Source organism: Dendrobates tinctorius, unplaced genomic scaffold, assembly GCF_039654945.1.
Source record: "Dendrobates tinctorius isolate UK_male_01 unplaced genomic scaffold, ASM3965494v1 ptg000086l, whole genome shotgun sequence".
NCBI classification, from domain to species: Eukaryota; Metazoa; Chordata; class Amphibia; order Anura; family Dendrobatidae; genus Dendrobates; species Dendrobates tinctorius.
The window spans coordinates 59,644,015-59,932,372 of record NW_027361754.1 but is presented as its reverse complement, the minus strand read 5'-3'; the positions used below and the strand labels follow the sequence as shown (position 1 = coordinate 59,932,372).

The 288,358-nt window shown below is 44.7% G+C and overlaps 2 protein-coding genes and 1 pseudogene across 3 annotated transcripts; all 3 read left to right on the top strand.

Annotated features, from left to right (window-relative positions):
- The first annotated feature begins 75,387 nt into the window (after window positions 1–75,387).
- On the top strand, window positions 75,388–226,643 carry LOC141097935 (uncharacterized). Of its 2 annotated transcripts, XM_073585463.1 has the most exons (15): window positions 75,388–75,945; window positions 105,436–105,510; window positions 109,779–109,828; window positions 110,096–110,149; window positions 120,588–120,738; window positions 121,610–121,692; window positions 161,062–161,172; window positions 165,347–165,577; window positions 167,316–167,449; window positions 174,460–174,641; window positions 182,358–182,416; window positions 183,356–183,505; window positions 198,027–198,107; window positions 199,185–199,222; window positions 226,097–226,643. In XM_073585463.1, the coding sequence occupies exons 1-14, from the start codon at window positions 75,759–75,761 to the stop codon at window positions 199,203–199,205; spliced, it is 1,569 nt and encodes a 522-aa protein (XP_073441564.1). In that variant the 5' UTR covers window positions 75,388–75,758; the 3' UTR covers window positions 199,206–199,222; window positions 226,097–226,643. The 2 variants fall into 2 exon arrangements, with proteins under 2 accessions (XP_073441564.1, XP_073441563.1); XM_073585462.1 differs by lacking the exon at window positions 199,185–199,222 and having other exon boundaries at window positions 75,389–75,945.
- LOC141098072 (serine/threonine-protein kinase RIO1 pseudogene) lies at window positions 156,205–157,604 on the top strand (annotated as a pseudogene).
- A 25,696-nt stretch (window positions 226,644–252,339) lies between the features above and the next one.
- Window positions 252,340–254,946, top strand: FNDC10 (fibronectin type III domain containing 10). The gene has a single exon (XM_073585461.1). The coding sequence runs from the start codon at window positions 252,900–252,902 to the stop codon at window positions 253,701–253,703; it is 804 nt and encodes a 267-aa protein (XP_073441562.1). The 5' UTR covers window positions 252,340–252,899; the 3' UTR covers window positions 253,704–254,946.
- Window positions 254,947–288,358: the final 33,412 nt, after the last annotated feature.

Genomic DNA, 288,358 nt, shown 5'->3' with positions numbered 1-288,358 from the left:
ACGCGTGTTTCTGGTAGAAAAACACTTATTCACAGGGATTTTCCACCCGAAACGAGAAAGTATTATGGGCTTTTTTTTCTATATGATTAAAGGCTAAGTTTTAAGTACTTTAATGCTGGAGAACATCCCCTTTTGAACTATTGAGAGCTATTTGACCTGGAAGCTCGACCAGTGCATACTCTGTGCACCACACCGAGAACACAGACTATCTACACTGGAAGACTTGGATATTTAACTCTAACAGTGGTGAGCTGAATTGACACTTTTTCTATTTTTTGCTAATTTGGTACTTTATATTTCAAATTGATGGCGGCATTATTATCTACAGTGCATAACTGTATTTATGAAAACAAACAAAAGCCAGCTCACCAAGTGTTCACCGCAGACCTCGGAGCTCCGTCTGGACTGACGTGTAATCAATAGGAAAAAGCAATTAGTTCCAGCTGCGTGTAAAAAATTTCTTCTTTATTTCAACATTAAAATTATGTCATCTTCATAGTAAATGCCATACACACGGACACGGCAACGCGTTTCGATCTGTAAGATCTTTGTCAGAGCCATGACACTTTTTCTATTTTTTGCTAATTTGGTACTTTATATTTCAAATTGATGGCGGCATTATTATCTACAGTGCATAACTGTATTTAAACCTAGTCTGCATATGTACAGGGAGTGGGTGAAGGAACAGATATTGGCCAACAGATTTTCAACCTGTATAGGCAGTTTAACGAGGACCTGTCACTTGACATAAATATTAAATATTTTTTATCTGTTATAAATGACGATAATCTGAATCTCTAGATGTTTTTCTTTTGTTCCTGCGCCTCTGCATTCCTAAGATATTGCCCATCGTTCTCTGCACATAAAGCTAGTTTATTATTTTAGTCAACTGGTTGTGGCCCTCAGGAACACACCCATGGGGATGAATTCAAGACCACAGCCACTTAACTTAAAAAATTTAGGGTAATATATAGGCAAGTGGGGGCCATATGTAAAGAATAGAAGGGAATAAGATCAAAAGAAAAACGCTAGAATCAGGAGAACAGCACCATTTTAAGCAGGTGAAAACGTTATATATGGCAAGTGGAAGTCTTCTGTAAAGGGTAACTGTACTTTCAAGTAACTTTTCAAAATAAGCTGCTGTGTGTGTACATGAAGACTAACACTTTCTGGCCATTATATGACTTATATCCATTTCACCAGCTTTCCCTCGATTTCTTAACTTGTAACTGACTCTGAGCTGGTGGAAAGAAAATAGTTACTATCATGTCGCTCATACACGACAGAGCACACAGAGAGATATTGCTGCTCTTAATTTCTTAATTAGAACACAAAGACAAGAAGCTGCAGCATAGAGGACAATATACAGCAGTGCTGAGCTTTGTGGATGTAAATAAAGCTCTGGAGTGAGGTAATACACTTGCTAAAAAGCTCAGCACAAACTTTCTGTGTCTGCCACTGTTTGTTTTCTTACTCTGCTCCCCATTCCTCTTCCTCCACCCTACCTTCTTCATAGCTACTATAGGAAGTTTAACTTGATACCCAGGTGAGCTGGCCATCCATTTTGTTTAAGAAAAGACAGAGTTGAGCGGTTTTTTTTCACAGTCAATGATGAGATCAAAAGGTGGGTGGGGTGGGACAAAACGGCTCATAATTAAGGAAGGAAGCAGATTTCTCTGAAAGGATATATTACATAGTTTCTTATATTCACCCGCTCTTTTGATTTATGTAAAGTTTGTTGAAAGCATTTTTTTTTGCTTTTTTAAATGACACCCAGTCAAAAAACTGCTAGTACCAGCTGGATGAAAACAACTAATATGGCTATCCAACAACTTGAGCATACGCCTATGAAAAAAAGCTACATCTAAGAAATTTAGTTGTTCACATGTATAATTCTTTTCTTTCTTCTATTAGGCAGTTTTCAGCAATTGTGTAAGTTAGGCATCTTGTTAGATGGGTATGATGGAAACGTGCACATACCATTAAGTCAAGCCATGTGATTGTTATGGCGCCTACGAGGGATGGATTGAAGCTCTGGTTTACCCAATCCCGTTTACCTTTGGGTTGCAAAGATGGGGCTCTCCTTTAAAAACAAAGCTTGCAAAATGTAGAGAAATTACTCAAGGGTTGTGATACGGGGGAGGGAAGACTTAAAATGTAGGTTGACTAAAATACATTGTCCGTAATGGTAATAAATTATTGATCACGTCGGTCTTCACAGAAGCAGAGTGCGGCTTTGTGTGACTGTCAGTTGAACAGGTTTCCCTCTCTTCCTATATTGATTCACATCTGAATATGAGAGCTCATATTTTCAGCAAAACATATTTATCAGACTGAATAATGACAAGCAAGGAAGCGGCAGCCTCCATTTGTTTAGGTTAACCCTGTCAAACAAGTAGGATGTGCTAAGATTGGTAATGACTATGCCTGTCATCTGCTTCTTATAAACTGTATTCCAAACACTAGGATAAACGGGTTTTGTCAAGTTTGGGTTCATCTATGTGTTTATTTAGTTTTGCCACTATGCCGACACTGCTCTGCTGCTCAGGGCTGCAATTTTTATGGGATTACAAAACTGTTGAAAAAGTAGCTGTCACGCACAGTGTAGGACAGACTAAGTGCAACACAAAGGGATAAAGGAAGGGGAACCAAACACAAAGGGAGGGGGAAGTGATCTAACGTCACCTTGTCTGTCATACCGTCCCAATACAGGTTCCGCACCTTTCACCGAACAGGACACCTAGTCCCTGTGTGCCCTGGTGATAATCCCTTCACCGGGAAGGACAGGGTGAATGCTAGTCAATCCCACTGACACTAAGGACAGCAAGAATAAATGAAACCAGGGGGACACTTAGCTTGAATACACACAGAAAGGAACACCAGCACCCTCCAAACTCCAAGAGGACTCTAGCAGACTGCTACAGCTCCAAGCTTCAACAGAGAAGTGCAAATAGGAAATAACACCTGCACCTCCCAACAGGAAGTAGGGAGTTATAAACACCCAGGTCCAGGTGACATCATTAAGGCCGAGGGAGGTGGCTACTAGTCTGCAAGGCCAACCACTGCAACCTTCCGCAACTAGATGCAGTGCTACTGTCTGTAGAATCTGACGCTCCCGTGACAGTAGCATAATACTAGATGAGATCTAGACTCCTTATGTAGGAAACTAAATGGTGATGTCAATGATTGGTTATATTGGGGGGGGGGCAGTTGGCAACTTGTCACAGATGCCACAACATCAAAGTCCTACATAATAAATGCTTGGCGGTAGGCTGTGTTAAGATGTGACTAAAGCAATTATGCATAGGTTCTCCTGGTTTTGCTAATATCCCTTTCTTGTCTCAAGGCTGTTTAGAAAATCAGACACAGGCTCACAAGGTAGACACCAGCAGGGGGCACTAGAGAGTCAGCATTCTTCTTACTGGGCTGGGCAATCACTTGTATATTAATCCTAGGGTGCATTGCCTGCTGGATCTCCACAATGAGGATCGTCATTTTCCAAGAGTTAGAAGGAGGAGTAAAACTTGAAAAACTTTTCCTCTAGAAAACAAGCTCACATATTGTAGACATTCCACTTGAAATACTCCTGGACAATAGTCCAGTGCCTTTACTCCTTGAATACAAACTGCAGCCCAAACAGAAGAGTAACACCCATGAGCATGTGTAGGCTTTAGCTTTCAGGTTGACCTCAGCTAAAAAAGATGGAAACTTATGTCTCGTTGGAGACCACAGCTTATATCGGCAATTAGGTTTGGAATCTGGCGAGATGCTTAGAGTGATATTCCCGTCTTAGTAAGCGATGGCATATCTCTAACTTAAGTGTTCGGCCTATGGTACCTCTACAGATCCTAAAAATAAACGGGCCAGAAAACTTTCTCTTGCACAGTTAAGCTCCTAGCCAATTGACTATGCTGGGAACTGCAGTTGTCTCCATTCACTTGAACGGAACGTAGCTGCAGTACGTAGCTGCAGTGGGTGGGCAGGAACGATCCTTTCAAGGGCCCTTTTAGTTTCAGGGTCCTTGAGTTTAGACTCCATCATTAAGTGAGAACATATCCTAGTGATATGCAATTACTTGCTATTATGGGAAAACCCTTTTGAAGAATTTGCTTGGGATTGGCAAAACATGGCTGCTTAGTTGTCAACTGACAGCTATGTAAGGTCTATAGGTAGCTTAAAGGGAACCTGTTACCCCCCCCCTGGCATTTTTAAGTAAAAGAGCCACCTTGTGCAGCACTAATGCTGCATTGTGTCAAGGTGGCTCTGTTACTTAGCTTCTGTTCCACCGCAGAAAAAATAGTTTATAAAGTTGTTCAAAAATATCTGAAATTTGACGGGGGGGCAGGTCTATCCCCCTCTGACAGACATCTCGCATCCATCACTCATTTTGTATTTGGTGCCGCCTCCTCAGTTTTGTTTTGAAATGTGGCGCCTGCGCTGTACTATATCTTCTTAGGCATGCGCAGTCAGCGCTGCCCGACGTGCCCGTGCTCAGATCACACCCGGCCTGCCTTCATATCGCGCGGCCACAGATCCCGCCACGCAGTCGCTTATGATTTATTCACACTGCGGGGCTGGGAATCTCGGGCATGCACAGTAGTTATCTGCTTTTTATACCATGGAAGAAAGTCGTCAGTCAGAAACTCTAAATACTTTGCAGAGGTCATTTGCACACCTTCAGGAGCATTAATGGAACCTACCAGCTGTTTCCCCATGATTCTGACCCAAAACATGACTCCTCCACCTCCTTGCTGACGTTACAGCCTTGGTGGGACATGGTGGCCATTCACCAACCATCAACTACTCTACCATCTGGACCATCTAGGGTTGCTCGACACTCATCACTAAACAAGACTGTTTGAAAATTAGTCTTCAGGTATGTCTGGGGCCACTGCAACCATTTCTGCTTGTGAGCACTGTTTAAGGGTGGCCTAATAGTAGATTTATGCACCACAGCAAGCCTTTGAAGGATAACACCTTGAGGTTCGAGGGACTCCAGAGGCACTAGCAGTTTCAAATATCTGTTTGCTGGTTTGTAATGGCTTTTTAGCAGCTGCTCTCTTAATCCGATGAACTTGCCTGGCAGAAACCTTCCTCATTCTGCCTTTATCAGCACGAACACGTCTGTGCTCAAAATCAGCCACAAATCTCTTAACAGTACGATGATCATGCTTAAGATTTCGGGAAATATCTAATGTTTTCATCCCTTGACCAAGGCATTGCACTATTTGATGCTTTTCAGCAGCAGAGAGATCCTTTTTCTTTCCCATGTTTCTTGAAAACTCTGGCCTGCTTAATAGTGTGGGACATCCAATTTTCCTTTTATTGGGTTAACATGGCAAACTAATTATCACAGGTATCTGAGATTAATTTCAGTGATCCAAAGAACCCTGAGACACAATACCATCAATGGGTTTCATTGAAAAAAAAAAACGCTATGACACTTAAAACCAGTTTGCAAAATAATTTGGAACATAGTGTACATCCATCATGGAGAGGGGGTGGGTGTATCTTGACTAGCTGGATGCAGCCATCGCTAGCAAAGAAAAAGAAGCAAAATGAAGCTGTCATTAATCAAGAAGAGCCGGGATTGCCAGGCAGTAAGGAGATTTGCAGGTCTCCTATCTAGAATTTGCATGTTACTAACCTGGCCGATGGATTGAAGTCATCAGAATCGATTCTCTCATCTTCTCTACTGATCTGCAAAATCAAGATGTCAAGTCATTTTTACAACATAATAAACTCTGTAAAAAAAAACAAAGGAGAAATTGTTTTTTTTTTTTCACATGACTTTAAATTTTTTCAAGTTTTTCAGTATGTTTCATGGCAAAATGAATGGAAGCATTAAAAACTACAACTCAACATGAAAAAAAAAACCAAGACCCGTAAGACTATGGAAGATAAATAAATTATGGCTCTTTGAAGAAGAGGAAAAAAAAACAAAAGTGCAAACCCTACTATGAGCCCAGTCTAAACTTTTGGACATCTTTGATATGGAGGCAAAAATGTCATAAAACTGTGCAACATGGAGGCACTAAGTGCCTACGTGTCCAATTCAGGAATTAATTAGATCACATGCAAATTCATCGTTTATAAACTTAGTCTTACTTTAGACTTAAGCCCCCGTCACACATAGCGATCTCGTTAGCGAGATCGCTGCTGAGTCACAAGTTTTGGGACGCAACAGCGATCTCACCAGTGAGATCGCTGTGTGTGACACTGACCAGCGACCGGCCCACTGCCGGTTATCACTGATCGTCCTGGAATAGCCAGGACATTTTTTTGATCACTGGTCTCCCGCTGGCCAGCACGCATCGCTGCATGTGACAGGCGGGAAACCAGCGATCAGCACGCCCCTTAGAAACCCGATGTGTACCTTAGTTACCAGCTCCCTGCATCAGCGCGCTGGTATCTAAAGTACAAAGTGACGCCGCGCGCTCGGCGACGCTGGTGCTGATCGCCGGTGAAGCTGTCTGTTTGACAGCTCACCAGCGATCATGTAGCGAACTCACCAGTGATCCTGACAAGTTGATATCGTTTTCGGGATCGCTGGTGAGTCACTATGTGTAACAGTAAATGTTTGCTCATGGTCTTGACCTTGCTTAGTAAACATTGGCTGAACCTTTACTATCTGTCAAATTCTTGGTCTGTTCCAGAATCTATCATATTCCCTCACTGCATTCCCTTCTGATGGTGAGCTTCCAGATACAGAGGGCCGCCATGCAGCATATTAACAACTAGGTGGTACTATTCCTTTTGTCAAAGGGGTGTGTCTTACACTATCTGGCAATGTCAGCACTGATTGGCTTATGTGAGAGCACTGATGGACAAAGACCCAATTCATAATACCCAGTTGTCAATTTATTTGTACATTTCTAAAAGTTCTAAGAAGAGTTGCTGCAGAATGGTAATGACTTGAAGAATCCACCTGCATCCTAAAGCAGACAACTCAGGAGAGCCGCCAGTCCTCTTTAGCCTTTTGTACTTTTTTTTAAATACATAAATGTCCAACGATATAACATAACCAGCAGAGGTAGAGCTGCCATCAATGTAGAAGCACTCAATAATTCCAATTTTTCTCATTTATTTGAATACGTATTAACTGGTTGGCGCCTGATGGGAATACAGAAGCATAAATAAATCACAGTGCATCTCATTTTCTTCTAGATTCTTTCTGAGTGGTGAACATATTTCTTGTTAAATAGATTGGGTGTATTAGTATTCTGTTAGGAGTTATTTTATAAATTGTATGCTTTTTTTCTAGGTTTTTAGTTGGAATTTTATAACACTGGGAACATTTGTGTAACTTGAAACTTGTGGGAACCAATGCAAAATCTCCAACAGGCCCCCCCAATTATCAAGGGGTTTTAAAGGGAGACTTTCAGTAATTTCTAAGCTGTCTATATGGGCATGTAGGTAATAGAATGCTGAAAAAAAAAATGATAACTTGATATCTGCGATCCAACGTCTTACTCCTGAAAAAAAAACATGTTTTTCTTAATATGTAAATGAGCTGTTAAGATCTATGGGCTGGACATAGATCTCCTCTAAAATCTGCCTCCAGAGATTATATTATATGTATCTCGGGGGAAAAAGACATCAGATCATATCAATTTATCATTTTATTCAACCTTCTATGACCCACATGCCCATATAGACGGTATAGGATGATGCATCCTACTGACAGATTCCCTTTAATAGTTTTCAGCTCATATGGGCCAAAGAGACCATTGGGATTCCTATAGGCTCCAAAGCCCAGGTGCAATTGCAGCCCCATCCTCCCCTATAGTTGCGTCCCTGCCTGGAAATCAACTTTCATTGTCTATTGCTTTACCTTTCAAAGATAAAATCCCAGGACTCTTTTGTACTAAATTCTTCTGTATAGGTCAATTGACCAATTTTCCCAACCAGGGTTCAGTGTGATTCTAGTGTTCATTTAAACTTGGGGTTCCTCAGAGGATAAAAACAGCGAGAGCTGATACTTTTATGGTAGGAATGTGGCTCTTACATAAAATCTCAAATGATATCAGGTTGGCAATTTTTTTTTGCATTTTTACCTTTTTCTTTTTGAGTTTTGAGGAAACATAGGATTAGGATCCTTGAGAGTCTTCTCCTCAAGTAAGCAAGTAGCCATTGGAATGTCTCTTTTTAGCAGGTCTCCTTCTGCTCAATGATCACCATGCTTTGCTTTGTTAAACAGATGAACCACTTCCTATATCAAGACATATTTAAGAGCATAAAGCGAATCTTCTCAGAGCCTTCCTGAAGTCTATGTCATTTCTTCTGGTCTCTAGCCCCCCAATCTTCAGAAGAGCTCCAGACCACCAACGCTCCAGTTGTTTGGCCAAACATCAACTTCTATTATATTGCACATGGACAACCATCATTATAGTGCACTATGGTGTGGTGTTTGCAGGTACGCAGGATGCAGTCACGAGTCGCGAGACAATTTGGTGCTTTTTATAATAATGTTTATAAGACTAGAGGGAACTTTCCTCCGTCACGGCCTGATCACCAAAAGGGGTAACACGGGTTGCCCTCGCAGGGGCTCTATACAAGCAAACACAAACCAGTAGAACACGACTACTTCCGGCAATAGCCGGTCACTATAGAGCCGCGGTATGGCCGACTATGGGTCCTTAATTATATAGTCAACTTAGCTGTCCAGACGTCCCTCGCCGTTCAGGATGGTGGTCTTTCGGCGTAGTAGTTGCTGGGCCCAGTTGCTGAGGCGTTGACGAAGTCTTCGTGCGCTTCGTTGCGCTGATGACACTGGAGCCCCACAGGCCCCGGCGGAGTCCTTGGATGGATAGGTCGCAGCCCCCGGACTGGGGCAAGCGGCAGCGATGTGTGGTGGCAAATGACAGGCCACCTGCGCAGCTAAAGGCTGCGACGGGGAGTCCGCGGTCAGCAGAGGCCTGGCCCCTGCTGCGGACCGGAGCGGGACAGTGGTGGTCGCCGAAGGGTGGGCAACCGCGGGTAGGCCGCAGCCGCGGGCTGAGGGGAGGTTGAACTGAGGCCGCAGTGGCTGCGTGCTGGAGCAGGGCAGCAAGTCTTGGATGATTGCCTTGGCACCGTCCCTCTGGAGTCCTCTGTGAGCGTCTTCCCTGGCACTGGTCAGTCGCTCTAGCTTTCAGTCGCTCCCACGGTCTCCTGCTGCCTCTGTCCCGGTTTGCTGACTCATCGTCCCGGGAATTCCCTGCCTCCTTTATACTGGTCCCTCCCCCAGCCCATCTGTCTGTCACAACGGTCCGTCCCCGAATTCTGTCCCCCGGGGACAGCTTCCCCCGGAACCCAGATGACGGCTCCCTTGGTTCCGGCCCGGACACTCGACGGGGGCCGTTCCTCCCACAATGGTGCCTAGCCTCCCGCAGCGCTTAATATCAGCCATCCTCATTGCTTTTCATGGTGCAAAATGTCTCCCATTCTGACTTCTGACTCTTCCTTGCAGCAGCTTATAAAAGGATTGAAATGACCAATTATCCTCCTTACCAATGTTAAAGTCATGAGTTGGGTTTTGCCAGCCCCCACTTGTATTGCTAGTTGCTGATCTACATGTGTGCCATGTCGGCGCATGTTATGGTTATGCGAGTCTGATTAAAACTGGGTATTGAGGGGATGAAGTGGAAGGAGGTTGCCTGGCCCTTATAGCATCCCAGAGTAGCAAGGGGTAGGCCCTGGATGACTGGAGGTACATGTTGGTATGCCATGTACAGTACTTGTGAGCCTGAGAAAAGGCAGAGAGAGACATAAAGCGATAGTGTTTCAGCTTTCTAGTAAGTGTTTTATCTCATCCCAATGATCAATGATGGATTCACAGCTACACTGCTCAAAATGCTGTGTAATTTCTCCATGCTTTTTCTGCTCCTGACCATATGCTTTATAGAGACAGGAGAGAAGGGATCGCTCCTGTCTCTGTGTGCTGTGTATGAGAGACATCATAGTAGCTAGTCTCTTCCACTAGCCCAGAGACAATTAAAAATTACAAACTGAGCATGAAAATAGGAAAACCGCTGAAAAATACAGGATACAAGTCATTTAGGAAAAAGAGTTATTCCTCATGTACACTCTTTACAGATAGTATGTACAATCCAACCTCCAAATATACAAGCAAATATTTTATGAAGGGCAAAATTAAAGTTACCTCAATTCACCAGATTAAAGGATTGTAAACTCCACCACACAAGTTCAAAGACCACCTTTTAGAGAAAACCACTTCTTTATCTTGATCAGACTTTTTGCAGCATATTTTTATTTGCATCCTATAATATACTTGCATCATGTAGTGACCATCTTCTGCACCGCCCCTCTATAAGACCATTTTCAATAAAACATACGCACTTTTTTGTCGCATTTTAACATGCAATTTTGATGCATTTTCCGTACATTTTCCCCATTCATTTGAAAGGGTAAAAAAATGCAGAAAAATGCTTAAAGAATTAACATGCTGCCAATTTGAATAAAAAAAACACTTTAATAGCTCAAATCCGCAAGAAAAAATATAGCAAAATGAGCATGAGATTTCAGAAATTGCATTCACTTTGCTGGTATTGTAAAACGCTGCATTTTCTCCACCAAGAAAAAAAAAACAAACAACGTGTGAACATGCCCTTATGTAGCAAAATATGTAATGGTGGGTGCTTATGTGCTTCACAGTTGATACAGGGCCAATAACTACAAGTGCTTCCTTACTGAAATGGCCAGCTAAATTTCTCGGCTTTCCTGAAAGAGTACACAAGGAGAAACCAATACTACACTGATGTGGAAAACTCTCACATGGCAGATTATATTCCCATTCACTAGCAATGCAGATTCCTTGTTTTAAAGAGTAACTAAACTTGCTGGCAGATTTTTAATAGTAAGAAGGAATTTGAATTGTCTGGATACCGGATGGTTCCAGATCCCGAGACCCCCCAGTGATCACTTAACAGACCTCGGAGAAGTGCGCACCTCAGTAGACAGGAGCACACAGCTTCTGTCTGAGATCATGTAGAGGAAGTGGATTGACCTATGGACCTGTCTGCAGTGGGAAGATAAAGGTATAATGTGCGTGACGTGGACTGCTGTATATGAATGTGGGAGACAGCTAGTGACAGTAGAGGATGGTGAAGTACTGGGTTTGGCCACTAGAGGGAGACCAAGAAGCAGCAGGGAAAGTAGATGGTATAGTACTGTAGTTTGGCCACAAGATGGAAGCAGGGAGCAGTGAGGAAAGGGCTTAATATCAGCTTAAGGCTACGAAACCGCAGTCATGGAGGGGCGGAGTTTCAGGAGCTCTAGAGGGGGAATTCCCAGGGAGGGGAATATAAGAAGGGGTAGAGAGTTCCAGAAGGAAGCCAGTCCAGGGAGTGGAGCTTAGGAGAAGAAGAGAAGAAAGGAGGAGACGGACAGAGAAGAAGCTCCGGCAGGGACTGGAGGAGGAAGACAGTCAGGGGGTGGTCCTGACAGGAGAGCCGCAGGAAAGAGAAGGCCTCGGGGGTACCAGATGGACGGACTCGGACAGGTGCGACGCTGTGTTGGTGGGCCTAAGGCAGCCATGGTGAAGGAGCCGCAAGGGACGTCACTGGAAAGGACAAAGAAGAAGGTGAAAGGTTTCCGGGCCTGTGTGTCAAAGCTGTCATGCTGCTGCTGTATTGCTGTGGTCATTGAGAGGACGGCCAATAAAGAAGGACCTGTTGAGGGCACATCAGTCTCGGTCTCAAGTCTGTCTGCGGCGGAAAACGGACCACCCCGTCGGCTCACATACCTGCAATCACACAGCTCCTGTCTGAGATCACACAATGCTCAGAGCATGGAATTAATAGAGGGTATAGGCTCCATACGTATGTTTTCTATTAAATCTGTACCATGCATTGTGTCAGCATTTTTGGTGCCTTTTTTAATATTCATTGCATGTACAAAACTTTTTTTTTTATTTCAAGACCCATTAGACAGCCTATGGGAAAAATACTCCAAAAAAATGACATACCTACAGCATTAAGCATTTGGAAAAAAAAATGCAACCCCCCCCTAAAAAAAAAACCACTTCAAAAGGACGGACAAAAATGCACAAGCAAAAAAGCATCTGCACCATATTAATTCACCATACATTTTCATGTAATATAGGAACTTAGCATTTTTGGGTAATAAAAAAAAATAGTACATGGCCGCGGGAAAAGGAGGGTTTCATCAATAAACTCTTTGTTTGAGACAACCTTAAAACAAGAGTCCGAAAATACTGGACCGCAGAAAAAGTGTTGCCTGTTGAACCCTTCTTCTTTTACTCCCATGGCCATGCCCAGTGTCAGACTGAAGAACATTGGGCCCACCAGAGGATTTGATTCTGAGGGCCCACCTTTCTCCCCCACTCAAGAACCCCATAGCAGCTGCAAGGTTTGCACTATGAACTCTCCTGAAGGAGTAGGCAGGGTCCACCGGATGATTCTCCAGTTCTCTGGTGGGCCAGCCCAACCCTGGCCATGTCAGCTGTGCCATGCAGTTACCATACATACTTCACTACATAAAAATTATAGTACCCCCAAATACAAGTGCAAAAAATAGTATAATCCTGCAGATAATTTCCCCAAAAATAGTGCCCACCACACATAGTGCCTATTAAAGTATTGGCACACGAAGTGCTTTTTACTGTAGTGTCACGCATGCAATAACCTCATGTTGAGCATAACTTCATAATAAATTGTAATAGCGCTAACACTCCATTCCAATTCTTCGACCCCCCGATGTGATGTAGCCACCTACTGTGGAATGGTCAGTGTGAATAGTAAACAATAGGCTTGAATGATGATTAATCCTTACTTTCTTCAAAGAACTATACAGAGCAAGGGTTTAGCTGGGACAGAGGCAGATACCAGATATGAATATTGGGTTTATTGTGACAGCTTTAGGTCTTTTAGATATGAGAGACATATTTCGCCATTGTGTTGCAGTGCCGAACGCAATGTATTCACTTCCATCACTGTGCGGTCTGCGCATCAACACCGTATTGATATCGTCCAGATGGATAACGTTGTATATGCCATGCCTCATATGTATAGAAAGCTAAATCATGATAGTATATATGGCGCTAATATCTCCCGCTTGGGACCTCCAAGGGGCTGATATCCTTAAGATCAGGGATCTCATAATTTTTGGTACCCAAGCCACATCTCATTTACGGGCCCCCATATGAGGTCACCAGCGGAGTGGCTGGTAACTTGCAAAGGCATATTCTGACTTAGAGCCATTGTTCAGTACCGGGAGATACAACTCACTGTAGAACTACACCATTTTCTAATCAAAGTGCCCACCTTCACAAGATCTGTGCCATTCCTATGACAACAGGTCTAGTAAATTTCTTTTACCATTTTATTTTATGTGCCTGTAAATATTGTATTGTCTTGTCCCTTATTTTATGTGCCTGTAAATATTGCATTGTCTTGTCCCTTTTGTAATATTTTTTAAATATTTTTATTAACACTGCCAAACAGTTGGATTAAATATATAAAATTTAATAGCTTTATTCCTTTTGTTCTATAAACCGCACCTCTGAAGCCTTGTGAGGCTCCACATTACCAGTAATGGGCATCCAATCGACCTGTAATAAACAATTGATGGTAGCAGCTAGTTTTTCTTTTGTTATTGCGGAGCATTGCAATGATCATACCAAAGTATATATATGCTAGATGTGGCCCGATGCTATCGCATTGGGAGGGAAGTGACATCACGATGGGGGCAGCTCTGTGGCGCTGGGGGTGGCGGTGTGATGTGTCACGCGGCCACCTTCTTTGTATACCTGAGTGTCCAAAGATGGCGTCCCCGTGGGCACGCGTATGTGTGCATGTATGCTTGTATGTATGCCGCATGTGTGTATGCGCATGTGTGGGCTTGTATGTACAGTATGTGCATGTGTATGTATGCATTTGTGTGCATGTATGTGTCTGTATGTTTGTGTGTACTTGTGTATGTGCATGTGTGTATGTGTGAATGTATGCGCATGTATGTGGGTGTGTATGTGCATGTGTGTATGTGCGTGAGTACATGCGTGTTTGTGTGTATGCGTGTTTGTGTATGCATGTGTGTGCGTACTTCTGCGAGTGTTTGCACGTGCGTGAGTTTGTGTGTATGTGCATGTGTCTGTGTATGCGCGTGCATATGCATGTATGTGCATGCTTGCGTGTTTATGTGCGTCTATGTATCTGCGTGTGCAGGGACATTATACTGTGTGTATGTATTTGTATGTTCGTGCTTGCATGTGTGTATATGCGTGCATGTGTACGTTGCAGACATTATACTGTGTATACGTGTGCGTATGCGTGTTTGTCAGTGCGTGTGTATCTGTGTATGCACGGGCATGTGTGTTTGTGTGTATGGGGATATTATACTGTGTCTACACGTATGCATGTGTGTATGTGCGTGTGTATGTGCATATCTGCGTGTGGATATGCACAGGCGTGTATGCGCTGGCGTGTGTATGTGCATATGTTTGTGCTTGCGTATGTATGTGTGTGATTGCATGTGTGTATATGTGCGTGCATGTGCGTTTGTGTATGAGTATGTGGGGACATTATACTGTGTGTGTATGCGTGTTTGTGTGTATGTGCCTGTGGGAACATTATACTGTGTGTTCATGCATGTTTCTATGTTCGTGTGTGTATCTACATGTGAATATCTGTGTGTGTGTATGCACGGGCATGTGTGTGTAGTTTCATTATACTGTGTGTGTATGCATGTGCGTATGTGTGTTTGTTTATATGTGCATGCTTGCATGTGTGTATGTGCGTGCACATGAATGTGTGTGTGGGGACATTACACTGTGTGTGTTTGTATGTGTGTATCTGCATGTATATATACTGTATGTGTGTGTGTATGCACGCGAGTGTATGCAGCGTCGGTGGGCCCTGGCATCTGGTGGGCCCTGGCACCTGCAGGCATACAGGGCCAGTAGTTGCCTAGGGCCCCCGCTGCTCCAGGGGCCCCCAGCCAGTGGTGTGTCGCACACCATGCAGCTGCTATGGGGGCCCCTGCCAGCGGAGCAGCAGCGGGTGTCAGCAGGCAGGAGGCCCTGTCCCCGCTGCTAAAGAGAAATGAATATTCACTGCGAAGCAGTGAATATCATTTCAGGTCTCCACCCCCAGAGGCCCCGCCCCCAGCCCAGTAAGCTGCTCTGCATCAGGGCCGGCGCCGCCCTCAGTCCTCTCTGCTCCTGGCTCACAGCCAGTGCGCGATGACGTCACTACACCGCGCACCCGCTGTGTGTCTGGCAGAGGGGGCAGCTCCTGACACTGAAGCCGGGATCAGCGTGGGAGCGAGGAGGAGAGGTGAGTATTGTGTTTTGTTTTGTTTTTTTATATCTCTCGCTCTCTCTATCTGTCTCTCTCTATCTATCTCTATATATCTCTCTCTCTATCTCTCTTATATCTATCTATCTTTCTATCTCTATCTATTATCTATATCTATCTATTATCTCTATCTATTATCTATATCTATCTTTCTATCTCTATCTATTATCTATATCTATCTCTATCTATTATCTCTATCTATTTATATATCTATCTCTATCTATCTATCACTCTATCTTTATATCTTTCTTTCCATCTCTACATCTATCTCTATATCTATCTATCTCTATATCTTTCTATATATATCTCTATATCTAGCTATTATGTCTATCTATCTCTATATCTATCTATCTTACTCTATCTATCTCTATATCTATTATCTCTATATTTATTATCTATCTAGCTACCATCTATATCTATCTATCTTTATCTATATATATATCTCTATCTAATATCTATATCTATCTATCTATCTCTATACCTATCTATTTATCTATCCGTTATCTATCTCTATATCTTTTCTCTGTATCTATCTATCTCTATATCTATATCTCTCGCTATCTATCGCTCTATCTCTATATCTCTATATCTATATCTCTCTCTATAGCTATCTATCTATATATCTCTATCTATCTCTATATCTATCTCTCTGTATATCTATCGCTCTATCTTTCTCTATCTATTTATCTCTATATCTTTTCTCTGTATCTATCTCTCTCTATATCTATATCTATCTATCTCTAGATATTATCTCTGTGACATCGGCGGCCGTGCCCGCCGATGCCCCTTCAGCGGCGGTGCCCGCCGCAGCTCCCCCTCACCTGCGTCCTCCTGTCCACGCGCACTTCCGCTCTGCTCCCCGCTCTGCTGCGGGTAACCGCGCCGGCCTTAGGCCGCGCACGCGCGTTCCCCCGCTCTCTTCTGCTAGTAGGGGGCGTCGCTGAGGGGAGGGTCTGTAGGGCGTACTTCCGGCCTCTGGATATATCAGGCGTCCGCTCTATTCTGAGGGCGCCTGGTGATTGTGTGTGACTTCTTGCACCCATCGGCCCATACCTATTCTAGTGTACCCTGTCTATCCTTTGCTGTTCCCCCTGTGTGCTCTGTGGCCTGCTCCTCTCCCGTCTGTCTGTCTCTGCCCTGTGGCCCCCCTCTGAACCTTCCCTGTGGACTCCTGGCCCGTATTTTCCGCTATCCCATCCCGCTATCCTTGCTCTGCCTGCCTGTCCATCGAGTCGTCCCTCCTGGCACCGGCTGTCGCGGTTCTGCCCCCTGCGGTTCTGCCCCTAACGATCCCTGTACAGGGGTCGGTCTTCACCAGGTGCGCTCGGCCCAGGGGCTCCTGATCCACGACCCAGAGGGTCCACTCTTGGACGTATTAGCCCAGAGTTGTCACAGTATCACCAGGCCATGGATCCCGCCGGTGCCGCAGCCGCCACACAAAAGGAATTACTTTTCCTTCGTGAAAATCAGACCCGGATAATGTCCTTTATGAAGTCTATGGACACCCGGCTATCCGCCCTGCAGACCTCTGACCCCGGGCACGCTCCCCTCCTAGTCAGCCTCCAGCAGGAGCTCGCGCAGCAGCGCGACGCTCAATCCCACATCTTAGGTTACATGGCATCCGTGGATGATCGATTGCTTGCTCTGCAATCCTCTGCTGCCGCAGCAACTTCCCCCCCTGACGTAGTCTCTGCCCCGGCTCCCCGTCTGGGTAAACCCCCCAGGTACAGCGGAGACCCTAAGTTATGCCGGGGTTTTCTGAATCAATGCAGGCTACATTTTGAGCTTGCCCCCCTTCAGTATCCTACTGACCGCGCCAAGGTGGCGTTCATTGTGTCCCATCTCGAGGGTGAGGCCCTGTCCTGGGTGAACCCCTTGTGGGAGAGGGATGACCCCGTAGTGTTAAGCATTCAGACCTTCTTGGAAACCTTTCGCAAGGTATTCGATGAACCGGGTCGCTTAGCATCCTCCACGGAGGCCCTTTTTAACCTCCGCCAGGGTTCCCTCACAGTGGGGCAATACGCCATCCGCTTCCGGACCCTCTCTTCAGAGTTGGGGTGGAACAATGAGGCTCTTGTGGGAGCCTTTTGGAGAGGCCTCTCCAGTAAGATCAAGGATGAACTTGCCGGGCGAGACACCCCCACCACTCTGGAGGACCTTATTTCGCTGGCCACTCGTATTGATCTACGCTTTCAGGAGCGCGCTCGAGAGGCGGTCGGAGAGAGAAGGTCCTTTAGGCTGTACCAGGCTCCTGTCCCTCGTTTCTCTGCATCTCCTGTTAGTACCGCTCCTGAGCCAATGCAGATTGATCGTGTCAGACTGTCCGAGCAACGGCGCAGGGAGAGGATGACCAAGGGACTCTGCCTGTACTGCGGAGGTGCCAACCATTTTGTGCGTTCTTGTCCGGAGAAGCCAGAGAGGTCGGGAAATGCCTCCACCTAGGTCAGGTAAGAGAGGACCCCCTAGGTGATCAAAATTCCTCTCTCCCCCTTACCCTTTCAGCTTTGATAATTACAGGTCGGGAGCGTGGATCTGTGGAGGCGTATGTGGACTCGGGTGCTGCTGGTAATTTTATCCGCCAGGAGGAGGTTGATAAACTCCGGATCCCGGTGATTGTATTGAGGAACCCTCGCGCTATTTCCTCCGTTGATGGTAAACCTTTACCCGGACTCATCACCACGGTTACCGTCAAAGTAGACCTTCAAATCGGAGCACTCCACCTCGAGAGGATAGCCTTTTATGTCCTGCCACAACTAGCCCATGCTGTTCTTCTAGGGCTACCCTGGCTCAGACGGCACGAGCCGGTGATTGACTGGCGCTCTGGGGAAGTTCTCCGTTGGGGGCACTCCTGCCAGGAACACTGCCTACGGGCTCTCACTCGTCCCCGTCCATGCTCGAAGCCTGCCGACCTTCCGGGCCTACCCGCACCCTATCACATGTTTGCCGATGTGTTCAGCAAAAAGGAGGCGGACTCCTTACCACCTCATCGCTCCTATGACTGCCCTATCGACCTGGTCCCCGGAGCCAACCCTCCAAGAGGGAGAACTTATCCTCTATCCCCAGCAGAGACCACGGCTATGACGGAATACATACAGGAGAATCTGGCCAAGGGGTTCATCCGGAAATCCTCGTCCCCTGCGGGCGCAGGTTTCTTCTTCGTCCGGAAGAAAGATGGGTCCCTGCGACCCTGTATTGATTACCGGGGCCTGAACAACATCACTGTTAAAAACCGGTACCCGCTCCCGCTGATTCCTGAACTCTTCGACCGGCTGAGGGGGGCCAGAATCTTCACGAAGTTGGATCTGCGGGGAGCTTACAACTTAATCCGAATCCGAGCGGGGGACGAGTGGAAGACGGCCTTCAATACTCGGGACGGCCATTATGAATACTTGGTCATGCCGTTCGGTCTCTGCAATGCTCCGGCGGTGTTTCAGGAATTCGTAAATGAGGTGTTCCGGGACCTACTCTATTCCTGCGTGGTGGTGTATTTGGATGATATCCTCGTTTTCTCGGCCGATCTCTCCTCCCATCGGAGAAGTGTACGCATGGTCCTGCAGCGCCTTCGAGAAAATCGTCTTTATGCCAAGATTGAGAAGTGCCTCTTCGAGCAAACAGCGTTACCTTTCTTGGGATATATCATCACTGATTCCGGCCTTAAGATGGATCCGGAGAAGCTGTCCGCGGTACTCCAGTGGCCTCGTCCAGTTGGCATAAAGGCCATCCAGCGTTTCCTCGGCTTCGCTAACTATTACCGACAGTTTGTACCCCACTTTTCTACAGTCACCAAGCCCATCACGGTCCTGACCCGTAAGGGGACGAAGTCTAACGTCTGGTCTTCCGAAGCCGAGGACGCCTTTCTTGCCCTGAAACGCTCGTTTGCCTCTGCTCCGATCCTACACCGCCCAGTGGCTAGTAGGCCCTTCATCCTGGAAGTTGATGCCTCCTCCACTGGAGCTGGGGCGGTTCTTTCCCAACAGGCTCCATCCGGACGTCTAGTCCCCTGCGGGTTCTTCTCCAAATCCTTTTCTCCTGCCGAGTGCAACTACTCCATTGGGGACCGGGAATTGTTGGCCATTAAGATGGCGCTGGAGGAATGGCGATATCTGCTCGAAGGGGCAGTGCATCCCTTTACTATCTTCACGGACCACAAGAACTTGGCCTACCTGCAATCTGCCCAGAGACTCAACTCCAGACAAGCCAGGTGGGCCCTGTATTTTTCCCGTTTTGAGTTTAAGCTCCACTTCCGGCCCGGCAGTAAGAACATCAAAGCTGATGCGCTTTCCAGGTCTTTGCAGCCACCTGAAAAGGAGGAGGATCCATCATATATTATCGAGCCGGCCAAAGTTATCTCCGTGGCCCCTGTGAGATTCTCTACCCTTCCGCCGGGCAAGACCTTCGTTCCTTCAAACAAACGTCTGGAAGTGCTGCGCTGGGGACATTCCTCCAAGGTTGCTGGGCACGTTGGGATTAAGAAGACCCTTTTGCTCCTCTCCCGGTATTACTGGTGGCCCTCTCTCCACCAGGATGCAAAGGACTTTGTAGCCTCTTGCAGGACCTGTGCTCAGAACAAGGTTCCAAGGACTCTGCCCTCCGGTCTCCTTCATCCGTTGCCTGTGCCAGAGGCCCCTTGGCAGCAAATCGCCATGGATTTCGTGACTGATCTGCCTCGCTCTGCTGGATGTACTACCATCTTAGTCGTCGCAGACCGCTTCTCCAAGATGGCCCACTTTATTCCCTTGTTCGGACTGCCATCTGCTCCAAAGTTGGCCGAGATCTTTATCCACCAGGTTTTCAGGCTGCATGGTCTTCCTCTACGAATCGTAACCGATCGAGGGGTCCAGTTTACCTCCCGATTCTGGAGGGCCCTCTGTCGGCTCCTGGGCACGTCTCTCGACTTCTCCTCAGCGTATCATCCTCAAACCAACGGCCAAGTGGAACGTATTAACCAAATTCTGACCACCTACTTACGCCACTTTTCTAACGCCCATCAGGATAATTGGGTCTCACTCCTACCTTGGGCGGAATTCGCTCATAATAATCATCCCAGCGAATCAACGTCCAAGACGCCGTTCTTTGTGGTAACTGGGCTAAATCCTGGGGTTCTGTTGCCCTTTTCTGCATCATCTGGAGTCCCTGCAGCAGATACTCTCGCCAAGGAATTTTCGCAAATTTGGAAGGAGACCAGGGAGGCGCTCGAGGTAGCCAGCATCCGAATTAAGAAACACGCAGACAAGAGACGAAGGGATCTACCCCCGTACCATCCCGGGGACAAAGTCTGGCTTTCTACCAAACATATCCGCCTGAAAGTCCCTGCTTACAAATTAAGTCCTCGATACATCGGGCCTTTTGAAGTACTTGGGCGCATTAACGAAGTAGCCTACAAATTGAGGTTGCCGGCATCGCTCCGGGTCCCTAACGCCTTCCATATCTCGCTCCTTAAACCTGTAGTTTTGAATCGGTTCCAACCAACCTCCATGTCCCCTCCCTCGCCAATTTGTTCTAACGATGTCTTTGAAGTAAAGGACATTTTGGCTATGAAAAGGGTCAAGGGTAAAACTCTTTTTCTTATCGACTGGAAGGGTTTTGGTCCAGAGGAGAGGTCCTGGGAGCCCCGAGAGAATGTCGATGCCCCCCTTATCATGAAAAGATTTCTGACCAACCTCAGAAGGGGAGGACATATGGGGGGGGGTACTGTGACATCGGCGGCCGTGCCCGCCGATGCCCCTTCAGCGGCGGTGCCCGCCGCAGCTCCCCCTCACCTGCGTCCTCCTGTCCACGCGCACTTCCGCTCTGCTCCACGCTCTGCTGCGGGTAACCGCGCCGGCCTTAGGCCGCGCACGCGCGTTCCCCGCTCTCTTCTGCTAGTAGGGGGCGTCGCTGAGGGGAGGGTCTGTAGGGTGTACTTCCGGCCTCTGGATATATCAGGCGTCCGCTCTATTCTGAGGGCGCCTGGTGATTGTGTGTGACTTCTTGCACCCATCGGCCCATACCTATTCTAGTGTACCCTGTCTATCCTTTGCTGTTCCCCCTGTGTGCTCTGTGGCCTGCTCCTCTCCCGTCTGTCTGTCTCTGCCCTGTGGCCCCCCTCTGAACCTTCCCTGTGGACTCCTGGCCCGTATTTTCCGCTATCCCATCCCGCTATCCTTGCTCTGCCTGCCTGTCCATCGAGTCGTCCCTCCTGGCACCGGCTGTCGCGGTTCTGCCCCCTGCGGTCCTGCCCCTAACGATCCCTGTACAGGGGTCGGTCTTCACCAGGTGCGCTCGGCCCAGGGGCTCCTGATCCACGACCCAGAGGGTCCACTCTTGGACGTATTAGCCCAGAGTTGTCACAATCTCTATATCTATCTATTTATCTCTATCTCTATATATATCTCTCTGTATATCTATCTATCTTTCTATCTCTATATCTATCTATCTATCTTTATCTATCTATCTATCTATCTCTATTATCTATATCTATCTCTATCTATCTATCACTCTATCTCTCTATCTATCTTTCTATCTCTACATCTATCTCTATATCAATCTTTCTATCTATCTATATCTATTATGTCTATCTAGCTATCTCTATTATCTATATCTACCTATCTCTATATCTTTCTATCTTACTCTCTCTATATCTATCTGTTATCTCTATATTTATTATCTATCTATCTCTATCTATTATCTATATCTATATCTATCTATCTATTTATCGATCTCTGTATCTATCTCTCTCTATATCTATCTCTCTCTCTCTCTATCTACCGCTCTCTCTATCTCTATCTATCTTTATATCTATATCTATCTATCTCTATATCTATCTATTATCTCTATATCTATCTACCTATCTATCTCTATATCTATCTCTATATCTATATCTGTTTCTCTCTATATCTATCTCTATATCTCTCTCTATAGCTATCTATATATTATCTCTATATCTATCTATCTCTATATCTATCTATCTCTATATCCATATCTATCTCTATATCTATCTATCTATCTCTATATCTATCTCTATATCTATCTTTCTATCTAACACTATATCTCTATATCTATCTCTATATCTCATTATCTATCTATCTCTATCTCTCTCTCTTTATCTATCTATTGATCTATCCATCTATCTCTATATCTATCTCTATATCTATCTATTTATCTATTATCTCTATTATCTATATCTATCTATCCATCTATCTAGCTATCTCTATCTATCTCTATATCTCTCTCTATATCTATCTTTCTAACTCTATATCTAGCTATTATCTCTATATCTATCTCTATATCTATCTGTCTATATCTATCTGTCTCTATATCTATCTCTATATCTATCTATCTATCTCTATATCTATTATCTCTATATCTATCTATCTCTATATATAGCTCTATATCTATTTTTATTTATAGCCATCTATCTATATATATTTATCTCTATATCTATCTATATATGTCTATATTATTATTATATCTGTATATCTCTATCTATTATCTATCTCTATCTCTATATCTATCTATCTCTAGATCTTTCTATCTCTAGCTATCTATCTATCTATCCATTATCTAATTTCTATCTATCTCTATATCTATCTACCTATCGATCTATCTATCTATCTTTCTTTCTATATCTATCTTTATATCTATCTCTATCTATCTCTATGAATCTTTCTATCTATATCTATCCATTATCTACTTTCTATCCATTATCTACTATCTATCTCTATATCTATCTATTTCTACATCTATCTTTCTATATCTATCTAACTCTATATCTATATATCTATATAGCATTATACCCTATGAGGGGGCAGCATTATTCCCTATGAGGGGGGCAGCATTATACCCTATGAGGGGGGCAGCATTATACCCTATGAGGGGGTGCATTATACCCTATGAGGGGGCAGCATTATACCCTATGAGGGGGTGCATTATTCCCTATGAGGGGGTGCATTATACCCTATGAGGGGGTGCATTATACCCTATGAGGGGGCAGCATTATTCCCTATGAGGGGGTGCATTATACCCTATGAGGAGGCAGCATTATACCCTATGAGGAGGCAGCATTATTCCCTATGAGGGGGGCAGCATTATTCCCTATGAGGGGGGCAGCATTATTCCCTATGAGGGGGGCAGTATTATACCCTATGAGGGGGGCAGTATTATACCCTATGAGGGGGGCAGTATTATACCCTATGAGGGGGCAGCATTATACCCTATGAGGGGGTGCATTATTCCCTATGAGGAGGTGCATTATTCCCTATGAGGGGGGCAGTATTATACCCTATGAGGGGGGCAGTATTATACCCTATGAGGGGGCAGTATTATACCCTATGAGGGGGCAGCATTATACCCTATGAGGGGGCAGCGTTATACCCTATGAGGGGGTGCATTATTCCCTATGGGGGGGGCAGCATTATACCCTATGAGGGGGGCAGTATTATACCCTATGAGGGGGTGCATTATTCCCTATGAGGGGGGCAGCATTATACCCTATGAGGGGGGCAGCATTATACCCTATGAGGGGGTGCATTATTCCCTATGAGGGGGGCAGTATTATATTCTATGAGATGGCTGCATTATATTCTATGAGATGGCTGCATTATACTATGTGAGGGGGCTGCTTTATATTCTATGAGGGGGCTACCCCAACTCCTGCTACATAATTAAGACATGTACAACCTTATATTATACCCGGATATTAGCGTGTTTTACCGCATAATTGGTGGTCTGGTATTTAACTCTATGCAGCTACATAGTGGGCCCCAAGAATGATTTTCTCTGGTGGGCCCAAGGTGTTCCAGTCCGACGCTGAGTGTATGTGCGTGCTTGTGTGTGTATGTGGGGACATTATACTTTGTGTATGTATGTGTCTGTGTAAGCGTGTGTTTGTGTGTAAGTGCGTGCATGTGTAAGTGTGTGTGTGGACATTATACTGTGTGTATATGTATGCATGTCTATGTGTGTATATATGTGAGTACATGTATGTATGTGAGTACATGTATGTACTGTGTGTGTGTACATTTGTGTGTGTGTACATTCATGTCTGTAGTGTGTGTGTGTGGGGTGTGTGGCCCGCAGCTGCCTGTCCATCCACCTCTGTGCAGTCACAGCCGGCAGGAAAGACAGTGGTTTGCGGCCTGTGCTGGAGATGGGGTGCAGCGCCACCAGAGGGCGCCCGCACCCCATCTCCAGCACAGGCCGCAACCCGCAGTCTTTCCTGCAGGCTGTGACTGCACGGAGGTGGGTGGGCAGGCAGCTGCGGGATGCGGAGGCGGGCGTCCAGAGGGGGCGGGTGTCCCGGTGGGGGTCCGGCAGCGGTGGTTGTCCCGGCAGCGGTCCGGCGGCGGCGGTGGGTGTCCCTGTGGTGGGCCGGCGGCGGGTGTCCCGGCGGGGGTCCGGCGGCAGCGGGTGTCCCGGCGGGGGTCCCGCTGGTGATACTGTGCAAAAGCCTAGTACCACCAGCAGGTGACATATTGGAATACCCATCACTTGGCGGTCGGCGTACATCCTGTGCTGCGCAGTGGATTGTGGGATAGCGACACAATCGCCGGAAGCTGTGACAGAGCCGATTGCCAATTATATATTTGATCAGATATGTATCTACTTTATGTTCACTGGGAAGAGCACAACAACCGGTCTAGTAGCGGAAGCAGCTGTTGCCCTATCCATCAATCGTCAGTTGCGATTGTACTAACAACTGGAGCCAGCATAGTGCTGGTTTGTGACAGACCCGTTGTCCAGTTAATTTTTTTTTTGTCCAAAGTCCATGCTGCCCCCAATTGTCGCTGCCCTAGGCTCTGAACCTTGGGTAGTGGGCCAGATACAGGCCTAGCTCTATGATATATTTTCTTTTAGAAGCTGTTGTATCAGCGTTGCACTGGACCACTTATAGTAAGTGACCTGTATGGCTTCCTGCAGTTTGTTAAGTGGTTTCCAGACATTAAGTCATTATGGTACATTAACTACCTCCATGGCCATAAATCAATAGAAATATTTTAATTATAATAGGTTTCTGAACAATAAATCTCTATGATACAGTCAGTGAGTGCTATTCCGCTGATGTAGGACCACAGGTATTAGGATGCAGGGAAGGCCTATTGCGCATGTGCTTAAGCTGAATGGTGAAGATTTATAATATAATGTCCCTTTAAGGCTACTTTCACACATCAGGTTTTCGGCGTCAGGCGCGATCCGGCGTCGTGCCGGAGCGCCGGATCCGGCAAATATTTCGTAAAACCGGATGTGACTGATCCGTTTTTCTGCCGGATCCGTCTTGTTCTTGACAGACAAAACCGGATCCGTCTCATCCGGTTAATCCGGTTTTTGTTCCGTTTTTTGACGGATTACGCCGGATCCGGTTTTTAAAATTGACCCTTGTGGCTTTCCGAACGGGATTGGCTACTGAAAAACTATATATAGCGTGTTCCTACAGCCCTTCTTTGACAGGTTGTAGAGGAGAAAGTGCAGGTTGGAGAGAAGAGCAAGTTACTGGCGAAGATGGATGTTGTGATTGGAAATATTTTGAAGAATTTGGCGGATTTTACAGCGGAGGCGAATCGTTTGAGGGTGATTGTTCTGGAGAAGGAGAGAGCGAGACAGCAGCGCATCAGGCATCGTAGACGACGTTTGTGGATCCACCCCATCACAGCCAAGAGAATGACGCGTGGGGTCTATTCTACACTCTGCATGGACCTTAGACGAAACCCGGATAAATTTTTTGGATATGTTCGGATGAAAATGGAGAATTTTGATTACTTGGTGGAGCGCATTGCACACCTCATAAGAAAAGCGGACACCTATTGCCGCTTCTCTGTTTCACCCGCAGAGCGTCTGATGGTGACTTTAAGGTAAGCCACATTTATTGGATGTGATCGCATCAGAGCACACTTTCACTGCAATCTTGTTTGTGGTAGTTTGTATCTCCAAGTGTTATAGCTGAGTTTTGGTATGTAATGTTGTGATTTAAAACTAATTGATTGTTTTTTAATTCCCCACAGATTTCTTGCAACTGGAGAATCCCTTTCGTCACTGCATTTACAGTACAGACTCGGGATTTCCACCATATCTGGAATAGTGAAGTACACATGCCGTGCACTGTGGGACTCCTTAGCTGAAGAGTTTTTACCAGAGCCCACAACAGAGAGGTGGATTGAAATTTCAGAAAAGTTTCTACAGATATGTCAGTTTCCGAACTGCTTGGGCGCTGTGGACGGGAAACATATCCGCATTGTAAAGCCAGCCGGATCGGGATCGGAATATTTCAATTACAAGAAATATTTTTCAATTGTCCTCATGGCCATCACTGACGCGGAATACAAATTTATTGTTGTTGATATTGGGGCCTATGGCCGCTCCAATGACTCTCAAGTTTTCAAACTGTCTGCCATGGGGCGTAAACTGTATGGAAACACCTTCCAGTTCCCACCCCCTAGACCGCTGCCGCAAACATCTGGTCCACCTATGCCATTTGTCTGTGTAGGGGATGAAGCCTTCCAGCTGTCAGAACACCTTTTGAAACCATACTCTAGCAGAGGATTGACAAGAACAAAACGCATTTTTAATTACCGCCTCACAAGAGCAAGAAGAATGGTTGAATGTACCTTTGGTATTCTGACAGCCAAATGGCGGGTCCTACTGACTGCGATCAACCTCAAGACAGAAACTGTGGACGAGGTGATCAAAGCTTGCGTGGTACTCCACAATTTTGTTAGCTGCAAGGAACCCATTTCCATTGAGGACACCTCTGAAGAAACCACCTTGCAAGATTACCATGACATTACCACTAGAAGTTCTGTGACGGTTTCAGTAATGAGGGACAATTTTGCACTATACTTTGTCACCTCAAGGCAGAGTACACTGGCAGGATGACAGAGTGTGAAAGATTTGTGCCCTTGACCAAACTTGTGTACCTTCTGTACCAACAGTATATACCTTTGCCAACCAAAGTTGGCTATCTTGTCATGGTCTTACTATTTTTACCTTTAGGCCACAGGTGTGTACCTGGTTGTGTTTTATGCAAAGTATTTCACCTTGTAACAAAAGTTGTGTACATTGTTAGGAAATCACCAACAATAAACACAACTTTTTAGGTGAAATACTTTGCTTCAAACACAACCAGGAACACAACTGTGGCAAAAAGGTAAAATTTACCCACAGTTATATACCTGGTTTTGAATACCTTTTTACCTTTGAAATACCCTGTATTTAACCTTTTTTTTAAACATAGTTCGCCGCAGAAAGAAATGACAGACAACCATTGTAAAACGATAATTTAACTTTTATTTAAAATATTTTTTTTTTTGTAAAATGTTTTTAAAGTTTAAAAAACTTTTTTAATAAATGTTTGAAACCAACCAAATGGGCATTTTTATTACAACAAAAAACATTATAACTCGGTGTAGTGTGGGGTGGAAATAGTGCTGGAGGGGCTGCGGGACACTTCGACACTGGGAGTGTGGAGAGAGGACTGGGATCGTGGTGGGGAAGGAACAGTTAGAGGTGAAGGTGTGGAAAAAGCTACAGAATGGGTGGACATGTGGGAGGCAGAAGAGGTGGTGGGCGGTGGAGTGGAGGGTTGGGCAGGGACTGTAGGAGCAGATGATGTTGATGGCAAGTTGTATGGGGAAGGAGTTTGGTACGGGGAAGGAGTTTGGTATGGGGCAGGTTGCTGGAAGTGGGGAGATGTCTGGTACTGGGGAGGTTGCTGGTACTGGGGAGGTTGCTGGTACTGGGGAGGTTGCTGGTACTGGGGAGGTGGCTGTTGCTGGGGAGGTGGATGGTATGTAATAGGAGGGGGAGGATGGAAAGTGGCTGGAGGGGGTGCAGGTGGAGGAACTACTGTGGTGGGAGGAGGAGGTTGGGAGGTAACGTGCTGGAGAGCACCGTGGCATGAGTGCATTACATGCATCTGCTGGGTAGGAGAGAGCGTTTCCATGCGCTCCACAACAGACCTGAAAAAGGTGTGGTTTGGCGAAGATCTTGCTTCTGAATGCATGGTTTGCAGAAGTGTCTTCACCTCCAGAATGCTGGAGTTGATCTGCTGAAAGCCTGCGGAGATTTGCTCTGACAAGACTTTTAGACAGTTCTGGAAAGATGCATTCAGATGCAAGAACTCTGGCGCATAACTCTTTTCCTGACTCCTCTGCCGCTGCCGCCCAGTACCCGCAGGTGTACTAGAGGTGGCAGGGGCAGAAGGGTGGGGTAAAGGGAAAGCGATCTCCTCACCAGCAGCTTCATGTAATGTAGGCGGCCACGATGCTCCTGTGCTGGTGGATGGGACAGATGGGTCGAATGTGTGGGAAGGCTGGGAAGATGCAGATGTACCGGGGCGGTCGAAGTGTCCCTCGGTGCCGGTCTCCTCAGGGATCGCCTCAGAAGGGTCCAATCGTGCAGGCTCCCGAGTGCTGCTCACCGTGCTGTGGAATAAAGAGAAAAAAAACAATTAAAATACTGACATGGTATGGCCCTGGCTGAAAAAAAAAAAGTTACATCTAAACATTTTTTTTCACATGTGGTGTGTAATATTTACCTTCTGGTGACCATTGTTTCCCGGAGGAACGACAGGGCTTGTGCGTACTTGTACTTGCTCCTGCGTCCTCCAGATCCACTCGGAGCCCGCATCTCTTTATTGAACTCCTTCTTGAAACGATCCCTCACAGACCGCCACCGCTTCACAATTCTGTCCCCTGAAACGAGAAAGGACAAAGTGGTTAGTATACAACATCAGTGTTTCCCAAACTCCAGTCCTCATGGTCCCCAGGGGTCATGTTTTCAGGATTTCCAAAGTAAATAGAAATCCTGAACACATGATCCGTGGGGACCACGAGGACTGGAGTTCGGGAAACACTGGTTTCAATCAAGCAACCGGTACTGTATATACTTACGCTCTTTAATCTGGGCCCGAGCATCGAGGTCCTCCCAGCGGTCCACAAGGAGCGAACAGATTTCCTCCCAGAGTCGTCGGGTAACGATCAGGTCAGCATGGCGGCGGTCAGCCATATTCCATAGCGGCTCCCTTTCTCTGACAAGATCGATGAGGTGGTCCACATTGAACCCTCCATCCTCACCGTCAGAGTCAGGAGCACGCTGTTAAGGCTGTTAAAGAAAAAGACAAAAATAACATAATTTGCCTCCACAAAAGAAATGAAATAAAAAGTGCAAAAAAACAAAGCAAAAATATTTATACTTACACGCTGGTGACCGCCGCGTTGCTGTCGCCGACGACCCTGGGAGGCACTGCGAGGACCTCTTTGCCGAGCACCAGATTGGGAAGACTAGAGAAGAAAACAAAAAATGTTATGTCTTTGGATGTAGGCATTTGTTTGCTGTGTGTGGTCTGCAGAACATTGTTTTCTATGTGTTGTGTGTAGTGTGATGTTGTGTTTCTGCGTTTGATGCAAAAAACTTACCAATTGTGAGCCCACGCCAGGTGTCTGTCCACCCCTTCCTTCTTCTTCTGGGAGCTCCTCTTCATCTTGTGATTCCTGTTTTGAAATAAAAGGCAATGAATAGACATATATTACAGAGATGATGGATTTTGGAAATAAAAACTTACCGTCAAACGCTGACGATGCGAGGGAGGGCTCCCAGAAGAAGATGTGCTGTCTTCCTGCTGGCCAGACTCCATGCCTGTGGGTGGTGGTACTGCTGCTGCCAGTGCTTCCAGTGCTGCCACTGTTGCTGCTGCTGCATCTCTTGGGCGGCTGTTGAATAAAGAGAAACAAAGGGGCAATGAATATCTTGATATTCCATGGCCCTAGTTTGGAGGAATGGGGGATTTGATAATTACCGTCTCTCATCTGCTGCTGGACTCCCCTCCCGTTGTTCAGCATGCTGCTCCATTTGGGGTGGTGGTGGTGCTGATGGTGCTGCTGCAGTGGTCTCCTGCCTTCTCCTGCGCCTGGTTGCTGTCTTGGGTGGCATGTTGGGTGTGGCTGAGGGTCCCACTGTCATGCTTTTATATATGTGTCTTGTGGGCAGAGCTACTGAGCATGCTCAGACCAAAAAAACCGGATCCGGCCACTGGATCCGGCTGTCGCCGGATCCGGCGTATTGCGGCGCTCATAGGCTTTCATTGTTTGAAAAAGCCGGACACGCTGGATCCGGCGTGTCCGGCTTTTTCGCCGGAGACAAAAAACGTTACAGTAGCAGTTTTTTCCAGACGCCGGATCGCGACAGATTGCCGGATCCGGCGAAAACCGGATGAAACGCATGGCCATCCGGCGCGATCCGGCGCAAATGCAAGTCAATGGGGGGGAAACCGGATCCGGCATTGCATTTCGCCGGATCCGGTTTTTGTCAAAAGCGCCGGATCGTGCCTGACGGCGAAAACCTGATGTGTGAAAGAGGCCTAATATATTTATCCCTTTATATTTACAATAAGACCATGACTTTGAGCTGCAAAACCAGACACCCCGATGAAGAAATAAAAGTGAACTGAAAAAACTCATTATGAACAAAACAAAAAAAGTTATATGGAAAAAAGTAGTAATGCACACCCCTTAACTATTGCCCCTGATGTATCACTTCCAGCTCCGCCCACTGGTGTATAACATCTGTCCCGGCGTATAACATCCAGAACCCCTGCACCCCAGTGTATACCATTGGGCCCCTCTCACCCCCAATGTATAACATCTGGCCCATATAACATCTGGCCCATCGCCTCCGGTGAATAACATCGCCCCCATTATATAACCATGGCTGCCACAAGGAATTTCGGGGCCCCATACTGCAAACATTTTCGGGTTCCTCCTTGAGACTCCGTCCAGGCTCCACCCCAGCCCCGCCTCCACCTTTCGAACTATCCACAGTCCCACCGCGCTCTCTTGGAAAAACTCCACTTCTCACCAATCACACATTAACAGTTCCCATCACCAGATCACACACATAGCCAGCAGCTCTTGTTCTGGCCAAAAGATTTTTTAAATCCACCAGCAAAAGGTAGACGCTTTTGGCCAGGCCCTACTCTACTCTACCCTGTTAAACATTTGTTACAATATCTAATAAAATGTATGTATATTTTTATTTATTTTTCAATTTTTAAAATGACCAATAACATCACATCCAAAAGGGACAAACACAACCCACCATGTCCAGACCACATATTACCACCACATACTGACCTATAATACCACACACAAGGAACAAATACAGCCACACCATGACCAGACCACATATTACCACCACATGGTGACTGAATACTATAATACTGATCATTAATAAAAGAAACCCACAATACTATCACCATAAGTGCCATTATACACAGGAGATCTTTACTTAGTATGCAGTGTCTGTGTTCAGGAAATACAGTGATCACTTATGACATTGTACACAGGAGCTCTGTATACAGTGTATAGTGTCAGTGTACAGGTAACACACTAACTCACCAGTGATGTCTCTAGGTGAAGTCCTTCATCCTTGCTATTCATCTTTCATCTAGCACAGATCGCCATCACTTCTTCCATCCAGCACACGTCTCTGCAGGAAATAACACAGTTATCTAGAGCTCTGCTTGCAGAACACATTAATTAATTTTTTCCCAACTTCTACACTACACCAAGATGAAGAAAAAAAGGCGACAGTGTCGCTCTGCACATTAACAGGACCGCCCCCCATTTAAAACAGCATTCTCAAAAAAATAAAATAAATACATCATTGCAGTAATAATATCCCTTAATTAGCCCTTATGTTACTAATATCCCCCATCCTCACCCCGTAAATCTCATTTCTGGCTCCAGCCATATGTTCTCCCGTCCTGCCCTCATGAGTATCCATTATGCCCCATATGATCTCCCGATCCTGCCCCATCTGTCCCATGATTCTGCCGCCCCATCTGTCTCCATTCTGCACCATGTGTCTCCCATCCTGCCCCCTCCTGTGTCGCACATTCTGCCCCCGTGTCTCCAATCCTGCCCCTATGTCCATTCTGCCCCGTCTCCATTCTAACCCCGTGCCTCCATTTTGCCCCCTGTATCCATTCTGCCCTCCTGTGTCCATTCTGCCCTCCTGTGTCCATTCTGCCCCCCTGTGTCCATTCTGCCCCCGTGCCTCCATTCTGCCCTCCTGTGTCCATTCTACCCTCCTGTGTCCATTCTACCCCATGTGTCCATTCTGCCCTCCTGTGTCCATTATACCCCCCTTTTTCCATTCTGCCCCCCTGTGTCCAGTCTACCCTCCTGTGTCCATTCTGCCCTCCTGTGTCCTTTCTGCCCTCCTGTGTCCATTCTGCCCTCCTGTGTCCATTCTGCCCCCTGTGTCCATTCTGCCCCCGTGCCTCCATTTTGCCCCCTGTGTCATCCATTCTGCCCTCCTGTGTCCATTCTGCCCCCGGCTTGCCGCTTTCAACAAAAAAAAAAACACTTTCTCCTTACCTGACCGCGGTCCTGCGTCGAAGATCCATCAACTCCATTGTAGCGCGCACTGCCGGCGACTGACAATGACGTCAGATGCCGGCGCATGCACACTGACGTCAGCTGCCAGCCTCCGATTGGCTGGCAGCTTTAAAGGGAATCTGTCACCCCTTTTTTCGAATATGAGCTGCCGGCACCACCATCAGGGGCTTATCTACAGCATTCTGTAATGCTGCAGATAAGCCCCCAATGTAACCTGAAAGAAAAGAAAAAGGAGTTAGATTATACTCACTGGGGGGGCGGTCCGGTCTTGGTCTGATGGGTGTTGCGGTCCGGCACCTCCCTTCTTCAAACGGTGATGTCTTCTTCTTTGCTGCCTGTCATGGCTCCTGCACCTGTTGAGGGCAGAGCAGAATACTGCAGTGCTCAGGCGCCGGACCTCTCCCGGCACCTGCGCACTGCAGTATTCTGCTCTGCCCTCAACAGGGCAGAGCAGTGCACCTGCGCAGGAGCCACGACAGGAAGGAAAGAAGAGGATGGCATCGTATGAAGATGGAATCGCCGGACCGGACGGCGACACCCATCAAACCGAAAGGGACGCCGGGGTGAGTATAATCTAACTCTTTTTTCTTATCTTTCAGGTTACATCAGGGGCTTATCTACAGCATTACAGAATGCTGTAGATAAGCCCCTGACGTCGGTGTCAGCAGCTCATATTCAAAAAAAGGGGTGACAGATTCCCTTTAACTATTGCCGTGCGCGGGATCGCGCATGGCAATAGAGTAACTGAACAGTCCTGCATTAGGAGATACAGGTGTACCAAGTCCGTTCATAACATTTCTTGCCTCCCAAGTCCTGATTCTTCCCCAATCAATCACCTGTGAGCAGGGTCGGAATGACCATCTGGCAATTCTGTTAATGGTATCGGCATCATTAGGATGCCGGTACTGTTATCAACTATGGCGGAGCACGGAGCCACCCCGCCGCTCCATGAGCCGTCACTTACTCTGGCATGCTGCAGGATGTTCTCATAGTGAGTGTGAACACTAAAGAGCTTCAGTAGGGGAGAAATAACTGTAAGTCCGGCAACACATACTGTATACCTATCCATGTCTTAAGAGTTTGGAGGTATGACCTTTTGTGTCTGCACCTATGTGCCATGATAGGACTTTTGCAAAGGGATCCTGTGATTTCTATGTAACCCCCTGCTCAGGGGCATTATTATAAGGCACAGTAGGGAAGGGGGGATTTTTATAAGGAGGCATACTGAGGAATCATCATTATTATTAGAATTATTACAATAATAATGCATCGGGGAGTTTACATTATTATGAGTAGTTTTGTGGTCTTTATTATAAAGGGTCAAGGGGGATTATTATTATAAGGAGGCACAGAGCAAAGTATTATAAGGAGTAACAGCAGAGAATTATTACTATGAGGAATTACAGAGGGTGTAGGGGCACAGTGGTAGCACTGTTATTGCATGATGCACAAAAGAGGGTACTATTACTGTGCAGGGCTCAGAGGGGGAATTATTACTGTCCAACCATTAGAAACTGCACCAAGAATGAGGAAGTTTTATCGTTGATAGGACACTTATCCCCATTTTACAATGGAGCGGCAGGTGAAATGTCTGACAGCAGATCCATTCATTCTCTTTGGGGCTTCTAGAAAAAAAAGTGCAGCCACTTTTGGAATGAATGGATCAGTGGAGTTGTACATGCCACTCCAGTCTAAGGCTACTTTTACACTTGCCGGGTTTTTTGCGGATCCTTCTTGGATCGCCGTTTTTCTCTGTCATAACAAATAGCAGGGGAAAAAACTGGTGATCCGCAAATACGGTGTACCGCAAAAACAACTTAACGTTGCTTTTGCGGTACCATTGATTTAAATGGTGGCCGTGTCCGTGAGCCGTGAAAAATATCGAGCAAGCTCGATATTTTTTCACGGCCGTATACATGGCCCTCACGGCCAGACGGAACACGACGCTCCGATGTATTTTTGCGGGCCGTTTTTGCGGCCCCATAGAAATCTATTGGGGCCGCAAAAACGACCCACAAAAACACGGCAAGTGTAAAAGCAGCCTAATGGGGATGAAAAGTTCCACATTTTGCTGAATGGGTCTAAGTAGTCAGACCCTCACAAACTAATATGTTATGAGTTATCCTGTGGAGAGGTGATTACTGTTTTCCACAGGTGAACTCCTGTAAGTACATCTCTGTCGCTGTGTACAAAGTATTTAATCTCTAATGGAAATAAAGAATCTTCTAAGTAATATCAGAGAGAACAAATGACTGCCATACCCAACACAATCCCCAAGACCAATACCACCACATACAGGAAGAAATACAACCACACCATGACAAGACCCCATAGTGACCGAATAATACTACATATAAAGGACAAATACTGCCACACCATGACCAGACCACATATCACCACCACCACCACATAGTGACCGAATAATATGACATATTACCAGTATATAGGGACCAAATAATACCACATACAAGGAGAAATACTGCTACACCATGACCAGACCACAAATTACCACCACATAGTGACCGAATAATATGACATATTACCATCATATAGGGACCAAATAATACCACATACAAGGAGAAATACTGCCACATCGTGACCAGACCACAAATTACAACCACATAGTGACCGAATAATATGACATATTACCAGCATATAGGGACCAAATAATACCACATACAAGGAGAAATACTGCCACACCATGACCAGATCACAAATTACCGACGCATAGTGACCAAATACTACCATACTGATTATGAATACAAACCACAATACGAACAACACTGTTATTACCACCAGTGACATTATACACAGGAGCTCTGTATGCAGAGTCAGTGTACAGTGTTATGAATGGGTCAACGAGGAGGATAGCAGGCCCAGGCTAAGCCACAGAAAACCAGAGAGGTTGGAAACTAAGCGGATGCAGACCCCTGATCCTGTCCACACAACTAGCGGTAGACGTGGAGCATACCTACGATGATCCTAGACGCCTCGGCACAGCCGGAGAGCTAACTAAAACTAAAGCAAGAAAGGGGAAATCTAAATTGCCCCAGAGCAGACCCCAAAGGAATAGATAGCCCCCAAACATATATTGTCGGTGAGACAAGATGAAAACACAAACGCAGGCAGAAAAATAGACTGAGTAAACGATGGGGCCCACACTGACTAGACAGGACAGGAAAGGAAAGACACTGTCTGCAATCACGCAAAAAACCCTGCAAAAAGTCCAACACGTCTGATGCACAAAAACACTGAAGTCGCACGACTTCGCCCCCACTAATCAGCACTCTGGTATATTCTGAAAGCAAAGCAAAAAGAGACCAATATAAAAGGGGACAAAACAAACTGGCACATGCAGTAACACATGGGTGGTGATTCAGCACAGCCCCAGCCGGAGCTAGCTAACCCGCACAAAGCAGAGATAAACAAAACCAGATCAAATGCAAACAGAATAGCAAATGAACCACTTATCTGAACATGCAGGGAAAGAGCAGGAGACATCAGACCTCAGGAGGCACAAGAAGAAAATCACCAGCAGGGATAGAGGGAGTCAGCTGTCTTAAATCCCAATCAGAAACCCCAGATCTCCAATCGTCTTCCTCATTATCAGGTGGCAAGCCTCTGTCAATCAGATCAGCTCCACTACCTCCAGTAACCACCAGAGGGAGCCCAGAAAGAGAACTCTCAATCTGACCAGCTCCACTATCTTCAGTAATCTACAGAGGGAAGCCAGAGAGAGAATTCACAACAGTACCCCCCCTTGAGGAGGGGTCACCAAACCCTCTTCCACACCACCAGGCTGGTCAGGATGGGCCCGGTGAAAAGCATGAACCAATCTTTCGGCATGAATGTCAGAAGCAGAGACCCAAGAATTATCCTCCTGACCATAACTCTTCCATTTGTCAAGGTACTGGAGTCTCCGTCTAGCCAAGCGAGAATCTCATATTTTCTCTACCTCATACTCCAAATTACCTTTAACCAATACAGGGTCAGGAGGCGCCGCCATGGGAACTACTGGCTCTACTGTAAAAACCTCTTCAACAAGGATTTATGGAACACGTTATGAATCTTAAACGTAACTGGAAGAGCCAAACGGAAAGAAACGGGATTAAGGATTTCCAAAATCTTATAAGGTCCAATGAATCTTGGCTTGAATTTTGGAGACGCAACCTTCATAGGAATATTCTTTGAAGACAACCAAACCATATCACCCACTTTATACCGAGGACCAATGGTCCTATGCCGATTGGAAAACTGTTGGGCTTTTTCCTGAGAGTGGGACAACTTATCCACCACTTGGTCCCAAATCTGCTGCATTCTCTCTACCACAGAATCCACACTTGGGCAGGCCGAAGATTTCACTTGCCCTGAAGAAAATCGAGGATGAAATCCAAAGTTACAGAAAAAGGGCAACATCAAAGTGGCAGAACTAGCCCTTTTGTTTAGCACAAATTCGGCCAAGGGCAAAAATGAGACCCAGTCATCCTGATCAGCAATCAGGAACACAATGTTCTCAGGAATCCTGTGCAACCGAACCACCTGTTAAAAAAACAAGGGCACCAACTCAGAAGAAGATGGCAACTTTGGGAGTGGTAAAAGATCGACCATCTTAGAAAATCTATCACAGATCACCCAGATAACAGTCATTCTCTGAGAGACAGGAAGATCTGAAATAAAATCCATCGAGATATGAGTCCATGGCCTCCTGGGCACCAGCAGGGGCATCAACAACCCACTAGAACAAGATCAGGGCTTGGACCGAGAACAAGTCCCACAGGACTGCACAAAATTCCGGACATCACGAGATAAGGCAAGCCACCAAAAAGACCGACTCACCAAATCTCTGGTACCAAAAATACATGGATGACCAGCCAACGCGGAGCAATGAATTTCAGACATTACTCTTTTCCACCACTGGTCAGGGACATACAATTTTCCCATAGGGCAACGTTCAGGTTTGTCCTCCTGAAATTTCTCCAGGGCACGTCTCAAATCGGATGAGATGGCGGAAAGAACTACACCCTCATTTAGAATGGTAGTAGGCCTGGTCACATCAAGAGAATCCACAAAGAAACTCCTAGAAAGAGCGTCTGCCTTAACATTCTTAGTGCCCGGAAGAAAAGAGACCACAAAATTAAAACGCGTGAAAAACAAGACCCACCTAGCCTGTCTAGGATTCAAGCGTTTCGCTGATTCAAGATAAATCAAATTCTTGTGGTCAGTGAGGACCACAACTTGATGTCTAGCTCCCTCCAACCAATGTCTCCACTCTTCAAATGCCCATTTCATGGTCAACAATTCCCGATTCCCCATGTCATAGTTACGTTCAGATGGGGAGAATTTTTGAGAAAAGAAGGCACAGGGATTCATCTTTGAAGTCACAGGATCTCTTTGGGACAAAACGGCTCCTGCACCAATCTCAGAAGCATCTACCTCCACCTGAAAGGGGAGTGAGGCATCAGGTTGCCGTAGAACCGGAGCAGAAGTGAATCTCCGCTTAAGCTCCTGAAATGCCGAAACTGCCTCTGGAGACCAATTCACCACATCAGCGCCCTTTTGGTCAAATCAGTCAGTGGTTTAACAATACCAGAAAAATTACTTATAAATTTATGGTAGAAATTAGCAAAACCCAAAAACTTCTGGAGAGCCTTCAAAGAAGTGGGCTGAACCCAATCATAAATGGCCTGTATCTTGGCCGGGTCCATTTCAATAGCCGACGGGGACAAAATGAATCCCAAAAATGAAATCCTCTGTACACCAAAGAGGCACTTCGATCCCTTAACATACAGAGAATTTTCCCTCAAAATCCGGAACACACTGCGGACATGTTCCACATGAGAATCCTAATCACTGGAAAAGATCAAAATATCATCCAGATAAATGATCAAAAACTTATCCACAAAGTCCCGGAAAATATCGCTCATAAAAGACTGGAAGACAGAAGGGGCATTAGTGAGTCCAAAAAGCATCACCATTTACTCAAAAATGTCCCTCCGGAGTATTAAACGCCATCTTCCATTCATCCCCGTGCTTGATGCGAATAAGATTATACGCCCCCCTGAGGTCAAGCTTGGTAAACCAACAGGCACTTTTAACTTTGGAAAATAAATCAGAAATCAGGGGTAACGGGTACTGATATTTAACAGTGATTTTGTTAAGGGAACGATAGTCAATACATGGCCTTAATGAACCATCTTTCTTGGCCACAAAAAAAACCCCAGCACCTAAAGGTAAAGAGGATAGTCTAATATGACCCTTCTCTAACGACTCCTTGATATAAGATTGCATAGCTTCATGTTCGGGTACCGATAAGTTGAAAAGTCGACCCTTGGGAAATTTACACCCAGGCATTAACTCAATTGCACAGTCATAACCCCTATGATGAGGCAAAGACGCAGACTTACTCTCACTGAATACATCAGAAAAATCAGCCAAATAGTCAGGAATATCATGAGACTGGGGAGAGGTGGAGAAAACAGGAGTGTCACTAAGAACACATTGACAATCCCAACTCACCACAGACACAGATTTCCAATCTAAAACAAGATTATAAGTTTGCAACCAAGGGAAACCCAGAACAATAGTATCATGCAAATTGTGCAACACCAAAAATTTACAATTTTCTTGGTGGTCCGGGGCGACCCGCATTATCATCTGCGCCCAAAACTGGGGTTTATTGTCCCACAAGGGAGTAGCATCAACACCCCTCAAAGGGATAGGAGTCCGCAGGAGTATTATGGGAAAACCACAACGTTTAGAAAAGTCCAAATCCATCAGATTCAAAGCTGCTCCTGAATCAACAAAAGCCTTAGCGGAAAATGTAGACAAGGAGCAGATCCGGGTAATCGCCAAAAGGAACTTAGGCTGTACACTGCCCACCACAAATGTGTGAGCAAAACGCTTTTCTCGCTTAGGGCAGACAGCAATAGTATGAGAGGCGTCCCTGCAGAAAAAACACGACTTATTACGCCTTCTAAACTCCTGACGTTGCGCCCTAAACAAAATCACATTGCATGGGTTCAGAAGTTTGTTCGAAAGGCGGCAACGCCTCTTGTGTAGTTTTACGTTCACGTAAACGCTGATCAATTTGAATGGCCAATGACATAGAGTCGTCAACACCAGAGGGAACATGAAATCCCACCATAACATCTTTTACGGTTTCTGCCAAACCCTTCCGAAAGAGAGCTGCTAGGGCATCGTCATTCCATTTAGTAAGGACAGCCCACTTTCGGAATTTTTGACAATATAATTCTGCAGAATCCTGACCCTTGTTCAATGCCAATAAAGTTTTCTCAGCTTGATCAATAGCATTAGGTTCATCATACAACAACCCCAAGGCTTGAAAAAACGCGTCCACCTTAGCCATAATAGGATCTCCGGGTGTCAAAGAAAAGGCCCAATCCTGGGGATCGTCGCGTAGCAGGGAGATGACCAGGGGAGTATCTAGGGGGGGCAGCCGGGGCAGTTGCCCCGGGCACAGCCGGCAGGGGGCGCAGTCGGGTCGCCTAATGCAGCAATCCGCAGTGTCCTCCCTGGTGGCTGCGTTCTACCGCCCCCCCAGGCTGAGAGTCGGCGGTTCTCTGTGTCAGCTGTCACAGCTGGCGCAGAGAAGGTGCGCGTGCCGGCTCCCAGGGAACAATTGTACTGGCGTCTATACAGACGCCAGTACAAATGAAGCTCTGACCGCTGGGTCAGAGCGACGTCAGCAGCGTGACAAGTCATGTGATCACGCTGCTGACGTCACTCCCCGGTGCCCAGAGCAAACGCTGAGCGTGGTAAGTGCTCCACTGTGGAGCTGAAGACACCGAAGATGGGAGATGGGGGGTGTTAATGTGGGGAAGGGGGTTAATGAGTGGGGGAGTTAATGTGGGGAAGTAGGTTAAAGAGTGGGGATGGGGGTTATTGTGTGGGGGGTTAATGAGTGGGATGGGGGTTAGTTTGTGGGGGGTTAATGAGTGGGGATGGGGTTAATGTGTGTGGGGGGTTAATGAGTGAGGATGGGGGTTAATGTGTGGGGGGTTAATGTGTGTGGGGGGTTAATGAGTGGGGATGGGGGTTAATGTGTGGGGGGGTAATGTGTGTAAGGAGGTTAATGAATGGGGATGGGGGTTAGTGTGGGGGGGTTAATGAGTGAGGATGGGGGTTAATGTGTGTGGGGGGTTAATGAGTGGGGATGAGGGTTAATGTGTGGGGGGTTAATGAGTGAGGATGGGGGTTAATGTGTGTGGGGGGTTAATGAGTGGGGATGAGGGTTAATGTGTGGGGGGGTTAATGAGTGGGGATGGGGGTTAGTGTGTGGGGGGCTTAATGAGTGGGGATGGGGTTAATGTGTGGGGGGGTTAATGAGTAGGGATGGGGGATACTTAATGTGTGTGGGGATTTGGAGTGGGGATGGGGGTTAATGAGTGGAGATTGGGTTAATGTGTGGGGGGATTTGGAGTGGGGGGTACATAATGTGTGGGGGGATTTGGGAGTAGGGACGGGGGGTTATTGAGTGGGGATGGGGGGTTATTTAATGTGTGGGGTAATTTGGAGTGGGGATGGGGGTTATTTAATGTGTGTGAGGGATTTGGAGTGGGGATGAGGGTTATTTAATGTGTGGGGGGATTTGGAGTGGGGATGGGGGTTATTTAATGTGTGAGGGATTGGGGATGGGGGATTCGGAGTGGGGATGGGGGTTATTTAATGTGTGTGGGGATTTGGAGTGGGGATGGGGTTATTTAATGTGTGTGAGGGATTGGGGATGGGGGACTTGGAGTCGAGATGGGGGGATTTAATGTGTGTGAGGAGATTTGGGGACACAAAATGAACAGTATGTATGAGGAAACAGTATGGGGGATGGGTGCAGACACAGTATGGGGGGTGAGTGAGGGGGATGGGTACAGACAGTATGGGGAGCGAACGGGTAAATGTATGTGGACACAGTATGGGGAGTGAGGGTGACGGGATGTGTGCAGACACAGTATGGGGAGTCGGGGGTATGTGTGAGCAGACAGTATAGAGAGTGAGGGGGTAAATATATGAGACAGTATGGTGAACAGGTGGGATGTTAGAGGAGACAGTATGAGGAGGGAGGGGAATAGTGTGAGGCGACAGTATATTGCAGACATTTTTATTCCGGAGCATTATAATGACACTTCTATCTTTAAGGGCATCGTGTGGAGATTTACTGCAGAAGACCGGAGAAGATGGACGTCTGCAGAGACGGCTGTGGATGAGAAAGCTCATCATGGGGTCTGGACAAGAAGAAAAGGAGACCGACTCCAGAGACGACGCCATCTATAAGGTACCTGGATGTAAATATTATTTGTGATACACTAATTTTCATGTTTTTATTTGTTAGGAACATTAAAGGGGTTGTCCAGGTTTGTGCTGAGTCTGCAGTCATTCTATGTGACTGCAGACTTCTGAATTCTCACAGTGCTCACTGAACGCTGTCAGGATTCTCTCATGCCGGTAATTTACATACATGCAGTCACATGCTGACTAGACATGTGTGGCCTCACTCAATGAAAATGAACAGAGCGAGGCCAGGCACGTCTAGTCAGAATGTGGCCAGAAGTATACAAATCACATGCTTGTGCTGACATGACTGTATATCGGCAAGGGAACATCCTAGATGTGTGCAGTGCATTAGTTGTGAGAATTCAGAAGCTGCAATGTCAGGATTCAGCCCTGCAGGTTCCAGTACTCATCACATGGACACTTCACTCATATGCGATTTTCATAGTTATGGTCCTGTGACAACGAGCTTCTGTTCCTGCTTTCAGTTTTTTACTGAACATTGAGAGGATTAGGGATATCAGCTCGTGGGTACATGACTAACTGTGCAAGTCGCAGATATACTTGGGGGGAGGGGCGCCTAACCAAATTCTTGCCCCAGGTGCCAGAAAACCTAGATACGCCTCTGGAGATGACAATTTTAACCTGCTGCACAGAGCTCCCCGATGAGTTAGGTTTCAAAGGAAAAATTATTTAGAGTTAATCTTAAAATTTAAAAATTTAGACCGATCCCTAGAAAACACATCAGGAGTAGGGATTTTTGGTTAAACAGCAGATGTTTGAGCGAGATAGGCAGAAATTCCCCGCACTTCAGCAGCGAGCTGCTCAACACGATCAGACAATTGCTTAGTCTCCATTTAGACAAAAAAATATCCTCCTACAGCCCCAGAAAAAAAAAGAGGAAAAAATCTATGAAAAAAAAAAATTCTGACAGTTTTTTTTTTTTTTTTTAATTCTTTCCTTCTTTAGAGTACCCTAGATTCTACAGTTAGGCTGGTGATTCTGTTACGAACAGGTCTCTGAGGAGGATAGCAGGCCCAGGCTAAGCCACAGAAAACCAGAGAGGTTGGAAACTAAGCGTGTTGTGAGTTCATTTTCCCCTTCGTCACTAGGTCTGGTGAACTCCCTATTCTGGTAAAGGAAGGTAATGAGCCTAATTATCAGGCACCTGAGCCTAATGAGGATGACTGGCTGAGTGGAGTCACGGACTGGATATAAGGCTGCCGACGCCCTTCTGCCCTGCGGGTGATTTCTCTGTGGACTTCTAGGATACCAGTCTGATTCCTGCTCCTCTAAAGCTAAGTTTTCTGCTTTGCCTGTTAGCATTTGTGTTTTGTTTTTGTTTGCCTTGCTTTTCTGGATTCTGCCATTCCCTGCTGGGGTGAGCTGAATCTCCTTTTGCCGGTTGCTCTGTCTTCAGAATATTCCTGAGTACTGACATAGCTTTTTTGAAGCCTAGCGTCTTCAGGGCCTTTTTCACTGTCAGTCTGTTGGCTCTTATTTTCATAGGGTTTTTCACAGATTGCAGACAGCAGCCTTCCTGTCCTTTCCTATCTAGTTAGCTTGGGCCCCATCTTTGCTCAGTCTATCTTTCTGTCTGTGTTAGTGTTCTTTCTTCTTGCTTCACCGTCATTATATGTTGGGGGCTGCCTTTTGCTTTGGGGTCTGCTCTGGGGCAGTTCAGATTTCCCTTTCTGTCTTTAGGCTATATAGTCCTCCGGCTGTGATCGAGGGGTCTAGGGCATCGTAGGAACTCCCCACGGCTACTGCTAGTTGTGTTGATAGGTTCAGGGGTCTGCAATCCGATAGCTGCCAACTTCTCTGGTTTTCTGGACTTAGCTAGCATTCCTGTTTTTGCCTCCTACGGTGACTCATTCATAACAGAATCACCCGCCATACCGCAGATCCTAGGGTACTCAATAGCAGGATAGAATTGTGTTTAAAAAAAAAAAAAAAAAAGGTGTGTATATTTTCCTCTATATCTCTGAGGCCATAGGGGGAATTTTTTTTTCTCTCAATGGAGATCAAGCAATTGTCTGATTGGGTGGAGCAGCTCGCTGCTGAAGTGCGGGGAATTTCCGCCTACCTTGCTCGTTCGCATGCTGTTGAACCAAAGATCCCTACACCCGATGTATTTTTTGGGGATCGATCTAAATTTTTGAGTTTCAAAAATAATTGCAAATTATTTTTTGCCTTGAAGCCTAACTCGTCAGGGAGCTCCGCGCAGCAGGTTAAAATTGTCATCTCTTTGCTGCGTGGCGATCCCCAGGATTGGGCGTTTTCTTTGAAACCAGATGATCCTATTCTGACTAATGTGAACGCATTCTTTCAAGCCTTGGGGTTGTTGTATGACGAACCTAATGCTATTGATCAGGCTGAAAAGACCCTGTTGGCATTGAACCAGGGTCGAGATTCTGCAGAGTTGTACTGTCAAAAGTTCCGAAAGTGGGCGGTCCTTACTACCTGGAATGATAATGCCTTGGCTGCTCTCTTTCGGAAGGGTTTGTCAGAAGCCGTAAAAGATACTATGGTGGGATTTCCTGTTCCCTCTGGTCTGGACGATTCTATGTCATTAGCCATTCAGGTTGATCGGCGTTTACGTGAACGCAGGATTGCACGAGAGGTGTTGCCACCGGTTGAACAGACGTCTGAACCTATGCAATGTGATAGAGTTTTGTCTAGGGCGCAACGTCAGGAATTCAGAAGGCGTAATAAGCTGTGTTTTTTCTGTGGAGATGCCTCGCATATTATTTCTGTTTGTCCTAAACGAGAGAAACGCTTTGCACACACGTTTTCTGTTGGTGGTGTTCAACCTAAGTTCCTTCTGGCAATTACTCTGATCTGCTCCCTGTCCACATTTTCCGCCAAGGCTTTTGTGGATTCAGGAGCAGCGCTAAACCTAATGGACTTGGATTTTGCTAAACGTTGTGGATTTCCGATGACACCTCTGCAGACGCCTATCCCTTTGAGGGGGATTGATGCTACTCCTTTGGCGAAAAATAAACCTCAGTTTTGGATCCAGGTGGTCATGCGGGTCGCCCCAGACCATCAAGAAAATTGCAGATTTTTGGTATTGCATGGTCTGCATGATGCCGTTGTTCTGGGGTTTCCCTGGTTGCAAATTCATAATCCAGTTTTGGATTGGAAATCTGTGTCTGTGGTGAGTTGGGGTTGTCGGTGTGCCTTTAGTGAGGCTCCGTTTTTTTCCACCTCTCCTCAGTCGCATGATGTTCCTGACTATTTGGCGGACTTTTATGATGTATTTAGTGAGAATGAGTCTGCATCTTTGCCTCCTCATAGGAGTTATGACTGTGCAATTGAACTGAGCCTGGGGTGTAAATTTCCCAAGGGTCGGCTCTTCAATTTATCTGTACCCGAGCACGAGGCTATGCGATCCTATATTAAGGAGGCATTGGAGAAGGGTCATATTAGACCATCCTCTTCACCCTTAGGTGCCGTTTTTTTTTTGTGGCCAAAAAGGATGGTTCTTTAAGGCCTTGTATTGATTATCGTGCCCTCAACAAAATTACTATTAAATATCAGTATCCGTTACCCCTGATTTCGGATCTATTCTCTAGAGTTAGAGGTGCTTGCTGGTTCACCAAGCTTGACCTCAGGGGGGCGTATAATCTTATCCGCATTAAGCAGGGGGATGAATGGAAGACGGCGTTTAATACTCCGGAGGGACATTTTGAGTACCTGGTGATGCCTTTTGGGCTCACTAATGCCCCTTCTGTCTTCCAGTGCTTCATGAACGATATTTTCCGAGACTTTGTCGATAAATTTTTGATTATCTATCTGGATGATATTTTGATCTTCTCCAAGGATTGGGATTCTCATGTGGAACATATTCGGACTGTGTTCCGGATCTTGAGGGAGAATTCCCTGTATGTCAAAGGATCGAAATGCCTTTTTGGAGTACAGAGGATTTCATTTTTGGGATTTATTTTGTCTCCGTCTACTATTGAAATGGACCTGGCCAAGGTACAGGCCATTTATGATTGGGTTCAGCCCACTTCTTTGAAGGCCCTCCAGAAGTTTTTGGGTTTTGCTAATTTTTATCGGAAATTTATAGCAAAATTTTCTAGTATTGCCAAGCCATTGACTGATCTGACTAAAAAGGGTGCTGATGTATTGAATTGGTCTCCGGAGGCTGTTGCTTCCTTTTAGGAGCTGAAGCGAAGATTTACCTCCGCCCCGGTTTTGCGGCAACCGGATGTCTCACTCCCGTTCCAGGTAGAGGTGGATGCTTCTGAGATTGGTGCAGGAACTGTTTTGTCCCAAAAGGATCCTGTAACATCTAAAATGAATCCCTGTGCTTTCTTTTCCCGAAAGTTCTCTCCATCTGAACGTAACTATGATGTGGAGAATCGGGAACTGTTGGCCATGAAATGGGCATTTGAGGAGTGGAGACATTGGTTGGAGGGAGCTAAACATCAAGTTGTGGTCCTCACTGACCACAAGAACTTGATTTACCTAGAGTCGGCTAAACGCTTGAACCCTAGACAGGCTAGGTGGGCCTTGTTTTTTTACACGTTTTGATTTTGTGGTCTCTTTACTTCCTGGAACTAAGAATGTCAAGGCAGACGCCCTCTCTAGGAGTTTCTTTGCTGATTCTCCTGTGGTGACCAAGCCTGCTACCATCTTAGGCGAAGGGGTAGTTCTTTCTGCCATCTCGCCCGATTTGAGACTTGCTCTGCAAGAGTTCCAGGAGGACAAACCTGAGCGTTGTCCCAGTGGAAAGTTGTATGTTCCTGACCAGTGGAAGAAGAGAGTGATGTCTGAAGTTCATTGCTCTGCATTGGCTGGTCATCCAGGTATTTTTGGTACTAGAGATCTGGTGAGTCGCTCTTTTTGGTGGCCCACCTTGTCTCATGATGTCAAGAATTTTGTGCAGTCCTGTGGGACTTGCTCCCGGTCTAAATCTTGTTCTCGCTCTAGTGGGTTGTTGATGCCTTTGCCGGTCCCCAGGAGGCCATGGACCCATATTTCAATGGATTTCATATCTGATATGCCGGTCTCTCAAAGAATGACTGTTATTTGGGTGATTTGTGATAGGTTCTCTAAGATGGTTCATCTTGTACCACTCCCTAAGTTGCCGTCTTCCTCTGAGTTGGTGCCCCTGTTTTTGCAACAGGTGGTTCGCTTGCACGGGATTCCTGAGAACATTGTATCTGACAGGGGAGTTCAGTTTGTGTCTAGATTTTGGAGGACTTTCTGTTCCAATCTGGGAATTCAGTTGTCCTTCTCCTCTGCTTTTCACCCTCAGACCAATGGGCAGACAGAGAGAACAAACCAGACCTTGGAGTCGTATTTGAGATGTTTTATTTCCGCTGATCAGGATGATTGCGTTTCATTTTTGCCCTTGGCCGAATTTGCTTTAAATAACAGAGCTAGTTCTGCCACTTTGATGTCACCTTTTTTTTGTAACTTTGGGTTTCATCCTCGATTTTCTTCAGCGCAGGTGGAGCCTTCTGCCTGCCCAGGTGTTGACACTGTGGTGGAGAGAATGCACCAGATCTGGGACCAAGTGGTGGATAAGTTATCTCTCTCCCAGGAAAAGGCCCAGCGGTTTTCCAATCGACATAGGACCATTGGTCCCCAGTTTAAGATTGGTGATATGGTGTGGTTATCATCTAAAAATATTGCTATGAAGGTGGCTTCTCCTAAGTTTAAGCCTAGATTTATTGGACCTTACAAGATTTTGGAGATTATTAATCCGGTCTCTTTTCGTTTGGCTCTTCCTGTCACATTTAAAATCCATAATGTGTTCCATAAGTCCTTGTTTAAGAGGTTTGTTGAACCAGTTGTTCCTGGGGTGGCACCTCCAGACCCTGTATTGGTTGAAGGTAACATGGAATATGAGGTAGAGAAAATACTGGATTCCCGTCTGGCTAGACGGAGACTCCAGTATTTGGTTAAGTGGAAGGGTTATGGTCAGGAGGATAATTCCTGGGTCTCTGCCTCTGATATTCATGCCAAAAGATTGGTGCGTGCCTTTCATCGGGCTCACCCTGATCGCCCTGGTGGCGTGGTTGAGGGTTCGGTGACCCCTCCTCAAGGGGGAGGTACTGTTGTGAGTTCATTTTCCCCTTCGTCACTGAGGTCTGGTGAACTCCCTATTCTGGTAAAGGAAGGTAATGAGCCTGATTATCAGGCACCTGAGCCTAATGAGGATGACTGGCTGAGTGGAGTCACGGACTGGATATAAGGCTGCCGACACCCTTCTGCCCTGCGGGTGATTTCTCTGTGGACTTCTAGGATACCAGTCTGATTCCTGCTCCTCTAAAGCTAAGTTTTCTGCTTTGCCTGTTAGCATTTGTGTTTTGTTTTTGTTTGCCTTGCTTTTCTGGATTCTGCCATTCCCTGCTGGGGTGAGCTGAATCTCCTTTTGCCGCTTGCTCTGTCTTCAGAATATTCCTGAGTACTGACATAGCTTTTTTGAAGCCTAGCGTCTTCAGGGCCTTTTTCACTGTCAGTCTGTTGGCTCTTATTTTCATAGGGTTTTTCACGGATTGCAGACAGCAGCCTTCCTGTCCTTTCCTATCTAGTTAGCTTGGGCCCCGTCTTTGCTCAGTCTATCTTTCTGTCTGTGTTAGTGTTCTTTCTTCTTGCTTCACCGTCATTATATGTTGGGGGCTGCCTTTTGCTTTGGGGTCTGCTCTGGGGCAGTTCAGATTTCCCTTTCTGTCTTTAGGCTATATAGTCCTCCGGCTGTGATCGAGGGGTCTAGGGCATCGTAGGAACTCCCCACGGCTACTGCTAGTTGTGTTGATAGGTTCAGGGGTCTGCAATCCGATAGCTGCCAACTTCTCTGGTTTTCTGGACTTAGCTAGCATTCCTGTTTTTGCCTCCTACGGTGACTCATTCATAACATAAGCGGATGCAGACCCCTGATCCTGTCCACACAACTAGCAGTAGCTATGGAGCGTACCTACGATGATCCTAGATGCCTCAGTACAGCCGGAGAGCTAACTAAGCCTAAAGCAAGAAAGGGGAAATCTAAACTGCCCCGGAGCAGACCCCAAAGGAATAGATAGCCCCCAAACATATATTGTCGGTGAGACAAGATGAAAACACAAACGCAGACAGAAAAATAGACCGAGCAAACGATAGGGCCCACACTGACTAGACAGGACAGAAAAGGAAAGACACTGTCTGCAATCACGCAAAGAAACCTGCAAAAAGTCCAACACGTCTGATGCACAAAAACACTGAAGACGCACGACTTCATAGTAACATAGTAACATAGTTTTGAAGGCTGAAGGAAGACCTTATGTCCATCTAGTTCAGCCTATTTTTAGTGCAGCTGTTCTGCATTGTTGATCCTGAGGAAGGCAAAAAACCCACAGAGTAGAAGCCAATTTTCTCCATAGGGAAAAAAATTCCTTCCCCTAAGCTGGGTCAACCATCTACCTATAATATTCTGTTATTCGTAACCTTCTATACTGTTACTCACAAGAAAAGCATCCATTCCTTTCTTAAATTCATTCAGTGAGTTGGCCATCACCACTTCCTTAGGAAGAGAATTCCAGAGCCTCACTGCTCTTACCGTGAAGAACCCTCTTCTATGCTGGTGCAGAAATTGTCTTTCCTCCAAACGAAGAGAATGCCCCCTTGTTCTTGTCACAGTCCTTGGTACAAACAGTTAATTGGAGAGATCTCTGTATTGCCCTCTGATATACTTGTACATATATATTTAGTCTCCCCTAAGTCTTCTCTTTTCTAGAGTAAATAGACCTAATTTTGATAACCTTTCTGGGTATTGTAGTGAACCAACTCCATTTATCATTTTAGTAGCCCGCCTTTGAATCCTTTCAAGTTCAGTAATGTCTTTCTTGAGCACCGGCGTCCAAAATTGCACACAATACTCCAAGTGTGGTCTGACGAGTGATTTGTACAGAGGGAGAATTATGTTTTCATCTCGTGTCCCCAGATCTCTTCTAATGCATCCCATGACCCTATTTGCTTTGGTGGAAGCTGCCTGACACTGGGCACTCCAATTTAGCTTCTTATTGACTAAGATGCCTAATTCTTTTTCCATGTCTGATTTCCCCAGCAGTTTCCCATTTAGTAAGTAATTGTAGCATCTGTTTCTCCTTCCCATGTGCATAACCTTACACTTATCTGTGTTAAACCTCATTTGCCATCTTTCAGCCCAATTCTCCAATTTACTCAAATCTGTCTGTAGTTGCAAACTATCCTCCTTTGTGTTAACTACCTTACATAGTTTTGTATTGGGTCGCCCTCGCACGCCCAGGGCAGTTGGGTACTCGGTACCGGGCCGGTGTCAAGGCGGGAATGTGTCACAGAAGCGGTGACCCGGTCCGTGGCCCTGCGTGCCTAATATCAATGGCAGTGATGTTAATGGTGTTAAAGTTAACATGAATAGTTTGTGACGCCACCCGGGGTTTTTGGCAAGTAAGATGGTAAGCCAATGCTGCATACAGATCCGCTGGGACTGATGGTGTGGTGCAGCAGAGATGGTATAGCTCCCCACAGGTGGAGCTGTAGTCCCAGGGCAGTGTAGGTGCAATGGATGAGGAGAGGCGCAGAATGTATGGAGGCTGGTACCCAGGTGTAGTGGTGCGGGAATAACTGGAGGACACCAGAGTATGTGGTTCCAAAGCTTTACTCACTGTTTGCAGTTCACTCAACTGCCTGCCTCCGTACTGTGTTCTCCAGGTCAGGGCTCCACCCAACCTCCAGGCAGGATAGGATTCTCCCTTCCACACTCCGCCAACATGTACATAACTGAACGACTCCTCCAATGCGCCTTTAGGTGCGAAGCACTCCAGTACTTAGTTACCCTGGAATGCCTCTCTCTAGGTGTTCCTAGTCTTTACTTGTATGACACACAGCTGTAGCCTGCTTTGGGGACTCCTCACTGTGTCCCGGCTCTCTATTCAGTTGCTGTTGTGTCCCAAGTCTATGATGGGAGCAAGGCGTTAGCGGCTCACTACTCCTCCGGTGTCTGTTGCCGGACATAAAGTTCCAATCAACCTCGGGGACCGGGCCCCGGCCTTTGCGCTCTCTGGACTGGAAGGGTTCTCTCTATTTCTCAACCTGCTTCCCACCGTCCTTCTATTCTCCTTCGTTCCGTTATGTTCTATCTCTCTTATGGAATTTGTAGTCTTCAGTCTACGTCTCTTTCTCCTTCTCTTCCTTCTCTAGGGAGCTCGTTCCACTAAGACCAGTCCTCAGCCTCTCCTGACTGACTGCCTTCCTCCGCCTTGATCTCCTCTCAGGCTGACCTGCTGTCAGCCTGCTCTCTCTCTGGGACTCACCCCATCCTGACCTTCTGTCAGACTGACCTGAAATCCTACACCTTCCCTCTCTTTTATATCTAACTCCACCCGCCTCCCCAGCACCTCTCGTGTTACGAAGCCAGGGACCACAAAAGGCACCCTATGACCTTTCCAGCATAAAGCATGGATGGGTCCCTGCTGAACTATCCTGTGTGTGGGGTGCAGGTGTTGGAATGCGGAAAGGAGTTCCCAACCTACCTGGATGGTGGGGCACTACAAGTTAGGAGAAGGTGCAGTACCTCTGTGGCGACTGAAGCCTCAGGGGCGCCACAGTATCATCTGCAAATACTGATATTTTACTGTGTAAGCCATCCACTAGATCATTAATAAATATATTAAATAGTAGGGGGCCCAATACAGAACCCTGTGGTACCCCACTAGTAACCCTGGCCCAATCTGAGTATGCACCATTTATAACCACTCTTTGTTTTCTATCACTAAGCCAGCTACCTACCCATCTACACACATTTTCCCCAAGCCCAAGCTTTCTCATCTTACTTACCAATCTTTTATGTGGGACAGTGTCAAATGCTTTAGAGAAGTCGAGATAAATTACATCCAATGATTCTCCTTGGTCCATTTGAGAGCTTACATCCTCATAGAAGCTGATCAGGTTAGTTTGATAGGAGCGATCCTTCATACATCCATGTTGATATGGAGTTAAACATTTATTAACATTGAGATATTCCATAATGGTATCCCTTAGAAACCCTTCAAAAATGTTACCCACAACAGATGTTAAGCTTACCAGCCTATAGTTTCCAGGTTCCCTTTTACACCCCTTTTTGAATATTGGTACCACATTTGCTTGCCGCCAATCAAAAGGAACAGACCCTGTTTCTATAGAGTCTTTAAATATAAGGAATAGAGGCCTGTCTATCACATTACTTAACTCCCTTAATACCCGAGGGTGAATGCCATCAGGGCCTGGTGATTTGTCAATTTTAATCTTACTAAGGCGGTTCTGCACGTCTTCCTGGGTTAGGCAGGTAATACTTAATGGGGAGTTTACATTATCACTCTGCATTTCCCCTGGCAAATCCTTTTCTTGTGTGAACACTGTTGAGAAAAAAGTATTTAAAACATTTGCTTTTCCCACATCGCTCTCTATGATTTCACCCTCATTGTTCTTTAAAGGGCCGACACCATCAATTTTAATCTTTTTACTGTTTATATAATTAAAGAATAGTTTGGGGTTTGTTTTACTTTCCTTAGCAATGAGTCTCTCAGTTTCCACTTTTGCTAAATGTATTTGTTTTTTTACACATTTTATTTTTTTCTCTATAACTTTTTAATGCTTCTTCATTGCCTTCTTGTTTTAGCTTCCTAAATGCCTTGTTCTTGTTATTTATTGCCCTTTTTACATCCTTATTTAGCCACATTGGTGTTCTCCTGTTCCTAGACCTTTTATTTCTGTACGGTATGGCTAGCTCGCAGTGGGTGTGTAAAACTGATTTAAATATTTCCCATTTATTTTCTGTGCTGCTATTTTTGAGGACATTGTCCCAAAACAATTCGGCAAAGGTCCTCTCTAAGCTGATCAAACTTTGCTTTACTGAAATTCAGCGTTTTCGTAACCCCCTTCCAGGGCACCTTACTGAAGGACAAGTGGAATTGTATTATATTGTGGTCACTGTTCCCTAGGTGCCCATCGACTCGTACTTCTGTTATTCTATCTGGCCTGTTGCTTAAAATTAAGTCCAGAAGGGCTGTCCCTCTAGTTGGGCCCTGCACAAGTTGTGACTGATAATTATCCTTGGTCACTGACAGAAATTGGTTTCCTTTCTGAGATACGCAGGTTTCAGTTTCCCAGTCTATGTCGGGGTAGTTGAAGTCCCCCATAATAATCACCTCATTGTGATTTGCTGCTTTGTCTATCTGTTTCAATAATACATTTTCAGTGGTTTCTGTTATATTTGGTGGCTTATAACAAACCCCATGAGGATTTTATTTCTTTTCCCTCCTTCTATCTCCACCCATAGAGACTCCACCTTTTCATTTCCCTCTTGTATATCTTCTCTTAGTGTGGGCTTTAAAGTGGACTTTATATATAGACGGACTCCACCCCCTTTCCTTTTTTTTACAATCCCTCCTAAACAAATCATATCCTTGCAAGTTAGCCGTCCAGTCATAGCTGTTGTCTAACCATGTCTCAGTTATTCCTGCTATGTCATATTTTTCCTCATACATTACCAACTCCAGATCTTCAATCTTATTGGTCAGGCTTCTTGCATTGGTCAGCATGCAGGAAAGAAGTTTTGCTTCATTTTTCTTAGCTTCCTTCAGAGTACTCTGTCTTGGGTCCTCTTTACCACATCTAGTATCCTTGATTAGTTTGTCCTTCTCCTGCATGTTCTTGTCTGCTGTTTTTCCTCCCATCCCCTCTTCTTCTAGTTTAAAGCCCTCCTGATGAGTGTGGCAAGTCTTCTGGCGAATGTGTGTTTCCCAGGTTTTGTGAGGTGTATCCCATCTCTTGCGAGAAGTCCATCGTAGAGGTAATTCACGCCATGGTCCAAGAATCCAAATCCTTGCTGCCTGCGCCACCATCGTAGCCAGTTGTTCACCTCTAGTATCCTATTCCATCTTCTGATGCCATGGCCATCGACTGGGAGGATTGATGAATCGCCCCCACTAATCAGCACTCTGGTATATTCTGAAAGCAAAGCAAAAAGAGACCAATATAAAAGGGGACAAAACAAACTGGCACATGCAGTAACATATGGGCGGTGATTCAGCACAGCCCCAGCCGGAGCTAGCTGACCCGCACAAAGCAGAGAGAAACAAAACCAGATCAAATGCAAACAGAATAGCAAATGAACCACTTATCTGAACATGCAGGGAAAGAGCAGGAGACATCAGACCTCAGGAGGCACAAGAAGAAAATCACCAGCAGGGATAGAGGGAGTCAGCTGTCTTAAATCCCAATCAGAAACCCCAGATCTCCAATCGTCTTCCTCATTATCAGGTGGCAAGCCTCTGTCAATCAGATCAGCACCACTACCTCCAGTAACCACCAGAGGGAGCCCAGAAAGATAACTCTCAATCTGACCAGCTCCACTATCTTCAGTAATCACGAGAAGGAAGCCAGAGAGAGAATTCACAATAGTACAGTTTATACAGTGATCACCAGTGACATTATACACAGAAGCTCTGTATATAGTGTCATTGTACAGGTAATACAGTGATCACAGGTAACATTATACACAAGAGCTCTGTATATAGTGTCAGTGTACAGATAATACAGTGATTACTAGTGACATTATACACTGGAGCTCTGTATATAGTGTCAGGGTACAGATAATGCAGTGATCACTATTGACATTATACACAGGAGCTCTGTATATAGTGTCAATGTTCAGGTAATACAGGGATCACCAGTGGTACTATACACAAGAGCTCTGTATATAGAGTCAGTGTATAGGTAATACAGTGATCACTAGTGACATTATACACAGGAGCTCTGTATACAATGTCAGTGTACACGTAATACAGTGATCACCGGTGACATTATACACCGGACTTCTGTACACAGTATATAGTGTGCGTGTACATGTAATACACTGACTCACCAGTGACGTCTGTAGTTGAAGTCCTTCATTTCAGCTTTTCTTCTTCAACCAGCATAGACCGCCATCACTTCTTCCAGCCAGGACTCATCTCTGCAAAAAATAACACAGTCATCAATAGCTGATCACTTCCAGAGCACTTTCCCCACCTTTTACCTGACTTCTACACTACGTCAGATGAAGAAGAAAAGTGACATAGTACTGCCCTGCACAGTAACAGGACCTCCCTTTTATTACCTCCATGGAAAACCATTTCCTATTTAGTAAATTATATTACCGTAGTAATAATGTCCCTAATTTGACCCTAAAGAAATTATGTTTCCCACTTGTCACCATAAACTAATATAGCATGTTTCTCATTCTGGCACTCGAACTGTAATTAAGTCCCTCATCCTGGCCCCCTTTATTTAATAATCTCACCCAGCCTGGCCCCCTATATTTTGTAATATACCCCAGCCTGGCCCTTTATGTCTCTTATCCAGCATGGCCCTCAAATATCCATCGCGCTTCCCCAGCTATACATACTGGTCCTCATATGTCCCTTGTCCTGCCCCACCATATATCTCTACTGGACCCCCATATATCCTTCCTGGTCCCTTGTCCTGGCTCCCCCATATATACACATCCTGCCCCCCATATAGGTGCTTCCTGGTATCTTATACTGCCCCCAAATATCCATCCTGGCTCCACATCTATGCAACCTGCTCCCCCATAAATATCCATCCTGGCCACTCCCAAATATATGCATCCTGGTCCCTTGTCCTGCCCCCCTCCCCCATAAATCCATCTTGGCCCCCATATATATGCATCCTAGCTCCCAATAAATCTATCCTGGCCCCCTTTCCCCGTATGTGCATCCATCCTGGCCCCCTTTCCCCGTATGTGCATCCATCCTGGCCCCCTTCCCCTCGTATGTGTATCCATCCTGGCCCCCTTCCCCCCGTATGTGAATCCATTATGGGCCCTCCCCATATATTCATCCTGCCCCCCATATATATGCATACTGGTCCCTTGTCCTGCACCCCTCCCCCATAAATCTATCTTGGCCCCCAATACATATGCATCCTGGCCCCTCATTTATCCATCCTCGTCCCTTGTCCTGCCCCTCCCCCATATATCCATCCTGGCCCCCATATATGCATTCTGGCCCCCTCATATATATCTATCCTGGCCCCCCATATATCCATCCTAGCCGCCCCATATATGCATCCTGGTCCCTTGTCCTGCCCCCCATATAGGTGCTTCCTGGTATCTTATACTGCCCCCAAATATCCATCCTGGCCCCACATCTATGCAACCTGCTCCCCCATAAATATCCATCCTGGCCCCTCCCAAATATATGCATCCTGGTCCCTTGTCCTGCCCCCCTCCCCATAAATCCATCTTGGCCCCCATATATATGCATCCTAGCTCCCAATAAATCCATCCTGGCCCCCTTTCCCCGTATGTGTATCCATCCTGCCCCCCTTCCCTCCGTATGTGTATCCATCCTGGCCCCCTTCCCCTCGTATGTGTATCCATCCTGGCCCCCTTCCCCCCGTATGTGAATCCATTATGGGCCCTCCCCATATATTCATCCTGCCCCCCATATATATGCATACTGGTCCCTTGTCCTGCACCCCTCCCCATAAATCTATCTTGGCCCCCAATACATATGCATCCTGGCCCCTCATTTATCCATCCTCGTCCCTTGTCCTGCCCCTCCCCCATATATCCATCCTGGCCCCCATATATGCATTCTGGCCCCCTCATATATATCTATCCTGGCCCCCCATATATCCATCCTAGCCGCCCCATATATGCATCCTGGTCCCTTGTCCTGCCCCCCCATAAATCCATCCTGGCCCCCATATGTGTATCCATCCTGTCCCCCCGTATGTGTAGCCATCCTGGGCCCCTTCCCTCCGTATGTGTAGCCATCCTGGGCCCCTTCCCCCGTATGTGTAGCCATCCTGAGCCCCTTGTCCCAATATGTGTAGCGATCCTGGGCCCCTACCCCCGTATGTGTAGCCATCCTGGGCCCCTTCCCCCATATGTGTAGCCATCCTGGGCCCCTTCCCCCATATGTGTAGCCATCCTGGGCCCCTTCCCCCACACATCTAGCCATCCTGGGCCCCTTCCCCCCACATGTTTAGTCATTCTGGGCCCCTTCCCCCCGCATGTTTAGCCATCCTGGGCCCCTCCCCCCCGCATGTTTAGCCATCCTGGCCAACTTCCCCCCCGCATGTTTAGCCATCCTGGGCCCCTTCCCCCCACATGTTTAGCCATCCTGGGCCCCTTCCCTCCGCATGTTTAGCCATCCTGGGCCCCTTCCCCCCATATGTGTAGCCATCCTGGGCCACTTCCCCTTATGTGTATCCATACTGGGCCCCTTCCCCCGTATGTGCATCCATTCTGGCCCCCTTCCCCCCATATGTGTATCCATCCTGGCCCCCTTCCCCCTGTATGTGTATCCATCTTGGGCCCCTCCCGACCCCCCGTATGATAGATAGAGAGAGAGAGAAGAAAAACAACATTGTTCTTACCTACCTGCGCTTCCGGCGGCATCCTCCTCCTCTGCATGTCAGCACGCTCATACTAAAATGGCCGCCGACATAGCAGAGGCCGGTGAATGTGTGCACCCGTCGCATGCGGCGCACACCAATATCGATCGGGACATGCGATGCAGCGGATCAGGTAATGAATGCTGCGTGCGAGCGCCCCTGCACATACACGGCCTGCGCTTTTAAAGGGCCCGTGCCCCTAAAAAACGCAGACTTTTTTTTCCTTGTTATCTCTCTTCAATCTCCTCTCCTTCCCAAAGCCAAGGGTCACCCGGGGTAATCCCCGGTACTCCGCAAGGCCAGACTGACCCTGATGACAATAATCAGCAAGATGTCACTGGTGAGAACCTGCACAATACACACATACTGTATATGGTCTGCTAGTGCATAGAGCGAGCCGGCTAGTCAGAATTGCAGTAACGTCACTGAGAAAGGAAGCAGAACGGTGCTGGATCCCGTAAACAGTGTCCATATAGATGGGTATAATACTTTTACACTACACACCACACACATATTTAATTAAAAAAAATTATAGATGAGAGGCTTCTTTAACTAAAACCTCTGTACTAGGACAGGACTGCTATTACCATTATATGGCCACTGTATGGCCACTTTCTGTGGGATTCAGTGCCATTCTGCTTCCTTTCACAATGATGTTACCTCAATTCTGACTAGCTCTTTGCATGAGCCGGAAGTGGCTTTTACAAAGTAAGCCAATGATGCCTTATTCGGACACTCCACAGGCTTACATTGTAACGTTTCATGCTCATTTGTGAGAAACATGGACGAGTGCAAGCCCACAAAAAATCGGATTTCACTCGGATCAATATTAATTTGTGGTCCCTGCTCAACTGCAATTTTTTCTCAGCTCAGATCGGGCTGAAAAAAAAAGTTCCTTGGATATGACCTTCGTTCAACTTTAGCATGTCACTGCAAGGTACTGAGCTGAGCAAGCACACACAGCTCAGTGTCTCTGCGTTGCAGGCCAATTGGATTATTATCTTCTTGTCAGACAGGAGAGGAATATAGTTGTTTATTATTATAATTCTTTTATAGGGGACATTGACTTAATTGAATTAGACGTGAGTATAAGTGTTTTTGGTTAATTTAGAGTCAATAACGGAGTCTGTGTCATTTGTTAAAATAAAGGACTTCATTCTGGATGTTTTTTTCTGGCCCTTTGACTATGGTCTTAGTAATGGGGGAGTCTTATAGATGACTTTCCAATAGTAACTCCCCAGCTTGATGTCACCTGACAATACAAAGGTGACATCAACCACAATTCTATCACCCCACTTGCCACTGCACAAGGGCAAGTGGGAAAGGCAAGGTTAAGTGCCAGAATTGACACATCTTATGCTCCATTTCTGAAGTGGCTGAAAGTTGATGTTTTTAGTTTGGGACAGGGTCCATATCCATGGCCCCTTCCTAGGCTAATAATATCAGCCCTCAGCTCTCTGCCTAGCCTTTGCTGGTGATTAATTATAGGAGGACCCTATGATATTTTTGGGGGGGTTCCCCCATTTTAATAAACAGTAAAGGCTAAGTATAAAGCTGGGAACTGATATTAATAGCATGGGAAGCTCCATGGGTATTACCCCCTTTCCAGGCAATAAACATTTGTTCCCAGCTGTCCGCTCTCCCTCTGCTGGTTAAAAAATGTTTGAGGGAACCCATGCCATTAAAAAAAATAATAATTATTAATAAAATACAGTAGACTATACATACAAAGCACTGATTTTATATCTCACTCACATCTATCTATCTGAAGAATATTTTCTTGGAAAACTATGTGTAAATGACATAGAGTTACCATATGTAAAAGCTCATGTTCAAATCGCATTAATCGGATTGCATTCGCATGTAAATTGGATATCTTTCGGATTGTAGGTGATACAAATCGTATTGTACGCGCCAAGAAAATCGCATGACACTCGTCTCACTTTTCTGGAAAGCAATGTACTAACTATAAACAAAACAAAATATTTTGATGTAGAATACTTTCACCGTACGGTGCAGATGGCAAACGTGTCTTTATTACTGCCATTTGGAGGTGGCAGTCGAAGCATTTATTAACGACCTCTAATCCTGAAAATGTTATAATGGTTTAATATTTCCAATCCCTTATATGCTGTGACTTATTACCAGTCTAAATCATTGAAATATTAACATCTGTCCCAAACATGTGTTAGAATTCAAAATGAGATTGGAACAATCCTGTCTGCAGTGATACTGTAGATTCAGAAAGCTAAATTTGCCTCTACAGTCATTCGGTCCTCGGGGAATCTCAATCTGGTGCAGCTAGTACAAGATGGCCACCAATCGCTGACCTCGGCAAAACTTGTGGTTGGTGTTTTTTCCAAGGACCAACCATGCAGCTTTCAAATAGATTCCCATCAGTTGGACATTAATGATATGTCCCAATGATCTGCCATTAAACTTTAAAGTGAGACAACCCCAGGCAATGGAAGTATGGAGTAGATGCCCTTGTTGAGTTCCCACACCGAGGAGTAGGCGAGGGGTTCACCAATAATCACCCTGCAAGACATATAGCACAGCAAGGAACTAGGAAATAACACCAAGTTTAAAAGACAAGCTTAAATTTTATTGAAACGTTTTCCACTTGATGGTTGTCTTTAGGGGCTCCCGAAAAAAATTTTCGGGAGACTTTGGCCTCCAGCCTGCCAGGCTTTACTCAACTTTTCGACTCCTGACATACTACCCAGACTTCTAAGTGAAAGAAGAGTCCGCCCTGGACCTGCCTCTTGCAAGAGATGCCCCGCTGTCTCAGCAGATGATGTCTTTACCATGGGAATACGCCCAACAGTGGCACCAGGAGACCCTCCAACTGGACATCAGCCAAGTCTAGTGTAGGGATCAAGTCTCACATACAGGCATATGCCTGTTTGGCAGTAGACAGAGCAACTTAAAGGCACAGTTCTCATTAACTATTTACTTGCACCACAATGCACTATTTACTAATTGGCCAAAAATCTTCAGGTAAGTCATTGCTCATTAGGTCACAGGGGCGACGCTCCATCAACCCACTATTGTAATAAAGCAAATTATATTGTTTGTCAACATATTGTTGCTATCAATGTCACACAGCCTGCACAATGGTTTTAAAAAATTTTTTTAAATGGCTTTAATTAGTGTGTGCACTATTGTTACAATAAAGCCTTTTTTTCACTTTGTTAATCAGGTGGTTGCGCCTTATTGTGCCGTCTTTCTTCTTTCTTGTTTCCACACATATATTTTTGGCACAATGGTAGCACCCTGTGCTTAGGATATTGCTTCCACGTGGTGGTGCCCGCCCATTCCATATTTTCTCATTCTCCATCAACCCACCGAACATCACAAGTCTCATAATATATACACAGCTGTGGAAGTATCACCTATATATTGTATGCACAGCAGTCATAGTGTGACCTGTACAATATATACAGACTGCTGTATATCTATCTCTATATATATAAAACTGAATGTATGTATGGATGTATATGTGTGTGTGTATCACCAACCAATCACGAAGCATCTTTCATTTCACCAGAGCTGTTCAAAAGAAGCTGAGCTGTGATTGGTTGATATGAGCAACAGTTTTCCTTGCAACCAATCACTAACCATCTCTCATTTCACCAGAGCTGGTTAGAAGAAGCTGAGCTGTGATTGGTTGCTATGAGCAACAGTTTTCCCACTTGACAACACCTCAGCAGACACTGACATAGTGGGAGAAATCTAGCACCCCGGGGAACATAAGCTCCCAGCCATTGTCTGCCCCCCAGACAGGAGCACAGAGCACATGACAGAAATAAATCCCCCCCTCCCTGCCCATATACCCATCGCACATCCTCCATCCCATAGGCACATCTTCCCTCTTAATGGGATCTCCAGTATGGAAGTCAGGGCAAATCCATCGGTATGAAAGTTAAGACTGTTCCACTCAGCTCTGTGGTTCTGACCCCAGGGTCTCTTAAAGGGATCATTGGCATGCAAGTTAGGGCAAATCCACTCAGCGATTTGGTACTGACCCCAGGCCTTTCTTAAAGGGATCTCCAGTATGGAAGGCAGGGCAAATCCATCCAGTGCTTTGTTTCTGACCCCATGCATCTCTTAAAGGGATCTCCTGTACGGAAGTTAGGGCAAATCCCTGAGCGCTGATTCTGACCCCAGGGTTCTATTAAAGGGATCATTGGCATGCCAGTCAGGGTAAATCCATCCAGCGCTCTGGTTCTGATTCCAGGCTTTTTTAAAGGGAAACCCAGTATGGAAGTTAGGGCAAATCCACTCAGCGCTCTGGTTCTGACCCAAGGCCCCTCTTAAAGGGATCCCCGATATGGAAATGAGGGCAAATCCACTCTGCACTTTGGTACTGACCCCATGCCTCTCTTAAAGGAATCCCCGGTATGGAAGTCAGGGCAATTGCCTTCAAATGCTCTGGTACTGACCCCAGGCTCTCTTAAAGGGATCTCCTGTACGGAAGTTAGGGCAAATCCCTCAGCGCTCTGATTCTGACCCCAGGGTTGTATTAAAGGGATCATTGGTATGCAAGTCAGGGTAAATCCACTCAGCGCTCTGGTTCTGATCCCAGGCTTTCTGAAAGGGTTCTCCAGTATGGAAGTTAGGGTAAATCCCTCAGCGCTCTGATTCTAACCCCAGGCTTCTATAAAAGGGATCATTGGTATGGAAGTCAGGGCAAATCCACTCAGCGCTCTGGTTCTGACGCCAGGCCTCTCTTAAAGGGATCCCCGGTATGGAAGTTAGGACCGTTCCACTCAGCGCTCTGAATCTGACCCCAGGCTGACGGGATGATGTGGGATATTAGGGATAGTAGTCCGGTGGCTCTGGCTGACGGGATGATGCGGGATATTAGGGGTAGTAGTCCTGTGGCTCTGGCTGATTGGATGATGTGCGATATTAGGGGTAGTAGTCCGGTGGCTCTGGCTGATGGGATGATGTGGGATATTAGGGGTTGCAGTCTGGTGGCTCTGACTGGATGATGTGGGATATTAGGGGTAGTAATCTGGCACCTGTGACGGGATGATGTGGGATATTAGTGGTAGTAGTCCGGTGACTCTGGCTGACGGGATGATGTGGGATATTAGGGGTATTAGTCCGGCGGCTGTGATGGGATGATGTGGGATATTAGTGGTAGTTGTCCGGTGGCTCTGGCTGATGGAATGATGTGAGATATTAGGGGTAGTAGTCAGGTGGCTTTGACTCCACAAGACCTCAGCAGACACTGACCGGGTGGGAGAAATCTAGCATCCCGGGGAACATAAGCTCCCAGCCATTGTCTGCCCCCCAGAAAGGAGCAGAGAGCACATGAAAGAAATGAATCACCCTCTCCCGTGCCCATACACCCATCACACATCCTCCATCCCATAGTCTCATAGGCATATCTTCTTGACCACAACAGGTACATTGCCTGTGTTGCCCATAGCAACCAATCACTAAGCATCTTTCATTTCACCAAAGCTGTTTAAAAGATGAAAGCTGAGCTGTGATTGGTTGCTATGAGCAACCGTCCCATACCAGCCAATCACTAAGCATCTTTCACACAGGATAGGATTAGATACATGACTCAGCAGACAGTAACACACAGGATAGGATTAGATACACAGCTCAGCAGACAGTATCACACAGAATAGGATTAGATACACAGCTCAGCAGACAACACACAGGAGAGGATTAGATACACGGCTCAGCACACAGTATCACACAGAATAGGATTAGATACACAGCTCAGCAGACAGTATCACATAGGAGAGGATTAGATACACGGCTCAGCAGACATTATCACATAGGATAGGATTAGATACATGGCTCAGCACACAGTGTCACACAGGATAGGATTAGATACAAGGCTTAGCAAACTGTATCACACAGGATAGGATTAGATACACAGGTCAACAGTCAGTATCACAAAGGAGAGGATTAGATAGACGGCTCAGCAAACAATAACACACAGGATAGGATTAGATACACGGCTCAGCAAACTGTATCACACAGGATAGGATTAGATACACAGGTCAACAGTCAGTATCACACAGGAGAGGATTAGATACACGGCTCAACAGTCAGTATCACACAGGATAGGATTAGATACATGGCTCAGCAGACAGTATCACACAGGATAGGATTAGATACATGGCTCAGCAGACTATCACACAGGATAGAATTAGATACACGGGTCAGCACACAGTATCACACAGGATAGGATTAGATACATGGCTCAGCAGTCAGTATCACACAGGATAGGATTAGATACATGGCTCAGCAGACAGTATCACACAGGATAGGATTAGATACATGGCTCAGCAGACTGTATCACACAGGATAGAATTAGATACACGGGTCAGCACACAGTAAGTATCACACAGGATAGGATTAGATACATGGCTCAGCAGTCAGTATCACACAGGAGAGGATTAGATACACGGCTCAGCAGACATTATCACATAGGATAGGATTAGATACATGGCTCAGCACACAGTATCACACAGGATATGATTAGATACACGGCTCAGCAAACTGTATCACACAGGATAGGATTAGAAACACAGGTCAACAGTCAGTATCACACAGGAGAGGATTAGATAGACGGCTCAGCAGACAATAACACACAGAAGAGGATTAGATACACGGCTTAACAGTCAGTATCACACAGGATAGGATTAGATACATGGCTCAGCAGACAGTATCACACAGGAGAGGATTAGATACACGGCTCAGCAGGCAGTATCACACAGGATAGGATTAGATACATGGCTCAGCAGACAGTATCACACAGGATAGGATTAGATACACAGCTCAGCAGATGGTATCACACAGGATAAGATTAGATACACAGATCAGCAACAGGTTGTGACAAAGGAGAGGACATTTTCATTCCAAGAATTCCACTCATTCCATCCGATTTGCCTTTTGATTTTAAATGCCTCCAGTTTCCAGTTCGACTGGCATTTGCAATGTCCATTAACAAGGCTCATGGACAGTCCTTGAAAGTAGTAGGGATCGATTTGCAATCTCCATTTTTTTCTCATGGTCAACTTTACGTGGCCTGTTCAAAAGTTGGAACTGCCAAAAATCCGTTCATCTTTGCACCGAAAGGAAAAACCAAAAATGTTGTTTATCAAAAGGGTCTTGAATGAGTTGAAAATAAAATACTATCAATACTTGGGTAATTGTTTAGTTAATTTATGTTGCAAATCTGTAGTGTTGAATATATGATGTGAAATGTTTAATGTGCAGTATAATCATTATAAATTGTTATAACTAACCACAGTTATTTACTATTCCCGGGCAACGCCAGGCTCTTCAGCTAGTACATTATATATGTGATACTGTCACTGCTGTATATAAATTATGTAGGTGAAACTGTGATTATGCACAGCGTCGCAGTATCACCTACATAATGTATATGTATTATACAGGTGTATATACATTATACATGTGATACTATGATTGCTGTACAAACAATATATAGATGACACTACGACTGCTGTGTATAATCACAGTATAACCTATATATTGCATATACAGAGCAGTCACAGTATCACCTATATAATATACAGTGGGGATAATAAGTATTTGATACACCGGCCTTGGAGGATGTTCATTCAGCTGTTTAATTTTGTAGAAAAAAAGCAGATCACAGACACGGCACAAAACTAAAGTCAATTCAAATGGCAACTTTCTGGCTTTAAGAAACACTAAAAGAAATCAAGAACAAAAAATGTGGCAGTCAGTAATGGTTACTTTTTTAAACCAAGCATAGGGGAAAAATTATGGAGTCACCCTGTAAATTTCCATTCCCAAAACTAACACCTGCATCAAATTAGATCTGCTCGTTAGTCTGCATCTAAAAAGGAGTGATCACACCTTGGAGAGCTGTTACACCAAGTGGACTGACAGGAATCATAGCTCCAGCACGAAAGATGTCAATTGAAACAAAGGAGAGGATTATTAAACTCTTAAAAAAGGGTAATTCATCACGCAATGTTGCAAAAGATGTAGGTAGTTCACAGTCAGCTGTGTCTAAAATCTGGACCAAATACAAACAACATGGGAAGGTTGTTAAAGGCAAACATACTGGTAGACCAAGGAGGACATCAAAGCGTCAAGACCGGAAACTTAAAGCAGTATGTTTCCAAAACAGGAAATGCACAACAAAACAAATGAGTAACGAATGGGAGGAAACTGGAGTCAACGTCTGTGACCGAACTGTAAGACACCGCCTAAAGGGAATGGGATTTACATACAGAAAAGCTAAACGAAAGCCATCATTAACACCTAAACAGAAAAAAACAAGGTTACAATGGGATAAAGAAAAGCAATCGTGGACTGTGGATGACTTTATGAAAGTCATATTCAGTGATGAATCGCGAATCTGCATTGGGCAAGGTGATGATGCTGGAACTTTGGTGCCGTTCCAATGAGATTTATAAAGATGACTGCCTGAAGACAACATGCAAATTTCCACAGTCATTGATGATATTGGGCTGCATGTCAGGTAAAGGCACTGGGGAGATGGCTGTCATTACATCTTCAATAAATGCACTAGTTTATGTTGATATTTTGGCCACTTTTCTTATCCCATCCATTGAAAGGATGTTTGGGGATGATGAAATCATTTTTCAAGATGATAATGCATCCTGCCACAGAGCAAAAACTGTGCAAACATTCCTTGAAAAAAGACACATAAGGTCAATATCATGGCCTGCAAATAGTCCGGATCTCAATTCAATTGAAAATCTTTGGTGGAAGTTGAAGAAAATGGTCCATGACAAGGCTCCAACCTGCAAAGCTGATCTGGCAACAGCAATCAGAGAAAGTTGGAGCCAGATTGATGAAGAGTACTGTTTGACACTCATTAAGTCCATGCCTCAGAGACTGCAAGCTGTTATAAAAGCAAGAGGTGGTGCAACAAAATACTAGTGATGTGTTGGAGGGTTTTTTTGTTGGCTTGTTTTTCATAATTCCTTAATTTTTTCCTCAGAATTGAGTGATTCCATAATTTTTCACCTCTGCTTGGTTTAAAAAAGTAACCATTACTGACTGCCACATTTTTTGTACTTGATTTCTTTTAGTGTTTCTTAAAGCCAGAAAGTTGCCATTTGAATTGACTTTAGTTTTGTGCCGTGTCTGTGATCTGCTTTTTTTCTACAAAATTAAACAGCTGAATGAACATCCTCCAAGGCCGGTGATTCCATAATTTTTGCCAGGGGTTGTAGGAACACTAACAGGTCTGTGAGAGCCAGATTTCTTGCTGGTTGGTAGGTGATCAAATACTTATTTCATGCAATAAAATGCAATTTAATTATATAAAAATCATACAATGTGATTTTGTAGTTTTTATTTTTAGATTCTGTCTGTCACAGGTGAACTGCACCTGCTATAAAAATTACACAGACCTCTCCATTCTTTGTAGGCGGGAAAACTTGCAAAATCGGCAGTGTATCAAATACTTATTTTCCCCACTGTATGTACAACAGTCGCAGTATCACCTGTATAACGTATATGAACTGTAAAACTCGAATAAGAGAGAGTTTTCAACTGTATTAATGGCAGAGCAAAGAGTCAACAGCTCCTGCTCCACAGGCTCCTCATACAACTTGTGGCCTACCAGAGATACAGATGTAGGGGAAGTGGACTGACAAACGGACCTGTCTGCAGAAGGAGAGTAAGGTATAGTGTGCTTTAGGTGGACTGTTGTATTTATAGATGGGAGACAGCTGGAGATAGTGGAGATGGGTGTAATACTGAAGTTTGGCCACAAGATGGCAGTAGAGAGCTGTGAGAAAAGGACTGAACATCAGCTTAGGGCTACGAAACCGCACAGTCATGGGGGGCGGGGTTACAAGGACTCTAGGGGAATTCCCAAGGAGGGGGATAAAAGAAAGACGGAGAGTTCTAGAAGTGGTCAGTCCGGGGAGAGGAGCTCAGGAGAGAAGACCAAAGGGAGAAGTGGACAGAGAAAGAGCTCCGGAAGGGACTGACAACAGACACAGTCGGGGGGTGGCCCTGACGGGAGAAGCCATAGACAGAGAGAGCCTGGGGTACCGCAAGATGGACGGACTCGGACGGGTGAAGCGCTGTGGTGGTAGGCCTAGGGCAGCCACAGTGAAAGAGCCGCGAGGGACGTCATACAGGAAGACAGAAGGAAGTGAAAGGTACCCGGGCCTGTGTGCGGAGTTGAGCAGCTGCTGTGTGGTGCTGCGGGTCGTCGAGAGGACGGCCAATAAAGACGACCTGTTGGACGCACGTCAGTCTCTGTCTCAGTCTGTTGCGGCGGTAAGAGGACCACCCCCCAGTCAGCACTCGTACCTACACAGAGATTACACTTGCATTGGGCCGAAGACTAAACCGTTTACAAGGGGCCGCATACTACAGGGAGGAGGAAGACCGAGGACGCTGCTTCTTGTTATGGGACCGGAGTTGGGTGGGGTAATTTCTTATTGGCATAAACAGGGCAAGCATGAAAACAGTATGAGAAAGAAATGGGTATGACTATACTGTGTGGAGGCAAAGAGGGGGCACTATTACTATGTCGATTCATTGAGAGGCACAAAGAACATGTGGAGACATAGAGGGCACTGTTACTGCATGGAGACAGAGCAGAGCAGCACTGTTAGGCTGTGTTCACACGCAGCGTTTTTTTAGCGGTATTTTTAGCGGTTTTTCCAATAAAACCACTAAAAATAAGCTTCCCATTCATTTCTATGCATTTTGCACTTTTTGTGCATATTGATGCGTTTTTTTACCGCGAAAAAAACGCATTGCGGTAAAAACGCAGCATGCTCATTAATTTCGTGAATTTTTCCGCGTTTCTGGCTATTTCTATGCGTTTTGAAAACGCGCGAAAAAAACGCATAAAAAACACGCGTTTTCTGCGCAAAAACCACGTGGAAAACGCGCAGAAAAAAACGCGCGGTTTCTGGGAAGGGAGTCAGGTTTTCCAGCAGAAATTTTCTGCTACGTGTGCACTTAGCCTTACTTTGTGGATTCATTGGGGGAACAATTACCATGTGGAGGCACAAAGGGGGCATTATTACTGTGTGGAGACACAGAGGGACAATATTACTATGTGGATTCATTGGGGGGGACGCGATTACTATGTGCAGACCCAAAGACACACTCTTACTCTGTGGCGTCACAGAGAGACACTATTATTGTGCGGCGCAACAGGGGGCACTATTAGTGTGGAAAGACAAAGAAGGGCACTATTCCAGTGTGGAGGCAAAGAGGAGAGTACTATTACTTTGTGGAGATGCAAACGGGCACTATTACGATATAGAGGTGCAAAGAGGCCACTATTATCACGTGGAGGTGTAAATGGCCATTATTACTGTGGGCTCACAAAGGATCAGTATTACTTTGGGGGGAACAATTACCATGCCATGTGGAGACACAGAGCAGACATTATTATATGTAGTGGACAAAAGGAGTGGGGACAGTCTATGGCCCCATAAGTAGTTATAGCACTTTGTGGTTAGGTTAGAGGTATGAAGAAAAGTGAATGGGGCGCTATAAAAGCAATGAGCCAAAGATGCCTGTGGATGGAAGAAGTTGTCATGGCGGTCTAGAGCAGGTGGACAAGAAAAAGGAAAATGAGCGACTATGATCAGAAAGGCGACACTGGTGAGTCACTTAATTTATCTGTACATCATACGCTTTTAAAGTCTTCAGAGCACATTGTAGAACTGGTGTCTGCCACTATACAGCCTCTGTCTGGTGGTAATATTAGTCTTAGTACAGTGGTTTTTGTTCATTGCCAGTATGGTGGTAATAATGGTAGCAGTCATGGTGTGATGGTATTATTTGTGTGCTAGGCTTTCTTTAGTAACCGTATGATGGTGTTATTCATATATATCTGTACACAGAGAGTTATCGCTGGGTGATTTCGGCGATGTTACATAGGACTGCAGGTGACATAATACATTATCTGTACTTAAATATCACTGTGTTTTATGTTTGCTCTTTCATAGGACTGCAAGAAACCTATACAACATTATCTGTACTCAGAGAGCTATCGCTATGTTATTTGTGTTTTTACATAGAACTCCAGGAAACATCTACTAAATTATCTGTACTCAGAGTTATTGTTTTGTATGTGGTGTTACATATGACTGCATGTACCTTTACTCGGAGAGTTAAGATCCATTTACACTGCATGATTATTGTGATGGCGCTTTCCTAGAAATACTCATTTCCCCATAATCCTGCAGGCTGACAATCACCCCGCAAATAATCCAATTGCTCCATCATTAGGTGAAATGATCTTTTGTGGTCGTGTGAATGCGCCCATGGACGGATCGTAGTAATAACACAAAATTGCTAAGGGCAAAGTATTGTTACATTTCCTATTTGATACTGGCATTTTTACAGTGGCTTGCAAAAGTATTCACCGCCTTGGGTTTTTACCTATTTTGTTACATTAAAACCTGTGTTTAAATATTTTTGTAATTCGATTTGTGTGTGATGCATCAGCACTAAATTGTATAAGTTGGTGGCGTGAGAAAAATATAGACATAAATTAAATTTATGGGATCAAATAACTAAAAATTGACATGTGCATATGTATTCACCCCTTTTGCAATGAAGCCCCTAACAATTTCTGTTGCAAGCAATTACCTTCATAAGTTACATGCTTTATACACAGATGGATGTCCTTTCACTATCTAAGGGCTAAGTTCACCGGGGCTCTGCGGATGGCTGCATACTTCCTCCCTGAAGCTCTGCTCACTTCCGCACTTCTTCCGTTTAGGTCTGCCTACTTCTGCATGCATCCTGCGTACCTATCTTTAACATTGGGTACGCAGGACATGTGGATGTATGCGGATGCGTCGTTTTGACACACCCACCGACTGCACAGGAACGCAACAGGATGCATGCAGAAGTAGGCGAACCTAAATGGAAGAAGTGTGGAAGTGGGCGGAGCTTCAGGGAAGAAGTATGCAGCCATCCGCAAAGCCCACGGTACACAAGTGTGAACTTAGCCTAAGTGTCACATATCTGTCAGTATATATACTTTACCTTTTCTGAAAGGCCATAGAGGCTGCAACACCATTAACAAGAGGCATCACTAACCAAACACCATGACTTCCAAGGAGATCTCCAAACACCACTATGAAAACCAAGGAGATCTCCAAACACCACATGAAGACCAAAGGGATCTCCAAACACCACCATGAAGACCAAGGAGATCTCCAAACACCACCATGAAGAACAAGGAAATCTTCAAACAACACCAAGAAGACCAAGGAGATCTCCAAACAACACCATGAAGACCAAGGAGATCTCCAAACAACACTATGAAAACCAAGGAGATCTCCAAACAACACCATGAAGACCAAGGAGATCGCCAAACACCATGAAGACCAAGGAGATCTCCAAACACCACTATGAATACCAAGGAGATCTCCAAACAACACAATGAAGACCAAAGAGATCTCTAAACAACACCATAAAGACCAAGGATCTCTCCAAACACCACTATGAATACCAAGGAGATCTCCAAACAACACTATGAAAACCAAGGAGATCTCCAAACAACACCATGAAGACCAAGGAGATCGCCAAACACCATGAAGACCAAGGAGATCTCCAAACACCACTATGAATACCAAGGAGATCTCCAAACAACACAATGAAGGCCAAAGAGATCTCTAAACAACACCATAAAGACAAAGGAGATCTCCAAACAAGTCAGGGACAAAGTTGTTGAGAAGAACAAGTCAGGGTTGGGTTATAGAAGATAGCCCAATCTCTGATGATCCCCCGGAGGACCATCAAATCCATTATCATCAAATGGAAAGAGCATGGTACCACAACAAACTAGCCAGGAGAGGGCGCCTAACAAAACTCTCAGCCTGAGCAAGGAGGGCATTAATCAGAGAGGCAGCGCAGAGCGCAAAGGTAGCCATGAAGAAGCTGTGGAATTCCTGAGCAGAGACTGGAGAATCTGTCCATATGACCACAATAAGGCGTACACTCCATAGAGGTGGCCTTTATGGAAGAGTGGGTAGAAAAAAAAAGCCTTTACTTACAAACAAAAATTGTAAGACTCGCTTTGAGTTTGCCAAAAGACATGTGGGAGACTCTCCAAATGTATGGAGGAAGGCGCTGTGGTCACATGAGCCCAAAACTGAACTTTTTGACCACCAAGGTAAACGTTATGTCTGGTGCCAAACCAACACAGCTTATCACCCCAAGAACACCATCTCCACAGTGAAACATGGTATTAGCAGCATCATACAGTGAAGATGTTTTTCGGCAGCAGTGAAAGGGAAAATTGTCTGAGTCGAGGGGAAGATGGATGGTGCGAAATATTGCGATATTCCTGAACAAAACCTGTTTCAGTCTGGCTGTGATTTGAGACTGAGACAAAGGTTCACATTTCAACAAGACAATGTCCCAAAGCATACTGCTAAAGCAACACTTGAGTGGTGTAAGGGGAAATGTATAAATGTTTTGCAGTAGCCTATTCAAAGCCCAGACGTTAATCCAAATGAAAATCTTTGGTCAGACATGAAGATTGCTGTTCAACAGAGGAAACCATCTAACCTGAAAGAGCTGGAGCAGTTTTGTCTTGAGGAATGGGCAAAAATTCCAGTGGAAAGATGTGGAAAGTTCATAGAGACAGGCCAAAGCAATGTGCAGCTGTAATTGCCACAAAAGGAGGCTCTACAAAGTACTGACTTTATGGGGGTGAATAGTTCTGCACACTGAAATTTACAGTTATTTTGTTCTATTTGTTGTTTGCTTCACAATAACAAGAAAACCAAATGTGCACAGTTGTAGGCATGGTCTTTACATGAACTGTTGCAAACCCTGAAAAAAAACTATGAAATTCCAGGTTGTGGGGTAGCAAAATATGGAAAATGCCGAGGGGGCTGAACATTTTTGCAAACCACTGTACATTTTTTTCACCCACTTTTTATTGCATTGAAGCTACGTTGAACGTAGATATCGGATTTATTTTGGAAATGCCACTCGGATCAAGCTCTGCAATCCGTTTCTCTTGAATGGGAGAATTATAGCACACTGTCAGGAGAATATGGAAAACAAAACTTCTCCATCTTCTCCATTTCGCGAGTCTGTTGAAATCGGAATACACTTGGATGTCATCCGAGTGCAGTCCGATGATCTCCCCACCCCCATAACTTGAATGGGTACGTGCTATCCGATTTGCCCTGAAAATCGCAGCACCCCAAATTGATACAGTATGTGTAAAAATACACACACTGATAAGCGTTGCTCCAGAATAACACTGGTCCAAGTTCTATCTGATAAAACATTGTGTAGCCCTCCTCCGACGTGAGCAGGGCCGGCGTTAGGGGCAGGCAGACCAGGCAGCCGCCTAGGGTCCCCGCTCCTCCAAGCAGTGTCGTACCACGTGGCCGCTATGGAGCCCTGAGGGGCCCGGAGCCGCCACCAGACCTCCCCTCCCCGCATTCAACTTACCGGCATCATAGATGCCGATACAGTAGAAAGCAGTGATGGAGGAGTGTCATGTGACGCTCCCTCTCCCATCACTCCCCCTCTGCCTTTGACTCAGCATTTGCCAGCAGTGGAGCTGATGTGGGGGTGCTGCATTATACTGTGTGTGGGGGGGCTGCATTATACTGTGAGGGGGGGTCTGCATTATACTGTGTGTGTTTGTGAGGGGGCTGCATTATATTGTGTGTGAGGGGCTGGATTATACTCTGAGGGGGCTACTTTATACTCTGGGGCTGCATTACACTCTGAGGGGACTGCTTTACACTCGGGGGGGCTGCATAATACAGTGTGTGCGGAGTGGCTGCATTAGGCTGTGTTCACACGTAGCTTTTTTTGCGTGTTCGCGGCGATTTTAAACGCGCGATTTTGCAGCGAAAACGCAAAAAAAAGCATCCCATGCAATCCTATGTGATTCCGCACGTGCTGTGCTAATGCTGTGGATTTTTCTGTGGCGGAATTGCATCGCGGAAAAATACGCAGCAAGCTCATTCATTGTGCGGAAATGCGGGAAAATCCGCACACATAGGAATGCATTGTTCTGCTTACTTTCCGTATGTGTCTGTGCCCACCATGCGAAAAGTAAGTGGAACATTTGCAGATGGTACCCACGGTCTGGGGGAGAGGAGATTCTCCTCCAGGCTCTGGGTACCATATCCCTGTAAAAAATAGAATTAAAATAAAAAAATCATCATATTCTCACCTTCCGATGTCCCTCACAGCGTCAGCAGGCCTCAGCGATGCTCCCGGCAGGTTCCGTTCCCAGTGATGCATTGCGCCAATGACCTTTGATGACGTCACGGTCTCGCAATACCATAGCAATCTCGCGAGACCGCGACGTCATCAACGGTAATTGGCGCAATGCATCACTGGGAACGGGACCTGCTGGGAGCATCGCGATGATCGGGAACGCTGCACGGGACGTCGGAAGATGAGAAAAACACGATTTTTTATTTCTTAATTATTTTTAACATTAGATCTTTTTACTACTGATGCTGCATAGGCAGCCTCAATAGTAAAAAGTTGGTCACACTCGTCAAACACTATGTTTGACAAGTGTGACCAACCTGTCAATCAGTTTACCAAGCAATGCTACAGATCGCTTGGAAAACGCTAGCATTCTGCAAGCTAATTACGCTTACAAATCGCTAGTTTTTCCGCGGGAAATAGGCGGGAATTAAAATGTGGTTTTCTTGCATATTTCCTGCGGAATGGAATTCCGGAAATTCCGCGGCAATTCCGAAACGTGTGCACATAGCCTTATACTGTGTGTGAGGGGGCTGCATTATACTGTGTGTTTGTGGGGGGGGGCTGCACTATACTGTCTGTGTGGGGCTGCATTATACTCTGAAGGGGCTGCATTATACTCTGAAGGGGCTACATTATACTCTATGAGGGGACTGCATTATACTCTATGAGGGGAGCTGCAGTATTCTCTGTGGGGGGCTGCATTATACTCTGAGGGGGGCTGCATTATACTCTATCAAGGACCATGGGGAGCGCATTTTACTATAATGTATGGGACCTGCATTATACTGTACTGTATTGAGGACTATCTGTACCAATTATTCTTCATCATCCGGAGTAAGGGTAGGTGCACACGGTCAGTAAACAATGCGGGTTGGATGCTGCATACTTGTGCAGCATTCAGACGTTACAGCATAGTGGATGGAATTTCATGAAATCCCATGCCCACTATGTGTGCAGCGGCAACTGCAGCTCACCCGCGGAGACTGATATGCGGTGCGTCTCTTCCGACCTCAGCATGTCTATCTTGCAGAGGCGCGAGTCTGTGCAAGATAAATTTCACCCGTACAATGTATTGGACGCGGTGGATCTGCACAATTCAATGACCACATGCGGATTCCCCTGCGTTGAATATCCTTCAGTGCTTTGGACGCAGTGCACATGTGCTGTGTCCAAAGCGCTGCCAATTACTGACGATGTGCACATACCCTAAAGAGGACGAGAAACAAGCGTCAAATGACTCTAATATTGTCAATCATACTCGTTTACTGGCCTGAACTCAGCCCTTGTAAATACAGCATGAATATTTCTGTGTGATGGTGTAATATCTGAGCATTTGGGGCCCCGCTTTAAACTTTTGCCCAGGGCCCCACTTTGTCTAAAACAGGCCCTGGACGTGAGCGAGCCCTAAAAATGAAAATGATTCTGTAATTCTGAATTCTTTGCACATGCATATATCACAATTCCTGTTTACAAATTCCAAACCGTAAATATTTATAGATGATTACACAGTTTCATGAAGATTCTCTTGTGCTGACACATAGTAACTCCTTGTGTTCGCAGATGTCACCCTGCTCACGTCCTCTGCCGGAGAGACTGACTGCATTACATCTGCCAGGTCAGCTAGTGACTGTAGACCTCTCCGACTAAGGGTTAAGTCCCCTGGTAGTAATGTGAGGCATAGACCTTTAAGAAGAGCCAGCCCCCTCCTTCCCTGGAGAAGCAGTGGCTTCTGTGTCGGTGCTATTGGACGCTTCCCCTGTCACTCTCTGCAGGGAGTGCTGCTTCCTCTTTGAAAATGTTGCAAGTTTGCAAGAGATCAGGATTCTGGGATTCTTAGATCAGAGCTGAGTGGTGATTTTTGGGCACAGGAAAGAAAACATGGGATCTCTGCAGCCATACTGTGCCCCATGAAGTTCCCAGGAGCAGGGGGGAGCTCTGCTGCTGATTATTTAGGGGAGCTGGCACCTGCTGGCACTCTGCGGATACCATGCACACATCAAGACCTGCTGATGACTTGAAGAAGAGCCACACACATTGGTAAAGGAAACAAAGGGGGGGGTGCTCCTGCCTTTTGCATAAGGTGCCCATGCCAGAGTCAGTCTAGGAGGACCTGTGTTCCTGGATCATGGGCACTGGAGTGTGCAGCAGGAGGCAGAAGAGTCTCCTCCACACTGGCTTCTGCCTGCTGGCACTGATGGGGCTGGGCAGTGGGGTCTACCTATACAACTACATCCAGAATAAAGCCAGGACCACAGAAGCCCAGGTTGTGAAATACAAGCAGCAGCAAGAAAGCCTGTCTGCCCAGCTGCAAGGTAAGCATGAGCTGGGCATCCGACCCCTGGCAGGGAGGGAGGGGCCTTTGCTGTTTGGTAGTTTCTGAAGGGGGCAAGCCAAAGCTTTTAATTGAATTAGAAAGCAATCTACTTCCTAGACAAATGCCGCCATATGCCGACCCCTCCTCTGCCTGCTGCCAAGTGTGGAGTTACAAAGTTCTCAGGGAAGGGGGTGAGGGTTCCTAGGAGGTCCTGGCAGCAGGGACACTTGGCACCCTCTTATTTCCCTCATGTGTTTGTTTCTAGGTCTGGACTTCTTTATAAATAGCTGAATGAGAGCAAGAGAAAGTGACACCATAGAATGGGGGAGATGCCAAGCTAATAAGGACCCTCGAGTGTAATACCAAGGCAAATGGCAGAAGCAGCAGCATCCAACATGTTGCCTTCTAGCCCTTGCGAAATTACAACCAATGTGTCCTGGCATCCTTAAAGGGATCCTGTCAGCAGGATTGTGCACAGTAACCTACAGGCAGTGTCAGGCCGGCGCCGTTATACTGACTACAATGATACCTTGGTTGATTAAATCCATCTTATGGTTGTTGTTTAATCTTTATTTGTAGTTTTCAGTTAATGAGATTCTCATGCTCAAGGGCAGCCTGTGGGCGGGAATGTGGGTGGGGCTGTAGGCTGGACTGTGGGCGGGACTTTCATGTGGTGCTCTGATTACATATGCATGGTTATGGGGTTATGACAGGTCACTGATCCCTCCCTGACCTGCCCCCTATTTTACATACTGTATATTTTATTGTGAGATTCGAAAAAAAATATAAAACTTCAACAAAATGGCACCGCAGGGGGCAGGTCATAAGCGTCCTGTCATAAGCCATCAGTATGAATATCTAAGCAGAGCATCATATAAAGCCCCGCCCACAGCCCCTCCCCGGAGCACGAGAATCTCGTTAACTGAAAATTGCAAATAAAGATTAAACAACAACCACAAGATGGATTTCATCACCAGGTATCAGTTTAATCAGTATAATGGCTCCAACCTGACACTGTAAGTTACTGTGGACAATCCTGCCGACAGGTTCACTTTAAGCCATGTTCAGTATTTGGTCAGTATTTTACATCAGTATTTGTAAGCCAAAACCCAGAGTGGGTGATAAATCCAGAAGTGGTGACGTGTTTCTATTATACTTTTCCTTTGATTGTTCCACTCCTGGTTTTGGCTACAAATACTGACGTAAAACACTGACGAAATACTGATGGTGTGAACATGGCCTTAGTTGTAGTTTAGCAGTAGTTGGAAGAGTCACAGTCACTATTATACTCTACTTCAAGCACATGCAACCAGTGGTTCTCCATCATTGGGACGCCACCATCCATTAGACGTTACCACGATCTCTACTGCGCTGTGCACAGATCCACTAGTTAGTCCGTTTCACGATCATAAATATGGAAATAAAATGTCCCAGTACAGGATCCGTTCTTTGAATTAGAAAGGAAGAGTCATAATTAGTGATGAGCAAACATATTTTTGAGCCCCCTGAAGTCACTTGGTTAGCACCAGAGCATGCTCAGATAACACCTTATCCGAGCACGTTGGCTCATCGCTACTCATAATATATCTTCCATGTGCCTCCTTTCCAGCTTTAACTGGACTAGTAACAATACAGCAACTGTATCTGTTTTCTTTTTTTTACTTTGAAGTCTATGGAAATGGATCATAAAGGATGGTCATTTATTTTATCATCCATTAACAGATTCCAATTTTATTTTTTTTAAAGAAGGATCCATTTAAAGCCAGAAAATTTGGTTTCCATTTTGCATTAGTTTTTGCTTGTTTTAGATCTGTTAGAGACATCTCTGAAGACCTCCAGTGTTCTGATCATGTGCGGTGCTAAAAAGAAAAACAGATGTTAACGAAAGACAAAACAAATGACCATCCACTGTGATCCATTTCCCATAGACTTCAATGTTAAAAAAATGGATCCAGCTTTTTTCCGTTACAAACGGATGACCACTGGACGGAGCCTAAATGTGCAAAATGGGACGAGAACAAGGATAAATTAATGTAGTGCCTAGGATTTGTTTCTGGCTGGCAGTTCTCCCACTGAACCTGAGAGATAAATTAAAAGTAAGGGGTGTTTTTAACACATCCTCCAGCCTCTGGTTGACACACATTGGTACCCTAAGGGAATCTTATCGGTGACTTGTGTTACATGGGGGGTTTCAGGATTTGGGGGTCATTCTTTGCTTGATAAATGGATGATCAGAAAGGTAAGAGACTTTATACTTGATGTCTGGTGCTAGGGGCTGTGGCACCGCCAATAACCGCATTCATTGCATGCATTTGCATGAATGGCACTATTACTTATAAAAACTTCTGCTGCATTTTTCTTTCTTTTTTTTTAAATCCAGACAACCTTCTACAGACTTGCATCTAATTAATTACACTAAATTATAAGACATTCCCTTTAAAGGGAACCTGTCACCCCCCCCCGGGTGTTTTTCAGTTAAAGAGCCACCTTCATCAGCACTAAGGCTGCATTCTGTGACGGTGGCTCTTCTTTTTCTGACCCCCTAGTAACGCTGAAATATAGACTTTTATAAATAGCTCCTCATACCTGTAATGTGTCCCATAGGTATGGTGTGTCCCCCTGTATCAGCTGCCTACCATCCGTCCATCATGCCTGTCCTGTGTCTGGGCAACGCCCACCATCAGTCCATCATGATGCCTCGTGCGTCGCTGCCTCCTGTTTTGAATGCCGGCGCCTGCGCTGTGACAAGAGTTCTCGGGCATGTGCAGGGCGCACTGCCCGAGAACCGACATTAGGCTATTGCGCCTGCGCATTGTGGAGGCCCCAGATCCCGCCTCGCAGTGTGTTATGATGTATTCACACTGCGGGGCTGGGGCTTCCGCAACACGCAGGCGCAATAGCCTGATGTCGGTTCTCGGACCGTGCGCACTGCGCATGCCCGAGAACGCTTGTTACAGCGCAGGCGCTGGGATTCAAAGCAGGAGGAGGCAGCGACACACAGGGGCATCATGATGGACGCATGGTGGGCGGTGCCGAGACACCGGACAGGCATGATGGAAGGATGGTAGGCGGCTGATACAGGGGGACACACCATACCTATGGGACACATTACAGGTATGAGGAGCTAATTATAAAAGTCAATATTTTGGCATTACTGGGGGTCAGAAAAAGAAGAGCCACCTCCACAGAATGCAGCCTAGTGCTACTGAAGGTGGCTCTTTAACTGAAAAACGCCCTGGGGGGGTGACAGGTTCCCTTTATGGGCATGTGCACGCTGAGTCTTCCTGCAACATTTTTGGAGCAAAAACTGAACACAAAGTCCAAGTTTTTGAGCAGCATTTTCATGAGTTTCTGCTTCAAAGGCTTCTGAAAAAAAACCCAACTGTGTGCACATACCATAATAAGGCTGGACTTCTCGCTTCTTCCGCTCCTCCCCTGTCTGGAGTCCCTTCTTCACATTCTAGTCGTCTCTTCTGACAAAGATGTTAGACAATATTTGTATTTCCCATGGAAAAGAAAACATTTCTGGATAATATTTTTTTTTTAGTTTTTTTATTTTATTTTATTTTTTTATTTACTTTTTTTAGAACTCGTCATGAGCCGTTTTTCTGTTACGTCTTTTGGAAATATTTGAGAAAAAGTATTTTCTTTATTTTATTTTAAATCTTCCAGTTGCTGCAGGTATCACAGCTTTTAGTATTAATCCTTAGGAATGGTGCGAGTCTCTCCAGGAAAGGCGTTTATTCGTGAGGATTTATTGACTTGTATTCGCGGCTCATTAATTGTTATAGGCAGGAGTCATGAACATAATTTAATAGATCGATGGAAATGGTTTTAGTGCTTTTTTTTCCTCTCCTAAGGACCCAGGTATAAATCGTCCAGGGGGATGTGGACAGGCCTGGAATGAGTTGTCTGCAGATGGTCTTGTACCGTTGTGAGTACAGAGGGGACATGTCCGGTTCTGTAGGACGTGGGATGATTTCGCTTGGTTGGTGCACATATAGGTGTGAGCATCCGATACACCTAGGCTTGGACGTACTGTGGTATTCTGGTCTCAATGTCTGTCTTTGCTGAAAACCTAGACAGATGGCTTCTAAAATGGGATGTCTGCTTTTTAAATTTGCATATCTAATTTTAATCTATTAGGACCTTCTGAGACTACTATAGAAGCACAACTACGGGAGACCATTCTCGTGGGGCCCTCTCGGTGTGGATTGGCTTGTACCTACCAAAGGTAATCCAGGAAAGAACAACCAGTGAAACAAAACTGGATCATGGACATCCAAGTTGAAGGCAGTGCGGTCCCACAGAAGAGCAAATGTAGCACAAGTTGCCAATAGGCTATGATAGAAAACTGACCAAGTACACCCCTTCGTGGCAGCAGTGTTACCTAATGGCAATGGTTTCTTTCAGGATTCACACTCCAAACATTGTACAGAACTGGTATAAGGGATATAACAAAGGTGCACACAGACTTATTGACTTTTTTTGTTGAGTCCCATGCAATGCGTTTGCGTACCCTCCTGCAAGATCTGAGCGCTTCTGCCAGATGAGCTGCCTAGCTTATTGTTATTTTTTAGGGGGTTTGAGTGATAGGAGGGGTCCGAGGACCCGTGCTCCACCAATTGTCAGCACATGTAAAGAGATGTAATATATATAATAAAATGAAACCTATAAATGATCTTGAAGGAGCAGACGCTCAAGTAGATAATATAGAATAATGAATTTATTTAATTCTTAAAGACATAGTAATAAAATACTGTTTATCAAAAAGAGGAAAAAAGTGGTATCAGAAATTATTCAGCTGGCAAGTGCATTCTCATAGATCAGAGTAATTGCTGGCCTTAGTAAATATTGGTACCTCTATTTAACCATAAAGTCAACCAATAACATGACTTTACAGATACACCATAAGAAATGGGACCTAAGTAGTCACAGATGCTGGTTCGTGAGGTCAGATGAATAATCTATTACCTGTGGCCATGGTAGAAGAGAACTCTGCACTGTTGCTGGCACCTCGACGCGCGTTTCATCGCCTCTGCGGTTTTGTTCGGAGGAGGTGATGTAATAAAATGGTTACAATTTTTTTTAAGGATGGTGCATGAGAAGATGATTTTTTTTTACCAACAATGACTATGAACCACTTATATACAATGGTTAGTGAGGTATTGTGCAGCTCTCTTATCCAAGTGAATGAACCAGGAGGACCTGGCTGAACAGTGACTACATTTTCATGGGGTAAATTAAAAAAATCTGTTAAATTGCCTAAGAATGATAAACTAAATTAACTCAAATAACTTTGATAGGTGCCCATAGATTTTGGGTAGCTGCAGCTGAACCCTCATTCAGCAGACAGTTGCCGTCCCTTCTCTGTTATACCGGAATTCTGCCCGATATTTCTCCCATGACATCTGTTGGGTGTCAGACACACTAGGTGAGGTGGATCCTCAAAGACCAAGATCCAGTTGGCATATGGGCATCGGTGCAGCAGGCAGATGAAGCACATGGGAAACAGGAAGCAGAGGTACTGGAAGTCTCAGGCAGATAGGAGACGTCCTGGAGACTGCAGATAGGCAGCAGATGTATTGGTAGCCGCAGACAGACTGAAGATGTCCAGAACACTGCAGACAGGTAGCGGAGGTCCTGGAAAACTGGGAATAGGTAGCAGAGGTACTGGAAGCCGCAGGCAGATCGGAGACATGTTGGAGACCACAGATAGATAGTAGAGATACTAGAAGACTGGAAACAGGTAGCAGAGGTATTGGAAGCCGCAGGAAGACAGGAAACGTTCTGGAGACCGCAGACAGGCATCAGAGGTACTGAAAACCGCAAACAGGTCATGGTGCACTAACAAACTAAGAGACTTAATACTAAGACACAGGTATGTGTCTTGGTAGACCTTAAATAGGCTTAGGCAGATGATCACATGGGAGAACGTAAAGCTACTTGCAAATTCCAATGTGGAGCACAAGAAGACATAGTGGACCAGGGTGAAGGGAGCAGGGAGCAGAGCCCAGACCAGGGACAGGTGTGTAACACTGGAAGGCTGACCTATATGGTCAGTCAGTAGGGCCCCCAAAGTGTTTCAGCATGTCACAGTTCAGGGGGTTACCACCAATGCTAACTTTTAATCTCACTGTAAAGTTTCCAAAGTTTTAAACTAAAAGTGCATCATCAATAAGTAAATAAAAAATTATCATAGTCTTAAATTCACATTTCTCATGTTGATTTCTGTATCTGTAAACCATTGTATTTTATCAGCGTTGATCAGTTCTTTGTTCCTATCTTGCTTTTTTTCTGCTCCACAAAGTTGATCTCAATTTATCAGTAGGGAGGGGATCTATGCCTCCCTGGCGGTTGGGTCATTGTGCACGAGTGGGGTGTTTGTGCTCTGCTCCCACCCACACAGGACGCCAGTGCACAGTTGAGCGGCTGCCAGATTGCTGTAGGCTGCTAGGGTCATGAAAGAATGGTTACAAAGGCCGTGGCGGAGATTAGCGCAGGGTATTGTCTGGTAGTACTGTTTGTTAAGCTTCGTAGTAGTACACCACCATTTACGTTTGGGTTTTTTTAAGGACGTGAAAGACTCCCAGCTCACAACCGTAGAAACATGTTCCAACAATTCATACTCTAAGCGTGGAGAATGTTCTGGCACGGAATGTTTTGCACTGGATGGAGTTTACGTTGTTTATATAAGGCAATGTTCCCTTCTCCATTTTTTGGAGGTATTTCGTAATATATATTTTTTATTGGAAGTTGGTAACATAGGCAACGTATCGCATATTGATCCCTATAATGGATGCATGTAGTGTTGGTGCTTTGTGCTGTAAGAACAAGAGTCGTTTTATTCATTTATTTTTGTGTGCGATGTTTAATTAAATATAAAAGAATTCCGGAACGCACGCTCGTCTTCGCACCCGACTTGTTTCCTTTCAGCGTAGCAACATTTTAATTAATATTATTGAATAGTTCCTCTTGGCTTGTTGTTAGGCGTTGAATCCCTGATCCTGCCGTAAAAATGTGTCTAACCAAACTTGGCAGCGTGAGACGTGTTCTAGGTAGTTGTAAATTATTATTACTTTGTATTTGCTGCAACATCGGCATCGACACAAGGTGTGTGCATCGGATTTAGAAAAAGCCTTTGCGCAATAGGTGAACGTCTGCAGAATCCTCAAAGTTTGGCAGGACCAGTTAGCTGACTGTTTAATATGTTTTATAGGTTCAGACTTTTCTCTGGTGGCCAGTTTTGGAGAAACGGGACGAAGAATTATTGGGGGTGTTGGGTTTGGTTTCAATGGTAACTTTTACCCCTTGGACTGGAGGATCTTGAGTTTTCCTTTCCATGATCAATGGTCAATTCCCACCAGTTTTGCTAATGACGCTGGTTCTTTGCAGAAAGGATCGTACCAGAGATTCTCTGATATATACACAGTTGTGTTTTTTTCCTCTTTCTGATGGATCAGGATCCGTAGGCACCTGCGTCGCCCTTCGATGGTACCCTCTTTAGACCTCAAGGTGAGGTTGATGCAATTGATGTGCCGCTTGTTCCAAGATGCTGACAGTTGAAAGTCAAAAGCATAAAAGTTTTAGTTAGATGCAGATAAGAGATAAGTAAAGGTATTAAGGTTCGAACTGAGTCAAGTCTCGGTACAGAAGTCACACGAGACATTTGACTTCGGACTTAGACGTTCTTTCTTTTGTCTTGGTGGCCTCGTTCATGCCACTGCCTTACGGGATTTATTTAAGATGTTCTTTACGCATCTGCTGATCTTTGCACTTCAATGTTCTTGGACTGGAGGAGGCTCGTAGAATGATATTAATTTACAAACTGCATGGATCAAATTCACCTGCTCCTCAGCGTCCTCGGAGAGGTCACGGTGACTGGAGCATAAAACGTCTGCTCTCAGAGAAAGGTCTTATTTTCTTGCAGGAAATTCATTAACAATACATAAAATCTTCTGTTTTATGGCTGTCTCTATAAAATGAATAGAAGTTTGCGTTGTTGCATCCCAGGATACGTGTGGGCCGTCATGTGTTCATTTCTGCTCCAGGAAGTGTGTATTGTACTGATCAAAGTAAGCATGGGGGAAGCCTCCAAAAAAAGACTGTTGTCATTAAAAGAGGCATGAACCCCCGTGATCTTCTACTTTCATAGTTTTAAGGTTGACGGTAGACATAAGTGCATCAAGTTCAACCTATAGTCTCAATGTGAAGCGAAAAAAGGAGAAATATGCAGCACTCACCAATATAGCTGAAAAACTGTGCGTCTTTATTTCACATGAATTCCATCAATAGATATGTGGACATGCAGGACGTTAGAGGAATGCTAGGGGAGGGAGGTGCCAGACAACGGCCGTTTCGCGATTACTCGCTTCTATGGGTCCAGGTGACAAGGATCAGATTTTTTTTTGCTGCTCAATAAACAGCGGCTCCTCTTCAGCCGGAATCAGTCGTTCAACATGAATGTTTCAATAGGGGAAATTTTACATCTCGGAGCGAGTATGATCCGGGAATACAAAATTCTAAGAGTTCTTTCACACCCTCGAGGCCAGAAGGAGACTTGTCTGTGCTTTAAAGGAAAATAATGGTAGTTTGGGGGGGATTTAATTTCTCTAAAAGAAACTTCAATGCATAGGTCTATTCCAAAGGGGGAAATTTGTCTCATTATTTAAGTCTATAATATATAAAATAAATATAATCAACATAAATAAAAATAATATAAATATATAAATATAATCAATATAAATAAAAATAACATAAATATATAATAATATATTATTATAATTATAATATATACTGTATATATATATATATATATATATATATAAAGTGCACAGTCTATGGCTGGGGTTCAAGTCCCGGCTCTGCCCTTTGGAAAAAATAAATTATATACCAAGGCTCCTAACACTATAATACTCTATAATACCTACATTAGGTGGCTGTTATAGCGTAGCGATTAAAGTGCACAACCAACAATGTGGGAGACTGGGATTCAAATCCTGGCTTTGCCCTGTTGGAAATAATATACCAGTAGTGGTCCTTGGGCAAGACTACTAACACTATATTGCCTACCTCAATAAACATGAGAGTGTCATGAATAAAGACAGTTATGCCGGCTCAGACGTCGCTCAGATTAACGAGGTCCGCGTCAGATGTCGAGGAACCAGGACAATCTGATGATAAATGGGCTACTGGAACAAATTAGACATGTACAAGGCAAGAGAACCTGGATCTGATGAAATGCTGCTATAATAGCAGACCAAATGAGAGAGGATATATGAAGAGTATGAGGAAACTCTGGATGGATACGAGACCTGCATGTCCACCGACTTAGAAACAACTAGTCACACAACGTTTCAATATCATAAAGAGATAGCTATTATCACAACTTAAGATGGATCAACTGCACTGCTGCTCCACCCCACATGAAGACCTGGAAGATCAACATGTGCAACCCCCTGAAAATCCTGACCCAATCCTGCAACTAAAGGGCGCAGCAGCTGATCTGAAACAGAAGATCTTAGATAAACTAAATACCATCAATACCAGAGATCGACTGCCAAGGCTCAGCAAAGAAACACCACCAGACAGGATGCTAGAAGATGCCAATAGAGCACTTGCATCATTATCTAACACCACCATAACTCAAACTAATAAACTGATCTATGCTACTGCCTCAGCAATCATGGAACTGCTTGGCTATACAACCAGCAAGAACAACAGAAAAATGTGGCCACCTTGGAAAAGAAGACTGGAGACAAAGATCAAGGTGACACGAAGGGAAGTCAGCCAACTAACAGAAATACAGAAGGGTGTAAAGATCAAGAATAAGACCAAGCTGGACAAGTACAAAGGCCTGACTCCAACTGAAGTCCTAGAGACTGCTAAACAAAGGCTCACAGCACTCGCTGCAAGACTAGGGAGATACACTAGAGAAGTGGAGGCCTTGAAGATAAATGCCCTGTTTTCCAAAGAACCATCCAAGGTGTACTCCCAAGTACAGAGTAACAGCACAAAGGCAGCAACTCCACCATTAGCAGAGACTGAACAATACTGGAGGGAGAAGGAAAAGAACCCAACACCAGTGCAATGTGGCTGCAAGATCTGAGAATGAAACACCACAACCACCTAGAGCAAGAACCAGTCACCATTACAGAAGCAGACATCCAGCAGTGGGTCAAGAACATGAAGAGCTGGACAGCACCTGGCCCAGATATGACCACACCTACTGGCTAAAGAAATTAACAGTGGCATATGAACGCATGGCAAAGCAGATTAATCAACTGCTAGAAGAAGGCCACCATCCAGATTGACTAACACAAGGTAGAATAGTGCTGATCATGAAGGATCCTCACAAAGGAACAGTTCCATCCAACTACCGCCCAATAACCTGCCTTACAGCAACATGGAAACTCCTGTCAAGCATCATAGCCACCAAGCTACAGAACCATATGAACCAGTATATGAATCTAGCTCAGAAAGGCATTGGGACTGACACCAGAGGCTCTAAGCTCCAGCTTCTAGTAGATAGAGTTGTTGCTCAAGATCCAGACAGACCAATCGCAGCACAGCCTGGATTGACTACAGGAAAGCCTATGACTCAATGCCACACACATGGATCTGTGAATGCATGGCTCTCTATAGTGTCAACAGGAAATTAAGAACCTTCCTCAGAAACTCAATGGGGTGATGGAGAAGAACATTGGAAGTCAACTCAAGACAACTAGCACAAGTGACCATCAAATGTGGTGATGTACTGTTCCCATTGCTGTTCTGCATAGGTGTCGCGTGTACCTGTCCTGTGTGACACGACTTGCAGGTCGGTAACTGAAACAACAAGGCTGTCACGTATACCTGTCCTGTGTGACACGACCAGCAGGTCGGTAACTGAAACAACAAGACAAAAGGGGAACACCGGGGAAACAGTTACAACGGTGGGCCCTGCAATAGGGAACGGGGACGTGTAGACCTCCTGCACTCCCCTGAGGCAGTGTCCCTGAACACTCCTAACTTCCCTATACAGACTCTTCACCTGTCGCCGACAGGATACCTGAATCCCTCACTAACCCTGCACCTATCCCTTACTAGGGAACTGGTTAGTGCGGACACTGGTCCCACTGCTGCACTAATACACACAAAGGAAAATACACCAACCGGGGAAAAAAAAAACACTTATCTTTCTCTGTTGCAGTCACCGGGCAGCAGAATTCAGCACCAGATCAGCTTTCAGCTGTGGCTCGACACCTAAGAGCCAGCTGCTACCTTCACCGTCTTTCTCTGCTGCAGACATCGGGCAGCAGAGTTCAGCACCAGATCAGCTTTCAGCAGTGGCTAAACACCTCAGAGCCAGCTGCTAACATCACCGTGGTTGGAATCCACCAAGGACCTGCTATAACCACACCAGGTGATACACTAGGTGACCTTATATAGCAAAGGAGGAGTAGTCACCGTCAGCAGAGAAACCAAAGACATGTAATAACACCTGTGGCCACCGGGGGTAAAAACCCATATTAAGGCCCCAGAGGCCTGAAAGGAAAAAAAAGGTTTACATGAGGGAATCCAGAATCTGACACAGATCCAAGAATTGGACTGTGACAGTACCCCTCCCTCAATGAGGGGCCTCTGGACCGTCAACACTGTACTACACTGGAGACCACCTACAGTGAGGACGCCTTGTTCCGCCAGAGTTCACTTCAGCAATCATCTGACACTCCGGGTCATGGCAAGAGAGGGCAGATGGAGGTGACGACGTATACTCCGGAGGTACCACAAATCTCCAGAGCGCCGACGTGGGGAATGAGCTAGGCCTGGGTATAACAAAGGGTAACCCCAGATGATAACTTGCTGGTGCGAGAATGGCAGACACCCATACAAACACGTACACACCCAGGTCCGGACCTGAACGTTTATTGTCATTCACTCTCTTGCCACTAGATGGTGAACTTCTCAGAACCGACAACAGAGGCGTCCCCCCGTGTAGTAACACTCACACCCCCACAAGGCTCAGAGGTAACCACTCCTCTCTGCCCCCCCTCCTAAGAGGACTCTGGGTCCAAGGGGCAGCTTGTGGTGAGGGTTGTGACTTGCCCCTACTCCCTGGCAGCACCCCTGCTGCCACTATTGGAGGAGAAGAGGACAGGAATATGGAGGAAATACACACTCCCTGGTCGTCTTCTTCCACACGACCATGAGGGGGCAGCTTCTTCGAAGGTATAGAAGTTTCGGCGTGAGCACCACGGACTAAATCATCAGTCTGCCCACTACAGGGATGTGCCCCCTCACCACGGGGAACATCAGGCAGCACCTCGGGGACACCAACTCCTCCCACCTGCCTAGGTGCGTCCGCGTGTATGAGCAAGTCCTGCTCCCTTGCAGGGACTACAGGTCTGTACTTGGCACATTGCTCACCAGAGAAAATGAGTGGTTGGTTATAAACTGTCGTGTGTACCTGTCCTGTGTGACACGACCCACAGATCGGTAACTGAAACAACAAGATTGTCACGTATACCTGTCCTGTGTGACATGACCTGCAGGTCGGTAACTGAAACAACAAGACAAAAGGGGAACATCGGGGAAACAGTTACAACGGTGGGCCCTGCAATAGGAAACGGGGACGTGGAGACCTCCTGCACTCCCCTGAGGCAGTGTCCCTGAACACTCCTAACTTCCCTATACAGACTCTTCACCTGTCGCCGACAGGATACCTGAATCCCTCACTAACCCTGCACCTATCCCTTACTAGGGAACTGGTTAGTGCGGACACTGGTCCCACTGCTGCACTAATACACATGAAGGAAAATACACCAAACGGGGGGAAACAACAAAACACTTATCTTTCTCTGCTGCGGGCAGCAGAGTTCAGCACCAGATCAGCTTTTAGCAGTGGCTAAACACCTCAGAGCCAGCTGCTAACTTTACCGTGGTTGGAATCCACCAAGGACCTGCTATAACCACACCAGCTGATACACCAGGTGACCTTATATAGCAAAGGAGAAGTGGTCACCATCAGCAGAGAAACCAAAGACGTAATAACACCTGTGGCCACCGGGGGCAAAAACTCATTTTTTCATGTACCATCGACATATAATGGAGGTGGCTGACATGAAGAAATCCTACCAATGGCTGGAGAAAACTGGACTCCGAGACAGCACAGAGCAAGCACTAAGTACCAGATCCATAGAAGCAGGAATCTACCACATAAGACAAGACCCAAGGTGCAGACTATGCAAAGAAACCTCAGAAACCGTCCAACACATAGTGGCAGGATGCAAAATGCAAGCAGGAACAGCGTATACCGAACGCCACAACCAAGTAGTGGGAATTGTATACAGGAACATCTGCACAGCATATGGGCTATGGGCGGTGGAGAATGAAAGGGCTAAAATCCTGTGGGACTTCAAGATCCAGTCGGATAAGCAGGTGTTGGCTAACCAACCAGACATTGTCATAGTAGACAAGGATGAGAAGACAGCAATGATAATAGATGTGGCAGTGCCAAGTGACAGCAACATCAGAAAGAAGGAATATGAGAAGCTGAAGCCAAGGCCTCTAAGGAGAACTGGAGAAGATGTGGAAGGTGAAGGCAACAGTGATTCCAGTGGTGATTGGAGCAGTGACCCCTAAGTAGGGAAAATAGCTACAACAGATCCCAGGAGCCACATCTGAGCTCTCTGTCCAGAAAAGCGCAACGTTGGGAAAAACTAAGATTCTGCACTGAACTCTGAAACTCCCAGGCCTGTGTTAGAGGACCTGAGAAAGGGAAAAGACAACAAAGACCACCCCCATTGGGGAGTGAGATGGAAGTTATATATAAAATTTTATTAAATAAATCCATGTATATTGACCTAAAAATAATTTTTGCATTTGGGTTTCATTAAAACATATTGCATTATTTTCCCGCAATCTCATTCACATGTTGCATATTTTTTCTTTGTGGATTTTTAATTTTTTTTAATCTACATCATGTCAATTTCTGCAGCATTTTTCATTCAGTTAAATGAATGTAGGGAAAAAAACGCACATATTTTACGCACCATTTTTCCCACGAATACTTGGGTTTTTGGGTACAGAAAAAAACTCTGCTGCAAATTCTCAACATGTGCACATAGCCTAAAGGTTTCTTTGCACATTTCCAGCTGCAGAATGAGTTAACTGAGAATCCATCATTGAGCTCCTTCTATTCTAAAGTTTGTAACACTTTTATTTGTCTTTTCCTGTTCTATCAGCTCAATTGTGACCACATCAAAGTTCAGCTTAACTTTCATGTGGTCATAAACCGGCACAGAAGAGTTCGGGAAAAAAAGTGTAACAAAGTCTGTCAGAACAAGCTCAAATTCCATATGCGATATACATTGGGTAAAGCATGTGGAGGAACTTTGATGTAGGGTCTTGTTCCTGCTTCTATGTGTATGAGGCTCTGACATGATGGACAATGGGCACCGTTTCCTGTGCTCTTGCCGAGCTGTGGGCTGGTTTGTCACTGCTGAAGGAAGGAGGAGGACATGACCTTTCCCATCTTGGCTCGTCTCGCCGGTGTCTTGTTGGCATGTCTTCTGTCGCCTCGGTGTAATTGCATGGTCATTTGTGTGCTGTAAATTATTGCTTCTTTCTTTCATTTACTGTGTGAGACGTGTCAGATCCTTTTGCCTTTCTAGTAATCGTTTCTTGGATTCGGTTGTGGCTTTTGTTTAACCCGTCCTTTGCCTCTATGATATTCTCACGATCAGAGTGCTGTTATTCAGAGGAACCTTCAAAATACCCGAGGTTCGACCGCCACCAAAATGGCATTAATAGGCAATACCTGTTAGACTTTAGACTTTACGCGCTGGAATATCCCTTTTAGAATTTAAAATTGTATTCATTTCTTTACGGCATAAAGTGGAATCAAGAGACAAAAAAGTCTCATGCTTTCTTTTCCTTTGACACCCAGGATTATGATGTAGGGTGGGATAATGTACTGTAGCCGGACCCCTTTAGTCTTCATTCCAGGTCACAAGCAGCTCAGCGTTACATTGATTTGGTCGGGAAACCAGTGATGTGGCCATTTCTTCAATGTGTCCCATATAGTGGCTGCAGGGTCTCCTGTCTTTCCCATCGAGCACATCTGGGACGTCATTGGTTGGTGATTACAAAGGAGCTGCCACTGCCAGCAGCGGATCTTGATGATTTCTGTGCCCGAGAACTCTTGCATGCTAGATAGTGAATGAATGGAGATGTTTTGTTTCCATTTTTTCATAATTTGCAAATCAGCTTCTTGTCTATGCATCCTGTGGTTCTATAACTCCACAACTTTTCCATTTTAGGCTTACAAATAATACTTGTCTCACGTCATTGCTCGATTTGTTTGTCTCTCTTTTTTTTTTGCACTTGCTTCATCTCACAAAACCAACACTCTTATGTCGGTTGCAAAGTGTGTTCCAATTTGGAATCTACTTATTTACTCAGGAAATTGCCAACATCTTTAAAATTGAGATGACGGTTTGTGCTGAGTGCCAGGCTCTGAAGTCATAAGTACAAGCTCAAACATGCGGGCAGATTATTGATGAAATTAAATTTTGGTCAGGTAATGCGTGAAATCCATATATACCAAATATACAGCTGAACTATTTTTGAGAGACCACAAGGATCTGTACTGGGAGCAATGGGGTCCGCAGGGATCTGTACTGGGAGCAGTGGGGGACTGTAGGGATCTGTACTGGGAGCAGTGGTGGACTCCAGGGATCTGTACTGGGACAGAATCGTTTTAACCTCTTTATTAATGACCTTGTGGATGGGATTGAGAGTAAAGTGTCAGTCTTTGCTAAAAACACCAAAATTCACTACCGTGTTCAAAAGTTTGGGGTCACCCAGACCATCACATTACTGCCACCATGCTTGACAGATTGCGTCAGGCACTCTTCTAGCATTTTTTCAGTTGTTCTGCATCTCACAAATGTTCTTCTGTGTGATCCAAACACCTCAAACTTGGATTCATCTGTCCATAACACTTTTTTCCAATCTTCCTCTGTCCAATGTCTGTGTTCTTTTGCCCATATTAATATTTTTTTTTATTAGCCAGTCTCAGATATGGCTTTTTCTTTGCCACTCTACCCTGAAGTCCAGCATCACGGAGGTCGCCTCTTCACTGTAGACGTTGACACTGGAGTTTTGCGTTTACTATTTAACGAAGCTGCCAGTTGAGGACCTGTGAGACGTCGATTTCTCAAACTACAGACTCTAATGTACTTGTCTTGTTGCTCAGTTGTGCAGCGGGGCCTCCCACTTCTCTTTCTCCTCTGGTTAGTTTGTTTGTGCTCTCCTCTGATGGGAGTAGTACACACCGTTGTAGGAAATCTTCAGTTTCTTGTCAATTTCTCGCATGGAATAGCCTTCTTTTCTAAGAACAAGAATAGACTGTCGAGTTTCACATGAAAGTTCCTTTTTTTCTGGCCATTTTGAAGGTTTAATGGAACCAACAAATGTAATGCTCCAGATTCTCAACTAGCTCAAAGGAAGGTCAGGTTTATGGCTTCTCTAATCAGCCAAACTATTTTCAGCTGTGCTAACAAACTTGCACAAGAGTTTTCAAGGGTATTCTAACCATCCATGAGCCTTCATACACAGATAGCAAACACAAAGTACCATAAGAACACTGGAGTGATAGTTTTTGGAAATGGGTCTCTATACACCTATGAAGATATTACATTACAAACCAGACGTTTACAGCTAGAATAGTCATTTACCACATTAACAATGTATAGAGTGTATTTCTGAATCATTTAATGTTAGCTTCATTGGAAAAAAACTGTGCTTTTCTTTCAAAAATAAGGAAATTTCTAAGTGACCCTAAACTTTTGAACGGTAGCGTACGTAAGGTACTAAAACCTGACCTTGACATTACAATATTGCAAAACGATCTGGATAAGATGACTGAATAAGGAAACACTTGGCAGATGAGGTTGAATGTAGATACATTTAGAGTAATGCACCTAAGATAGAGTAATCCTATTGCTGTATATACATTAAGTGGGAGCATACTCGGGACTACAGAACAGGAGAAGGACTTGGGTATTCTTGCTACAAGTAAGCTGAGCAGCAGTTCTCAATGTCAGGACACAGCCGCAAAAGCAAACAAGATTTTAGAATGTATAAAAAGAGAGAGAGAAAATCCTGTGATCCCAACGTATTATTACCCCTTTATAAATCACTGGTGAGGCCACATCTAGAATATGGGTGTGACGATCCCACCGCTGCCACCAATATGTCACGATCCCACCGCTGACACCGGTATGTCATGGACGGGGGGACGCGACGCACTGCCAGCACACGGCTATCACAGGCACAGTGGGGACTTATCTTAGTTATCCCGCCACTGGCACCATGTGACAAAAATATACAGCAAGCTAATCTTGCCCTAACAATTTATCGCAGGGGGTTATTTTCGATGCCCCACCACTACTAACAAGAACTGCGGGGATTTCTGGATATCCCACTTTCTCAGTTCCACTTTGGAACTCGCAGCTCTCCGGCGCCTCCCTTACCCTCAGGTCAGTCAGGGAACTGCACCTAGGATAATTAGTCGCTGGATGGGCTGCTTGTTGTGCACAGGCAATTAGACTACTGCAGTAAGGGAATTATCAATGCTTTGGCCGCAGCCACTCATTCAGCATATAAGACCCTTCCGTACTGCCAGCTGCCCAACCAACCGAACACACCACGCTGCCACCAGCCACGATTCACTTAATCAAAGAGTTAATTAAGAGGGTCGGTAGCAAACCCCCAAATTAGTAGCGCAATTATATAAAAAAGGCGCATAGTTCGTTTCTTAGAGCATGAAGACAGACTGATAATTTTACGATTTATTCCCCAAAGAGGGCAGTGATTACATTGATAAAAAGTTGTTACAAAGTTGAGACTTTAGATATGTACATTGCAAATATAAAATAACATGGATGAAAAGCAGAAATTAAAACTTACAGTTGCTTAATGATCTCTAGGCAAGCCACGTGGTAGGGGGATGGGCCGCTTAGCCAGACGTCCCCAGACATCTGATAGGTCCTTTCATCATGAAAACTCCAGCTTTACTAAAGAATTTTAAGGGAGGGATATCTTATAGCCTAGGGTCGGTTACATCACGAAAGGGGTTGGCCGGGGAGGTTCAGCCCCCTTACTCTGGAAGTTATAATCTACTTACAAACTTATAATAACTATATCTAGACGAGGAACGCTTGTATAAACAAGCATATGGTATCATTCGTAGTAGTTTGACAAATACAATAATTAGACACCAAGCATGCCGTAGTTCCATTATACCGTTTGGGAGTAATCCATATCTCAGCTTCTGGTGGTGTTAGAACCGTGAAAATTAGGGGGTAGAAAGCCGGTTTCGTGTCCTACACAGGGATGTGATTATTATATCTCTGTGGTGTATGGTTCTTGCGAAGTTGCGATAGAGCTTCTTTTAGTATTACTCATAGTTTTATTCAGCCGCATGGTTGAGAACAAAAGGGAGAATCTTCTTCCTGGCTGATCAGGGAGGGGGGAAGGAAGAGAGAATCCTACTGTGATCTCAGGTTTCACAGAGCTGCATGCAGGCAGATACACACACAGCTGCTATGGGGGGGCAAGGGGGAATGCTGCAGCTATGACAGGCCACAATGTCCTCAGTAGAGTGCAATGGGAGACTTCTAGCATGTTCCAGAAACATCATACTTTACAGACATATCTTACATTACAATGGGTTCCATTTTTGGGCTCCAAATTTAAAAAAGGACATTCACAAGTTAGAGTCAGTTCAATGGCAGCAACTAGATTATAAGGGATGGAAGGTCTCTCATGGTGAGAGGTTGGAAAAGTTGGGCTTGTTTAGTCTACAAAAAAGACTCCTCAGAGGAGATCTCATTCACATGTAGAAAACATATGTGTGGTCAGTACAAAGGATGACACATGACTTATTCCTACCAAAGACCATACTAAGGACCAGGGAGCACTCCTTACGAGTGTCAGAAAGGAGATTCTGGCAGCTATATAGGAAAGGGTTCTTTACAGTTAAAGCAGTAAGGACTATGGAATGTCCGACCACAAGAGGTAGTAACAGCAGACACTATAACAGCTTTTAAAAAAAGGGCTGAACGATTTCCTCAGTACACGAAACATTGTGGGTTATAGTTAAATTAGTGACGAAATGTACAATTGGTGAAGAAAGGTTGTACTTGATGGACCTAGGTCTTTTCAACTTACTTGACTATGAACTATCAGACATTGCCTCTGGACAAGGATGGCGTTATTTCTATGAAGAAAACACTGTGCAACTCTTCTAAAGAAGACCTGTCACCAAGTCAAAAATGTCCAGTTTTTGCTTTTATTTTATGAGACTTATTCATTTTTAAAATCTGCCATACAGTTACAGAGTTATAAGTCGTTTTAATTTTGTGCTAATTTTTATGGCCTTTAATGAGGAAGCAGTACCTCACCACTTTTGACCTGGTGACGGGTCCTCTGTAAAAAAAAAAAAAAAAAGAGGCTAAACCTGAACAAAATGCCCCAAATATTTGATTTTTTTTATTGCTCCTATTTTTGATCCTATTACACTTCAATCTAAGAAATACCTACAGTATTTTCTTTTTGTCTAGGGGATTTCCTCTTTTTTTCTCACTGTCCTTTCTCTGCCTTTAAGATAACTTGCTGCAGCAGGAGCCTCCCCCCTTTGCTCTGTGAGACATGATAAACCTCACCCTATTCGTTAAACTCCACTCTTCAGTAGTTGAGATCAGTTGGTCATAAAAGTGTGTTTTTAGGACTAGAAAACTGATAGCAAATTCTTCACGTAGATCATCAATTGAGGATTATGGGAGTCGATCTCTTGGCCTCCTGACCAGTCAGGTGATTGATTCTCGCCATTGCTCACCAGGCATGGTCGGTGCTTGGTAGAGTCTCTTCCTGATATTAAAACTACTGTAAGAACATCTCTTATGGATGGATGGACCTGGAATAGTCGACATACCTGGTAGTTACTACATGGCAGGGATTTGTCGGGTGGCGGCGGAGCACCGGATTTCTCTGTTACACTAGAGACAGCTGGAAGGAGATCTTATCGGATCTAGTCCATTGGGGCAGACTGTGCTATGAGTCAGACTTTGAAATTGACACCAGGAAGCTCTGACCCTGATTGTTTTACTACATGTGTTTTTATCTGCTGGCTGAAATTTTGCTGGGAGGTGTTGGTATCTCTCCTGTGTCCTTTGGGGCACTGGAATGGATGGATTGGAAAATTGTTTGATGGCCTTTTCCTCACCTGTGCAACTTATTCATTAGCCGGGTTCATATGACCTTTCTTCATGGTCTGTAGATGGACCGCAATGCGTTGGCGGACACACACAGAACAGGACCCCTGTACAAGAACAATATATGGAGCTTCTGCAGACCAATAAGTCATCATAATGCACAATCCCACCTGATTTGGAAATGGAAATGGGCCCTTCTTACCTCCCGGGCCCCTGTGCGTCTGCACAGGTTGCACTAATGATTCGGCTGCCCCTGACACAACGTCCGGACCTCCTGAGCATATGTTCAGTCTTTTGAGCCTCTGGTAATTTCTTCTGGTTTCCAAAGATGTGAAGCAGTGAAAAGAACTGACCTGTCCATTTTTCAGCCAGTTTCTTATTTACTACTTTATATAAAAAAGGTGGAGACTGCGACTGTGTGCGCGCTGGCACCGACACTGTGGGTTCACCGAAAGACACATGGGCTGAGTTCAGGCAGCACTCACTATTGACCAGCTAGGGGCTACGTCCACTATATCATTGTAAATACGTTTTAGGGCTATTTTATATTTTTTTTTAGTAACAGAGGTAACGACCTGCCTGTCCTACCCTGTCTGATTGCTCCTGCCGTGATTCAGCTGCTGCACATCAACAGAGCAGCTCTTCCCTTTCCAGGCTACTCTGATCTCCAGGTGTGAGGTTACGTCATGCTGATTGACAGCCGGCTCCCTGCAGTTGGGCAGTGGGGATCCGGCTGTCAATCAGAATGACTTTGCCAATCCTGCCCTGTCAACAGAGCAGAGCTGAAGAGAAGCTGCTGCTCTGTTGCTGTGTCAGCGAAAGCCTCTGAATCACAGCCAGGAGCAGTGTGTGACCCTTCTGTGCCGGTGCCAGGCACAACAGGCAGGTAGTTATCAACTAATAGCCTGTTAGTTCTTAGGCCCATGGTAAAAAAATGAAATAATAATCCGTTTAATGGTCTGACCCGCGAAACAGATAAGGATAGGATATGCTCACAGATTGGAAATGCATGGATCGGTATTATGGGTCTGTGTGCTGTCTGAGAAAAAAAATGGACCTCACTAGGACGTGTCACATGTATGTGTGAATGAAGCCTAGGAGTGGTGCTGTTTCTGGAACATCGCAGTCACGTTTTCCCAAGAATTTTATACAAGATTGTCCAACATTTCTGGAGCCGTTTAACGCCCAGGGGAAATATTGGATTTGGTCAAGTCCAATGTGTCTGGTGCTTGTTTCCTCTGCTATGACATATGGGAGGGCAGGCTGCACTTTAGGGGGTAGGGGATTACTGCACCGTCATTTCCACATTCTTCACTTGCTGCTCGCGCTCTGCAGGGCAGCTTGTCGTGATCTCGATTATGGATGAATGTCTTTTATTAAGGATCGCTATGATAATATACTGTCACGTATTTTACAAGGGAGAAATCCTGAGCCTGCCCTAACCAGTACAACAGATCCACTCCTGCCTGGGGGGGGGGAAACAAATCCAAATATCATGTGTACAAGGATAAGAAGATAACCCGGAGGAAGCTTGTTGCATCCTGAATATGATCAGCGAATTACCGTATTAATAGTACAAAACGGACCGGCTACTCCCTGCTTAGAAGAAGACTTGGTCTTTATTTGGAGAGGAGAGGTGCATTTTTTATGAATAATCCATGTCCTCTACCCACAATATTGTAGGCAAGTTTGTTCATAGACTATTCCCACCAGTTTGCTCCATGTGCAAAAAAAAAACTTTCTTAAATTAGTCTTAAAGCGAAGCTATTAGTATGGCTTTGGAATGTGGGAGGAAACCGGAGAACCCAGAGGAAACAAACTCCATGCAGATGTTGTCTTTGGTGGGATTTGAACCCAGGACCCCATCGCTAGAAAGCAACAGTGCTAACCACTGAGTCATCATACAGTTCCAACCACTAAGCCACCGTACAGTGCCAACCACTGAGCCACTGTGCTGCCCTGTTCTATAACAATCTATGTCCTGACATGCTCAGTTTTATTCTCGAGATGAAGGGACTCCCATTATCGCCATTTTATTTTTTTTTTCTCAAAACACCATAATTTTATAACAAGGACTCCAGAACTGAAGCGGTCTATGTGTTTGCCTATTTCTTACCTTCTTAAAGAAGCAGGTTGTGTTTTCAAGAAAAAAAATCCTAATTTGCTCTGCTGAGCACGGCCCTCCCTTATTTGATAATTCTGTTTCAGTAGAAACCACATAGAGAACGATGAAGTCGATCTCTTAACTTCATTGATTTGTATGGACAAATTGTACTGACTCTAGGAGAGCAGCTCCACCTCCGTGTCTAATCCGGGTCCAGTCACTGTTATTCCAATACAGTTTATGTGAAATACCTGTGAACTATTCAGTATGGGAATAGATGGTACCTTGTATCTATAGGCAGTGCAAATGCATCTGTCGTACTTAGAACCTGGTGCCTTAGAAGGCTCCTCTGCTGAATAAGGTGAGAAGAGTATGATCATTTTTTCCCACTGATTCTGGAACAGTTTTTCTTTTTCTTCTGTGCCCCTCTGTTCCAAAGTTATGCCCCTTGGTAATAAAGAAGCATTTTTTCCCTTTAATTAACTGGGCTCAGTACTTTTCTGTGGGTGCGGCTTTGTTTTGATTGGCCAGAATCAGAAAAGAAAAAGCAAACGCCCACATAGAAGTTCTGTGGTGCTTCTTTATTATTACCAGGGAGTCAGGACATAACTTTGGAATGGAGGGGCAAGGAAGAAAAAGAAAAACTGTTCCAGAGTCAATGGAGCAGTGAAAATTAGAGGATGTACTCAGTTTAAATTAAAAAAAATCATGAACAATCCCCTTTAAGTGTGAACAACTCATTACTTCCAGTAGTGCTTCCACTACAATTAAAATTTTCCATGGTAAGTTATCTGTTTAGGCCTTTCAGATAATATTATGAGGGGATGACATGCTCCAGTTTATTACTTTAGATTCCAGCACAGGACTCCAAATGTCGGCCAGCCATGGAAGGGTTATCAGACACCCATCATTTACTTGGATCTTGAGGCTGATCATGGTCGGTTCTCTATTAATGAGCCGTGTAAATTCTTTCCTATATTTTATGGACACATGCGACAAGTCAGGTTCTGCAATGTAACCGTCTTTCCTCCAGAGGCGAAGATATGACTTTTTTATTAATTACAACATTAAAATTTGGAAGCAAAAAATGTTTCTATGTTTATAGACCTGAGTTGAGGGTTTAATTATCGGATGGTCGTGTAATGAGGTTCGTGGAGTGTTCCTCCGAAGTATAGGCATGCTGACGCTTGTGGTTCCAGCGTCTTTCCAGACAATCATGTTTTTATTCCAGTTATAGAGGACCTTCCACTATTTTTTTTGTTATTTAAACTGAGTCTCTCCTCCAAGTGCCACTGATCAATTGATTCTGGAACAGTGTTTCTTTTTCTTCTGCACCCCTCTGTTCCAAAGTTATGCCCCCTGGTAATAAAGTGGCAAAGTTTCCTTTTAACTCACTGGGCGTAAACCACAGAAATACTCAGTGGGCGCGGCCACGTTTTTGATTGGCCAGCATCAGAGTGGAAAAAGCAAACGCCCACACACAGAAGTTCTGTAGTTCACGCCCAGTTGGTTAAATGGAAGCTTTGTATCTTTATTACCGGGGAGCTTTGGAACGGAGGGGCGCAGAAAAAAAAAACTGTTCCAAAATCAGCGGATCAGCAACAATTTGAGGATTTTGAGTAAAAAAAAAAAATCAGAGAAAGGTCCTATTTAAAGAACAGTTAGATGTGAAAAAGACCTAACTTAGACTCTACAGTATGGTCTTTATTCTTATATGGATCTGCTAAATGCCAAGTTCTTCTAAGAGAACTTTCAGTAAATTGTCTATGTCGACCTCCAGCTCCTCCATAGAACTTTATTAGCACCAACTGCCATGTCCTATGTCCGTAATGGAAAAATCTGTTTTCAATGATTACAAAGATTACACATCAATTGAGAATGTAATATCAGTCCAGGATGGAAAATAAACAGATGTATGTGATAAGATTATAAAGTTTGTTATTTTCATGTGAACCATTCCTTTATGACATAAATATTTGCACAACGGTTACTCATTAACCAATATAAGAAAAGTGTTTCTAAATAGATAAATGTATTTCCTAGATAACGTATACTATCTTTAAAGGGGTTGTTTAGGCTTGATACAAAAGCTTGCAGTCATGCTATGTGACAGCCATCATCTGAATTGTGACATTGTGTGATGCACATGATGTCTAGATTCCCTGGTATTGCCATAGCGAGCATACCTGTGGTCTTGTGCCGACTAGACTTGTCCAACTTTACTCAATGCACTTCTATTAAGAGAGGCCGAGCACGTCTAGCCTGCACGTGACTACAAAAATGCAAATTGTCTACTTGTGGTCACACGACCGCTCGCTTGCATCTGCAATACCAGTAAAATTTTGACAGTGTGCTAAATGCACGTTATCACGATTCAGAAATCTGCAATCACATAGAATAATTGCAGACTTTTGTGTCAAGCCTGGATAACCCTTTTAAGGCTCAGTGGTTAGCACCATTGCTGAATCTGCCCAAAAGCAACATCTGCATGGAGTTTGTGCGTCCCTCCCTTATTTCCATAGCTTTCTTCCGAGACTCCAAAAAAAAAGAATTTAATTATGTTTCTATGAGAGTGACACATAGTTTTAAAATTGGAATAGTACAGTCGTGGCCAAAAGTTTTGAGACTGACACAAATTTTGGTTTTCACAGTTTGCTGCTTCAGTGTGTTTAGATCTTTTAGTTGGATGTTTCTCCGGTTACTATAATACAATTATCATCATTTCATAAGTTTTTAACTCTTATTGACAAATACATGAAGTTTCTGAAATGTAAAGATTCAATATTTACAGAGTTGTCCATTATTTCTGTAGACTTCTGCCCTTTTCTTTGGCAGCTGGATATCAGCATCTGGGCCAAATCCTAACTAATGACCGCCCATTCTTCTCTAATCAATGCTTAGAGTTTATCGTAATTTCAGTGTTTTTATTCGTCCTTCCACTTTTTGAGGATTCACCACAGGTTCTCAATGAGATGGAGATGTGGAGAGTTTCCTGACCATGGACCCAAAATGTAATTGTTTTATTCACTGAACCACTTAGTTATCACTTTTGCCTTGTGACATGATCTCCATCATGCTGGAGGAAGCATTGCCCATGGTCAAATTGCTTCTGGATCTTTGGGAGAAGTTGCTCTTGGAGGATGATAAGATCCAATTCTTCATTCATGGCCGTGTTCTGAGGCAAAACTATGTGTCAGCCCCCTCCATGGATGAAAAGCCCCCAAACATGAATGGTCTCTGGATAATTTACTGTTGACAGACACAGAACTCATGGTAGCGCTCACCTCTGCTTCACCATACAATCATTCTTCCAGAAACAGTCTGAAGGGGGCTTCATCAGAGAGAATAACTTTTCCCCCTGTCTTCTGCAGTCAGACTGTTTGGGACATCAGGAAGAATGACTGTTGGGAGAACAGGTGTTCTTATGCCAACAGTAAAGAATCCTGAGACCATTCACGTGTGGGGGCATTTCATCCATGGTGTGGGCTCACTCACAATTTTGCCTACGAACCATAGAAACTTCTGACAAGAAAGATCTGGAAACACTGAAGCAACAAACTTTGCGAAAACCAAAATTTGTGGCAGTTTCAAGACTTTTGACATCGACTACAGATAGCAGTCCCCACCGAGGACAAGGTTCTTCATAAATAGGGACCCTCATGACTGTATCAAACTTTATTTTGATTTTTCTTTAAAACTCCTGTCATTTTGGGATTTTCAAGAGTGGCACTGACTTTCAGATGTTTTTGGCTGATCCATCAATTCGGACTTTTTAAAAAGTTACAAATTTTTGTACAAATGTTTTCCATTCCCCCTTCCTGACATGCTCCTGAAATGATGTACACCTGAAACTTTAGCTCAAATTTGGTGGCTTCTTTCTGTTGGAAATTGGACCAGTGGCCAATGAGGTTGTGTCTGTGATAAGGCTACCTGTTTAAAGGGGCATTCGCATTTTGGACATTTCAATAAACATCCACAAGATATTACATAAAGGTCTGATTGATACAAGTCCCACCTTTTGGGACGTCCACTTATCGTGAGAATGGAGTTACATTTCTTTCCACTATCGGTGAGGTGGCCGCAAAGCGCTTTCTCCATTCACTTCTATGGAAAGTCTGAAAAGAGCACTTCACTTTTTGTCTTGGTCATTTCACTTGCTTGAATGAATAGATAAAAAAACTATCAGTAAGATATTTTTGGCCTAATTATGCAATCTGCATCTGGCGGTAAAAGAAAAAAAAGTAAAGGTCCGACATTCACTGATAAAACCACAGGATATGACTAGTATCGCTCTGTGGTACATTGTTCCTACAGCTCAGGCTTTTAGCTCTCAGCTCCCTGTTATTTTGAAAGACGGTAATTTATCATTCCTGGAATTATAATCATATGGTCTTGATTTGTACAGAGCATTTGCCCGTTTGCATCAGACATGGCTGGATACAATAACTGTCATATGTACTAATCGCGTCACAATTTAACTTTTTCAGAACTTTCCATGATGTTTTTGTAACTTTACAGATAAAGCAGCGCTATTTATTCTAATCGTCACATGTAATTAATGACCATATTATATATTGCTTCAGGCGAACTGGAAGCTCTGCCTAGAGCCGATGCAAAAGGAAACCATCATTAGCAGACTATTCAGCTTGTGGGCTGTTTGCAGGGTGTCAGCACATGTCATTTTAAACATACCTTCTCCAGCTCTTGAATAGATGTGTTATCATAGGATCTCATGCCATGTTCCCCCGAAAAGAAGACCGGGCCTTATATTATTTCTTGCTACAAAAGATGGGTTAGAGTTTATTTTCTGGAGATGTCTTGATTTTTTTTCCATGAACAACAAATCACAATTACTTTTGAGCACAAAATCACCATTTATTCAAATATAATCATGAAATCATACAAACACTGTGCATACACGTGTGTGTGTGTATATATATATATATATATATATCATACACACACCGCACATACATACACATGAATATACACCCACTGCACATATATACACATGTACAGTATATTCACACACCACACATACATAAACGTTTATATAAACACACTGCACATACATACACATGTACAGTATATACACACACTGCACATACATACACGTTTATATAAACACACTGTGTCACGAAGTGACTGGCCCTGTGTGACACGACCCAACAATCGGTCAGTCACTAAACGGTAAAATAAACAAGGGAACACCAGGGATACAATTACAACGGTGGGCCCTGCGATAGGGAACGGGGAAATGGACACCTCCTGCACTCTCCTGAGGATGTGCCCTGCTCTTACTAGCGTTCTTTCAACCTGTCGCCGAGCAGGTTACCTTAGCTCTCACTTGCCCTGCACCTGTCCCTAAGTAGAGAATTCGCAAGTGAAGACACTGGTCCCACCGCTGCACTAATACAACACAAGGTAAGGATAGACAGACAGCAAAAGGAACAGGGTAACAAAAACCACACTTAGCTTTCTCTGCTGCAATGCACCGCACAGCAGAGTAAGGCACCAGATAATAGCATTCAGCTTAAGCACAACTGCACCAGCAACCTCCTGTCTCCAGCTCGGTTGGTATCCAAAAGGACCTGTTTAACCAACAGTCAGCTGATGCAACAGGTGACCTTTTAAAGGAAGGTGGGAGTGATCACCACCTGCATCAGCAAATTCAGCAGCAATGTAATTACATCAGCGGCCACCGGAGGGAAAAACAGATATTAACCCCCGATAACCACAAAGGAGAAAGGTTTATATGTGAGAATCCAGATCTGCCAACAGATCCAAAAATGGATCATGACATATTGCACATACATACACATGTACAGTACATACACATACTGCACATGCATACATATGTATATACACACTGCACATACATACAGATGTACAGTATATACACACACTACACTTACATACACATTTGTGTACACACACAGCACATACATACACATGTACAGTATATACACACTGCACATGCATACACATGTACAGTATATACACACACTGTACATACACATGTATATACACACATGTATATACATACTTTGTACATACATGCCTGTATCCTCTTCAGTTCCTCTAGACTCCCGCATTTAAAGGACCTTTAGTGAAACTATGGTCACATGACGTTGATGTCATCAAAAGTCATTAACCTCGGATTACAAATGCTGGGGGCTCCTGAGAGAGACTGCCCTGGGCACTTGCCCAGTTTGCACCCCCACGCTGGCCCTCACTGTAATTAGTGCTTATTTTTTGGAGTATAGCGTATATTTCAAGCATATTCAAAAAATCCTGTAAAATCACGCTGGGGTTTATTTTCAGGGTAGGTCTTATTTTCAGGAAACACTGTAGGTGATGGAGAGGTCACCTCCACCTCATCCCTGCACAGTAACGTCTGCATATGTGACAGAGCATGCACACTACTCTTTCTCATAGAAGTGAAATTGGTTATATTCTGTCTTAGTTTTCGAGTACAGCTTAGCTTTGTTTTGTGTTCAGTTCAGAGCAAAAGATGGCTTCCCCCTTAAGGGTATGTTCTTATGACTTTTTTTTAGGCGGGCTAGTAGCAGATCCGCTCGGAAATCCGCCAGAAAAAAACACTCTGAAAGCTATCAAAACAATGAAAATGTTCACTTCTATGAAAAAATGACCTGCTGATTCATATGTTCAGTATTTTAACCACTTCAGGTTTTCAAGCAGTTATCAAAAGTGGTCGGACCATTCTTCAGGCGTTCTCCATTCCGAAGACGCTCTATGCTTTACTGTACATGACATCCGGTCTTCTTTTACAGTACATGACATCCGGTCTTCTTTTTAAACGTTTTGCTAGCATTTTAGCTTTAAAAAAAACTTTCTTCACTGGAGTTAGAAAAGAAAAAATGCAGGAAAACGCCAGTACAAAAGATGCCATAATTGTGGAAAGGACATAAAGAAATTAAAGATACAATTTTGCCGAGGCTCCCTAGTAAATAGCTGACTATGGAGACTCCAGGATCTCTTGCTCACCTACTTGGCATACTGTGGCTTGGCTGGCATGGTAGGACACGCGTCTTGCTGGTATATCGGTCTTGTAGAATTCTCTCACAACATAACAATAATTTGTTTTCTACTTGGTCCTCAGTGGTGTATGAGCATCGCTCCAGGCTGGAACGTTCTTTACAGAAGGAGAAGAGTGAGCACAAGAAGACAAAAGAAGGTCAGTACCCGGTCCTCTTGTTTCTACCATCTGAAGAACAGCAGGTTTTGTTTTATCTCCTGGCATCCAAAATATCCTCTGCATACTTGACTCCATGATCACACACGCCGCTCCTCTTCTGACGAAGCTTTAACTTTTACAAAACTGCACAACTTTCTGTGCAGAGCTGCAACGTGAAAGCTCTTGTTCATCTGTTCATCAGTTCTTGGACAGTAAACAAGTGGCACTCACCGTCCATAAAATATTCCTTTAAGAGAAGAAGCTGGATGCGCTGTGGACAACGGTTGTTTCGCGTATAACGACTTCTACGGGTCCCTGTCATCCACAGCGTATCCAGCTTCCTCTCTATTTTAATGACACAAAAAATAAAGGAATATTTTATGGATGGTGAGTGCCACTTCTCTTCTCTCCAAGGATTCATTATCATTGACTTTGATGAAGTTGAACTCCACGATATCCATTTACCGTGGTTTGTGTCCGATGTGTCGTTTTGAGAGGTACTCTGGTGGTGCCGAATCCTTTCTACTGAAAGCTCTTGTTTCCCTATATTTGGGGGTGGGGGTTGGGTGGATTTTTAAGAATAAGATGGAGCAGCACTGACTCAGTTGCGGTTTTTGGGCTCATCATGACTGTGTCGGTGCTGACCAATCTATCTTTATTTTAAGACCCATTGATCCCATGTCATAGAAGGGAAAACTTCACAATTGTTGTTTTCCATGTCAGACCTGATGAAGACACAAGTGAAAGTTGAGTTGTTCCTCAGCCCCTAGATAATATATATATTTATGATAAGCTGAAAAGAGAATGGATGAACTTATCTTATCAGTGCCTCGCCCTTCTTGTTTGATGTAGAAATCCTTTCCTTCTGCTTTTCCTCATGTTTTATTCCTTTTCTGGATTGTAGCTTAGATGAGCAAAGCCAACCAGGTCTCCTTACATCGAAATTCCAAAGCGGGGACTTGGTAGCTGCACCGCAGGGTTCTGGATGTTCCTGTAAAACAGCTGTATCCTCACTATTGGGCTAGGGCTGTGTTTTCTGTATTTACACAGTAGGGATCAGTAGACGATCCCAGCATTTAACAAGTCATCATAGTCAGAATTCTAAGATCAGTAGATTCTGATTCAGCTCCCATTAGTAGTAGTATTATTATTTTAGCTGTACTTTACATTTTGATCATCTCTTTTATACGAGAATGAATCTGAATGTGAAGATAAGTGTACTGGTCCTTAGTTAAAGCCTGTGTTATATTTCAGAGCAGCACTGACCATTCTGCAGCTTCACAACTGAAATCACCCAAATTTTAATTTTGCAGACCGATCAATTCCTCTAACCTTCATGTAGAAATAGAAAGTCTATTTTCCCTCCATGAGTCATCATTAGTATCTACAATTCTAGGTCACTGCAAAGTCCCTGGCAGAGCAGCTCCTATTCATCTCCTGACCCAGCTTTTCCACTCCTCCCTGTGCCAGGCACTTTGTAGTGATAAAGAATTGTAGTTCTAATGATGATTCATGCAGTGAAAAGAGACCTACTGTTTCTACATAGAGCACAGAATGATTCAGCTAGTCCGTTTTAAGTCATGTGATATCATAAACCTAATGGAAAAGAGAAGAATTATCTGGGTAGAAAGGGAAAATGAGCAATTGTAAGTACACAGTGCTATATAATATGATGACTGCAATATATTAAGAGGATAAAATCTTTAGTGGGAGGAATGCTTCTTTAAATGACTAATTGAACTTTTTTCTTTTTGATACCGCATCACCCAGTCTGTATATGGATGCAAATTTTTGGCTAAAAATAGAATCAAATTGCCAGGTTTAATACCTATTGACAACTTATTTTTTTGTTGCTGCAGAAACAGCGCCAATTTTGCCCACAGGCTGTTTCTGATATTGCAGCTCAATCTTGTTCAGATAATATAGATTTAGTTCCAATACCAGGCAGGGGAATGAAGGTCGACTCTTGCCTCATCTTCTCTTCCTTAATGGAACACTAATCAGCAAAAATGGACACACACAGCCCCTAATTTATCATTTGTGATGTATTGAAGTCACTTTTTGTCTAGCTGTATTTGCAAACTTTTTTTTGTCCCATATTCTTAAAAATGTCACACACCGTTTACGAATTTGGTGCAAAATCAAAAATTCTCTTTATTTTTGTCTGAACTTTTTCGAGACCTTTTTAGCACTGAAAGTTTCACAAACCTTCAAAAAGTCGCAAAAAACGTACCAAATTGAAAATTCCTTCAAAAACATTATTCCAGGCAAGTGCTGGAGTGAGATGCATCAAAAACAACAATACATTTAGTAAAAGTCACAATTAATGAACATGTCTAAACATCGGGATAAGCAAAGTTGTCATGCACAAATAAAAAAAGACTTAAAGGGAATCTGTCACCCATTTTTTGTGATATCAGGTAAAGATATCAATCAATTGTGCGTCCCATAAGAATTCTAGTAGTACCTTTTATAGCCCCTGATCCCCCTACCTTTGATGCAAAAAAACCTTTTTAATCGATGTATGCAAATCGCCGTGGTCCGGTCCGATGGGTGGGGCTTATCCCCCCCTCCTGTCTTGTCCTACGCACTTGTTTCTTCTTATTACTGCGTTCACGTAGGGTTTCCGCTTGTGCGCATTGAATAGGGCACTTGCGCATGCGCAGTATGCTTTGCCCAACTGTGGGCAAAGTATAAAATTAGTATTGCGCATGCGCCAGTATTTTGCATCACTTTCTATACCCCGGAAGTCTTCCAAGGCAAGCTGTCTGTTCCTGGACGCCAGAAATCTTACTGAAGCCCTGCCCATTACACTGGAAGCTTTGGATAACAAACCGGTGCAGCTGCAGCAGAAGTCTTCCTACTGTACCCACTCTGTTTTTTACTATAAGGCCGGGATCACACATGCGAGAAACACGGCCGAGTCTCGCATGTTAATACCCGGCACTGCCGCCGGCACTTGGGAGCGGAGTGTGCGCCTCCATGTATTGCTATGCGACCGCATGCTCCGATCTGAGTGCCGGCAGCAGTGCCAGGTATTAAGATGCGAGACTTGGCCGTGTTTCTCGCATGTGTGATCCCGGCCTTAAGCCCCCGTCACACATAGCGATCTCGCTAGTGAGATCGCTGCTGAGTCACAAGTTTTGTGATGCAACAGCGATCTCACCAGTGAGATCGCTGTGTGTGACACTGACCAGCGGCCGGTCCCCCTGCCGGTTATCGCTGATCGTCCTGGAATGGCCAGGACATTTTTTTGATCGCTGGTCTCCCACTGGCCAGCACGCATCGCTGCGTGTGACAGGTGGGAGACCAGCGATCAGCGCGCTGGTAACTAAGGTAAACGTCGGGCTTCTAAGCGGCGCGCAGCGCTTATAAACCCGATGTGTACCTTAGTTACCAGCGCGCTGGTGCAGGGAGCTGGTAACCAAGGTTCACATCGGGTTTCTAAGTGCTGTGCGCTGCTTAGAAACCTGATGTGTACCTTGGTTACCAGCTCCCTGCACCAACGCGCTGGTAACTAAGGTACACAGTCGGTAACTAAGCGACATGCGTCGCTTGTTACCCTCCTGTCGCTGGTGCTGATCGCTGGTGAAGCTGCCTGTTTGGCAGCTCACCAGCGATTATGTAGCGACACACCAGCGATCCTGACATGGAAATATCGTTGTTGGGATCACTGGTGCGTTGCTATGTGTGACGGGGCCCTTAGACAACCAGCTGCAGGATAAGTCTTCCTGCTGTGCCCTGTTTGTTTGGCTGTAAGACAACTAACTGCAGCAGATGTCTTTCTGCTGTGCCCTGTGTGCAGTAAAATAGTTAAATTCCATCCATTGACTGGGCTTCAATTGGTTGGCAACAGAAGATAGAGCTAATCAGTAGGAGAGTAAGTGATTTAATCTGCAGGATTTCTACAAGATTCACTGTTTCATGATCAAGAAAAGATACTGCAGACTCACAAACAGTGAGGACAACTAACTTTCGTTCTAGTTTATGCATTTATTTCTAGATATTTTTCCTTTCAGGTACATTTTACATGTAACCTTTGGAGAAGCTTAGACAGGAAACCCATTATTTATATTGTCACTAGTAATCCAATCTTTGTAGCTGTTTCCTTTGTGTGAATTATTGCAAGTGTACTCATAAATGATCAGTAGAAGTCCAGACTCTTTGTAAAGCATTCTCTATCTGGATAGTCTCACTGTTTCATTTTTGTAACAGTTTTTATGAAATTTGATCAGACCGATCCTGTTCTCTTTGTTTTCTCTGAACAGATTATTTAGTCTATAAACTAGAAGCTCAGGAGGCCCTGAACAAAGAAAAGGTAAAAGTGGTCCAGGAAGTCTGGGTGAATGTCTGTCTGGGTGCGCCGGATGTGATATGTATATGGGGTGTCAGAGTTTGCGTGCAGTTGCAGGATGCAGGTGTGAGACTGCAGGTTCTACATCTGGATGTTGAAGGTTTGGAAATGAATCGCTTCAAGAAATTCATAATTGCCCAAAGGAAGTTTAGACTTCTTTGTGCCAAATAGGCTATTAACTGGTGTCTTTTATATTCTTTACCAATTTTATTCTTGTCTTCTGCTTTTCAGCAAGATTCTATGAATCGCTATGGGGCTCTCAGCTCACAACACAAGATTCTCAAGGTAAGAATTACTAACTGAGTGTCACAAGGTTACTGCAACAGAGAGGAGTCAGAAGACCGCAGTGTATAATTTCTCCTACGCCTGCACTGATTAGAAGCACTTCACCTTCATTTTAAATAGTGTAAATTTCTTTTAGCATTTACGGAGTTAATCTTCTCTATTGAGAGGTCCTGTGCACTATTAGCCACTCCCATCTCCTATATAATCTGGGCCCTGGCTAGCACTCATTGTCAAAGGTAGCTGGAGGTTGTTGGTGGTTATTATTGGAGAAGGCATTTGGTGGATTTATCTGTGACTGTTGCTAGGTTATTAGTGTGTGATTGTGACGAATCGCATAGGGGAAGGTGGTGTCGACTTTGCTCACCTCGGGGGAGGGGAGAGAAGGACCCAGCAGGGATCGGCTGTCTGGCACCACCACTTGCCCCAGATCAGTTAGGGAACTGCACCGAGAGCAAATAGTCGCCTCAAAGGCTTCCCTTATAGGTACGAGTTAATGAGGTGCCTGTTGTGAGTTCATTTTCCCCTTCGTCACTGAGGTCTGGTGAACTCCCTATTCTGGTAAAGGAAGGTAATGAGCCTGATTATCAGGCACCTGAGCCTAATGAGGATGACTGACTGAGTGGAGTCACGGACTGGATATAAGGCTGCCGACGCCCTTCTGCCCTGCAGGTGATTTCTCTGTGGACTTCTAGGACACCAGTCTGATTCCTGCTCCTCTAAAGCTAAGTTTTCTGCTTTGCCTGTTAGCATTTGTGTTTTGTTTTTGTTTTCCTTGCTTTTCAGGATTCTGCCATTCCCTGCTGGGGTGAGCTGAATCTCCTTTTGCCGGTTGCTCTGTCTTCAGAATATTCCTGAGTACTGACATAGCCTTTTTGAAGCCTAGCGTCTTCAGGGCCTTTTTCACTGTCAGTCTGTTGGCTCTTATTTTCATAGGGTTTTTCACGGATTGCAGACAGCAGCCTTCCTGTCCTTTCCTATCTAGTTAGCTTTGGCCCCGTCTTTGCTCAGTCTATCTTTCTGTCTGTGTTAGTGTTTTCATCTTGCTTCACCGTCATTATATGTTGGGGGCTGCCTATTTCTTTGGGGTCTGCTCTGGGGCAGTTTAGATTTCCCCTTTCTTTCTTTAGGCCTATTTAATTCTCCGGCTGTGATCGAGGGGTCTAGGGCATCGTAGGAACCCCCCACGGCTACTGTTAGTTGTTGTGGATAGGATCAGGGGTCTGCAATCCGATAGCTGCCAACCTCTCTGGTTTTCTGGACTTAGCTAGCATTTCTGTTTTTGCCTCCTACGGTGACGCAATCATAACAGAATCACCCGCCATACCGCAGATCCTAGGGTACTCAATAGCAGGAAAGAATTGTGTTTAAAAAAAAAAAAAAAAAAAAAAGAGTGTGTGTATATTCTTTCCTCTATATCTCTGAGGCCGTAGGGGGAATTTTTTTTTCTCTCAATGGAGATAAAGCAATTGTCTGATCGTGTGGAGCAGCTCGCTGCGGAAGTGCGGGGAATTTCCGCCTACCTTGCTCGTTCGCATGCTGTTGAACCAAAGATCCCTACACCTGATGTATTTTTTGGGGATCGGTCTAAATTTTTGATTTTCAAAAATAATTGTAAATTATTTTTTGCCTTGAAGCCTAACTCGTCAGGGAGCTCCGCGCAGCAGGTTAAAATTGTCATCTCTTTGCTGCGTGGTGATCCCCAGGATTGGGCGTTTTCTTTGAAACCAGATGATCCTATTCTGACTAATGTGAACGCATTCTTTCAAGCTTTGGGGTTGTTGTATGACGAACCTAATGCTATTGATCAGGCTGAAAAGACCCTGTTGGCATTGAACCAGGGTCGAGATTCTGCAGAGTTGTACTGTCAAAAGTTCCGAAAGTGGGCGGTCCTTACTACCTGGAATGATAATGCCTTGGCTGCTCTCTCTCAGAAGGGTTTGTCAGAAGCCGTAAAAGATACTATGGTGGGATTTCCTGTTCCCTCTGGTCTGGACGATTCTATGTCATTAGCCATTCAGGTTGATCGGCGTTTACGTGAACGCAGGATTGCACGAGAGGTGTTGTCACCGGTTGAACAGACGTCTGAACCTATGCAATGTGATAGAGTTTTGTCTAAGGCGCAACGTCAGGAGTTCAGAAGGCGTAATAAGCTGTGTTTTTTCTGTGGAGATGCCTCGCATATTATTTCTGTTTGTCCTAAACGAGAGAAACGCTTTGCACACACGTTTTCTGTTGGTGGTGTTCAACCTAAGTTTCTTCTGGCAAATACTCTGATCTGCTCCCTGTCCACATTTTCCGCCAAGGCTTTTGTGGATTCGGGAGCAGCGCTAAACCTAATGGACTTGGATTTTGCTAAACGTTGTGGATTTCCGATGACACCTCTGCAGACGCCTATCCCTTTGAGGGGGATTGATGCTACTCCTTTGGCTAAAAATAAACCTCAGTTTTGGACCCAGGTGGTCATGCGGGTCGCCCCTGACCATCAAGAAAATTGCAGATTTTTGGTGTTGCATGGTCTGCATGATGCCGTTGTTCTGGGGTTTCCCTGGTTGCAAATTCATAATCCAGTTTTGGATTGGAAATCTGTGTCTGTGGTGAGTTGGGGTTGTCGGTGTGCCTTTAGTGAGGTTCCAGTTTTTTCCACCTCTCCTCAGTCGCATGATGTTCCTGACTATTTGGCGGACTTTTATGATGTATTTAGTGAGAATGAGTCTGCGTCCTTGCCTCCTCATAGGAGTTATGACTGTGCAATTGAACTAAGCCCGGGGTGTAAATTTCCCAAGGGTCGGCTCTTCAATTTATCTGTACCCGAGCACGAGGCTATGCGGTCCTATATTAAGGAGGCGTTGGAGAAGGGTCATATTAGACCATCCTCTTCACCCTTAGGTGCCGGTTTTTTTTTTGTGGCCAAAAAGGATGGTTCTTTAAGGCCTTGTATTGATTATCGTGCCCTCAATAAAATTACTATTAAATATCAGTATCCGTTACCCCTGATTTCAGATCTATTCTCTAGAGTTAGAGGTGCTTGCTGGTTTACCAAGCTTGACCTCAGGGGGGGTGTTTAATCTTATCCGCATTAAGCAGGGGGATGAATGGAAGACGGCGTTTAATACTCCGGAGGGACATTTTGAGTACCTGGTGATGCCTTTTGGGCTCACTAATGCCCCTTCTGTCTTCCAGTGCTTCATGAACGATATTTTCCGAGACTTTGTCGATAAATTTTTGATTATCTATCTGGATGATATTTTGATCTTCTCCAAGGATTGGGATTCTCATGTGGAACATATTCGGACTGTGTTCCGGATATTGAGGGAGAATTCCCTGAATGTCAAAGGATCAAAATGCCTTTTTGGAGTACAGAGGATTTCATTTTTGGGATTTATTTTGTCTCCGTCAACTATTGAAATGGACCCGGCCAAGGTACAGGCCATTTATGATTGGGTTCAGCCCACTTCTTTCAAGGCCCTCCAGAAGTTTTTGGGTTTTGCTAATTTTTATCGGAAATTTATAGCAAAATTTTCTAGTATTGCCAAGCCATTGACTGTCTGACTAAGAAGGGTGCTGATGTGTTGAATTGGTCTCCGGAGGCTGTTGCTTCCTTTCAGGAGCTGAAGCGAAGATTTACCTCCGCCCCGGTTTTGCGGCAACCTGATGTCTCACTCCCGTTCCAGGTAGAGGTGGATGCTTCTGAGATTGGTGCAGGAGCTGTTTTGTCCCAAAAGGATCCTGTAACATCTAAAATGAATCCCTGTGCTTTCTTTTCCCGAAAGTTCTCTCCATCTGAACGTAACTATGATGTGGGGAATCGGGAACTGTTGGCCATGAAATGGGCATTTGAGGAGTAGAGACATTGGTTGGAGGGAGCTAAACATCAAGTTGTGGTCCTCACTGACCACAATAATTAGATTTACCTAGAGTCGGCTAAACGCTTGAACCCTAGACAGGCTAGGTGGGCCTTGTTTTTTTACACGTTTTGATTTTGTGGTCTCTTTTCTTCCTGGAACTAAGAATGTCAAGGCAGACGCCCTCTCTAGGAGTTTCTTTGCTGATTCTCCTGTGGTGACCAAGCCTGCTACCATCTTAGGCGAAGGGGTAGTTCTTTCTGCCATCTCGCCCGATTTGAGACTTGCTCTGCAAGAGTTCCAGGAGGACAAACCTGAGCGTTGTCCTAGTGGAAAGTTGTATGTTCCTGACCAGTGGAAGAAGAGAGTGATGTCTGAAGTTCATTGCTCTGCATTGGCTGGTCATCCAGGTATTTTTGGTACTAGAGATCTGGTGAGTCGCTCTTTTTGGTGGCCCACCTTGTCTCATGATGTCAGGAATTTTGTGCAGTCCTGTGGGACTTGCTCCCGGTCTAAATCTTGTTCTCGCTCTAGTGGGTTGTTGATGCCTTTGCCGGTCCCCAGGAGGCCATGGATCCATATTTCAATGGATTTCATCTCTGATATGCCGGTCTCTCAAAGAATGATTGTTATTTGGGTGATTTGTGATAGGTTCTCTAAGATGGTTCATCTTGTACCACTCCCTAAGTTGCCATCTTCCTCTGAGTTGGTGCCCCTGTTTTTGCAACAGGTGGTTCGCTTACACGGGATTCCTGAGAACATTGTATCTGACAGAGGAGTTCAGTTTGTGTCTAGATTTTGGAGGACTTTCTGTTCCAAGCTGGGAATTCAGTTGTCCTTCTCCTCTGCTTTTCACCCTCAGACCAATGGGCAGACAGAGAGAACAAACCAGACCTTGGAGTCGTATTTGAGATGTTTTATTTCCGCTGATCAGGATGATTGGGTTTCATTTTTGCCCTTGGCCGAATTTGCTTTAAATAATAGAGCTAGTTCTGCCACTTTGATGTCACCTTTTTTTTGTAACTTTGGGTTTCATCCTCGATTTTCTTCAGGGCAGGTGGAGCCTTCTGCCTGCCCAGGTGTTGACACTGTGGTGGAGAGAATGCACCAGATCTGGGACCAAGTGGTGGATAAGTTATCTCTCTCCCAGGAAAAGGCCCAGCGGTTTTCCAATCGACATAGGACCATTGGTCCCCAGTTTAAGATTGGTGATATGGTGTGGTTATCATCAAAAAATATTGCTATGAAGGTGGCTTCTCCTAAGTTTAAGCCTAGATTTATTGGACCTTACAAGATTTTGGAGATTATTAATCCGGTCTCTTTTCGTTTGGCTCTTCCTGTCACATTTAAAATCCATAATGTGTTCCATAAGTCCTTGTTGAAGAGGTTTGTTGAACCAGTTGTTCCTGGGGTGGCACCTCCAGACCCTGTATTGGTTGAAGGTAACATGGAATATGAGGTAGAGAAAATACTGGATTCCCGTCTGGCTAGACGGAGACTCCAGTATTTGGTTAAGTGGAAGGGTTATGGTCATGAGGATAATTCCTGGGTCTCTGCCTCTGATATTCATGCCAAAAGATTGGTGCGTGCCTTTCATCGGGCTCACCCTGATCGCCCTGGTGGCGTGGTTGAGGGTTCGGTGACCCCTCCTCAAGGGGGAGGTACTGTTGTGAGTTCATTTTCCCCTTCGTCACTGAGGTCTGGTGAACTCCCTATTCTGGTAAAGGAAGGTAATGAGCCTGATTATCAGGCACCTGAGCCTAATGAGGATGACTGGCTGAGTGGAGTCACGGACTGGATATAAGGCTGCCGACGCCCTTCTGCCCTGCGGGTGATTTCTCTGTGGACTTCTAGGACACCAGTCTGATTCCTTCTCCTCTAAAGCTAAGTTTTCTGCTTTGCCTGTTAGCATTTGTGTTTTGTTTTTGTTTTCCTTGCTTTTCTGGATTCTGCCATTCCCTGCTGGGGTGAGCTGAATCTCCTTTTGCCGGTTGCTCTGTCTTCAGAATATTCCTGAGTACTGACATAGCCTTTTTGAAGCCTAGCGTCTTCAGGGCCTTTTTCACTGTCAGTCTGTTGGCTCTTATTTTCATAGGGTTTTTCATGGATTGCAGACAGCAGCCTTCCTGTCCTTTCCTATCTAGTTAGCTTTGGCCCCGTCTTTGCTCAGTCTATCTTTCTGTCTGTGTTAGTGTTTTCATCTTGCTTCACCGTCATTATATGTTGGGGGCTGCCTATTTCTTTGGGGTCTGCTCTGGGGCAGTTTAGATTTCCCCTTTCTTTCTTTAGGCCTATTTAATTCTCCGGCTGTGATCGAGGGGTCTAGGGCATCGTAGGAACCCCCCACGGCTACTGTTAGTTGTTGTGGATAGGATCAGGGGTCTGCAATCCGATAGCTGCCAACCTCTCTGGTTTTCTGGACTTAGCTAGCATTTCTGTTTTTGCCTCCTACGGTGACTCAACCATAACAGGTGCCCCAGTGAGGGGGGATATATATCACCAGTCCAGGCTGGGGATATATACATAAACTTTCTGGCCGTCACTGCCAGATTTCCTCACTAAAACAGTACGGTATGCTACCACCAGTTACTTGTTCGAAATAAGCCCCGTCCGACAGCAGGCTCATATCAGGTCAGAAACCAACCCGGTATACAGTCAAGAGTGTAGTACAAGGGTAGGGTATAGATAGGTTACAATTACCGTGTTATGTAGCATGTGACCACAGGGAGGCGCTGATGGATCACAGGTCCAAATCTTAGTTACGGGCTTTCCTGGCCGCGTCTGGTAACGGATCCTCCTGCCAGTAGAAAACTAAGCTCAAAATAAGGAGCTGCCTCTTATCTCCTAGGCTGCTCCCTCCCGTACTCTGTGCCCACCCCTGGGCTTGTGCAGCCTCTCTCCTCCCATATCTGAGAGTATGGTTTTCTGTCGAGAACCGTGGAGTTTCATAACTTTCCGCCCGAAGCTCTGAATGGAATGGCAGAGGTGCCACTGGATTCTGCTGGATTTTATCTGCACAGGAAGACCAAATATGCCTACCGTATGTAATTCCTCGTAGCTTTGCTTCTTAACTCCATAACGCAGAGTACTAGGGGTGGCTGGATGTTAAGGACTCAAGGGGAAGGAATGCAGAGTCTGATAACGTGCTCGGCTAGGCTCAGAGATATTGCATTCTGTTGTTATAGGTCATTTTCCAGATTCAATACCTCAGAGCCTTGCTGTGACCTGTGGTGCTTGAGCTAGACAAAGGATTCCAGTTTGGCTGTAGCTGCACTAGAGCCCACACCCTTGTGCTAATTGCTAGTCACAGAGCTTTAAAGGGTTTGTTCCTGGAGTTTAATTAAAGGAAAACAGTGATCCTGTGGAATCTCAAGGGTGGAGGCATATTTCAGGAGTGGAGAGACCTCTCTGTCGTCCCTCACAGTGATAATTCCCTTTCTTCTCCTACTTTGGTTTAACCCCATCCTCCACGCCCCCGGTGAATTCCTTTGTTGTCTGTGCTAGTATATTTGTATGTTTCGTATTTTTCATTATCCCTGTTTGTATTACCTTGTTAGTCTGGTTGGGGTACTATGGCACACTACTACTCCCCTCTTCCCTGGGTGGGGGAAGGGTGCAGACTGAGGCCGGATTCAGGCGTTAAGGCAAGGTACGTGGCCCCTGTGTCTTCACCGTTAGAAGTAATCTGGGGAACAGGGCGAGCTAGGGTGTCCCTAGCATTAGGGAAAGGAAGGAGCCCCTGGTCCCAGGACACCCAACAACAGAGTCATGATATTGAGTATTTACAGTTCTATGAAGTCCACGCTTTAATAAAGTCAACATTTCTGAGTTATTAGTCATTAGATTCTTGACCGGACTACGGGCAGCATGAATCAGACCCAGCTGCACTATTGTAGATTGTATGTGGCTTCTGGTGTTTCAGAGAAAACCTAGTTTAAAGATTTGACCTGGGGACTATAGGGAAAGTCCTAACTAGTCCAGTGCGGCACTCGGCGAGCTTCTCCCTGCCCCACTTAACTTGATTGACAGGTATACACATGGTAGAGACCTTTCAATCACCTGGAGAGGCTCTGGGAAAAGCCGGCCTTGGACAGACTAGTCTCATCTCTGGCAGTGGTTCTCAGTCGGATTATTAAACTATGTTTTCGCTGAAATATTTCTCTCTGCAATCACACAGCCAGGATCCGATTCATGCTGCCCGTGGTTTGGGTATGAAGCTAATTATTCGTTCCCTTTTAAAGTGGTTTTCCAGTGTCATTATAAGGTAAAAGGCCTTTTTTCCTCCAATTAACAGCGCCATGAATAACATAGGCTGCATTATGGCCAGTATTGCAGCTCAGCCCCATTATCCACGGAAAATGAAAGTTGCAATACCAGTTATATCCTAAGAACAAGGGGCACTCTTTTAGAAATATGACCAGACCTATTTTTTCAAGCTAATTAGACCCTATAATTTCACCATGCAGAAGGATTAAAGGAAGAAATTTAGAAAGGTTGACAAAATGACCCTCCATGGTTATCTGCTGTGTGCAGGCACGTTTCTTGCTTACTGTTATGTCTTTATACACAGGCAGAACATAAAAGGTTTATAGAGAACACTGCACTTCTTCAGATTCTTTATTAATGAAGATTTTAATTAATTTAAAGCTTCAACCAACCCTAATTAAAAATCCATAGACTATGGATTCAGCGGGTTGACACTGTACAATGTATATTTTGTTCTTGTTTTATTCTGTTTTATTCTGTTTTTTTTCTTTGTTTGTTTGTTTTAATCCTTCACACGGTTCCAGAAAAATGAGCTTTTTTATTTAGTGCTAATGTTTATGGCATTTACCTATGTATTGTCACAGGATCCTCTTGGGCATGTCTTCAGGCTGCTCTGCCTGATTACCCTGTCCCTGTGAGGCATGCCCCCTTCATAAAAAAAACTTATAAGATTTAGCACAAAATGAATAAAAAACCCTTATCTCTGAAACCTTAAGACAAATAAGAAAATAAATAAAAAAGAGAGCAGTGGGAATAAAATAGTAGCAGATCAGGTCTTTAGTCATAAGGTCAAAAGTGGCCAGTTCTTTCTTGTATTTAATTCCAACTGCTCCCCTGAGTATTCCGTTTTTTCACTTTTGAAATCCTAAATACGGTTCCTCAGCTATGGCTCTTTTCATTCAGTACTAATTATTGTCTGTATTCAGAGAGTGTGTCTCACAGGGTAAATAAGCAGAGCAGCCTAAAGACACGCCCCCGAGGATCCTGAGAGACATAAAATCCCTTTAGTAAAGACCATATAATGATAACTAAATCAAAATTCTGTGTTAAATCATTTCTTAATAGATTTTCTCAGCAGTCAGAGCACCAAATTTGAATGGATGCAGAATTAAGTTTTTTTTTTCCCCAAATTAGTGTCTTATAACTGGGCAAAAGTGGAGAATGTTCCAAAATGACTAAGCATTACTGTTTTTTTCCAATTTCCACAAGTCACTGGTGATTGACAACGCTGGCTGTCCGAGATTTCTCTGCCGACAGTGCTCGCTCTAGGCGAGACCTCTAGTCTTGTACCCCCCTCCTCACAGCGGAGCTTTTAAATAACTTGTCATGTTAAATCAGAAGGAAATGTCAGCTTTTATTTTCAGTCTCTAATTGTCTGATCTTTCTATTACCTTTCCATTTTTTTTATTTTTTTTTTTAAAATGCCAGCAATTTTTTTTTCCCTTTCGCGTCCAAGTAACCACTATGTCCATTGTAATTTTCAGTATGATAAAGGATTCAAAAGTAGCGGCCGGGGCCCATAATAGACCATTGCTGCAGCAAAAAAAGCATGTTATTAAAAGCAGAGCCCGGCACAGACTGATGTATTTGTGGATGTGATGTTTCCCTTCTAGTGGGCACATCTCTGTCTCGCGTTCTTGTAAAGATTCATTTTCCGAACAATATCCGCCAGTCTTGTGAGAATGTGGAATGTGTGGTTTTTTGGTTGTTGTTTTATTATGGGGAGTATAGTGCGCCCTTTCTGAAAGTGTTTGGACATTTTTTCCATGTGCGTAGCTTCTTCTTTTTTTTTTTTTTAGTTCTTGGGAAATTTTTGTAACTTTTCTTTTATATATCTTCTATATTATATTCTAAATATATCTAGCAAGTTAGAACTTTTCTGGTGCCACTGTCTGCTTCCAGCTTCTGTTGGCTCCGTTTTATTGCCTTTCTTTTGTATTCTTTTTTTTACAATTATGTCTCATGTTGTTCCTTTCTTATCCTTCTTGGAAATGTATGACTAGTTTGGAAATGGGGGGTACAGAATCTGATATTGACATTGGCCCCCTTCAACATGCCGCTATGACCCGCAAATAAGCAGATCGCTTGTTCATCGGCTGATTGGCCATTTAATCATCGTTGTCGGCAGCATGTCTGCCCATGTAAAAGCGGGGATGTGCTGCTGACAACATGCACAGGATAGGTCAAGCTCATTATCAATCATTCTGTGCCCGAACAGTTCATATCTGTCCAGGCATTCAAACAAGTGCAGATATACCTGTAAAATAGAGGGCGCCACTGAGCAAGTATCTTTTTAGCCATGTATTTATTATTTTATTTTTTTCTACTAGAATCAGAATGAAGAGATAAAGAAGCAGCTGTCCGACTTACAGGTGGAGCAAAGTAATCTTAAGCTGGAGCATCGCAAAACCATGGAGCTGCAAAATCAGCAGCTGACCAAACTGCAGAGGGAGAAGGAGAACGAGATTGCTGGGCTGCAAGGTGAGGGTGAGCCTCTGTGACTGCAGGGAATCTGCCTGACCTGTACATGTATCTAGTGATTATATTGGGTGTCCTTTTCTTGTGCTCACTCAGCCATTGAGTATGACCTGTGACATGACGCCGTCTTCCACAACCTTTGTGTTTTGTCTGTTCCTCACCCAGTTTAATGCCTCCTACACTTATGTTTCTGTTTCAGTTAAAGATCTCAAGTTTCAACATACTACTAAAAATTATTCATTGTCAGCCCTCTGGCATAATTGCGCTCACACCAAATATTGATTGATTTAGATTTCTCTTTTGTTCATTCACTTTGCATTTTGTGAATGGATAGCAAATACATTTTTTATACTTCTATTTTTTTCAACGCTGGCCTAAAACTTTTGCACATTACTTTATGTGTATTTATATAAATGATTACTGGTATATAATCACTTGCTGATAATATTAAGAGCTTACAGTTGGTGTACTACACCTTATAACATGCCACACAACTGCTGCAGAACCTCTTTGAGAAAAGAAAATCAGAATTGTCAAGCTTCAACTTCATACTTCCAAGTACTTGAAGTAGATTTATTATGACTATGGGAAATCACAACCAATCAGACAACAGCTTTAATATTTGGCACTGAAAGCATCAACCTGATTGGTTGTGATAGAAAATTGCAGCGCTCATCGTTTACACACGTTTTAATTGATGACCTTTACTGTTATGATGTTCTGAAGCAGCTGGGGCAATGAAAGGTTCCTCTGCTCCAGAAGTTAATTTTGCAGAGAAGACAGATTCCTGGCAATCATTTGTTTGTTTTTTTTCTTCCCTGTGCCAGGCTTGAGTGATTGGTCTCATTATTCCCATATTTGTATTTATTTGCAGATACTATATCAAAACTGCGGGAGGAGAGCAAGTTACTAAGAAGGGCTCATCAGGATGTCCACACGCAGCTGCTCGGTGCACAGGTAACCCCGCCCACGAGGAGCAGAAGCATTAATATATGGTGCTGTATCTAGGAAACATAGGGTGACCTCTGCTTCCTAATTTAAAATTGTAGGGACCTTCATTCAAAGTGCATAAGGGTCACCGAAGAGATGAACCGCTAAGTTTTAACACTTTGCTCAGATCTTTCTGAAATAACTTGGCGACTAATACTTTCATGCAGTTTGCAGTCATGGGGAAAGAAGAGCTGTGCTCCACTTATCAGAGGCGTTTTCTACTCCCAAATGATTGATTATTTTAGTTTTTTGTTCTATATGATCTGTAACCACTGGTGTGAGGATGCAGCAGAACCAGATCTGTTTGGGGGGTGCATTACATAGCATTAACCCCTAAGTATAACCTGAGTCAGACTCTTCTCCCATCTTCCTATGATCTTAAATGATAGATGACAGCACAGAATGACTGTTGAAACCAAGCACAGGTGCTTGGTGCACCCCTACACCAAGCAGAAGGATTCAGAGGCACGAGACATCTAGTCCTGTAGTGATACTCTCCTGCTGATAAAACACTAATTATATTGAATACTATAACACACAGCCCAGTAAGTGATACATTGCTAGAATCAGTGTGTCTGCCCCTACATTATTCGGCTCTCAGATTAAATTACAAAAACCTGCTGACAGATTCCCTTTCAGACTGGAATAACCCTTTAAGACAGCCATCATCTCTCTTTTGGAGCTTTAGGTTGCATCCGTATTGGTTTTCACCCTGTGATTCTGAAAAATAAATCTCGTGAGAATGATTTATGACAGCTTAACAGTTGAGCAAAAAGATTCAGGACCATGGTCCATCGGCCATGTCAGTAGTTTCACCGGGCCTGGTAATCAGAGGAGGCTTCAGGCAGGAGGAAGTTTTCAGGACTCTGGTTTGGTGGCCAGCACTACTGATGTGGTTGCTGGATCGGGGTCCCAAGAACAGTCGAACCCCACTGCTCACACCTTATTGGCCTTTGCAGTGTCTCTTAGTAAAAACTTTGGATTTCCCACTGTCCCTCTGGGAAATGTAAAAATAAGTTAAAAACTGGGCTTTAGCATACCCCTTGTCGATCAGTGCGAGCAGGGTGTGATTGTACAGCAACACAAGTACTTGGCAAGAGGAATAGTTCGAGAGGGATGGTACAATGATGGCTTCTAAGATTTTTTTTTTCTATGGGGTGTACAAGTGAAGACAAAGATGTCAGGAGAAGAGACTGGTCCTTCCGAAAGGAATCTGTAACAATCTATACGCCAACCATGATAACACAGTGGCTAATTGATTGCACTGTAGCAAGAGCGCCTGTGCCCGGCCTGAGCAAGGGGCACCTCTAATTGTCACCTGCTCTTTTATGAAATTACATTTGTCTTATTAAGTGTTTTATAACTTGTCGTTTGTGTTCTGATAACAACTTACCTTCCACGTGGTGATGAAATGGAAGGAGCGAATCGATTCTCCATTCTACAATGTGGTTATTGATTGTCTGGGAGCCATTTAGGTAAATGAAAAGCTGGCACCGGGTCGGCGCGGCGGCGGTCGGGAGGTTTCTGTTACTTAATTAGAACGCAGGAAGGATATTTGCATAATAATTTGACATTTTCATCTTCACGGAGACCTGGAGTTATTGCCGATCCTTCATTGAAGGCTGTGTTTGGCAGGTGAAGGCATCTGGCATGACAACATCACGGGATCAGGGATGACAATTCTTAAAATGAGTATTCTGTAATATACATCCATCATTTTTTTTTTAATTTCGATATCCATTCGTTATCCTTATTAAATGTTCAGTCTGCTCATTAAAAATACTGATCCCATCGCTGTCTCCTGCAGTTTCCAGCGCTGCTCCGGGCCTCTCCTCTGCCATGTGTCCTGCGTTGTTACTCACACGTCATTTTTGTATGGGTCGAAAGCCACTTTCTCTATGTAAGTCTATGAGACTCAGGACAAAGCTCTCATAGGCTTATATTAAGAGAGGAAGCAACGGTCGGCTCTGCGAGCTGGAAAAACAAAGCTGCCGTCACATGATGCAGGAGAGCGGAGCAGCGCTGGAAACGGCAGAAGACGGAGACTGGAAAATAGTTTAATGCACACACAGTATATACATTACTGAAAGCTCACAGATGGTGAAATTAAAAAAAAAAAGTCGGAGTGATGACTCTTTTAGGAGATGTAAAGTACTGCATCCCTCTTGGCTGATTAGCTGAGATGGGTCACATAAAGGGGCTTAAACGGGTTTCTCCTCTACTATACCTTATATTATAAAATGTGACCATTCCTGACCTAAAATAGATTCTCACTTACTCGACCACTGCTGTCACTCTGCATTTCTTCCTGGCGGGGGAAAAGAGACATCACTTGACAACTCGCATCACCGCTGCAGCCAATCTCTGAGATTACTGGTTTCTGCTGTCTACACTGGAAAACCCCATTTAAAGCCCAGGACCAGGTGGCGTAAACCTACAACACCTCGTTGTTATCAGGTTAAAAGGGTTACCCCTCGAACAACATTTATCACCAATCATTGCGAGAGGGGCAGCGTGTCCACGTGGGAGCATGCATGCATGCATGCTCCACGTGCATGCACAGTAACGTATAATTCATCATCTATGTGACTGGTGGTCCCGCTACCTCTCCATTCATATGAGTGACACAGGACCCCCTTCTAGTGATCGTGGGGGTCCAAGCAGTAATATTTGCATTACTTATCCTGTGGCTAGGTGGGATAACTTTTTTCATAATGTGAATAGAAGGGTTTGGAATTAGACACAGGATTATGAGGAGGCGGAGGATGAAGTCTCCTGTAGGTGTCTCCTGGGACACCTACAGAAGACTCCTTCATATGTCTCTCCGCTCTAATTGCAAAATGAGAAAAAAAAGATCAAAGAAAAAAATGGAGATTATCAGAGGAATTGCTGGGATATATTTTATGCATCTTCTGCGACTGGTGTCCCATTAAAGGAAACAACGAAAGATTCCTTATTATGGAATGGTCTCACGATCCCACTAACTGGTAGAGAGTTATTTTTGGAAGTGACCACTAGAGGGGTCCACTAGAGACTAAAGTGGCGTATGAAATGATCTTAAAAGAAAAAATCTCCACCGAGTGTTATATTTACACAAATCTGTTCGTAAAGTCCAGATTTCCGCTGCCTCGGCTGAAGCTGCGAGTAATGTTTGCATTCTTGTGGTGGGAGCCGATTCCTCAGATTCCTGGAACGCTAATGTAGCAGAGAGGAAAGGCCATATAGAAATCTCATGTTCCCTATTCTCTTCCTTAAAGGGAATGTTCAACATTTTAATTCTCTGTTGCTTTAAATTCTGCACAAATAATTGTTTTATAGCAGCCGGATTTTCATGTTTTTGACACAAAGCTCCAAATCCCCCCTTAAAGATCGAGGTCAATGATAAAGATCTAGATGACTGCAGCCGCCACTAGAGGGAGCTTTCTGCATACTGTTTTACTGTTGGGATCTATAGATAATGAGTATGCAGTGAGCTCCCTTTAGTGGTGGCTGCAATAAAATGCTGAATATATTCTTAGTTTAGCAATACTTGATTCCTTCTACAGTTTGGACTCCAATCTTTTCCCATTTTATAATTTCTATTAAATTTGGAAAGGTACATGCTCCTTATGTCACTTGTGAAGCTCAAATTCAGACATAGGGCTGCATTGCCTTTATCTGAATCCTCCCATAGTGCAGCCTGAATTGTATCCGTAGTGTGTTTGTCCGGCTGTGCGCTGCTACATATGTATTAGTATTGATCTTGTACTGTTTTTATTCCCTTCTCACATACTTATTATGGGGGATGCATTATTTACAGTGCTGCAAGGCTTTTAAATGGATTTCATCTATCTCCCGCAATGCAGACACCACCTGCACATGATAACTCACAATTTACGCCATCAATCATGCCCATTGCACATACAGCTGACCTTCTAGCAATCTTTCAGACATGGGAGACTTTGACCTGTAAATTTTTAATAGCCTAGTCCCTGCACTAAGGCTGATCCCAGATTGTGCGACTCCTTGGAACCACAGAAATCAACTGTTATCTAATGAGGAAACCTATCAAATTTCCGAGCAGTGCCCCCGCAGGAAAAAGGAAGTATTACTGAAATTAAAGGGGTTTTCCACTTTAAGCAACACTTGCAGGCATATAGAATAACAAACATAATAGTACTCACCCTTCATGCTTCAGTACTGCAGGTGGAAGACCCCTTTAATGAGCTATCTGCATAATTCATGGGTGTTGGTGGGTCCTCCAGAGTGAGACATGACTTTTTTGCTTGTGCGGGTATCTTTATTGAGTTCCCTAATAAATAATTCTTTTAAATCTGTTATTACATGTTGCCATTGCTAGGAAAGCAGGTGGCTCTCGAAAACTTGCTGACGAGTCGTATGTGTGAAACCTGCCATAATGAATGAGCGATTGGCGTGAATGTGTATGAGCCACCACTGTATGTGCCTCTTCAATATTCATTGTCTGGTAAGGGGAGGTTCGTACTGAATTTTTTTTATGTAGATTTGGAAGTGGATCCATGTCAAAATCCAAATTAAAAAAAACCCTCAAATCCTTAAAGGGTATGTGGATATGATGTATTTTTTGGAATGGGAACTATAACTTTTTGAGGAGGATTTGTAGATGGTTTTCTCTCCAAAAATTCCTATGGAAACGCTGTGTGCACTTACCTAAATACTTGAGTACTTTGCTGTGGATTTTTAAGCGAATCTGCTTAATAATCCACATTAAAAATAAATCTGCATATATGTACTCTTTCTATCAGCATTGTAACCAAATTATACGACCATCTTTGCAAGGCACCTCCATCCCACCAGGACAGTTGTACTCCAATTTAAGTGAATGGTTACATCATCGGAAAAGGGCGGTTACTGAAAATGAGAAGTCTGCAATAGCAAAATCCAGGCTGCAACTGTGTAACAATCTGTTACTAATCCTTCCTCCCATTGTTTAACTATTCATCCCCCCTTTGATTGTTCGGAGATTACTCACACTTTATAATATAAAAGCTTTTACAAGTTATTTCCAATCCATTGTAACCTGTGATTGACACAACTGGCAGATGTCACTTCTTCCTTACCTCTCTAATATAGAGCACATTATGGAAGTTAAATCCTAGAGCTACTGAATTCTTAAAGGTACAGGAGACCTTTATCCACCTGACGACCTCTATTGTGATGATGCCAGCGGCCATATCTCATTTTTTTCTATCAGTGTAGCAAGACGACGGTTATTTTAATACTATAGTGATCACCCTCTGAGATAAAACAAATGTAATTTGCTAATTAAAAATATTTAGGAATTTATTTATAATGACATTTTCCTTCTTCCTTTATTTTTTTCTCCTTTAAGTAGCAGTTTGATGTGAAGTGAATGATGTTAGTATTTATTATTATTATAAAAAAAAAAAAAAAAAGAAAACAAATGCGCTTTACTAACCCTTCCTGGGTCCGTCGCTGAGTCTCTGCTGGTGATATCTGCGTCTTTTGTTGTTCGCAGCATTGGTCACGTCGATAGTGTTGCAGCCAATTAGTGAGCTCAGATAGCACAAGCTGCTGAGCTCACTGCTTGGCGTCAGCACTGTGGATGCGCCTTCAGGCAACAGACACTGATGTTCCAGTGGAGACACAGTACCGGACCTGGGGTGGATGAGTAAAGAGCACTAAATTAGAATATTCAGTTCTTCAACACAAAAAGTGACACTCATATATTAGAGTCATTACAAACAGAGTGATCTATTTCAAGTGTTTGTTTCTGTTAATGTTGATGATTATGGCTTACAGCCAGTGAAAACCCAAAAGCCATTATCTCATTAAATTAGAATACTTTATAACACCAGCTTGAAAAATTATTTTAAAATCTGAAATATTGGCCTACTGAAATGTATATTCAGTAAATGCACTCAATACTTGGTCAGGGCTCCTTTTGCATGAATTACTGCATCAATGCGGCGTGGCATGGAGGCGATCAGCCTGTGGTACTGCTGAGGGGTTATGGAAGCCCAGGTTGCTTTGATAGCAGCCTTCAGCTCGTCTGCATTGTTGGGTCTGGTGTCTCATCTTCTTCTTGACAATACCCACAGATTCTCTATGGGGTTAAGGTCAGGTGAGTTTTCTGGCCAATCAAGCACAGTGATACTGTTGTTTCTAAACCAGGTATTGGTACTTTTGGCAGTGGGGACAGGTGCCAAGTCCTGCTGGAGAATGAAATATCCATCTCCAATAAGCTTGTCAGCAGAGGGAAGCATGAAGTGCTCTAAAATTTCCTGGTAGATGGCTGCGCTGACTTTGGTCTTGATAAAACACAGTGGACCTACACCATCAGATGACATGGCTCCCCAAACCATCACTGATTGTGGAAACTTGACACTAGACCTCAAGCAGCTTGGATTGTGGCCTCTCCACTAGAGTTGAGCGACTTTTGGTTTTTTAGGGTCGCGTTTCGTTTCGTGAAACCCGACTTTTCCAAAAGTCGGGTCGAGCAAGATCGTCCGATTATAGGGAAAAGTCGGGGTCGTCCCGAAACACGAAACCAAATGTAAGTCAATGGGGAATAAAAGTCGGCAGTGAGAGGAGGACAGGAAACACACCTACAGTGCCCATTTGAATGCCAAAAGCATCAATTCTTCTTACTTAAGCTTGTCAACCTTAATTAACTTCATAATATAAGTTACGCACTGAAAAATGGGGGTTATTTGGCTAAAGTTGTGGGGGGGGGGAGGGCTGGCTGCAGGTTTTCATGTGCCCTGGGCGAAAGAGCGCCCCTTTAACACATACCACAACTCATCATGCTCCGATACGGCAGATAAATAGCGGTATAGTACAATGAAAAATACCTCACTTTTTACATCTCATGACGAGGCCCATCTATTTCTCCATACAGAATCATTGGTCCCATATAATGTTTGAAACAGTATATGATGAGCTCCACATAATGCTACAGTATATGTTGGTCCCCATGGATGAAGCTCCACTGTCTTATGGGCCCAAATAATGCTCCAAACATAATGGGCCCCATTTCTAATGCTCTAGTGTATAATGGGCCCTGTAAATGCTGCTCCAGTGTCTGATGTCCACCTTTGGAATGTTCCAGTGTATGGTGGGCCCCATCTATCATTCTCCAGAGTATAGTGCTCCCCAAAAATTGCTGTCCCAACATTGAAAACAATCAAATAAGTCTCCTTGCTAGGGAATCCCTGTACTTGTCTGGACAGGTGCTGTAGCTTGCTTAACAGCTCGCCAGCCGTTCTCACGCCCAGTATGGATTGCACGTGATTGCACAAAGGTTAGAAAGGGTACCGTATCCCTGGATAACATGTATGGATAGCGTACACATTCAAAATATATGTCTCAGGAGGCAGGCTCAGACGGTGTTAGGCCCAGTATGGATTGCACGTGATTGCACAAAGGTTAGAAAGGGTACCGTATCCCCGGATAACATGTATGGATAGCGTACACATTCAAAATATATGTCTATACAGCATGAGGCAGGCTCAGACGGTGTTAGGCCCAGTATGGATTGCACGTCATTGCACAAAGGTTAGAAAGGGTACCGTATCCCTGGATAACATGTATGGATAGCGTACACATTCAAAATATATGTCTATACAGCATGAGGCAGGCTCAGACGGTGTTAGGCCCAGTATGGATTGCACGTCATTGCACAAAGGTTAGAAAGGGTACCGTATCCCCGGATAACATGTATGGATAGCGTACACATTCAAAATATATGTCTATACAGCATGAGGCAGGCTCAGACGGTGTTAGGCCCAGTATGGATTGCACGTGATTGCACAAAGGTTAGAAAGGGTACCGTATCCCCGGATAACATGTATGGATAGCGTACACATTCAAAATATATGTCTATACAGCATGAGGCAGGCTCAGACGGTGTTAGGCCCAGTATGGATTGCACGTGATTGCACAAAGGTTAGAAAGGGTACCGTATCCCTGGATAACATGTATGGATAGCGTACACATTCAAAATATATGTCTATACAGCATGAGGCAGGCTCAGACGGTGTTAGGCCCAGTATGGATTGCACGTGATTGCACAAAGGTTAGAAAGGGTACCGTATCCCCGGATAACATGTATGGATAGCGTACACATTCAAAATATATGTCTATACAGCATGAGGCAGGCTCAGACGGTGTTAGGCCCAGTATGGATTGCACGTGATTGCACAAAGGTTAGAAAGGGTACCGTATCCCCGGATAACATGTATGGATAGCGTACACATTCAAAATATATGTCTATACAGCATGAGGCAGGCTCAGACGGTGTTAGGCCCAGTATGGATTGCACGTCATTGCCCAAAATTTAGAAAGGGTACCGTATCCCTGGATAACATGTATGGATAGCGTACACATTCAAAATATATGTCTATACAGCATGAGGCAGGCTCAGACGGTGTTAGGCCCAGTATGGATTGCACGTGATTGCACAAAGGTTAGAAAGGGTACCGTATCCCTGGATAACATGTATGGATAGCGTACACATTCAAAATATACGTCTATACAGCATGAGGCAGGCTCAGACGGTGTTAGGCCCAGTATGGATTGCATGTCATTGCACAAAGGTTAGAAAGGGTACCGTATCCCCGGATAACATGTATGGATAGCGTACACATTCAAAATATATGTCTATACAGCATGAGGCAGGCTCAGACGGTGTTAGGCCCAGTATGGATTGCACGTGATTGCACAAAGGTTAGAAAGGGTACCGTATCCCCGGATAACATGTATGGATAGCGTACACATTCAAAATATATGTCTATACAGCATGAGGCAGGCTCAGACGGTGTTAGGCCCAGTATGGATTGCACGTGATTTCACAAAGGTTAGAAAGGGTACCGTATCCCCGGATAACATGTATGGATAGAGTACACATTCAAAATATATGTCTATACAGCATGAGGCAGGCTCAGACGGTGTTAGGCCCAGTATGGATTGCACGTGATTGCACAAAGGTTAGAAAGGGTACCGTATCCCTGGATAACATGTATGGATAGCGTACACATTCAAAATATATGTCTCAGGAGGCAGGCTCAGACGGTGTCAGGCACAGTATGGATTTGACGGCCCAGATTACACAGCGGAGGAGCAGGGAGAGGTAAAGATTGCAAATGCTGGGGCCCTGCCCAAGCAAGGGGGGCCCACTCGTGGGCATCGGTACTGGCACTGGGCCCCTCATAGTACAGCGGTGTGTCTGACGGCGGGTGTGCACCACCACCGTCAGAGACACTTGATTGCACTATGAGGGACCCTGTGCCAGTGCCCGCGCCCAAGAGTCGGCCTACCCACCTGTCCAGGGCAACGGCACTCGCACGGTGTCGTGCGCTAGGTGGTTACCCCGGCCATGGGGGGGGAGGCAGCACAGTTAGGGAGTTTTAGAAAGTGGCATATGTTGATGTTGGACATTCAGCTGATGCAAAAGGCGAAATAGGTGAAGTACCAGGAAGAGGTGGACCAAAGCAAGCCATTTTTCTGTCACCCTATGTGTCATCAGGGGAAGGTGGGACAAAATCCTTGGAAACCCATGCGTGGTTCATGTTAATGAAGGTTAGATCATCCACATTTTGGGTTGACAGACGGGTCCTTTTTTCTGTCAGGATTGATCCAGCTGCACTGAAGACTCTTTCCGATAGCACACTTGCAGCTGGGCAAGCGAGCTCCTGTAAGGCATATTGGGCCAATTCAGGCCAGGTGTCCAGTTTAGCGGCCCAATAGTCAAAGGGGAATAACCTGTGTGGGAGAACAACGATATGGGAGGAAAAGTAGTTTGTAACCATAGTTGACAACTGCTGTCTCCTGTCACTTTCCATCGATGCAGTATTACCAGTTGTGTGAGCGGTATTTGAAAAATCAGTCCACAACATTGTCATGAAACCCCTGTCTCCAACGCCACTTCTGCTGTGTGCACCACGAACACCTCTGCCAAGCTGCCCCCGGCCCGTACGGCTCGTGTGAGAACCATCACCGCTGCTGTGTGCTGGGAATGCCTCAAGCAACCGATTTACCAGAGTTGCTTGTTTATTAGCCAATATTAGGTCAAGGTTCTCCTGTGGCATGATGTTTTGTAATTTGCCTTTATAGCGTGGATCCAGGATACTGGCCAACCAGTAGTCGTCATCGTTCATCATTTTGGCAATGCGGGGGTCCCTTTTTAGGATCCGCAAGGCATAATCTGACATGTGGGCCAATGTTCCCGGTGTCAATGATGCACTGCGAGTGCTGGGTGGAGGAGCACTTTCTGGCAAATCCACATCCCTCCAGTCACGCACAAACCCTGTACCAGACCTTGCCACGCCAACATTTTCACTTGCCCCACGAGATGCATCCTCCTCCCCTAAGTAATCATCCCCATCATCCTCCTCCTCCTCCTCCTCTTCTTCCTCCACCTCGTCCAGGAGAGGTCCCTGAGCAGACAATGGCTGAATGTCATCAAGGATTCCCTCCTCCTCATCAACATTGGCTGCAGACGCCTGCTCCTTAAGGTGCGTCAAAGTTTGCATGAGCAGACGCATAAGTGGGATGCTCATGCTTAGGATGGCGTCGTCTGCGCTTACCAGCCGTGTGCATTCCTCAAAACACTGAAGGACTTTACAAAGGTCTTTCAGCTTCGACCACTGCACGCCTGTCAACTCCATGTCTGCTCTGAAAGTGCCTGGCCGTGTATCCTCCCACAAATGCATTATGGCCTGCCTCTGCTCGCACAGCCGCTCCACCATGTGCAGGGTGGAGTTCCACCTTGTTGCAATGTCGATAATGAGGCGGTGGTTGGGAAGGTGGAGCAATCGCTGCAGCTTCTGCATATGAACGGAGTGTACAGGCGACCGGCGGATGTGCGCGCACAGTCTTCGCACCTTCTGGAGCAGGGCTGTTAACTCCGGATAATTTTTGAGGAAGCACTGCACCACCAGGTTCAAGGTGTGAGCCAAGCAAGGTATGTGGCTGAGTTTTGAAAGGGCTATGGCTGCCACAAAATTACGGCCGTTATCACTAACTACCTTGCCTGCCTCAAGATGTACACTGCCCAGCCATGACTCAGTTTGTCGCTTCAAGTACTCGGCCAGCACCTCGGCGGTGTGTCTGTCGCCCAAACACATCATCTGCAACACAGCCTGCTGACGCTTTCCACTAGCTGCTCGATAGGGGGACACATCGTGTGCAACAGTGGCAGCTGCAGATGGAGTGCTCGTACGACTGCGCTCTGTGGACGAGCTTTCGCTTCTGGAGGAGGAGGAGGAGGAGGAGGAGGAGGGTCGAACGCCTACAGCCAACTGTTTCCTATACCGTGGGCTAGGCAGCACTGTCCCACCACCGCTGTCCCCTGTGGACCCTGCATCCACCACATTAACCCAGTGCGCAGTGATGGACACGTAACGGCCCTGGCCATGCCTACTGGACCATGCATCAGTTGTGAGGTGCACCTTTCCGCTCACTGACTGCTTGAGTGCATGGACAATGCGGTCTTTCACATGATGGTGGAGGGCTGGGATGGCTTTGCGAGAGAAGAAGTGGCGACTGGGTAGGTCATAGCGTGGTACTGCATAGGCCATGAGTTCGCGGAAAGCTGTGCTTTCCACCAACCGAAAGGGCATCATCTCAAACGAGATTAGTTTGGCAATGTGGGCGTTCAAACCCAGTGTACGCGGATGAGAGACTGAGTACTTTCTTGACCTACTCATAGTGTCTGGGAGGGTGAGCTGGACTTGAGAGCTGCATATGGTGGAAGTAGCGGTGGACAGGGCGGACTGAGAGAGGGTTGATGATGGTGATGGAGTTGGTGTTCTTTCTGATGGCCTAGAATCAGTCTTTCGTTGATATAACAGTGGGATTCCCTGACTGCTGTGGCCTTGCAACGACACCTCAACATTTGCTGCTGTGCTAACCGGTGGGCTTACAGTGGGGGAAACAATGTAGCGTTGCTGACTACCTTCGTTGTGATCAGTTGCACATGTGGCACTTGAGGTTTGGTGTTGTGTCCACGCTTGCAAGTGCATGCTGGTTAAATGTCTAAGCATGCAACTGGTATTCAAATTTTTCAGATTTTTCCCTCGGCTAAAGGTCTTTGCGCACTTCTTACAGATAACCTTGGCCTGATCATGAGGATTTTGTTCAAAAAAGTGCCACACTGCACTCTTCCTACTTTGGCAGACATTTTGCGGCCTAGCACGCTGTGATCTTTTGACCCTCTGGACAAGCTGTCCAGCAACTCTTTTGATGTTTGGAACCTGTCTTTGGAGTGCTCCGGGCCTGCCAGATAACAGCTGTTGCGATGTCGATGTCTGCTGTGGATGCTCCTCATCTGAGCTATTGGAAGCAGCGCCCTCTTCCCCCAATGGATGCCAATCTGGGTCAACAACTGGGTCATCCATCACCTCCTCTTCTATGTCATGTGCACCTTTCTCTGTGTCACCGTGTATGGTGGTATAGTGTGCGGGAAGGTGCACCTGAGTCTCATCAGGGTCAAAATCTGGCTCTGTACACTGCGAGGACAATGTAGTGCTCTGAGTGAATGTACCAGCAGAATCATCCATCAGCGGCTGTGCATCAGTGCACTCCATGTCAGATTCATCTTGGCCTGGGTAATTCACCATTTGACTTGATAATCCAGGCATGGTATGTGAAAACAGCTCCATGGAGTAATCAGTAGTATGGCCTGCGTCATCCTTCAATCTTGGTTGGGGTGAAGGACACAAGGAAAGGTGTGGTTCATGAACATGAGCCTCCAATGACGACTCAGTGCTTTTACTTTTTACAACTGAAGAAGAGGAGGCGATAGAGCTGGAGGCTGAGTCAGCAATGTAAGACAAAACTTTTTCCTGATGCTCTGCCTTTAAAAGCGGTTTGCCAACTCCTAGAAAACTAAGCGTTCGAGGCCTTATGTAGCCAGACGATGACGCAGGGTCAGCACCTCCTGCATTCGGTCCTATTTTGCTCTTGCCACTACCATCAGATCCACCACCAACACCATCATTACCAGCTGCCAACCCCCGCCCAATTCCACGGCCTCTTCCACCAGCCTTCCTCATTTTTGGTAGAAATGTAGACAAAATCCAACAAACTATATAGTAATGTAAAACAAGGTACAAGGTGTCTATAGGACAGGGGAGATTTAGAATTTCTGCACACACTTGTGGACAGTGGACACTTTTGGATTGTGTGAGGCCCACTGATATCTGAGCACTATGTGACACGCTCGATGGCACAGCTGCCTGTGACCATAGTGACGAGAGGATAATGGAGATTTTGAATCTCTGCGTACACTTTTGGACACTGGACACTTTTGGATTGTGTGAGGCCCACTGATATCTGAGCGCTATGTGACACGCTCGATGGCACAGCTGCCTGTGACCAAAGTGACGAGAGGATAATGGAGATTTTGAATCTCTGCGTACACTTTTGGACACTGGACACTTGTGGATTGTGTGAGGCCCACTGATATCTGAGCGCTATGTGACACGCTCGATGGCACAGCTGCCTGTGACCAAAGTGACGAGAGGATAATGGAGATTTTGAATCTCTGCGTACACTTTTGGACACTGGGCACTTGTGGATTGTGTGAGGCCCACTGATATCTGAGCGCTATGTGACACGCTCGATGGCACAGCTGCCTGTGACCAAAGTGACGAGAGGATAATGGAGATTTTGAATCTCTGCGTACACTTTTGGATACTGGACACTTGTGGATTGTGTGAGGCCCACTGATATCTGAGCGCTATGTGACACGCTCGATGGCACAGCTGCCTGTGACCAAAGTGACGAGAGGATAATGGAGATTTTGAATCTCTGCGTACACTTTTGGACACTGGACACTTGTGGATTGTGTGAGGCCCACTGATATATGAGCGCTATGTGACACGCTCGATGGCACAGCTGCCTGTGACCAAAGTGACGAGAGGATAATGGAGATTTTGAATCTCTGCGTACACTTTTGGACACTGGACACTTGTGGATTGTGTGAGGCCCACTGATATCTGAGCGCTATGTGACACGCTCGATGGCACAGCTGCCTGTGACCAAAGTGACGAGAGGATAATGGAGATTTTGAATCTCTGCGTACACTTTTGGACACTGGACACTTGTGGATTGTGTGAGGCCCACTGATATCTGAGCGCTATGTGACACGCTTGATGGCACAGCTGCCTGTGACTAAAGTGACGAGAGGTTAATGGAGATTTTGAATCTCTGCGTACACTTTTGGACACTGGACACTTGTGGATTGTGTGAGGCCCACTGATATCTGAGCGCTATGTGACACGCTCGATGGCACAGCTGTGACAAAAGTGACTAGAGGATAAGGGAGATTGGATTGCTTTTAAAAAAGCAGTTTGCGGAGCAGTGGGTAAACAGCAATGCCAGCGTGTCAGGAAGCCTTAAAAGGCAGCCCAACAACCAACACCACTGATACACCACAATATAGCCTCCCCTTGCACTGCACACACAGTGACTTGTGTGTTGTGCAGGCCAAATCGCTAGCAGCAGAAGCAGTTTTTTTGTCTTCCCTGCCTAACGCTCTCCCTACAGAATCAGCAGCAACCTCTCCCTATACTAAGATCGGCAGAAGTAAGATGGCGGTCGGCGTGCACGCCCTTTTATACCCTCTGTGACGCCCACCAAAGCAAGCCAATCACTTGCATGCCCTTCTGAAAGATGGTGGTGACCCGTGCCTAGGTCATCACGTTGCCCACAGTGTCCGTGGATCCTGATTGGCTGAAAAAGAGCGCAAAACAAACTTTTGAAACGCGACTTTGGCGCGTAAGTCGCCGACCTCGTGGCCGACCTCATCCTAGGGTCGGGTTTCGTTTCATGAAACCCGACTTTGCCAAAAGTCGGCGACTTTTGAATTTTTTCGACCCGTTTCGCTCAACTCTACTCTCCACTCTTCCTCCAGACTCTGGGACCCTGATTTCCAAATGAAATCCAAAATTTACTTTCATCTGAAAACAGCACCTTGGATCACTGAGCAACAGTCCAGTTCTTTTTCTCCTTGGCCCAGGTAAGACGCTTCTGGCGTTGTCTGTTGGTCATAAGTTGCTTGACACAAGGAATGTGACACTTGTAGCCCATGTCCTGGATACGTCTGTGTGTGGTGGCTCTTGAAGCAATGACTCCAGCAGCAGTCCACTCCTTGTGAATCCCCACAAATTTTTGAATGTCCTTTTCTTAACAAACCATTCAAGGCTGCGTTTATCACGGTTGCTTGTGCACCTTTTTCTACCACACTTCTTTCCTTCCACTCAACTTTCCATTAATATGCTTGGATACAGCACTCTGTGAACAGCCAGCTTCTTCAGCAATGACATTTTGTGGCTTACCCTCCTTGTGGAATGTGTCAATGACTGCCTTCTGGACATCTGTCAAGTCAGCAATCTTCCCCATGATTGTGGAGCCTACTGAAACAGTCTAAGGGACCTTTTTAAACACTTAGGAAGCCTTTGCAGGTGTTTTTGTTAATTCTTCTAATTTACTGAGATAATGACTTTTGGGTTGTCATTGGCTGTAAGCCATAATCATCAACATTAACCCCTTCCTGACCAATGACGCCACATAGGCGTCATGAAAACCGGTGCCATTATGACCAGTGACGCCTATGTGGCGTCATGACTTTAAAATCCCCCTGCGGGTCGGGTGACCGGGGTCACCCGCACACAGAGGACCCTTCAAAGTTAACCCCAGGGGGCGTGGCTTAGCCCCCACGTGCCTACGATCGCTCTGATTGGCTGTCAAAAGTGAAACAGCCAATCAGAGCGATTGTAATATTTCACCAATGAAATTTGGTGAAATATTACAATTCAGCCATGGCAGATGCTGCAATAGCATCTGCCATGGCTGGAGAAACCGATCAGCCCCCCCAACCGACTGGTGGCGCCGATCGGCTGCCATCACCGACTGACGGCACCGATCGACACCCGCCGTCATAATCTGCCCACCCTTCCCCTTCCCTCCGCTCCCCCCGCCTTCCAATCCTCCCCCTCACCCTCCACGGTGCCTCTGACTTCCCTCTGGCCATCCCGGGGTCCCGCCGTCTCCGATGATGGGCGCTGCCATCTTGGAAAATGGCGGGCGCATGCGCAGTGCGCCCGCTCGAATCTGCAACGCTGCAGATTCATTCATTTATTTTGATCACTGTGATAAAGTCTCACAGTGATCAAAATAAAAAAAGTAAATCACTGCCCCCCTTATCACCTCCATATGTAAGGACTAGAGATGAGCGACTTTGCCTTTTTTCGGGTCGAGTCGGGTTTCATGAAACCTGACTATCTCAAAAGTCGGGTCGAACGAAATCGGCCAATTATTGTGAAAAGTCATAGGCCGACTGAAACACGAAACCCAATGCAAGTCAATGGGGAACCAAGGTCAGCAGGGAGTGGAGGACAGGAAACACACCTACAGTGCCCATTTTAATGCCAAAGACATCAATTCTTATTACTTAAGCTTGTCTACCTTAATTTACTTTATAATAATAGTTAGGCATTGAAAACTGGGGGTTATTTGGATAAAGATGTGGGGGGTAGGGCTGGCTCTAGATTTTCGTGGGCCCAGGGCCAAAGAGTGTCAATGGGCTCCTTTAACACATGCCACAATTCATGATCCTCTGATACGGCAGAGAAATAGCGGTATAGTACAATGAAAAATACTTCACTTCTTACATCTCATGACTGATATCCATTTTAAATTCTCCAATAGCTCCAAAAACGGACAGTATATTACTCTATACAGTATTATGGCCACCGCATAGTGCGCTATACAGAGTAATGAGGCCCACATATGTCTCCATACAGAATCATTGGTCCCATATAATGTTTGAAACAATATATGATGAGCTCCACATAATGCTACAGTATATGTTGGTCCCCATGGATGAAGCTCCACTGTGTTATGGGCCCAAATAATGATCCATATATATATAATGGGCCCCATTTCTAATGCTCCAGTGCATATTAGGCCCTGTAAATGCTGCTCCAGTGTCTGATGTCCACCTTTGGAATGCTCCAGTGTATGGTGGGCCTCATATATCATTCTCCAGAGTATAGTGCTCCCCAAAAATAGCTGTCCCAACATTGAAAACAATTAAATAAGTCTCTTCAATAGGGAATCCCTGTACTAGTCTGGACTCCTCATCGTCCCCATCTTCCATCTCACTGCACTTGGACTGTTTAGGCAGAGGGCGTACAGACGTGATGTCATCGCGCTCTCTGACCAGAATGCCACTGTCAGGAAACGCGGAAGACGTCACGGCGGTGGAGCAGGGAAAGGTAAGTATTTCAACTTTGCAAGTGCTGTGATCCTGAGCAAGCAAGGGGGCCCACTCGTTGGCCACGGCACTGGCACAGGGCCCCTCATAGTACGCCGGTGTGTCTGAGGGCAGTTGTGCTCCCTCACTGTCAGAGACACTTGATTCTACTATGAGGGACCTTGTGCCAGTGCCGTTGCCAAAGAGTGTGCCCACCCACCTGTCAAGGGCAACGGCACTTGCACGGGTGCGTGCGCCAGGTGGTGACCCCGGCCTTGTGGGGGGAGGCAGCCCAGTTAGGGAGGTGGAAAAATTGGCATATGTTGGACATTAAGCAGCTGCAAATGGAGTAATTGAAGAAGTCCGCGGAAGAGGAGGACAAAAGCAAGCCATTTTTCTGGCAACCTATGTGTCAGCAGGGGAGGGTGGGACAAAATCCTTTGAAACCCATGCATGGTTCATTTTAATGAAGGTTAGATCATCAACATTTTGGGTCGACAGACGGGTCCTTTTTTCTGTCAGGATTGATCCAGCAGCACTGAAGACTCGTTCAGATAACACACTAGCAGCAGGGCAAGCGAGCTGCTGTAAGGCATATTGTGCCAATTCAGGCCAGGTGTCAAGTTTACTGGCCCAATAGTCAAAGGGGAATGACCGATGAGAGAGAACATCAATATGGGAGGAGAAGTAGTTTGTTACCATAGTTGACAACTGCTGTCTCCTGTCACTTTCGATCGATGCAGTATTACCAGTCGTGTGAGTGGTACTTGAAATATCAGTCGACAACATGGTCATGAAACCCCTGTGTCCAACGCCACTTCGGCTGTGTTCACCACGAACACCTCTTCCATGTTGCCCCCTACGGCTCGTTGGAAAAACATCACTGCCGCTGTGTGCTGGGAATGCCTCAAACAAACGGTTTACCAGAGTTGCTTTTTAGCCAATATTAGCTCTAGGTTCTCCTGTGGCATGATGTTTTGGAATTTACCTTTATAGCGTGGATCCAGGATGCTGGCCAACCAGTAGTCGTCATCGTTCGTCATTTTGGCAATGCGGGGGTCCCTTTTTAGGATCTGCAAGGCATAATCAGACATGTGGGCCAATGTTCCAGGTGTCAATGATGCACTGCGAGTGCTGGGTGGAGGAGCACTTTCTGGCAAATCCACATCCCTCCAGTCACGCACAAACCCTGTACCTGACCTTGCCACGCCAACATTTTTTCTTGCCCCCTGAGAAGCATCCTCCTCCCCAAAATAATCATCCCCATCATCCTCCTCCTCCTCTTCCTCTTCTTCCTCCACCTCGTCCACGAGACTTCCCTGAGCAGACAATGGCTGACTGTCATCAAGGCTTCCCTCCTCCTCTTCCTCCTCGGCTGCAGTCGCCTGCTCCTTAATGTGCGTCAAAGTTTGCATGAGCAGACGCATAAGTGGGATGCTTATGATGGCGTCGTCTGCGCTTACCAGCCGTGTGCATTCCTCAAAACACTGAAGGACTTTACAGAGGTCTTTCAGCTTCGACCACTGCACACCAGACAACTCCATGTCTGCCTGCAAACTGCCTGCCCGTGTATCCTCCCACAAATGAATTACAGCCTGCCTCTGTACGCACAGCCTCTGAACCATGTGCAGGGTGGAGTTCCACCTTGTTGCAACGTCGATAATTAGGCGGTGCTTGGGAAGGTGGAGCAATCGCTGCAGCTTCTGCATACGACTGGAGTGTATGGGCGACCGGCGGATGTGCGAGCACAGTCTTTGCACCTTATGGAGCAGGGGTGTTAACTCCGGATAATTATTGAGGAAGCACTGCACCACCAGTTTCAAGGTGTGAGCCAGGCAAGGTATGTGTCTGAGTTTTGAAAGGGCTATGGCTGCCACAAAATTCCGGCCGTTATCACTAACTACCTTGCCTGCCTCAAGATATAGACTGCCCAGCCATGATTTAGTTTGTCGCTGCAAGTAGTCGGCCAGTACCTCCGTAGTGTGTCTGTTGTCGCCCAAACACATCGTCTTCAACACAGCCTGCTGACGCTTACCACTCGCTGTTCGATAGTAGGACACCTCGTGCGCAACACTGGCAACTGCGGATGGAGTGCCCGTGCGACTGCGCTCTGTGTACGAGCTTTCGCTTCTGGAGGAGGAGGAGGAGGGTCGAACGCCTACAGCCAACTGTTTTCTATACCATGGGCTAGGCAGCACTGTCCCACTGCCGCTGTCCCCAGTGGACCCTGCATCCACCACATTAACCCAGTGCGCAGTTATGGACACGTAACGGCCCTGGCCATGCCTATTGGACCATGCATCTGTTGTGAGGTGCACCTTTCCACTCACTGATTGCTTGAGTGCATGGACAATGCGGTCTTTCACATGCACGTGGAGGGCTGGGATGGCTTTTCGCGAAAAGAAGTGCCGACTGGGTAGGTCATAGCGTGGTACTGCGTAGGCCATGAGCTCGCAGAAAGCTTTGCTTTCAACCAACCGGTAGGGCATCATCTCTAATGAGATTAGTTTGGCAATGTGGGCGTTCAAAGCCAGTGTACGAGTTTGAGAGGATGAGTACTTTCTTGTCCTACTCAGAGTCTCTGGTAGGGTGAGCTGGACTTGAGAGCTGCATATGATGGAACTAGCGGTGGACATGGCGGACTGAGAGAGGGTTGGTGATGGTGATGGTGTTGGTGGTGTTGCTGATGGCCTAGATTCAGTCTTTCGTAGCAATAACATTGTGATTCCATGACTGCTTTGCCCTTGCGATGGCACCTCGACATTTGCTGCTGGTGGTGTGCTAACCGGTGGGCTTACAGTGGGAGAAGCAATGTAGCGTTGCTGACTACCTTCATTCGGAGCAGGTGCACATGTGGTACGTGAGGTTTGGTAGTCCGTCCACGCTTGCAAGTGCATGGTGGTTAAATGACTAAGCATGCAACTGGTATTCAAATTTCTCAGATGTTTCCCTCGGCTAAAGGTCTTTGCGCACTTCTTACAAAAAACTTTTCCCTAATCATTAGGATTTTGTTCAAAAAAGTGCCACACTGCACTCTTCCTACTATGGAAGACTTTTTGGGACCTTGCACGCTGTGCTAATTTGACCATCTGGCCAAGCTGTCCTGCAACTCTTTTGGTTTTTGTAACACGTTTTTGGACTGCTACGGTCCTGCCAGATAACAGCTGTTGCGATGTCGTTGCCTGCTGCGGATCCTCCTCCTCCTCTTCTGAGCTATTGGCAGCGGCACCCTCTTCCCCAATGGATGCCAATCTGGGTCAACAACTGGGTCATCCATCACCTCCACTTTAGGGTTATAATTAGGGTTGGGATTAGGGTTAGGGGTGTGTTGGGGTTAGGGCTGTGGTTAGGGGTGTGTTGGGGTTAGGGTTGGAGATAGAATTGAGGGGTTTCCACTGTTTAGGCACATCAGGGGGTCTCCAAACGCGACATGGCGCCACCATTTATTCCAGCCAATTTTGCGTTCAAAAAGTCAAACAGCGCTCCCTCTATTCCGAGCCCTGGCGTGTGCCCAAACAGTGGTTTACCCCCACATATGAGGTATCAGCGTACTCTGGAAAAATTGCACATCTTTGGGGGTCTAATTTCTCCTGTTACCCTTGGGAAAATAAAAAATTGGGGGCTAAAAAATATTTTTGTGGAAAAAAATTATTTTTTATTTTCACGGCTTTGCGTTATAAACTTCTGTGAAGCACTTCGGGGTTCAAAGTGCTCACCACACATCTAGATTAGTCACTACTTCCCTTCCGAGCCCCAACGTGTGCCCATACAGTGGTCCCCCCCACATATGGGGTACCAGTGTACTCAGGACAAACTAGACAACAACTTTTGGGGTCTCATTTATCCTGTTACCCTTGTGAAAATAAAAAATAGTGGGCTAAAAATCATTTTTTGAGGAAAAAAAAATATTTTTTTATTTTCACGGCTCTGCGTTATAAACTTCTGCGAAGCACTTTGGGGTTCAAAGTGCTCACCACACATCTAGATTAGTTCCTTGGGTGGTCTAGTTTCCAAAATGGGGTCACTTGTGGGGGGTTTCCACTGTTTAGGTACATTAGGGGCTCTGCAAACGTAACATGATGCCCGCAGATCATTCCATCAAGTCAGCATTTCAAAACGTCACTACTTCCCTTCTGAGCCCCGACGTGTGCCCAAACAGTGGTTCCTCCCCACATATGGGGTACCAGCATACTCAGGACAAACTGGACAACAACTTTCGGGGTTCAATTTCTCCTGTTGCCATTGTGAAAATAAAAAATAGCGCACTAAAAAATCATTTTTTGAGGAATAAAAAATTATTTTTATTTTCACGGATCCGCGTTATAAACTTCTGTGAAGTATCTGGGGGTTCAAAGTGCTCACTATGCATCTAGATAAGTTCCTTAGGGGGTGTAGTTTCCAAAATGGGGTCATTTATGGGGGAGTTCCAATGTTTAGGCACACAGGGGCTCTCCAAACACGACATGGTGTCCGCTAACGATTGGAGCTAATTTTCCATTCAAAAAGTCAAATGACGCTCCTTCCCTTCTGAGCCCTGCCGTGCGCCCAAACAGTGGTTCCCCCCCACATATAGGGTACCAGCGTACGCAGGACAAATTGGACAACAACTTTAGGGGTCCAATTTTTCCTGTTACCCTTGGGAAAATAAAAAATAGCGGGCTAAAAAATTATTTTTGAGGAAAATTTTTTATTTATTTTCATGGCTCTGCGTTATAAACTTCTGTGAAGCACTTGGGGGTTCAAAGTGCTCACTACATATCTAGATAAGCTCCTTGGGGGTTCTAGTTTCCAAAATGGGGTCACTTGTGTGGGGTTTCTACTGTTTAGGCACATCAGGGGCTCTGCAAACGCAACATGATGCCCACAGAACATTCCATCAAACTCTGCATTCCAAAATGGCGGTCCTTCCCTTCTGAGCTCTCCCATGCTTCCAAACAGTGGTTCCCCCCCACATATGGGGTATCGGTGTACTCAGGACAAATTGCACAACAACTTTTGTGGTCCAATTTCTCCTGTTACCCTTGTGAAAATAAAAAATAGCGGGCTAAAAAATCATTTTTGAGGAAAAAAAATGATTTTTTATTTTCACTGCTCTGCGTTATAAACTTCTGTGAAGCACTTGGGGGTTCAAAGTGCTCACTACACATCTAGATAAGTTCCTTCGGGGGTCTAGTTTCCAAAATGGGGTCACTTGTGGGGTAGCTCCAATGTTTAGGCTCACAGGAGCTCTCCAAACGCGACATGGTGTCCGCTAACGATTGGAGCTAATTTTCCATTCAAAAAGTCAAATGGCGCTTCTTCCCTTCCGGGCCCTGCCGTGTGCCCAAACAGTGGTTTATGACCACAAATGAGGTATCAGCGTACTCAGGAGAAATTGCCTAACATATTTTAGGATCCATTTTATCCTGCTGCCCATGTGAAAATGAAAAAACTGAGGCTAAAAGAAAATTTTTGTGAAAAAAAGTCCTTTTTTTTTTTTTACGGATCAATTTGTGAAGCACCTGGGGGTTCAAAGTGCTCATTATGCATCTAGGTAAGTTCCTTGGAGGGTCTAGTTTCCAAAATGGTGTAACTTGTGGGTGTGCTCCAATATTTAGGCGCACAGTGGCTCTCCAAACGCGACATGGCAACCGCTAAATATTCCAGCAGATTTTCCATTCAAAAAGTCAAATGGCGCTTCTTCCCTTCTGAGCCCTGCCGTGCGCCCAAACAGTGGTTTATGACCACCTATGAGGTATCGGTGTACTCAGGAGAAATTGCCCAACAGATTTTAGGATCCATTTTATCCTGTTGCCCATGTGAAAATGAAAAAATTGATGCGAAAAGAAAATTTTTGTTGGAAAAATTAAAATGTACATTTTTTCCTTCCACGTTGCTTTAGTTCCTGTGCAGCACCTGAAGGGTTAATCTTCTTGAACGTAGTTTTGACTAGCTTTAGGGGAGCAGTTTTTAGAATGGTGTCACTTTTGGGTATTTTCTGCCATATAGACCCCTCAAAGTGACTTCAAATGTCAGGTGGTCCCTAAAAAAAACGGTTTTGTAAATTTTGTTGTAAAAATGAGAAATCGCTGGTCAACTTTTAACCCTTATAACTTCCTAACAAAAAAAAATTTTGTTTCCAAAATTGTGCTGATGTAAAATAGACATGTGGGAAATGTTATTTATTAACTATTTTGTGTCACATAACTCTCTGGTTTAACAGAAAAATTCAAAATTTGAAAATTGCGAAATGTTCAAAATTTTTGCCAAATTTACATTTTTTCACAAAGAAACGCAAAAATTATCAACCTAAATTTACCACTAACATGAAGCCCAATATGTCACAATCTCGGAATCGTTAGGATGCGTTGAAGCGTTCCTGAGTTATTACCTCATAAAGGGACACTGGTCAGAATTGTTAAAAATGGCCTGGTCATTAAGGTCAAAATAGGATTGGTCATGAAGGGGTTAACAGAAATAGATCACTCTGTTTGCAATGACTGTATATAATATGAGTTTCACTTTTTGTATTGAAGAATATATACAAGTGTATATATATATATATATATATATATATATATATTGTGGTGTGGCTAAGGGTTGTATAATCGATGGGAGATATGTGTCTCATAGATGGCTTGTCTCCATAATGTAAGGCATAACAGATATTGCTGTATTATTATTGTTTTGTGGGGACCTGTGGTGAGGTTGCGGTCGCGTGACCAGTCAGCTGCTGGTTTCGTGGGTGTGGCTACGCCCTTATAGTGTGGCCTGCTCCTGAACCAGGCAGCTGTATGCGAGGAGGGACAAGCCTCCTGTGTGTGCTGAGGCTCCAGGAATGAGCCTGAAGAAACGGACCTTTATGTTTTCCTTTTGAGCTGAAGACTATTTTCTTTGTTACTTGCTGCTGGATGGGTTTATGATGTAATAAACCGCATGAACTTTAAAGAAACATGCCTCTTGACTGTCTCCCGCTTCACCTGAGCGAGTCGAATCCCTACAATTGGTGGAGAATGCGGGCAGTGTTCCCAGCAGAGCCGTGAGACTGTTACTGCATGTCCTGGGTCAAGTTTGCAACAAGCCAACAAGCATTGCCTGGAAAAATGGAGGACCTGCTGAAATACGTGGTTCAGGCACAGTCACAACAACAGGAGACCAACAGGCTGTTGTTACAACAGATCCAGCAGAGCCAGCAGGAGCTGATGACACCCATGTCAGGAAGGCGGTAAGAGGCGCATTGCAAAAAATGACTCCTGAGGATGATGTTGAGGCCTTCCTGACAGTGTTTGAGAGGGTGGCTGAGAGGGAAAAACTTCAGCCAGAGCAGTGGGCAGAGGTACTGGCCCCATACTTGACGGGGGAGCCGCAGAGGGCATACTATGATTTGACTTTGCAAGATGCCAAGGAATGCCAAGGGGTGACAATGACTGTCAGGGCACAGCGAGTTCACCGCTGGGCTTATCACCGGGACAAACCGCCTCGCTTCCAAATGTTCGACCTGTTGCACCTGGTCCAGAAATGGCTGCAGTCAGAGTCTTCTACGCCTGCGCAGATGGTAGAGCGAGTGGTGATAGATCGGTTTGTGCATTCTCTGCCGATACCCCTACAGACTTGGGTTGCCCAGGGTGATCCCCAAAATGCCGATGAACTGGTTGGGCTGGTCAAGAGATACCAGGGGATGGAAGGTTCCCTGGGGAAGCAGCCCATTCCGTATTGGGGGTCCCAGCAGGGGGCGGAGTTCCAAAAAGGGGTGGCGCGTCCATGGTCAAAAGGGGCGGGGGAGGTGGTGCCCAAGGTCCCCATGGGTAATATTATTTGCTGGAAGTGCCATGGGCTAGGACATATAGACATATAGCTGCCCGTTGTCCCCAGACCACCAAGCAGATGGACTGCAGCATGGGACGCCGTAGTTCATACTATGCATATCCAGTTTGCAGTGTGAACTCGCCACCTAGCGAGGGGCCACAAGCGTGTCCCGTGAAGGTGAACGGTCGAGCAGCAATGGCGCTTCTGGACTCTGGGAGCTTTGTGACCCTTGTAAGGGCCAGTTTTCCTCTCAACCTACTCCCGGGTAAAAGGGTTGGCGTTCGGTGCATACATGGCGATGGAAAAGTCTACCCTATGGCCAGGGTGAACATTGAAATGGCGCATGGCACCGAGTCCCATGAAGTTGGTGTCGTTCGGGACTTGTTGCATCCGATAATTATAGGTTGGGATTTCTGTCTGTTTTGGGATCTGTGGGGTAAGGGTTCTGAGATTGCTAGCAAGAGCAGGGAACCCATGAACCCTAATAAGGTATCACCACCATCAGAGGCAAACGGGTTTCCTTTATGTGTCCTTGTTGGGGATGAGGAGGAACGGTCCCCTGTATCTGACATTCCGGAGTTAGGGGTGGCTGGTGAGAATTTTGAGACTGCCCAACATAGGGACCCCACGATGAGGGAAGCCTTCAACAATGTCACCATCATTAATGGGGTTGCACAAGAGCCGGGAGCAGACACAAGGTTTCCCTATTTTATGTTGAGTGGAGAATTGTTATACCGGGTCACGAAAATAAGGGAGGAGATGGTAGAGCAGTTAATAGTACCAGGCCCCTATAGATGGAAATTGTTGGACATGGCCCATTCACACATCTTGGGGGGACACCTGGAGGTGGAAAAAACGCAGGAACAGATTGTACTGAGGTTCTATTGGCCTGGTTGTCACCGGGAAATAGCAAACTATTGCAGGTCCTGCCCGACATGTCAGTTAACTGCCCCCACATCTCATTTTCGGAACCCCCTTGTGCCACTGCCCATTATTGAGGTGCCATTTGAGAGAATTGCCTTGGACTTGGTCGGTCCCTTAGTTAAATCAGCTCGGGGCCATCAGTATATATTAATCATCCTGGACTATGCCACACGCTATCCTGAGGCAGTTCCCCTGAGAAACTCCTCCGCGAAGAGTATAGCCCGCGAGCTGGTCCATGTGTTTTCCTGAATGGGTTTGCCGAAGGAGATCCTCACCGACCAGGGGACACCTTTTATGAACAAGGTGATGAGGGAATTGTGCAGAGTCCTGCAAATCTCCCAGTTGAGGACTTCAGTGTACCATCCGCAGTCAGATAGCCTTGTTGAGAGGTTTAACAAGACACTCAAGAGCATGCTAAGAAAAGTCATAGAGAAAGATAGTAGAGACTGGGATTGTCTCTTATCGTATCTGCTGTTTTCTACCCGTGAAGTCCCCCAGGCCTCCACAGGGTTCTCGCCCTTCGAGCTTCTGTACGGCCGACATCCGTGAGGTCTCCTAGATATAGCCAAGGAAACCTGGGAAGCCGAAGTCAGGCCCCACAGAAGCGTCATTGAGCATGTGGCACTGATGCAGCAGAGGGTTGCGAAGGTGATGCCCTTTGTTAAAGAACATCTCCGCCAGGCACAAGAGGCTCAGGCCAGGGTCTGCAACCAGTCAGCAAGAGTGAGGCAGTTCAATCCGGGGGACCGAGTTCTCGTGCTAATCCCGACGGTGGAGAGTAAGTTCTTGGCCAAGTGGCAAGGGCCGTATGAGGTGGTGGAGAAGCTTGGAGACGTAAACTACAAGATCCACCAACCCGGAAGATGGAAGCCATACCAGGTTTACCATGTCAACCTCATCAAGCCGTGGCAAGATAGAGAGCCAGCGATAACTCCGTGCCTGCTGGGCAACATAGAAGGGGAGGTTGGAACGGTTACCATAGCGGAGACGCTATAGAAGGCCCAGAAACAGCAGGGACCTGTTTTCAGAGTTGCCGGGGTGCACGAAGGTGGTGGAGCACGAAGTTCTGACCGAGCCACATGTGCGGGTGAACTTGAAGCCTTATCGAATTCCTGAGGCCCGTTGAGAGGTAATCTCCAAGGAGGTGCAGCATATGTTGAAGCTTGGTGTCTTTGAGGAATCCAAGAGCGGCTGGTCGAACCCGATTGACCTGGTCCCAAAACCTGATGGTGAATGGAAGTTCTGCAACGATTACCGGAAGCTGAATGAAGTCTCCAAGTTCGAAGCTTATCCCATGCCATGCGTTGATGAGCTCATCGAGAGACTTGGACCTGCCAGGTACATAACCACCTTGGATCTGACAAAGGTATATTGGCAGATCCCCATGGCACAGGAAGCCAAGGAGAAGACGGCATTTACCACACCAGACGGGTGCTTCCAGTATGTCCGGTGTTGAGTTCATTTTCCCCTTTGTCACTGGGGTCTGGTGAACTCCCTATTCTGGTAAAGGAAGGTAATGAGCCTGATTATCAGGCACCTGAGTCTAATGAGGATGACTGGCTGAGTGGAGTTACGGACTGGATATAAGGCTGCCGACGCCCTTCTGCCCTGCGGGTGATTTCTCTGTGGACTTCTAGGACACCAGTCTGATTCCTGCTCCCCTAAAGCTAAGTTTTCTTTTTTGCCTGTAGCTCTGTCTTCAGTATATTCCTGAGTACTGACATAGCTTTTTTGAAGCCTAGCGTCTTCAGGGCCTTTTTCACTGTCAGTCTGTTGGCTCTTATTTTCATAGGGTTTTTCACGGATTGCAGACAGCAGCCTTCCTGTCCTTTTCTATCTAGTTAGCTTGGGCCCCTCTTTGCTCAGTCTATCTTTCTGTCTGTGTTAGTATTTTCATCTTGCTTCACCGTCATTATATGTTGGGGGCTGCCTATTGCTTTGGGGTCTGCTCTGGGGCAGTTTAGATTTCCCCTTTCTTTCTTTAGGCCTATTTATTTCTCCGGCTGTGATCGAGGGGTCTAGGGCATCGTAGGAACCCCCCACGGCTACTGCTAGTTGTGTTGATAGGTTCAGGGGTCTGCAATCTGATAGCTGCCAACTTCTCTGGTTTTCTGGACTTAGCTAGCATTTCTGTTTTTGCCTCCTACGGTGACTCAATCATAACAGAATCACCCGCCATACCGCAGATCCTAGGGTACTCAATAGCAGGAAAGAATTGTGTTTAAAAAAAAAAACAAAAAAAAAAAAAAACGTGTGTGTATATTCTTTCCTCTATATCTCTGAGGCCGTAGGGGGAATTTTTTTTTTCTCTCAATGGAGATAAAGCAATTGTCTGATCATGTGGAGCAGCTCGCTGCGGAAGTGCGGGGAATTTCCGCCTACCTTGCTCGTTCGCATGCTGTTGAACCAAAGATCCCTACACCTGATGTATTTTTTGGGGATCGATCTAAATTTTTGAGTTTCAAAAATAATTGTAAATTATTTTTTGCCTTGAAGCCTAACTCGTCAGGGAGCTCCGCGCAGCAGGTTAAAATTGTCATCTCTTTGCTGCGTGGCGATCCCCAGGATTGGGCGTTTTCTTTGTAACCAGATGATCCTATTCTGACTAATGTGAACGCATTCTTTCAAGCTTTGGGGTTGTTGTATGACGAACCTAATGCTATTGATCAGGCTGAAAAGACCCGGTTGGCATTGAACCAAGGTCGAGATTCTGCAGAGTTGTACTGTCAAAAGTTCCGAAAGTGGGCGGTCCTTACTACCTGGAATGATAATGCCTTGGCTGCTCTCTTTCGGAAGGGTTTGTCAGAAGCCGTAAAAGATACTATGGTGGGATTTCCTGTTCCCTCTGGTCTGGACGATTCTATGTCATTAGCCATTCAGGTTGATCGGCGTTTACGGGAACGCAGGATTGCACGAGAGGTGTTGCCACCGGTTGAACAGACGTCCGAACCTATGCAATGTGATAGAGTTTTGTCTAAGGCGCAACGTCAGGAGCTCAGAAGGCGTAATAAGCTGTGTTTTTTCTGTGGAGATGCCTCGCATATTATTTCTGTTTGTCCTAAACGAGAGAAACGCTTTGCACACACGTTTTCTGTTGGTGGTGTTCAACCTAAGTTTCTTCTGGCAATTACTCTGATCTGCTCCCTGTCCACATTTTCCGCCAAGGCTTTTGTGGATACGGGAGCAGCTCTAAACCTAATGGACTTGAATTTTGCTAAACGTTGTGGATTTCCGATGACACCTCTGCAGACGCCTATCCCTTTGAGGGGGATTGATGCTACTCCTTTGGCGAAAAATAAACCTCAGTTTTGGACCCAGGTGGTCATGCGGGTCGCCCCAGACCATCAAGAAAATTGCAGATTTTTGGTATTGCATGGTCTGCATGATGCCGTTGTTCTGCGGTTTCCCTGGTTGCAAATTCATAATCCAGTTTTGGATTGTAAATCTGTGTCTGTGGTGAGTTGGGGTTGTCGGTATGCCTTTAGTGAGGCTCCGGTTTTTTCCACCTCTCCTCAGTCGCATGATGTTCCTGACTATTTGGCGGACTTTTATGATGTATTTAGTGAGAATGAGTCTGCGTCCTTGCCTCCTCATAGGAGTTATGACTGTGCAATTGAACTAAGCCCGGGGTGTAAATTTCCCAAGGGTCGGCTCTTCAATTTATCTGTACCCGAGCACGAGGCTATGCGGTTCTATATTAAGGAGGCGTTGGAGAAGGGTCATATTAGACCATCCTCTTCACCCTTAGGTGCCGTTTTTTTTTTTGTGGCCAAAAAGGATGGTTCTTTAAGGCCTTGTATTGATTATCGTGCCCTCAATAAAATTACTATTAAATATCAGTATCCGTTACCCCTGATTTCGGATCTATTCTCTAGAGTTAGAGGTGCTTGCTGGTTTACCAAGCTTGACCTCAGGGGAGCGTATAATCTTATCCGCATTAAGCAGGGGGATGAATGGAAGACGGCGTTTAATACTCCGGAGGGACATTTTGAGTACCTGGTGATGCCTTTTGGGCTCACTAATGCCCCTTCTGTCTTCCAGTGCTTCATGAACGATATTTTCCGAGATTTTGTCGATAAATTTTTGATTATCTATCTGGATGATATTTTGATCTTCTACAAGGATTGGGATTGTCATGTGGAACATATTCGGACTGTGTTCCGGATCTTGAGGGAGAATTCCCTGTATGTCAAAGGATCGAAATGCCTTTTTGGAGTACAGAGGATTTCATTTTTGGGATTTATTTTGTCTCCGTCAACTATTGAAATGGACCCGGACAAGGTACAGGCCATTTATGATTGGGTTCGGCCCACTTCTTTGAAGGCCCTCCAGAAGTTTTTGGGTTTTGCTAATTTTTATCGGAAATTTATAGCAAAATTTTCTAGTATTGCCAAGCCATTGACTGATCTGACTAAGAAGGGTGCTGATGTGTTGAATTGGTCTCCTGAGGCTGTTGCTTCCTTTCAGGAGCTGAAGCGAAGATTTACCTCCACCCCGGTTTTGCGGCAACCTGATTCTCACTCCCGTTCCAGGTAGAGGTGGATGCTTCTGAGATTGGTGCAGGAGCTGTTTTGTCCCAAAAGGATCCTGTAACATCTAAAATGAATCCCTGTGCTTTCTTTTCCCGAAAGTTCTCTCCATCTGAACGTAACTATGATGTGGGGAATCGGGAACTGTTGGCCATGAAATGGGCATTTGAGGAGTAGAGACATTGGTTGGAGGGAGCTAAACATCAAGTTGTGGTCCTCACTGACCACAAGAATTTGATTTACCTAGAGTCGGCTAAACGCTTGAACCCTAGACAGGCTAGGTGGGCCTTGTTTTTTACACGTTTTGATTTTGTGGTCTCTTTTCTTCCTGGAACTAAGAATGTCAAGGCAGACGCCCTCTCTAGGAGTTTCTTTGCTGATTCTCCTGTGGTGACCAAGCCTGCTACCATCTTAGGCGAAGGGGTAGTTCTTTCTGCCATCTCGCCCGATTTGAGACTTGCTCTGCAAGAGTTCCAGGAGGACAAACCTGAGCGTTGTCCCAGTGGAAAGTTGGATGTTCCTGACCAGTGGAAGAAGAGAGTGATGTCTGAAGTTCATTGCTCTGCATTGGCTGGTCATCCAGGTATTTTTGGTACTAGAGATCTGGTGTGTCGCTCTTTTTGGTGGCCCAACTTGTCTCATGATGTCAGGAATTTTGTGCAGTCCTGTGGGACTTGCTCCCGGTCTAAATCTTGTTCTCGCTCTAGTGGGTTGTTGATGCCTTTGCCGGTCCCCAGGAGGCCATGGACCCATATTTCAATGGATTTCATCTCTGATATGCCGGTCTCTCAAAGAATGACTGTTATTTGGATGATTTGTGATAGGTTCTCTAAGATGGTTCATCTTGTACCACTCCCTAAGTTGCCATCTTCCTCTGAGTTGGTGCCCCTGTTTTTGCAACAGGTGGTTCGCTTACACTGGATTCCTGAGAACATTGTATCTAACAGAGGAGTTCAGTTTGTGTCTAGATTTTGGAGGACTTTCTGTTCCAAGCTGGGAATTCAGTTGTCCTTCTCCTCTGCTTTTCACCCTCAGACCAATGGGCAGACAGAGAGAACAAACCAGACCTTGGAGTCGTATTTGAGATGTTTTATTTCCTCTGATCAGGATGATTGGGTTTCATTTTTGCCCTTGGCCGAATTTGCTTTAAATAATAGAGCTAGTTCTGCCACTTTGATGTCACCTTTTTTTTGTAACTTTGGGTTTCATCCTCAATTTTCTTCAGGGCAGGTGGAGCCTTCTGCCTGCCCAGGTGTTGACACTGTGGTGGAGAGAATGCACCAGATCTGGGACCAAGTGGTGGATAAGTTATCTCTCTCCCAGGAAAAGGCCCAGTGGTTTTCCAATCGACATAGGACCATTGGTCCCCAGTTTAAGATTGGTGATATGGTGTGGTTATCATCAAAAAATATTGCTATGAAGGTGGCTTCTCCTAAGTTTAAGCCTAGATTTATTGGACCTTACAAGATTTTGGAGATTATTAATCCGGTCTCTTTTCGTTTGGCTCTTCCTGTCACATTTAAAATCCATAATGTGTTCCGTCTGGCTAGACGGAGACTCCAGAATTTGGTTAAGTGGAAGGGTTATGGTCAGGAGGATAATTCCTGGGTCTCTGCCTCTGATATTCATGCCAAAAGATTGGTGCGTGCATTTCATCGGGCTCACCCTGATCGCCCTGGTGGCGTGGTTGAGGGTTCGATGACCCCTCCTCAAGGGGGAGGTACTGTTGTGAGTTCATTTTCCCCTTCGTCACTGGGGTCTGGTGAACTCCCTATTCTGGTAAAGGAAGGTAATGAGCCTGATTATCAGGCACCTGAGTCTAATGAGGATGACTGGCTGAGTGGAGTCACGGACTGGATATAAGGCTGCCGACGCCCTTCTGCCCTGCGGGTGATTTCTCTGTGGACTTCTAGGACACCAGTCTGATTCCTGCTCCCCTAAAGCCAAGTTTTCTTTTTTGCCTGTAGCTCTGTCTTCAGTATATTCCTGAGTACTGACATAGCTTTTTTGAAGCCTAGCGTCTTCAGGGCCTTTTTCACTGTCAGTCTGTTGGCTCTTATTTTCATAGGGTTTTTCACGGATTGCAGACAGCAGCCTTCCTGTCCTTTTCTATCTAGTTAGCTTGGGCCCCTCTTTGCTCAGTCTATCTTTCTGTCTGTGTTAGTATTTTCATCTTGCTTCACCGTCATTATATGTTGGGGGCTGCCTATTGCTTTGGGGTCTGCTCTGGGGCAGTTTAGATTTCCCCTTTCTTTCTTTAGGCCTATTTATTTCTCCGGCTGTGATCGAGGGGTCTAGGGCATCGTAGGAACCCCCCACGGCTACTGCTAGTTGTGTTGATAGGTTCAGGGGTCTGCAATCCGATAACTGCCAACTTCTCTGGTTTTCTGGACTTAGCTAGCATTTCTGTTTTTGCCTCCTACGGTGACTCAATCATAACAGTCCGGATGCCGTTTTGGCCTGCAGTGAGCTCCGTCAACCTTCCAGAGGGCTATGGATAGAATCCTTGCGCCTCATAAGCTATACGCTGCCACGTACCTGGATGATATCATCATCTTTACCCCGGACTGGGAGACTCACCTGGAAAAGGTTCAAGCAGTGTTTGATGCGCTAAGAGAGGCGGGGTTTACAATAAACCCGAAAAAGTGTGCCTTGGGTAAAGAAGAAGCCAAGTACCTCAGATATGTAGTGAGGTGTGGCGAGATCAAACCCCAAATCAATAAAGTGGAGGCAATTCAAACATGGCCGAGGCCTCTGTCAAAGAAGCAAGTTAAAGCCTTCCTGGGGATTGTGGGATATTACAGGAGGTTTATCCCAAAGTTCGCCAAAATGGCTGCAACTCTAACTGATCTGCTTAAGGGGACAAAGTCAGTGATGGTCAGATGGTTCGAAGAGGCAGAGTCAGCCTTCCAAAAAATGAAAGGAGCTCTATGTAAGCAACCCGTTTTGGTGGCCCCAGACTTTAAACATGAATTTGTCCTCCAGACAGATGCCTCAGATGTTGGGGTAGGAGCAGTCCTTTCCCAAGAGATATGTGGGGAGGAGTGTTGTGAATTCTCTCTCTGGCTTCCCTCTGGTGATTACTGAAGGTAGTGGAGCTGGTCAGATTGACAGAGGGGTTGCGAATTCTCTTTCTGGGCTCCCTCTGGTGGTTACTGGAGGTACTGGAACTGATCTGATTGACAGAGGCTTGCCACCTGATAATGAGGAAGATGATTGGAGAGCTGGGGTTTCTGATTGGGATTTAAGACAGCTGACTCCATCTATCCCTGCTGGTGATTTTTTTCCTGTGCCTTCTGAGGTCTGATGTTTCCTGCTCTTTCCCTGCATGGTTCAGCTAAGTGGTTCATTTGCCATTCTGTTTGCATTTGATCTGGTTTTGTCTATTTCTGCTTTGTGCGAGTCAGCCAGCTCCGGCTGGGGCTGTGCTGAATCAGCTCCCATATGTTACTGCATGTGCCAGTTTGTTTTGTCCCCTGTTATATTGGTCTCTTTTGGCTTTGCTTTCAGAATCTCCCAGAGTGCTGATATAGTGGGGGCGAAGTAGTGCGACTTCAGTGTTTTTTGTGCATCAGTCGTGTTGGACTTTTTGCAGAGTTTTTTGCGTGATTGCACACAGTGTCTTTCCTTTCTTGTCCTGTCTAGTCAGTGTGGGCCCCATCGTTTGCTCTATTTTTCTGCCTGCGTTTGTGTTTTCATCTTGTCTCGCCGACAATATATGTTTGGGGGCTATCTATTCCTTTGGGGTCTGCTCCGGGGCAGTTTAGATTTCCCCTTTCATACTTTAGGCTTAGTTAGCTCTCCGGCACAGTCTTTCCGGAGAAATTCCAAAGCATGAGGATGATCGTGTTCCACTGACTGAGACATCCCATAACAAGGACATGACTTCTCAGCATAATCGGCTCTGGACAGGGAATCCCTGCAGTGTTCAGTCAAATTAAATTCCTCATTTCTTTTTCTGCCCATGTCTTCACCATTTTTCGAGGGTTTCCTTTACAGATGTATAATGCTTCATGATATTGGTGGCGCTGTTTTCCCAGTACCAGCCATTATCATCATCATCGTCAACATCTTCCTCATTATCCTCTTCATATTGTTGAGAAACACGTGGAGGAGGCTCCCGCCCTGCCCAGCACATGCTAGTACACCGAATACAGAAGAGCAACAAGATGGCGGACGAGCCAGAGCTGTTGGATAGTGATGAGGGCTATGAAAAGTTCCTGCAGAGACAAAAAGAACTTGCTTCTCAACAATATGAAGAGGATAGTGAGGAAGATGTTGACGATGATGACGATGATGGCTGGTACTGGGAAAACAGCGTCACCAATATCATGAAGCATTATACATCTGTAAGAGAGAGCAACACCCAGGCTAAACAGGCATGATATGAAAATTGGTTCATCTAAGGTCTACACAGCAACAGACAAGGTCCTCCAGAAGTATGAAAGCAAGATTAATCTAGGTAAACTGTGTCTTTCTGACTGCGTTATGAACAAAATCACTGAGAAATCGAGACAAAAAGAATCAGTCCAGTACCAGGTTAAAGACAAGTCTGATACGGCTACTGTTGAACAGGTTCTGGATCCTCGGACAAGGTGATTCTTTTTAAGATGCTTACTACAGGAGTAATATCTGAAATCATTGGCTGTATCAGAACAGGCAAAGAAGCAAATGTCTACCATGCTAGCACCTCCGATGGTGAAAGCCGGGCTGTTAAGATTTATAAAACCTCAATTCTGATGTTTAAGGATCATGATAAATACGTTAGTGGAGAATTCAGGTTTCGACATGGCTATTGCAAAGGAAACCCTCGAAAAATGGTGAAGACATGGCCAGAAAAAGAAATGAGGAATTTAATCTGACTGAACACTGCAGGGATTCCCTGACAAGAGCCGATTATGCTGAGAAGTCATGTCCTTGTTATGGGATTTATTGGAAAAAATGATATGCCTGCTCCATTGCTGAAAAATGTCCAGTTGTCAGACTCTAAGGCTCGGGAGATTTATTTAGACATTATTCATTACATGAGAAACATGTACCAGGATGCCAGAGTTGTGAATGCAGATCTTAGTGAATTTAACATCCTGTACCATAATGGACAGGTATATATAATCGATGTGTCTCAGTCAGTAGAACACGATCATCCTCATGCTTTGGAATTTCTCCAGAAAGACTGTGCCAATGTGAATGATTTCTTTGTGAAGTATGGCGTAGCTGTGATGACAGTTAGTTAGCTCTCCGGCTGTGCCGAGGCGTCTAGGATAATCGTAGGTACGCTCCACGGCTACTGCTAGTTGTGTGGACAGGTACGGGGGTCTGCAATCCGCTTAGTTACCAACCTCTCTGGTTTTCTGTGGCTTTGCCTGGGCCTGCTATCCTCCTCGGTAACCAATTCATAACAGAATCACCAGCCTAACTGTAGACTCTAGGGAATTCTAAAGAAGGAAAGAATTAAAAAAAAAAAAGTGTCAGAATTTTTTTTTTTATATTTTTTCCTCTTTTTTTTCTGGGGCTTTAGGAGGATATTTTTTGTCTAAATGGAGACTAAGCAATTTTCTGATCGTGTTGAGCAGCTCGCTGCTGAAGTGCGGGGAATTTCTGCCTATCTCGCTCAATCATCTGCTGTTGAACCAAAAATCCCTACTCCTGATGTGTTTTCTGGGGATCGGTCTAAATTTTTGAATTTTAAGAATAATTGTAAACTATTTTTTGCTTTGAAACCTAACTCATCGGGGAGCTCTGTGCAGCAGGTTAAAATTGTCATCTTCCTGCTACGCGGCGATCCCCAGGAGTGGGCCTTTTCGTAGACACCCGGAGATCCTATTCTGGCTAATGTGGACGCATTTTTTCAAGCCTTGGCGTTGTTGTATGATGACCCTAATGCTATTGATCAAGCTGAGAAAACCTTATTGGCATTGAACCAGGGTCAGGATTCTGCAGAGTTATATTGTCAAAAATTTCGAAAGTGGGCGGTCCTTACTAAATGGAATGACAATGCCCTAGCAACTCTCTTTCAGAAGGGTTTGGCAGAAACCGTAAAAGATGTTATGGTGGGATTTCTTGTTCCCTCTGGTCTTGACGATTCTGTGTCATTGGCCATTCAAATTGATCGGCGTTTACGTGAACGTAAAACTACACGAGAGGCGGTGCTGCCTTTCGAACGAACTTCTGAACCCATACAATGTGATAGGGTTTTGTCTAGGGCGTAACGTCAGGAGTTGTGTTTTTTCTGTGGGGAGCCTCTCATACTATTGCTGTCTGCCCTAAACGAGAAAAGCGTTTTGCTCACACATTTGCGGTGGGCAGTGTACAGCCTAAGTTCCTTTTGGCTATTTCCCTGATCTGCTCCTTGTCTACATTTTCCGCTAAGGCTTTTGTTGATTCAGGAGCAGCTTTGAATCTGATGGATTTGGACTTTGCTAAACGTTGTGGTTTTCCCATGATACCCCTGCGGGTTCCTATCCCTTTGAGGGGTATTGATGCTACTCCTTTGGCGGAGAATAAACCCCAGTTTTGGACCCAGGTGATAATGCGGGTCGCCCCGGACCACGAAAATTGTACATTTTCGGTGTTGCACAATTTGCATGATACTATTGTTCTGAGTTTCCCTTGGTTGCAAACTCATAATCCTGTTTTAGATTTGAAATCTGTGGTGAGTTGGGGTTGTCAATGTGTTGTTAGTGACACTCCTGTTTTCTCCACCTCTCCCCAGTCTCATAATATTCCTGACTATTTGGCTGATATTTCTGATGTATTCAGTATTTCATCCTCAGACCAATGGGCAGACTAAGAGAACAAACCAGACTTTGGAATCCTATTTGAGATGTTTCATATCTGCTGATCAGGATGACTGGGTCTCATTTTTGCCCTTGGCCGAATTTTCGCTAAACAATAGGGCTAGTTCTGCCACTTTGATGTCGCCCTTTTTCTGTAACTTTGGATTTCATCCTCGATTTTCTTCAGGGCAGGTGGAATCCTCGGCCTGCCCAAGTGTGGATTCTGTGGTAGAGAGAATGTAGCAGATTTGGGACCAAGTGGTGGATAAGTTGTCCCACTCTCAGGAAAAAGCCCAACGATTTTCCAACCGGCATAGGACCATTGGTCCCCGGTTTAAAGTGGGTGATATGGTTTGGTTGTCTTCAAAGAATATTCCTATGAAGGTTGCGTCTCCAAAATTCAAGCCAAGATTCATTGGACCTTATAATATTTTGGAAATCCTAAATCCCGTTTCTTTCTGTTTGGCTCTTCCAGTTACGTCTAAGATTCATAACGTGTTCCATAAATCCTTGTTGAAGAGGTTTGTAGAGCCAGTAGTTCCCATGGCGGCGCCTCCTGACCCTGTATTGGTTAAAGGTAATTTGGAGTATGAGGTAGAGAAAATATTGGATTCTCGTTTGGCATGCCGGAGACTCCAGTACTTGGTCAAATGGAAGGGTTATTGCCAGGAGGATAATTCTTGGTTCTCTGCTTCTGACATTCATGCCGAAAGATTGGTTCGTGCTTTTCACCGGGCCCATCCTGACCGGCATGGTGGCGTGGATGAGGGTTCGGTGACCCCTCCTCAAGGGGGGGTACTGTTATGAATTCTCTCTCTGGCTTCCCTCTGGTGATTACTGAAGTTAGTGGAGCTGGTCAGATTGACAGAGGGGTTGCGAGTTCTCTTTCTGGGCTCCCTCTGGTGGTTACTGGAGGTAGTGGAGCTGATCTGATTGACAGAGGCTTGCCACCTGATAATGAGGAAGACGATTGGAGATCTGGGGTTTCTGATTGGGATTTAAGACAGCTGACTCCCTCTATCCCTGCTGGTGATTTTCTTCCTGTGCCTTCTGAGGTCTGATGTCTCCTGCTCTTTCCCTGCATGGTTCAGCTAAGTGGTTTATTTGCTATTCTGTTTGCATTTGATCTGGTTTTGTCTATTTCTGCTTTGTGCGGGTCAGCCAGCTCCGGCTGGGGCTGTGCTGAATCAGCGCCCATATGTTACTGCATGTGCCAGTTTGTTTTGTCCCCTGTTATATTGGTCTCTTTTTGCTTTGCTTTCAGAATATACCAGAGTGCTCATATAGTGGGGGCGAAGTCATGCGACTTCAGTGTTTTTTGTGCATCAGACGTGTTTGACTTTTTGCAGGGTTTTTTGCTTGATTGCAGTGTCTTTCCTTTCCTGTCCTGTCTAGTCAGTGTGGGCCCCATCGTTTGCTATTTTTCTGCCTGCGTTTGTGTTTTCATCTTGTCTCACCAACAATATATGTTTGGGGGCTATCTATTCCTTTGGCGACTGCTCCGGGGCAGTTTAGGATCATCGTAGGTACGCTCCATGGCTACTGCTAGTGTGGACAGGATCAGGGGTCTGCAATCCACTTAGTTACCAACCTCTCTGGTTTTCTGTGGTTTAGCCTGGGCCTGCTATTCTCCTCGGTGACCCATTCATAACAGAGGAGCATCCTGTTCTCTACTTGAGTAGAAAGTTGTCTTCTTGCTCAGTTGTAGTTGAGTAGAAGAGAAATAATGTACAGGAGGAGAATTTAACAAGACTAGCGCAAACCATTAGAATCAGGATAGATGCATATCATCAGATTTCAGCTCTCATTTTTTCAAAGTGTTTTTTTTTTTTTACAGTGAATGAAGTAATTTAGTTGCTTTGGGCAATTGCTCCATTATTCCTTTTGCACCAGTCTCGATAGATCTCTGCAGACCCGTGATGAGCCTTTGTGCTGAGGTAGTTTAGATACTTGAGGTGCATAATACATTGTAACAGCAGCGCCTGCTCCCTTTTTTGCTCCAAGTTTTTTTTTTTTTTTTTAAATAAGTGGTCTGTATCTGCTGTGATCGTGATCATCAACTATTCGGATTGGCTTTTCCTAGGCTCAGATGGAGGAGTTCCGCCAGTTGAAGGATGCATTGAAGAAAATGCCAAGCTTCAAAGACTCGGGCACTGACACACAACACCAGCAATCACTGGCTGCTAATAAGAAGGTAACTTGGAAACTAAATGTATCAAAAAGAGCTGTACAGTCATGATCAAGCAGTGCCGACACCTGTCTATCCAGCTGCACAGGACGCTGTGCACCGATTTCCTCTGTTCTCATGAGTGAATGGCTGAATATCCTCTTCCCCTTTCACTGCTAGAACCCATATCAATTAGCAGAAATCAGATCACCACTAGGTGTTTAAAGAGGATTTGTCACCAGATTTTACAATGCAAACCATACACATTATTAAACAGATATATGACCTGATGAGGCTGGTGTACTTACGTTGCTTAAAATCGTAATTATACAGTCCTTTTGACGTTGATATTCTGAGTCAAGCTAGAGCCGGAGGCTTCTAGTCCTTACTTTAAAATCAGGCTGGAAAACTTTTCAAAAAAGGATTATACTGACATTGTAACATGGATTTTCTAACTAAGTACACCAGCCTCTTCAGGTCTAAGAGATGAACAGTAGTTAATATTGTATTTAGATTGTATTGTAAAAGCTAGTGAACGATCCGCTTTTATTTTACTGCAGGGGAAATTACAACATTACACAGGTTCAGTTGAATTTTGTGAGCCATTTGTAAAATGCATGGACATCCCGACCCTGCAGAGGCTTCTTGTAGCGTTCTCTGCTCTGGATTATAGATGAAGTTGCAGAGAAGGTGACATCTCGGTTAAATTGGAGTTCGCTAATAGGGTTTTAAAAATGGGTTTTCTAATCCAGACATCCAGTCTAGTGCTACAAATCGATACATGTAATGTTAACTTGTTAACGCGCACACATCGGACACTGTTAGGATTCTTTGGGGCTGGAAGCAGGGGGGTGCAGACTGCAAGTATGCAATTTTCATACATGCAGTCACAAGCAGACTTTGACATGCGCGACCTTGCTCAGTACAAGTGAATTGAGTGAGACAAGACATGTCTAGTTGGAATGTGGGCGGAAGTGTGCAAATCGCGTACTTGCGGTCAAATGGCCACCCGCTCACAGCACAAGAGAATCATGACTGTGTGCAATGTGCACGCTGGGAGTATTCACAAGTCTTCCGTCCATATACACTCACTGGCCACTTTATTAGGTACACCATGCTAGTAAGGGGTTGGACCCCCTTTTGCCTTCAGAACTGCCTCAATTCTTCGTGGCAGAGATTCAACAAGGTGCTGGAAGCATTCCTCAGAGATTTTGGACCATATTGACATGATGGCATCACACAGTTGGCGCAGATTTGTCGGCTGCACATCCCTGATGCGAATCTCCCGTTCCACCACATCCCAAAGATGCTCTATTGGATTGAGATCTGGTGACTGAGGAGGCCATTTGAGTACAGTGAACTCATTGTCATGTTCAAGAAACCAATCTGAGATGATTCGAGCTTTATGACATGGCGCATTATCCTGCTGAAAGTAGCCATCAGATGTTGGGTACATTGTGGTCATAAAGGGATGGACATGGTCAGCAACAATACTCAGGTAGGCTGTGGCGTTGCAACGATGCTCAATTGGTACCAAGGGGCCCAAAGAGTGCCAAGAAAAAATTCCCCACACCATGACACCACCACCACCAGCCTGAACCGTTGATACAAGGCAGGATGGATCCATGCTTTCATGTTGTTTACGCCAAATTCTGACCCTACCATCCGAATGTCGCAGCAGAAATCGAGACTCATCAGACCAGGCAACGTTTTTCCAATCTTCTACTGTCCAATTTCGATGAGCATGTGCAAATTGTAGCCTCATTTTCCTGTTCTTAGCTGAGAGGAGTGGTACCCAGTGTGGTCTTCTGCTGCTGTAGCCCATCTGCCTCAAAGTTCGACGCACTGTGCGTTCAGAGATGCTCTTCTGCCTACCTTGGTTGTAACGGGTGGCAATTTGAGTCACTGTTGCCTTTCTATCAGCTCGAACCAGTCTGCCCATTCTCCTCTGACCTCTGGCATCAACAAGGCATTTCCGGCCACAGAACTGCCGCTCACTGGATTTTTTTTCTTTTTCGGACCATTCTCTGTAAACCCTAGAGATGGTTGTGCGTGAAAATCCCAGTAGATCAGCAGTTTCTGAAATACTCAGACCAGCCCTTCTGGCACCAACAATCATGCCACGTTCAAAGGCACTCAAATCACCTTTCTTCCCCATACTGATGCTCGGTTTGAACTGCAGGAGATTGTCTTGACCATGTCTACATGCCTAAATGCACTGAGTTGCCGCCATGTGATTGGCTGATTAGAAATTAAGTCTTAACACACAGTTGGACAGGTGTACCTAATAAAGTGGCCAGTGAGTGTATAGTGACTTTAGGTTTGAGCACCCAAGCCTGGACATTGCCTTTAAAGGGTTATTCCCCCTAAAAGAAAACAAGTTATCCGTTATCCATGGGATAAAGAAAAAACTTGTCAATCACTGGTGTCCCAACCATCAGGACTACCAGCAATCCCGAAATTGGGGATGTGGAACCCAGAAAATGGGGTTCTTGAATGGCGTGGAGGAGAGCATTCTCAGCTTGTACTTTATTCCTTGTCTATGGTTTTGTCGGAAATTGCCGAGTACAGCGTCCTTTGGAATGGAGGATAAGTATGTGCACATCTCTCCATTCAATATAGGTTGCAGAGCCCTGTTCTCAATGTTGCGAACCACGGTGGGTTTGCTGAGGGTTCCCAGCGTTGCACCCTTAGCATTCTATGTATAGGAGGATAGGGGATATCTTTTTTTGTTTTTTTTTTGCAAGGGGAATAACCATTTAAATAAATGCTTTCATGTATCCTTCTGATATTCGTTTTAAAAACCTAAAGAAATAAACTGGGATATAAGTTGGTATGCATGCAGCGTGTAGGTGCATGTTCACACTGCCCACTAAATAGGCAAAACCCAAGATAAAAGCATAATAAGCAAATACCCTGCAGTAAATAAAGAAATAGCAACAGTACATGAAAATAATATAGGGTGTTTAGTTAACATAATTTTGATTAAAAAACATAAAAACCATCCCACCGCATCAACGTGACCCTATTCGGGATGGTCCTAACCTCCCGTATTAAAATCTCAACATTTGTCAAGTGACGTACCTGTAAATAAGTGCTGAGAAGGACTGAGGCCTGGCTAATGGACACCCAGCCATGGGGAACTACATGAATGTAATATCCAGCTCAAAGCAAGGAAGGCCACTCCTTTATATGCAGTAGGTACAAACAAACTGAAACAAAAGCCTAAAAAATTAACCAGAATATATCCTATATTATTTTCATTTGCTATTGCTATTTATTTACTGCAGGGTATTTGCTTATTATGTTTTTATCTTGTGTTTTGTTGGTTTAGTGGTCTATGTGAAAATGCGCCTACATGCTGCTTGCACACCAACTTGTATTCCAGTTCATTTCTTTAGGTTTTTGTTTCAGTTTTTTTTGCATTCTGTGCAAATAAGGATGTGGTCTCCCTATTCCTTGAGATGGACATTACATTCGTGTAGTTCTCCATGGCTGGGTGTCTATTAGTCGACTAGTCTTAGTCCTTCTCAGCCCTTATCCACATGTACGCCACTTGACACATGGTAAGGTTTTAGTACTAGAGGTTAGAACTGTCCCGAATAAGGTCACCTTGACATGGTGGGATGACTTTTTACATTTTTTTTATCAAAATTGTTACCTAAGCACCTTATGTTATTTTTATGTTATTTATTTATAGTAGGGAATTTGCTTATTACGGAATGTTTCTATCTTGGGGTTTTGACTTTAGGCAGAATGAATCCTTTGTTACAAGGTGATATTACTTTGTAAATGTTTTTACCAATATTAATATTCATAGAAGACCTGCATCTACAAGAAGGCAGCACACTCTATGTGTCTTACATCTGTTCATTTTATTCTTTTATTTTTACCACCAAACCTTTTATTTTTAACCGACATCCCCTGAGCCTTTTAATAGGTTTTCGCTGTTGTATCATAATGAAGACCTCCCGTTCTTGGCATTTTCTGTTCCTGGGTGACAGCTCTTGTTATGTCTTTTATGGTTTTAATATTTTATGATCTAAGCTGCGTTGTATTCAGTCTGGCCTAAAGCTAAAGCTAGGTCTGTCTTCTCTTCTGCAAACATTTGTGAGTATGAGGCTGGATATGAAAGTTGTATGTGCTTTTTCAGAGCTTTTTTTATGACCTTTGGCCATCCGGCTCATTTTTCTTTTTTTAGGATTTCAAAGAACAAAATCCACAGGTGTCTCAGATCTCACAGGGAAGCAAAAAGATCTCAGAGGACTTCCCAGGAGGGCACGGGAAGCAACATGTCCATCCTGGAGGACAAGAGAGCTCCTTACGTCAAAGTCCCTCTGTACATCTAGCTCCCATAAAGCCAGCGATGCAGAATGACAGCCATGTTTCCAGATTTACCAGGACAGTTAACAGTCTCCCGGCCGGCAAAGAGGTTACACAAAATATTAGTTTTTTTCTTCTGATTGTGTCCTAGAAATGCGTTTGTCCACCTCTGGGAACAAATTATTATTATTTTTGTTTGTTACTTACATGCAAGTTTTTGGGGTTCAAAATCACTGCTGCTATTGAGATTCATTTTTTTTTAAAATGCACCATTTTGCTTTCAAAGGCTCTTTGTTTCTTGACACTTTACACTTTGATGTGGTCTGTTATCATAAAACATGAAAAATACCGAGAAAAGATTTAGAAACTTGCTGACAGCTTCTCAGTTAACTCATTCTGCAGCCAGCAATACACAGCACAACACAGAGGCTGTAGAAGGGAAATGGTGCAGAACGTTTAATGAATCCCAATGACAAAAATTATGTTTTTTTGCCAAATAACATGAATATATGACATTTATGAAATTTATGCCAATTTTATAAATTGTTTTTTTTTATTATTTCCACTTCCCAATTAATTTGAGGATCTTTATCAGAATCCATCTTCATTTGGTTATGGACTAATATCAACATTGATGCACATGCCTGAATAAAAATGGGTTCTAAGGGGTAGTGTTTCTCTTTGTGGAGCATGACATGTTTGACATGCCAGTGTAAGGAGACTTATAGGCCGTGCAATGCTCCCCTGGGAAATGAAATATTCTAATTACCTCTTCAGAGACAAGCAGGATTAGAACTCTAGCGCCACTTATTGTAAGCAGCAATCCTAAAAGTCAATATTGACCCTTTATCAAGCCTTGCCACATGATTATGGATTAAAATCAAACCAGAATCTCTGCTTGTAGACACGTTTTTCATGGTGTTGCCTGACATAATAGCTTTGCACCGCCTCTAAGTCTCTTTGCACTGACATGTCATGCTTGTTACTCTGGACAAAAAGAAACATTGCCCTTTAGACCCCAATCAGAATCCTCTCATGCTGACCAATCAGATCTCTTGCTTTGCACTGTGGAGGGGCAACAATCTGAAACACTTGTCTGCAAATAGAGATTCTGGTTTGGCTTTTGGCCTTCACATTCATGTCAGAGCGGAAGAATAGTGTTTTTTACATGTCCGGAGAGCTGACATGTTCTTTTTAATTTACTTTGTTTAAATCTTTTAAAATTGAGCTAAGCGGCACTGTAAAGTATTGAGGACAACACAACAGAGAAATTCTGACAAACAAAAGATGAAAGCTATAATGTACGATTGAGAAATCTGTATTACTTTTTTCCCCTAAATAATAATTTTAAATAATGTTTGAGTTTTTAGCTTGTAGTAATGATTTCTTATTTGACAAGGTATTCCCATTTAATAAATAGATGGCATATTGCTAGGACGTGCCTTCATGTTATGTTTGGAGCTCTTGGACCCCACTGATCCCAAGAATGAAGGAAGTGCTCTTCCTGCACAGTGGCACCTGTTTACTCATATGGGGCCGTTTGGCAGTTTTCAGTACAGCAGGTGGCCAGAGCGACCCTCTGCACCGAAAAAATAGTGAAGAGGTCATGTCGCCACTTCAGAATACTGGCCTCTTTTTCTCAGGATCAGTGGGGGTGACAGAGTTCAGATCGGTACCGATCCTAAAGTAATGGCATATCGGAGGCCATCGCTTTTAAAGATTAGAAATGTATTTCAATTGTTCCCATTATTTTCAATATTTTATGACAAACTGTATGTATGGAATATATAATACAGTATACGCAGCACTGGGTTTGGTCTTATTAATTAGAGGCTTGTGTATTGCAGATCAAAAACCAAAAAGTGATACCACCTGACCAAAAGCCGCAAAATAAAGTTGTTCCTGGCCCCCCGGGAGTTGTAGATAAAAAGACCCCCACCGCCAGTGCTGTGGCTGCTAATAAACAAGTCTCCATTCACAGGTGCGTGGTTGAGTGCCGAGTCTTTTCATTCCGCCTCTAATCCTTCATCTTTATGACGGCGGCTCAGATCTTCACGCTGGTTAATCCCCTCTGCTCCTTCCTGGACTGAAATGAGTTTAGGTTTGACAGCGGAGTCTTTAAAGGTGACCGCACATGTAGTGATTTGTGATACGCAGCCGGGAACCTTGCGGCAAAAACCACCCGCAGGCTCCGGATACGCAGCGTGTACAGGTAAAGGACGTGGTCATTCGACATTTCAGTTCTCGGCTACACAGGAAAAAAAGCCATTTTTGCAGGTGCCCAAATGTCAGAAATAATTCAATATTTTCTCATATGTGCAGATTGTATATATCTATGTGAGCCGTAAATAAAGAATTGGGAATAATATGATTCAGTGTAAATCTCCACCCAATGTTGGGTCATTTTCCAGTTCCACAATCTTGAAATTTAAGAAATTTTTACAGTTTTGGAAAACCCTCTTTCCGAACTACAAAAAAATTGTGCTTATAGAGGTATTCCTATCTCCAAGATGCTATCCAAATATATAGTAGGTGCAATAATAATATTAGCAAATACCTCCAATTAAAATGATGTATAGTTCTCCTGATTCACTATGTCTGTTTCCCCATGTAGAGCATTGCAGTAACTTATGTATCCATGGTTATGACCATTCATATAGTGACAGTTAGCTAGATGTTAGTGGTCGTAACCATGGATACCTAAGCTACTGCAATGCTCTACATGGGGAAATAGACATGGCAAATCAGGAGAACTATACTACATTTCTAATTGGAGGTATTTGCTATTATTATTATTACACCTACTAAATATTGGGATAGATTCTTGGAGATGGGATTACCCCTTTAACCCTTCCTCTACAGGTCAATCACTGAGTTTCTGGATCGCTCTCCCAGGGCTGTGGAGTACTCGGTACCGGGCCCGATGAACTTCAATGGGAGATGTAACGGCAGCTGGGACCCAGCCTGTGGCCCTGGGCGCCCATTGTAAAAGGAGTTGTTGTAGTGTGCTTATGGTGATGAAAGTTTGAATGTGATTCGTGACGCCACCTGTGGTGTTCGGCAATGAAGATGTAAGCCGACGCTGCAGACATATCCTCTGGGACAGATGGTGTGGTGCAGCAGTGATGTTATAGCCCTCCACAGGCAGGGCTGTAGTCCCAGGACAGTGTAGGTGAAGTGACACTTAGATGGTGTAGTGTCGGGCGCAAGGGATGTAGCAATGCTGGGCGGGTTGGCGCAGGAATAAGTGGAGGACACAGGACATGTAGTTCTAAAACTTTACTCACAGTCTGTTGCAGGTACAGGTGCCCGCATCCGTGCCATGTCCTCCGGGTCAGGAGCTCAGCCAACTTCCAGGCAAGATGAAGTACTCCTTTCCAACACTCCGCCAACATATGTGCCTTTTCTGAACGTCTCCTCTTATAGCACCTTTGAATGAAGTACTCCTAGTACTGAGTTACACTGGAGTTCCTGCTGTCAGATGTCCCTATGAACTCCTTGCTACTAAGTCCCGGCTCACTATTCTGTTGCTGTTGTGCCCCCAAGTCTTGTGTGGGAATAAAGTGGTCACTACTTCTATCCCTCCGGTGTATGCTGCAGGACCATTAGTATCCGTACAACCTCGGGGACCAGACCCCGGCCTTGCGCTGTGAACTTGGGAAGGGTTCTCTCTTCCAACCCTGTTCCATAGTTCCTCTATTCTCCTTACGTTCCGTTCTAATCCTTCTTCCCAATGGAGAATCAAGCTTCCTTTCTCTGTCTCTTTCCTGTGCCAGCAGACCCAGATTACTGTGGCCTGCTGCAGCACTTCCTTCTTCCATCCCTCTCCCGGGGATCTTCTCTGTCTCACTCTCTGTCCTTCTACATCCTCACTCACTGACTGAATGAATGACTGACTGAACGACTCAACTCTTCCCGCTCTTTTGTGTAAACTAAACTCCACCCACCTCCCAGCACGTTTCGTGTTCCAAGCAGGGAGCCGCCAAGGGGTGCTATGCTACACTCCAAGCAGGGAGCCGCCGAAGGTGCTTTGCTACAATACTTTGTGGTGTGGGGTGCAGGTGTTGGAGTGTGGTCAGGTGTCTCCACCTTACCTGGATAGTGGGGTACCACACCTCAGGAGGAGGTGCAGTACCTCTGTGGCGACTGAACCCTCAGGGGCGCCACATTTCCGCCACTGTTATCATCTGCAGTGCTGACGTCACATTGAAAAGACTGCAGCGTCTCTGACCGAGTAAACGACATGAACCACCGTTTAAAAAGCCGTTGAGCACGCTGATTGGCTACAGCGCTTTTCATTGGGGATGAGCTCTGCAATAACAGACACTGGGAGCAGCGGTGGAGACATAGCACTAGACCTGTGGAGGGGGGGAGTAAAGCACAGTTTGTTCTTTTTATGAAACGAACTGCAGCCACGCTAAAGGGGTTTCCCAAAACCTGAAAACCCTTTTAAAAAAATATAGAATACTAACTGAAGAGCCCGGCATTGCCCGGGCATAGTAAATAACTACGGTTAGTTATAACAAATTATAATGATTATATCTATATATATAAAGCTGAGTGTAGAGCCCCGCCCACTCCGCATAGCCACATTCACTATAATATCCCACATCATCCCGTCCGCCAGAGCCACCGGACTACTACCCCTAATATCCCACATCATCCCATCACAGCCACCGGACAACTACCACTAATATCCCACATCATCCCGTCAGAGCCACCGGACTACTGCCCCTAATATCCCACATCATCCTGTCAAAGCTACCGGACTACTACACCTAATATCCCACATCATCCCGTCAGCCAGAACCACGGGACAATTACTACAAATATCCCCCATCATCCCGTCACAGCCGGCGGACTACTACCCCTAATATCCCACATCATTCCATCAGAGCCACCGGACTACTACCCCTAATATCCCACATCATCCCATCAGCCAGAGCCACCGGACTACTACCCCTAATATCCCACATCATTCCATCAGAGCCACCGGACTACTACCCCTAATATCCCACATCATCCCATCAGCCAGAGCCACCGGACTACTACCCCTAAGATCCCACATCATCCTGTCAGCCAGAGCCACCGGACTACTACCCCTAAGATCCCACATCATCCTGTCAGCCTGGGGTCAGAACCAGAGCGCTGAGTGGAATGATCCTAATTTCCATACTGGGGATCCCTTTATGAGAGGCCTGGTGTCATAACCAGAGCGCTGAGTGGATTTGCCCTGACTTCCATACCAATGATCCCTTTAATAGGAGCCTGGGGTGAGAATCAGAGCGCTGAGGGATTTACCCTAACTTCCAAACCGGAGATCTCTTTAAGAGAGGCCTGGAATCAGTATCAAAGCGCAGAGTGGATTTGCCCTCACTTTCATACTGGGGATCCCTTTAAGAGGGGCCTGGGGTCAGAACCAGAGCGCTGAGTGGAATTGCCCTAACTTCCATACCAATGATCCCTTTAAGAGATACTGGGGTCAGAACCAGAGCACTGAGTGGAATTGCCCTAACTTCCATACCGGGGATCCCTTTAAGAGAGCCTGGGATCAAAACCAGAGCACTGAGTGGATTTGCCCTGACTTGCATACCAATGATCCCTTTAATAGAATCCTGGGGTCAAAATCAGAGCGCTGAAGGATTTGCCCTAACTTCCATACAAGAGATCCCTTCAGGAGAGCCTGGGGTCAGTACCAGAGCATTTGAAGGCAATTGCCCTGACTTCCATACCAATGATCCCTTTAATAGGAGCCTGGGGTGAGAATCAGAGCGCTGAGGGATTTACCCTAACTTCCAAACCGGAGATCTCTTTAAGAGAGGCCTGGAATCAGTATCAAAGCGCAGAGTGGATTTGCCCTCACTTTCATACTGGGGATCCCTTTAAGAGGGGCCTGGGGTCAGAACCAGAGCTCTGAGTGGAATTGCCCTAACTTCCATACCAATGATCCCTTTAAGAGATACTGGGGTCAGAACCAGAGCACTGAGTGGAATTGCCCTAACTTCCATACCGGGGATCCCTTTAAGAGAGCCTGGGATCAAAACCAGAGCACTGAGTGGATTTGCCCTGACTTGCATACCAATGATCCCTTTAATAGAATCCTGGGGTCAAAATCAGAGCGCTGAAGGATTTGCCCTAACTTCCATACAAGAGATCCCTTCAGGAGAGCCTGGGGTCAGTACCAGAGCATTTGAAGGCAATTGCCCTGACTTCCATACCGGGGATCCCTTTAAGAGAGGCTGGGGTCTGAACCAGAACGCGGAGTGGAATTGCCCTAACTTCCATACCGGGGATCCCTTTAAGAGAGGCCTGGGGTCAGAACCAAAGCACTGGATGGATTTGTCCTGACTTCCATACCAGTGATCACTTTAATAGAAGCCTGGGGTCAGAATCAGAGTGCTGAGGGATTTGCCCTAACTTCCTTACCGGAGATCCCTTTAAGAGAGGCCTGGGGTCAGTACCAAAGTTCAGAGTGGATTTGCCCTCACTTCCGTACCGGGGATCCCTTTAAGAGGGGCCTGGGGTCAGAAAAAGAGCGCATAGTGGAATTGCCCTAACTTCCATACCAATGATCCCTTTAAGAGACCCTGGGGTCAGAACCACAGAGCTGAGTGGAACGGTCCTAACTTCCATACCGGGGATCCCTTTAAGAGAGGCCTGGGGTCAAAGCCAAAGCTCTGGATGGATTTGCCCTGACTTCCATACCAATGATCCCTTTAATAGAAGCTTGGGGTCTGAATCAGAGCGCTGAAGGATTTGCACTAACTTCCATACCGGAGATCCCTTTAAGAGGGAAGATGTGCCTATGGGATGGAGGATATGTGATGGGTATATGGGAACGGGAGGGGGGATTCATTTCTGTCATGTGCTCTCTGCTCCTTTCTGGGGGGCAGACAATGGCTGGGAGCTTATATTCCCGGGGATGCTAGATTTCTCCCACCCGGTCAGTGTCTGCAGAGGTGTTGTCGTGGAGTGGGAAAACTGTTGCTCATAGCAACCAATCACAGCTCAGCTTCTTTTAAACAGCTCTGGTGAAATGAAAGATGCTTTGTGATTGGTTGGTGATACACACATATATTCAATTTTATATATATATATAGATAGCTAACACCCACTCTCACAAACAAAAAAATCCCACATATTTCACCCAAAATGTACTCCTTTCCTTTACATATTCCCCAGTTTTAATTGTTCTATCAAAATAAATACAGTACGAGTCAAGAAATCTTGTGTGTGTCTCAGGCGTTTAGCCATTTTTCCCCTGCCCTGTACACTACCCTGTGTCTGGCTTTAAGACAACCGGCTGTAGCAGGAGGCTCTCCCTTCTGCACTGTATACAGGGTGACACAAAGATTAACCCCGATTGTTAGTGCTTATGTGTGACCATCGTTCTATAAACTTCTAGGGGTTTATGGAGGTAGTGAGCATGCGTGACCACTGCTCCCAATAGACCGTTGATGGAATAGCAATCACGCATTCACAGTAGCACCCCATTCAAGCATTCTTGTAATTAGTGGGGGGCCCAGACTCCCAAGTGATCATACATTTATACCTTATTCTTTGGTTATCTAATACATTTTTTTAAAGGATAATCCCTAACCCTTTTTTTAAATAGGAGCTGTGTAAAGCATCATTTCACCAGAGGCGGCACTGCAGGGGAATTAAACACCTGCTGCCTGGTTCCTTCTCAGTCGATCACTGGGTTTCACAGCACTTAGCACAATTCAGAGACTATAAATAGGGGGCTGATATTTGTAGGGTCCTTTAAAAATTATATCTATGCTTGACTTAAAGGCACACACTCACATTAGACTAAATATCGGTGGGATCAGCCGGTGGTCTGATGTGAATGGGGCTCTCTCTATTCTCCCGCAACTGATGTTGCTGGGGGAGAGAACGATTGGATTTCCAATGGCCGTTCCTGGTGAAAAGTGGCTGCCAGATATTTCTGGTGGCTGCTTTCTTATAGAGAACACAGGAGCGCTCGGCCAATCGTGTACTCCTGTGTAAAGAGGAGTCAGGGAAAATGGTTGACCACCAAACAACCCCAGTGGGATCCAAAAGAGTATTTTTATGTTCTCTTGGAAACATTGAGGTCTTGTATCTTTTTATTATGCTTCCTGAGCAAATCCAGAGGCGACGTCTTACCCCCAGAAGACTTGCTAAAGCGAGTCCTGGCGCTCGTGATTGAGAATTTGTGCCAAAAACCCTAATGAAGTTTTCTTTGTTTTAGTAGACACAGGGGTGACAATGAAAGCCATTATTGCGTCCTTAGGATTGAGAAGTGCTTGGGGCATGCAATTTCTTCCCTCCCTAATTAAGCAGTTTTCAGATGTTTCACCACTAAATTATTCTTTTAAAGCAAATAATGGCAGTATAATGGATTGGAGTAACCCATCTGACCTCATCGTGTAGTATGGAAAGTTATATTAATGTTGGCAAGAGGTAAGAGGCAAAAACACCGGGGTGTGTAGGGACACGTCCGCATTGACGAGCAGAATGAAAACCGTTCAGCTGTCAGTTTCTGAATATATTTTTAAGCGGTACGGCGTAAAGCACAGATCTAAAACGGGCATGTTGTTGTGCCTCCTGTCAGTCCTGGGCTGTTCACATAGAAGACCAAGAAAGCTGCACTTCCACCAGTTATACTGACTAGTTGTCTCGTGCCATGTAGTCCTTCATATGCTCTGTGTAACCACGCCCCTGCCATTGATTGGAAGCTTTCTGTTTATGCACAGTATACACAGAAAGTAGCCAATCAGTGATGTGGGCGGGGTTATACAGCACTAAGCATTCAGAGAACTGCTAGATCCTCAACAGAGAAAACGGTGTTTTTATCAAAACTGCAGCAAGTAGCCCAGTAAGTAATATATCCCTGAAATCGGGGTCTCTTCCCCTACAACATGATGCTCTCACAACATAGCAAAAATCCAGGTGACAGACTCCCTTTAATAACAATTGCTGATGATTTGAAATTTTTTTTTTCTACAGCTGGCAGGACATAGTTAACAAAGTGAACGCCCGTATAACCGAAGTAGAGAACAAAAACCGGATCAGTAATGTGCTCACGAAATCTGTCACCCATCATGTTAATGTTCCAACTGGGAAGAGGGAACCTGCGTTACCACAAGAGAGCGACCACAAAATGGAAGCAGATGATGAGCTGCAGATGGGTGAGTGATGATTTACACAAGAGTCAGGGAAACGGAAAAACGCTATGGGACCCTTTGTTATCTATGAGCAACCATGAGTCTGGATTTGATATCATATATTTAAAATTTGATACAAATTGTTTTAATTAAGGGAATGTATATAAGAGACAAGCTTTACCCCTGAGGAAGCCACGATACATGGTGATTCGCGTAGAGACTCTTCTGTTTGCTTCTCAATGGACGTTCTGGTTATTGCTATTCTGTGTTCTGTATTGCACCCTGCCGCCCCCATTCTTCACATTTGTTTGCACCTTATAATCTATATTGATGCTTTTCCTGATGAGCACTATGCACTTTACACTTACTGAATGCTCTTTCGCTCTTGGTATTCTTGTGCATTACATGTATTGCAGTATATCGTTTACTTGAATCATACATCATTGACTGGAACAGTCTTTGCTTTTTGTTTTGTCCGTGTGACCATAGGTTATAAATCTTTAGGGAGACTGAGTTAACGCTATGGACACCTCTGACATGGAAAAATGTATTTTTACATATGTTAGTGGTTACCTTTAGTTAATAAAACTGGACTAATTTCAGGCTGCAACCTTCATTCCTTCACTCATTTTCAGACTTTCTGATATCCAGTTCGCACTCTGATCCACGTTTCAGATTTTTCTCTTGTGTGAGTGTCTCTCGCAGTGTTACAGGCTGGATGTGAGCTCTGTGTGTATCCAGGGTGCTGCTGTATTCACTTCCTTCCATGTATCGGCACAGCTCCAGAACTGCTTATTTCCGCTTCATATCTTTTCCTTGTCTATCTGATTTCCGCAGCCTCACAGAATGGAGATGATGGACAATTTTTTTTTCTGCGGGTATTGCGGACCGTGACATATACCTGTCTGAACCTGGCTTTGGAATATGTGGTAGTTATTAAACCTGTAGAGAGAGTGGGGTCCTTGCTCTGGTCGCAAATCATTTACTATAGGTTGAAGGTCCCCGCTCTAGTTGGCCACAAGTTCTTTACTATAAGGTGGGGGTCCCTGCTCCACTTGCTAACAAGTCCTTTACTTTAGGGTGTAGGTCCCTGCTCTGGTTAGTCACAAGTCCTTTAGTATAGAGTGGGGTCCCCGCTTTGGTTGGTCACACATCCATTCTTTTCAAAAAGTAGGGGGTCCCTGCTCTGGTTGGTTACAGGTCCTTTACTATAGGGTGGGGTTCTCTGCTTTGGTTGGTCACACATCTATCCTTTACAATAAGGAGGGGGCCCCGCTCTGATTGGTTACACGTTCTTTACTATAGGGTGGGGGTCCCTGCTCTGACTGGTTACGCCTTTTTTACTATATGTTGGGGGTCTCGGCTCTGGTTGGTTACATGTCCTCTACTATAGGGTGGGGGTCTCTGCTTTGGTTGCTTACACATTTTTTACTATATGGTGAGGGTCCGCGCTCTGGTTGGTTATATGTCCTCTACTATAGGGTGGGGGTCTCTGCTTTGGTTGCTTACACATTTTTTACTATATGGTGAGGGTCCGCGCTCTGGTTGGTTACATGTCCTCTACTATAGGGTGGGGGTCCCTGCTTTGGTTGGCTACACATTTGTTACTATATGGTGAGGGTCCGCGCTCTGGTTGGTCATAAATCCATTACTTCAATGTGGAGGTCCCTGCTCTGGTTGGTCACACGTCCTTTACTATAAGGTGGGGGTCCCCACTCTGATTGGTCACAATTCCTTTCCTATAGGATGAGGGGTCTCCGTGTTGGTTGGTTACATTTCCTTTACTATTAGGTGGGGGTCCCCGATCTCGTTGGTCACAAGTCCTTTACTATGGGGTGATTTTTTTTTAATACTTATATTGGAATACACTTACTTAGGACCCCTGTAAAAGTTGTTTGGTATTTTGTGTGATCATTTGTATGGCACCTGTTGTCAAACCTCTAAAATGTTAATTTACAGCAATCACAGGGTGCAGGCTCTGGCCAGGGGGTCCTGCCAGTGGGGAACCTTCTTACATCTTTTAATGAGAAGCCGAACATCACGGTGCTGTAGCTCCACTAATGATCTCTCTTAAATCTTCACCATTGAAGGATTTGTACATTTTTGATCTATGCACTGAATCTAGGCCAGGTTCAGCAGGGTGCTGGGCTCGTACCCTCCTTCACAAAGCTCTTTAATAAAGATTGCTTACCAACCTTCCAAATGTCAGCCCACTGCTATGAATCACAAATGGAGCCTATGTTCTTCTCCAATTCTCCTACAAAAAAGTTCATATTTTTGAACCTAAAAGTTGCAGTATCTACAAACTACGCAACCAGTCATTCACCCTATCCATTTAATTAAAAGCAAACCCATATCCCAGACCTGACTGCACAGCTTAGGGCACCTGATAGATGCCTATTTGTCATTGGTTCACTAAAGGAACATGACCTTTAATTGTAAAGGGAATCTGTCAGCAGGATTTCACCTCCCAAGCTATTTATATGCACATATAGTAGCTGTTTAAAAAAAAAAGTCCAGCATTAACTTTACACCATCAGTCCATTTCTCCATCTCTGAGAAATCAGCATTTGTATTAATATGCAAATTAGGCTGAAGAGCTATGGTAGATCTGAAGCCTCTGTGGGGGTCCCTGCTCCACTTGCTAACAAGTCCTTTACTTTAGGGTGTAGGTCCCTGCTCTGGTTAGTCACAAGTCCTTTAGTATAGAGTGGGGTCCCCGCTTTGGTTGGTCACACATCCATTCTTTTCAAAAAGTAGGGGGTCCCTGCTCTGGTTGGTTACAGGTCCTTTACTATAGGGTGGGGTTCTCTGCTTTGGTTGGTCACACATCTATCCTTTACAATAAGGAGGGGGCCCCGCTCTGATTGGTTACACGTTCTTTACTATAGGGTGGGGGTCCCTGCTCTGACTGGTTACACGTCCTTTACTATATGATGGGGGTCTCGGCTTTGGTTGGTTACACATTTTTTACTATATGTTTGGGGTCTCGGCTCTGGTTGGTTACATGTCCTCTACTATAGGGTGGGGGTCTCTGCTTTGGTTGCTTACACATTTTTTACTATATGGTGAGGGTCCGCGCTCTGGTTGGTTACATGTTCTCTACTATAGGGTGGGGGTCCCTGCTTTGGTTGGCTACACATTTTTTACTATATGGTGAGGGTCCGCGCTCTGGTTGGTCATAAATCCATTACTTCAATGTGGAGGTCCCTGCTCTGGTTGGTCACACGTCCTTTACTATAAGGTGGGGGTCCCCACTCTGATTGGTCACAATTCCTTTCCTATAGGATGAGGGGTCTCCGCGTTGGTTGGTTACATTTCCTTTACTATTAGGTGGGGGTCCCCGATCTCGTTGGTCACAAGTCCTTTACTATGGGGTGATTTTTTTTAATACTTATATTGGAATACACTTACTTAGGACCCCTGTAAAAGTTGTTTGGTATTTTGTGTGATCATTTGTATGGCACCTGTTGTCAGACCTCTAAAATGTTAATTTACAGCAATCACAGGGTGCAGGCTCTGGCCAGGGGGTCCTGCCAGTGGGGAACCTTCTTACATCTTTTAATGAGAAGCCACACATCACAGTGCTGTAGCTCCACTAATGATCTCTCTTAAATCTTCACCATTGAAGGATTTGTACATTTTTGATCTATGCACTGAATCTAGGCCAGGTTCAGCAGGGTGCTGGGCTCGTACCCTCCTTCACAAAGCTCTTTAATAAAGATTGCTTACCAACCTTCCAAATGTCAGCCCACTGCTATGAATCACAAATGGAGCCTATGTTCTTCTCCAATTCTCCTACAAAAAAGTTCATATTTTTGAACCTACAAGTTGCAGTATCTACAAACTACGCAACCAGTCATTCACCCTATCCATTTAATTAAAAGCAAACCCATATCCCAGACCTGACTGCACAGCTTAGGGCACCTGATAGATGCCTATTTGTCATTGGTTCACTAAAGGAACATGACCTTTAATTGTAAAGGGAATCTGTCGGCAGGATTTCACCTCCCAAGCTATTTATATGCACATATAGTAGCTGTTTAAAAAAAAGTCCAGCATTAACTTTACACCATCATTCCATTTCTCCATCTCAGAGAAATCAGCATTTGTATTAATATGCAAATTAGGCTGAAGAGCTATGGTAGATCTGAAGCCTCTGTCACTCCAGCTCTAGTCACTGCCCAGCTCTAGTCACTGCCCAGCTCTGTCTTATGTGGCTAACACGTGTTGTGTAATTTCAGGCAAAGGATACCTCAATCAAAAATGAGGAGGCGGTGCTGGGTGAGAAATAGGGCTAGAGTGCAGAGGCTTCAGATCTACCATAGCTCTTCAGCCTCATTTGCGTATCAATTGAAACCCTGATTTCTCAGTAATGGAGGAATGGACTGGCCATGTAAAGGTATTGCTGAACTTGTCTTTGAAGGAGCTACATGCACATAGAAGTAAAGCCATGTATTCCAACTTGCATACTGCTCTTTTAGACTTATTGGCCCCCCATCGTTGATGAAACTGTTGCGCCACCTGTAGAAGGAATGGTGCAGCAACAACTGTGGTTTCATCACTGGGTCTTTATCAACCGTTCTTTAATGGAAGCTGGGTGACATTCAATATGGTCACCATTGTCGCTCCAACAGTATTTATCACCAAGGTTTCATAGGATCCTGAATAGCTAATCTTGCTAGTTATGCCGGTAGATGTCAGGAGAGTTTATCACTGTAAAAACATGCCGATTTCTTTTTCAGGACTTTTGTGAAAACCTGTAAATAAATATTCCCTTGCAAAAATGTCAACCATCCTGGGACTTAAATGCAAATTTACATAAATCTTGCCCATTTTGTGACCCAGCTTGTGAAAAAGGACATTATGTCGTGGCTCTTTGCACATTATTAAAATTACCATATATATACTCGTGTATAAGCCGAGATTTTCAGCCCATTTTTTTGGACTGAAAGTCCCCCTCTCGGCTTATACACGAGTCATATACCTTGGGATCGGCAGGGGCGGGGGAGCGATGGTGTCAGAGATCATACTGACCCCCCCTGACGTGTCTCTGCAGCTCCCCCACGCTTCTCCCACAGTCTCCCTTCCTTCCTTCAGCAGTCACGTGGTACTGCTCCTTAAACTCATGAATATGCACATATTCATGAGTTCAATGGGCGGTACCACGTGACAGCTGAAGGTAGGAAGGGAGACCGTGGGAGAAGCAAGGGGGGCTGCAGAGACCGCATCAAGAGGGGGTATGTATATCAACATTCACCTGTCCCTGGTCCATCGCTGCTTGCTGCTGTCTGCTGCATCCTGTTTCAGTAACATTTAGGCAGCAGAGGGCGAGATGACATGGTTAGTGCGCGCCGCGTCCTCTGCTGCCTAAACAGTCACTGGCAGAGGATGCAGCAGACAGCAGCAAGCAGCGATGGACTGGGGACAGGTGAATATCTCAGGTGCCGGGTCCTGAGCGAGCGGCGACACCGGCACCTGTCCCCCATAGCGCGCCGGTGCCCCCACCTGCTCAGGACCCAGCACCTGGCCCCCAGCGACAAGAGGTGAGTATATCATTTTTTGCAGCAGCAGCTGCAGCATATGGGGTGTAATCTATGGAGCAGCATATTGGGGCATATTCTATGGGGCAGCATTTGGGGGCATATTCTATGGGCAGCATATGGGGGCATATTCTATGGGGCAGCATTTGGGGGCATATTCTATGGGCAGCATATGGGGGCAGCATATGGGGGCATATTCTATGGAGCAGCAAATGGGGGCATATTCTATGGGGCAGCATTTGGGGGCATATTCTATGGGCAGCATATGGGGGCAGCATATGGGGGCATATTCTATGGAGCAGCAAATGGGGGCATATTCTATGGGGAAGTATATGGGGGCATATTCTATGGAGCAGCATATGGGGGCATATTCTATGGAGCATCTTATGGGGGCATAATCTATGGAGCATCTTATGGGGCATAATGTATGGAGCATTTTATGGGGAAATAATCTATGGAAAATCTTATGGAGCATCTTATGGGGAGTCATAATCTATGGAGCATCTTATGGGGCATATTCTATGGAGCATCTTATGGGGCCATAACCTTTATGGAGCAGCATATGGGGCATATTATTCTATGGAGCATCTTATGGGGCCATTATTAACCTTTGTGCAGCATTATATGGTGCGTATTTTGCATGGAGCATCTTATGGGGCCATCATGAACTGTATGGAGCATTATATGGGGCTCCTGATTCAATATGGATATTCAAAAACATTTAACCTACGGATGTCTCAATTAATTTTACTTTTACTGGTATCTATTTTTATTTTTGAAATTTACCAGTAGCTGCTGCATTTTCCACCCTAGGCTTTTACACGAGTCGATAAGTTTTCCCATTTTTTTGTTGCAAAATTAGGACGTTCGGCTGATACTCGGGTTGGCTTATACACGAGTATATATGGTACATCCAAGTTAGGATTGAAGTATCTTAAGTAAACCCAGAGATATTCACATATGTTTCTTCTGTAGTGCAATACATGAAATCTTTGCTTGCAGTCCAACTGAACATTTCTTCAGTCTTCTTTGGGGTTGCATGCTTTCAACTTTCTCTCCCAAATGATGAGAAAGATCAGTAGTCTATCAGTTGCTGATGCGTGATTGGCAGTCTGTGGGAGCGAAGGTTGTAAGTGCACGCCCACAGAGAAGACTCTGAAGAAACGCCCAGTTGAACTGTAAGCTAAGATATCACACACTGCGCGCCAGAAGAAACAAATGTAAATATTTCTGGAAGGGGGCGATGCAGCACAAATGGAAAAGAGCGACAGAATCACGGGAGCTCTGGAATTTTTACAACATTTTTTTTTGAGCAGGTGACAAGTCCTATTTAAAGGGTTGACAGGTGGGCAACAGCTGACCTCAATATTTAGTGTTCTTTATCACCTATCCTGTGGGCATGGGAAACCCCCTTTTAAAGCAAACCTGTCAGCAGGATTTTGCTCAATAAACTACGGACAATGTCAGGTTGGCGCTATTATACTGATTAAAATGATACCTGGGTGATGAAATCCATCTTGTGGTTGTTCTTTAATCTTTGTTTGTAGTTTTCAGTTAATGAGATTCTGGCGCTTTGAGATGGACAGGGCTTTATGTGGTGCTCTGCTTACATATGCATCTCTATGGCTTAAGCCATAGAGATGAATATATAAGCAGAGCACTACATAAAGCCCCGCCTACAGGCCGCCCACTGCCCCTCCTACAGTCCCACCCTACATCCCCACCCATAGGCCATCCCGGAGAATGAGAATCTCATTAACTGTAAACTGCAAATAAAGATTAAACAACAACCACAAGACAGATTTCATCACCAAGGTATCATTGTAATCAGTATAACGGCCCCAATCTGACACTGTCTGGAGGTTACTGAGCACAATCCTGCTGACAGGTTCCCTTTAAATATTCTGTCTATCCTTACCTGTATTGCTGCATAACCGGCAATATTTGCTTTTCTAATTGTAGGCACATTGTCTGTCTCCTAACCTTTTACAGAAATATTTTGTAGCAAAAGACAATGGGGGAATTTCAATTTACTAGGATTTTCTTTAATTCTAGCAGTCAATATGACAATATTTAGTTGTGTTACAGTCTTGGAGTGATGTGGGTGCTACGTGTCGCTGTCTCGCACTCTGTATGTTCATTATACAGTATGAAAAAAAAAAGCTCCGAGATTAATAATTGAATCACCTTCTTGCAGATGCCGGAGTGATTGACAGAGAGGAGGCCGGGAAGCTGCACGTAGGGCAGAATACACCGGTAAGGAAAGGCATTACCATTCAGCACTCGGCTTCACAGCCACAGCAATTCTGCACTGCTAATTCCCAGCTCATTGACATACAGTCGATATGTGACTGGTAGCACGCCGTCGCTGGACGCTTGAATCCCTGTAGATCACCATTGTAGATTGTCCTAGAGATTTGGACTAATATATTCACATCTTCCTTTTTATTTGGAGTCACTGACCGTGTGCACGAAGCCTCTGACCCGCTAACATTCATGTCATGTCTTGTATGTCCCAGCTGTCATTGAACCTTACAATTTTTTCATATTCAGACAATTTCAGGTGTTCTTTGGGGCAACGCCAGTGTTGCCCTACCATTGGCCATTGGGGAAAAAAATATTCAGTAGGTTGGATTTTAATGGGGTTCTTCCAAATGGAAGACCCTATGACATGATGAAGACCCGGTAGCCAGCGAGTATGGCTTCGGGTAGCTCTCGCCGCCAAGAGAGTGTTCGAATATTTCTGTACCTCCCACAGGTATGATTGAATAGAGCTCCTTATTTTGTTCATAAAAACGAATACTACCATCATGCAGAAAATTTAGGCCACAAGTAGGATACCATTAGATTAGGGTCACAGCGACTACATGTGGTCATATTTTAATGTACATGTCCATAATTAGGGTTTTTGACTGTTATGATGAAAAGTAGTCATATAGTAGGGTTTTGCTTTTTGGGGGTCTACTGTGCTTCAATGAAAGCCCGTAATTTATTTTAAAGCATACATGGTAGAATTGTACATTTTTATAGTGATTGATTTAACTATTGATCTACACCTTGCCTATTTCATGAGTAGCAATACGAAAGGTTTCTCTGCAGCCCCAGCCTTGGGTTCGGGTAGCTTGTACATGGTGTTATGCCGCTATGTTAAGTGTCTGTCGCCTATTCTCTCCATGTAACCATATATCCCTGCAGGTTTCGGAGGATGCAGCCGATCCAGCCAAAGATCCCAACAATCAAGGTGAGGATGAATTCGAAGAAGCTGAAATCGACAGACCGGAATTTGAGGAGAAAGGAGAAGTGGGGAAAAATGCAGTGTATATGAAACCAGAGGCGAAAATGGTGGTAAGATCCTATGTAAAGGTGTCCATAAACGGAGCATCCTCTTAGTTTACTGGAGGAAACTGTATCCAATCTTTGGCACCGTGTCATTTCTTTTTCACTTTTTGGAAAATTATATATTGCACTTTTTCACTCGCGACTTATTATCACGCGTAGGTTTTTTTATGTATGTTTTTGGGGAAAAAATGTGTCCGATAATGTATAGTGATCCTAAGATCAACCGTACATCAGTGGCGAATCCCAGAAATGCACATTTCTTCCAAATGCAATTATGTTCACAGCTGGAGCAACACAATACTATGTGCACCTAAAAGAATAAATGCAGCCATCAGCAGTGTATGTGTGTACAGTATATAATTGTACGTATTAATAGAAAAGGTTCTTCTTTATACTAAGAAGGTGCATGTTCTCTACACCAACACCCCCCAAATGGCTGGAACACCTGTGCCGAGAAATCAGACCAACGCTGTCCACCATTGACGAGCTGTCACTTTTGCTCTGCATGAACAGATTTTAGATGACATTGACCCATCAATACATAAAACACAAGTGTATGTGCATACAACATCCATGAAAACTCTGGCGGTATTTCTCTTAAAGTATCATCATTGGCTTCTTTTTTGGTCTTCATCAAAGGCGTCTAGGGTTTTTTCATTTGTATATATAAACAGTGAGCGGTTGTCAAATGTTGTAAGGATCTCAGGTGGAATCTGCCTAAAGAAGACACCTTGATGCCTGAAGAAGACATATTGGTGCCTGAAAAAGACCTCTTGGTCACATACCCTAAAACTTGAACTTTGTACCTAATCCCACTGCCTGGAATAGTTGTAAAGGGGATTGCTCATACTGATCATAGGAGATCTTTGAAAAGGACTCATCATCCTTCCAGTGACATCTGTTTTAGAAAAATACTTGTATTTCCCGTAAAGTAACAATCTGTGTACCGTTCCTCTATTATTCCTCCTGACTATTCATAAGTAAATTGACCACATGATGTTTCAACTCATCTGGTCAAACAGATGTGTGAATGAGACTGACCCTCTCAACACTGTTTGGACAATATTGGAGGACACACCTTAACTGGTGACACCCAGTTGTCAATTTATACCTTTTGTAGGAGGAATATCAGAGGAACAATATAACATGGAGATGTAGAAAAATAAACTCCAAAATGGTATTAAAATATTAAGAATTGGAAAGTTTTTATTTTTTTTAATAGACATTCTCAGGCCAAATAGCTTTTTAGGGCATATGGACGTCACAAATTTGGACCCCTCTATGAGTTGCTTTATGAAAGTTGATGATATTTATGGTATATTGTTAGGATGTGCCACAAATATAATACTGCTGAAACCCACACAGATAACTAAAGCAGTGGCGCTGCGATGTTTTGACTCCAGTTTATCATGCTTGGCTTTTTTCATGAGACTTCAAATTGACCCATAGAAATGATCCCTTAAAATATTAGATAAATGCATTGCCGAAATCATTGAGTTCCCATGATTCTGACACTTTTTTCCGCTTTGTTCTGCGTCACTCCATTGCAGAGATATCCACATTTGTTTTTTCTGGGGCGCACTATGTGAAATCTCCGCTTTGTGGTCCAACTTGGTGTTTCTTCAGAGACACTACCAATCAAAGCATAACAATGTCGGAGACTGTTAGACTGCCAGATCAGCAACCGAGCTGTAATTGGCAATGGCTGCGATGGAGGGGTGAAAGCAGAGAAGACTGATGAAACGCCCAGTTGGACTGCAAAGTGGAGCTTTCACATAGTGCACTCCAGAAGGAACAAATATGGATATCTCTGCAATGGAGCGACGCAGAGCAAAACTGAAAAGAGCAGCAGAATCAGGGGGGCTCAGGGATTTCTACAAGTAACAATTTCATGAAACATTATGCTTATTACTATCTCTAGTGAATAGGACTGAGCCACAATACCAGACAGAACCTACAGACTAGAATACCTCGGTTTCTGGGTGTAAAAAAGATTTTATTTTTTCCCAAATAAAATCCTATATGTCTGATCCATGTTTCCATTCAGTGAGTTATCTAAAAGACGCTGTAAATTGTCAACAGACAGGTCGGTATACATGTATTTGCCGTGCTGTCCTTCTTATACTATTGTATACCGACTATAAGTCTCCACTTACTATGTCAAATACAGCGATTATTCAAGTCACATCTGTCAGCGAGCAGACATGTAATAGGCATCGGAGTCACATTGCTCCTTTCTGATATTGCCATTTAAATCATTGCATCCTAGAGGAAATAGATAAGAAAATAAATCTGGTGCTAAAGGGATTAACTGTTGTGTTTGTTCTGGCATTGACGTGTTTTTGTGCGTAAATGATGCAGAGATCAAATATAAACCCGCACCTGCAGTGTCACATGAATCTATTAATGTCTGATTTTTCTTTCGATTTCCTGTCTCCTTGAAATAAGAGGAGCATTTATGTGACGTCTACTGTTCTTAAACTTTGGGAATGAAATGAAGCATAATGGAGGTTTGTGTCACCTTGTCCTAAGGAAGGAGACTTTCTTTTCTTCCATTAGAACTGAAGCTGCATTTACACATTGCAAAATTGCACCAGAATTGAGCTGTTTTTGCGGCCATTTTTTTACATTGCAGTAAGACCTAATAAGTGTATTTGCCGTAGTTGTGGAAAATTGTGGCAAAAACAATGCATTTTTAACTACAACTTGTGAATTTAGCTCGAGGGTGGAACACAGGGGCAGACATACCACATGGAGGGGGCCCCTGAAGGGCAGCTAACACTGAGAGTAATCTAGCCTGTTTATCCGGCCCCGAGGGACCCCTGGCCAGATTGCCCTTATGTGTGGCGGGCAGGGAGCGATCTCTGCAGCTCCGCTGCCTACAGGAGACTCCGCTACCTTCAGGAGAAAATGGCAGCAGAGTGGAGCTGCAGGGATCCGTCCTGCTTACTGCCCGCACTTCCTGTCACAGTCGCGCGGCTGGATGACATCATCTTTCAGCGCGCTTCTGTGTCAGAGAGAGGAAGCTGCAGGCAATGAAGATGCTGCGGTTGCGGGAAATGTGTTTATTTGCTTAGAGGTGAGTTGTGCTCTCTGTAAGTAAGTGTGTGTGTGCACTGCGGCTACCGGGCAGTGTGCCGAGAGGTGAGTGGTGCTGTGTATGTGTTTGTGTGTGGAGGTGAGTTGTGGTGTGTGTGTACTTGGTGGAGAGGGCAATGAGGGGGTGGTGGGAGAGAAAACAATGATGGTGGTGGTAGAAAGGACAATGATGGTGGTGGTGGAAAGGTCAATGATGGAGGTGGTGGGGGAGAAGGCAATGAGGATGATGGTGAAAAGGGCAATGATGGGAAGATAATTATGGGAGTCGTGGGGAGAAAAAATGATTTGGGTGTTGGAGACAGAAATGACTGGGGTGGTGGAGAGGGCAATGATGGAGGTGTTGGAAAGGACAATGAACAATGATTGGGGTGTTGGAGAGAGCAATGATGGAGGTGGATGGGGAGCACAATGATTGAGATGGTAGAGAGGGCAGTGATGCAGTGTTAGGCGTCGGGTACCTGTTGCTGCACAGTGGGAATCCCAAGCTCTGCTCCCGGCGGTCTCCCATTCCTCCCCAGCCGCAGAGGAGGTTGCTCAGCAAACTCGTCTGTCCCGGCGCTCTGCCCAGACCACCTCCGTGGGTTTGGTTGCTGCTGCCACCTCTGGCACAGCTATGACAATGCAGGCTGCTCAGCAGCGAGATTCTCCAGGGATTAAGTCCTCATGTCGGGCCACTGAGCATGCCCGTGGAGTGATCTCCCATTGGAGATCGAAGGTCACGTGCTCAGGTCCTGCTCCTGTTCGGATTGGCCCATCCGAGAAGCCAGGAAGGTCCCGTACGCTCGCGTGTTGTGAGTTCCCTTTCTGTCTTTAGGCTATGTAGTCCTCCGGCTGTGATCGAGGGGCCTAGGGCATCGTAGGAGCCCCCCACGGCTACTGCTAGTTGTGTTGATAGGTTCAGGGGTCTGCAATCCGATAGCTGCCAACTTCTCTGGTTTTCTGGACTTAGCTAGCATTTCTATTTTTGCCTCCTACGGTGACTCAATCATAACAGAATCACCCGCCATACCGCAGATTCTAGGGTACTCAATAGCAGGAAAGAATTGTAAAAAAAAAAAAAAAAAAAGTGTATATTTTTTCCTCTATATCTCTGAGGCCGTAGAGGGAATTTTTTTTCTCTCAATGGAGATAAAGCAATTGTCTGATCGTGTGGAGCAGCTCGCTGCGGAAGTGCGGGGAATTTCCGCCTACCTTGCTCATTCACATGCTGCTGAACCAAAGATTCCTACACCTGATGTATTTTTTGGGGATCGGTCTAAATTTTTGAATTTCAAAAATAATTGTAAATTATTTTTTGCCTTGAAGCCTAACTCGTCAGGGAGCTCCGCGCAGCAGGTTAAAATTGTCATCTCTTTGCTGCGTGGCGATCCCCAGGATTGGGCGTTTTCTTTGAAACCAGATGATCCTATTCTGACTAATGTGAACGCATTTTTTCAGGCCTTGGGGTTGTTGTATGACGAACCTAATGCCATTGATCAGGCTGAAAAGACCCTGCTGGCATTGAACCAGGGTCGTGATTCTGCAGAATTGTACTGTCAAAAATTCCAAAAGTGGGCAGTACTTACTACCTGGAATGATAATGCATTGGCTGCTCTCTTTCGGAAGGGGTTGTCAGAAGCCATAAAGGATACTATGGTGGGATTTCCTGTTCCCTCTGGTCTTTAGATTCTATGTCTTTAGCCATTCAGGTTGATCGGCGTTTACGCGAACGCAGAGCTGCACGAGAGGTGTTGCCACCTGTTGAACAGATGTCTGAACCTATGCAATGTGATAGAGTTTTTTCCAGAGAGCAGCGTCAGGAGTTCAGAAGGCGTAATAAGTTGTGTTTTTTCTGTGGAGATGCCTCGCATGTTATTTCTGTCTGTCCTAAACGCGAGAAACGCTTTGCACACACGTTTTCTGTTGGTGGTGTTCAACCTAAGTTTCTTTTGGCTATTACTCTGATCTGCTCCCTGTCCACATTTTCCGCCAAGGCTTTTGTGGATTCGGGAGCAGCTCTAAACCTAATGGACTTGGATTTTGCTAAACGTTGTGGATTTCCGATGACACCTCTGCAGACGCCTATCCCTTTGAGGGGGATTGATGCTACTCCTTTGGCTAAAAAAACCCCTCAGTTTTGGACCCAGGTGGTAATGCGGGTCGCCCCAGACCATCAAGAAAATTGCAGGTTTTTGGTGTTACATAATCTGCATGATACTATTGTTCTGGGGTTTCCCTGGTTACAAATTCATAATCCAGTTTTGGATTGGAAATCTGTGTCTGTGGTGAGTTGGGGTTGTCGGTGTGCCTTTAGTGAGGCTCCGGTGTTTTCCACCTCTCCTCAGTCGCATGATGTTCCTGATTATTTGGCTGACTTTTATGATGTATTTAGTGAGAATGAGTCTGCGTCTCTGCTTCCTCATGGGAGTTATGACTGTGCTATTGAACTGAGCCCGGGGTGTAAATTTCCCAAGGGTCGGCTCTTCAATTTATCTGTACCCGAGCATGAGGCTATGCGATCCTATATTAAGGAGGCGTTGGAGAAGGGTCATATTAGACCATCCTCGTCACCCTTAGGTGCCGTTTTTTTTTTTTGTAGCCAAAAAGGATGGATCATTAAGACCTTGTATTGATTATCGTGCTCTCAACAAAATTACTGTTAAATATCAGTATCCGTTACCCCTGATTTCTGATCTATTCTCCAGAGTTAAAGGTGCTTGCTGGTTTACCAAGCTTGACCTTAGGGGGCGTATAATCTTATTCGCATTATGCATGGGGATGAATGGAAGACGGCGTTTAATACTCCGGAGGGACATTTTGAGTACCTGGTGATGCCTTTTGGGCTCACTAATGCCCCTTCTGTCTTCCAGTGCTTCATGAACGATATTTTCCGAGATTTTGTCGATACATTTTTGATTATCTATCTGGATGATATTTTGATCTTCTCCAAGTATTGGGATTCTCATGTGGAACATATTCGGACTGTGTTCCAGATCTTGAGGGAGAATTCCCTGTATGTCAAAGGATCTAAATGCCTTTTTGGAGTACAGAGGATTTCTTTTTTGGGATTTATTTTGTCTCCGTCAACTATTGAAATGGACCCGGCCAAGGTACAGGCCATTTACGATTGGGTTCAGCCCACTTCTTTGAAGGCCCTCCAGAAGTTTTTGGGTTTTGCTAATTTTTATCGGAAATTTATAGCAAAATTTTCTAGTATTGCCAAGCCATTGACTGATTTGACTAAGAAGGGTGCTGATGTGTTAAATTGGTCTCCGGAGGCTGTTTCTTCCTTTCAGGAGCTGAAGCGAAGATTCACCTCCGCCCCGGTTTTGCGGCAACCTGATGTCTCACTTCCGTTCCAGGTAGAGGTGGATGCTTCTGAGATTGGTGCAGGAGCTGTTTTGTCCCAAAAGGATCCTGTAACATCTAAAATGAATCCCTGTGCTTTCTTTTCCCGAAAGTTCTCTCCATCTGAACGTAACTATGATGTGGGGAATCGGGAACTGTTAGCCATGAAATGGGCATTTGAGGAGTGGAGACATTGGTTGGAGGGAGCTAAGCATCAAGTCGTGGTCCTCACTGACCACAAGAATTTGATTTACCTAGAGTCGGCTAAGCGCTTGAACCCTAGACAGGCTAGGTGGGCCTTGTTTTTTACACGTTTTGACTTTGTGGTTTCTTTTCTTCCTGGAACTAAGAATGTCAAGGCTGACGCCCTCTCTAGGAGCTTCTTTGCTGATTCTCCTGTGGTGACCAAGCCTGCTACCATCTTAGGCGAAGGGGTAGTTCTTTCTGCCATCTCGCCCGATTTGAGACGTGCTCTGGAAGAGTTCCAGGAGGACAAACCTGAGCGTTGTCCCAGTGGAAAGTTGTATGTTCCTGACCAGTGGAAGAAGAGAGTGATGTCTGAAGTTCATTGCTCTGCTTTGGCTGGTCATCCAGGTATTTTTGGTACTAGAGATCTGGTGAGTCGGTCTTTTTGGTGGCCCTCCTTGTCTCGTGATGTCAGGAATTTTGTGCAGTCCTGTGGGACGTGCTCCCGGTCTAAATCGTGTTCTCGCTCTAGTGGGTTGTTGATGCCTTTGCCTGTCCCCAAGAGGCCATGGACCCATATTTCAATGGATTTCATCTCTGATATGCCTGTCTCTCAAAGGTTGACTGTTATTTGGGTGATTTGTGATAGGTTCTCTAAGATGGTTCATCTTGTACCACTCCCTAAGTTGCCGTCTTCCTCTGAATAGGTGCCCCTGTTTTTACAACAGGTGGTTCGCTTGCACGGGATTCCTGAGAACATTGTATCTGACAGAGGAGTCCAGTTTGTGTCTAGATTTTGGAGAACTTTCTGTTCCAAGCTGGGAATTCAGTTGTCCTTCTCCTCTGCTTTTCACCCTCAGACCAATGGGCAGACAGAGAGAACAAACCAGACCTTGGAGTCATATTTGAGATGTTTTATTTCTGCTGATCAGGATGATTGGGTTTCATTTTTGCCCTTGGCCGAATTTGCTTTAAATAATAGAGCTAGTTCTGCCACTTTGATGTCTCCTTTTTTTTGTAACTTTGGGTTTCATCCTCGATTTTCTTCAGGGCAGGTGGAGCCCTCTGCCTGCCCAGGGGTTGACACTGTGGTGGAGAGAATGCACCAGATCTGGGACCAAGTGGTGGATAAGTTATCTCTCTCCCAGGAAAAGGCCCAGCGGTTTTCCAACCGACATAGGACCATTGGTCCCCAATTTAAGGTTGGTGATATGGTGTGGTTATCATCAAAAAATATTGCTATGAAGGTGGCTTCTCCTAAGTTTAAGCCTATATTTATTGGACCTTACAGGATTTTGGAGATTATTAATCCGGTCTCTTTTCGTTTGGCTCTTCCTGTCACATTTAAAATCCATAATGTGTTCCATAAATCTTTGTTGAAGAGGTTTGTTGAACCTGTTGTTCCGGGGATTGCACCTCCAGACCCTGTATTGGTTGAAGGTAACATGGAATATGAGGTAGAGAAAGTACTGAATTCCCTTCTGGCTAGACGGAGACTCCAGTATTTGGTTAAGTGGAAAGGTTATGGTCAGGAGGATAATTCCTGGGTCTCTGCCTCTGATATTCATGCCAAAAGATTGGTGCGTGCCTTTCATCAGGCTCACCCTGATCGCCCTGGTGGCGTGGTTGAGGGTTCGGTGACCCCTCCTCAAGGGGGAGGTACTGTTGTGAGTTCATTTTCCCCTTCACTACTGAGGCCCGAGGAACTCCCTCTTCTGGTGAAGAAAGGTAGTGAGCCTGATTGTCAAACACCTTGGGCTGATGATGATGACTGGCTGAGTGGAGTTAATGACTGGATATAAGGCTGCCGACGCCCTTCTGGCTTGCGGGTGATTTCTCTGTGGACTTCTAGGAAACCAGTCTGATTCCTGCTCATCTAAAGCTAAGATTTCTACTTTGCCTTTTTGCATTAGTGTTTTGTTTTCCTTGCTTTTCTGGATTCTGCCATTCCCTGCTGGGGTGAGCCGGTTGCTCTGTCTTCAGAATATTCCTGAGTACTGACATAGCTTTTTTGAAGCCTAGCGTCTTCAGGGCCTTTTTTACTGTCATTTGGTTGGCTCTTATTTTCATAGGGTTTTTCACGGATTGCAGACAGCAGCCTTCCTGTCCTTTCCTAGCTAAGCTAGCGTGGGCCCCATCTTTGCTCAGTCTATCTTTCTGTCTGTGTTTTGTTCTTTCTTCTTGCTTCACCGTCATTATATGTGGGGGGCTGCCTTTTGCTTTGGGGTCTGCTCTGGGGCAGTTTAGATTTCCCTTTCTGTCTTTAGGCTATGTAGTCCTCCGGCTGTGATCGAGGGGCCTAGGGCATCGTAGGAGCCCCCCACGGCTACTGCTAGTTGTGTTGATAGGTTCAGGGGTCTGCAATCCGATAGCTGCCAACTTCTCTGGTTTTCTGGACTTAGCTAGCATTTCTATTTTTGCCTCCTACGGTGACTCAATCATAACACTCGCGGCTATAAAAGGTTCGCATGGCCGCTCGGCCATGCGCTAGGATACACTGTATTTTCAGACTATGAGGAGTGAGTGATGTATGCACGTATAAATGTCTCTGATGACTGACTCATTATGAAACCCCTACCCTTGGTACGCATGTGTTGTGCAGCCTAGCCTGCTAGCGCCCAGGCTTAGGTGTAGGTAGGGCAGAGTCGGAGTCAGGCATTAGTCCCCATCAATGACTCGGCACGCCACAGTGCACGTGCTCCACACTCCGTAGCCAGCGTCTATAGCGACATTCGCGGCAGCGACGCCGTGCGCTCAGAGGGCCTAGAGGAACTCTAACCCCGTGTCCTTGGGGTAAAGTTCTGTGGCCGCTTTCTGTGCGCCTTTTGGCCGGGCTCTGTGAGCTAAACAGGCTCCAGTATTTGCGTTGTGCGGCTCTGTGAGTCAACAGAGTAAGCTCCTGTTCACACTGGGTGACGTAACCCACATGTGACTGTTTTCACGCCGCTCTATTCTTCCGCCATTACCTAGCAGCAGTGTACCACCTGTGCACGGTGGACCCCGGGCTGCGAACGCACCTACTATTATTTATAATTTGGTGCGTTCCGCCAGCCCTAACATGCAGGTGGTGGAAAATGCAATGATGGGTGTGGTGGGGAGAAGGCAATGGTGGAGGTGGTGTAGTATTATTATTATTAAGGACCACAATGGGGGTGGTGGGGCAGAACAATGATGGGGAGGGGGAGAGGACAATGATGGGAGTGGTGGAGGAGAACAATGTTTGGGGTGTTGGAGAGGGCAATGATGGAGATGGTGGGGGAAAACAATGATTGGGGTGGTAGAGATGACAATGAAGGATTTGGTTGAGAGGGCAGTAATGGGGGTGGTGGAGAGGAGAATGATGGATGTGGAGATTGGAATGGCAGTAAGAGGGACTTATAATGGACTTATGAACAGGCGGAGGATATTAGATATGGATGTGAAATGAATTGAGTGGTGGAGGAGGGTGCAAAGCCCCTGCTAGCGTCCTCCCCATCTCACAATCCATTGTGATGCTATTGGGGACTTAAAGTTTATTGGGGAGAGGAGGCGATAAGGTGCATAGTACACTTTATAATTAACTGAAAGGTGGGAGAAGACACTGTCAGGGACTTGTAATGTTTTGGGAGGTGGCGGAGGATGCTCAGTACCTGATGGCGTCTGCTCCCACCCCCAAAGTCATTATGATGCTTTCAAGGACTTACACTGATCGGAGGGACACAAGACAGGGACTAAGGCAATGTGCACTGGATTTGCAGGAGAAAATTCATATCCTAATGTGTTAGCAGGAAGGACACCGCGTAAAACACATTTATTTTTTGGCAATGTTTTTGCCATGCTTTTGTTACGTATTTTCCCCCATTATGCAGATTTGAATTTGCTGCAAATCTGCAAAGAAAAAATTAGCAACGTGTGCATGAGACTTCAGGGCTCTCATTCACATTACTTGTACCGTGTGCACATAGCCTTACAGGTAATTGGGGTGAGTCACAGGCTGAATAGTTTATATTACTGGGTGGCAGAGATTATAGTTAATGGAGGACAGAGTGCTGCTTATCACATTATATTTTTAATGGTGGGGAGCATATCTGTATTCAGGGGGGAGACACAAGTACAGTGGGGAAAAAAGCTGTTTTTGATGTTTTGGGCCTGTCGCTAAGCAACACGGACTTTCAAATCCCTCCAAAGGTTTTCTATGGGGTTGAGATCTGGAGACTGGCTAGGCCACTCTAGGTCCTTCATATGCTTCTTATGAAGCCACTCCTTCATTGCCCTGGCGGTGTGCTTGGGATCATTATCATGCTGAAAGACCCATCCATGTTTCATCTTCAATGCCCTTGCTGATGGAAGGAGGTTTGCACTCAAAATCTCACTATACATGGCCCCATTCATTCTTTCATGTACACGGATCAGTCGTCCTTGTTCCTTTGCAGAGAAACAGCCCTAAAGCATGATGTTGCCACCCCCATGCTTCACAGTAGGTATGGTGTTCTTTGGATGCAACTCAGCATTCTGTCTCCTCCAAACACGACAAGTTTTGTTTCTACCAAACAGGTCTACTTTGGTTTCATCAGACCATATGACATTCTCCCAATACTCTTCTGGATAGTCCAAATGCTCTCCAGCAAACTTCAGATGGGCCCGGAGATGTACTGGCTTAAGCAGGGGGACAAGTCTGGCATGGCAGGATCTGAGTCTCTGGCAGCGTAATGTGTTACTGATGGGAGCCTTTGTTACGGTAGTCCCAGTTCTATGCAGGTCATTCATTAGGTCCCCCCGTGTGGTTCTGGGATTTTTACTCACCGTTCTTGTGATCATTTTGACCCCCACGAGGTGAGATCTTGCGTGGAGCCTCAGATCGAGGGAGATTATTAGTGGTCTTGTATGGCTTCCATGTTCTTATTATTGCTCCCACAGTTGATTTCATCACACCAAGCTGCTTGCCTATTGCAGATTCAGTCTTCCCAGCCTGGTGCAGGGCTACAACTTTGTTTCTGGTGTCCTTCGGCTGCTCTTTTGTCTTCACCATAGTGGAGTTTGGAGTATGACTGAGGTTGAGGACGGGTGCCTTTTATACTGATAACAAGTTCAAACAGGTGCCATTACTACAGGTAATGAGTGGAAGACAGAGGAGCCTCTTAAAGAAGAAGTTACAGGTCTGTGAAAGACAGAAATCTTGCATGTTTTAGGTGACCAAATACTTATTTTCCACCATAGTTTAAAAAATAAATCTTGCCAAATCAGACAAGGTGATTTTCTGGATTTGTTTTCTCATTTTGACGCTCATAGTTGTGGTCTACCTATGATGTCAATTACAGGCCTCTCTAATCTTTTTAAGTGGGAGAACTTGCACAATTGGTGGCTGTGGCTGACTAAATACTTTTTTCCCGACTGTGTGTATGTGTGTGTGTGTGTGTGTATATATATATATATATATATATATATATATATATATATATTAGTGTCTGCCCTGGTGGAAAAGGATAGTGAGGAGCTGGTATCATCCTTTTCTTAAAGGGAACCTGTAACTTGGTACATGCAATCTGATCTGAATGATGTAGAGAAGGAGAAGCTGAGCATAATGCTTTATAAGTTTGTAGACAAAGATTGATTTTATTAATTGAAATCCCTGGTGTTTTTATGCAGATGAGTAGAGTGGGCGGCGTTACTTTGCATGCGTCGAGTGGGCGGTCCTACTCAGCATGCGTCGAGTGGGCGGTCCTACTCTGCATGATTCAAGTGGGCGGTCCTACTCTGCATGCATCGAGTGGGCAGTCCTACTCTGCATGCATCGAGTGGGCGGTCCTACTCAGCATGCATCGAGTGGGTGGTCCTCTGCATGAGACGGTCCTACTCAGCATGAGTCCAATGGGCGGTCTGTTGTGAGTTCATTTTCTGGTCTACCAGTTGTGAGTTCTCCTTCCAGGCTCCCTCTGGTGGTAACAGGAGGTAGTGAGGCTGATTTAATCAGTAGAGATCTGCCACCTGATAATGAGGATGACGATTGGACCTCAGGAATCTCAGATTGGATTTAAGACAGCCAACGCCCTACTCTGGTGCTGGTGATTCCTTCTGCTTGTCAGGTCTTGGTTCTCAGCTCTGTTCCAGTCAGCTCAAGCTAAGTTTCTCTGCTAATGTTCACACTTGATTTTGTTGTTCTATTCAGTTTTTTGCGTGGTCAGTCAGCCCCGGCTGGGGCTGTGCTGAATTTCTCTTATTTATCTGTATTTGCCAATTTGCTTTTTGTCCCTTATTAGATTGGCCTCTTTTTGCTCTGTCTCAGAATATTTCAGAGTGCTGATATAGTGGGAGAAGTCTAGTGACTTCAGGGTTAATTTTGTTATCAGAAGTGTTGGACATTATTTTGTAGAGTTTTGGGCAGATTGCAGACAGTGTCTTTCCTTTCCTCTCCTTTTTAGTTAGTTTGGGCCCCATCGTTTGCTCAGCCTATTTTCCTGCCTGTGTTTGTGTTTTCATCTTGTTTCACTGTCAATACATGTGTGGGGACTGTCTATTCCTTTGGGGTCTGCTCTGGGGCAGTTAGTTTTCCCCTTTTCTTGCTTTACGCTTATTTAGTCCTCCGGCCGTGACGAGGCGCCTAGGTTCATCGTAGGTACGCTCCACGGCTGCTGCTAGTTGTGGTTAGGAACAGGGATCTGCAATCTGCATAGTTACCAACCACTCTGGTGTTTCTGGGCTTAGCATGTTTAGGTTTTTTCCTCCTCGGTGACCCATTCATAACAGCGGTCCTACTCAGCATGAGTCCCGTGGGCGGTCCTACTCAGCATGCGTCCCATGGGCGGTCCTACTCAGCATGAGTCCCATGGGTTGTCCTACACAGCATGAGTCCAGCGGGCAGTCCTTACTTATGTGTTAAAGCTCAGTACAGTCCTTATTGCATTACAGTTCTCTGCAAATATTAAATGATTTGCTATACCACATGGCTTGGACCCCGAATCAGAGAGTGTGGCACAGAGGAAGGTCCCTATGCATCCATATGAGACTCACATAAATTCTTTCATTGGAGCATAGAGAAAATACACTGAATAGAAACAGTGGGTCACGTGGTATAACTGAAGGACCAAAATAAGAAAAAAATTAATAATAAAATGTTCACTATTATGTCAAGAAATGTTGCATAAATCGATACTAGCAGTGAAAATAAGAAACTTTATGATATTTACCTTATCAAGGAAACCTACTTCTTTCTCCACTTGTGAGCCAGTTCTTATGGGCCACTTTTTCCTCCTGAAGTCACCATCCACTCCTGAAAACCTGTTCAAATCTGTTTTGGTCAAAACAAGTTAGACTGACACCACAGTGAGGTATCAGGTTACAGAGCATATTGAAGTCTATGGAAAGGGAAGTAGGAATAAGGAGCACTCCGCACAGTAAGAGACTAGGCAGATTGTCTTGCAGCTTTCTGCAAATGTATTTCACGTCAGTGCTGGATTCACAGATACACAGCTCAGTACTTCAGTGCTGAATTCACAGACACAGAGCTGAGTACGTCAGTGCTGGATTCACAGACACACGGTTCAGTAATGCTGTAAAATGTCTTCCATGCTGCTTCTTCTGTCTGTGTTCTACATAAAAAGAACAGGAATCCATGTATCTGCTTGTGCTATGTATGGGAGACATCATAGCAGTTAGTGTCCACCCACTAGCTCAGCAATAACTGAAAATCAGAGCCTACAGAGGGGAAAACTGCTGAAAATGAAGCAGACAAGTCATATTGTGGCCAGAATGAGTGTTATTCCTCATGTACACACACCACAGCTAAATGTGGCATTGTCAGGACTAGGACTAGGCCTACGAATTTCTAGGTATGTGCTTAGTCATAATATTTCCTTGTTTCCTCCATACATTCCATGATCTTTTATAGTTTTTTTGTAATAATCCACTTGATTTTTAATTGTATATTTTTCTTATTTAGTTCTTGCAGGCAGCTGATGCCAGAGTGCGATCCAGAGAAGATCCAGAAGAACCATATCAGGATGAACAAGAGCATGATCTTGTAAGAATACATTCTGTTGCGATAGCATATGGGGAGGGGAGTGAACCCCTTGTTAATTATTTTACACTGGGTGGGAGATTTCTTGAACCAGGATTTGTTATTAACTAACCAATCAGATGAAAGATATCATTTTTTTGCACTTTGGGAAGTAAATACTACATTCTGATTGGTTTAAACTTCTCGACTTTTCCCATGCATTAGTTTTAGTAAATCGCTTATTCCTTTGTGGTTCGGTGCTTCTTATTTCCAGTAGGATAGTTTAATTTGTGCGTAAAATTCTCCCACATGTGTCCCAAATGATGTAATGACCTTACTAATTCTATACTGATGTCACTTATGATGGCCTGTCGTATGGCAGATATTTTTATTGTATGGAAACTACATGTAAAGTAGCCTGGAAGTGCAATGTTTGTGCCAATACACTGAATATATCGACACGCCCCCGATGCACTCCTGGGCTTTTTTGCATGTGCCTTCAAAGCTTGATCTGTCAGCACACATCAGATTACTACAAGAATGGTATTGTCACGCTAGGACCTATCCAGTCGCACCGCTGGTTTTGTAGCAAAAACTGTCCCGAACAGATTCCCTTTAAAGTGGATATATATATATATATATATATATATATATATATATATATATATATATATAATTATTTTTTTCTTTTTCTTAAACTACTTGTACCTTAATACAGTTGCACACCCCCCCAAAAAAAATCACATTTTTGGGTTAAGTTATATGATCCTATCCTCCAAATACCCTGCAGCCATAGAATTAAAGGGGATGGCACACAATAATATTAAAGGGAGACTGCGATGTCCCCTAATGCTTCAAACCTGCAGATTGTCCTGGGTTTTCTGGGACTTTGGGTGTTGGTGACCAGGTAATCTTTCTGACTTATTCACGTCTGCGGATCTATAAATGATGTAAATCCTATAATAAAGGTGAGGTGCTGAGTATGGGAATAACTGCCTCTTATACAATATTCTAAATGGTGATGCCTGCAGATAATGATGTGTATACAGATGACCGCTTCATGTTAAAATCGGTGTTTCCCTTTATCTTCTAAAACGACAGCTCAGAGTCTCAAACACGTGAAGTGTTCAGTGACCCAGGTCAGTCTCACTTTTTGTACTTCCCGATAAATTAATTGGAAAGGAAAAATGGCTGCAATGACAATAAATCACTTCACCTAAATCGGTTTTGATCAACCAGATGAAGAACCACTGGATAATCCTTTAATGAAATTGATGACTCAAACATAAATTTTATAGATTTGTGAAAAATAATTCTAATCGCTCTTATTGCAGGGGTGTACAGGATGGCAAAAACAAGGCCACAATAATAGCACTCTGGGTATTGAAGTGTAAAATGAGTCTTAAACAGAAGTGTTTTGCAAATGTAGACTTTAACGTTCTTTATTTTTATTATTTTCTTTCTTTCTCTGGTGCTCTATTCTATTCTATTTCCTATCCTACCAAAGTAAGGGAGAGATAAAAAAAATGTGTAACTGCAGGATGGGGCACCATCAGGATTGCTTGTAATATACTATTATGGAGACACTAAATTATGGAGATTTTATTGCAGGAGGTAAATGGGAAGTCTTCTACTTTATAAGTTAATCTTAAAGGGGTTAGCCGAGACTATTTTTTCCTTACAGGGCTAAGAACTTGTCACGGCTCTATTGTCTGATATCCTGGGGCTAGGGGCTTCTTCTTTAACCCTAAAGCTACCAGGCGCCCTAGCTATTCCTGCTCTCCGGATTACTTCTAATGGTGAAGACGCCGGGGCCACATATTTTGCTGAGCTCCTAAATCAAGCTTAAGCTGTCCCCTCCCTCAAGACAAAGAGCTGGTCTGTTGTTGTGAGGTCAAAAGAAGCCAGAGATAGGAGAGATTGTCATAGGGCAAAACAGGCAGTTAGTTGGCAACTACCTACCACTAAGTTCTTTGCCCCACAGCCAAACAAAACTCCAAATCCTGGATAACCCTTTTAATTATCCTAGAGTGGTGAAAGAAGTAAAAAAAACTATACTCACCTCCTGGACCGTTGCTGTTTTTTTGATACTTGGTACCATGACCCCCACCAGCCTCATGTCATCAACATCCAAGGGGATGGCGTCACTGCTGCTGAAAAGCAGCTACAGTTGTTTTTTTCCTGTTCAAACAAATTTTTTATGATGCAGCCAATCAGCAAGCGCCAATTGTCTGCAGTTATCATGTGATGCCCCAACTGGATGTTGATGAAATAGACCAGCGGGGGGGGCACAGTACCAAGTATGACAGTGCGGCGCCATTCTGATAACTGAGTATGGTTTTTTTTTTTCTTCAAAAATTAAACTTAATGGGTTCAGAGTTTTTTAATTAGACACCCCATCTAACCCACAAATAACATATATCACACAGCCACAAGATATGTGACCGGTGGGTCCTGACTGCTGGTTTCCCATAGACGTGAATGGAGCAGTGGTCACACGAGGGACATAACAGCCACTAACTTTGTTGGTCTTGTTTGTGTAGGTGATAAAAGTTATTAATGAACTTTGCATAATTGTTTAAATTCCTTTTTAGATGTATTGTAATAATTAAAAAAAAAAAAACTTAGGCTTCTCCTTTAATAAATAAAGCAATAATTGTACTCGTCAATTTCTTCTTGTAGACGAAGCTTGCAGGACTTGGGCTTGGCTGATGAAAAGCTGAGCTCCTGCCACTTTGCACTGGCTCAGTTTTATTCTAGCACTTTACATTGCTATGTTCAATATTTTACAATCGTCGGTGGGCTTTTATAATTTCCCCTGCCGTTTTAATTTCAATCACGAGTTCCTCACCTCAGCTAACTTGATTTTTTTTTTCTTGCTGCATTACTTGGAGCCTCTGATCCTTTGGGGGTCTTCGTTGTTGAATTCAGCACTCACATTATCATGCATCGCAGCTCCTCAACACAACACGTACAGTTTCTACATCCTTTCGTAGATGACAGAACACATCTGTGCTGATTTCTCTGCAGAGGGAATCGCGCTCTTACAGAGCAAAGGAAGCAAAATCTTTGTACAGAGTAGGATCCAGCAGAGACAGCTTGGTTCTAATGGGGGGGTGATTTGGCACCGATGCGCCCTGACGATGAAACACACAGAAAAACTACGGGCGATTAGAATTTGGATGGTAAAACTGCTGTCTAAAAAATATTCAGTCTGCATCATGATGAGTGGTCTGCATCGAAATCCAATGTAATACCATGGATGGGAAACTAGGATGCCATGATTCTTGAGATTTCACCCATTTTACGTGCTCCCTAAAGGATGTCAACGTATGCAAAACTAGAGCACATTGGCATTTGGAGAAAAATCAGTATATTATCGAATTTTTTAAAAAAGGAATGTTAAAAAGGACACATAAAAAGTCTCCCCTTTATAAAAAACTAGCTGAAGAGCCCGGCGTTGCCCGGGCATAGTAACTAACTACGGTTAGTTATAACAAATTATAATGATATATATATACTGTGTGTTTAACCCCTTCACTACCAAGGGTGGTTTGCACGTTAACTACCGGGCCAATTTTTACAATTCTGACCACTGTACCTTTATGAGGTCATAACTCTGGAACGCTTTCATGGATCCTGGTGATTCTGACATTGTTTTCTCGTGACTAGAGTTGAGCGATACCGTCCGATACTTCAAAGTATCGTATCGGATGGTATCGGCCGATCTTTAAAAAAAGTATCGGTATCGCCGATTCCGATACCGGAAGTCCCATTCAAGTCTATGGGACTTCCGGTATCGGAATAAGAAAAACCCTTTCCTGCCCTTGTACAGCCTCTCTGGGGTCTGTACGGGCCTTTCGGGGGGCTGTGCCGGCCTGCCAGGGGGTCTGTGCAGGCTCCGGTGGTCTGTGCCGGCCTGCCGGTGGTCTGTGCAGGCTCCGGGGGGCTGTGCCGGCCTGCCGGGGGGCTGTGCCGGCCTGCCGGGGGGCTGTGCAGGCTCCGGGGGGCTGTGCCGGCCTGCCGGGGGGCTGTGCCGGCCTGCCGGGGGGCTGTGCAGGCTCCGGGGGTCTGTGCAGGCATCGTCCGATGGGACTACAAGTCCCATCGGGCGATGCCTGCTACCATGACAGTGATTGACACATTAGCCAATGATGGGACAGTAGTAGTCCCATCATCCGGCTAATGTGTTAAATGTAAAAAAAAAAAAAAATTACATGCTACATACATACAACATGCATACTACATACATGCTACATTCATACTACATACTACATACATGCTACATACATACTACATATATACTACATGCATGCTACATACATACTACATGCTACATACTACATGCATGCTACATACATACTACATGCTACATACTACATATATACTACATGCATGCTACATACATACTACATACATACTACATATATACTACATGCATGCTACATACATACTACATGCTACATACATACTACATATATACTACATGCATGCTACATACATACTACATACATACTACATGCATGCTACATATGACAGCCGGGAAATTCCCACACAGCAATGGCATAAAGTGAGACTAGGGACTTTTTTTTTTTAAGTGGCGGAGGAATACAGTGCGGAAGGATACCTACCTTCCGTCATTGGATTTCTGCAGCCCGTAGAGAACGGCAGCATCATCTGATGCTGCAGTTCTCTACCCAAGATCGTCGTGGGACACACTCGTGGACTGCTTCGGATCGTGGGTGAGTATTTTTGTGGTTTGTTATGTTAATATTTATCCCGGAATAGACAATGGCTTCGGGGAACAATGTGACAAGTATTGGTAAGTATGTTACTCTATGTTATATGTACTGTATGTCTATGTATGTATTGTATGAATGTATTGTATGTATGTAGTATATATGTGGTATGTATGTAGCATGTAGTATGTATGTAGCATGCATGTAGTATGTATGTAGCATGCATGTAGTATGTATGTAGCATGCATGTAGTATGTATGTAGCATGCATGTAGTATGTATGTAGTATGTATGTAGTATGTATGTAGCATGTATGTAGCATGCAGTATGTATGTAGCATGTATGTAGTATGTATGTAGTATATATGTAGTATGTATGTAGCATGTAGTATGTATGTAGCATGCATGTAGTATATATGTAGTATGTATGTAGCATGCATGTAGCATGTATGTAGTATGTATGTAGTATGTATGTAGCATGTATGTAGTATGTATGTAGCATGTATGTAGTATGTATGTAGTATATATGTAGTATGTATGTAGCATGTAGTATGTATGTAGCATGCATGTAGTATATATGTAGTATGTATGTAGCATGCATGTAGCATGTATGTAGTATGTATGTAGTATGTATGTAGCATGCAGCATGTATGTAGTATATATGTAGTATGTATGTAGCATGCATGTAGTATGTATGTAGTATGTATGTATGTAGCATGCAGTATGTATGTAGCATGTATGTAGTATGTATGTAGTATATATGTAGTATGTATGTAGCATGTATGTAGTATGTATGTAGCATGCAGTATGTATGTAGCATGTATGTAGTATGTATGTAGTATATATGTAGTATGTATGTAGCATGCATGTAGTATGTATGTAGCATGCATGTAGTATGTATGTAGTATTTTTTTTTTATTTTTTTTAACATTTAACACATTAGCCGGATGATGGGACTACTACTGTCCCATCATTGGCTAATGTGTCAATCACTGTCATGGTAGCAGGCATCGCCCGATGGGACTTGTAGTCCCATCGGACGATGCTTGCACAGACCCCCGGACATCAGCACAGCCCCCCGGCAGGCCGGCACAGCCCCCCGGCAGGCCGGTACAGACCCCCACAGGGTGCACAGACCACCGGCAGGCCGGCACAGCCCCCCGGCAGTCCGGTACAGACCCCGGGCAGTCCACACAGCCCCCCGGCAGGCCGGCACAGCCCCCCGGCAGGCCGGCAGAGACCCCCGGAAGGCCCGAAATGACGGCGCATCATGATGCGCACACACCGCGCATCATGATGACGTCAGGCCGTCAATCAACTGAACTTCCGATTCCGATGCCGAATTCCGATATTGAAAAAATATCGGAAGTCGGTATCGGAATTCCGATACAGCAAGTATCGGCCGATACCCGATACTTGCGGTATCGGAATGCTCAACACTACTCGTGACATATTGTACTTCATGTTCGTGGTAAAATTGCATTCAAATAACTTGCGTTTATTTGTGAAAAAAACGGAAATTTGGCGAAAATTTTGAAAATTTCGCAATTTTCCAACTTTGAATTTTTATGCCCTTAAATCACAGCGATACGGCACACAAAAAACTTAATACATAACATTTCCCACATGTTTACTTTACATCAGCACAATTTTGCAACCAAAATTTTTTTTTGCTAGGAAGTTATAAGGGTTAAAATTTGACCAGCGATTTCTCATTTTTGCAACACCATTTTATTTTTAGGGACCACTTCACATTTGAAGCCACTTTGAGGGGTCTATATGATAGAAAATACCCAAAAGTGACACCATTCTAAAAACTGCACCCCTCAAGGTGCTTAAAACCACATTCAAGAAGTTTATTAACCCTTTAGGTGCGTCACAGGAATTTTTTGAATATTAAAAAAAAAATGAACATTTAACTTTTTTTCACAAAAAAAATACTTCAGGTTCAATTTTCTTTATTTTACCAAGGGTAACAGGAGAAATTGGACTGCAAAAGTTATTGTGCAATTTGTCCTGACTACGCTGATACCTGATATGTGGGGGGGAACCACTGTTTCGGCGCATGGCAGAGCTCAGAATGGAAGGAGCGCCGTTTGACTTTTTCAATGCAAAATTGGCTGTAATTCAGATCGGACGCCATGTCACGTTTGGCGAGCCCCTGATGTACCTAAACAGTGGAAACCCCCCCAAGTGACCCCATTTTGGAAACTAGACCCCCCAAGGAACTTATCTAGATATGTGGTGAGAACTTTGAACCCACAAGGGCTTCACAGAAGTTTATAACGTACAGCGGTACAATTAAAAAATCATATTTTTTCCACAAAAATGATCTTTTCACCCACAATTTTTATTTTTCCAAGGGTAACAGGACCCTAAAAGTTTTTGTGCAATTTGTCCTGAGTACGCTGATACCCCATATGTGGGTGTAAATGACTATTTGGGCGCATAGCAGAGCTCGGAAGGGAAGCAGCGCCATTTGACGTTTTTGGCTAGAATTGAGATCGGACACCATGTCGCGATTGGAAAACCCCTGATGTACCAAAACAGTGGAAACCCCCCACAAATGACACCATTTTGGAATCTAGACCCCCCAAGGAACTTATCTAGATGTGTGGTGAGAACTTTGAACCCCCAAGGGCTTCACAGAAGTTTATAACGTACAGCAGTACAATTAAAAAATCATATTTTTTCCACAAAAATGATCTTTTCACCCTCAATTCTTATTTTCCCAAAAGTAACAGGACCCTAAAAGATATTGTGCAATTTATCCTGAGTACGGTGATACCCCACATGTGGGTGTAAACCACTATTTGGGCGTATGGCAGAGCTCGGAAGGGAAGCAGCGCCATTTGACGTTTTTGGCTGGAATTGAGATCGGACACCATGTCGCATTAGGAAAGCCCCTGATGTACCAAAACAGTAGAAACCCCCCACAAATGACACCATTTTGGAAACTAGACCCCCCAAGGAACTTATCTAGATGTGTGGTGAGCACTTTGAACCCCCCAGTGCTTCACTGAAGTTTATAACGTCCGGGCGTGAAAATAAAAAAATCGTATTTTTTCCACAAACATGATCTTTTAGTCCCCATTTTTTTATTTTCCCAAGGGTAACAGGAGAAATTGGACCCCAAAAGTTGTTGTCCAATTTGTCCTGAGTACGCTGATACCTCATATGTGGGAGAAAACTACTGTATGGGCACACGTCGGGGCTCGGAAGGGAAGTAGTGACGTTTTGGAATGCAGACTTTGATGGAATGGTCTGCGGGTGTCATGTTGCGTTTGGAGAGCCCCTGATGTACCTAAACAGTGGAAACCCCCCACAAGTGACCCCATTTTGGAAACTAGACCCCCTAATGAACTTATCTAGATGTGTGGTGAGCACTTTGAACCCCCCAGTGCTTCACAGAAGTTTATAACGACCGGGCGTGAAAATAAAAATATCGTATTTTTTCAACAAACATCATCTTTTAGTCCCCATTTTTTTTATTTTCCCAAGGGTAACAGGAGAAATTGGACCCCAAAAGTTGTTGTCCAATTTGTCCTGAGTACGCTGATATCTCATATGTGGGAGAAAACTACTGTATGGGCACACGTCGGGGCTCGGAAGGGAAGTAGTGACGTTTTGGAATGCAGACTTTGATGGATTGGTATGCGGGTGTCATGTGCGTTTGGAGAGCCCCTGATGTACCTAAACTATTGAAACTCCCCACAAGTGACCCCATTTTGGAAACTAGACCCCCCACGGAGCTTATCTAGATGTGTGGAGAGCACTTTGAACCCCCAAGTGCTTCACAGAAGTTTATAACGCCTGGGCGTGAAAATAAAAAAAACATTTTTTTCCGCAAAATTATATTTTTGCCCCGAGTTTTTTATTTTCCTAAGGGTAACAGGAGAAATTGGACCCCAAAAGTTGTTTTGTAATTTGTCCTGAGTAGGCTGATACCCTACATGTGGGGGTAAAACACTGTTTGGGCACATGGCAGAGCTTGGAAGGGAAGGAGCACCATTTGACTTTTTCAACGCAGAATTGGCTGGAATTGAGATCAGACGCCATGTTGCCTTTGGAGAGCACCTGATGTGCCCAAACAGTGGAAACCCCCAATTATAACTCCAACCCTAACCTCAACACACCCCTAACCCTAATCTGAGCCCTAGCCCTAACCCTATCCCTAACCCTAACCCTAGCCCTAACCCTAGCCCTAACCCTAACCCTAGCCCTAACCCTAACCCTAGCCTTAACCCTAGCCCTAGCCCTAACCCTAGCCCTAGCCCTAACCCTACCCTAACCCTAACCCTAGCGGGAAAATGGAAATAAATACATTTTCTTTTAGTTTTATTATTTTTCTCTAACTAAGGGGGTGATAACGGGGGGTTTGATTTACGATTTATGGCGGTTTTTATGTTTGGCGGCTGTCGCACGCTAAAAGACGCTTTTTATTGTAAAAATAGTTTTTGCATCACCACATATTGTGAGCTATAATTTTTCCATATTTTGACCCACCGAGTCATGTGAGGTCTTATTTTTTGCGGGACGAGTTGACGTTTTTATTGGTACCATTTTCGGGCACGTGACATTTTTGATCGCATTTTATTCCGATTTTTGGGATGCAGAATGAACAAAAACCAGCTTTTCATGAATTTCTTTTGGGGGGTGCGTTTACACCGTTCCGCGTGCGGTAAAATTGATAACGCGTTTTTATTCTTCGGGTCAGTACGGTTACAGCGATACCTCATTTAGGTCGTTTTTTTATGTTTTGTCGGTTTTTTGCAATGAAAACAATTTTATATAAAAAATAATTATTTTTGTATCGCTTTATTCTGCGAGCTATAACTTTTTATTTTTTTGCGGATGATGCTGTATGGTGGCTCGTTTTTTGCGGGACAAGATGACGTTTTCAGCGGTACCATGGATATTTATATGCGTCTTTTTGATCGCGCGTTATTGCACTTTTTGTTCGGTGGTATGATAATAAATCATTATTTTTTGCTTCGTTTTTTATTTTTATTTTTTAAGGGGTTCGCTAAAGGGGTTAACTAATGGGACAGTTTTATAGGGCAGGTCATTACGGACGCGGCGATACCAAATATGTGTACTTTTATTGTTTTGTTTTTTTTTTATTTTCAAAAAATGGATTTATTGGGGAATATATTTTTTTTTTTAACTAATTTATTTAGCGATTTTTTTTAAATTATTTTTAACACTTTTTTTTTTTTTTTTTTTACTTTATTACCTTGTCCCAGGTGGGACATCACTGTCCTGTGACAGATCGCTGATCTGTCACATCACAGATCACTGTGACAGATCAGCGATCTGTCACAGGCACTGCTGCAGACTTCCTCATGCCTGCGCTTTGCAGGCACTGAGGAAGCCAGCTTCCTCAGACCCCCGAAGGCCCCCGTCGCCATCTTGGATTCGGGGGCCTGGAGGAAGGGAGTCCCCCGCAGCAGCGCTGCACATTGCGCTGCCGTGGGGGGCTCAGGGAAGCACGGAGGGAGCCCCCTCCCTGCCGATGCTTCCCTTTAACCCCCGGTACACCGCGATCGCGTTTGATCGCGGTGTGCAAGGGGTTAACGTGTCGGGGGCGGTCCGTGACCGCCCCTGACACATTGTGCCGGGTGTCAGCTATGATAATTAGCTGACACTCGGCCGCGATCAGCGGCGCTCACCACGTGGGCGCCGCTGATCGCGATGACGTAATATTCCGTCCATGGTAATTAGGTCCATGGTCACATGGACGGAATATTACGTCAATTGTAGGTAAGGGGTTAAATATATATATATCTCTGAGTGTAGAGCCCCGCTCACTCCGCATAGCCACATTCACTATAATATCCGACATCATCCCGTCAACCAGAGCCACCTGACAACTACCCCTAATATCCCCCATCATCCCTTCAGCCAGAGCCACCAGACAACTACCCCTAATATCCCCCATCATCCCTTCAGCCAGAGCCACCGGACTACTACCCCTAATATCCCACATCATCCTGTCAGAGCCACCCGACTACTACCCCTAATATCCCACATCATCCCGTCAGCCAGAGCCACCGGACTGCTACCACTAATATCCCACATCATCCCATCAGAGCCACCGAACTACTGCCACTGATATCCCACATCATCCTGTCAGAGCCACCGGACTACTACCCCTAATATCCCACATCATCTCATCAGAGCCACCGGACAACTACTCCTAATATCCCACATCATCCCATCACAGCCGCCGGACTACTACCACTAATATAACTTTGTATGTAACCCCCCTTCCCATGTACAACACCATGGAATTAATGACGCTATATAAATAAATAATAATAATAATATCCCACATCATCCCGTCAGCCAGAGCCACCGGACTACTACTCCTAATATCCCACATCATCCCGTCAGCCTGGGGTCAGGACCAGAGCGCAGAGTGGATTTGCCCTCACTTTCATACCTAAGATCCCTTTAATAGAAGTCTGGGGTCAGAATCGGAGCACTGAGGGATTTGCTCTAACTTCTGTACCGGAGACCACTTTAAGAGGGAAGATATGCCTATGGGACTATGGGATGCAGGATGTGTGATGGGTATATGGACACGGGAGGGGGTGATTCATTTCTGTCATGTGCTCTCTGCTCCTTTCTGGGAGGTAGACAATGGCTGGGAGCTTATGTTCCCGGGGATGCTAGATTTCTCCCACCCGGTCAGTGTCTGCTGAGGTGTTGTGGAGTGGGAAAACTGTTTCTCATAGCAACCAATCACAGCTCTGCTTCTTTTAAACAGCTCTGGTGAAATGAAAGATGCTTAGTGATTGGGTGGGGCTATGTGGAGTGGGTGGGGTCGATACACACATACATACATGCATACATTCACTTTTATATATATAGATGACAGGAATACCACCAAAATGACACTTGAAAAATTCCCTAAATGGGCAATTTTGTTTTTCAAGAGCTTCTCTCCTTTTTGTCGGTTTTTGGTGATTATGCCCCATAAATAGATTAAGAACTGTAGATTGACTATGCCCTAAATGGACCCAAAGACAGACAGTCATATAAATCAGGACTGGGATCAGAACGCAGTGTACGGACTGAACGGCGGCTCTACCTACCCGAGTGTGACAGAGTCATGTATTTCTATGCAGCTGTCACGCTCGGGTCAGGAAAGCCGCCAGCCGGTCTGAGCATTATGGTTCCGATCTCAGTCCAATGGGGAAGATTTTGCCCCTGTTGAAAGAGCCAATCTACTATATCCAAGTTGTTGGTCACTCGCTGACTGATCGGCTCCCATCAGTATTCATCACCCCATAGAAACAGAACGATAGGCAGTTTCTATGTCCACATATGGCACCATTTTGTCGGCAGCACATCCTGTTTACAAGGGACAATGCGCTGCTGCTTATTTTTATTCTGGCATAAGGGATCCAATTGTCAGATGGACAAGTGTTTTTCTCCTTTGTTGGGTAATCGCCGGCATTATTACATCTGTCAATAAGCAGGAACAACAATTTTCCGATTGTTGACTCTTATAAATGCACCTATAGACTCTGATGGTCTGACAGTGTGCGAAAAATGCCGACCTGGTGAGACGGTGAAGGTAACAACCTATTAGACTATTGGCGGCGGGTAGAGCTGACCTTTGACAAATGTTTATTGGGGCCATGAGGCTCAGTTCACACATTGCTTATTTTGAATTCAGAATCAACACTAAAATTCTGCAGCAAATTTAACTATTCAAAGAGTTAAAATCACATCTATGTGCACATCAAAATCTATAAAACGCACATCTGGAAAATCTGCAGCATAAAACAGTACCAGCTAAAGGATTTATTTTAATATTTAAATAAACCATGCGCTGATATTTTCCATGTATAAATCGCAGGTTGTTTGTATTTGCATGATGTAGGGGCAGATATCCTGATTCCAGTGATGTATCACTTACTAGTCTGCTTGCTGCAGTTTAGAAAAAATTCCTGTTTTCTCTGCTGCAGATGTAGCAGTTCTCTGAATACTGATCCTTGTATAACCCCACCCACACCACTGATTGGCAACTTTCTACCTATGCATAGTGTACGCAGAAAGCGGCCAATCAGTGATGAGGACGGGGCTATACAGAACTCATGAATATGGAGGACTACCTTGCAGCAAGTTTACTAGTCCTCTATAAAATGTAATTTTATCAAAACTACAGCAAGGAGCCCAGTAAGTGACACATTGCTGAAATCAGGGTCACTGTATCTACATTTTGTTACTTTCAAAATAGGTGGCAAAAACCAGCTGACAGATTCCATTAAATTTGCAGCATGTCAATACTTGCTGTAGATTTTCATCCTTTTTCAATGCATTGGGTGAAATCTGAACCAAAATCCGCATGCAACAAACTTGATGTGAAAAATCCGCATGGTGCGCATTTACCCTTACCATAAAGCGGTAAGAGATTTTTTTTCTATTATTTAAGGTGGAGCACTAGTACCTAGTGAAAAGTGAGAGGTCTACGGCAATAGCCAGATAATAGAAGAGCGCCCCTAGTGAATAACAACTGGTATTACATCAAAATAATTTTCTCCAGTGTACCCGCTAATTCCAAAACTGCACAAAGGTATCAGTGGAAGCTTTGCATTATGTGTAAAGAGCAACATTTCAGGAAAGTTCTCCTTATAAATAATGTGTGCACCGCTCTCATTAGTGCAGACATGGACAATGGAAGCTTTGTTCTCCTAATACCCTCACTGAATTCAGTATGATCTTCCCAGAGAAAAGCAGAAACCCCCATCTAGTTCCTTTCCAGAACCACTTACAGCTAATCGGGAGGGATTTGATTAAGGATTTTTGCCAGGAAACATTTACTGAGCCAAGTTACCTTCACGCATCCAAGCCCAGGAAGATTAGGACTCGGCGCTGATACTGTGCTCGCGGAGGAAACAGCTGGGCAGATCACAATTTCTGGTAGGGTTTAATACAACATTTGCTCTGGAGAAGATGCATCGGCTTCTAAATTTTAACCATATGGTCTCAAGAACTGGATCTTTTTTTTTTTGTGTACCGTAATTCATTTCTTTAATGCAACTGTTTAGGAACATTTATACGAGTCTTGTGATGAGCCGAATATTGGGCTGAGCTTCCAATTAGTCCGCAGCTACGGGACTTCTCCTTACATTGCTAACAGTTTCTGAGTCTAATTACTCGAACGCATGAAAGACATCACACAGCGCATCTCTAGAGACAAGATGGCCGTCTAATCCATATTGGGGCCTCCTGATGATAGATGTATGTGGAGATGAGGATTGGGCAGCTGGGTTTGAACTGCCTGATCCTTTTGTTCTTGGGAAAGATAAGCCACTGCCAGTGGCTTTTTCTTCCCTTGAGAAGGCAAAAATCCCAAAAAGTTCCCGGTACTCACAAGTTCCTTAATGTTCAACTTTATTTAACAAGTGAAATACATCAGGCGCATTTCAGATAATCAAGCTTGAAAGCTTGGGATGAGCTGAAATGCGTCTGATTTCATTTGTTAAACAAAGATGGGCATTACCGGACACATTTCAGACCATACCAACATTTCCTCAAGCTTGAAAGCTTTGGATGATCTGAAACACATCCGATGTATTTCATTTGTTAAAGAAAGATGGGCATTTTCCAACCTGTTTCAGACCATCCCAACATTTCATCAAGCTTGAAATCTTAGGATGATCTGAAACGTGTCCGATGTACTTCACTTGTTAAATAAAGATGGGCATTTCTGGATGCGTTTCAGACCATTCCAAGCTTTCAAACTTGATGAAATGCTGGGATGAGCTGAAACGCATCTGCTGTATTTCACTTGTTAAATAAAGATGAGCATTACCAAAGTTGTGAGTGCCGAGACTTTTTTGAGGATTTTTCTGCTAATGGAACTTACACATGCACCCCCTGGAGTAGATTGCCGATTATTTTGATTTATCTTCTTGAGAATGTATGCTCAACCAAGCTAAGAATGCATGCATATGGTGGGGATGGGGGTCAGCAGCATATGTGTCTGAGACTGCACCCCCTGCACCCGCTCTACTTAAGCCCCTGTACTACTTTATAGTGACCAAATAAAGTATTGCAATTACATTGCTATACAGTATCTAAATAATACTGTTATATAATTACAATGTTATAATGATCATACTCCCCAAGGGCCAGGACATCTTTGGCATCACCTCCAGTGGGACCACCTTGACCCACTTCCACGGAGCCTGCAAGCTATATAATAAATATGATCATACTCTTCAAGGGCCAGGACATGTGTGGCACCACCTCCAATGGGAACACCTGGACCCGCCTCCGCGGAGCCTCCAGTTGCATATTGCGGATCTATTTTTAAAGCAGCTCTGTCAACTACATATTTTTTACTAATCAGAATTAGAAAAGCCTAGATATAGGAAAGCTTCAAAAAATGATTCATCAAAATAGCAGAAGGAAGCCAAATCCAAATAATGAATAAAATATAGTCTTTATTGGAATACAATTAAAATAGTCACATGAAGATCAATGATAATGTTAAAATATGGGTACTGCAAAAAGACACCACAGCAAGAGGTAAATATATAAATACTGCTAATGTTACCAGCATAATTCAGTTAAATGCAAAAAAATAATAAGGTGCGTGCTCATTTGAACCATTATCGCTACCTACTTAAATAGAGGTAGTTATGACTGTGCAAATTAGCATGAACAAAGAATGTGAGTGAGCCAGTATAGGCCTGTGCAAAAAATGGCAATGTGACATCTTTGAAAGCAAAAAAAGTGTGCGGGAGGAAAAGAATGAGCCGGCTTAGATTACCTCAGGCAGTGGGCAGGAGGTCCTAATTTGCACAGTCATAACTACCTCTATTTAAGTAAGTAGCGATAATGGTTCAAATGAGCACGCACCTTATTATTTTTTTGCATTTAACTGAATTATGCTGGTAACATTAGCAGTATTTATATATTTACCTCTTGCTGTGGTGTCATATTTTTTACTAGATAATAGCAGCATATTGCAGGGACAAGTCCACTCTCCTATTAGTCTAAATGCCTACATCGGCAGCATATTTTTGGGACAGGTGCTGTTAGTGAGCCATTTTATCGAAGAGCCTTTTGATATCACATTGTCTATTTTTTTTCCTCCCATTCATATTACATTGTGTTGTCCTCAAGGACATTTTCCTCTAAACTCATTTTCCTCTAATTACGCGTTCGGATAATTGAAGAGAGCGCAGCAGTAAAATTGTTGATCCTCGCTCCCTTCCTGCGAGGGGTGCAGATCTGTCAAAACTCATTTTCTTCTCTTATGTTGGATGTGGTGAGGTTACATTTTGACTCCTTTTAAAGATGAAGCCTCAATGTTGCTCAATTTTATAAGCCTATAAAATGTTGCTTTTACCGGTTCCCATCATCGCAGACGTCTATTTTCTCACTGTACGTCTAAATATACTTTTGTCAGAATCTTACCGTACGGATGATTGTGAGCATTACATTTATGGGTGGATGGGGAATGCGATTAAAATTCCACTTTGTGGCTGTCTTTGCTGCAGAGGGAACAATAGAGCCATTTATTTATTGAGGCATGTCAAATTGTCCGCGTGGCCCGCTCCTGGCTGTGCCGCCGTTCTGTTAAGTAATTGTAACTCAACAATGCTGCAAATGGCCAATTCCAAATATGTTATTATGTGCGCAAGCGAACCAAGCAATTGTCTGTCATCAAGTCATTTATTATGCTTAGAATGTGACAAAACAATATTTTTTTAGCAATTTTCAAAGCTAGAGTAGTAGCTCATAATTGGCAGCATTTTATCATTTACAGCAGAGGCTTAACGGTAATCTCTGCTTTTAATCATCCTATCATTTTTAGGTACTGATTAGCTTTAATATATCTTTGCAGAAGTTGAGGCTCAGGTTTTATAATGCAAAGCTTCAGATTTTTGTCTGTCTGCAGCCACCACTAGAGGTAGCTTTCTGCAACACAATTGTAACACAGTATACAGTACTCCTGAGCTCCCTCTAGTGGTCGCTGAATGCACCCAAAACTTTAGCGTTAGAACCTTTAACTATGCAGGAGATCTAGAGCTTTTATATTTGTTATCAGATTTCACAATGCAAATTGAACATGATATTAAAAGGAATATGTTAGTAGGATCAACACTCCTAAGCCGACATGTAGGTCATAGAAAGTTGAAAATAAAATAGCACGTTGAATAAAATGAGACCTTGATATCTGCAATACGATGTCTTATTCCAATGAAATCCACATTTTTCTTATTATCTAAATGTCTAGGGGTTAAGGTCTATGGGTCGGACATAGATCTCTCCGATATTCCGCCTCCAGAGCTTATTTTAAATGTATGGAGGCATTTCCAGTGTGAGACATGTAATGACTGACAGTCCGCTCTCCTAATCTACATGTTGTGGTACAGTAAAGGGTGTTTTACTGGATGGGAGATATGTTTCTCCCAGCAGATTAATGTTTTTCCCTAAAGACAGGACCTGCGATGGTGTCAGGGTCACGTGATCAGCCCATGTGATGTCTATCTCACTGGTGGGAGGGGTTGGGCCCTATGTAATGGAGGTTGGTAATTGCCACAAGAAGAGTGTGTTTCTGGAAGCTACAGGAACTTGGCTTACTCAGCCTGAAACTTGTATACAGGATCCCCATGCTGCAGGACTATAGCAGCAAGACTCGGAAGAACCCCGGGACTGGCACCTGGCGGATGCCACAGGACCTGGCAGCCGCTTAGTTAAGCCCATCCTGTGCAAGGGGTGAGTCTGGGACCAGTGGTTGTCCAAGCTGGAGTATGTGTATGGTTTTTTCCTTATGTTCTGTTAACCGGCTGGTTACTAAGTGACATTAAAACCACTGAAACTGGACTTTATGCCTGTGTGTTGCCTCATTACTGCCGCCCTGCCATTGCCTACCAGAGCGAATCCCCACAATTGGTGGAGAATGCTGGCAAAAGCAGTGAGGCCAGGCTGTTTTTCTTATTTTTTTTATTTGTACCCCAGCCTATGTCCTGGGTGAAACGAGTGGCAGAGACCCAGGCAGGGAACTTTCCAGAAATGGAGGCCACGGTAAAAATGCTCATAGAGGCCATGCGACAGCAGCAGCAGGCTATGCAGCAGCAGGCTACACAGCAGCAGCAGGCTATGCAGCAGCAAAAGGAGGCCATGCGGCAGCAGCAACAGGAGTCAATGCGACAGCTGGCTATGCAGCAGCAGGCTATGCAGCAGCAGCAGGAAACCAATCAGCTGTTAATACAGCATATCACGACAGCGCAGACAAAAGGAGCTGACCGGGGAATCCATGAGGTCCGGAAAGCGGTTCGTATAGCGACTCCCAAGATGGCGAAATCGGACGATGTGGAGGCGTACCTGGAGATGTTCGAAGGAGTCACTGAGAGAGAGAAGCTACCCCGGGACCATTGGACGGATATCCTCGCTCCGTTTCTGACCCCAGGACCTTTGAAAGCGTATCAGGACCTACCCACAAAGCAAAGGGCGGACTACACGGTCGTCAAGGGTGAGATACTGGCACGTCTTGGGATAAATGTGTTAGTGCGGGCCCAGCAGGTACACCAGTATTACGACCTGTTGCACCTGTTACCAAAGTGGTTGCAGCCTGAGGTGTTGTGCCCCACGGCCATGCTGGACCGCATAGTGACTGATAATTTTTGGAGGGCTTTACCCCACTCCCTCCAGACATGGGTCGGACAGGCATACCCCACTTATGCCATGCAGATGATAGACCTCATAGAAAGGTATGGGGCTACCAAAGAGCTACAGGGAGGGACCCCCCGGAAGGAAACAGGAAGGTTCCCTAAGTCCTCACCCCTGGTTCAGCGAGCGGAGCCCAGGAAGGCCGCTCAGGACTTATCTGGGGAAGTAAGGAGCCCCATAATCTGCTGGCAGTGCCAGGGACCAGGTCACAGGAGAGCTGATTGCCCCCACCTGACTGAGCCCATGGACACAAATTTTGGGTACCGCCAGTCCCACTATGCCGAACCGACGTGTGCAATGGGTACCCCGAAAGGTCCCAATATGGAACATTTATGTCGGGTTGAAGTGGAGGGTACCCCGGCTGTGGCCCTATTGGACTCAGGGAGTCTTGTAACCCTGGTACGAGCCAGCTGGATACACACCAGCGAGTATACGGGTCGGAAAATTGGGGTGTTGTGTATACATGGAGACTTAAAAGACTATCCCACCGCACTAGTGGTAATCAGCACCCCAGCGGGGAGGCGGTGCCACGAGGTGGGGGTTGTGACTAATTTACATTATGAAGTGATAATTGGACGAGACTTTCCGTTGTTTTCTGTGCTGTGGCCGTCTGTTGTCCCACCCACTGAGCAACTGCCGGCACCAGAGGCAACCAGGTTACATTCTCCAGAAGTGGGGCATGAACCTGGTGGCCCGGAGGAAGAAGTGCTGGCTGTAGGAATAACCTTCCCTTCGGTGGAGGAGCGGGAGAATTCTCCCAGGGAAGTATTGGATGGAGAGGTGGAAGACTTGCCGCCGGGACCTGAGTTGTCAGACTTGAATGTATCAGGTGACAATTTTGGTACAGCGCTACTCCGAGACCTTACTTTTGCCCGGGCTAGAGAAAATGTACTGTTTGTCAATGGGGAACCCCAACAACCTGGGGCAGATACGGTGTTGCCACGCTTTGAGCTGAACCAGGATTTGTTGTACCGAGTGGAGAAAATACGGGGGGGAAATGGTAGAACAATTACTGGTACCTCAGACGTATCGGAGGCTGGTAATGGATTTAGCGCATGCGCATGTACTTGGGGGGCATCTGGGCCAAAAGAAAACCCTCGACCAAATTCTGCAGCGATGTTACTGGCCAGCAGTCCATGAAGAAGTTAAACGGTACTGTAGCTCCGGTCCAGTGTGCCAGGTAACCAGTCCCCAGCCTCACTTTCGGAGCCCTTTGGTGCCTTTGCCAATTATAAAGGTGCCCGTCGAGAGAGTGGCTATGGAGCTGGTGGGGCCTCTCAATAAGTCGGCAAGGGGACACCAACACATTCTTATAGTTCTAGATTATGCTACCCGATATCCAAAGGCCATTACTCTGCGCCACACATCAGCTAAGCTTATAGCAAAGGAACTCATGGGTATGTTTTCACGGGTGGGAATTCCGCAAGAGATTTTAACAGACCAGGGAACCCCCTTTATGTCAAAAATTATGAAGGAACTCTGCCGGTTGTTAATGTTAAACAGTTGCGCACATCGGTCTATCATCCCCAAACAGATGGTCTGGTAGAAAGGTTCAATAAGACGCTGAAGAGCATGTTAAAAAAGGCATTTTCCAAAGATGGGAAGGACTGGGATCTCTTATTGCCATATTTGTTGTTTGCAGTACGGGAGGTGCCTCAGGCATCTACGGGGTTCTCGCCCTTTGAACTGTTGTACGGCAGACATCCACGGGGCTTACTCGATATAGCCAATGAGGCCTGGGAGAACCAACCTACCCCCCACAAAAGTGTGATAGAACATGTTGCAAAAATGCAAGAGTGAATGGAGACAGTCCTACCCTTGGTCCGGGAACATATGGAGGCAGCACAACGGTCACAGAGTAGGGTCTATAACCTGGAAGCTCGGGTAAGAACCTTTAGCCCTGGGGATCGGGTGTTGGTGCTTGTGCCTACCGTAGATAGCAAATTTCTCGCAAGGTGGCAGGGACCCTACAAGACCATGGAGAAGGTGGGGCCAGAAGACTACAAGGTACACCAGCCAGGACGGAGAAAGCCAGAACAGGTTTACCATATTAATTTGCTTAAACCCTGGAAAGATAGAGAGCACCTTGGTGAGGATAGTCCGCTGCCAGCCTTTTAGATGGAAAAGGCTCCGTTACCTCGGTGCGAGGCAGGAGAAGCCCAACCCCCGGTCAAAATTGCAGATACTTTGTCTCATAGACAGGATCAGGAGGTCCGGGAGTTCATTAGCCGAAATACAGATGTTTTTTCGGAGCTCCCTGGACGCACCTCCCTAACCCAGCATGACATTGTCACAGAGCCACAGGCCAAGGTCCAACTAAAGCCTTATCGGGTGCCTGAGGCCCGGCGACAAGCCATCTCGGAAGAGGTAAAAGCTATGCTACAGTTAGGGGTCATCGAAAAGTCTCAAAGTGAGTGGGCCAGCCCAATAGTCCTAATACCCAAGCCTGATGGGTCTCTAAGATTCTGTAATGATTTTAGAAAACTCAATGACATTTCAAAGTTTGATGCCTACCCCATACCCCGAGTTGATAGAGCGCTTTGGGCAAGCACGGTATTTTACAACTCTGGACCTTACAAAAGGTTATTGGCAGGTACCCCTAACAGAGGCGGCGAAGCAAAAAACGGCTTTTGTATCACCTGAGGGTCTGTTCCAGTATAAGGTGTTACCCTTTGGGTTGCATGGCGCTCAAGCAACGTTCCAGCGGTTAATGGATATTGTGCTCCGTCCCCATCGCCGCTATGCCTCAGCCTATCTAGACGATATCATTGTGTACAGCACCGACTGGGAAAGCCACTTAGCAAAAGTACAGGCAGTGATAGACTCTCTGCGACAAGCAAGGCTAACTGCCAACCCAAAGAAGTGTTCCATAGGGTTGGAAGAAGCCCAGTACTTGGGTTATGTCATTGGGAGAGGAGTTCTCAAGCCTCAAGTAAACAAAGTAGAGGCAATCCAGATCTGGGCCCGTCTCCTTTTTAGGTTTGGTGGGATATTATAGGCGGTTCATTCCCAACTTTGCAACTCTGCCCGCGCCTTTAACAGATTGCTTAAAAGGAAAAAAATCTGTGATCGGCGACTGGAGTGATCAGTTAGACGAGGCCTTTACAAAGTTAAAATGGGCACTGTGTGGTACTCCAATCCTGATCACTCCAAATTTCAAAAAAGAGTTTGTTGTGCAGACTGATGCCTCTGAGGTAGGGCTCGGTGCCGTGCTGTCTCAGGAAGTTAACGGGGAAGAGCATCCCTTTAGTTTCCTAAGCCGGAAGCTTACCCCAGCTGAAACCTGATACAGTATTGTGGAGAGAGAGAGTGCCTGGCCATCAAGTGGGCATTGGAGTCATTGCGCTACTATTTGCTGGGGAGAACATTTCGGTTGGTGACAGATCATTCCCCTCTTACGTGGATGAGTCAAGCTAAGGAGAGGAATGCCCGAGTCACCAGGTGGTTCCTGTCCCTGCAAAATTTTAAGTTTTCAGTGGAACATCGCGCAGGCAGACTACTGGGGAATGCAGATGCCCTGTCCAGAGTTCACTGTATGTCATGTGTCCACCTACTTAGGGTTGAACATAAGGCTGGGTATGTGGTACAGTAAAGGGTGTTTTACTGGATGGGAGATATGTTTCTCCCAGCAGATTAATGTTTGGCCGGGTTTTTCCCTAAAGACAGGACTAGCGATGATGTCAGGGTCATGTGATCAGCCCATGTGATGTCTATCTCACTGGTGGGAGGGGTTGGGCCCTATGTAATGGAGGTTTGTAACTGCCACAAGGAGAGTGTGTTTCTGGAAGCTACAGGAACTTGGCTGACTCAGCCTGAAACTTGTATACAGGATCCCCATGCTGCAGGACTATAGCAGCAAGACTCGGAAGAACCCCGGGAATGGCACCTGGCGGATGCCGCAGGACCTGGCAGCCGCTTAGTTAAGCCCGTCCTGTGCAAGGGGTGAGTCTGGGACCAGTGGTTGTCCAAGCTGATGTGTATGGTTTTTTCCTTATGTTCTCTTAACCGGCTGGTGACTAAGTGACATTAAAACCACTGAAACTGGACTTTATGCCTGTGTGTTGCCTCGTTACTGCCGCCCTGCCATTGCCTACCAGAGCGAATCCCCACAATGTCTAACACTGGTAATGCACCCTTTCATTTATAATAAGCTCTGGAGGCAGATTCTTGGGTAGATCTATGTCCGGCCCATAAATCTTAATAGCTCATTTACATAGAGAATAAAATATGAAATCACAGTTATCAAGGTATCATTTTATTCAGCTTCCTATGAACTGCATGCCCATATAGATGGCTTCATTTAAAAAAATCACATCCTTAACATGTTCTTCAATATCATGTGAGAAAATTTTAAAAAAAGGTATTATCAAGCATGGGCGTACCCAGGATCAAAACAGGGGGGGGGGGCAAGCCATGGTTGTTCAGGTTGTAAAATTTTAGAACGGAAAAGGTGAATGAAACAAAACGATAATGAACAAATAACCGCCATACACAACACAATCCCCTATACCAAGATCAATAATACCACATACAGGGATAAATACCACGACACCATGAACAGATCACACAGTGACTGCATAATACCACACACAAGGAGAAATACAGCCATGATCAATTCTATTAGGTAAACAATTCATTGATTTTAAACTTACCTTTGCAGTCTTCTGTTCAGCAGGGTGGCTTCAAGCTCATGCATGCTTATCACACTCTGAAACTGAGCCACTCACAGTGCCCTTTCCAGACACAGCAATTGGATTGATCTTTAGGGAAAAAAATGCAGATTATTAGATAGATAGATAGATAGATAGATAGATAGATAGATAGATAGATATCCAGAGGAATTGGAGGCAACACACCATTTGTAGTGAAAAAAAAAGCTATTTAATAAGGCCAAAAGGCGACGTTTCGGTCTAAACAACAGGAACCTTTCTCAAGCCTTGAGAAATGTTCCTGCTGTTTGGACCGCAACGTCGCCTTTTGGCCTTATTAAATAGCTCTTTTATTTTCACTACAAACGGTGTGCTGCCTCCAATTTCTCTGGATTTCTATAATTGAGGTTTGGTATTTGCCTGGGGGGGCTCTGCATCCGGACTCTTTCTTTGTGCTGCTCTAGTTTTCTTCTTTTTAGATAGATAGATTTTAGCATGGAATGCAAGCAGATTCCACCCTGAAATATGCCCCATCATTGTCCCCTTCTTGTAGTAATATGCCCCATCATTGTCCCCTTCTTGTAGTAATATGTCCCATCATTGTCCCCTTCTTATAGTAATATGCCCCATCATTTTCCCTTTCTTTTAGTAATGTGCCCCATCATGATCCCCTTCTTCTAGTAATATCCCATAATGATCCCCTCCATGTAGAAATGTACCCCATCATAATCACCATCATGTAGAAAAGTAGAAAATGCCCATTCCACCACCTCCATCATTTCCTCCTCCCCTATCACTCCCATCATTGTCCTTTCCACTACCACCATCATTGCCTTTTCCCCTCCACCCCTATCATTGCCCATTCCACCACCTCCATCATTTCCTCCTCACCACCCCATTATTGCCATTTTGATCACCACCATCATTTCCCTCTCCGTCACCCCATCATTGCCTTCTCCCTCACCACCCCATCATTGCCTTCTCCCTCACCACCCCATCATTGCCTTCTCCCCCACCACCCCATCATTGCCTTCTCCCCCACCCCCATAATTGCCCTCTCTGTCACCCCCATCATTGCCTTCTCCCCCACCACCCCATTATTGCCTTCTCCTCCCACCCCCATAATTTCCCTCTCCATCACCCCCATCATTGCCTTCTCCATCACTCCCATCATTGCCTTTTCCATCACTCCCATCATTGCCTTCTCCATCACTCCCATCATCCCCATCATTGCCTTCTCCATCCTTCCCAACATTGCCTTTTCCATCACTCCCATCATTGCTTTCTCCATCCCTCCCAACATTGCCTTTTCCATCACTCCCATTATCCCCATCATTGCCTTCTCCATCACTTCCATCATCCCCTTCTCCATCATCCCCATCATCCCCTTCTCCATCCCTTCCATCACTCCCATCATTGTCCGCCCCCATCACTCCCATCATTGCCTTCTCCATCCCTCCATCTCACACACACACACACACACACACACCTGGCAGCTTCCTCCTGCCCTTCCTCCTCTCTTCCTGCGCTTCCTCTCACTGACACATAGCGGCGCAGAGCGGAATGATGATGTCATCCAGCTGCGCCGCTGAATGCTGTGTGAGGAAGGACGGAACAGGTTAGGGCCGGCGATTCCCTCTCTGGGACGTGTGCAGGTTCGCCATCTCTGTTCTAGGGGGGGGCAGCTGCCCCCCCCTGCCCCACGGTGGGTACGCCCATGTTATCAAGCCATTCTAACAGATTTACAAAGTAACTTTCCAGCCTCATCAGGTCTAAGTGGTCTATTTAATATATGCAGACTGTATTCGTATGCAGGAAACCTGGAGCTTTGTCATCAGATTTCACTATGCAAATTGTGCACAATATTAAATAGATCTTTTAGTCCCGATAACTAAATTACAGCGCAATGGTCCATTTTTTCAAAGACTTTTCTGAGGGGGTGTGCACTTTCACTCCTCTCTTTCTCCATTGGCAGCATCTAGGAGGGAGGAGTGAAAGTACACACCCCCCCATAGCCTAGGACACCCTGAAGAAACGCCCAGTTGAACTGCAAAGCAGAGATTTCACATACTGCGCTCCAAAAATCAACAAATGTGTATATATCTGCAATAGAGCTAAGTAGCACAAAGCGGAAAAAAGTCTCAGAATCAGGGGACCTCAAGGATTTTTCCAAGGTATTTAACTAAATTTTTGGGAGCAAGTGACAGGTTCTCTTTAAAAAAAAATGCAATCCATAAATTATTTTAATATCAGGTGAGAAAATTTTCAGAAAGGTATTGTCGAGTCATTCTAACATGCATTTTCAAAGTAACTATTCCAGCCTCAACAGGTCTAAGTGATCTATTTAATATTGTATGCAGTCTGTACTGTCAGATCTGGTGATGTATACTCTTCGAGTTTTAATCTTCTAAGTTTAGACATTAGTTATTTTTCAAGGATACCTGGTTGATAACCAATATGATTACCCTTACTGCTCCCATTAGCCTTGTCACCCATATCTGCCTATGCCGTATTAAGGAGGTGGGCGATGTGGGATTGCAATAAAGCAAATGGATAAAATATAACTTTTATTCGAAGGACTAAAAAAATTCTTGATTCTGTCACAAGGGTGATGTTTGTTTGTGGATTTTTTTAGTCCTTCGAATAAAAGTTATATTTTATCCATTTGCTTTATTGGATCTATATTGGTGGATAAAAAGTCCTGCTATCTATATATACGATGTGGGATTGCATAGTCAGGCATATCTACCTTTCAGGATTTTGGAACGATTGGGTGACAACCAAAGTGAGAGCCATAACACTGGCCGTCCTGATCATCTGCTATAATTTAACTATGCTATTGATAATCTTCTTAAATGGTTTTTCCATCTCTTCATGTGGTCTTTTCTTCTAAGCAGCCACCTTCCAATCACTGATGGCCAGAATGGGGAACTTTTATCCCTGTCAAAACTGTGCTCAATTCACGTTGTATGGGGCTGAACTCTGATTTCATCGGAAGTCCCATAGAGAAAGAATGATGCAAGGGTCCCCAATAACTGTGATAAATGGGCCCCTTTATGAGAATTGGTAGAGGTCTCCCAGGAGTTGCACCCCCATCTAGAAGTTATTTTGTCCACTGGATAGGGGATAACTTCTTGCAACTGGAGACCCCTTTAAAGGAAGGGGACCTCTTATACAGTTGTGGCCAAAAGTATTGACACCCCTGCAATTCTGTCAGATAATACTCATTTTCTTCCTGAAAATGATTGAAAACACAAATTCTTTGTTATTATTATCTTCATTTAATTTGTCTTAAATGAAAAAACACAAAAAGAATTGTCCTAAAGCCAAATTGGATATAATTCCACACCAAACATAAAAAAGAGGGTGGACAAAAGTATTGGCACTGTTCGAAAAATCATGTGATGCTTCTCTAATTTGTGTAATTAACAGCACCTGTAACTTACCTGTGGCACCTAACAGGTGTTGGCAATAAGTAAATCACACTTGCAGCCAGTTGACATGGATTAAAGTTGTCTCAACCTCTGTCCTGTGTCCTTGTGTGTACCACATTGAGCATGGAGAAAAGAAAGAAGACCAAAGAACTGCCTGAGGACTTGAGAAACCAAATTGTGAGGAAACATGAGCAATCTCAAGGCTACAAGTCCATCTCCAAAGACCAGAATGTTCCTGTGTCTACAGTGCGCAGTGTCATCAAGAAGTTTAAAGCCCATGGCACTGTGGCTAACCTCCCTAGATGTGGACGGAAAAAAAAAAATTGACAAGAGATTTCAACGCAAGATTGTGCGGATGTTGGATAAAGAACCTTGACTAACATCCAAACAAGTTCAAGCTGCCCTGCAGTCCGAGGGTACAACAGTGTCAACCCATACTATCTGTCGGCGTCTGAATGAAAAGGGACTGTATGGTAGGAGAGCCAGGAAGACCCCACTTCTTACCCCGAGACATAAAAAAGCCAGGCTGGAGTTTGCCAAAACTTACCTGAAAAAGCCTAAAACGTTTTGGAAGAATGTTCTCTGGTCAGATGAGATAAAAGTAGAGCTTTTTGGGCAAAGGCATCAACATAGAGTTTACAGGAGAAAAAAAGAGGCATTCAAAGAAAAGAACACGGTCCCTACAGACAAACATGGCGGAGGTTCCCTGATGTTTTGGGGTTGCTTTGCTGCCTCTGGCACTGGACTGCTTGACCATGTGCATGGCATTATGAAGTCTGAAGACTACCAACAAATTTTGCAGCATAATGTAGGGCCCAGTGTGAGAAAGCTGGGTCTCCCTCAGAGGTCATGGGTCTTACAGCAGGACAATGACCCAAAACACGCTTCAAAAAGCACTAGAAAATGGTTTGAGAGAAAGCACTGGAGACTTCTAAGGTGGCCAGCAATGAGTCCAGACCTGAATCTTATAGAACACCTGTGGAGAGATCTAAAAATCGCAGTTTGGAGAAGGCACCCTTCAAATATCAGGGACCTGGAGCAGTTTGCCAAAGAAGAATGGTCTAAAATTCCAGCAGAGCATTGTAAGAAACTCATTGATGGTTACCGGAAGCGGTTGGTCGCAGTTATTTTGGCTAAAGGTTGTGCAACCAAGTATTAGGCTGAGGGTGCCAATACTTTTGTCTGGCCCATTTTTGGAGTTTTGTGTGAAATGATCAATGTTTTGTTTTTTGCTTCATTCTCTTTTGTGTTTTTTTTCATTTAAGACAAATTAAATGAAGATAATAAAACCAAAGAATTTGTGTTTGCAATCATTTTCAGGAAGAAACTGAGTATTATCTGACAGAATTGCAGGGGTGGCAATACTTTTGGCCACAACTGTATGGTTGGAGGGCTCTAGAGGTTGGACCTCCACCAATCTGACATTTATGATCTACGTTGTGTTTTTTCGTATTGCCACTTTTATCTAATCTTTGGACTTTTTATTTGGTAGGAAGAACATGGCGGTGAACCAGACAACGCAGATGATCTTGAACTAGAACAAGATGAAGGAGCAGACACTCTTGATGCCAAAAACAGAAGAGATGGATATTACTGACTAGAATAAGTCCCTTGACTCAGGACTTACAGAAGGAAAGGCACAAGGGCCAGAATAAGCAGAATAAGCCACCCATATGACGTCGGTCTGGTGCCGTGATGGCTTTAGACCTCCAACAGAGAATAGGTCTTGACTGTAAATATTAGAAGCACTGGTGGCCCCGACATTTCCGTGAAATATGACTTTCTCTGTTTTGTGACTGCAAATGAAGAGTATACATATTTTTTAATACTTATGTACAGATCCTACCGTGGTCTTCATCACCCACCACTTTTCTAATGGTCTGGAACCAAGATGACTTTGATGTACGACATTGATGCGGACTCTGAGGACTTATTGTGGTGGGAAAACAAGATGAAGAGTGTGATGGGGTCAAATAATCTACAAAGCTTTTTTTTATATGATCATTATATTACCAACTAAAGCCATTAAGGTTTCCTCACTCCTCCGTCTGTGTGTGTGTTTGGTTTGCGCAGGAAATCTGGCATTTAGGAAAACAAAACCGAGGCTTTCCCACTGATTAATGGTCGGGGGGATGGATTATTCTTTCCTTTTTTATGTATAAATTACATTATAGGAGGCCGAGTGCTGAGCTTTTGCTTAGGGCAACATGTCTGCTCCATGGCCATACAAGACCGATTTAATTAATAACTAAATGAATAACACAGATACAACAATAGTGGATGAAAAATGGCCGTGAGTTTATTTTGGGTTAAATAAATAAATAAATATTAACCAATCCATTCATAAATAAATCCATATTAAATACCCAAAATAATTACACAGAAGAAACAATCCGCCCCTTAACGAGCGATTTTCCCACAAATAAGCCTCACGACATTCGATTCGAACAGAAGGGGAGGGAGGGGAATCTTCTTTTTCTTCAGAGAAATGCTATGTGAGGAAAAAACTGCCAAACAGGGATTTATATATTATCACCACAGCTGTCAAAGCAAAATTAACCAATGAAAATACACCTAAAATCGGAATCCACCAATCAAGGCCCGTAAAAACGGCTCCAAGAATTCCTCTCAGAAACCTTGAATAAAATTCTATTACCACAATAAAATTATAACTTTATGAGGAGAAAATCTCACTAAAAATAAATAATTTGAATACTCCATCTACGGCCTGTATGGCCATGGGACCCCCCTTTATATTTTATTTATTACGGGGTGGGGGGCTGACATGGCCATACAAGACCGATTTAATTAATAACTAAATGAATAACACAGACACAACAATAGTGGATGAAAAATGGCAGTGAGTTTATTTTGGGTTAAATAAATAAATATTAACCAATCCATTCATAAATAAATCCATTTTCCCATGGGCCAGGGCTCATAAAGACCTGGCCCCGCCCTTCCACACATACAGCCACTTTTCAACCATATTTTGCAAATTTAGATTAAAAATGTCGAGACCTATTTCTGACAAATGGACCATATCTTTTCTGTAAAGACCCGGGATAAAACCTTCGAGGTCCAAATGTCTGAAAGAAAAACCGTTGACTAAAGGTAAAAACTTCTGTAAACCCCGATTAACCCTTATGCGTATTCTGTTCAAAAAATGAGACTTGGTCTCCTTCCATAACAATCTAGGAATGATTTCCGAGAAGATGAAATCAGTATTAGGAAAAGATTGTTTTAAGGTCGAAATGTCTACTCTCATCAGAGCTATCAAGTCAAGAGTTTTCATCTTCCCAATATCATTACCTCCCATATGAAATATAACTAGCTTTGGAAGAGGAAAAAGCTTAGCACATTTTTTAAACTCTGAGATAAAGTTTGACCAATACATTCCACGTATACCATGCCAGAATATTTGGGTTAGCTCGGGGCAAAAAGATAAGTTCTCTGAATTATTTTGCATCCTAGCCCTCTTCTGGGCCCAATATATAAAAGAATGGCCGATAATCCAAACGACTACTGGTCCTGGAAATAAATAAAATATTAGTATTTGTATAGATTATGACGAATATAAATCTTAAATCTTTTAGAATTCCATCTACCCAGTTTCTGAATTTTATGAACCCCTATTCTAAAAGAGTGTGAGGTAATATTCAGATGATCCTTGCCCAGCAATTTCAAACATTTTTTTAATAAAAAAATTGAACTGAAAAATTGTAGCAGGAGACAAGTCAGCATGCAAGAACAAAGGGCCTTGAACAACGGGACGTAACTTAATCCAATTTTTTAACATTCTGACAAATGTCTGTGTCATGAAAAGCGGCAATCTTAATTCTAGCCCCGGAACCGCTTTGGTCAGTCTTTGATCTTCTCACCGACAAAATTAAGAAATTGTCGTGTAATTCAATATCGGATACCATTAAACCGGATGGCATCGATTTTCTTGAGGAAATTAGTTTGCCTACTCGTAGAGCACCAAAAAAGGCAATTACAAAGGCAGAAGAAAATAAACAAGCTTCATAATAATTTACGCAAACCTTATGAAGAGAAACACAAAGGTCCTTTAGTAAAGTGTGAGAAATCGGACGTCTAGAGTCCGGTTTAAAATTAGCTCTTTTAAAACCTTTTAAAAACTGTTTTAGTGGAAAAAATGACGTTAGAGGTTGGCACTCAAAACATTTTTGAAAAAATGAAACACCCGAAATAGATTTCTTTACTGCTGAATAGGATAAACCTCTCTGAATTAAATATTCCGCGAATCTTAGACCAGATGAAGAGCTCAATGTTTTATGATCAATATTCGATAAGCTACAAAAATTAAACCATTCAAGCCATGCGGCCGAATAATCGGCCCATGATCTCACCGACAAAGATTGCTCAATAAAGTACGGTATCAAACCGCTATCATGTCCCAGAAGTCTTGCGGACAATGGGTTGCCTCGATGTCTGCATTTGGAACATGTTGGGAAAAAATTAATCGTTGGCTTGAAAATAATGAATCTGTAGCTAATTTCAAACGGCTGGAACCAAAACTCGCTTTAAGCAAAATGTTCAATTTCAAGCATAGTAACGTCAAATGCCTCAAAACATGTGCAGCCCATTTATTTTTTGAAGACAAAGTGTTGATTGACATAAGGAAACCTTGGTTTTCGGATAGCAAATTGATTCTAGAATTCTTAAAAAAAGAGCCCCAAATATAAATACCCATAAAGACTGAAAGTAATTCAAGTACAAATCTATTTTTCTTTACCTCGATCGACATCCAAGGCAAAGGAAGAACTTGAACAGTCCAATGTGAGCCAAAAATCAATGCACAAACTGCCGAATTGTGAACTGAGAAAGAAAACGGTAAGGAGTCAGCTGACTTAAAGTCGGACTGCCAACATGACTTTCCGTTAAATTCAGATAAAAATCTTAGCCGTACAATAGCATCTTTCTTTAAATCAGAACAAATTCGAACATGGGAATTTGGGGAAGATAGACCTCTTGTGGCCTCATAAAGGCGCCTGGAAAATGGCCTACCCATCGGAATAATTCTTATTGCAAAATTAAGTAAGCCCAGTAATGATTGCAATTCTTTAAAAGTAGATTTTTCTCTATCGACAAATTTTGATAAGGCATTGCGAAGCTTAATAACTTTCTCAGGCGGAAGACTCGATTCCATCTTGGAAGAGTCCAATGTTATTCCCAGGAATTCAATGCAATTAGAAGGAAAAACCGTTTTTTCATGTGCGATGGGCACTCCAAAATAATCACACAACCTAATGAAAGTGGATAGAGCATCAAAACAATCAGCAGACGAAGCTGGGCCTACAAATGAAAAATCGTCCAAATAATGTAAAATGCCTACATTTAGAATATTGTACTCCAAAACCCAATGAAGAAAAGAAGAAAAATTCTCAAAGTAAAAGCAAGACAGGTAAAAACCCATTGGTAGGCATTTATCAAAGAAAAATTTTCCGTCAAAATAAAAACCCAAAGAGTTAAAACCGTTTGGGTTAACTGGCAAAAGCCTAAATGCAGATTTGATATCCAATTTAGCCAATAAGGCATTCGAACCAAATTTTTTAAGAATATCAATAGCCTCGTCAAAAGAGGCGTATCTCACTGAAGACAGTGACTCGTCAATTTGATCGTTTAAAGAGCTTCCGCATGGATAGGATAAATGGTGGATTAGCCGAAAAGTTCCTGGCTCCTTTTTAGGGACAATACCCAATGGTGAAATCCTGAAATTTTGAAAAGGAGGAGTTGAAAATGGGCCGGCAATTCTGCCCAATTCCAGTTCGGATAAAATTTTGTCTTTTGCTACCTTAAGATTAAATCCTAATGAAGATACATTTTTCACTATTAAGCAACCTTGACCATTAAAGGAAGGAACATAAAAACCATAATAAAAACCTTTAAATAGTAACTCACTGCTCTCCCTGTTTGGGTAAATGTTTAGCCAGTATAACATGTTTGCCAGGTTCACCGGCGTCGGAGCTTTTATCTTTAACTGCTGGTTACTGAGCAGATTGCTTCTTGAAGCACTTTGCTGCAGGGTGGGAGTAACCACAAAATGAGCATTCGTGCCGATATTTACAGTTTTGGTTCCATTTGCAAAAGGAATCATTAAAGCGAAGCATACGCATTTTTTGGGCGTAGGATTAGAGCATTGTCTAGAAAAACCCTGTCTTTGAGGTAACATTAAATTCAACCATAAACCAACGTCTTTATCCCCCCATTTTACTTCAGGGTGAACAGCCAATTTTTGACGAAAAGCTTCGTCGTAATGAAGCCAAGCTAAACCACCAAAATTCCTATAAGCTTCCAAGATAATGACCACATGTTGAAAAAGTTTGCTGCATAAATTGGGGTATTTTTCGCCCAAGACAGCAGAATAAATCGCAAATGCTTGTATCCAGTTAAGAGAAAATAAATCAACGTAACTACAACCCCAAATTAAATCTTTGGTAGATGAGCTTAAGTGAAAGCCCAAAGGTAATAATTGAAAAGTAAGGGCTTCCTTGAACGTATTTTTGCTTGACACAGCATTCAAATGTGCACAATCATCAGCCAAAATAACACCCGGTTGATGTTGTGATACAGGAGAAATAGCGTCGCGCAGGGCCTCAGGCAGCATGCTTTTAAACATCTGTTTTAATTGGCCCTGATAATTAGCGTCAAATAAATTAATCATCTCACCCTGTCCTGCGGAGGTAGATGGTGTGACTTGATCCGTTGTACAGCCTGAGCTCAAGCCCTCCATGTTGGGCGAGCACAGCTGATGGGAGCAGGATGGTGAAGGGTCTTCTTCCTCTTCGGAGGTAATCTCTTGCTGAGATGGAGGCATTGATGCAGCAAGCTCTGGGTTAATCCCGCTTGCGGCCGCCGCGGTGCTTTTACGACCGCAGCGCCCTTGTGCCTTATCAGCCTCCCCAGCTGACGGCTGTCTTGCGGTGATGACGTCGCCCGTGATCTCGGGCAGGGCTGCGGGATTTGCTCGCCGGAATGCGGCGAGGCTTCCTGCTAATCTCGCGTCCTGTGGGCCTCCGGCTTCTAGGAGAGGGAGAATAGGCCGCCGGAGGTTTCCTAATTCTTCCGCCAGGAGCCGCTTCAAAAGTGGAAGCTGATGGTGGACCCGGATTCTGTGGCTGAGAGCGAGGAAAAGAGGTACTGGGGGTAGCGTCCAAAACTGTCGTGCTTGTGCTCATAGATAAACAATTCTTAAGCCACTCCATGCCACCCTCTTCACTTGCTCTTGCCATTAGCTGCTGAATTAGCTCATCCATATCGTCACAGGAATCTTCTTTTTCTTCAGAGAAATGCTGTGTGAGGAAAAAACTGCCAAACAGGGATTTATATATTATCACCACAGCTGTCAAAGCAAAATCAACCAGTGAAAATACACCTAAAATATGAATCCACCAATCAAGGCCCGTAAAACCGGCGCCAAGAATTCCTCTCAGAAACCTTGAATAAAATTCTATTACCACAATAAAATTATAACTTTATGAGGAAAAAATCTGACTAAAAATAAATAATTTGAATACTCCATCTACGGCCTGTATGGCCATGGGACCCCCCCTTTATATTTTATTCTTTATTACGGGGGGGGCCTGACATTCCAAAAGGCATTGCCCAGACCACGCAGCGTTTAATTGAACCAAAGCAAAACCTTTCTATTTGCACACGAGAGAAATAGCGGGTCCTAATTTATAGCAAAAATTTCACATATTGGGGGGAGGGCAAGGCTTGTTGAAATGTACAGATTTGCAGAGTGTTTGGATAAACTTCCTTTATAGTCTCCATCCATTATTGTCCCTTCTGATTAGTAAGCCTGGTATGAAGTCGTGTGCATCAGAAGAATTTCGGAGTGACAACGTGGCCGCCGGACTAGTGTCCTACAAATCTTGCTCAATTCTAGTTTCAATCCCAAAAAAGCAGCGCACACTTGCTATGTATGAGGATTAAGGTCCAGGCGGTGCAGACTGTAAGGCAGTCCCTACAAGTTTACCTGCTGCTGTAACCTGACAAACTAGAGAACCTCCTCCAAAAGTTTTGTGGTTATAAGGAGGAAACCTGCGTAATTTGGTAATGTATGGTGTATAATATTATGAGATACAGCATTGGCCAATAATATTTTTTGTGTCTCTTGCCCTATTAATGTCCATGTGAACACCTAAAACTCAAATGGTGAGGCCACACCAGGTAAAAATTTTCCACTGTGGATCTTGCCAAAATCCACATGTCTTACATGGGTAGTGTATGTTTTGAAAGGGATTTTTGTCTTTTACATTGAAGGGATGAAATCCATGTCAGCTTTGAATCACCCTTGTGAAATTTTCAATTACATGTCCATAGTGTTTTGGAAAACCCAACCAAGTGTATTATTATGTAATTTGCTGGAGATTTGGGAGATTAAAACCCAAACTAGAAATCTGGAAGAAATCTGGAAGAAATCCATCACGTCTGAACATGTCCTTAACGTGATACCCAGACTTGATTTTCCCCCTGATGCTGACTGAGTGCTCTTACAGATGGCCCTTTTGGGGACATAAAACCTTGGACAGTATGTGGTTTCGCAGAACTGCGATCACCAGGGTATTGTATGGTGAACTATTGGAGTCTAGCAGAACCAAATGGAGGTTGGGAGTTCTACCTGTAATATGGACTCTGACATTCAATTCTCTAAACCTGAACAGACCGAAACACCGACCCAAGGACAGACAAGAAATACTGATGATTTAATCTGCCCTTCATTCAGTATTTTGTTCCTATTATTATCCTGCCAGTTTTAATTGGTGTATAGGCCATCAAAATTAGATCGGTGCGTGTCCAGCTATCGATGTCACTCCGACCTGCTGTTGGGGAAGAGATTGCGGCACTCTTACCTTTTCAATGTTTATAACGTCTTGCAGGAAGAACTGTACTTTTCTTAAAGAGGTTGTGCCACACACAAAAGTATATTTTAATCAAGAGATCTTGGAATAAAAATAAACTCCTCAAAAAGATGTCCCTGTTGCGAGATAATCTTATAAATGTGCTCCGGTGTAATGGCTGTGTCCGACCATGCAGGGACAGGTTGGATAAATCACATCTCCTGAGCAGGGGAGGAAGTAAATGAGTATGGTAAAATATTGTTTAAAAACAGGCAGGGAAATGTTTGACTCACAAAAAGAATCAGCTGTGATCCCATACCGTAATGTCTGTATACTCTTTTGCTTCTTCCCCTGCCCGGGAGCTGTGGTATATACGACCTGTTCCTGCATGGTCAAACACGACCATTACTGGGAAACATTTATAAGACTATCTCAGGACAGGAACATTTTTTTAAACACATCCAATTGTGTAACTTATTATCCCAGGATCTATTGATTAAAATATACTTTTACCCCTTTAAGCGACCATAGTGATTTACAGCATCACCATCACTGTCCCCATTGAGGCTCACAATCTAGATTCCCTATCCATCTTTGGAGTGTGGGAGGAAACTGGAGAACCCAGAGGAAACGTATGCAAACACAGGAAGAACATACAAACTCTTTGCTAACTATCTGATGGATTTTGAACCCAAGACACAATCGCTGCAAGGCTGCAGTGATAACCACTGATCCACTGTATTGTATGGGCAAGTATGATCCGGACTGTAAGCCGTGACACTGGGAGTACCAATAGGCAGTATAGGTGACAGGTAGCGATGAGCTGGGATAAGGTGTTATCTGAGCATGCTCAGGTGATAACCGAGTATCTTCAGCGTGCTCGAAAAATATGTTCGAGTCCCCGCGGCCACAACACATGCAAGGATTGTCTGTTTGTTAGGCAATCCCCGCATATGTTGTGCCTGTCGAACAGCTGGGAGACATGCAGCCACGGGGACTCGAACATATTTTTCGAGCACACCAAGGACACTCAGCATCCGAGCATGCTCAGATAACGCCTTTTCCGAGAACGCTCGCTCATCACTAGTTATAGTATCCAATTGATAAGCCATCAGGTTTTAAAGGCTAGGTAACATCTTTGATATTTTTTTGGAAGCCAGAATGCATTGAATTGATCTGTACAGCCATGCCGATAAACTACCCTGCACTTTTAGACCTTATTGTCTCTTATGGAAACATTATTCTACTTTTTTTCCACTGAACCTTATCCCATCTTACTCCAGGAACTAAATGGTAAAGGAAATATCATTTACTCAGACTACATGTGCCACCACGGCCGCTTCCGAGCTTTTATACCTTTAACAATAGCTGAAAGTTGCATTACAGTAATGGGGACGTGATGACATGGCCGCATGGAAAAAAGCATTTGCTATGCCCTTGTGCTTGGTGCTGAAAGAGTGCGTCATCTTTCATTTCCAGCGCCATTAACTCAGATTCTCAATAGTGCTATTTAAGAGCGCGATGTAATGAAATGATTGCCTGTCTCCTCTTATAAGCGGGGAGGGTCACTTTGTAAGACTATAAAATGGCTCATATTGCAAACAATCGCTGCTGTCACCGAACAGATGCATGTTCCCCCGAGGCGCTCCCTTTTTATGTACGGTGACATTTGGCAACGTACGTGAAGATCGTCAACTTCTGCTAGAGGCAGTGAAGCCCTTTAAAATATCATCTCGTAAAGGCAGACACGAATAATATCTGATGGTCTTAGACTCTTGCTGGTTCTCAATGACCTTGTCCCTTTTTTTTTTTAAGGTGTGTAGTTCTAAATATAAGATGTATGTGCATAGAGAAAAACATAGCAATTATCTGTACAAGGGTGGCACAAGAGGTTAATGAGCTGAAAACAGAAACATAAAGGCATCTTTCACAATTTGCATTTAATTCCCATCATTGATTTTGCATCACATTTGCTTTAGGCCTCATTCAGACTTGTGTGTTTTTAATTAGTATTTTAGTCAGCAGTGGATCCAGAACCAAGAGGAGATGCAGATCTTTACAAATGCAGATGCATCCAAAATCCTTAAGTGTAAATGAAGCATTAATAATAATAATCTTTATTATTGCCAACTTATTCTGCATCGCCTTAGGCCGGTTTCACACATCCAAAATTCATGGCCCAAGGTTTGACCATGAAGTCAGAGTGGTTCTCTTATGCCTATGAAGCTTTTGAGTTTGGGTCAGGAGATCTGTGGCCTGTCCTCATGTTGCGGTCCCTACTCAAACTAAACTAAACACTTTGACAGCAGTCAGACTTCTGCTATTCAGACATTGGCGGTACATGTCACCAATATCTATCGTAAGACAATCCCCTTGGTAAGTTATCTTGAAAACATCCTTGGCTTTGCATTGCATCTCTGATATCACTTTGTTTTCTACAAATGTTGCATAAATGGATAGTATAAGCAAATATGATAAACTTAGTAATATATGTTATAGGAGAAATATGCTTTTTTTCTCCACTTATGAGCCATTTTTCCTCTGTCTAATGAATTCATCATTTACTCAGGAAATACTGCTAAAATTTGTCTTGCTCAAAACAGGATAGACTGCCTGCTCAAGAGAGGTGGAGGGAAGAACAGAGACTACAACATGCTGCTTTCTAGTAAGTGTTGCATCTCACCCAGAGCTGGATTCACAGTTATAGCGCTCAATAATGTAGTCTTATGTTCTCAGCACTGCTGCTGCTGCTTATGAGGGTGTGCTAAACAGAGGCAGGGGAGCAAGAATCCCTAATGTGCAATTTGTATGGGAAAATTAGCGATAGAACTTGCAGATGGAAAAAAACTGATGTAAAAACATAGGATACATGTCATACAAAGGCCAGAAACTGGCAGTCCTCATGTAAACATGCGTGACAGCTTATTCTATACAGTCAACCTGAAAGTACATCAACGCTTTAAGGCATAATTATTTTGCACCATCATTTAGTGATCTGTGTCATAAAATGACCTTCTGGACCACAAAATGGTATTCTATGAGCCAAAATGTTATTTGGTGTATATATACAGTATTTTCATGATACAGCATACTACTGTGTCACATGACCTAATTTTGTGACACCAAACCATATTTTCAGATACAGAGTTTTTACATATAATGACATCTAATGATACATTTTAATAATATTATATATAATATTTGTTTGCAAATTTTTTTTTATTTACCGATAATTATTTATCAGAAACTCCCATGTTATGACGTTTTGTATTGAATAATTTAAGCTTTAATCCAATTATTTTATCTAATTAACGTATTCCTTCTTGGTATATATTTTATTAAAACAAGTGTAATTTTCCAGGTTGTAACTGGGGTCCCACATAGATTTTGGCTGCATTTAATAAGGTTTTTCCAGATCCCCCTATGGAAAGATTTCCTAGCCATGCTGTTTGTAAGCAATTACTTTCCAGGCTCAAACAGTTTCGGAGCACTTTGCTTTTTTCATTAATGTTTGTGTCAGGAAGTAGCAATAAGCAAACGTGCTGGGAGAAGGTGTTATATGAGCATGCTCGGGTGCTAACTGAGTGACATGCTCGAATACTGTGTTCAAATCCCCAATGCTGCATGTCTCGTTGCTGTTCAACATCTGCAACACCTGCAGGGATAGCCTGCTTGTAAGGTAACCCCTGCATGTGTTGCAGCTGTCGAACAGCCATGAGACATGCAGCTGCGAGAACTAGAACATATTTTTCGAGCACACTGAAGACACTCGGTTAGCACCCGAGCATGCTCAGATGACACTTAGCCCCTCCGCATTTCCATTCCTGTTTTATTTTTGCAAAATATGCAATTATAAAGCTTGCTTTCGGAAAAGTGACGCAATAGTCATAGAATATGCAGCCGATGGTGGCAATCATTTGTAAAAACAAAACTGGTTTTACTACTTTGATTTAGTAACTTGTCTGGGAATACACATCCATTTTTTTCCCCAAGGGAGGAATTCCAGTCTTGACTACCAAGGAAAGGAGGACGGTAGCCAGAAACAAGCTATGGATTCCATAATTACATGTCGTATCGATAACAGATATTTTTGTTTTACATTTTTGTATTCTTCTTGCGTAAATGTTAAATGCGCGGCCTGGTAGATGGGAATGAATGAGGGATCCTTGCACGGCATGCTCTTCTCGCGAGCTAATATATTCTGAAAAGCTCAGTGCGTTCCTGATCAGCCAGGCTTGTGCGGAAAGCATACAGATGAGGCGAACGCGGAGGAGACGCAAGAATGATTCCTGGAGGGAAGGAAGGTGCCGGTATTCTGACGTTTCAACAAGACGTGCCATGGCGTGGAGACTGGAGGCAGCTGAATGAAATAAGCCTACGCTGAAAATCCTCTCCTCGGGCGCACGCGTGGAGGACGGCACGAGCTGATTCACAACCCTCCAAGTGCGAGTCAGACAAAAGCGGGGGTATGGTTTTCTAGGAAGTGGTGAGTAATCCAGACTCAGTGCTTGTCAAAGAAACTATGGCAACCTGGTCTTTGCATCATTATTGACCCTAGAGAGCAGCATAGGTGCCAGTGACTAGTCACGGATAATCATTACAGATGCAAGACCGCAGACGTCCCTTAATATGGAGGCGCTTCAGAACAAAATAATAGTTTTCCATTAAAACGGAAAAAAATAAAAATCTCGAGAGTCTTGTCCTTTGCCAATGTATTTATTTATTTTACTGACTTATAGAGCACCGTTAATTCTGTAGCGATTCACAGACAGCATCATCTCTGCCCCATTGGGGCTCACAATCTACATTCCCTATCAGTATGTCTTTAGGGTGTTGGATAAAACCGGAGGAAACCCACGCAAACATGGACGGAACGTATAAACTCCTTGGTAGGGTGTGAACTCAGGACCCCAGCGCTGCATGGCTGCCCACCTTACTGATGTTTCAAGGTTAAATCACACTTGTGTATTAAAGGTACACATTAGGATAAATGCATACAGTATGGATTCTTCACAAGCACGTGGAAAATCCACAACATAAGGCCTCCTTCACACGTCCGTGTTTAAACATGTACGTGAAAAATGGTACCGGGATCATAGGTGTTTTGGATCAATGTGTGTCCATTTTTATCATCAGTGTGGTCGTTGGGGGTTTTCCGGCATGGATACAGAAAGAAATTACAAAGACTCTCCTATACTTTGCAATGTTAGACCTGGATGCCATCCGTGTGCAACACGTGTTTTTCACAGACCCATGAACTTGTTTTGGCCCTTGACAAGCGGGATATGTCTCCGCGTGTTATGAGCAGACACACGGTCCATGTAAAAACGTGTATGCGCATAGGACCGTAGGTTATAACGGGTACGTGTGGTATCTGTGAACCAAACCGATACCACGCGTATTGGAAACACATAAAGGAGGCCTAATACAGTACCAGCTAAGGCTAGGCTCACGCACATACAGTGCTTTCTGACCAACACTACGTCAGGATTTCTGTTGGAATCCCTTAAAAAGGATCCTGACGAAGCCAGTCCACTGAGTCACTTTGGACATTGTTTGACTTTCGTCCTGGCAGTGTTCATCTTTTTCAGATATTCATAAAAACATGGTAGACTACTTTATTCTGCATGTCTGAAAAAGATGACCACTACCAGAACGGAGGCGATACAGAGTCCATAGTGACTGGCTGCATCAGGATCCTGTTTTTCAGGGATTCCAACAGAAATCTGAATATAATGCTCGGCAGAGAGCGCTGTAGGCGCCAGCCCACTAAATACTGTTCCATAAGGAAGAACGACGATGAAAATAGACACATTTCAACCATAAATAATGTTTATTTGATAAAGTATAACAAACAGTCGTTTTTGACTCCTGATGACACAGTGCCATAGTCTGGAAATACATCAGTTAACATTTTTGTCCTGTAGACCTTTTATCTGTGAAGAAAGAACATTTCCAGAAAAATTATTCGTCCTGATTGGCGGCATTAGAGACGCATTTTTGAACAATCATTTTGGCTAATACGGACTAACGTGCATTTCTGATTTAGTGCAGTGATCGTTCACCAAAACAATTTCTTTTATCGAAATGACAAAGGGAATGTGCGTTTGATATAGAGAAAATTGGTAGAGAAGGTGCAATGTTCTCTATGAACACCTTTCTGAAAAAAATCTACCTAAACTGCAACTAAACACAAGCAGACATTAAAGTATTTCTGCAAAGAAGCTTATTTTCTCCAATTATATGGCAAGGATCCTCATAAGAGGATTTCTTACTTAGGAGGATTCTTGCTTTGCAGCTCCGTTGGGTTTCCACATAGCCAACCAAACCTATTGTCTTCTGAAAAATTCTTTCTTTTGGATGATATAACATTACGTTTCAGTTACATAATGACCTATATTCCTGACTTAACTTGGCTCTAATCTATGGCCAAGAACGCTGCAGTGCGTAGCAGTGTGGTTAGTGATGACGAGACTTCCACCTTCACATACCCTTCTTTATCACTTAGTATTTTATTACGAGAGCGTGCATACATTGGTAGCTATTCTCTGCCAGGTTGTGCCAGGACGTTCACATCTGCAATTATATCCAGGATGATTAAATGACAGGGTATACTGTAAATAATATAATATCTGGAAGAACCGTTTCATCACAAACCTGGCTGACCTTGAAGAAGCGGAAGGTTTCTCCTGGCAGTATCAACTTTCATGGTCCAATCTTGAGACAGAAGGTTAGGTCAACCGGTCTGAAAATGGAATGCAATTAGCAAAGATCTAATCACAGAACTGTGTAAAAATCATACTCTGCCCTTACACAGCAGCTTAAAAGGGACCGGACAACTGATGCATGCAGTCCGATTCACGAGTATGTATCAGACTTTGGTTTCATGATGTCAGCCGTGTCCGTTCAACTCTGAAACGTTGCAACGTTTCAGAGAAAAACCTACTTTGGAAGAATGTGGACTAGTCAGAAAGGCGGATCTCTGGTGGCTTCTCAATGCCCGTTGCCTTGGAGTGACATGTTTCTCCCTATACACACAGGCAGGGCTAGACCTGTAAGTCACTGGCAGTGGGCGAGGAGAAGCCACTGGATACCTACCTATCCAACTAGTCTCCCCTGCAGCTTTAAAAGTACTTTTTTTTCTGAAATGTTGCATGGATGCAGGGAGAATCACGCATAGGGTAAAAGGTCTACAGATATAAGGAATGTCTGCATAAAAGTAAATTTACAAAGGTAAATGAAAGGTTGTTGAGTCAAGTGTCTCTGCGGTGGGGACACTTAATAACATTTCATTTACCTTTGTAAGTACTTTCCCTGCATGCTGGCGACATGTATTTGACATTTAGGGCAATTTACCCGCTGCTTAACATTTAGACTGGCCTTCTATGCAGACATACTTTATATTTGTAGCATTGCACCCAGCGTCGGACTGGCCCACCGGGGAACCGGAGGATTCTCCGGTGGGCCCTGGCATCTGGTGGGCCCTGGCACCTGCTGGCATACAGGGCCAGCAGTTGCCTAGGGCCCCCGCTGCTCCAGGGGCCCCCAGCCAGTGGTGTGTCGCACACCATGCAGCTGCTATGGGGGCCCCTGCCAGCGGAGCAGCAGCGGGTGTCAGGAGGCAGGAGCCCCTGTCCCCGCTGCTAAAGAGAAATGAATATTCACTGCGAAGCAGTGAATATCATTTCAGGTCTCCACCCCCAGAGGCCCCGCCCCCAGCCCAGTAAGCCGCTCTGCATCTGTAAATCAGGGCCGGTGCCGCCCTCAGTCCTCTCTGCTCCTGGCTCACAGCCAGTGCGCGATGACGTCACTACATCGCACACCCGCTGTGTGTCTGGCAGAGGGGGCTGCTCCTGACACTGAGGCCGGGATCAGCGTGGGAGCGAGGAGGAGAGGTGAGTATTGTGTTTTGTTTTGTTTTTATATCTCTCTCGCTCTCTCTATCTGTCTCTATCTATCTATCTATCTCTATTTCTCTATATATCTCTCTCTCTATCTCTCTTATATCTATCTTTCTATCTCTATCTATTATCTATATCTATCTATCTCTATATCTATCTCTATCTATTATCTATATCTATCTATTTCTATCTCTATCTCTATCTATTATCTATATCTATCTATATCTATATCTATCTCTATCGCTCTATCTTTATATCTATCTTTCTATCTCTACATCTATCTCTATATCTATCTATCTATCTCTATATCTATCTATATATATCTCATCTCTATATCTATCTATCTCTATATCTATTATCTCTATATTTATTATCTATCTAGCTACCATCTATATCTATCTATCTTTATCTATATATATCTCTATCTAATATCTATATCTATCTATCTCTATACCTATCTATCTATTTATCTATCCGTTATCTATCTCTATATCTTTTCTCTGTATCTATCTATCTCTATATCTATATCTCTCGCTATCTATCGCTCTATCTCTATATCTATATCTATCTCTATATCTATCTTTATATCTATATCTATAAATCTATCTCTATCTATCTCTATATCTATCTCTATTTCTCTCTATATCTCTATATCTCTATAGCTATCTATATATCTCTATCTATCTCTATATCTATCTCTCTGTATATCTATCTATCGCTCTCTTTATCTGTCTTTCTATCTCTATATCTATATATCTATCTATCTTTATCTATTTATCTCTATATCTTTTCTCTGTATCTATCTCTCTCTATATCTATATCTATCTATCTCTATATCTATTATCTCTATATCTATATCTATTTCTCTCTATATCTCTCTCTATATCTATCTATTTATCTCTATCTCTATATCTATCTCTCTGTATATCTATCTATCTTTCTATCTCTATAGCTATCTCTATATCTATCTATCTTTCTCTATCTATCTATCTATCTCTATCTATTATCTATATCTATCTCTATCTATCGTTCTATCTCTATATCTATCTTTCTATCTCTACATCTATCTCTATATCTATCTTTCTATCTATATCTATCTATATCTACCGTATATCTATCTATTATGTCTATCTATCTAGCTATCTCTATTATCTATATCTACCTATCTCTATATCTTTCTATCTTACTCTATCTCTATATCTATCTGTTATCTCTATATTTATTATCTATCTTTATCTATCTAGCTCTATCTATTATCTATATCTATCTCTCTATCTATTTATCGATCTCTGTATCTATCTCTCTCTATATCTATCTCTCTATCTACCGCTCTCTCTATCTCTATCTATCTCTATATCTATTATCTCTATATCTATCTACCTATCTATCTCTATATCTATCTCTATATATATATATATATCTGTTTCTCTCTATATCTATCTCTATATCTCTCTCTCTATAGCCATCTATATATTATCTCTATATCTATCTATCTATATATTATCTCTATATCTATCTATCTCTATATCTATCTATCTATCTCTATATCTGTTCTCTATATCCATATCTATCTTTCTATCTAACACTATATCTCTATATCTATCTCTATATCTCATTATCTATCAATCTCTATCTCTATCTCTCGCTCTTTATCTATCTATTGATCTATCCATCTATCTCTATATCTATCTCTATATCTATCTATTATATCTATCTATTATCTATATCTATCTATCCATCTATCTATCTATCTCTATCTATCTCTTTATCTATCTTTCTAACTCTATATCTATCTATCTCTATACATATCTCTATATCTAGCTATTATCTCTATATCTATCTCTATATCTATCTGTCTCTATATCTATCTCTATATCTATCTATCTATCTCTATATCTATTATCTCTATATCTATCTATCTCTATATATCTCTATATCTATTTTTATTTATAGCCATCTATCTATATATATTTATCTCTATATCTATCTATATGTGTCTATATTATTATTATTATTATTATTATTATTATATCTGTATATCTCTATCTATTATCTATCTCTATCTATTATCTATCTCTATCTATTATCTATCTCTATCTATATATCTATCTATCCCTATATCTTTCTATCTATAGCCATCTATCTCTATATCTATCTATCCATTATCTATTTTCTATCTATCTCTATATCTATCTACCTATCGATCTATCTATCTATATTTCTTTCTATATCTATCTTTATATCTATCTCTATCTATCTCTATGAATCTTTCTATCTATATCTATCCATTATCTACTTTCTATCTCTATATCTATCTATTTCTACATCTATCTTTCTATCTATATCTATCTAACTCTATATCTATATATCTATATAGCATTATACCCTATGAGGAGGCAGCATTATTCCCTATGAGGGGGGCATTATTATACCCTATGAGGGGGGCATTATTATACCCTATGAGGGGGCAGTATTATACCCTATGAGGAGGCAGCATTATACCCTATGAGGAGGGCAGCATTATACCCTATGAGGGGGTGCATTATTCCCTATGAGGGGGGCAGTATTATACCCTATGAGGGGGGCAGTATTATACCCTATGTGGGGGGCAGTATTATACCCTATGAGGGGGCAGTATTATACCCTATGAGGAGGCAGCATTATACCCTATGAGGGGGTGCATTATTCCCTATGAGGGGGGCAGCATTATACCCTATGAGGGGGCAGCATTATACCCTATGAGGGGGCAGCATTATACCCTATGAGGGGGTGCATTATTCCCTATGAGGGGGTGCATTATTCCCTATGAGGGGGTGCAGTATTATACCCTATGAGGGGGGCAGTATTATACCCTATGAGGGGGGCAGTATTATACCCTATGAGGGGGTGCATTATACCCTATGAGGGGGTGCATTATACCCTATGAGGGGGTGCATTATTCCCTATGAGGGGGGCAGTATTATACCCTATGAGGGGGGCAGTATTATATTCTATGAGATGGCTGCCTTATATTCTATGAGATGGCTGCATTATACCATGTGAGGGGGCTGCTTTATATTCTATGAGGGGGCTACCCCAACTCCTGCTACATAATTAAGACATGTACAACCTTATACCCGGATATTAGCGTGTTTTACCGCATAATTGGTGGTCTGGTATTTAACTCTATGCAGCTACATAGTGGGCCCCAAGAATGATTTTCTCTGGTGGGCCCAAGGTGTTCCAGTCCGACGCTGATTGCACCTTTTACACTATGCGTGATTCTCCCTGCCGCCAATCTTACAGCCTGGATTAGCAGGGACAACCTCAATAGCTATTCACATCTTGAAGTATGGTACTTTCCCAGCACACTGGCCAACTACAGTATATTTGAGCTGTTAAGAGAGTTAACTCACCGCCAAAATTAAAGATAGGTCTCTTAGTACATATACTGTCTATCCCTGCATCTGTGCTCGCAGCCTTTGTGTTTTATTGTTGTTTGCAGGTTTAATGTATTTCAATTAAAAAAAATAATAGTCTATATGGGCACATTGCATACATCTTTACCTACACAGCTTTCCATAAAGGTCCCCATTGCCCCCAGTACAGATCCCTGTGTTCCAGACTGCTCCCAGTACAGATACTGCTCCCAGTGCAGATCCTTGCGGTCCCCACTGCTCCCGGTACAGATCCCTGCGGTCCTCACTGCTCCTGGTACAGATCCCTGCGGTCCCCACTGCTTTCAGTACAGATCTCTGCAGTCCCCACTGCTCCCGGTACAGATTCCTGCAGTCCCCACTGCTCACAATACAGATCCCTAAAGTCCCCACTGCTCAAAATACAGATCCCGCGGGCCCAACTGCTCCCAGTAGAGATCCCGGTGGTTCCCTCTGCTCCCAGTACAGAGGCCTGCGTTCCCGACTTCTCCCAGTACAGATCCTTGTGGTCCCCACTGCTCCCAGTACAGAACCCTGTGGTACCCACCGCTCCCAGTACAGATCCCTGCGGTCCCCACTGCTCCCAGTACAGATCCCTGCAGTCCCCACTGCTCGCAGTAGTCTATATGGACACATTGCATACATGTTTACATACACAGCTTTCCATACAAGCCCCTATTGCTCCCAGATCCCTGTTCCAGACTGCTCCCAGTACAGATCCCTGCGGTCCCCGCTGCTCCCAGTACAGATTCCTGCGGTCCCCGCTACTCCCAGTACAGGTCCCCGCGGTCACCGCTGCTCCCAATACAGATCCCTGTGGTCCCCACTGCTCCCGGTACAGATCCCTGCCATCTCCACTGCTCCCAATACAGATCCCCGCAATCTCCACTGCTCCCAGTACAGATCCTTGTGGTCCCCACTACTCCCAGTACAGATCCCTGCGGTCCCCACTACTCCCTGTACAGATTCATGCGGTCCCCACTGCTCCCAGTACAGAGCCCTGTGTTCCAGACTGCTCCCAGTACAGATACTGCTCCCAGTGCAGATCCCTGCGGTCCCCACTGCTCCCGGTACAGATCCCTGCGGTCTCCACTGCTCCCAGTAGAGATCCCGATAGTTCCCTCTGCTCCCAGTACAAAGGCCTGCTGTCCTGACTTCTCCCAGTACAGATCCTTGTGGTCCCCACTGCTCCCAGTACAGAACCCTGTGGTACCCACCGCTCCCAGTACAGATCCCTGCGGTCCCCACTGCTCCCAGTACAGATCCCTGCAGTCCCCACTGCTTGCAGTAGTCTATATGGACACATTGCATACATGTTTACATACACAGCTTTCCATACAGGTCCCCATTGCTCCCAGATCCCTGTGTTCCAGACTGCTCCCAGTACAGATCCCTGCGGTCCCCGCTGCTTCCAGTACAGATTCCTGCGGTCCCCGCCACTCCTAGTACAGATCCCCGCGGTCACCGCTGCTCCCAATACAGATCCCTGCTGTCCCCACTGCTCCCGATACAGATCCCTGCAGTCCCCACTGCTCCCAGTACAGATCCCTGCAGTCCCCACTGCTCGCAGTAGTCTATATGGACACATTGCATACATGTTTACATACACAGCTTTCCATACAGGTCCCCATTGCTCCCAGATCCCTGTGTTCCAGATTGCTCCCAGTACAGATCCCTGCGGTCCCCTCTGCTCCCAGTACAGATTCCTGCGGTCCCCGCTACTCCCAGTACAGATCCCCGCGGTCAGCGCTGCTCCCAATACAGATCCCTGCAGTCCCCACTGCTCCCGGTACAGATCCCTGCTGTCCCCACTGCTCCCGGTACAGATCCCTGCGGTCCCCACTGCTCCCGGTACAGATCCCTGCGGTCCCCACTGCTCCCAGTACAGATCCCTGCAGTCCCCACTGCTTGCAGTAGTCTATATGGACACATTGCATACATGTTTACATACACAGCTTTCCATACAGGTCCCCATTGCTCCCAGATCCCTGTGTTCCAGACTGCTCCCAGTACAGATCCCTGTGGTCCCCTCTGCTCCCAGTACAGATTCCTGCGGTCCCCGCTACTCCCAGAACAGATCCCCGCGGTCAGCGCTGCTCCCAATACAGATCCCTGCAGTCCCCACTGCTCCCGGTACAGATCCCTGCGGTCCCCACTGCTCCCGGTACAGATCCCTGCGGTCCCCACTGCTCCCGGTACAGATCCCTGCAATCTCCACTGCTCCCAATAAAGATCCCCGCAATCTCCACTGCTCCCAGTACAGATCCTTGTGGTCCCCACTACTCCCAGTACAGATCCCTGCGGTCCCCACTACTCCCTGTACAGATTCATGCGGTCCCCACTGCTCCCAGTACAGAGCCCTGCGGCCCCCTCTGCTCCCAGTACAGAGCCCTGCGGTCCCCACTGCTCACAGTACAGATTTCTGTGGTCCCCACTGCTCTAAGTACAGATTCCTGCGGTACCTGCAGTCCCAATTGCTCCCAGTACAGATCCTTGCGGTCCCCACTGCTCCCGGTACAGATCCCTGCGGTCCCCACTGCTCCCGGTACAGATCCCTGCGGTCCCCACTGCTCCCGGTACAGATCCCTGCAATCTCCACTGCTCCCAATAAAGATCCCCGCAATCTCCACTGCTCCCAGTACAGATCCTTGTGGTCCCCACTACTCCCAGTACAGATCCCTGCGGTCCCCACTACTCCCTGTACAGATTCATGCGGTCCCCACTGCTCCCAGTACAGAGCCCTGCGGCCCCCTCTGCTCCCAGTACAGAGCCCTGCGGTCCCCACTGCTCACAGTACAGATTTCTGTGGTCCCCACTGCTCTAAGTACAGATTCCTGCGGTACCTGCAGTCCCAATTGCTCCCAGTACAGATCCTTGCGGTCCCCACTGCTCCCAATAAAGATCCCTGCGGTTCCCGCTGCTCCCAATACAGATCCCTGCGGTCCCCACTGCTCCCGGTACAGATCCCTGTGGTCCCACTGCAGACTATATATCTCATTTAGAGTATGTGCCATTTATGATGACTCTTTGTTTAGTGGCTTTTCCTTACTCATCTGCATATATTTTCCCCCAGTCCTTGCTTCTGTAGCTTCAGTTTAAGGCTGTTATGTGGTACAATATCAAATGCCTTTGCAAAGTCAAGATAAATCACATCAGTCGCATTACAAACATCCATATTTGCACTTACCTCCTTACAGAAACCCAACATGTTAGTTAGACACAACTTATTCTTCATGAATCCATGCTGGTTATCAGTTATTATATTATTATATACAATATATCGCTGCAGGTCATCTCTTATGATGCACTCAAAAACTTTGCACACTACTGATGTCAGGCTTATCGGACGGTAGTTACCTGGATCCACCTTATTACTTTCTTAAATATTGGTACCACGTCAGCCATCCTCCATTCCTGTGGTGCTACCCCGTTACAAGAGAGTCTAAGAAGACGAGACACAATTCCTTCAATATCCATGGATGAATGCCATCTGGTGCTGGGGCTATGTCAATGTTTAATTAGTTCACGTAGTAGAGCTTCAACATTTATTACCAGAATAGTAGGGTTGTACAAGTCTTGACCACAGGTAGCTGATGACATACCAGCTACCTGAATACTCAGGCGCCGTACCACTGCCTGAGCCAGGCTAAAGAAATCCAGGAAGGAAATGTAATCAGTGCATCAGATCGCCACAGCAACTTTATGCCCAAGAGGAATGACAGAACATGACTGCAGCACTGAAACCAGAACATTTGAGTAATATTGGTTCAGAATATAAACTTTTTGCATGACTCCAACTGAATCAAAGCTAAGAATAAAAATTTTGTATGAGATGCTGTGCTCTGAATTCTTATCCAATATCAGTTTATAGGTCATGTGCCTATGTCTTCAATTGTAATCAATAGCCATCAACCTGGTCCATTAGATAACAACTGGACTTGCCAGAGCTCTTGGCTGAAGCAAATAGGTATTTGGGAATCCTAAGTGGGTTATTTTCCCTGTCTTTGAGCTAAGAATGATCTATATGGCCATCTGGCAGGGGTAGAGCCTTGGTTGGTTTAACTCCAGTAAACCAGTCTTTAATGTTCATTGTAGGGCTGAAAATCATTATCGATATTCTATGTATTCTGCACACTGACAGGAAAAATCAATAAAAGTTGTCTAATATTTCGCTTCTTTTACCAGTACACTTTTTTTTGTGCACTTGGACTCTATGTTTTATAACACAACCAAGGATTCTCCATCAATGTCTCAAACTACATTAATATTAATGCCCTAGCAATCTTTATCATATAGCAGTGGTATAAAGGTATTGACCAGTGATCGATGAGTTTTATCGCTCCAAGGCAGCCAGACAACAGAATTAGCTCTGCTTTTTATTGTTTGCATTGACCATTCCTTATACTAGTCAATAGGTCAATACATTGTGGTGGCTTCAAGCTGCATTAATGATCCGGAGACTACAGATCTAAATGAATTGTGAACATATTTATATAATAGCTTTCTGGCTTTTAATGTTGTATTGTCACAATAATGTAACATGGTGGAAGTACTGATTCTCCTTAAAGAGAACCGATGAGTCTAACAGGAAGGCTCCATGGGAAAAAATTACACAAATTAGTGCTCTCTTGGAGCAAAAAGAAATATCTGGCAAGTGCCACATAGGAGTGGTGGCTACTCTTTAAGTCAATCTACTATATAATCATCTAATTCTGTCTGTCTGTCTGTAACGGAAATCCCACGTTGCTGATTGGTCGCGCCCGGTTTGCCACAACCAATCAGCGACAGGCACAGTCCGGCCGCCATATTGGAATACCCAAGTGATGGGTATTCCAATATGGCACCCGCTGGTGGTACCAGGCCCTTCCACAGTACCACCAGCGGGACACCGCCGGACCCCCCCGCCACCACTGAACCCACTGCCGGACCCGCCGCTGCTGGACCCCCCGCCGCCACTGGACCCCCCTGCCGCTGGACCCACCACCACCGATGCTGGACCCTCCGCCGGACCCGCCGCTACCTGCCCACCCACCTCTGTGCAGCCACAGCTGGCAGGAAAGACCTCGGCTTGCGGCCTGTGCTGGAGATGGGGTGCGGGCACCCTCTGGTGATGCCGCACCCCATCTCCAGCACAGGCCGCAAACCAACGTCTTTCCTGCCAGCTGCCCGCCGCCGCCAGGACCCCCCCGCCGCTGTACCCCCCCGCCGCCGCTGGACCCACCGCTGCTGGCCCCGCCACCAGACCCCCCGCTGCCGCCAGACCTGCCGCTGCCTGCCCACCCACCTCCGTGCAGTCACAGCCGGCAGGAAAGACCGCGACTTGCGACCTGTGCTGGAGATGGTGGCACCGCACCCCATCTCCAGCACAGGCCGCAAAACACAGTCTTTCCTGCCGACTATGAGAGGGGTGTAACGAGGGGGTATAATGAGAGGGGTGTAACGAGGAGGTATAATGAGAGGGTTGTAATGAGGGGGGTATAATGAGAGGATGTAATGAGGGGGTATAATGAGAGGGGTGTAATGAGGGGGGTATAACGAGAGGGGTGTAATGAGGGGGTATAATGAGAGGGTGTAATGAGGGGGTGTAATGATGGGGCAGTAATGAGAGGGATGCCGCTAGGACCCGCCGCCTGACTACACGCACCGGATCTCGCCGCTGCCGGCCTGCCCACCCACCTCCGTACAGTCACAGTCGGCAGGAAAGACCGTGGCTTGAGGACTGTGCTGGAGATGGGGTGCGGCCACCCTTTGGTGGCGCCGCACCCTATCTCCAGCACAGGCCACAAAGCACCGTCTTTCCTGCCGACTGTGAATGCACGGAGGTGGGTGGGCCGCCACCCCCCAGTGCCACACAGCTGCCCCCATTGTGATGTCACTGACCTCCCGATGCATATAGCCACATCTAGTGGCCTTATAATGATCTGAGCAACATGACCAGAGATAGATTACAAAACCAGAAACTCATCTACAGATGGCTTGTTTGAGGTTTCACACATCATCACGATAGAGCAGTATCTTTCATTCTGAATCCTTTTCTTCCATGGACCTTTGCCTATAAGACTCCATACTCAGTTGGTCTCTTTAAGGAGAATCAGTATTTCCTTTTTGTTGCCTCAAATGCATAGCACTCAGCCAGCCAGAGACTACTGTACACTGATGCGGGGCAAACACCCAGAAACATGGAGACTGTAGAAGAGTTTCTGGCTTGGCATTTATTCCTGTTCATGTTACAAGGCTCAGTAACAGTTTGGATATTGGCAATTAGGGTAACTACTAGATCACAGTGCCTGGTCCATCTGCCATGTCAGTTCTCCGTGGCCACTGGAAAGGAATCATGAGAACCGCCTCTTATCTTATGACATCCGTGGCTTTTCTTTTCATTAGTCAGCCTTGTTCAAATTTATTATTGAGGTGTGATGTACAAGTGAAGTCGCACCAGATCAGCTAGTCAAAAGAGCTGTGGATGCCAGTAGGCGGTTCTTAGGGCTCCCATCCAGTGACCAGATTACTGATGTGGCTGATGGACAGGAAACTGCAAATCATTTTGCACCAACTCTAGTACCAACTATCGTTGAACAATTTGATTACTGCTGCCTTGGTCCGGCATCCATTCTAGTCCTCCACGCAAACCACGCTTCACCTCTATCATGAGTAAGAGAGCCACCCAGGATGCAGGGCCAAGGATGAGGGGCACAGCAGTGATGACTGGCTGCCACAAAGCACAGGTAGTTCCTACCTCTCCTAGGTGGTACTTGCAAGGTAAACTCATGTAATAAGCCTAAAGTTATGTCTCACCTGGTGAGTTGGATCCTCAAAGCCTTTTGTTTGGATGAGCAGGTCTACTGCAGCACAGCTGGCACTCTTGCAGCAGAGCGATCCAGTGAAAACACCAGATACTGAAGTGGCAGGATGGCAACTGAAGGACCAGAACTGGAACCCTGGGAATCAATGAAGTAAAGAAGGTTAGGAACTCAATATAGCAGAATTGGAGAGCGATGTAGCAGGGTTGACTCATATCGCTGAGATTATCGCTCCCCCCCACCCACAACCCTATGAGAAAATAATATACAAAGATCTGAAATCCAAACCCATGGGGTGGGTTGAAAATCTATACGTGCTCATTGATTTTAATCATATGTATTGGGAGGACAATTAATCATTCCCTCTATGTCAGTTTTCTGATATAATAATGATGCAAAGAGAAGAGTGTGCCATATTTGAGTCCGGCTTATTAAAAGAAAATTTAAAAAACTGTTTGCATATAAATACATACTCTACATGTACATTAAATAATCTACACATATGTTAAAAAACAATGGAATTCTCAGGATGAAATATTTACTTGGGGTGGAATTCATTTTCACTTCTATTAATAAAATTGAAGTAAAATCCTCTTGGATTGATAACGCAGTATACAGTAATAATAGCAATAATATTTTCCCTATAAATACTTTTCCTTTTTCTTTCTTCGTCTTCTTCTTGACTCCATTCTCCTTGACAGATCTTTTTTTTTGCAATCAGATTGCACTTCATCATTAGAGTCTTCAAAGCAAGGAGCCATCGATTGTCTGCAGCTCTTCTTCCTGGTCTGGATTGCATATAGGTTAATTAGAAATAAATAGCTGGTTTTTTAGACGGTCGCTGAGGCCAGTGACAGGCTTACGGTAGAGTGGCTCTATAGTAGAGGGCTGCAGGCAGGATTGGCATGGGTTAAGAGCTCCTGCATTTCTATTGGAGATCAGGAGAAGGCTGCACAGAAAAAAAAACGCTGTTTGTAACCAACATCGAGAGGATATGCAGACCTATTTTAAGTTAATATGTCCAAAACGTGGCCGCGACACTGAATTCGAAGAGACTCGTTGGAGCGACATACAGTGCCTGGCACCTGGCAAGGGAGCTGCTGGATTTTGTCCCCCATTCATGGCCGCAGGAAGATGCCAGAGCTCGTAGGAGATGGAGACACAGCTTCAGCTACAGAGGAATATGAGATTGAAATTCACTACTGCATCGTCTATGAAAAGTGACCTTCATTTAAAGGAACGTTGAAACCAAGGCTTGTACTACCGGGGCTACCTTATTTGTTGAATTCTTGGGTTTTTCATCAAGTAACCATGATCAATTTACACTTCAGGACCTTCCAGTCTTTGCTGCTTCTTTGCCTTTTTGAATGGAGACCCATAGCTGCTTTTGCCGGTTGGCAACAAATACATGGACGTCCAGACATGAGGAACAGACCATCAACTTCTTCTCTTTCTAGGATGGGGTCTTCATCTTTAATATCTACTCTCTTTCCACGCCATAAAAGAGGATCTACCTCGACGAATTTAACTAGACAAAGCAAGCAGGGCAATTTACTGCCCAATGAATCTATTTGCCCTTACAAAGTGTTTGGTGAGGGGCAGGACAACTACAAGAAGAGCATCTGTTTCAGGACCACGGATAGTGACTTCCGCTGTGACCAAAGAGAATGCATTTTGTACAAGTCAGGGAGGTCTTTGGTGGCCAATGTGTTAAGAAACAGCAGTGTCCTCCTACAATGGCAGCCGTTGGATCCCTATCTTCCTGACCTGAAAGGGTTTCTGATAAATTGCTCTTGGAATGGCACTTTTACTCGTTTTCAGTGTGATACCGTCCAGCTAGGTGTGAACTGTAGGGACTATCTCTTGACCAATGTACATGACAATGTCAGGTATAGGATCTGCCTGCAGACCCTCTTCACTAACAGGACATCAATGGAAGAATGCGTAGACTTTAGTGTGGAACCGGTGGGGATGCAGGATATTGTCATTGCCATGACTGCTGTAGGGGGGTCTATATGTGTGATGCTGGTCATCATTTGCCTCTTAGTGGCCTATATTACAGAGAATCTTATGCAACCCGCCTTCATGCACACATCTACGAAGAGGGGACCTTGAGATTTTGTGAAGAACACAAGATGGATTCATATGTGATCGACCGACACCAGTTCCAACAATAGCGATATTGACTATAAAATAGGGACATCATCACTGTGAAATTATAGGAAATGACATACATAAAAGTTTATAGTTTGTGCCAAATATCTTTCGTCACCACCACAAGCTGGACAACTCTTCTACAACCGCAGGTCCAGCTGCTCTTCGATTTGAAGCTCAGTAATGACCCATCAGAGGTTGCAGATCTCCTTCACGAGTCCGGCCCGGGTTACATTGTAGACTGGCCATATGTCATACATTGGTAATAAGTAGATCCGCTAATCTATAGGACACAACTTGCCTCTTCTCTTCTTTTATGGCGGTAGAAAAATTCTTCCTTGTATGAAGCGGCGACATCTGATGATATCATATCTTTTTGATATGGTGGAATGGTCCAATGTACTAAGTATGACCAGCCCATTATATATAGATATACGCCACCAAGCCATTGTTTAACCAACGAGAAGAACAGAGGGCATGCCATTATACATGTAGGGTATACGTTTACCTTTTCTCCTTAATATAAAAGACCTTAATCGCAGGGACGTCTTCGCTATAATATAAGATTCCTCTGTACATAGTAGTTAGATCTTATTCTTGTACCTAAATCTATTTTTCACAATGTCAGCATAATAACTCATAGCTTTATACAGTATGTGGATGTCTAATGCCAGCTGGGAGCGCACTGTGTACCATGATAGATAACACAGGGTATACATATATATAGTGTTATAACTTATGTGTCATTCTATGATATACTAAGTGCTTTCAGAAATGTTAATGATAAATGTTGATCGTCTGTAATATCACACAACACAGTGCACATATATGTAAAGGGTCCTCATCTGTTTCACAAAAGTCAGTACACAACTAATCAGGACCACATCTAGCCTTAAAGGAACAATAGATCTGCTATTTTTTAATATATGTGCCATTAAACCCATACAGAACACTTATCGACATGTCTCTGTGTATATATATATATATATATATATATATATATATACATACATACACACACACAGGTATGAGCCGCCACTGGAACTGGTTGGCCTTCATTAAAAGATATTCACAAGGGAACAGCGCCCCCAGTGGCCATACTATTATTACCCATACATATCTAGTGTAATATGCGCAATAACTTGGAGGGAAATTGCATTTCAGATCCTTTAAGATTATGAAAATAAAGTGAATATGATTACATTGCATGATTTTCTATTTAATGAATTGATGCTCCACATTTGATAACCCGCTATCGATTCCCACCCATACATGATCTGCTCGGTCGAGTGAGCATGCGTTCACAGGCTGATGATCAAAGGATCAGGCATGTTGAAATTTAACATGTGTGATCTTTGCTTTCCCTTACAGTTGGTATGGAAAGTATTCAGACCCCTTTACATTTTTCACTCTTTGTTTCATTGCAGCCATTTGGTAAATTCAAAAAAGTTCATTTTTTTCTCATTTTAATTGTGCTTTATTGTCTGTGTGTTTGTACTGAATATTATTTTCCTGTGGAGTTTTTTTTTTTGGCTACAGTAGTTTACAAATGCAAACATCAGCATTTCAATATTGTATATTTAGAACCTCTTTGTGGCTTTTTAATGTATTTTTATTCTTTATGTATAAAAAAGTTTCCATTTGCAAACTGGAGCCTGTCAGTAAGCGCCATTAACAGAAAAAATATTCTTTAGTGCTCTTTTTTTTACTACTGATTAGTTTTGTTTCAAGACTGATTAGAACCAAGGTACCTCACATTGCCCTGATCATTATAGGGTTTGTAACAACCCTGACGGCATCACTGCATGGCCTCCCATCCCCCACACACCAACTTACTCACTTCTCCAGGCCATACTGTGTGTTCTGTCTGCTGCCGGCTCCATGCTGTGTGCTTCTTGCTTCCTGCCTGCTCTCTGCATGCTTCCTGGCTCTGTGTGTAGGGGGGCGCCGCCGACACTCTCTGGTTCTTATGGAATCAGGGTGCACCTGTCTAATGTGCTCCCGGCCAAACACCAAGAGTCCTCTAGTATTTAGGGCAGCTCCAACCGGTGGAAGCTGCCTGAGCAATGCCATTACTCAGTTAGTGTCTTTCTACTGAGTTTCCAGGTCCTGTCCTGTGTTTCACCTTCTCTGGAGGCTTGATTCCTAGTCCTGTATCTGTGCCTGTCTGCTCTGCCCTCCAGGAGGCAGAATATCCTGATCTCTGTGTCCTTGTTCCTAGCCTTGCCTTGTACCTGTCCGTCCATCCTCCAGGAGGCAGAATATCCTGGTCCCTGTGCTATTGTTCCTTGCCTTGTCTCATACTTGTCCTCTCTGCCCTCCAGGAGGCAGTGTATCTGTGTCTTTGCTCCTGTACCTTGTCTCGTACTGTTACCTTGTCTGAACTCAGTCTTACCTCTGTCTGTCAGTCTCCTTGTCTGTGGGTCCTTTCCCTGCTGTGTCTATCCTTGTCTTCTCCATCTGCTTGTGCACCGCACTCTTGCGACTCTGCCTGAGTTCTACACTCTTGCGGCTTTGCCTGCTCTGCACTCTTGCGGCTCTGCCTGTGCTCCGCACTCCAGTTGTTCTGCTTTGCTCTGTTTCTGCTGCTGCAGAACCTCTTGCTGCTAACTGCAGCTCCTCTCCGCAGCCTTTCGGTTCTTCTCCAGTGTGAAAAGGTCCAAAATTGTTCCTTCATATCCATCCTTTCCCTACTAGTACCTGCACCTCCTTGTCATGATCCATGCGGGATCATGTCAGATAAGAGTACTGGTAACCTTTTTTTTTCCTCTCTCTAAGCTTTGTGCTTAGAGATAGTTTTTCCCCGGTGGCCAGTATGGTCATTGCACTGGTGTTTTTAGAGATAGTTTTGCCCCCGGTGCTGGTTAGTGTAATTACACGGGAATCAATAACAGGTGTGTTTACTCAATAAAGGTGTGTCAGTTGTGTTCACTGACGTTGGTGATATTGTTGGTCTTTTCCAACCATGCTGGGTGAAGGAATGAGCTGAGGAGAGTCCAGGACAGCTCAGTCAGAGTCCTGGAGTGGCAGCTATGGTGTCAGCGAGGAGTTCGTGTAAAGCATGGTGGCGTGGCAGCTATGGTGTCAGTGAAGAATTCTTGCAAGGCTTGGTGGAGTGGCAGCTATGGTATAGAGTTGCACTCAGCTGCTGGACTCTTTTGCTGGAAGCTGCACTCAGGTGCTGGACTCCGTTGCTGGACAGTGCACCCAAGTGTTGGACATGGTGGGAGGAAGATACACTCAGGTGTTGGACTCTGTTGCCTGGAGCAAGTGCATCAGAGCAAAGCTAAGTGTTTCCCTGTTTGTCACTTTTCCTCATGCTGGTATTAGTGCAGCAGTGAGGCCAGTGCCTTCGCCACCCAGCTCCCAGCAAGGGATAGGTGTAGGGTGTGGTAGGGCGACAGGTTCGTGATCAGTGCCCGGTATGGAACCGGCATAGGGAACGTTAGGAGCGTTAGGGACACTGACTCAGGGGAGTGCAGAAGGTCTCCACGTCCCCTTAACCTATCGCAGAGCCCACCGTTGTAAATGTTTCCCTATCCCCTGTGTCTTGTTGTATTAGTTACCGGCCTGCGGGCCGCGTCACACTGGACAATTACACGTGCCGTGTCCTGTTGTATTAGTTACCGGCCCGCTGGCCGTGTCACACAGGATGGGGCACGTGACACTCCTGTGTTAACAAGTCTCTACCTTTTCCATACACCACTCCTTCCTGCCCAAGTCCCTGTGCCATCCCAGTCAGCTTTCCAGTCAGCTGTGCCTGTCTGCCAGTGTCTCAGCCGTGCCCGCCTGCCAGTGTCTCAGCCATGCCCGCATGCCAGTGTTTCAGCCGTGCCCACCTGCCAGTGTCTCAGCCGTGCCCGCCTGCCAATGTCTCAGCCATGCCCGTCGTGCTTACCTGCCTGTCGGTCAGTCGCACCTGTTCTAGCATTCTGTTCCCCAGTGGGATCAGCAGCCACAGCCAGACACCACCCTGGAGTGGCACCTGGCAGTTACCTACCGCACAAGCCTGACCTCACCATAAGAAGTTCCAGTGAAGACCGAGGTATCTGTATTAGATACGCCCCTTCCAGGGTAGTCTGGTTTGTGGCACAGTGGGTTCACAATTCCCTTGCTCGCACCAATTTGCCAAGGCGCGAGCGTGACACTCTGCACCCCATCTTGACTGGAAAAAATAGATATTTAGAAATTTTTGCAAATTTATGAAAAAAGAAAAACTGAAATATCACAAGGTCATAAGTATTCAGATCCTTTGCTCAGTATTGAGTAGAAGCACCCTTTTGAGCTAGTACAGCCATGAGTCTTCTTGGGAATGATGCAACAAGTTTTTCACACCTGGATTTGGGGATCCTCTGCCAGATCTTCTTTGCAGATCCTCTCCAGTTCTGTCAGGTTGGATGGTGAACATTGGTGGACAGCCATTTTTCAAGTCTCTCCAGAGATGCTCAATTGGGTTTAGGTCAGGGCTCTGGCTGGGCCTGACTGGTGGAGGGCTGCAGTGATAGTTGACTTTATGGTACTTTCTCCCATCTCCTTACTGCATCTGTGGAGCTCAGCCACAGTGATCTTGGGGTTCTTCTTTACCTCTCTCACCAAGGCTCTCCTCCCACATTTGCTCAGTTTGGCTGGATGGCCAGGTCTAGGAAGACTTCTGCTGGTCCCAAACTTCTTCCATTTAAGGATTATTGAGGCCACTGTGCTCTTTAGGAACCTTGAGTACTGCAGAAATTCTTTTGTAACCTTGGCCAGATCTGTGCCTTGCCACAATTCTGTCTCTGAGCTCCTTGGCCAGTTCCTTTGACCTCATGATTCTCATTGGTCTGGCATGCACTGTGAGCTGTGAGGTCTTATATAGACTGGTGTGTGCCTTTACAAATCAAGTCCTATCAGTTTAATTAAACACAGCTGGACTCCAATGAAGGAGTAGAACCATCTCAAGGAGGATCACATGGAAATGGACAGCATGTGACTTAAATATAAGTGTCTGAGCAGTAGCGTAGCTACCGGGGGGGCAGAGGGGGCGGTCGACCCCGGGCTCCGCACTCTGAGGGGGCCCACCCGGATTTACACTTAACTGTATCTGCAGCAGAGGGAAAATCCATCATCTCCCTGCTCTGCCCCTATGTTCTCTTCTCTGCCGCCGGACCTGTGATGAGGTCACAGGAGGGGAGGAGTCAAGGTCACATGATCAGGGGCTTCACTGACTGTATGCACTATGCAGGACTCTGCTGTGCTGGTTGTCATGGCGCCCTGGGATTGGAGCAGTAGCGTAGCTCTAATCTCTTCTGGGTGCACAGGACCTGTGATGAGGTCACAGGAGGGGAGGAGTAAGGGGTCACATGATCGGGGCCTCTCAGTGTATGCAGGACTCTGCTGTGCTGGATCGGATCTCATGGTGCTGGATGAAGGGAAGTTTCTGTGTGGGGTTTACAGGGTGCATGTAGCAGAGCTGTGTGTGTACGAGGTGTACGGAGCTGAGCCGCGTGTGTATGAGGTGTACGGAGTGGAGCCACGTGTGTGAGAGATGTACGGAGCGGAGCCGTGTGTGTACGAGGTGTACGGAGCCGCGTGTGAGGTGTACGGAGCAGAGTCGCATGTGTGCGAGGTGTATGGAGCAGAGCCGCATGTATACAAGGTTTACAGAGTGAAGCCATGTGTGTACTGAGTGGAGCCGTGTGGATGCGAGGTGTACGGAGCGGAGCCGTGTGTGTACGAGGCATAGAAAGCGGAACCGTGTGTGTATGAGGTGTGCTAGTGTACAAGGTGTCTGGTGGGGAGCATTCATACCTCCCAACTGTCTCGATTTTTCTGTCGGGAGCTTAATTTTCCGGTGGACACAGGAGTACATGGCAGAGCCCTGAGGAGCACTTTAAAATTTGAACATGATGTTCCACCGAAAGTGACGTGCTGGAAGCTGACCGGAAATGAGGTAATTTCGGGAGGAGATTGTGATGGAATCATGGAGGCACCTCTGGGAATGCTTCAGATTCATCACCGTCTCCTCTGACAGCGGGATCGCCTTGCACACGGGGATGTCGGCCATGTGAGCGGATCATGATATGTCCTGCACTGGGAAGCTCAGTTGGGCACTACAATGGGAGCCGGGCTGCTTTAGTATCTTTATAGAATCTTTCTTTCTTTCTCTCTCTGTTTCTTTCTCTCTCTCTGTTCTCTCTCTCTCTGTTTCTTTCTCTCTCTGTTCTTTCTTTCTCTCTGTTCTTTCTTTCTTTCCCCTCTTCCTTTCTCTCTCTCTGTTCTTTCTTTTGCTCTGTTCTTTCTTTCCCTTCTTACTTTCACTCTAATCTTTCTTTCTCTCTGTTCTTTCTTTCTCTCTCTGTTCTTTCTTTCTCTCTCTCTCTGTTCTTTCTTTCCTCTCTTTCGCTCTCTCTGTTCTTTCTTTCTGTTCATTCTTTCCCCTCTTTCTTTCTCTCTAATCTTTCTTTCTCCTTCTATTCTTTCTTTCTCTCTCTAATCTTTCTCTCTGTTATTTCTTTCTCTCTGTGTTATTTCTTTCTCTCTCTCTGTTATTTCTTTCTCTCTCTCTGTTCTTTCCTCTATCTCTCTCCGTTCTTTCTCTCTCTTTCTGTTCTTTCCTCTTTCTCTCTGTTCTTTCTCTCTCTTTCTGTTCTTTCTTTCTCTATAATGTAGCCCCCTTCGTATGGTATAATACAGCGCCCCCAAAAAATATAATGCAGCCCCTTCAGAATATAATGCAGCCTCCCTCATAGAGTATCATGCTGCCCTCCCTTATATGGGGTATCATGCTGCCCCCCTCATGCGGGGTATCATACTACCCCCCTCATACGGGGTATCATGCTGCCCCCATCATACGGGATATCATGCTGCCCCCTCCTCATACGGGGTATCATACTACCCCACTCATATGGGGTATCATGCTGCCCCCCATCATACGGGGTACATCATGCTGCCCGCTCATACAGGTAATATGCTGCCCCCCCATACGGGGTATCAATCATGCAACCAGGACTCACTATATAAATTTTAAAAAAAAACTATACTCACCTCTCCTCCTCGCTCCCACACTGATTTCGGCGGCGGCTCTGCTCTGATGTCAGGAGCTGCGCTTCAGTCAGACCGGCACACAGAGGGGACGCGTTGACGTGACGTCATCGCGCACCCGCTGTGTGTCAGAGGAAGAGGGTAATGATGGAAGAGGGAGCGTCATGTGATGCTCTCTCATCCATTATTGCGGCCCGCACTGACGCCGCAATAATGGAATATATATTGTGGTGTAGTAACCACTATGTCCACTAGGGGGTGCTGTGTTGAGGTTCCAAGGGAGAGGATGAGTGGCAGAATCCTGAAGGATGGTTGTGTATCTCAAAGGGGGTGGCTTTGAGATGGAGACTTAGTTTTGCGTATTGATCAGCAATGGTATTGCTGAGGTGTTATTTCAAGGTATAAGGGAGAAGTCTCTAGGTAACTTGGGAGTTGGGCCGGCTGGTTACCTACAAACCCACCCAGGGGTGTGTCTGAAAACGTCTGTTGTAAAAGGCTATGTGAATGCCTGAAGGACCTGTGATGGGGTCATAGTCACGTGACCCGGTGGGCGTGGCTATAGACCATGTAATGTGGCCAGGGTAGGTCACATGTGAGGAATGCTGGGACCTGGTTGGTCCAGTGTGGAAGGTCCTGCAGAGATGGATCTTCCTCCCAGACAGCACGTGTGAAGTGGCTGGGAGTTCCCTGGAGGGAACGAACGTGTGCGGAATGCTGCAGCCGCATGAGGAGCCCTGACGTGGGTGAGATAATTGTGAGGCTAAGTGAGCCTGCGTACTGGACATTGATAGTAAGAGTGAAGCATTATAATGGACGCTATGCTGGTAATGCTATTAAGTGAACTTTCTGTTGCTGCTATGGTTTATGAGGCGTGAATAAACCGCAAGGACTGTATGATTTGATGGAAAATCCGTGACGGAACTGGTTTTTGTTCGCTGCAAGCGAGAATCCCCTAAGTAAATGACAGCGCTACCTCACATTATATATATATATATTTTTTTTTGGCAACAGCGCGGTCATCTCCTGAGGTTCTCTGGTAGGTGCCCACTCAGAAGTTTGCCCCCCCCCCCGAACCAAAACCCTAGCTATGCCTCTGTGTCTGAGCAAAGGGTCTGAATACTTATGACCATGCGATATTTCAGTTTTTCTTTTTTAATAAATTTGCAAAAATTTCTACATATCTGTTTTTTCTTCAGTCAAGATGGGGTGCAGAGTGTACATTAATGAGAAAAAAAAGAACTTTTTTGAATTACCAAATGGCTGCAATGAAACAAAGAGTGAAAAATTTAAAGGGGACTGAATACTTTCCGTACCCACTGTATATCTACCATCCGGGGAGAGTCAGGACCCCATACAAATTAGATGGGTTCATTGAATGTTCCTCTTATGTGTACGTACTCTTTTCTAATGGCTATATAGTCATAAAATGTGAAAACTTCATTTTTGGAATATATTACTTTTCTTTCTTATACCTTATTTGTTTCTCTGAAGCACAATGACACTTAGCTGTGTCCATCTGCTGTTTGATGGATCTTATAATGATTTTTGAATGGCAATTGGTTCTCCCTACCCGAGATTGACAGCATTACTATACAGCTGAAACACTTGGGTCAGGAGAGCCGCCGGCCAGTCTGAGCATTGTGTTGCGATCCTCATCCGTGTTAGGCCGGTTTCACATTAGCGCATTTTATGCGCACGCACGGCCGGGGGTAGCTCCGCCCCCGATCCGGCTCTCTGCCCGGCGTGCCCGCCCCTTCCTTGTAGCGCCGCCTCCTAGCGAACGGCGGCGCCTGCGATCGGCGCACCCTATCTTTAGCATAGGGTGCGCCGATCGTGCGCAGGTCGTGCGCTAGTTGCGCTTTGACCTGCGCTGCGCACTTATGACGGTGCGCCGTGCGCGCCAAAATCCGAAAAGTTCGACCTGCGCACGATCGACGCACCCTATGCTAAAGATAGGGTGCGCCGATCGCAGGCGCCGCCGTCCGCTAGGAGGCGGCGCTACAAGGAAGGGGCGGGCACGCCGGGCAGAGAGCCGGATCGGGGGCGGAGCTACCCCCGGCCGTGCGCGCGCTGAAAATGCGCTAATGTGAAACCAGCCTTATACAGCTGTCTGACATTTTCCCAGGGGGTGTTAAAAGCTGGGTATTGCTCTTTTTATTATTATTATTATTATTATTATTATTATTATTATTATTATATACTTTATACTTTATATACTTTATATATTATATATATATATATTTTTTTTTTACACCTTCATTGGTCTGTTTTTCTTCATCTCGTACAAAAACCCTATAATGATCAGGGCAATGTGAGGTACCTTGGTTCTAATCAGTCTTGCAACAAAACTAATCATTAGTAAAAAAAAGAGCACTAAAGAATATTTTTTCTGTTGATGGCGCTTACTGACAGGCTCCAGTTTGCAAATGGAAACTTTTTTTATATAAAGAATAAAAATACGTTAAAAAGCCACAAAGAGGTTCTAAATATACAATATCGAGATGCTGATGTTTACATTTGTAAACTACTGTAGCCAAAAAAAAAAAACTCTACAGAAAAAAAAAATTCAGTACAAACACACAGACAATAAAGCACAATTAAAAAGGTAAAATGGTGCAGAAACTGATGAAAGAGGTAATTAGAGAGACTATTCATGTGCCTTTCAAACAATGTGCTCAACAGCAGTTTAAAATATAAAATAAATAATATGCAAAACTAAAGCGAGATTGCTGATTTTGTGACGCCACAGCGCTCTCGCCAGCAAGATCGCTGTGTATGGGCGGGGATCAGCGACCGGCCCCCCTGCCGGGTATCGCTGATTGTGCTCGATCGGCCTGGGCCATTTTTTGATCGCTGGTCTCCTGCTGGCCAGCACGCATCGCTGCATGTGGCAGCGAGAGACCAGCGATCAGCGACGCTGGGAGCTGGCTTCTAATGTAAACATCGGGTATCCAGGAGCCGTGCGGCTCTTAGATACCCGATGCTTACCTTGGAAACCAGCATGTATGTCGGTTTCCAAGGTAAACAGCGGGTATCCAAGAGCCGCGCGGCTCCTGGTTACCCGATGTTTACATTAGAAACCAGCTCCCAGCGTCACTGGTCCTGATCGCTGGAGAGGCTGTCTAACGATGTCCCAGCGATCCCATCATGTCGGATCGTTGGTGGGATCGCTGGGACATCGTTATGTGTAACGGGGGCTTAAGAGATACAGTATATTATGGCTCACCTGAACAAATGTATACCTGGTGGCTCAATAGACCCTCTGCGCACGTGTCATGCTTCATATGGCTGGTGTCACATGTCCAGATAATAATTAAAAAACAGCGTGGGGACCCCTCTATTCTTGAGAATCAACCTTGATGAAGCTGACAGTTGAGGGCTGCAGCCCCCAGCTGTAAGTTTCGTCTGATTGGTTCACAAACTGAGGAGGACCCCACGTTGGGTTTTCATTCATTCTGCTCTCCTGCTCGCTGTTGCCGGCAGAGCAGGAAAGAAGAATGACAGCAGCGTTCAGTACCAGCTGCTGGGAACAGCGCTTACTGTAGCGTTTCTTCCCGGTGGCTGTCCGTGAGCACGGAGAACAGTGTGAGCTGCTCTCCGTGTGCACGTGTTCAGCATTTCTGCGGACCATGCGCTCCCATGAACACTGACATGTCTCCGTGTTTTTCACATGGACTGTATGTCCGTGAAAACACGCTGACATGTGCAAAGACACATTAATTTTAATGTGTCTACGTGTGTCAGTGTCTCCGGTACGTGAGGAAATTGTCACTACACGTACCGGAGACACTAGCGTGTGAAAGGGTATATATACACTCATCTACCCTTTTCGAGGAAGCATTCATGTGAAACATGCGACAGGGGGTCTACTGTGGTAATTATCATGTATTTATTTACCTTCTAATCTAATGTATTTTCTTTGTATATGTTTACTCAGTTCACTCGGGCGCACCAGACATTTGTGTGCCTTTGCTTGTACTGCCCCAGTAATTTGCCACTATTATTATGTTTATTCATTCTATACTATGTGACACTTTCTGGAGTGTTCTAGCATCTTCACATTAAGGCTGTTTGCCCACGATGCGATTTTTAAGCGTTTTTGCCACGATTTTCGGCGCGAAAACACTGCAAAAACGTTTAAAAATCTTGTACATGACGCACCCCGTGCATTCCTATGGCATTCCGCACATGCTGTGCTAATGCTGCGCTTTTTTCTGCGGCGGAATCGCATCGCGGAAAAAATCACAGCATGATCATTCTTTTGTGCGGAATCGCAAAGAATTGCCGCGATTCCGCACCCATAGGAATGCACGAGAATCGCTTACTTCCCGCATGTGGCTATGCCCACCATGCGGGAAGTTAAGCGTCTCATGTGCGGTTGGTACCCACGGTGTGGAGGAGAGGAGACTGTCCTCCAGGCCCTGGGTACCATACCCCTGTAAAAAAAAAAGAATAAAAAATAAAAAATCGGGGTATATTCACCTTCCGGCGTCACGCGCTGCATTCCCGGCCTCAGCGTTCCCAGTAATGCCTTGCGGCAAGGTCCTGTGATGACGTGGTCTCGCGAGACCAACGTCATCACAGGTCTCGCAAGGCATAACTGGGAACGCTGAGGCCCGGGATGGCAGTGCGGGACGTCGGAAGGTAAATATACCCCGATTTTTTATTTTTTTATTTTTTTTATCATTTTTAACATTCTATCTTTTACTACTGATGCTGCATAGGCGGCCTCAATAGTAAAAAGCTGCTCACACTTGTCAAACACTATGTTTGACGAGTGTGACCAACCTGTCAATCACTTTCCAAGCGATGCTTCAAATCGCTTGGAAAGTGCTTGAGAAAATCGCAGCAAAATCGCTGTGAAATCGCGCGGAAAAAAACGCGTGATTTCTGGGAAGGAGTCCGGTTTTCATTGTGCATTTTAAAACGCAACGTGGGCCCATAGCCTAAATGTTGTTTGAAACCCTTTTTTATTACCTATTTTTTCATTGCATCCACTTCATGTGGTAATTTGTATACTGTTTAACATTATGCCACTAGGGGGAGAAATTTTGTGTCCTGTGACAACTTTCAGCTGTGTTTTCATACAGTTCTGAGCCACCTGGTATACATTTCTTCATGTAGGCCATAATATATCTCTAGGCGTTTTTTCAGCGTTTTTTTTTTGCATGCTTTTTTTATACAAATTTTCAGCTGCGTAAAGTACCAGAAAAGTCTATGATATTTCAGAAATCTCATGCACACACCTTGCTGTTTTTTTGTCATCAGTATTTTGTTCTTTGCATGTTTTTTTTGCACACAATAGAGCATGTCACTTCGTTCAACGTTTTTGCCTGCATTTTTTTCTGCATTTTTCACCCAATAAAGTAATGGATGATGAAAAACACTTATAAATCTGCACCAAAAAAAACCAGCAGGTATCGGGTTTTGCAGCATTTTTTGTGCCAAAACATAATACTTTTTTTTTTTTTTTTTTTTGGCGCTAAACTTTATCAGCACAAGAGATAATTGTAGCATGACAAAACCGCAGGAAAAAAAGGCACACAAAAACAAAGCAAAAAAACAAGAAAAACAAAGCAAAACGTGCTTTTTTCTGCAGTTTCTTTACTTCAAAGAAAGCAGGTTTTGATGCAGAAAAAATGCTGAAAGAATGCCTAGTGTGAACATACCCTAAAGGCCCCGTCACACTAAGCGATCTCGGTAGCGAGATCGCTGCTGAGTCACAACTTTTGTGACGTAACAGCGATCTCACCAGCGAGATCGCTATGTGTGACAGCGATCAGCGAGCGGCCCCCCTGCCGGTATCGCTGATCGCTGGAAGAAACCTCTGGACATTTCTTTGGTCGCTGGTCTCCCGCTGGGCAGCACGCATCGCTGCGTGTGACAGGCGGGAGACCAGCGATCAGGTGTAAAAAATAATAAAAAAAATAAAAAATATTGTTATTCTCACCTTCCGACGTCCCGTTCAGCCATCCTGCCTCTCTCCACGCTCCGGTCCCAGTGATCCTTAGCACGAATGACCGCGAGACTTTGTTATCCCTCGAGACCGTGACATCTCGCGGTCATTCTCGCAAAGGATCACTGGGACCGGAGCGTGGAGAGAGGCAGGATGGCTGCGTGGGACGTCGGAAGGTGAGAATAACTATATTTTTTATTTTAATTCTATTTTTTACAGGATGGCCAGTGATGCCGGGCGCTCGGCATCGCTGTGCTGATCGCTGGTGAAGCTGTCTGTCTGACAGCTCACCAGCGATCACATAGCGACTTACCAGCGATCCTGACACCTTGATATCGGTGTCGGGATCGCTGGTAAGTCGCTTAGTGTGACGGGGCCTTAAGTTTTGGATATTTTTTATCTTATATTATACATGCTGTTGAGCACATTATTTGAAGGTCACAGAAATCTGCTGTAAAATTATCACTTTCATCAGTCTCTGCACCTTTTTAATTGTGCTTCATTGTCTGTGTGTTTGTACTTAATAAAGATCGTTATCGTTTTTCTATGGAGTTTTCTTTTTTGGCTAGTTTGTTGTGTTATCTATCTCCTAGTTCTTATTAGGTTGTTCACATTTGTAGACCGCATGCATTTCTCTGTAAATCTACTTAGTGTGTAAGCCATGCCAGGCGTATAACATGGGCGTATAACATGGTTTGTACGGTGTCGTGCTCCAGATTACTGCTCTTTCATAATGTATTCAAGCGGCATACAAGCAGCGGTGATGCTGAGCGCATCCTTAACATAATGATGGAAATGTGACCATTTCAACAATCAAAAAGACCGAAAAGGGACAGGATCAGAGGTATTTTCCATATGTCTAACATTTGTATAGGCATCTATGTGATACAGTTATATAATTAGTACAGAGTTAGAACTGAGTCATTCAAAAATCAAGACAACCCCATTTTTTGGCAATGGCTGGGGGGTCTGACATTTTATTATTATTTTGTATTGCTTATACAGGGCTTTTATATTTTTACAGCACTTTTACATCCATTACCATCTCTGCCCTGTGGGGACAGTAGGTTATTATTACTATGCTAATTTTCCACAGCTCTTTAGGCCTCTTTCACACTTCAGTTTTTTGCATCAGTCAAAATCCGCCAAAAGGACGGATGGCGGATCCGTTTTAGTACTGATGAGAACGGATGCCACCCGTAGAGAGAGAGAGAGATTTCTCTCCGGCACCCAGAAAGAATTTCGGGTTAAATCAGTGTCTGGAGGATCCGCCAGAGAAAAAAACGTTGCAAGCTCCGTTTTGAAATCTTTGAGGATGGTGACGGACAGCAACTTTTGGCGGATCCGCCACAATCCGCCTATAATGGAAGTCAATGGGGAAAAAACGGATCCTCAAAAGAAAATTGCGGATCCGTTTTTTTCAAAACCTGGCGGATTGTGACTGATTGTAAAAAAACTGAAGTGTGAAAGAGGCCTTAAAGACATTACTATCACTGTCCCCATTGGGGCTCACAATCTAGATTACCTATCAGTATGTCTTTGGAGTGTGGGAGGAAAGAGGAGAATCTGGCGGAAACCCACACAAACACGAGGAGAACATACAAACTCCTTGCAGATGTTGTCCTTGGTGGGATTTGAACCCAGGAACCCAGTGCTGCAAAGCAACAGTGCTAGCCACTGAGCCACCATGCTGTCCAATGAGCCACTATACTGCCATACATATAGTACAGTGCTAATCACTGAGCCACCACACTTCCATACACATAGTACAGTGCTAACCAGTGAGCCACCATACTGCCATACATATAGTACAGTGCTAACCACTGAGCCATCATGCTACGCTCTACATAGTACAGTGTTAGCCACTGAGTCACCGTACTGCAATATATAGTAGTGCTAACCACTGAGCCACCATGCTGACCTATGCATAGTACAGTGCTAACCACTGAGTCGCCATACTGCAATACACATAGTAAAGTGTTAACCACTGAGCCAACATACTGCCATACATAGAGCACAGTGCTAACCAATGAGTCACCATACTGCCATACACATAGTACAGTGCTAACCACTGAGTCATCATGCTACCCTATATATAGCACAGTGTTAACCACTGAGCCACCATACTGAAATACATATAGTACAGTGCTAACCACTGAGCCACCCTGCTCCCCTACACATAGTACAGTGCTAACCACTGAGCCACCATATTGCAACACATATAGTACAGCGCTAACCACTGGGTCACCATACTGTCATACACATAGTACAGTGCTAACCACTGAGCCACCATACTGCAATACATATAGTACAGTGCTAACCACTGAGCCACCGGGCTGCCTGACTTTGGTAAGATTTTGTATTATTTGACTGAAATCAATGGGAGAACACATAATAAATGGCAATGCATAGTCAGCCAGGGTCAGAGACGCTGCCTGCACGAAAATGGAGAGACCTTTCAGTTATAGACAGCAGAAAGGGAAAAGCAAAAGGTGAGCTGCCCATCAGACACCAGCGGAGCTCAGTGTGTAGTACATGTCGAGACTCCTTTCATGCAGAAAATACACTGTGTTCCAAATTATTATGCAAATTGGATTTAAGTGTCATAAAGATGTTATTTTTTGTTTTTCAAATAAACTCATAGATGGTATTGTGTATCAGGGCTCTTTGGATCACTGAAATCAATCTCAAATGCCTGTGATAATTAGTTTACCAGGTGAGCTCAATTAAAGGAAAACTACTTAAGAATGATGTTCCACATTATTAAGCAGGGCACAGGTTTCAAGGAATTTAGGAAATAAAAAGGATCTCTCTGCTGCTGAAAAGCATCAAATAGTGCAATGCCTTGGTCAAGAGATGAAAACATTAGATATTTCCCAAAAACTTAAACGTGATCATCGTACTGTTAAGAGATTTGTGGTTGATTCTGAGCACTGACATGTTTGTGCTGATAAAGGCAGAATGAGGAAGATTTCTGCCAGGCAAGTTCATTGGATTAAGAGAGCAGCTGCTAAAAAGCCATTACAAACCAGCAAACAGATATTTAAAGCTGCTGGTGCCTCTGGAGTCCCTCGAACCTCAAGGTGTAGGATCCTTCAAAGGCTTGCTGTGGTGCATAAATCTACTATTCGGCCACCCCTAAACAGTGTTCACAAGCAGAAATGGTTGCAGTGGCCCAGACATACATGAAGACTAATTTTCAAACAGTCTTGTTTACTGACGAGTGTCGAGCAAGCCTGGATGGTCCAGATGGATGGAGTAGTGGATGGTTGGGGGATGCCCACCATGTCCCAACAAGGCTGCGACGTCAGCAAGGAGGTGGAGGAGTCATGTTTTGGGCCGGAATCATGGGGAAACAGCTGGTAAGGCTCTTTAAGGTTCCTGAAGGTGTGAAAATGACCTCTGCAAAGTATATAGAGTTTCTGACTGACAGCTGTCTTCCATGGTATAAAAAGCAGAAATGTGCCTTCAGGAGAAAAATCATCTTCATGCGTGACAATGCACCATCTCATGCTGCAAAGAATACCTCTGAGTCATTGGCTGTTATGGGCATAAAAGGAGATAAACTCATGGTGTGGCCACCATCTTCCCCTGACCTCAACCCTATGGAGAACCTTTGGAGTATCATCAAGCGAAAGATCTATGAGGGTGGGAGGCAGTTCACATCAAAACAGCAACTCTGGGAGGCTATTCTGACTTCATGCAAAGAAATACAAGCAGAAACTCTCCAAAAACTCACAATTTCAATGGACGCAAGAATTGTGGAGGTGATATCAAAGAAGGGTTCCTATGGTAACATGTAACTTGGCCTGTTAGGATGTTTTGGAGTTAAATAGCTTTTTTGTTCAGTGAATGTGACCTCCTAATGCTGCAAATTCCACAAATGAGCATCTTCAGTTCTTTAAAACAGATCAAATGTTTAGAAATTCTACTGTGCCTAATAATTTGGAACAGTGCATTTTGAGTTTTTTATTCATTTTGGAGATTATACTGTTATCATTGGGAAGTTTCTTCAATAAAATTCGATGCATACTCTAACCGGTGATGACTTTTATTAGACTGACTGTCATTTGTACCGACTATTTAGGAAAATCAGAGAAAAATATCATTTGCTTAATAATTTGGAACACAGTGTAAAGTCTTCTCTCACTAAACACAAGCTAGGATTTTGTAAAGTACAAGGAATTAAAATATGAACCACAGAAGAAAATGTTATGCATTATGCCAGGGGTCTAAAACACGTTGCCCGTGGGCCACTTTGTTATGCGGCCCCTGACTTTTTGTTATGCGGCCCTTGGGCCCCTGAGACAATCGCATCCAGTGAGCAAGGGGCCGCCGACGTCAGCGCTTCTTTTCAACTGAATGTGCATCTTCGGACACACATTCAATTGAAACGTATTGTGGTGCATAGACCGTCTTTCTGCACCACACGCAATACCAATACCAGCCACTAGCCAAACAGAGGCCAGCAGCTGACGTCGGCATCCCGGCGTGGCCGCACATGACGTCATTGCTAAGCAACTCCCCGGCTATGGAGAAGAAAGATGATTCTGTTTGCCGAACGAGCAAAGTCACGTGAGAATAATTTGCTTTTTTTATTTGCATGTAAAGAGCAGCAGAATGGGGACATTATTACAAGACGGGACATTTCTATAAGATGGGACCAGGATGCGAAGATTACTGTAAGATGGGACCAGGATGGGGACATTACTTCAGGCTGACGGACATTATTACAGTGAAAAACAAGGAGAAAGGTCCTCCAATAAAAAATACTTAAATTTTTATTTGGACATGTAACATAATTTTCATTTGCGTTGGACATTATTACAGGACAGGGAACACTATTACATGACGGGGGGACATTATTACAGAACAAGGGATATTATTACAGGACAATGGACACTATTACAGGGCAAGAGACATTATTACAAGCTTGGGGACATCATTAGAGTACAGGGGACATTATTACAAGCTTGGGGACATCATTAGAGTACAGGGGACATTATTACAGGCTGATGGACATTATTACAGAAAAGGGGACATTATTACCGAACAGGAGACATTATTAAAGGTTTGTGCCGAGCGCCTGTGCTTAATTTGAACAGTCATTCTGTGCTGGCAGAGTCCCTTTAAAGGGAATCTGTCACCCCATTTTTGGCCTATAAGCTGCGGCCACCGCCATCAGGGGCTTATCTACAGCATTCTGTAATGCTGTAGATAAGCCCCCGATGTAACATAGTAACATAGTTATTAAGGTTGAAGGAAGACTTTAAGTCCATCTAGTTCAACCCATATCCTGTCCTAACCTGTCCTAACCTGCCCTAACATGTTGATCCAGAGGAAGGCAAAAAAAACCCATGTGGCAAACAGTAAGCTTCACAATGGGGAAAAAAATTCCTTCCCGACTCCACATACGGCAATCAGACTAGCTCCCTGGATCAACGCAATATTAAGGAAACTAGTGTATATACCCTGTAATATTATACTTTTCAAGAAAGGCATCCAGTCCCTTCTTAAATTTTAGTAGGGAATCACTCATTACAACATCATATGGCAGAGAGTTCTATAGTCTCACTGCTCTTACAGTAAAGAATCCGCGTCTGTGAGTATGCTTAAACCTTCTTTCCTCCAGATGTAGAGGATGCCCCCTTGTCCCCGTCATAGGTCTAAGAGTAAAAAGATGATTAGAAAGGTCTTTGTACTGTCCCCGCATATATTTATACATTGTAATAAGATCACCCCTAAGCCTTCGATTCTCCAAACTAACTAACCCCAAGTGTAATAACCTGTCTTGGTATTGCAGACCCCCTAGTTCCCTAATAACCCTGGTCGCTCTTCTCTGCACCTGCTCCAGTTCAGCAATGTCTTTCTTATACACCGGAGACCAGAACTGTACACAGTATTCTAAGTGTGGTCGCACTAGTGACTTATATAGAGGTAAAATTATGTTCTCCTCATGAACATCTATGCCACTTTTAATGCAACCCATTATTTTATTTGCCTTTGCAGCAGCTGCCTGACACTGGCCACTAAATGTGAGTTTGTCGTCCACCCATACACCCAGGTCTTTTTCAGTGACAGTTTTGCCCAGTGTTTTACAATTAAGCACATAATTATACATCTTGTTCATTCTACCCAAGTGCATGACCTTAGATTTATCCCCATTAAAGCTGATTTGCCATTTATCAGCCCAAGCTTCTAGTTTACATAAATCCTCCTGTAATATAAAATTGTCTTCCTCTGTATTGATTACCCTGCAGAGTTTAGTGTCATCTGCAAATATTGAAATTCTACTCTCTATGCCCACTACAAGGTCATTAATAAATATGTTGGGCAGCACGGTGGCTCAGTGGTTAGCGCTGCAGCCTTGCAGCGCTGGAGTCCTGGGTTCGAGTCCCACCAAGGACAACATCTGCAAGGAGTTTGTATGTTCTCCCCGTGTTTGCGTGGGTTTCCTCCAGGCACTCCGGTTTCCTCCCACACTCCAAAGAAACATACTGATAGGGAATTTAGATTGTGAGCCCCATCAGGGACAGTGATGAAAATATGTGCAAACTGTAAAGCGCTGCGGAATATGTTAGCGCTATATAAAAATAAAGTATTATTATTATTATGTTAAAAAGAAGCGGGCCCAAAACTGACCCCTGTGGTACCCCATTGCTAACCGTGACCCAGTCCGAGTGTGCTCCATTAATAACCACCCTTTGTTTCCTATCCCTGAGCCAGCTCTTAACCCACCTACACATATTTTCCCCTATCCCCATTGTTCTCATTTTATGTATCAACCTTTTGTGTGGCACCGTATCAAAAGCTTTTGAAAAGTCCATGTACACCACGTCAACTGCATTCCCTTGGTCAAGTCCGGAACTTACCTCTTCATAAAAGCTTATCAGATTAGTCTGACAGGAACGGTCCCTTGTAAACCCATGTTGATATTGGGTCATGAGGTTATTCTTCTTCAGATACTCCAGTATAGTATCTCTTAGAAAACCCTCCAGGATTTTACCCACAGTTGAGGCTAAACTTACTGGCCTATTATTTCCAAGTTCAGTTTTTGTCCCCTTTTTGAATATTGGCACCACATTTGCTATACACCAGTACTGTGGTACAGACCCTGTTATTATGGAATCTTTAAAGATTAAAAATAATGGTCTATCTATGACTGTGCTTAATTCCTGCAGTACTCGGGGGTGTATCCCATCCTGGCCCGGGGATTTGTCAATTTTAGTGATTTTTAGACGCCGCCGTACTTCCTGCTGGGTTAAGCAGGTGACATTTAATGGAGAATTTTTATCCCTGATCATGCTATCCGTCATGGGATTTTCTTGTGTAAATACTGTTGAAAAAAAGTCATTTAGTATACTGGCTTTTTCCTCATCCACCATTTCACCCAGACTATTTTTAAGGGGACCAACACTATCATTTTTTAGTTTCTTACTATTTATGTAGTTAAAGAATATTTTGGGATTATTTTTACTTTCTCTGGCAATGAGTCTCTCTGTCTCAATCTTTGCTGTTTTGATTTGCTTTTTACAGAATTTATTTAATTTTCTGTATTTATTTAATGCCTCATCACTACCTACATGCTTTAATTCTCTAAATGCTTTATTTTTATCTCTTATTGTGCCCCTTACAGCTCTGTTTAGCCATAGTGGTTTCCTCCTATTTCTAGCATGTTTATTCCCATATGGTATATATTGTGCACAGGTCCTATTCAGGATGCTAATAAACGTCTCCCATTTTCTTTGTGTATTTTTATGTCTCAGGATATCGTCACAGTTAATTGCACCAAGATCATCTCTCATCCGTTGGAAATTTGCTTTCCTGAAGTTTAGTGTCCTTGTTACCCCTCTACTACACATCTTGTTAAAGGATACATGAAAACTTATTATTTTGTGATCACTATTACCCAAGTGACCCCCAACCCTTATATTTGATATGCGGTCTAGCCTGTTGGTTAATATTAGGTCTAGCAGTGCCCCCCCTCTTGTTGGGTCCTGAACCAGTTGTGAAAGATAATTGTCTCTCATAGTTGTCAAAAACCTATTACCTTTGCTGGAACTGCAGGTTTCTGTTCCCCAATGTATTTCCGGGTAGTTGAAGTCCCCCATAATAATGACTTCTCCTTGAGTCGCAGCTTCATCTATTTGCTTTATGAGGATATTCTCCGTTGCTTCCATTATTTTAGGAGACTTATAACAAACCCCTATCAGTAATTTATTATTTTTCCCCCCTCCCCTTATCTCTACCCACAGGGACTCTACATTTTCATTAGATTCATATATATTATCACGAAGGATGGGTTTTAAGGATGATTTTACATATAAACACACGCCTCCCCATCTCTTATTTGTACGGTCATTTCTGAACAGACTATAGCCCTGTAAATTAACCGCCCAGTCATGGCTCTCATCCAGCCATGTCTCAGATATCCCCACCATGTCATAATTATGTTCCAACATCATTAACTCCAATTCCTCCATTTTGTTGGCGAGGCTTCTGGCATTAGTATACATGCACTTTATGTATCTCTCTGTACCTCTATTCTTTCTTAAATTATTAACTGTTGCCACCCCACCCCCAATGTCATTATTTGTGCCCAGGTCTCTATCTGCACTGTCTTCCCCTCCTATAAAAGGAATACCCTCCCCCCCCGTCCCTAGTTTAAACACTCCTCCAACCTTCTAGCCATTTTCTCCCCCAGCACAGCTGCACCCTCCCCATTGAGGTGCAGCCCGTCCCTAGCATAGAACCTGTAGCCAACTGAGAAGTCGGCCCAGTTTTGCAGGAACCCAAACCCCTCCTTCCTACACCAATTCCTGGGCCACTTATTAACCTCCCTAATCTCCCGTTGCCTCTCTGGCGTGGCACAGGAAGTATTTCCGAAAATACCACCTTGGAGATCCTTGCTTTAAGCTTACAGCCTAATTCCCTGAAATCATCTTTAAGGACCTTCCACCTACCTCTAACTTTGTCATTTGTGCCAATGTGCACCATGTCCGCTGGATCCTCACCAGCCCCTCCCAGTAATCTGTCAACCCGATCAGCGATGTGTCAGACTTGAGTGCCAGGTAGGCAGCACACCGTTCGACGATCCCTGTCTTTGTGACAGATTGCCCTATCTGTTCCCCTAATAATTGAGTCTCCCACTACCAGAACCTGCCTGGCCTGCCCTGCTCTCCTATTTCCCCCCTTACTGAAGCAGACACTCCTCCAGCTTTCAGAGGACATGCCTTGCTGCAGCAGTGCTACTCCTGCACTAACACTCCCCTCATCTGCCAACTTAGAAAACTTATTGGGGTGTGCCAGATCAGGACTAGCCTCCCTGGTGCTCTTCCCTCTACCCCGCCTTCTAACTGTCACCCAGCTGGCTGCTTCACTGTCCTGCAGCTCCAACCTAGCATACCCCCCTCATCTATCCCATTAAGCGTCTGCTCAGTGAGCAGAAGACTCCTTTCCATATTGTCTATGGATCTCAGTGTTGCCAGCTGCACATTTAAATCCAGTATCTGGGCTTCCAAATGCACAACGTGCTCACATCTCCCACAGCAGTATGCACCCTCGACCGGCTGTTCAAGGATTTCATACATGCGGCAAGACGTGCACTGGATGGCATTGGCAATAGTGGAGCACATCCTAATGGGGATTGCACCAGACAATAAGATAAGCAAAAATAAATAAAAAGTATTAATAAAATATAACAGCAATTCAGTAATACCTCCCTTGGAAACTCCGTGAATCCAAAGTCACTGAATCTCAAGTCACACGCTTACCACAGTTCGCACTTACGCTCAGGTCACACTCACCTCGTTCACACTCGCTCAGGCAGAAGATTTAAAAGGTTTTGGGTTTTTTTCCCCCTTTTACCAGCACACCACCTTGCTGCTCAATGCACTTCCAAAAGGAGTTGAGCCCCAACCAGCTGCCCCTTATAAACCCTTAATTACTGTATGAACTCCCACCCTTAATTAACCCCTTTTGAATATAGTTACACCTCAAGATTTAAATGCAATATAGTTAACCCTTAAAAACACAGATAGTAAAATAAGAGATTAACCCTGCAGAGAGAAAAAATGGGTTAAACAAGCCCCCAAGCCCCCCAAAAATTGAACAGGTAGAAAGCACTCAGTAACCTACAATTAAGCAACTCACACAGGTATTTGTTATAGGTTTTCCAAATACCTCTTCACTGAATCTCAAGTCACACACTTACCACTGTTCGCACTTACGCTTAGGTCACACTCAGCTCGTTCACACTCGCTCAGGCAGAAGATTTAAAAGAGGTTTTTTTGTTTTTTTTTTCCCCTTTTACCAGCACACCACCTTTCTGCTCAATGCACTTCCAAAAGGAAGATAACCTGGAAGATAAGAAAAATGAGTTATATTATACTCACCGGGGGGTGCAGTCGGGTGCGGTGGGTGTCGCGGTCCAGTCCGGCGCCTCCCATCTTCTAGAGATGACGTCCTCCTCCTTGCTTCATGCTGTGCTCCTGCGCAGGCGCACTGCTCTGCCCTGTTGAGGGCAGAGTAAAATACTGCATTGCGCAGGGGCCAGGAAAGGTCAGAGAGGTCCGGCGCATGCACACTGCAGTATTTACTCTGCCCTCAACAGACAGATTCCCTTTAATTAGACTGAATTTTTACTTACCAGTACATTGCTTGTGTATGAGCTGGGAAAATTTCTGGTGCAAACATCAAACATATCACATCAAAAGAGTAAAATAAAAAATGTTGGATTTCCTTTTGGCCTCCATCAGGCTGGTCTATGATTGATTGTACGCAAATTTTTTACTCAACAAATATAACTCATAGAATTTAATTGTAAAAACCATGGGCAGTTCGGGTAAAATCGTCTCCACTTTATATTTTCCAAGTGGGGCCAAATGGAAAATAGACCTCTCCATCCCCAGATTTCTTTACTCCAGAAAAACAAAAAATAGGGGGCCCTGGACCGAATACAGAGCTTTTTCTTGCACAGATTTGCAGATAATGTTATTATCCCAGCAGAATTAACATTATGAATATGACTGAAGAAAAACAAAAACTAGATATTAAATCGATAAATCTTAGCAGGGTAATGCAATCACATGAAATAATGCGATGCATATGGAAGCAAAATTAGAAAATGTCTTAAAAAAATGATTCCCATTCACCGGGTTCGGATGTTGCAGGTCACTAGTTCATCTCTTTATTTTTGTAGTTACCGTATTTCATATAGATTACGTTCAGAAGGTCAGAAAACGAATTATTCTTAAATGGTGCAATTATTAGGTATGGACTATCTATCATTTTATCCATCTTTACGGACTTATGAAATTTCCACTTACTGTAATTTTGCAGCAGTTTAAGAGCTCTGTTTCCTTCAAGTTGCAAAGTGATTTATGTTCGACGCTTTAACATATCATTGCCATCGACTTGAAAGGAACAAAAAACCTTCTTGTGGTTAATCACGTAAGAAAATGATCCATGAGCAGACATGAGAAAATTTACTATGGTAGTAGCGAGCACTTGAAAAAATAGCACATGTGCACGGAAAGAAGAGGGTACACAACACGACACACTGTATCTACTATGGGGTACAGCTGGCAACTCTTTAGAGGGCTTCCATGGACAGTCTTTGAGCTAGTCAATCCTATTATAAGGTCCCAGAAAAAGCTTTGGTGATCACTCTTTCTACCATCTACAGTGATCTAGTCTCTACTACATAGGTCCAAAAATTGCATCCGCAGAGTAGCTCCTGGCCAGTGCAACGAGTTGGCCCGCTGCCGGGAGGAAATTAACTTTATTCCTCCTTGCAGCGTTTGCCATTCAGCCATGGGGGTTGTGCCGGTGAGGGCTCAGTCACTGCTCTAAGTATAGAGTGGCAGCAGCAACCTCGCCACCAGCACTGACTGACAGCAACTCAGCATTAGGGTCACAGAGCACTGACTGAACCTGCACCGGCACCACCCCCGTGACTGAAATCAGAACGCTACTGGGGAGAATATCGTTAATTTCCTCCAGGCAATGGGGCTTTAAGTGCGGGCCCCACCGGGTCAAAATGTTATTAACCTCCAGATTAACCCCATAGCATTTTTTATGTCACAGGTTCCCTTTAAAAGTATATGGGGTCTGGAGATCCCTATAAAACACAGGAGACAGATTTTGAACGTCAGTGTTTCACTGATCCACTCATAAGAGACAACGGATAAATGAAAGTTCATACAGTCTACCTGCTTCTGTGAAGAAAAAGATGGATGCAACAAGGATGACACACAAGAGAAAAACAGTCTGGGTGTAAAAAATAGACAAGGATGTGGGAAGACAGCCAAAGGGCTCATACCCATATGTGAGAAAAAAATTGGTCCATTTTCCAGACCGAAAAAACGGACAAGTGCCATGCAAGTGTTATGCGAGTATCATGCGATTTCTGTACGATTTTTAAACGGAACATCCATATGACATGCGTATGCAATGCGATTTTAACATGAGCTTTTACATACAGCAGTTCTCTGTCCTGTACACATTGTTTTAAAACAAAATATTCTTCAAAACACACACACACATACATATGCTGTGTGTGTGTGTGTATATATATATATATATATATATATATATATATATATATAGTATATTAGATAAATACAAAAGCTGGCAAATGATCTGCCGCGTACAGTATAATCATAGAGTGACAGGTTAGAATAGATGTAAATATGTATTATATATACTGTATATATGTGTGTGTCAGCTGACAGGATAGGAGAGATGGATTACATACCATAAATCCATATAGAATAGGTAGATATATAGATGTCAGTGAGAAATACAATTAGTATAGTGTGTGTGCAAAATACTGGACATGTATTTATTATTATTATTTATATAGCACCATTGATTCCATGGTGCTGTACATGAGAAGGGGTTACATACAAATTACGGATATCACTTACAGTAAACAAACTAACAATGACAGACTGATACAGAGAAGAGAGGACCCTGCCCTTTCGGGCTTACATGCTACAGGATGGTGGGGAAGGAGACAGTAGGTTGGTTGGTTGGTTGCAGCAGTTTCGGTGTTGGTTGAGGTGATATCACTGGTAGTGGTGAGAGAAGGAGGTAGCGGGGTCATTGCAGGCTGTAGGCTTTCTTGAAGAGGTGGGTTTTCAGGTTCCATCTGAAGGATCCAAATGTGGCTGATAGTCGGACTTGTTGGGGCAAAGAACTCCAGAGAATAGGGGCAGTTCGGGAGAAGTCTTGGAGGCGGTTGGGTGAGGAGCGAATAAGTGTGGAGGAGAGAAGGAGGTCTTGGGAGGATCGGAGATTACGTGAGGGAAGGTATCGGGAGATTAGTTCAGAGACATATGGGGGAGACAGGTTATAGATGGCCTTGTAGGTTAGTATTAGTAATTTGAACTGGATACGCTGAGGGAATGGGAGCCAGTGAAGAGATTTGCAGAGGGGAGAAGTGGAGGAGTAGCGAGGAGAGAGATTAATTAGTCGGGCAGCAGAGTTAAGGATGGACTGAAGAGGTGCGAGGGTGTTAGCAGGGAGACCACAGAAAAGGATGTTGCAGTAGTCAAGGTGGGAGATGATGAGGGCATGCACAAGCATTTTAGTAGATTGAGGGTTGAGGAAAGGACGGATTCTGGAAATATTTTTCAGCTGGAGGCGACAGGAGGTAGAAAGAGCTTGGATGTGCGGTCTGAAGGACAGGCCAGAGTCAAAGGTTACTCCGAGGCAGCGGACTTCCGGTACTGGGGAAAGCGTGATGTCATTAATTGTTATAGCTAGGTCGGGTAAGGAAGATCTGTGAGATGGAGGAAAGATGATGAGTTCAGATTTGTCCACATTGAGCTTGAGGAAGCGAGAGAAGAATTTAATTAATAAAAGATTATTTCACTGGAAAAAATGGCGTGGGGTCCCCCTATAATTAAAAGCCAGCAATGGCTATGCAGACAGTTGCGGACTGATAATAATAGCCAAAGAAGGGACCGTGGATAGTGGTCCCCCTGGCTAAAAACATCAGCTCAGCCACCCTAGAAAAGGCACATCTCTAAGATTTGCCAATTCTGGCACATAGCCTTGCTCATCCCACTGCCCTGTAGCGGTGGCACTTGGGGTAATTGTTGGGGGGTTGATATCACCTTTCAGGTGACATTAAGCACCGAGGTTATTAATGGAGAGGCGTCAATAAGACGCCCCTATTACTAACCCCATAGTCAAATTGTAAAGAAAACACAGACACCCATTAAAAAATCCTTTATTTGAAATAAAGACAGACTCCTTTATTATTCTTAATTAAACCATACTTACAAACCCACCTAATCCATGCAAAGCCCTCATTGTCCTGTAATAAAAATAAAATAAAAAAGCAACAATATACCATACCTGTCCGTCGTTGTGTCCCACTCCGTAATCCATATCTGGGGTGTGGTGCAGTGACCACTGTGACAGCTAGGGGACACTGTATGGGTCATGCACACATGCATATCCATTGTGGTAATGGAGATACGATGAATGGCAGAATGCTAAATGACCGTTATGTATCCCAGGGGGGTGGCCCTGGGATGGAAGCTTGAACGAGTGTTGATCAGCAGAGGTATTGCTGAGGTTTTTGTTACAATGTATCAGGGAGAGCTTTCAGGTGGCTGGTGAGACGGGTGGAACCAGTCACCTACAAACCCAACCAGGGGTGTGTGTCTAAAAACGCCCATAGTAAGCCTGTATATGTGTGTATGCATGGGTGTCTGATATAGGACCTGCAATGAGGTCATAGCCATGTGATCCGATGGGTGTGGCTACAGACCATATAAGGTGACCAGGGTAGGTCACATGAGTGAGTGCCTGGATCTCATTGGTCCGTGTGGAAAGGTCCCGGAAAGCTGTCGTGCTGGAAGGTGGGCTACCTTCCTGAAGCGCACATGTGGATGCCGCTGACCGTGTGTGGCCTGTGTGTAATAGCCTGTGAGTACTGGACAGTCCCCAGGAGGAAAGGGACGTCAGGACTAAGAAGCAGCTAAGAGGTAAGCCGGTCAGGGGGAATTAGCTGAGACTGTAAAGCCTGGTTGCTGGACAAAGCACAGCCTGTGTGACTACAATGCTAAGGGAGCGGTGCTCCACTATGAATCTTCATTTGGTCTGATGTTAGACTGTTGCTGCTATATGGTTTATGCTGCACTATAAACCAGATGGACTCATTTATGTGAACAACCCGTGCCTGACGTGATTAATCCGCTGCTGAGTGAGTGTCTCCCAACATGAACAATAGGTGCTACTTTACAATTGGTGGCACTGTTGTAGCCTTGTTGCTAGGGGCAATGGACTAGGTCTGCAAATCTCGGCTGCTAAGCGCAACGGTTCCAGGAAGCATATGTTGCAGTGCTGGCGACTCTGAGCCAGGGGAGCAATCGGTCGTGAAAACCGTGAGTTATGCTGACCGAGGTCAGAGAAAGAGACTGTTGATAATTTGTGGGATACCTCTGAGGAGAAGAGGCGTCCGGGAACCTGTGTGGCCGAAACAAACAGGTAATGGACAGGTGTTCGTGTTGTACTGACCGGGGTCAGTGAGAAAGACTGTGCACCTGATTGGTTCAGAGTGCCAGGTCCTGGAGGGTCAGTGTTGGGAAATTCTGGGAGGAGTATCGGATCCCTGGAGCACGTGCTGTGACACTGGACCTGTGAGGCCACGTGTGTTTTGTGTTTTTTTTTTTTTTTTCTTCTCCCTCTTAAGTCAGTTTGCGGTGGCTCAGTGGAGTCACGAAGGTGACTAGCGGCTTGCTGTAACCCGGCGGGGTTACGAAGGTGACAAGCGGCTGGCTGTAACTCGGCGGGATTATGAAGGTTGCTGTGGATCGGTGGGTCCACGAATACGGCACAGCAGGAGCTGCAGTCACGCCAGCAGCTGTTTGTGAGCGGAAGCCGGAGGTGCCGGTGCTTTGTGGCTACAGCAGGAGCTTTGGCAGTGCCAGCAGGAGCTGGTGTGGTATCGCAAGAGGACATCAGAATATTCGTCTTCTTAAAGGGCCAGTTTTAAGCCCAAAAGACAAACAGTACCGTGTGAACTCTGGCCTAAGAAGGCCTGTAGAGGGGACATGGGGAAATCCCGAAAGGGGGCGGTGACCCAAATCGAGGTGGTGACCCAAAAAGGGGTGGAGTCCCAGAGGGAGGCAGTAGCCCAAATCAGGAGTGGTGACCCAAAAAGGGGAGGAGTCCCAGGGGGAGGCGAAGTCCAAAAAGGGGATAGTGGTCCAAAAAGGGGCGGAGTTTTCAAAAGGGGCAGCACTGGTTACCTCAGTGGACATGTCTGGGGAACAGAGGTGTTTGTGTATGACTTTTTCTGAGTGCGGCACATTCTTCCCGGATGACGGCGGGCCGCAGGTGTGTATCGTGATGCTACACCGTGAAGGAGTCTCTGGACGGCTAGAGTCAGGTGACTCTGACAGAAACTCCTCTCGTTTTCCGTCTGACCGAGAAAAAGGTCAAGGTTCGCTGCCATCATGGGGTCACTGTGGACTATACTGTGGACAGAGTAAAGATTGAGGGGTCCAAAAGGGTTGAGTGCCAAGGTGGCAGTATACCACCAAACTTACTGTATCCATCTGAGAGGGGCCGGGACTTTGTCTTGTTTGAAGATGCATGGGATGTTGATGAAGTGTGGGGTGGGTCAAAGGAGGAGGTAGCACCACCTAAAATCGATAGTCCAGAGCTTAGGGTGAGCGAGAGAAAGTGTGGGTCTGACCAACTCGGGGATTTGGCTGGGGTGACCAAACGTGTCACCGTAGGAAACGGGGTACCTCCAGAAAAGGGGTCTGACACCTGTGTGAATGGGGGCTTGCTGTTTCTGGATGACAGGGTGAGTGGTGACTCCAATTTGACCGCTATCACCCGACAGCTAGAGAGTCAAGTTGACAACCTGACCCAGGAAGTGTGCATGTGGAAAGAGCAAGTTGACAGTTTTCACCAGGTAGAAGTGCACCAACGAGACTTGGAGCAAGGGCGCGAAGAAATGTGTCAACAGCTGGCGAAGGAATGTCTAAAGGTGGCGAGTATGGAAGTCGCCATCTCCGCGCAGTTGGAGCGGCTGCGCCACCTAGAGTCCGAGCTCTCGGCAGTCAAGGCACTGAGACAAATGGCTGAGCACAGAGAGGAGGAGCTCGAGAAAGAAGTCTTGGAGCTCAGAGGTCACCTGTCAAAGTGGCAAAGTGTGAACAACATCCTAAGAGATGTGGAAGTGCTCAAAGAAACTATTAGAGGTCTTCTGCGGGAGAAGAAGTTGGTGGACGAAGGCTTACAGTGGCCGGGCCCGAGTGATGACAAGACGGAATTGCCAGTACCCATCTTGGCAAGGGGTCTCAAAGAGGTAAAATCTCCTGAAGATTTGGAGCGAAAAGCTGAACAAGATAGTCCCCGGTCGGGACAACTGTATTGAGGGAAGTGTCCGTGGTAAACCCTGAGTCTTCTGTCCAGGAAGAGAGCAAGTCCACGACCTTCAAGTGTGTGATTGACGTACCCGAAGACGTGCAAGAAGCCTGTATCGATGAAGGTGTGCATGAGGCTTTTAAAAAGGCGGTCAAAGCGTGTATGGTGCACTGGGCACCTGAGACTCGGCAGTTGGTGGTACTATCAAACAGGGAAGACACAGCAAAGCGGGTAGCTGTCCTAACGGATATGCATCTGCAAAGTCTCCACGCTAAACTGATGATCATGCGGAGTAATGTGAAAGACGCTCGTTGTCTAGAGCTTGCGAGGGAAGCTAAGAATCGGCTGGGCTTAGGGGAAGATGTAATTCCGGTACCCAAATATCTGGTGGGAAGAGTCGTTGGAAGGCTCGGGAAGGTAATGCAAAACCTTATGGATATCTCCGGTGTGGCGGGGTGAGGATCCCTCCTGATGGTGAAGTCCAGGTATCTGGTGAAGAGGGCATGATTCCCATCATTGTGGTTGGCTCCATGGAAAGCCTTAGGAACTTTCGGATGCTCCTGGAGTATCGAGTGACATACCTGCAGGAGATGGAGCAGTTGAGACTGGAACGACTGCGGATTAATAAAGAGGTGCGGAACATCAGGTGGCGGCCGCCTTCAACCCAAGATATAAAGACCCGAAGGGTTCCTCCAAATAGTGAAATAGCAGGTAGCCGAAGAATGTCAGCAAGGCAAGAACGTCAAAATCTGTAAGTGGCTGTTCGACTGGCAGTACGAAACTGAGAGACCTTAGCTCCGGTGACATACTAAATGGGTCAGACTCAGGTCAGACAGTTGACGTGACTGGAAGTGAGACTTCTGACTGTACCCTCCCGGGAGAGCCGGCCAGCGAGAGAAAGGTCGGGTGACGGAGCGCACTGCAGAAATGTGGAGACAAAGCCGGGTCTAGTGACACAGTTGGACGGTGACTTAAGGCAAAAAGCTCAACGCCGACATATGAACCGCTAGGGGCGGGGGAGGCCTACTAGTTTAATCCTGAAACAGGAAAAGACTAGGTCCGATAATGTATTTCTCGCAGAGAGGGACTACGTCTCGGGAGCTGATCCTCACAGACGACTGGTAAGCCAAGCTGCCATGGGTGCCCGGTCTCGAGATCCCTGGGTGATGTCATGTGTTCAACCCCACAAGTTTGAACGGGGGGGAGGTATGTGGTGCAGTGACCACTGTGACAGCTAGGGGCGCTGTATGGGTCATGCACACGCATATCCATTGTGGTAATGGAGATACGATGTACGGCAGGATGCTAAATGACCGTTAGGTATCCCGGGGGGTGGCCCTGGGATGGAAGCTTAAACGAGTGCTGATCATCAGAGGTAGTGCTGAGGTTTTTGTTACAATGTATCAGGGAGAGCTTTCAGGTGGCTGGTGAGATGGGTGGGACCAGTCACCTACAAACCCACCCAGGGGCGTGTGTCTAAAAACGCCCATAGTAAGCCTGTATATGTGTGTATGCATGGGTGTCTGATATAGGACCTGCAACGAGGTCATAGCCATGTGATCCGGTTGGCGTGGCTATGGACCATATAAGGTGACCAGGGTAGGTCACATGAGTGAGTGCCTGGATCTCATTGGTCCATGTGGAAAGGTCCTGGAAGGTTGTCGTGCTGGAAGATGGGCTACCTTCCTGAAGCGCACATGTGGACGCCGCTGACCGTGTGTGGCCTGTGTGTAATAGCCTGTGAGTACTGGAAAGTCCCCAGGAGGAAAGGGATGTCAGGACTAATAAGCAGCTAAGAGGTAACCCGGTCAGGGGGAATTAACTGAGACTGTAAAGCCTGGTTGCTGGACAAAGCACAGCCTGTGTGACCACAGGGCTAAGGGAGCGGTGCTCCACTATGAATCTTCATTTGGTCTGATGTAAGACTGTTGTTGCTATATGGTTTATGCTGCACAATAATCCAGATGGACTGATTTATGTGAACAACCCGTGCCTGATGTGATTAATCCGCTGCCGAATGAGTGTCTCCCAACATGAACAATAGGCGCTACCTTACAGGGGATATACATTTTTCAACCTGGACAGTTCTAAGATGCGACCGTCCTGGCTGAAAAACCACTGGTGAATGAGGAGATGCTGCCAGCGCAGACTCAGTGACTAGCGGTGACGTCTGAGTCTACGCTCCCTCACAGCCTGAACTGCAATGACCTCTAGAGCGTGGGAAAATGCCAGTTCATTTTCTCATGCTCCAGAGTTCAGGCTGTGAGGGAGCGCAGCATCACTGACATCACCACTATTCACTGAAGCTGTTCTCGCAGCCGGACTGAACTGCTGTGACCCCAGAACCGTGGGAAAATGCCGGTGATGAGGTCACGGCAGTTAAAGCTTAGTGTCTCCATAGCAGAACACATAGTAAACTGAAAAGATTGTTATTGCATCGTGTGCTGTGGACACCTGCAGAGAAAACATAGCATTTACACTTTGTGTGAACACAGCCTTAGCCGTGGGTTTAATAGAGAAAAAAATATCAGTCATTCCAATTTTTTTACATAATTTACCGACCGCCATAATCTGATCACTTGTGTTGTGCTGTTCGTTACGATTACAGAGACACCAAATATGTCAGTGTTATTTGCTGATTTGTGATTTTTAATGTGTTTTCTTTTTAAATAAAAATAACATTATTTTTTTCATTATGAAGTGTTTTTATTATTTTTTAGCAATTTTATAGGATGAGAAAATCTTATTCTCACTTTAGAGTGCAAATACATGGAAATACTTTGCTGTATACAATGTACAGTATCTCTCTGTAATCTGCCTCCAAGAGACAGAGCTTGTGGCTAAGTAGCTTAGGCTCCTGCTGAAAATATTATGATTGTAGGTTCAAATATTGGGGAGACTCAGAGAAAAGCAATGACATTTTTATAATTGCTTATTATTTTTACTGCTTTTATAGGAACAAAAAAATCTTTGTTTTCTCCTCAGCATGCAGGTACCATAGAAATACACTGTTATATATCCAATGTATCTCTAGTGATGTGTATATTTTGTTTCTGGGTTCATTGCCTGCAAAACGGGTCAAGATTACTAAGTTCTTATAAACTGTGGCCATTGGTAGAGCAACCACATGGAGACACCAAGTTTGAGTCTTGATCACAGGAGAAGAAGCATTGAATATATAATTTAATGTATGAAGCGGTCCCACCCCTGGAGGACCTAGAGGGGGTTGCAGGCTACATATGGGGTTGCTGGCTATTTGTGGGGGTATTAATGTATGAAGCGGCCCCACCCCTGGAGGAGGACATACAAAGTTCTGAAGATGTTGAAGAGAGGTGAGTATAGAAGCTGTGACTGGATGTGGTTAAGTCCTGCTGAATCTGGGACAGTAGGGAGCTATGAAGATATATGTGGGGGTACATATGGGGTTGTTGGCTACATGTGGGGGTATTCAAGAAGAAATTTTGCATGTGCACATTGCTGTTCTTTCCTCTGCAGTCTTCTGTCCTTCTATAGTCATCAAATGTCTTCTGCGCAGTGTGATTAGACGCACGTGCCAGAGAGCCCTGGAAACGGCACTTGGTGCCTATAGAAGGACTGCAGAAGGAAGAGAACAGTAATGCACACATGCAAGGTTTCCTCCGATATCACAGGGAAAAAGTGATGCTTATGGGATGTGAGATATATGGAGATTAAGTGTGGTGACAGAGTTTTCTTCTGAGCAGTGACTTCCTCATAACCTGGAAGAGGTATAAAGTGAGAAAAGATGATTATGTCCCATGAATGAGACATTTTACAGACTGTCTTGTACATCTTACATGCTGTATTGCAGTCTCTCATATTGTTTTATTGTTGCTATGTGTTTTGCATAGCTGAAATCCTCCCTTTCCCCCTTTCCATGAAGTTTGATCCTTCTGTCTCCCTTGTTGTGAGCTCATCTGTTCATTCACCTTTTGTGTCCGAGGATCTCCCTCTGCTGGTGAAGGAAGGTAGTGAGGCTGATTTGGATGAAAGAAACCAAACACCTGATCTGGTGGATTGTGACTGGGTAACAGAAACTTCAGACTGGATATAAGGCAGCCGACACCCTTCTGAGTGGCTGGTGATTTCTCTGCTGGATTCTTGGAGACCAGTCTGATTCCTGCTTCCCAAAGGTAAGTTTTTGCTCTGCTATTGAACTTATTAGTTTTGGTTTTGTTTACCTTGTTTTTTGGAGTTCAGCCATCCCCGGCTGGGGGTGTGCTGG

Excerpts from the sequence above, each read along its gene's own strand:
- LOC141097935 (XM_073585462.1), top strand. The coding sequence starts at position 75,759 with ATGGGCACTGGAGTGTGCAGCAGGAGGCAGAAGAGTCTCCTCCACACT. Across the intron at positions 161,173-165,346 it reads CACTGGCTGCTAATAAGAAG|GATTTCAAAGAACAAAATCC; the intron begins GTAACTTGGAAA and ends TTCTTTTTTTAG. Across the intron at positions 182,417-183,355 it reads ACGTAGGGCAGAATACACCG|GTTTCGGAGGATGCAGCCGA; the intron begins GTAAGGAAAGGC and ends ATATCCCTGCAG.
- FNDC10 (XM_073585461.1), top strand. The coding sequence starts at position 252,900 with ATGATCAATTTACACTTCAGGACCTTCCAGTCTTTGCTGCTTCTTTGC.